The sequence below is a fragment of the Pan paniscus genome, chromosome 23 (assembly GCF_029289425.2).
Source record: "Pan paniscus chromosome 23, NHGRI_mPanPan1-v2.0_pri, whole genome shotgun sequence".
NCBI lineage: Eukaryota > Metazoa > Chordata > Mammalia > Primates > Hominidae > Pan > Pan paniscus.
Window position 1 is genome coordinate 33,009,404 of NC_085927.1, and position 253,652 is coordinate 33,263,055.

At 51.6% G+C, this 253,652-nt stretch overlaps 4 protein-coding genes and 1 pseudogene across 8 annotated transcripts; 3 read left to right on the forward strand and 2 right to left on the reverse strand.

Annotated features, from left to right (window-relative positions):
- The first annotated feature begins 2,274 nt into the window (after positions 1–2,274).
- On the forward strand, positions 2,275–139,762 carry BCR (BCR activator of RhoGEF and GTPase). 2 transcript variants are annotated; one of them, XM_034951699.4, is made up of 23 exons: positions 2,275–4,018; positions 75,583–75,764; positions 82,719–82,823; positions 83,121–83,306; positions 90,159–90,266; positions 93,281–93,341; positions 94,829–94,881; positions 95,382–95,522; positions 105,731–105,852; positions 106,797–106,965; positions 108,924–109,043; positions 109,862–109,937; positions 111,284–111,388; positions 112,106–112,180; positions 114,307–114,404; positions 116,793–116,924; positions 131,245–131,304; positions 132,148–132,257; positions 133,515–133,654; positions 134,642–134,776; positions 135,723–135,828; positions 136,307–136,469; positions 137,170–139,762. In XM_034951699.4, exons 1-23 carry the CDS (start codon positions 2,740–2,742, stop codon positions 137,257–137,259), a joined length of 3,816 nt encoding a protein of 1,271 aa, XP_034807590.1. In that variant the 5' UTR covers positions 2,275–2,739; the 3' UTR covers positions 137,260–139,762. The 2 variants fall into 2 exon arrangements, with proteins under 2 accessions (XP_034807590.1, XP_034807589.1); XM_034951698.3 differs by having other exon boundaries at positions 2,667–4,018; positions 139,407–139,762.
- LOC100971936 (F-box/WD repeat-containing protein 4-like) lies at positions 84,507–86,729 on the forward strand (annotated as a pseudogene).
- Positions 139,763–152,719: 12,957 nt separating the features above from the next.
- On the reverse strand, positions 152,720–165,514 carry LOC100991557 (palmitoyltransferase ZDHHC8). Its single transcript, XM_055106038.2, is given in 9 exon segments — positions 152,720–155,158; positions 157,368–157,499; positions 161,522–161,550; positions 163,019–163,746; positions 163,748–163,863; positions 163,866–163,958; positions 163,961–164,018; positions 165,276–165,388; positions 165,472–165,514. Coding segments are annotated over 9 exon segments (1,500 nt in total). The 3' UTR covers positions 152,720–154,970.
- Positions 155,169–157,361, forward strand: LOC129395007 (collagen alpha-1(IX) chain-like). Its single transcript, XM_055105461.2, has 2 exons — positions 155,169–156,515; positions 156,616–157,361. The coding sequence occupies exons 1-2, from the start codon at positions 156,392–156,394 to the stop codon at positions 157,254–157,256; spliced, it is 765 nt and encodes a 254-aa protein (XP_054961436.1). The 5' UTR covers positions 155,169–156,391; the 3' UTR covers positions 157,257–157,361.
- Positions 165,515–178,731: 13,217 nt separating the features above from the next.
- On the reverse strand, positions 178,732–216,323 carry LOC100991901 (uncharacterized). 4 transcript variants are annotated; one of them, XM_055105458.3, is made up of 11 exons: positions 216,175–216,323; positions 212,359–212,417; positions 211,866–211,890; positions 209,702–209,788; positions 203,145–203,206; positions 202,647–202,680; positions 200,080–200,438; positions 199,587–199,608; positions 199,269–199,310; positions 196,560–196,601; positions 178,732–180,491 (listed from the first exon to the last, which is right to left on the reverse strand). In XM_055105458.3, the coding sequence occupies exons 1-11, from the start codon at positions 216,200–216,202 to the stop codon at positions 180,391–180,393; spliced, it is 861 nt and encodes a 286-aa protein (XP_054961433.1). In that variant the 5' UTR covers positions 216,203–216,323; the 3' UTR covers positions 178,732–180,390. The 4 variants fall into 4 exon arrangements, with proteins under 4 accessions (XP_054961433.1, XP_054961432.2, XP_054961434.1 ...); XM_055105457.2 differs by lacking the exon at positions 178,732–180,491 and adding an exon at positions 193,091–196,117 and having other exon boundaries at positions 216,175–216,320; XM_055105459.2 differs by lacking the exons at positions 178,732–180,491; positions 196,560–196,601 and adding an exon at positions 197,313–198,753 and having other exon boundaries at positions 216,175–216,320.
- Positions 216,324–253,652: the final 37,329 nt, after the last annotated feature.

A 253,652-nucleotide genomic window follows, 5' to 3' on the forward strand; every position in this document is an offset into this window, starting at 1 on the left:
CCGTCTCTACTAAAAATACAAAAAACTAGCTGGGCGTGATGGCAGGCGTCTGTAATTCCAGCTACTTGGGAGGCTGAGGCAGCAGAATCACTTGAACCCAGGAGGCGGAGGTTGCGGCGAGCAGAGATCGCGCCACTGCACTCCAGCCTGGGCAACAGTGTGAGACTCCGTCTCAAAAAAAAAAAAAAAAAGAGGCCACTGAGGATGAGAGCACTGCTCAGTACGGCACTACTGGGATTCCAGCCCCTTTAGTGGCCAGGGCATCATTTGCATCTCAGTTTCCTCACATGCAAAATGGGCTATTTGCAGCCTGATGGGAAGGGGATGAGAAGGTCCGCTGGGTCCGAGGGACCAGGATGGCAGGAGGTTAGCAAGGCCTGCAGAGGGCAGCAGTGAGCTGCGCACCGCCCACCCAGCCTAGAAACTGGGGCCCATGGGTTTTCCAGGGCAGGAATGTTCTCCAGGGGCACCAATATTAACTGGCAATCACGAAATCGACCCCTACACACCATTTATCAGGGTGTGTTTTATGTTTGCCCCATCTGGGCATTTTACGCAGGATGCTCTCAACATTTTGTACCGTGGCCCACAAGACTGGGTGGAAGACAGGACAGCTCAGAGCAGGGAGTGAAACAAAATGTTTGATGGTTCTCTAGGGAAGCCTGGAGATCTGAGACAGGGCAAAGAGCAGGGAGTCTGATGAGCACAAAATTAAAATACCCAAACCAGCCTGCCGGGTCAGGAGAAAAGGAAGCAGGATTGGGCACATGAAGAACAGATGACAAAACTGAGGCTCAGAGAGGCTGAGAGAGACACTGCTGAGGTCACACAGCCAGGAGTCAGCAGGAAGCCCTGAACCCAAGCAGGGCTGGCCTGGCTACTAGCCTGGGCTCAGTCCTTTAGATTGGACTTCAAAGCATCTGCTCCAGATGACGCTGGCATTGGGAGGAGGGCATGATAATCCCTAACATCCACACAGGGACAACAGCACTTGGAGGTGGATGTGCTTCTCACTTCAAGGAAACTGAGGCAGAGAGGGAGAGGTGGTCAGGACTCAAGCCCAGTAATTCATTTGCCAAATCCTGTTTCCTTTTCCCCCAACCCAGCGGGCTGGTTTGGGTATTTTCATTTTGTGCCCATCAGAGTCCCTGCAGAGTGCTCTCCACTGTGTCTCAGATCTCTGTGTCCCCAGAGAACCATCAAAGATTTTGTTTCACTCCCTGCTCTGGGCTGTTCTGTCTTCCACCCAGCCCTGCGGACCTCAGTGCAGGCTGGCGGCCCCCTTAGAGGGAGGCTAATCAGGGAAGTTCTGAGTCAGGTCGTCCTGGAAAAACTACATTGACCTCTGGAGCTCAAGAGAGGCCAGGGGACAAACACATGGCTCAGCACACAGGAAGGCAGGTGTGGGTATTGAGTGACCTGAGGGAGAAATCCCTATTTATCATCCATCATGTGGTCCTGCTGTGACAAACCCGTGTGGCAGCCACCCACAGCAGATCCACAACGTGAGAGGCCCGCTGAAACAAGGGTGCTGGCATTGGTTACTCAGCCTGGCCCTCCCTGCCTTGCGGGGTGACCTGCCTGGTCCTGGCCTCTCTGTGAGTTGGGCCCTGCTGGGTGGTCCCTAGTGTGCCCAGCCCTGAGGCTGGTGAGAGGCCGGGCTGTGAGGTGTGAGGAACTTACCTGCGTCTCCATGGAAGGTGCCCTCCGCATCGTTGGGCCAGATCTGCCTGGTCTTGCAGACGCCCACGATGGTGGCCTCTGACACGACGACTGGGCAGTGCCGGTGACGCTTATGGCACTGCGGTGTGGTAGGGGCAGAGAGGGGAGGTTGCTTCTGTCGGAGGACTGCTGCGAGTTCTGCCAGAGAGAGCAGCTCTTGTCCCGGAACATGAGGTAGGTGGTGGGGCTTGGGGACACGCGGCTGGACTGGCCGGAGAAGTCCTCCTGGCCTGAGGGGAGCCAAGTGTTCCTGTTCCAGGACTGCAGAACTGGCCCAGACCTCTGTATTGGAAAGGTCTTTATGGACCAGGGAGTCCGGTGTCCTTTTTATGGGGAACCCCTGGGCTGCGAGTTGCACAGTCCAATTCGCTGTTGTTAGGGCCTCAGTTTCCCAAAAGGCACAGGGACGGGGGGAGGGTGGCGGCTCGATGGGGGAGCCGCCTCCGGGGGGCCCCCCCCGCCCTGTGCCCACGGCGCGGCCCCTTTAAGAGGCCCGCCTGGCTCCGTCAACTGCGCCGCGGCCACCGCCCCCCGGCCCTCCCCTTCCTGCGGCGCAGAGTGCGGGCCGGGCGGGAATGCGGCGAGAGCCGGCTGGCTGAGCTTAGCGTCCGAGGAGGCGGCGGCGGCTGCAGCGGCGGCGGCAGCGGCGGCGGCGGGGCTGTGGGGCGGTGCGGGAGCGAGAGGCGAGGAGCGCGCGGGCCGTGGCCAGAGTCTGGCGGCGGCCTGGCGGAGCGGAGAGCAGCGCCCGCGCCTCGCCGTGCGGAGGAGCCCCGCACACAATAGCGGCGCGCGCAGCCCGCGCCCTTCCCCCCCGCGCGCCCCGCCCCGCCCCGCGCGCCGAGCGCCCCGCTCCGCCTCACCTGCCACCAGGGAGTGGGCGGGCATTGTTCGCCGCCGCCGCCGCGCGGGGCCATGGGGGCCGCCCGGCGCCCGGGGCCGGGCCTGGCGAGGCCGCCGCGCCGCCGCTGAGACGGGCCCCGCGCGCAGCCCGGCGGCGCAGGTGAGGCCGGCCGCGCCATGGTGGACCCGGTGGGCTTCGCGGAGGCGTGGAAGGCGCAGTTCCCGGACTCAGAGCCGCCGCGCATGGAGCTGCGCTCAGTGGGCGACATCGAGCAGGAGCTGGAGCGCTGCAAGGCCTCCATTCGGCGCTTAGAGCAGGAGGTGAACCAGGAGCGCTTCCGCATGATCTACCTGCAGACGTTGCTGGCCAAGGAAAAGAAGAGCTATGACCGGCAGCGATGGGGCTTCCGGCGCGCGGCGCAGGCCCCCGACGGCGCCTCCGAGCCCCGAGCGTCCGCGTCGCGCCCGCAGCCAGCGCCCGCCGACGGAGCCGACCCGCCGCCCGCCGAGGAGCCCGAGGCCCGGCCCGACGGCGAGGGTTCTCCGGGTAAGGCCAGGCCCGGGACCGCCCGCAGGCCCGGGGCAGCCGCGTCGGGGGAACGGGACGACCGGGGACCCCCCGCCAGCGTGGCGGCGCTCAGGTCCAACTTCGAGCGGATCCGCAAGGGCCATGGCCAGCCCGGGGCGGACGCCGAGAAGCCCTTCTACGTGAACGTCGAGTTTCACCACGAGCGCGGCCTGGTGAAGGTCAACGACAAAGAGGTGTCGGACCGCATCAGCTCTCTAGGCAGCCAGGCCATGCAGATGGAGCGCAAAAAGTCCCAGCACGGCGCGGGCTCGAGCGTGGGGGATGCATCCAGGCCCCCTTACCGGGGACGCACCTCGGAGAGCAGCTGCGGCGTCGACGGCGACTACGAGGACGCCGAGTTGAACCCCCGCTTCCTGAAGGACAACCTGATCGACGCCAATGGCGGTAGCAGGCCCCCTTGGCCGCCCCTGGAGTACCAGCCCTACCAGAGCATCTACGTCGGGGGCATGATGGAAGGGGAGGGCAAGGGCCCGCTCCTGCGCAGCCAGAGCACCTCTGAGCAGGAGAAGCGCCTTACCTGGCCCCGCAGGTCCTACTCCCCCCGGAGTTTTGAGGATTGCGGAGGCGGCTATACCCCGGACTGCAGCTCCAATGAGAACCTCACCTCCAGCGAGGAGGACTTCTCCTCTGGCCAGTCCAGCCGCGTGTCCCCAAGCCCCACCACCTACCGCATGTTCCGGGACAAGAGCCGTTCTCCCTCGCAGAACTCGCAACAGTCCTTCGACAGCAGCAGTCCCCCCACGCCGCAGTGCCATAAGCGGCACCGGCACTGCCCGGTTGTCGTGTCCGAGGCCACCATCGTGGGCGTCCGCAAGACCGGGCAGATCTGGCCCAACGATGGCGAGGGCGCCTTCCATGGAGACGCAGGTGAGTTCCTCACGCCACGTGCGTGGGAGGAAAACCATAGACGAGTAGGGGACACAAAACAGAAGTTGGGAGGGAGGAGTGGATAGATAGTTTTGAGTGATTATCAGGTGCACTTGGGGTTCACGCGGATCCTGCACCCGAACAAACTCCATCCCCTCCTCCTTCCTGAATGCATGTTGTTAGTGTTTGGAATGGAATTGGGTTGAGGATGGTCTTGTGAGGGATGGGAGGTGGTTTATTCCTTTGGTTCTAGAGCAATGTGTTTGTGAAGTACAGCTTGTGAGTTGGAGGAAGATGCTTCAGGCAGTAACCTTGCTATGTGCTCTCTCCATGCCGGGCAGTGAGGATAGCATAAAAGCCGGAGTCATCTCTAGCGCCCACATCGGATGCTGTTAGCAGGGACTGATTTATGTCTTGGGCATTCCCCGCCACCCCACTGATCCTGTTCTGGAGGGGTTATATGACACGTTTGTGAAACCTGAGATATGCTAGCTGCTCCTAAGCCATAGAAGTGTCAGGTTTGCTTGCTAACCAGCAGTCCTGAACACAAGTCACAGCAGGTGAGAATAGGAATTAGAAGGAAGTGAGGCGACAGGCAGTTGTGACTCAGTGGGCCACCGAAAATCAACTGCATGGAGATTTTATCTGGGGGTGAAGCAGAGCCACACCCGTTCTGATCTGCCTGGCTTTGATGGGAGGCTTCACCCATGATTATTCACCACCAGGCTCCTCCATGGTGGTAACCCAGCCCCATTTGCTGCCCCTCCAGTGTGCTCCTGCTGCCTCATCTTGCCAAGGATAAGCACCCACAGGTGCTTATTTGGGGCTCCCAATCTGTGGTCAGATTCTAGCACTAAGATTAAAACTATGGGATTGTACGCCTAACTTCTGTGCTAGATGCAAATACCATCAGGCATTTTGGGTCATGGGACTATGTTTTGAGATCCAGACACAGTTTGCCATTGGGGTAAGGAAAGGGTGGGCTGGGGTGTGTGTGTGAGGCTGTCGGGAATCTTTTGGAGTCCTGGTCCCTGTTAAGCTCATCTGGTTTTCTGCTTCATTGATTTTTCTTTTTCTGCTGATGGAGGAGTTGAATGTGCTTGGTTTGTCAGAATCCTCTTGAAACGAGTGAGGCTATTTTTGGCTCTTAGAGCTGCTGCCTTTTTGTGGTGGGCACTCTGTCCTGTTTGTGTTAGGTACTTCCAGTTGCTGATCTTCCATTTGCAGCTGGGGTTTCCTGTGGTGCACGGCTCCGACCTGCCGTCTGGCCCGGCTGCATTCCCTAAGTCCCTATGTGGGGGCGGGGTGGAAGGCTGTACTATTCAGAAGCCTGCTTTGCAGGCACATCAGCTGGTTCGGGGTCTGGAGGATTGCCTTGTGGTTACTGGGCACCAGCCTTGTCTGGCCAGCTGTTGGTCAGGCGAGCCAGCTTGAACTGGCCCTCAGTGCCATGGTGCAGGAGAGTTATTAATAAAGAAGAAAATGAGAGGTTTTTAGGGAGATGTGCAAATTGAAATTGATAGTCTTTGCTGGTGGAGAATTCTGGGTTTCCAGAACCTTGGGCCCAGCCTTTCCTACAGCTCCTGTAGACTTGGCCATGTTGGCCACATCACTAGACGCCGAATGCAAGTCAGTAAATGAATATAGGAATTATTATAGAGGGATGGAAAGCCCAGTGCCTTGAGTCACACAGGGCAGGTCCTCAGGAAATGGCTGAGGAGGTAATTTTACCACTTGGACCCACTTTTAGGACTTGCTGGATTCTTCTCCGAATGTCCTCAAGGTCCCACAGTCTCTTTCCCATTAGGTTTTATTTTTTTCCCCTTAAATGTTTTGTTTGTTTTTTGTTTTTAAGAGACAGCGTCTGGCTCTGCCATCCAGGTTGGAATGCAGTAGTATGATCATAGCTCACTGCAACCTCAAAACTCTTGGGCTCGGGTGATCCACCACAGCCTTTTCAGTAGCTGGGACTGCAGGCTCAAACCACTATACTGGGCTAATTTTTAATTTTTTTTTTTTTTGTAAATACAGGGTCTTGCTGTGTTGCCCAGGCTGGTATCAAACTCCTGGGCTCAAGCATTCCTCTAGCTTCAGCCTCCTGAGTAGCTGGGGTTACAGGGATGAGACACCTCACCAGGCCTCTTAGACGTTTTTAGTAACTAAGGTCACTTAAACATTCTTAAAAGGGATTATTTTCCCTCAGACAGTTTTTCTTTTTTAAGACTTAATTTTTTTAGAGCACTATTAGGTTCACAGCAAAATTGATCGGGAAATATAGCAATTTCCCACATACTCCCTACCCCTACACCCCCACAGCCTCCCCAGTTAACATCTCCCACCAGAGGGGCATGTTTGTTACAGTCCATGAACCTACCTGCATTGGTGCCTCATTATTACCCAAAGTCCAGAGTTTACATTTGGGTTCACTCTTGGTGTTGTACAGTCTATGAGTTTGGATCCTGTTATGTTTTAAAACTCCTGCTTCTTTTAGCCCTGGGCACCTTGACACTCTGCCTAGCAGTTTCCCCTGACGTGGGTCCATGTATGGCAGGCATGGAAAGAGGAATCCTCACTGGCTCAGCCATCTGTCTCTGCCTGTTTACTGATGTTCTTTAGAGGGCTGTGGAGCCTGCTGGTCTGAAAAAGGAACAATGAGGAAAATCACTCATGGGGGTGGGTGGGGGGAGGAAGTCACCCTAATGCTCCGCAGTGGCAGATGTGGTGGCCCAGATCTAATAACCTCGGAATCAGTCTGTTTGGATGAATGGACCGTCCCATTTCCAAGTTGAGGGCCCCTCAAGGGAGGGGGCCGAAGCCATCCCTGGGCACGGTGACAAAGTGCTTCCCATAGGGCCCCTCATGGGCTCATCTGTCGCCCTGGGGTGGGGCTGCCCATTTACAGGTAAAGACACAACTGGGAAGCGGCAAGGCTGGGATTCTGGGTCTCTGTGTGAATGCAGAGCTGTTCCGTTTGGAACGTGGTGGCCCTGCGGTGTTCTTCCCACTACCCCACACTGCTACCTGCAAAGCACAACTGGGGAGGTTCAGGGGGTCCTTCCAGTCTTTGCACCCTGGGCCCACCTGTGGGGGTAATGATAGACGGCTGTGAGCCCTGCTGTAAAACTATGCAGAACCCGGCCGGGCGCGGTGGCTCAAGCCTGTAATCCCAGCACTTTGGGAGGCCGAGGCGGGTGGATCACGAGGTCAGGAGATCGAGACCATCCTGGCTAACACGGTGAAACCCCGTCTCTACTAAAAATACAAAAAATTAGCCGGGCATGGTAGCGGGCGCCTGTAGTCCCAGCTACTCGGGAGGCTGAGGCAGGAGAATGGCGTGAACTAGGGGAGGCGGAGCTTGCAGTGAGCCGAGATCGCGCCACTGCACTCCAGCCTGGGGGACAGAGCGAGACACAGTCTCAAAAAACAAAAAACAAACAAAAAACTATGCGGAACTCACAGAAGGAGAGTGTGGTTCTCTTTGTTTTTTGTTGTTGTTGTTGTTGTTGTTTTGAGGCGGAGCCTCGCTCTGTCGCCCAGGCTGGAGTGCAGCCCAGCGATCTCGGCTCACTGCAAGCTCCGCCTCTCGGCTTCACACCATTCTCCTGCCTCAGCCTCCTGGGTAGCTGGGACCACAGGCGCCCACCACCACACCCAGCTAATTTTTTTGTATTTTTAGTAGAGACGGGGTTTCACTGTGTTAGCCAGTATGGCCTCGATCTTCTGACCTCGTGATCCGCCCGCCTCAGCCTCCGAAAGTGCTGGGATTACAGGCGTGAGCCACCGCGCAAGGCGGATAGTGTGGTTCTTGCGATCTGGGAACTTACAAGTTACCGGAAGAGAGGGAGAGGCACACATGTATGTGCTCAAGGGAAGTGAGATCAGAGAAGCTTCCGGAAATGGCAGGACTGAAGACGACTTGATCAGTCACCAGAAGTTGGAGGGCAGAGAATAGCCGTTTGCCCTAAGGAAAAATGGCAGCAAAGGCCTGGGGCCACCCACGTCTGCCCTGTGATTCTAGACTGTGTGCTTTTCTTTAAATGGTAAAATATGCTTAACTTAAAATTTACCATTTTTGTAACTTTTAAAAAGTTTGGTAAAATGCACATAACAAAAGTTACTGTCTTAACCCTTTTAAATTGTTTCTTTGGGTAAGGCCAGTCAAGTGAAGCAGGGGAACATTTTAACCATTTTTATCCATATAGTTCTGTGGTGTTGACTACATTCACATTGTTATACTACCATCACTACTGTCCATCTTGAACTTTTTCATCTTCCCAACTGAAGCTCTGTACCCAATGAATAATAACTCCCCATTCCCTGCCCCCAGCCCCTGGCACTGCCATTCTCCATCTGTGTCTCTGAATTCAGCTATTATAGATACCTCATGTAAGTCCAGTCCTGCGACTTTCGTCTTTTTGTGATTGGCTTATTTCACTGAGTGTAATGTTACCAATGTTCATCCATGTGATGGCAGAAATTGTGTGGATTTTTTTTTTTAATGGAGTTTCACTCTGTCGCTGGAGTTTCACTCTAGGCTGGAGTGCAGTGGCGTGATCTCTGCTCACTGCAGCCTCTGCCTCCCCAGTTCAAGCTTCAAGAGTCTCCTGCTTCAGGAGTTCAGGATTCTCCTGCTTCAGCCTCCCGAGTAGCTGGGATTACAGGTGTGCACCACCACACCCAGCTAATTTTTGTATTTTCAGTAGAGACGGGGTTTCGCCATGTTGGCCAGGCTGGTCTGGAACTCCTGACCTCAAGTGATCCACCCGTCTTGGCCTCCCAGAGTGCTGGGATTATAGGCATGAGCCACTGCTCTGGGCCAACTGTGCTTTTTGATGGCAGGAATAACTGGTTCATTTCTGGGTGTCCCAGGGAGCCTGGTTCTGAGCTTTACACATAGCACATACTGGAAGAGCCCTTCCTCCTTTTCATAGCCCATGGGGTCAGGACTGGGGACTTTTACTGATCATTGGAAAGTGACTTATCAATTACTCAGTCTTTTTCTCATTTCATCCCTGTAGTTTACTTTCTGAGGATCTTTTTTTTTTAAGCGGCTTAAAATACTTTTTTTTTTTTTCCCACAGTTCTCTGGTTGGCTAGGCAGTTTTCCTGATGTGGGCCCACTGGGCTGAAATAGGACGGTCTAGTTAGCCTCACCCACACATTCTGTGATTGCAGGCTGATTGACATTGGGGAGGAGGGGCTGTCTTATTTGTGTTGCAGCTGGCTCGATATCAGTTGGGACAGCAGACGTTTCTCCTTCTCTTTCTCTCTCTCTCTTTTTTTTTTTTTTTTTTTAATAGAGATTGGATCTCCCTATGTTGCCCAGGCTGGCCTCGAACTCCTGGGCTTAAGCAATCTACCCACCTCAGCCTCCCAAAGTGCTGGAATTACAGGCGTGAGCCGCCACACCCAGCCTCCTCCTTTTTCTTTTTTTCCCCCATTGAGACATAATAATTGTACCTATTTAGAGGGTGTGATATTTTGATACATATCTGCAATGCATAATGATCAGATTGAAGTGATTAGCATATTCATCACCTCAAACACATTTATTATTTGTTTATGCTGGGAGGTCTGAGGAATTCTTGATTCAAACACCCAGCCCAATGTGCCTGTCAGCTTTCTTCCAGGTGTCAGTTGTGAGACGGGACAGATCTTGTGTTTCTTCATGGACTTCATGTGAGTGGCTGCCCTGTGTTTTCACATTTTTATTAAGCAGCTTAATTTGCCCTTTGGATTCTGGTGATGTGTTGGCGCCAGAGTGACCACTGCATTGTTTTTCCCTTGGGTGATGGGCTGGACTGGCAACCAGTTTGAGTGAGTAACTGTGGGGCAGAGAAAGGTCACCTGGGCCTGGAGTTGGCTCCATCGTCATCTCTTAAGGCCAGAGCCTCGTGGCCACCTCTCAGTTGAGTACAGCCTCCTTTCCATGGATGGAGACAGAGTGGGCAGATCTGGGTGGAGTCTGAGGCCGCTGAAGGCATCAGCAGCACAGAAGCAGAGTCTAGATCAAATTTTAAAAGCGTTCTCTGGTTCAGGAAGGCTGACTTGTTTTGGGAACAGAATGGAGCATTCTGAAACATTTCACTGAAGAAGGAGCTGGGAGTGCTGTTGCTTTGACTGGGTTCAGGGGAGCATGCCTTATCCATGACTCCCTTTTGCTTAGTTTGTTGCTTCTAGCTTTATAGCCTCCTTCCTTCCTTGGTTGGAAGTCCTGTGGCTGGGAGGGCTTGTGTTTGTGACTGCTAACCTCACCAGGACAAAGAGCCCAGGTGAGCTATGTGCTTGAGCACACTTGGGAGAGGACACAGCAGTGCATGAGGCCCAGGCTGCAGCTCACCCCTGTGGTTTGAGAGGGTCTCCTGTTTAGAGTGAATGAATGGGCATCTTGGAAGCTTTCTCAGGTTACCAAAGAGTAGGTCTGAGTTTTGGCTGAGGCTGCTGCTTTTTGGGTCAAGACTCGGGGTGGTGGTGGATTAAATTAACTATGAACCCCAGGGAATATCTTGACCCTGACTGGAATACAACTGTTGTGGCTCAAGTAGGTTTTTTTTTTCCCCTTTTGAAAAGTGTAGTTATTTTAATTAAAATACAATATCCATGTAACATGTTAGAAGTTTGTTATTTTTATTATTGTAAAATTTGTTATATTTTTTATTTTTTCAAGACGGGGTCTCACTCTGTCACCTAGGCTGGAGTGCAGTGGCACGATCTAGGCTCACTACAACCCCCGCCTCCCAGGTTCAAGCGATTCTTCTGCCACAGCCTCCCGAGTAGCTGGGATTACAGCTAATTAGCCTAGCTAATTTTTGTATTTTTAGTAGAGACAGGGTTTCACCATGTTGGCCAGGCTGGTCTTGAACTCCTGACCTCAGGTGATCTGCCCCCCTCAGCCTCCCAAAATGTTGGGATTACAGGCCTGAGCCACTGCGCCCGGCTAAAATTTATATTATAAGATGCACCATTTCTCCATTTTTAAGTGTACAGTTCAGTGGCATTAAGTACATCACCTTGTTTTGCAACCATCACCACTTGTCAATTTCTAGAACTTTTTCATCTTCCCAAACTGAAACTTCATATCCATCAGACTTTAACTCCCCATTCCCCCTCATCCCCAGCTCCCGGAAGCCACCGTTCTACTCTGTCTCCATGATTTTGCCTCTCCTAGATGCCTCATGTAAGTGGAGTCTTATAATATTTGTCCTGTGTCTGGCTGATTTCACTCAAGCAGGGCTTTGAAGTTCCCCAGGGCGACACTCTCAGTCTTTTCTTTTTTTCCTTTCTTTCTTTTCTTGAGACGGAGTTTCGCTCTTATTTTGCCCAGGCTGGAGTGCAATGGCATGATCTCGGCTCACTGCAACCTCTCCCTCCCAGGTTCAAGTAATTCTCCTGCCTCAGCCACCCAAGTAGCTGGGATTACAGGCGCCTGCCATCACACCCGGCTAATTTTTTGTATTTTTAGTAGAGACGGGGTTTCACCATGTTGGCCAGGCTGGTCTCGATCGTTTGACCCCGTGATCCACCCGCCTCGGCCTCCCAAAGTGCTGGGATTATAAGCATGAGCCACCGCTCCTAGCCTACCCCTCTCAGTCTTAAGACTGAGTTAACTCCCAGCTCTGATCCTTCACAAGGGTGTTCTCTTCCGGAAAACACCCGTTAGCAATGGCGATCTTCCCTGGGCCTTCAGCCCTTAGCTTTGAAGTGGCCCAGAGTATTAGTTTGCCAAGGCTGTCCCATAACAAGATACCAAGACTGGGTGGCTTAAATAACAGAAATATATTTTCTCACACTTCTGGATGCCAAAAGTCCAAGATCAAGGTGCCAGCAGGGTTGGTTCCCTGGAGGGCTCTCTTTGGCTTGCAGGTGCCATGGTCTTGCTGCCTCTGCACATGGTCTTTTTCTCTGTGCATGAACTCCCCTGGCATCTCTCTGTGTCCAAATTTCCCTTCTTTTTTTTTTTTTTTTTGAGACGGAGTTTCACTCTTGTCACCCAGACTGGAGTGCAATGACACAGTCTCAGCTCACTGCAACCTCCACCTCCCAGGTTCAGGCAATTCTCCCGCCTCAGCCTCCCGAGTAGCTGGGATTACAGGTACCTGCCAACACACCTGGGTAATTTTTGTATTTTTAGTAGAGACGGGGTTTCACCATGTTAGCCAGCCTGGTCTCGAACTTCTGACCTTAGGTGATCCGCCCTCCTCGGCCTCCAAAACTGCTGGGATTATAGGCATGAGCCACTGCACCCGGCCCAAATTTCCCTTCTTAAAAGGACACCAGTAAGACTGGATTAAGGTGGGCAGTAAAGACCCCTGCTTTAACTTAATCAGTTCTTGAAAGGCCTTATTTCCAAATACAGTCACATTCTGAGGTACTGGGAGTTAGAACGTCAACATATGGGGAGTGAGGCATGGTTTAGTTCGTAACACTTGGTGAGTCCGTTACTGGGCAGCAGAGGAAAGGGCTGCCAGGCAGAGGGAGATGGTGTTTGTGCCGGCTCCCTCAGACGTGTTAGGAGGAGTGTGAGCCAAGCGTCATGTGGTTTTAGGCAGCCTAGAGGGGCGTAGAGGACACTGAGCCAGGCATCAGGAGGGCTGCGTGCTAAAACTTCGTGTGCTGCCATCTCTCTCCACATCCAAAAAGTAGGGGTGGGAACAGGTCATTGCTAAGGTTCTTTCGTTAGCTTCTTTAATTTTTTTCTTTAAATTTAAAATTTATTACCTTTTTTTTAATAGATAAAGGGTCTCACTCTGTTGCCCAGGCTGGAGTATAGTGGCATGATCATAGCTCACTGTAGCCACAAACTCTCGGGCTCAAGCGATCCTCTCTCCTCAGCCTCCTGAATACCTGGTACTACAGGCGCATGCCACCATGCCTGGCTAATTTTTAATTTTTGTTGAGACAGGGTCTTGCTTTGTTGCCCGGGCTGGTCTCAAACTCCTGGCCTCAAACGATCCTTCCCGCCTCGGCCTCCCGAAGTGCTGGGAATAATTATAGATGTGAGTTACTGCACACAGCCTGAATTTATTATTAACACAACTTTTTCCATCTCTTTTCTGTTTATCTTGGTTTATGTCTCCCTTATTAAAAACGAAGGCAACCACCTCTCCCTATCCAGTGGCTCAAAGGTATTTATTGAGCATCTACTTTGTACCTGGCACTATCTTCATGGAAATCCTTTCTTCCTTATTCATTGATTTATGGAAAGGCTGATCTCCAAGGGCCTTGTCTTTAAAACAACAACAACAACAAACAAACAAAACCTTTCTAATGTCAAAGCATTTTCCCCTGCGTATCTTTCTTTAACGGTATATTTACAGCTGTTTCCTGTTAATCCTTTGTCTATCTGGCTTCCTTTTTAGGGTGATGGGATCCTTAAGCACAGAGTATGCCCTGCTGTAGTGTCCTGCAGGATGGGCCACACTCTGGCCCTTTCACAGTGTTTGATGTGACGATGCACCTGAGCCCATGGAGGTCTGTGTCTTGGGCCCCGTGGGTGTTTGCAGATTGAAGATGGAATGATACACACCATCTCTGAGATTTTTATTTGCTCAGACCTTCCCCTGTTCTGGCCCAACCCCGCTTAATCATGTCTAATAAGTGGTGGTGGGTTTTGGGGGGCCTAGTGATACAGGTGGCCCGGCGATGAAACGTTGGCTTTGGAGATTATCCCGCTGGTTCTGTTTCCTTCTTTGCTGGTGATTGGTACTCCCTGGCTCACCCTTAGAGAACTTCCCGAATCCTCAGACTGGGGCCTGCTAATTAGCTGTCTTGGGTTCTAGCTCTCACTGCCACGACTTTGCAAAATGACTGTAGATGTGGATGGTGGCTGGTGCCCATGGGCAGAGCAGTCAGCACATTCATAGACCCAGCTTCCTGGGGCTGGGGTGTGAAGACCGGACACCCTACTGAAGTAGTAAATACGACTTTCATGGAGGCTGCTTCATGGGCCCTCGAAAGTTTCTTGTAAAGTGGCTGGAGCAGGATTATAATTATACTCCCTCCACTGATTGAGTCTGAGGGGGTATGAGACACTCTGGCCTGGAGTAACCTGCCCAAGGTCAAGTGGTTGGTGGAGGGGCTGGCGCTGCCTCTCTCCTCAGACTGAGTGGTTGTGTTAATCACATGAGAGCAGACACAGAATGACTTTGCGGAGGTGGAGGAGACCTGGATCATTTGCTCAGCAAACCGGTTTTGGGCACCTGCTGTGTTGGGCACAGATGGTGCTCAGTACAGTCAGGCAGGCCTTCCAGCAGGTCGGCTTTGGTCTGGTGGGAAGACAGCCTCATTAACCTAAGTGCCATGATAGAAATCAACTGATTTCTGGCCTTTAGTCTGGGTCTTGAAGGTGTCAGCTGTCTAGGAACATGTTTCCCCTCTCTTATTTTGCAAATCTCCAAGATAGGGATTTCCTGACTCTTGATAGCTCCTTCTGGGACACTTTGGTAAGGCTTTTCCAGCAAGTTGTGTGGCAAGGGGCCCAAGAAGACAGAACTGTTGGAAGGGCGCTGCCCATCCATCTGCTTTTCCCACCAACAGTCAAGGGCTGTGAATGCTGACCTGCTGCTGACAGTGGTCTGTTGTGCAGGTTCTGGGAGGGACAGAGGGACGAGGTCTGGCTGGGAAGATGTAGCAGAGATACACAGAGGTAGCCGGCTGTGTGTGCACAGGGCCAGGTGCAGGGCCCAGAGAGCCAGGTGAGTGACCAGGGAGCACTGGGAAGGAACCATCTCCAGGCAAGGCCAGGACACAGCCAAGGGGACCCCAGAAGAAGAGAGGGGAGCCTTGTGCAGCAGCCACAGAGAGAGAGAGCCAGGCAGAGCAAGGAATTGAGCAGCCCGGGGAGATCCCGGACTCAAGTGCCACTGTTGGCTCAAGAAGAGTTTTTGAAGATTCACTTCACTTTAAAGGCCTGACATGCTTCCGTGTTTAAAGTGCTGCTGGGGTCAGTTTGTATGCCCGTAGAGTAGGGAGAGATTTTCTGCACGTGACGAGGTATTGATGAGCGTTCGAAGCAACCTACAGGCAACATATGTTGACAGTGCAGACTTTGAAGGGAAAAGATCTGGACTTGCCCAGAGACCTGGCACTTGCCACTGTGTGGCCTTGCACAGGGACTTAATTCTTCTTTGACTTCTGTCAGCTGGAGAGGGTGACCCTTCCCCTTGGGGGCTTCGTGGGAGTAGCGGGTGCAGACCATCTGGCCTCCTGTCTGGTCTCATAGAGTCTCCTGTTCATGTATCTGATGTCAGTTGATTGAACATCACTTAGCAAAAAATCTTAAGAAGAAATGCATAATTTAGTATGGACATTTCACTCACTTGGCTCAGCCATTGTATAACCAGTATGAGCTCCGGGGGGACCCTGGGGTGTGCCAGGGCCCTCATTCTCCTCCTATAATCCTCCTGGGCTGAGTGGAGTTCTTACATTCTGAAGGTTATGCAATGGACTGCATGTTTGGATCCTTCTGCAAATTCCCCTTTTGGGGAGAGGCTGAGTTGCCCTGTGCTTGAGGGAGCTGGGCAGATGGTACTTTGTGTAGCCTGCTGCATTTTACAGAATGTCTTCTCTCACAGGGGTCCCTGTGGAGGAGTGACAGGAACCCTCTTAGCTGAGTGTTGGGAGGTTTTAGGTGGAGGGCTCAGGTCCCCGCAGGGGTCATTTGACTCCTGCCTTATCTGGGTAGATAGGATCATCTTTGTCCCACAGTCCTTCCCAGTATTGTGAAGTGATGCATTGGCGTGAGCCCAGGGGTGCCAAGGGTGGGCTGGCAATGCCCACATCCAGTTCTCTGTCCCTGAGGCACGGAGGTGGTTGTGCTGGGCTCAGAGCCGCCGTCTGACTGGTTGGAAGCCCTGCTCTGATTTTGTGAATCACCCTAGTTAAGTGGAAGCTCAGCGTAGCCTGTTCCCTCTGTGGGGGTGTGCAGAAGCACTATTTATTTTTGCCCGCATCTTAGAGTGATAAATGGAACTCATTTATGAATTTTGACTTCCAAAAGCTTTCCACTTTCTCCCTTAGGAACATGGATAAAAATTGTCCACATTTGTTTTTGGAGACATGGATTGTTACCTGAAACCTACTTTTCAGATGTTCTTGATGTGAAAACTGTTGCCAGGCTGGGCGTGGTGGCTCATGCTTGTAATTCCAGCATCTTGGGAGGCTGAGGTGGGTGGGTCTCCATTTTTTTTTTTCTTTTTTTTTTCTTTGAGATGGGGTCTCGCTCTGTCGCCCAGGCTGGAGTGCAGTGGAGCAGTCTCGGCTCACTGCAAACTCCGCCTCCCAGGTTCACGCCATTCTCCTGCCTCAGCCTCCCGAGTAGCTGGAACTGCAGGCGCCTGCCACAATGCCCAGCTAATTTTTTTTGTATTTTTAGTAGAGACGGGGTTTCACCGTGTTAGCCAGGATGGTCTCGATCTCCTGACCTCGTGATCCACCCACCTCGGCCTCCCAAAGTGCTGGGATTACAGGCATGAGCCACTGTGCCAGCCAGGTGGATCTCTTATTCCCAGGAATTTGAGATCAGCCTGGGCAACATAGCAAGACCCCATCTCTACAAAAAATTTAAAAGTGAGCTGGGCATGGTGGCATGTGCCCGTAATCTCAGCTCTTCTGGGGGCTGAGGCGATAGGATGGCTTGAGCCCAGGAATTCAGGGCTGGAGCAAACTATGATTGCACCACTGCACTCCATCCAGCCTGGGCGACAGAGCAAGCAAGACCCTATCTCTAAAAAGCAAATAAATAAATACACATAAATACCATTGCTTTTTTTTGGCTGGGAGTGGTGGCTCATGCCTGTAATCCTAACACTTTGGGAGGCCGAGGCAGGCAGATCATCTGAGGTCAGGAGTTCAAGACCAGCCTGGCCAACATGGTGAAATGTCGTCTCTACCAAAAATACAAAAATGAGCTGAGCAGGCTGAGAGCAGTGGTTCACGCCTGTAATCCTAGCACTTTGGGAGGCCGAGGCAGGCGGATCACCTGAGGTCGGGAGTTTGAGACCAGCCTGACCAACATGGAGAAACCCCGTCTCTACTAAAAATACAAAATTAGCTGGGCGTGGTGGCGCATGCCTGTAATCCCAGCTACTTGGGAGGCTGAGGCGAGAAAATCGCTTGAACTCAGGAGGCAGAGGTTGCAATCATCCAAGATCGCGCCATTGCACTTGAGCCTGGGCTACAAGAGCGAAACTCCGTCTCAAAAAAAAAAAAAAAATCAGCTGGGCATGTTGGTGCACGCCTGTAATCCCAGCTACTCAAGGAGGCTGTGGCAGGAGAATTGTTTGAACCCGAGAGGCAGGGGTTGCAGCGAGCCAAGATCTTGCCACTGCACTCCAGCCTGGGTGACAGAGCGAGACTGTCTCAAAAAATAAAAACCGGCCGGGCGCGGTGGCTCGCGCCTGTAATCCCAGCACTTTGGGAGGCCGAGGTGGGTGGATCACCTAAGGTCAGGAGTTCAAGACCAGCCTGGCCAACATGGTGACACTCCATCTCTACTAAAAATACAAAAAATTAGTTGGGCATTGTGGCAGGCGCCTGTAATCCCAGCTACTCGGGAGGCTGAGGTAGGAGAATGGCTTGAACCCAGGAGGCGGAGGTTGCAGTGAACCGAGATCGTGCCATTGCACTCTGGCCTGGGCAACAAGAGTGAAACTCTCAAAATTAAAAACAAATAAAATAAATAAATAAATACCACTGCTTTTTTTAATAACAGGTACAAATTTTAAAGAGAAATAAAAAAACATTGCCATCCTCAAATCTCCACAAAAATGGAAAGACAGGACAGTGCCAGTCAGCCACTTTCTGCAGTCACCATGATCCCTTCTCTCTCCCTCATTTTTAATGTGTGTTTTTTTAAATTGTAGTAAAATACACATACTCTAAAATGTACCATCTCAACCACTTCTCAGTGTGCAGTTTAGTAGTGTTAAGCCTCTAGTGTTTCATAAGTGGCAGAGTTGATGGGAAAACACTGATCTTCAGTAGGGGTTTTTTCAGTGCCAGTGTCCCTCTGGATGTGTAGGCAGATAAGAAGGTGGCTCGGACACAGTCCTTAAATAAGTGCCAGGAGCCAGCAGGCCAGGGTGGGAGCCGGGACAAGCAGGCACCTAAAATAACGGTAACTAAGGCAGGTGGCGAGACTCTGTGGATGGATCAGTGCCAGGGGCTGTGCGGGAAGGGAAACCTTACATCTGTCCTGTTTCTTAGGGGAAGAGGTTGTGGAGGGGAGGGTGTTCCAGGCAGGGAATGTGGGCAAGAACTCGGAGGCTTGAAGCATTCAGTACAGTCGTCGCTCGATATCCGCAGGAAATTGGTTCCAGGACTCCCCTGGGCGGCAGTCCCCAGCCTCCTTTTTGACACCAGCGACCAGTTTCATGGAAGAAATTTTTCCACAGACTGGGGGTTAGGGGATGGTTTCAGGATGGGACTGTTAACAGCTCAGATCATCAGGTATTAGATTCTCATGAGGAGCCTGCACAGCCTAGATCCCTCGCATACGTAAGCCACAATAGGGCTTCTGCTCCTATGAGAATCTAATACTGCTGCCGGCCTGACAGGAGGTAGAGCTTAGGCAGTAATGGAGCAATGAGGAGCAGCTGTAAATACAGATGAAGCGTCACTCTCCGCCTACCGCTCACCTCCCGCTCTGCGGCCCAGTTCCTAACAGGCCACGGACTGATACCAGTTCATGGCCCGGGGGTTGGGGACCCCTGCCCTTGGGGATCCCAGAATCCTTGGATGCTCAAGTCCTTATGTAAAATGCCATAGCTAGCTTTTGCATATAACCTATACACATCTTCCTGTACACTTTAAATCATCTTGAGATTACTTATAATACAGTCATGCACCACATAACGACATTTTGGTTATTGATGGTGGTCCCATAAGATTATAATACTGTGTTTTTACTGTACCTTTTCTACATTTGGTATGTTTAGAAACAGATACCACTGTGTCACAATTGCTTACGGTATTCAGTACAGTAACATGCTGCACAGGTTTGTAGCCTAGGAGCAATAGGCTGTACCACGTAGCCTAGGTGTGTAGTAGGCTCTGTCGTGTAGGTTTGTGTAGGTACACTCTATGATGTTTGCATGAAGATGACATTGCCTAATGATGCATTTCTCAACATATCCCCTTTTAAGCAAGGTATGGCTTTATCTAATAAAATATAAATGCTTTGTAAATAGTTGTTACAGTGTATTGTTATTACATTTATATTATTCTTATTGTTGGTTATTTCTTTCCAAATAGTTTCATTCTGAGGTTGCTTGAATCTGCAGATGTGGAACTTGAGGCTGTGGAGGGCCAACTGTATGCTCAGAAAGTAGCAGGCTCTGGTTGGAGAGTTGGTATAAAATGTGGACAACAGGGAAGGTGAGGGATAGGAGAGTTGGGGTCATCCTATGTGGGTCTCCGAAGCCAGGCTGAGGGTGTTGTGCTTTCTTTGAGGATGATAGGGAGCCACTGAAGGTTGTTAAGCTGGAGAGGGGATGCCTTTGGAGCTTTGCCTTGGGAAGGTGAGTTTGGCAGAAGTGTGTGTGATGGTCCAGTGGGAGTCAGGTACCTGGAGCTGTTGTCTTGAGGGGCGGTGGGGAGGAATGGGGAGGGATGGAGAGGACAAGGAATATGAGCTGATTCTGGGGAGGGGGTGACAGAAAGGGAGGCTGTATGAGCCTGGGGATGGTGAGCGCTGTGCTGGCAGGTTTCAGGGCCTTTCGGAGAGAGGACCAGGCCAGGAATGAAGAGGAAGGACAGAAGCGTGGGTTGCGGAGGGTGTGTGGAGTGGAGGGCCGGAGCAGGCCCTCGGGCCTTGCGTCCTGGGGGAGGTCACGTGAGAGAAAGAAGTGGGGGAGTTTATGTTGCGGAAAGGCTAAAAGGAAGTGACTGTTAGGGGGTTATGGGATAAAGGGCAGAAGCCAGGCTCCAAGTGAGTATAGGAGAGACCAGAGCACTAAATTGGACCACAGTGTCCAGCATTCTGGCAGCAGGGAGGAGGGGGGTGGGGATTCAGGATTAGGGTCCGAGTGCTCCCCGAGTGTCCACCGTCGGCCTGCTCTGTTCCAGGGGCAGGGCCACATCTTTGTCCGTGTGCCAAGGAGGGGACTGGTGGGCTGGAGTCCCAGGGGGAGATTATTCCAAGTAGGGGCTCCAGAAAGGTGAGTGATGTGTTTGGGTCTATGGGAAGGTTGGTGGCCCCCACAGAGAGGTGGCTGGGTTACTACTGAACAGCTATCAGGGTGATATGGCTTTGCAGGGGTCCAGTCCATGGGCCTGACATGTTGTAGCTATGCTTTGAAGGCATTTTCCTGGTGGGAGGCCACCGCAGGTAAGGGGAGTGAAAGGGTGGCTATGGCGGCTGTTCCCTGTGGCTGGTGGCCATGGATAAGTGAAGAGGAACGTGATGCTGGGCACCATGCTGGTGGTGCCTGGGGCAGAGCCTGGCCTTGTGGGGCTGTGGAGCAGGCTGAGGGTCTGGGATCTAGGACTGCTATGCACCGGGCCGAATCGTGATACCCAAGGGAGGCATCTTGTCGTGGAGCAGTTGCATGGGCCCGCCCTTGTTCCCTGGAGCAGCTGGTGAGGTACTGTTAGAATTTGGCCCTAACAGGACTGGGCACAGTAGGTCACACCTGTAATCCCAGCACTTTGGGAGGCCGAGGCTGGTGGATCACCTGAGGTCAGGAGTTCAAGACCAGGCTGGCCACATGGCGAAACCCCGTCTCTATTACAAATACACAAAAATTAGCTGGACGTGGGGGTGCACACCTGTAATCCCAGCTACTCAGGAGGCTGAGGCTAAAGAATCACTTGAACCTGGGAGGCAGAGGTTGCAGTAAGCCAAGATCACACCATTGCACGCCAGCCAAGGCGACAAGAACGAAACTCCGTCTCAAAAAAAAAAAAAAAAAAAGAATTTGGCCCTAACAAATGCAGGTTGTGATTATTAACATAAGTCTGGTTTCCTCTCTCATGGCATTTCTTTAGTGGCCAGATGGTGTGAGTGGCTCCAGAAGACTCTTCTCTTCTCTGTGCAAGAGCCAGGAAGGCTCTAGAAAGGAATGTCTGAGGAAGCATCCGAGACTGGGTCCCGCCATGCCTGTGTCATCTCCTGGCTTCCCCGGCCCTTGTGAGCCCCGTGGTTGCTTATTTATCCTGCTAAGGCCACAGTCTCAGGTTCCAGAAACTCTGGCAAGGAAGTCTGGGAAGGTTGATGGGGATGGGCTGGCGGGCTGGGAGAGGTGCTTTGTTTTCACTCCTCAGGAAGCTTGAGGCTTCTTGTGGAAGCGTCTGCTGCTTTGGGCTGGGCAGCTGCGCCCCCAGAAAGCCAGCTAGGGGTCTGCCGCCTAATACCATGGGTGGAAACTATTGCAGTCAGCTGTTGGGATGCAGGGGAAGGTATTGGTAGGACTGGGGTGCCCTGTCTCCTTTGTCCCCATGAGTGCAGGGGATAGATCTGAAAGGAGAGGGGAAAATGGATGTTTTCTTCTTTGTCTCTCCTTTCTCCCTGCTTTCAAGTCTGTGAATTAATTGGAGTCATTCCCAAGGGAGGAGGGTCACTTTATTGAATTTTAAGACAAGGCGGGGCCAGGCGCGATGGCTCACGCCTGTAATCCCAGCATTTTGGGAGGCCAAGGCGGGCAGATCATGAGGTCAAGAGACCATCCTGGCTAACACGGTGAAACCCCGTCTCTACTAAAAATACAAAAAAAAATTAGCCGGGCGTGGTGGCGGGCGCCTGTAGTCCCAGCCACTCAGGAGGCTGAGGCATGAGAATGGCATGAACTCGGGAGGCAGAGCTTGCAGTGAGCCAAGATCCACCACTGCACTCCAGCCTGAGTGACAGAGCAAGGCTGCGTCTCAAAAAAAAAAAAAAAAAAAAAAAAAGACAAGGCATGACAGGGCATGACACTGACGAGACCTTGGACATCAAAGGCTGGAGCAGGACTTCCTCCTAGGGAACATCCTCAGATATGTAGATGTCACCGTGTGGGCTCAGACATCCAGGGTGGACCAGAGCCGGTGGCTTAGGTCTGGTGGTCTGTCCCTGACTGCACTTTTTTCAGAGCTGTTTTGGTTTGAAGCTCAAAGCGGGCTTTTTATTTATTTATTTAGAGACAGGGTCTTGCTCTGCTGCCCAGGCTGGTGCAGTGGCACACTCACAACTCACTGCAGCCTCAACCTCCTGGGCTCAAACAGTCCCCTCATCTCAGCATCTCAAGTAGCTGGGACTATAGGCATGCACCACCATGCCTGGGTAATTTTTAAATTTTTTGTAGAGACAAGGTTTCACTATGTTTCCCAGGCTACAAGAGGACTTTAAATTTTTTTTAATTAAAAAAAAATTTTTTTTGAAACAAGGTCTCACTCTGTCGCCCAGGCTGGAGTGCAGTGGTGCGATCATGGCTCACCGCAGCCTTGACCTCTCCAGGCTCAGGCGATTCTCCCACCTCAGCCTTCTGAGTAGCTGGGACAGCAGGCACATGCCACCATGCCCAGCTAATTTTTGTATTTTTTTGTAGAGATGAGGTGTCTTCATGTTGCCCGTGCCAGTCTCAAACTCCTGGGCTCAAGTGATCCACCCGCCTTGGCCTCCCAAAGTGCTGGGACTCCAGGCATGAGCCACCATGCCTGGCCAAGGGGGCTTTTCAAAGGCTGGGCTGGGCTGGGCTGTTCATTTGGAAAAAAGGTTGGGGATGTTTTCACTTCACCAGGACTTCTGCCAGTCAGCAGGCTGGTACATTAGGAGCCCAAGTTTTGCCTGGTGCTGGTGGACGGGCCCAGGCCTGAGAAGCCGTAGTCTCCTAGTGCCTGGTGCTGCTAAGCCCAAGGAACAGAGTGGTTACAGGAAATGGAACATTTAGTCTGGCAGAGGCCAAGGGCAGCAGGTCCCTACTCTGGCTGCCCATGTAGTTAAAAAGTCACACACGTGCGCAGCTGGTCTGATTAATGAGTTTGTTTTTTGATGTCACAGTTTCTGGGCACAGCAGAGCTGGCTCCTCTGCTTGGGAAGTCTCCTCAGGCTGCAGTTGAGGTGTTGGCCGGGGCTGCATTCCCTGCTGGGGCTTGGGGTTCTCTTCTAAGCTCACCTGGGTTGCTGGCAGTGCTTACCTCCTGGCAGTTGTAGGACTGAGTCCCCATTTCCTTGCTGGCATTGGCTGGAGGCCCCTTCTAGAGCCCACCCTGTTCATAGGCAGTTCACACACAGCTGTTTGCTTTTCTCTTCTCAGTGAATCTGGTTTTTTTGTTTTTTGTTTTTGAAACGGAGTCTTGCTCTGTTGCCCAGGCTGGAGTGCAGTGGGGCGATCTTGGCTCACTGCAAGCTCTGCCTCCTGGATTCATGCCATTCTCCTGCCTCCGCCTCCCGAGTAGCTGGGACTACAGGCACCCACCACCATGCCCGGCTAATTTTTTGTATTTTTAGTAGAGAGGGTTTCACCATGTTAGCCAGGATGGTCTCGATCTCCTGACCTTGTGATCCGCCCTCCTCGGCCTCCCAAAGTGCTGGGATTACAAGTGTGAGCCACCGCGCCCGGCCAAGTCTGGGTTTTTTGAAAAGCTCCCTGGGTGACTTGACTCTAGCCCTCAGGGTTCAGACCCTTCGGTTTCTGGGAGTCTGTGGACATTGGCTGCAGGTTTTGAAAGGCTGGCATCTCAAGAGGGGAGCAGATCTCTTCATGGGGAAGGTTCCTGTGCAGTATGAGGAAGGTTTAATTTTCTTGCCAACTTTTGAGATGATTATGTGTAAATCGTTTTTATATAGTTAAGATGTTGCTGTGTAGTTGGGTGTCCGGCCTTAGTTAATGTGAACGTTTCCATGTATTAGTAAATCTTGTGTAAATATTATTTTTAAGGGCCATGTTATTACTTTGTAGTGGAGTTATGGTTTAATTTATCTAATTTTAATGAATTTTTGTTGGACATTTCGAGTGGTTCTTTATGCAGCTGGTTAGTATAATGTTTCAGTGAACTTCTCTCTCTTTTTTAAAATAGCTTCACTGAGGTAATTCATGTACCATACAATTCAACCCTTTAAAGCAGCCAATTTAATGGGTTTTGGTATATTACATTATTAATTTTTTAAAATTGTGGTGAAATATATGTACAAATTTGACATTTTTAACCACTAAAAATTAAAATTATGGTAAAATAACATAAAATTTACGATTTTTAGCCACACAGCTAAATGGTGTTAAGTATATTCCTGTCATGCACCCATCACTACCATCCATCTCCAGAACTCTTTCCACCTTGCAAAACTGAAAATCTGTACTCATTTCCACCCATTAAACAACAGTGCTTCTTCCCCCACCCCCAGTCCCTGTAACCACCATTCTACTTTTTATCTCTATGAATCTGACGACTCTAGAAACTTTATTTAAGTGGAATCATGCAGTATTTGTCTTTTTGTGACTTATTTCACATAATGTCCTCAAAGTTCATCTGTGTTTTACTGTGTTTCAGAATCCCTTCCTTTTTAAGCTTGAGTAATAATTCAATTGTTTGTGTGTGTGTGTATATATATATATATATTTTTTAATCTATCATTCATTGATGGGCACTTGGGTCATTTTAACCATTTTTAAATGTACAGTTCAGTGGCATTAATTACATTCAGTGAATTTTTTTGTGGGGTTTTTTTTTGTTTGTTTTTGAAACAGGATCTCGCTCTGCCATCTCACTCTGCATCTGCACTGGTGCAATAAGAGCTCACTGCAGCCTTGACCTCCTGTGATCCTCCCACCTCAGCCTCCTGAGTAGCTGGGACTACAGATACACATCACTACACTCATCTGTCGTTTTTTTTTCTTTTTGTAGAGACAGGGTCTTGCTGTGTTGCCCAGGCTGGTCTTAAACTCCTGGGCTCAAATGATCTGCCCGCCTTGGCTTCTCCTAAAGTGCTGGGATTACAGGTGTGAGCCACCATACTTGGCCAAGTGAATACCTTTTTATATGAGTTTCTGCCCATGATGGGGTGGGCCTCTGTCACTGGATTTACCAGGTCAGAGAGGTGGATGGTCTTAAGACCCTTGATGGCTGCTGCCAGGTCACCTTCCAGAAATCCTGCCCCAGTTTACCCTTGGCTTTATGGTTAACTGCCTGCTCTTTTTTGACTTTTTTCTTGCCCTCCTTCTGTTCACAGGATTGTACTGAAGCAGTTCCATCAGGTGCTAAAAAGTCTGAGCTGTGTGGGGCCTTACCCTCCAAAAATCCAAAATTGTGATGTGGGATTTTCATTCCAGAGAAGCAGAATCTGAGATTAAGGTTTGCTTTGGGTCAGAGGAGTCTGTGCTAGACTGGGCTCCACGGTAATTCCTGATTCCTTGATGACCCTCTAAACAGCCCAGCCTTGATAGGGAGGAGCCCTGAGCTAGGGTCACACTGGTCCACTCTCTCATTCAGGAAGTTTCCTGAGGCCACTGGCTGTGTGACACTCAGTTCTTTGTCAGCGCTGTGGTTCTTGGTAGGGAAAGAACTTACTGTCCCCTTGTCTGTTGTGAAGTTTGCTAGTTTATTGCTGTTGTGGGCTGCTTGTAACTGAATCTGAAAAGCATTTTGGCTTCTCTTCTGTGCATCGTGAGTTAGGTCTGCCAGATAGCATTGTCCAGTTAATTCTGGCTCATGGAGTTCCTGCTTGGCTTTCATTGAAGCTCCAAGGAAGCAGAAGGCCATGGCAGAAAAGGGTTTCTACAAAGGGAAAGGGACTTGCATGGCTGCACTTGGCTGGCAGAAGCTGGGCTGGGACGGGAGGACAAACACCTCCCTGTGCAGGCAGTGGGTTCAGATGGTCTTGGCTGGAAGTAGGGCAGATAATGGCGAGACCACGTTTGGAGGGAGGGCAGCATGGTGTCATGGGCTTGGGGAGGAAAGGAGAGGAATGGCCCCTTCTTCAGCACTGACTAGTCGTCCTGCACCGTGGAGGGTGTTCCGTCTTATTTTCCAGCGCTCACAACTAGGAGCCAGCAGTTCAGTTTTAGCCATCCCAGCTCATGGATTATGGAGCTGGGACCCACGCTTGCTCCTCCTCTTGCTCTGTGTTGCCCATCTTAGCTGTGCCCTTGGCCGCCACTCTGACTCCAGTGAATCACGTAGACTCCTTGGGCCTCTGAATTCCTGTCCGTAAATGATGAAGCTGAATGGCAGCATTTTTAAGATCCGTTAGTTTTGTGATTCTAAATAAAATTAAGTCATGTTGCTCTGAGTTCCCAGAAAATTATTTTAAGATCTGTTAGTTTTGTGATTCTAAATAAAATTAAGTCATGTTGCTCTGAGTTCCCAGCAAATTATTTGGAAATCCCTCTTGGTGGATGTCCCAAAGCAGCCTTCCTGTAGGATCCTGGTTGTGTCTGGCTTCCTGCAGTAATGTGGATTGGGGTGGATTGGCCTCTGTGTGCACCCTTAATGGGAACCAGGACACTGCTTTGCTGGCTGATTTGTTGTCCTCCCTTACTGCCCACTGGCCAGTCTACAGGTCACCACCAGGACTGGAACAGATTTCAGAGGCCGTGCAGGTTTCATCTGGGGCAACGTGCCAAAGTGCAGAGCGTGGGCAGCGGGAGGCCCTGCCGTCCGCGTGGATGGGGGAGACGGCAGCATGGGGGTGTCTGCCAGGGCGGAGGTGATGATGTGCAAGCAGGTGGTTGGCAGCAGGAGGCCTGGTAGTGCCAGCTGGTGTCTTGCCAGCCAGAGCACAGCCCCGCTTGGTCAGGAATGCATGTGCTGAGGCCAGCACTGAGATGAGCAGGCATGCATGTGTGGCCACCCCTATTTCTGTGCTATAGTGGGAGGAGCACATTAGGTACTTTGAGGCCATAATTTACCTTTGTTACAGATGACCAATTCCCCAACAGCCTCCCAGCCTTTTGCAGGCCCCACCTGGGATCAGAAGGCAAGGTATCCTTCCTGCAGGGAAAGCCTGTTAGTCTTTCCCGAGCATTCTTAGTGCCAGTTGGAGTAGGGGCTGTCTTGGTACTGAGCTGGCCGGTGCTGGAGATGGGCTGGTCAGTCTGGAGGGCATAAGGACAGGAAGGATACTGGCACTGAACGTTGTCACTCCTGTGGGGGTACAGATGCCTCAGTGGAAGCCACGCTTTCCTTCAGAATATTGCATTTGGTGGGCCTGTCTCAAGGTGCACTTTGACTCCTGAAGACCCTCCTTCTCCTCCTCTCACGGATCTGCCGGTGTTCCCTCTCTGGAAGGCTTGCAGGAGAGACAGGATCCCTCCCTTTACTGGAACTTTGCACTTGGGTTTGGCTTTGTGCTTTGTAAGGGGATCCCATTCAGCGTCCAGGATCCAAGCCTTGCTCGATTTCTGCAAGGAGCTGGTGGTTGCTGCTCGCCAAGGGGATACTCAGACAGCCAAAGCCTAGGCAGGATCAGAAGCTCAGGCAGCAGAGCCAAGATTTGAACCAAGAATTTTTTTTTTTTTTTTTTTTAACTTTACTCTACAGTATTGGGATTGGCTGAACTTTCCTTAAATGACCAGATAGTAACTAATTTTATCTTTGTGGCTGAGAGGCAAAATCAATGCTACTTTGTGGATACTTACATAACCATTTGGAATGTGAGCATGTGAAACTATAAACAGCATTCTTAAGGCCTAGGTCACATGAAAACAGGTGGCAGTGGGCTGGATTTGGCCTGTGGGCTGCAGTTTGCCAACCTGTGTTTCACAGCGAGCTGCCTCCAAATGCCTGGTGGTGATGCAATCGATGACAGAGCCAGGTGTGGGCGTCTCACATCTGTGCTCAGGAGCTCACAGGAGCTTCTCTCCTATAGAACCTGTGAGGCAGGTAGGGTAGTCTTCCAAACCCCATGAGGATTCTTTCCTCAGAGAAGTTGCCAGAGGAGGAAAAGCTGGATGAGAGATGGTCACTTGGTTTCTAACTTCCCTTTCTCTTCCCTGTTTCCTGCTGCTTCCCAGGGCTGAATGAATATTCCCTGAAACAAGGCTGGCCATGAGCTAATAATCGTTGAAGCCAAATGATGGGGTAATGGGCATTCATGATGCTGTGCTCTTACTTTTGTATTTGTTTGAAATTTTCCAGGATAAAAAGTTAAGAAAATAGGCTGGGGGCGGTGGCTCACGCCTGTAATCCCAGCACTTTGGGAGGCCAAGGTGGGCGGATCACGAGGTCAGGAGATCGGGACCATCCTGGCTTACACGGTGAAACCATGTCTCTACTAAAAATACAAAAAAAAAGTAGCTGGGCGTGGTGGCGGGCACCTGTAATCCCAGTTACTCGGGAGGCTGAGGCAGGAGAATGGCATGAACCCAGGAGGCGGAGCTTGCAGTGAGCCGAGATTGTGCCACTGCACTCCAGCCTGGGCAACAGAGCGAGACTCCGTCTCAAAAAAAAAAAAAAAAAAAAGTTAAGAAAATAGTCATTCATTGATTAAAGTTACCAAAAAACCCTTCCACATTGAGAGAACAGGGTGTTAAAACCCAGAAACCTTTTCAAGCCCCAAGACGAGCAAACTTGCTCCTCTTATTTCCTAGCAGCAGATGTTCCTGAGAAAGGGGTAGCTGTGCTTGAGCCATTCCATCATTCATCCAAGCCATCCATCTATCCATCTATTCATCATCAATCCAAGATCCAAACATTTATCTATTTATCTATCCACCCATCCATCCAACCAGTCATACAACCATCCATTTAACTATTCTTTATTCATCATCCATCCAACTAAATCTATTCATCCCTCTGTCATCCATTCCTCCCTCCCTCCCTCCATCCATCCATCCATCATCTGTCTAACATCCAGCCAACCATCCATCCATTCAACATTCAACTATCCATTATTCACTCATCCATCCAAACATGCATACATTCAGTCATCACCTATTCATCCATCCATTCATCCTCCAACCATTCATCTGTTCATTTGAAGTTGATGTGACACCTACTGGGGTCCAAGCACAATGCTTAGGCCTTGACTTTGTCCTTGACCTCAAGGAACCCATAGACATATATTAAAAACAGCTGATAAAGGGGTGCTGGGATGGAAGTGAGTACCAACCAGGCACTGAGAAGTGACTGACTCTGCTGGGTTAACAGAAGGAAGACATTAAGGAGAGGATGGCCCATTAGTTGGATCTTGAATGGACTCAAAAGGAGTATATTGTAATCCCAGTACTTTGGGAGGCTGAGTTGGGAGGGTCGCTTGAGCCCAGGAGTTCAAAACCAGCCTAAGCAACATAGCAAGACCCTGTCTTTACAAAAAATTAACAATTAGCCAGGTGTTTTGGTGCACACCTGTAGTTCCAGCTCCTCTGGAGGCTGAGTTGGGAGGATCGCTTGAGCCCAGGTGTTTGAGGCTGCATTGAGCTGTGATTGCACCACTGCACTCTAGCCTGGGCGACAGAGACAGACCCTGTCTCTCAAAAACAAAACAAACAAAAGGAGTATGTTAGGCCATTGTAGGAGGGGAGGAGAGGCCTTCTAAGCAGGGACTGTCGCAAAGGAATGAAAGAGCCTAACAGCCTGGCCTGCCACAGGTTTCTCAGACACTTGGGATAGCTGGCACATGGTGTTGGGGTGAGAGACCAGCTGGTGATGATGTGGGGTGGTCTGGTGTTGACCCCCAGAGGCCAGAGAAGACTTCTGCATGGAGGATGGAGTGAGCATGGAGTGTGCGACTGCCATAGGCCCTGCTCAGTGCCCTACAACCCGTGTGTGCCTGTGACACCTTATGGCCTATGCACCCCATACACACAGCTGGACAGCAGACCCCGGCTGCTCTGGCTGAGGCAGGTGTGCCCATCTGTACCCACCTTTGCTTTGGCTCATTGGCTCCTGGTCTCCTGTTGCCGAGCACCTGTCTAGACAGAATGATGTTTTGTGTCTGTGCAAAACAGACACGCTGGAGCTTCGTGTTTGCAGAGCTTCATGCTTCAGTTGGTACCTCGTGAGGCTTGTGTGGGCAGCTGTTCAGAAACCTCAGTTGGGCCCTCTGGCATTCATGAGAACCTTGGGCTGGAACCCACCCGGCTGGCAGTGCAGGAGAGCAGCCCTTCCCCCTCAAGGGCCTTGTCCCTTTCACCTGTGCCGTGTCTGTGTGACACTGAAGCTCTGTCTGGTGCTGGTTGAAGTTTGTGACCCCCGCTTACCAGGCCCAGAGCATGCACGGTGGACTGTGGGAGATAGTCACTGGGATTTTTCATTTGATTTTATGTTTTTTTTTTAATCAAGGTAAAATACATGTAACATTTACCATCTTAACCATTTAAAAATAACACAGTTCAGTGGTGTTGAGTATGTTCATGTTGTTCAGCCATCACCATCTGTCACTGAATGTTTTTGGCTTGTACAACAAAAACTCTGGACTCAGCCAGGCACTGTGGCTCATGCCTATAATCCCAGCACTTTGGGAGCTCGAGGCGGGCAGACCACCTGAAGTCAGGAGTTCAAGACCAGTCTGGCCAACGTGGTGAAACCCCGTCTCTACTAAAAATACAAAATAATTAGCCAGGCATGGTAGCGGGCGCCTGTAATCCCAGCTCCTCAGGAGGCTGAGGCAGGAGAATCGCTTGAACCCGGGAGGCGGAGGTTGCAGCGAACTGAGATCGGTCCACTGCACTCCAGCCTGGGCAACAGAGTGAGACTCCATCTAAAAACAAACCAAAAAAAGCTTCTGGACTCATTAAATATAGGCTTTCCATTTCCCCTCCCCGCGGCAACCACTGTTCTACTTTCTGTATGGATTTGGCTACTCGAGGTACCTCATATGAGTGGATTCATACAGCCTTCATCTTTTGTTCCTGGCTTATTTCACGTAACGTCATGTCCTCAAGGTTCATCGGTGTTGTAGCATGCATTAGAATCTCCTTTCTTTTGGCCGGGCGCGGTGGCTCACGCCTGTAATCCCAGCACTTTGGTAGGCCGAAGTGTGGATCACCTGAGCTCAGGAGTTCGAGACCACCCAGGACAACATCATGAGACCCCCATCTCTACTAAAAATACAAAAAAATGAACCGGGTGTGGTGGCACACGCCTCTAGTCTCAGCTACTTGGGAGGCTGAGGCAGGAGAATCGCTTGAGCCCCAGAGGTGAAGGTTGCAGTGAGCCGAGATCACGCCACTGCACTCCAGCTTGGGCTACAGAGTGAGACTCTGTCTCAAAAAAAAAGAATCTCTTTTCTTTTTAAAGCTGAATAATATTCCATTGGTAGACACACATTTTGTTTATCCATCTATCTGCCAGTAGACACTTGGGTTGCCTCCACCTTTTGGCTGTTGTGAATAATGTTGGCAGGAACATGGGTGTACAAATTTCATGGCTTGTTTGCTAATTTATTTATTCATTTTTATTTTATTTTATTTTATTTTTTTGAGATGGAGTCTCGCTCTGTTGCCCAGGCTGGAGTGCAGTGGCGCGATCTCGGCTCACTGCAACCTCCCCTGCCTCCCGGGTTCACACCATTGCGCCTCAGCCTCCCAAGTAGCTGGGACTGCAGGTGCCTGCCACCACACCTGGCTAATTTTTTGTATTTTTAGTAGAGACGGGGTTTCACCGTGTTAGCCAGGATGGTCTTGATCTCCTGACCCTGTGATCCGCGCCCAGCCTATTTTTAAATTTTTTTAGAGATGGGGTCTTGCTGTGTTGCCCAGGCTGGTCTCAACCTCCTGGCCTCAGGCCATCCTCCTGCCTTAGCCTCCTGAGTAACTGTGATTACAGACATGCACCACTGCGCCCCTACTCAATGGTATTTATCTCATATCAGATTTTTACATTATTTGCCCCTCACCCACTTAACAGCTATTTGTTTTTCAACCAACTTCCTTTCCTGTTTCAACAAATTTCCAATTATAGTAATTTTTACCCTAGAAAAAAGAAATTATGGGTTGAAGGTAAAACAAAAATACATATCTTGTGAATTATCTGTTCTTTTTCAAAAATCTTAAAGACTTAGGCTGGGCACAGCAGCTCACACCTGTATTACCGGGAGGCTGAGGCAGGAGGATTGCTTGAGCTCAGGAATTTGAGAGCAGCCTGGGCAACAAAGTGAGACCCCATCTCTACAAAAAAATTTAAAAATTAGCTGGGCATGGTGGCATGGACCTGTAGTCCTGGCCGCTTGAGAAACTGAGGTGGGAAGATAGCTTGAGCCTGGGAGGTCGAGGTTGCGGTGAGCCACAATTGTGCCACTGTACTCCAGCCTGGGTGACATTAGTAAGACCCTGCCTCAAAAAGAAAAAAAAAAAAAAATTAAAGACTTGAAAGACGTCATGATGTCATTTGATGGTTGTATATGTGCACGTATGTGCATTCAGATGTAATTTACAGACAATGAAAGTCACTCTTGGTATACTGTTCTGTGAGGTGTGACAGCGTTCTGTAGCCATTACCTTCGTCAAGATACACAGCAGGCCTATCACCCCAGAAACTTGCATTACCCCTTGTTCCTTGTAGGCATTTCTCCTACTTGCAGCCCACGACACCACTGATGTGCTTTCTCCCCTTACAGTTTAGCCCTTTTCCGAATGTCATATAAATAGAATCGTACAGTGTGTAACCTTTTGGCTCTGGCTTCTTTCACTTTGATAATGCATTTGAAATTCATGCAAGTTGTGTGTACCAATGGGGCATTCCTTTTTATTACCGAGGATTATTTCATCCCACAGATGGGTCAGTACTGTTCTTCCCCTTTCTATCCCACTAACATCTTTATTCAGATGTAACATACCTACCATAGAGTTCACCCGTTTAAAGTGGACCATTCAGTGGTGGTTAGTAGTATCTCAGAGTTGTGCAGTCATCATCACTGTCTTGATTGCAGATCATTTTCATCACCCCCAAAAGAAACCCTATACCTATTAGCACTCTCTCCCCATCTCCTTCTTCTGTTAGTCCTGGCAACCACCAGTCTGCTTTCTGCCTCTATGGATTTGTCTTTTCTGGGCTTTTCATAAATGGGATCACATGGTACATAGCTTTTGGTGACAGAGTTCTTAGAGCTTCTTTTTTTGTTTGTTTGTTTTTTGTTGAGACGGAGTCTTGCTCTGTCACCCAGGCTGGAGTGCAGTGGCGCGATCTCGGCTCACTGCAAGCTCCGCCTCCCGGGTTCACACCATTCTCCTGCCTCAGCATCCCAAGTAGCTGGGACTACAGGCGCCCGCCACTACACCCAGCTAATTTTTTTGTATTTTTAGTAAAGACAGGGTTTCACTGTGTTAGCCAGGATGGTCTCGATTTCCTGACCTCGTGATCCGCCTGTCTTGGCCTCCCAAAGTGCTGGGATTACAGGCGTGACCACTGCGCCCGGCCCTGTTTTTTTGAGACAGTCTCACTCTGTTGCCCAGGCTGGAGTGCAGTGGTACAATCTTGGCTCACTGCAGCCTCCGCCTGCCGGGTTCAAGGATTCTCCTGCCTCAGCCTCCCGAGCAGCTGGGATTACAGGCGCCCACCACCACGCCTGGCTAGGTTTTTTTTTGTTTTTTTTTGTTTTTTGTATTTTTAATAGAGACAGGGTTTCATCATGTTGTCCAGGCTGGTTGCAAACTCCTAACCTCAGGTGATCCACCCGCCTTGGCCTCCCAGAGTGCTGGGATTATCTTAGAGCTTCTTAATAGAAGTCCTATCTTCCAGGCCACATCTCGCCCTCCAGGGTTAGGGGCTGGTGGAGCTGTTCTCACTCAGTTTGTCCTCAGTTCCTCCTTGAGCCTGGACCCTTCCCTCTAGATTTGGGGCTGCTCCTCTCAGAGTGCCCCAGAACAAAACCCCCTCCGTGTTCCCACTTCCCGCTGTCTGCAGGACTCCCCTGCCCCATAACCAGGGTCCTGCCAGCCCTACCCTCAGCCTCCCATAAGGGTCTGAAGTGTCAGGTGGATGGGAAACTGCACTCTCTGACCTCTGCAAGGGGACTGCTGCTTTCCCATGAGCTTCTCCTCTTCCCGTTGCTGGTTTCTTCTTTGTTATCTTTGCTGCTGGAGTGGCCAGACCCTGGGAAGCGGGCTGGAGAGAGGAGAGAAGCCATCGAGCCACATGGACCCCTACAGCCCGGAATCTGAGCTGTGGTAGGATTGGCTGCAATTGGGATTGGCAGACACACTGGGTTTGTACAGGAGGGGACCCCAAAGGATGGGCTGTGGTCAAAGTGGGATCCCTTCACTGTCCATAGTCCTTGGATCTGAAACTGCTGACAGGTGCCCCTGGGAACTGCTGTGGTATTTGGAGTCTATAGAGACACCCATTGCTCAGGACCCCAGGGCCTTAACAGGGAGTACACTGGCTTCTGGGAAGCTTGATGGAGTTGTTGCTGCATAGGTGCAGAAAATCCCAGCAGTGGAGTAAGGCCTGGAGTAAGCCCCCACTGGGCTCTGTGGGGCCTGGGGCAGCCTCCTCTGTTGCAGGGCCACCAGCATCTCCAGCAGAAGTGCAGTGCTTGCTCTGGGGACACAGGGTCCTTTTGGAATGAGCATGTGGACTTGGCTCATGGATTGTGCCTACCCCAGAGCATTGCTGTGTCTCTCAACACACACAGCTTCCATGGGCTGCTCACTCCAATTCTGATGGAGAGGGCATTTATGACTCTGTCCGTTGGTTTGTTTTCTCACTGAAGAGGAACATAGATGCACCTGCTCTCTGGGCAAGAGATGTGGCAGCTGCAAGCTGCACACCCTGTTCTGAATATTGCCCAGACCAGAATATGAATTACTTGGTCATAAATCAGTGTCTTGTCTGCAGAAGACTTGGCAATGTGAGGGACGGCAGCTTTAACTTGATTCCTGGGAGGCTGCCGGCCTCAAAAAGGACAAGGACTGGCAGTCAGATGGGCATTCTCTCTAATTTGGGAGGCTTTGGGGCTTCCTCACGGAGTGCTGCTCCCGGGGATGTACCACAAGAACCTCCCTTGTCTAGTTTTGTTCTGACACTTGGGCTCATTCACCTGACTGTCTCCTTGCTTGTCTGGCTCTCAGGAAAGCCTTCCCGGAGAGGATGTGGCTGACCCCTGCAGCCATCTCTCCACAGACAATCATGGCCCTGAGCTTGGCTGTCCTTGGTTGGGTACATCCAAGGCTCTGCCTGCCAGGGTAGGCGCTGGCTAGGCTGTGGGATGGCAGCGTTGCTGACTTGTGCTCCTGAGTCTTGGGGGCCCTGAGTGAGGCTCCATGCAGGAGTCAGGGGCTGGGCTGAGAGGTGTGGAGAGTCGTTCCCTTAATGGATGGTCAGGCACAGCAGCTATGGGCTCAAATTCCGGAGGGACCCTGAGCCAGGTCCCAGCCTGTGCACTGAGCATGTCATTCACTTTGAGATCCCCTCTAGGGTAAGGCACACCGTTAGTGGATGTGCCACTAAGAAGGAGGCAGCAGGCTGAGCGTGGTGGCTCACGCCTGTAATCCCAGCTCTTTGGGAGGCCAAGGTGGGAAGATTGCTTGAAGCCAGAAGTTTGAGACCAGCCTGGGCAAGAAAGTGAGAGCTCGTCTCTCCAAAAAAACATAAAAATATTAATTGCTGGGGCGTGGTTGTGCATGCCTGTAGTCCCAGCTACTCAGGAGGCTGAGGCAGGAGAATCACCTGAATGATCCAGGAGTTCAAGGCTATAGTGAGCTGTGATTGCACCACTGTACTTCAGCCTGGGCAACAGAGCAAGACCCGTGTCTCTTAAAAAAAAAAAAAAGAAGAAGGAGGAGGAAGACAGTACTCCCAGTTATCATTGCGAGAGGCAGAGATGCGAGATTCCACTTTGAATTATGTTGAAATTTGGGGAAAATGCATGCCTGATAATGGATAAAATACAGTAAGTTTCCTAATCTGTGAAATAGAAATCCCACTAGTCGTTGACTCAGGAACTTGCCGTGAAGATTAAATGAGATGATGTGTGCAAAAAAAAAGCACCTAGTGTGGCTGCTGGCATGCCCTGAGTGCTTAATAACATTTGTTATTCTCATTTTATTGTTGTTATCGTAGTTGCTGTTATGACAGATAGCGGGAGAGGATGTTGGCTGCTTTATCAGCTGGCTGGATGTTTTTTTGTTTTTTTTGTGTGTGTGTGTGTGAGGGTTAAAGTGGGAGATGGGAAGCTGTCTTTTTCCATCAGAGTTGGAAAGGCCTGGAGTGTTCATTTCTCAGCAATAGTTGTTTTCAAATGGTTTTATTTTAGGGATAGATCCCTTCTTTGCCAATGGTATTTCAGATGACCCCCCAGTACATGAAAAAGATGAAAGAGGAGCCACAGGTCCTGAAGCCTGCCCAGCTCAGCCTCCCCACCCAACCTGGGCTCTGAGGACCTGGCTTGGGAGGTGCTGCTCTTGGCAGCCCCAGCCTTCCACCTCTGTGGCCTGTGCCATGGCCGGGAGGACCTGCATTTCCTTCGGACTGTCTCTCTGCTCAGGCGGATTATTTCGTGCTTCATGTGCCCTCCCAGGGTAGGGACGGGGAAGCTGTGAGGATGCTCTGTGGGGATCGGCTCCCTATGTTGTCCATGTCTTCTTTTAGGTGGAGTTGGCTAGGCAGGGAACCTGGCACGATTTCCTTCTCAGAGCAGAGAAACAGAGTCGGCGTTTGTGAGCGTGCATTGTCCAAACCTGCATTTGGAAGGGGTCAAAGTAGGCTGGGCTTTGTTTTTACTTTTTCTTTTTAAATTACGATGAACTATACATAATGTAAAATTAACACTTCAGCCATTTGTAAGCATACGATCGATCCATGACATTAACTACATTGATGGTGTTGGGCAACCATCACCACTATCCACCTCCAGAACTTTTTCATCTTCCCCAGACTGAAGGTCTGTACCCATTTATAGCCAGTAAACAACTCTCTACTCCCTCCTCCCTCAGCCCCTGGCCACCACCATCCTACTCTATGTCTCTATGAATTTGACTACTCTAGAGACCTCCTATGAGTGGAGTCCTACAGCGTTTGTCCATTTGCATCTGGTTTATTTCACTTAACATAATGTCCTCAAGTTTCATCCTTGCCGTGGCATGTATTAGAATTTTCTTCCTTTTTAAGGCTGAATAATATTCCATTATATGTCTGCACCACATTTTGCTTATGCATCCATTGGTGGATGGACACCTGGCTTGTTTCTGCCTTTTGTAAAGCGTGCTGCTGTGAACACGGGTATACATGCTTTTACTCTTGACCCCTTGCAAACAGGTCTGTCTTGCACATGTGCTCCAGGTACCACTCAGCCATCTGCTCATTAATGGGAGAGGGGAGAACCTTCCCGGTTCTCTTGAGTAACTACCGTGATCACAGCTTTCTGGAATGTAGCAGGTTACTTGATAAAGAGGGCGGGAATTCTTAGAAAGGAGGGTTTCTGGCTGCAAGCCCCATACCTGTTTTCTGCCACCTTCTCTGCCAAGGGAGCTTGAGCCAGCCATTTCTGGGAAGTGGTGAGCCTCAGATATGGTTCAGGGAAGATGGGAAGTGTTACAGTGTAATTCCATCTGCTGATGGGGACAGGCACAAACCTGATGGCTTGTTGTCCTTGGGCCAGTCAGTGATGAAAGCAGAGTGGCGGTAGGACAGGGACCCCGCTTAGTTATGACACTGCCTCCTAAGTGGAACTAAGTGGAAGGTCTAGTAGGGCCTTCTTCGTGGGTTGGGACAGTGGTTCTGCACCCCCACTCAGCAGCTCAGGAACTGAAGTTAGAGCCTGCCTTCAGGGGATGGGCATGTGTACAAGGGATAGGGGACCAGTTAATCCAGGAGTTAGATGGTGACTGAGACTCCAGGAATTTCCCCTTTCCTGTAAACATGGGTCATTTTCTAGAATTACCACGTTCCCTTTAATTTTGCCATGTTTAGGAAATCTGGCTGAGCTGGTAATTACCAAGTCTAACTGAGAAATGTCTTATATGTAACCTTCTGTTTCCCTTGAGTGTTTCGGAGGAAGCTGTGGGCACGTTTTATGGATAGGTGCTCCGAGTTCTTTCCGCTTTGGTCCAGCCTGAGTGGCTCTGATAAGCGTTGGCAACACCACCAATTTTTGTGGGGCCTGGCTTCAGAACATGAATGTCTGTGTTTCTGCAAAACCAAGTGTACTCACTGCCTCCTTTTAAAATCATGCTACAAGGACGTCTTTCACTTTGAATTCTGCGCTTACATTGTTCAAGAGGCATCACCATGTTTATAACCTCAGTCGCAGTAATTCCACCCTAGGGCATTTTCCTAAGGAAAATTGCTTCCCCCTTTTCCTTTTTGGTAGTATTATGTGAAATTATTCATTGTATTCATAACAGTGGAAAGCTGGAAACAAACTGAGCATCCTGTAATACAAAAGGGGTTCCATTAGCTTGGTAGACTATTCTGTCATCATCCGATGGTAAGGATAAAAATGAATTAGCAACGTGGAACATTGTCATAAGTGGAAAAAGTGAGATGCCCAAAGTGTGATGATTTGTATCAGTCATCTCTTGCTCGGTAACAAACCATCCCAAAGTTTAGAGGCTTAAAACAATGCGATTTAATCGCAGTGCGATCTAGCTTGGTATGAGGTTCTTCTGCTGTCACACAGGCTTGGTCATGTGACTGTATTCAGTTTGTGGTTTGACTGCCGCTGGCATCCGAGGTGGCCTAACCATTGTAACTAAGGACTTGGTAGGGACACCGGAAGGCTGAGACCTCTCTCTCCTTGTGGTCCGTCATTGTTCTGCAGTGAAGCCTGAGTTGCTTCTCATGGAGGCTAGGTTCCAAGAGCAAAGGTGGATGCTGCAGGGCTTCCTGAGGCCTGGGCTATGGAACTTCTCAGCTGAACTTCCACCGGATTCTGTTGGTACAGTGTGTCGCAAGTCTTGCCCAGATCTAAGCGGGGGTAGAAAGCTGGACTCTACTTCTTGATGGGAGGAGCAGCAGTGTCATATGGACACACGGCGTGGACACAAGGCATGATTCTCAGGGGCTCTGGTGATTGCTCCCACCACAGGATTTTAGTTACACAGTCACAGGACAAGGACTGGAAGTGATTGTGGGAAAATGATCCTAGACCATTGGTAGAGGAGGTGAGGTTGTGGATGACTTTTTTAGATTTTTGCTGTTGCCATGTTATATAGTAGGTTTAAAGTAAAAAATCCTTAGCATGTTATCCACTGGACTCCTAGTTCAAGATTGCTGGGGTGTCAGATCCACTGTTAGGTCCCATAAACTTGCAGGCTCGGCCAGTGCAGAACCTCTGCAGCCTGGCCTTCGGGAAGAAGACGTCCAGAGATAGTGGCCACACCATGGGGTACCTTCAAGCTCTGGTGCTCTCTCTTCACCTTGCTGACCTTGATGGAGTGGATAGGCCTTGGGTTCAACATGAATTGACCCAGGCCATGGGGGCATTGGTTGGCCTCCTCTGTAAGGTAGGCGTGGGGCTCAGCCTGCAAGAGCTGACCATACTTATGTAGGATTAGGGGGCATCGGTGGGAACCCTGGTGTCCAAGGACAGTATTGTCTGGTTGACTGGAGTTAGGGAAGTGGATGGGGAACATGGAATTGTCAATCCTTCAGGCTCCTTTTGAAGGTCATTGTTTTCCTAAACAGATGGTTATTTGGACTCTTACAAGTTCTCTGTAAGTTTGTAAATGTTTGAAAATAAAAAGTGGAATAAATAAATACATGGGAAACCGCACTTTGCCTGCGCGTGGGATGCTCGTGAGACCCCATTAAGGCAGGGATCCCGGGTAGGCGGTGATCTGCAGCTGTGGCCGCCTGCTCGGACAGGAAAGGCCTTGATGTCCAGATCCTGCTGGTGGGAGAGCCGTGGCCCAGGCTCCTACATTGCCTTGGGGAGGAGAGTCAGGCCCTGCAGGGAAGGGTTGTGAACCTGCTCTGGGCAAATGGGCCTGGCTCCTGGGAAACTTCGGGCCTACAGTAACCCTCCTCTGACCAGAGGAATCCTTCCCCTGTTGCATTGGCATCCCTCCCCTCACTGTTCTCTTCATTCTGGACCCCCTTGTCATCACGACGCTAGTGCTGTCCCTTTGGTGTGGGGTTTGTGCTCTGACCTGACCCTCAGGCCCTGCCAGTGCCCTGGCTTCCAGGCAGATCTGGGCAGGGAGGTCTGAGCCCCCGGAGCTGGGTGAGCATCTGGGGCATGTGAGGATTGCAGGAGGTGACCCGGGACAGTGCCTCACGCCCAGGGTGACCAGAAACTGTGTTCCCTTCCCTAACCCACCGGGTTTCAACTTTTTACTTGCTAGCCATAGAGCTCTTAATCAGACAACATCCAGGGGAACCCCCATTATGTAAGGCCGGTAAAGCTGGTGGAAGCTCTCCCACCCACTAGTTGTCCCTGCTCAGCCTTGGCACGGGGCCACTGTGGGACCAGAGAGCTGGGAAGCCACCACCTCAGTCCCTGCCAGTCTCTGGTCTGATGGTGAGGAGGGGTCTGGCCTGCTCAGTGGCAGGGTGCGGAGGTGAGGCTGGTGGCTGTTCTTCAGCTGTGGGACTCGTGTGGGGACAAGCTGAACAGTGTGCTGATCTCTGATCACCACTCAAGCCACAAGTGACTGGACAGGCATGGACCTGTGTCCTCATAGTGAGGACCCATGGGGCTTCACCCAGGACAGCCTGGTTCGCCTGCCCTCCAATGCTGGTGGAGGGGAGGCAAGGCAGAGGGGACTCCTGTAAAGGGCTGTTTTTTTTCTGTCCTGGAATGAGCACGTTCTGAGGGTGAGTGGCTGTCAGCAGTTAGGAAAAATTGCCTGTTGACTTGTTTCATTAAGAGGCCCCTTGCCGAGGGTGAGGTCGCAGCCCGGCCCTGCTCAGGGAGGAAGCGGTGTTTACAGAGCGGCCAGCTGGTGCCGGGTGAGGAGGTGGCTGATCCCTCGTTATGGAGCTGAGAGGGCCTGCGGCTTCCAGCCCATTCCTGCCATGCTGCTGCCCTAATGGCTGTGACAACGGATGGATGGATGGACGGAGGGCCAGGCCAACCAGGCAGTGAAAACAGGAAACCTAATCTTTTAAAAATAATCCAGGGGGAGGGGAGAAAGTGAAGCAGCAAAGCCCTTAAGCCAACAGATGGCCCTAGTGGGGTGTGTCTTCCAACTGGGTAGGTGCTTCTCAAGGCTGAAAATTCCAGTGAGTCGGCGAAAGCTGAGCGTGCCCACCAAAGACACTTGAATGGGCGGCTGGCATTTTCAAGGTCTGTTCCTTATGTTAGACGATGTTGTTTTAGCACAAAGCCTCCCCCCGGATCCCAAGCCTCTCCCCACCATGGCTCCAGAGTCATCCCTATGTGGAACCCAGCGGGGCAGTCTGACCTTGTCCCTTTGGCTGTGACCCTGTCCCACCCTTGGCCTCTGTCCCTGGTTCCTGCCCAGGTCCACTATTTCATGGCCAGATTCATCCTCACAGGGACCTGACCGCTGTTCCCTTCTCACAAACGTCTGAGTTGCCCATGGGCTGAAGGTCAAGGTCACGCATCTCAGGCAGGCAGGTGTGCAGGACCCTCCACGCTCGTGGGCACTGGCGGTGCAGGAGCACAGCTCCCTCCTCTCTGCTAGCTCTGAGAGTCCCCCGCCACCCCTCTGTGTGCTTCCTGCACCCCCTCTCCTTGCCTAGAATGTCCCCGACAATGTCTCCACTTGCCCAGCTCTGTCCTCTGTGTCCGGCTTTGAGGCTACTTTCTGCAGTCACCACTGTTGTCCCACCCCATGTCGTTCTCTGTCCCCGACCTGCATGTAACCTGTTTCCCTCCTCCGGCCGCTCTCAGCCCCTCCTTCATGCCTCCTTCCTGCACCATCTGGGCTCCCTTTGGTACTTGTGTGTGCACCGCCTTCTCGCCTCCAAGTCTGCAGTTCCTGGAGCATTGAGTCATCCTGTTACCATTGCTTCTGACTCGGAGGACACGGCCCCTTGGGGCTAGCTGGTGTCATGTGTGGCTGCACAGAGGGGAGGGGCTGTTCTGCCACCTGCCCTTTGAGGCTGTCTGGGCACAGTTCCCTCTAGAGCTCCATGTCTAGCAGAGCATGCAGGGGTCCTGCTGTGCCCCCACTCCCATGGTGCTTGAACCACTTCACCCCTTGCATGGGGACCAACAGGATCTACCTCCCTCTGTCGAATGTACTTCTGAAAGGAGGAAGGTTACATTGAAGTTTCACCTGCCGTCCATGGGATTTTGACCCTGCTGTAGTGACAGCTGCATGTTTGGTTCTAGGGGAGGAGGGGTGAATGACTTACCTTGGAGAAGCCAGAGCCAGGTGTCAGGGAATGGCCTCTGTGTCTGCCACCTCCTGCTGCCTCTCTGCCTGGGTCATTTGGTTCAGTGGCTATAACTGTCTTGGAGCAGCATTTGCTTCCAAGTTGGGTTCAGGTATGAAGTGCTGAAAACATGGGAATCCCTGAGCCCAGCCCCACCCAGGCTTGGTCTGCTAGGGGAGCTGGAAGCAGGGCTTATGAGGCCCTGAGGCTGCCTGGGGAGTGCGTTTCTTCTCCACCCACTTGCAAGCTCAGCTCACTTCCTCTTACTGTATACTTGGTGTTTCATTCACACTCCTTGCAGCATGCTTCTGGGATATGATGAAAATCAGCTGTGGGTGTTGATTTCGGAGCTGGGCAACGATCCTCTCTGGACCCGCGTTCCCATCTGTAAGATGGGGGTAGTAACCTCCACCCTCACTGCTTCCTGGAATTGTTGGTGCATCAGAGAGAGCAGCCAGTTTGCACTGTGGGCTTCCAGGGAGATTTATTTCATGCCATGGTTCCCCTTTTGGATAAGGGGCTAGATTTGCTTTCTTCATCAGATTGTCCCCGGGGACACACACAGGAGTTGCTCTCACGTCGTTGCCTCTTGTTATCTTTGAAGCCTGTCTGTTAGAACCCACCTCTTTGATGGTAGGGCAGGATTTGCAGAGGTGATGGCCTCTTTGGGTTGAATTTCTCACTCTAATGGGCTCACAGTACCTTCTGATTACCTCCTGGTTCAGCTTCCTTGACAACAAACTAGAATTGCTTCAGATGCAATACTTCATTCTTCCTAGTGCATGAGTAATTCGTATCCACTATTTGCTCCCTCTTTTACAAATTGGAGGATGGCAATGCAGATGGAAGATGACCTGCTCATGCATCAGGCCGAGACTTCAGGCTTCCGAGGCACATGTTTGAGGTTGAGCCTCCCTAGGGAGAGTGGAGTCACCTTTGCTTTGCAGAGGAGCCATGGGGGACCATGTCTCAGCACCTCTGAAAGGTTTTCTGCCCCATCCAGTCTGCTGCTTCTCTCCCCTCCCTCCTTCACCCTGTTCCCCTTCATCAGGGGTGTAAATGATGGTCTTCCTGTCTCCCCATGCACCTCCCTTAGGACCAGAGCAGGTGGGAGATGTCTTCACAGGAAGGGTACAGGATGATAGGTTTGGAGCAAAGGGCTGGGGGCTTCTGGGGAGCCCCATTCCTGCGCCTCCATGCTGAATGAAGAGGCCACACGAGGATGCTCACACTGCTCAGTGCTTCTTAGAGAAAGCTGCTGGCTCTGATTAGGTCTGGTAGGGGGCCGGGTCCTTATTTCTCAGGACTCAAGACAGATCCTCAATCAATGGCAAGAGTCATTTTTGTTTTCCCGCCAGGCTCACTAGAGTTTCTGTCTCTTCCCACTTTTCTTTGTGGGACAGCTTTCGGGAGGGTGGGGTTGTCTTTGTTATGAGAAGTGACAGCCAGATGGACTCAGGGGCTCACACCTGTAATCCCAGCACTTTGCGGGGCCGAGGCAGGCAGAATCTGAGGTCAGGAGTTCGAGACCAGCCTGGCTAACATGTTGAAACCCTGTTTTTACTGAAAATACAAAAAATTAGCCGGGCGTGGTGGCAGGCGCCTGTAATTCCAGCTACTTGGGAGGCTGAGGCAGGAGAATCACTTGAACCCAGGAGGCGGAGGTTGCAGTGAGCTGAGATCATGCCACTGCACTCCAGCTTGGGCAACAGAGTGAGACTCTGTCTCAAAAAAAAAAAAAAAAAGAGAGAGAGAGAAGTGATAGCCCTCCCCGTCTTCTCACCTGTCACTCCTCTTGGTCTCCCTGTGGAGCAAGTTTCCTGCAGTCACTATGTGCTTTGTTCACTTCTACATCCACAGTGCCTAAAACAATGCCAGCACGTAGTAGGCGCTCAGTTAATGCTTGCAGAGTGAACAGGTGACACACCTGCCTGGCGCATCTTGGGCCCCTTATTAGGCACAGTAAGGCATAGAAAACTGTCTGATTCCGGCCAAGTTTCCAGGCTAAGTGGGAAGGTGGAACACAGCATATGAAGATTAAAATGAGAAGTAAAGTGATAGTTCACAGTATGTTGGTGGGAAAAGGTTGATATGATTGTCAGATAAATTGCACAAGTGCTAAGTGCTGAGAAAGTTCAGAGCAGGGGAAGTGGTTCCCGAGGAAGGAGGCAGAGGAGTGTAGATTTTGTAGCGAAGGCTAAGAGAGGGTGGGATGTGGCAAAGGGCGAAGGGTAGAAGGAGACATGACCTGGGAGAGGGGAGCGTGGCAGGGGCCCATGGGCTTCAGGGCTGTGACCAACAGCATGCTGGTGAACAGACCAGACGTGGGCTATGTTGTCTGGGCCTGTGAAGCTGAGTTCAAGAGCCCAAGCCTTCCTCCCTCATGCCCATGCCATTGGAACCTTGAGGTGGTTACCTGGGCGGAATTCCTGTCCTAGTCTCTGGGCAGCATCTCTCCTGCTTCTGATAAAGACTAACAAGGTGTCTTAGTCTGTTCAGGCTGCCATAACAAAATGCCAGGCTGGGCTGTTTATAAACAAGAGAGATTTAGTGCGCACAGTTCTGGATTTGGGGAAGTTTGAGATCAAGGCACCTACAGATTACATGTTAGATAAGGGCTCCCTGCTTCATAGATGGCATCTTCCTGCTGTTTTTCATGTGGCAGAAGGGCCAAAGAAGCTCTCTTGGGCTTCTTATTGTAAAGGCATTAATTTCATTCATGAGGGTTCCACCCTTACGACCTCATCACCTCCCAGCAGCCCCACCTCTTAGTATTATCACATTGGGGGTTAGACTTTAACATAAGAGCTTTGGTGGGGGATACAGTATTAAGTCCATAGCACAAGGGGTGACACCTTGGAGTGGGTGGAGGGTGACCACCTAGCAGTGTGACAAGAACTCCACTAAGGGAATTGGGGTGTGAGTGTGAGCATGTGTGAGTATTTGTATGTGCACACTTGTGTGTGTACATGCATATCTCCAAGTGTCCATGTATGGCTGTGTGAGTGCATATGCCTGTGTGTGGCCCATTGGGGGACAGGAGCAGGGGCCTTGAGGCTGGGCTTTGGGCTTTGTGTACATTTCTTAGCATCTCGTAGATGCGGATGCTGACTCCCTCCTATGGTGCCTCTCAAGATGAAATGAGAGCATATCCAAAGCCCTGTGTGCACAGTGGCTCCCTTCTTCCCTCTTCTCCTGGTATCAGCCCACCTATTCTGGCTGGCTGGGCCCTAGGCTGCCAGTGCAGGGGGTACTCAGGGAGGAGGGCTCAGGCAGGCAGCAGAGGCCTGGAGGGCCTGGCTCTGTGGGATCTGTGACCTTCTCCACTCCAGTTGGCAAGGGTCCAGGTGAGTCTCCCACCCTCCCAGTGCACAGCGAGATTTCAGGTTTTGTTTCTAGACCCTGATTGCCATGTGGTTTTCACCCCGCCTCTCCTCCTGCCATTGACAGTGGGGGGCTTTGATTGCTGTCCCCCCTGTAATGGGAGCACTTTGCTGACCTTTTCCTTCCTTTCCCCGCTAAATGATTCCTGGCCAAGGCCCTGCCTCCCCATGGGGAGCCACCTCTTCCTGCCTTTCCCAAAGGCACAGGCCCTGATGCCCAGGACCCCATGTAGGGCACACAGGGACAGACAGGAGTGCCCTTATCCCACCCGCTGGTTTGGAGGGACAGTTTATCTCTCTTTTCCACATGGTCTAAAGGAAGCTGGTGCTGAAATGGCAGAGACAGGGACTGACTCCACAACAGGAAGACAGGCTCGGGCGCATATCTCTCGACTGTGGCCGCCACACAGTGGTCACTGCTGTTGTCCTGGGCCACCTCTCTGATCCCCAGGGCTCTCCTATCCCAAGTGACTGCCTGAATTGGTTTTTTGCACTGGCATTTATACCTTTACTTGGTTAATGATTCTTAGAGTTCTTTATGGACTGTAGGGGGAGGACCGAGGTCCACGTGGTGGTGATGGCTGCTTTCTAACTGGCAGTCTTGGGCAGTGCCTTGGGGAGGATGGCATTTCTTCTAAAGCTCAGCTCTCACTTGTGCCTCCAGGAGAGTCAAACTGCCGCCTTGCTCTGAGCCATCTCAAAGTGAGGTGAGCCACATTCTCTCAGCAGGGTGGTGGGTTGGCAGATGACTTGAAGGAAGAGCCCACTCCCTGCTTACCCACTCTCGTTTTAATACGCCAAGTCTGCCCAGAGACGCTGGCCTCCTCAAAGGAGGAAAGACACCCTCCAAAACCTGCTCAGAGGCCGGGCGCTGTAGCTCACGCCTGTAATCCCAACACTTTGGGAGGCCAAGGTGGGCGGATCACTTGAGGTCAGGAGTTCCAGACCAGCCTGGCCCACACAGTGAAACCCTGTCTCTACTAAGAATACAAAAATCAGCCGGGCATGGTGGCACATGCCTGTGATCCCAGCTACTTGGGAGGCTGAGTCAGGATAATCGCTTGAACCCAGAAGGTAGAGGTTGCAGTAAGCCGAGATCACGCCACTGCACTCCATCCTGGGCGACAGAGCAAGACTCCATCCCCCCCAAAAAACAAAACCTGGACAGAGTGGCCCCCTGCAGGCCCCCCGCTTCTTGGGGCTGGAGCAAGTGTTCTTATAGATGTCTCTGGTCGCCTTGGCCACTGGCTCGGAGACAGCCACCGAGACCCGGCATTTGGAGCAGCTGGCTGGGATGCTGCAGGGAGGGGTGTCCAAGCAGGAGGCAGCCAAGCCTGCCTGGAGCAGGATAAGATGAGCTCCCCTCTGAGACTCAGTATTTTCTGTTCAATGAAAGGAACAGTCCAGTATTTGAGACAGGAGAACCCAAATTGACTTGACTGGCCTGTGGTGCCTTTTTTTTTTTTTTTTCCTGTGCCTTGATTCTTCCATTTAAATACAGAGGACACCTGACCCTAAGGCGCATGGACCAGAGACATCATCTGAACCCAGAGTAGCGTGCATGGTGATTATTTTGAGATTTCCTCTCTGTCCCCATCTGGGCTCATTTTCACTGGATGGACCCCACCATGCTTCTTAGACCCTGCCTGCGGCAGGCTGGCCAGCCCAGGTGGAGGGCATGCGCTTTGCCAAAGGTGAGACCGCTGGCTGGAGACTGGACTGCGGGGCCATCCTCCAGGCTCTTGCACGGGGACCTGGAGGATGTGGCCCAAGCTCAGTCTCCTTCAGTCTGCATTGGTGGTTAATCAGGACATGGGTATGGGGGAAATCCCTGTAGGTCTGGAGGTGGCTGGGATGGCCCAGGGCTTGTTTCTCGCCCTTTACCTCTAGCTTATATCCCACTGACACCGAGGTTTATTCGCAATGCACTTCAGCAGATAGGGTGATGGGGTAGAATCACAGAGCTGAGGAGTCCACGGTAAAGAATTCCAGGTCCCTGTGCTTCTCCTGCATCCCAGCTCTTCTGTCATTGGAAGGCAGTCATCCAAGACTCCTCCCTTTTCTGGCCTTTGCTGTCAGGGAGCCTTGGGGGCCAGTTCACTATTCATTTCGCACAGTCAGTGCATCCCAGGGCCTGAAACACGCTTTGAGCCTTCATTTTTGTTTTCTTCCCAGTGGCCTTATTTTTACACTGTTTGATTTCTTAAGGCTGCTTTGGATCCTTTTAAAAGTAGGCGAGTGAAAAGCTACACAAACAAACTCCTGGGCTTGGCACCCTCCTGTGCCCACATCCGGCGCCCTTTCTTTGGGACCTGCCGGAGCCTGGGTCCCCTGGCAGGGTGGGGCAGGGTAGGGTGGGGTGTTGTCTGAGAAACCTTCTTGCACTCCGTAAATGATTCATTTCCTTCAAATGTCCTATGCTGTTTTCCAGCAGAATCTCCATTATGTATGAATCAAGATCCTGGCTGACATTTTCTGCCTTGGCTATTGTGAGCTTTCCCGTCAGAAATATCCTTCCCATGGGGCCTGAAGTAATTATTTTATATTTATTGGCATTAAGTGTCTGAGAGAGAGTGTGTGTGTGTGTGTGTGTGTGTCAGAAGTGGTGTATCAGCTGCCACATAGTAAGAGAGCAAAGGATATTCTTTTGTCTTACGGTGTTTTACCTGTGCTGATTGGTTCTTGGCAGCCTTTAGATGCCTAGGCAGAGAGGAAGAGAGAGGTTCCTAAGCTTCATGGTGAATTTCTAAGTCTGTGTTGACTGCGGGAAACGTATGAGAAAAGGATGGTGGTTGAGGCCTCTCCCTCACATTTAGGCCAGGGGTTGGCAAATTGCAGCTTAGTCCTGTCTGCTGCCTGTTTTTGTAAATAAAATTTTATTGGAACACAGCTTGCTCATTGGCTTATGTATAGCATTTGGCTGCTTTCATGCTATGATGGCAAGGTTGAGTAGTTGAGACAGATGCCATGTGGCTTGCAAAGCTGAAGATATTCATTAGCTGGCTCTTTCCAGGAAAAGTTTGACCCCTGCTTTAGGATAAAACAGAGAAATGGAGAGACATGGAATAGCAGAGTATCTTTTCAACTAGGTTCAATATGAATGAACAGGTCCCCTCAATTGCACCTGAAAGGGGCCAGAAGTCCTATAGGTTTGGGTTTGGGGGAGATTGAAGTTAGACTTGCTTGGTTCAGAGACCAGGCCAGATTCGAGCATTTGCCATTGGTGACCTGGAGGTGTCTGGAGCAGGATCCTTTTAAATAGGCAAGCTGCTTGCTGGGAACACAGTTCACCTTAAGCTTTAAAAAAAATTCCTTCAAAGCCAAAAACCATGCAAATATGGAGCTGCCTGACAAGCCGAATGATTGATAGGGTAGAAAATAGGGTCTGTCATAAAATATTTGAGGAGGTGGATTTTTACAGCAGGGAGAAGCAGGCTGACAAGTGCCGCTTGTTAATGGTGACTACCACTTTCCGTACCTACTGTGTGCCAGGCATAGCAATAGACACTTTGTTATTGTGTTCAGTCTAGAAACAACCCTGCTAAGTAGCTCCCAGTATTCCCCAGTTACCAGTGGAGGCTCCAAAGATATATCTTTTGTGTGAATTGCACAGCCCACGATCAGGGAGGAAGCCATCCCCTGTGGTCCAGCCCTCTGCACAGGGAATGGGGGAATTAGCTGGAATTGCAGCCATCCTATAGGACATAAGGAAGAACATCTTGACTGTAAGCATGGTTAAACACTGGGATGAGCTGTCAGGGAAGTGTGAGAGATCCCCATCTGGGAGGAGCTTTGGAAAGGAGAAACATTTGTAAGTCTATTTTCAGCTTTCAGCTGCATGGTGACACAGGGCATTGGCCTTGATGGCCTCTAGGAGATCTTGTGACCTTTCTGATTTCAGCATTCTCTCTCCTGTCACATCAGACCCTTTGCTGGTTTAGATCACAATAGTACTGCCCGTGCTGCACCCTTTTAGAACTTCTAAGGCCATGAGTTATTGGAGATTCAGTTTCCAGGGTGGTTCTTGAACCTAAGAAATCTTCTAGAAGCCTGGGTCATGTTGTGAGGTCCTTGTGCCTGTTGAGTCGTGGTTCTGTCTGCCTCAGGTTACTGTTGGCCCCAGGGCTCTTTTTCCTGCAGGCCTTAGTTAGCACCACGAAGGGTTAGGGGTATGGGGGTCAGGGTGAGTGGTCACCAGCGGGTTTCAAGGGATTGGCCTATTTCATCTAAGTTGCCAAACTTATGTGCACAGAGTCGTTCGCAGTATTTCCCTAGCATCTTCTTAATGTGTGTGGGATCAGTAGTGATATCCCCTCTTTCATTTCTGATTTTGGTCATTTGTGCCTTTCTTTTTTTGTTTGTTAGTCTGCTAGAAGTCTGTTACTTCTTTTTGTTGGGTTTACTTTGTTCATCTTTTAAAAAAAATTTTAGAGACCTTTCCTCTTTTCTGATACAAGCATTTGATGCTGTAAATTTGCCTCCAAGCACTGCTTTAGCTGCATCCTACAAATTTTTATATATTGCATTTTTATTTTCAGTCATTCCAAACCAGTTTCTAATTTTCCTCGAGACTTCCTTTTTCATCTATGGATCATTTAGTAGTGTTTAATAGTAATGTTTCATTTCTAAGTATTTGGAGGTTTTTCCAGGTGTCATTCTGTTACTGATTTTTAGTCAAAAATAAATGTATTAGTTTCCTATTGCAGCTGCAATAAATTGCCACAAACTTAGTGACTTCAAACAACAAAACATACTACCTTATAGTTCTGGCCAGAAGCTTAAAAGAGGCCTTATAGGGCTAAGTCTTAGTTTTCCTTCATCTGAGAAGGCCTTTATTTTGCCTTCATTCCTGAAGGATATTTTCATTGGATATAACATTCTGGGTTGACAGTTCCTTTCTTTTAGGACTTTAAGATGTTTCATCCTCTTCTGGCCTCTATAGTTTCTGATGGGAAATCTACAGTTACGTGAATCCTTATTCTCCTGTATGTAATATGTTGTTTTTCTCTGACTGCTTTCAAGACTTTTTTCTTTAACTTTGGTTTTCCGTGCTTTTATTATGATATGTCTGGCTGTAGTTTTCTTTATTTATCCTGTTTGGGGTTCACTGCATTTCTCGGGTCTGTAAATTTATGTTCTTCCCCTAATTTGGGAAGTGTTCAGCTATTATATTTTCCGATACTGTTTTCTGCTTCCATCTCTCCTCTCTTTCTGGGACACCTGGGACATGAAATTAGACATCAACATCTTTTGATGTTGTTCCATAGATGCTTGAGGTTTTATTCCATTTTTCTCCATTCTTGTTTTCTCTCTCTTATTTAGATTGGATAATTTCTATTGATCTATCTTTAAGTTCACTGACTCCATTGTCATCTCCATTCTGCTGTTGAACCCCTCCAGGTAATTGTTTATTTTTTGGTTCTAAAATTCCTATTTGGTTCTTTTTTATAGCTTCTATTTTTTTTTGGCTGAGAAGGCCTGTCTTTTTATTTGTTTCAAGAGTCTTTGTCCTTTCTTCTTAGAGCATGGTTATAATAGCTGCTTTAAAGTCTTAGTCTGATAATTCAAACATTTGGGTCATCTTGGGGTTGATGTTAGTTGATTGCCTTTTCCTTTCACAGTTTATGTTGCTTAGTTCTCTGTCAAGTAATTTTGGGTTATATCCTGGACATCTTGAGTGTAATATTATGAGACTCCGGACCCTGTTTAAATGTTCTGAAAATGTTGACTGATTTTTTTTTTTAAACAGGCAGTCAACCCAGTTAGATTCAGATGGCATATCCTGGCTCACTTTCTCAGCTCTGTGGTTCCGGTATCCACCCTGCTGTTGACCACTCAGGGATCAGTTTGAAACTGGGCAGTGATCTGTGCTGTGCTGATTCTAAGTGTTTTCACACATGTGCAGTTTAGGGGTGAGCCCAGGGCTTCTTATGAAGATTTAAAGGATCCCTTCTCCAGCTCCCTCTTCTCCATGATCTTCCCTATACTCTCTACTTCCCCATGTCCCCCCTTTCAGGTGTTCTGATTAGAAGGCAGTTCCCCCCTGAGGGTCCACTGTTGCTGTGCTGGTGAAGGGGGCAGGGGCTTCACCTATTTGGTGGCGCTTGGTTAGTGTAGAGTGGAAAGAGTCCACGGGTCTCCACCCCAGGGAGGCCGCTGCTTGCATCTGTGGGGAGAGGAATGGACACGTTGTTTGTGCTGGGGAAAGGTGGATAAAGCCAAAAGAGTTCAATCTACAGGATTTCTCCTTCCTGGGCCTTTGGTTAGAGAGAGCAAGCTTTTCTGTTTGGTTCTTTTTTTTTTTTCCTCTTGTCTGTGCCTGTTGGTAGTTTCAAGCTACTCTAGTGCCCATGCTGGGAGGCAAAATTCCAAAAACTGGAAAAGCAGAAAAATCACTGCCAAGGTGTCCTTAAAGTCCTGCAATCTCTGCTCAGTCCTCCTGCCCTTATCTACCTTTTTGAATCCCATGATAGAGGTTTCATGCAGAATTTGTACCTGTGGATAGTGGGAAAGGCTGTAGTGTGCTTTTTCCATCTTGCCTGGAATTGGAAGTTCCAACTTCTACATTTAGACGTCCTTCTCTCTGTGTGTGGTGATGTTCCCTGGGGTAGACCACTACTGCCCTTAGACAGCATTCTGAGGGTGGTGGCCCACACTGATCACCTCAGCCCACCCCAGTAACTTTCCTGCAGCCCCTCCGAAGACCCCCGCCCCAACAGAGCTAAGCTGATACACACACTGCGGATGCAGGTCTGCCTGCTGGGCCTTCCTGGTGTTTGTTTTTTCCAGGCAAAGCACCTCTCTCTGCCTCCTGCTGGTTTATTCAGCAGTGTCCCAGGGTTTGTTCATTGTCTCCTTTGCTTCAGACCCTTCTATCAAATTCCATTGTCTCTGTCTTAATGGTCTTTGCAGGGTAGGCACGGCCATCTGCATGTTCACTGAAGGGCCTGCCTGCATTTCCAGGGAGAGAAAGGCTTCAGGCCACTGGTGCATAAAGATCTTTGGAAATGTCCAGAAGATCCCAAACATTGCCTGTCCTGCATGCCAGGCCTCGCTTTCCACCAGCCTGCTCCCCAGCCGCACATCCAGCTGTCATTTCCTAGAGAACCCATCCCATGCAGTTGTTTTGGACACATAGCGTTCCTTCAGGGAATGTGGCCCCGGGGCCACAGGTGGAGTAGAGGGCACAGTATCCCGAACCATCTAACGGGGCCCGACTCACCCTCACCATGCATCAGGCCAGTTATGGTTTCTTTCTGTGTCTTATTTCCCCCTCCATCAAATGAGAGTTATTGTAGAAACCTTATAGTGCTGTGTTGGGATTAGCAGTAAACAGTTTGGCATGTGGTAGTTGCTCGGGAAATGGAAGCTGCCCTTTTTTCCTAATGGGAAAGAAGGGATTTTGTTTTTGAGACAATTCCCTTCCTCTGCTGCTGCATAGGGACACCTGAGTGCCTTTCTAAAATTAGACCAGGGCATGGTGGCTTGCTCGTAATCCCAGTGTTTTGAGAGGCCAAGGCGGGAAGATCACTTGAGGCCAGGAGTTTGAGACCAGCCTGGGCAACCTAGTGAGACTCCGTCTCTATAAAAAAATAAAATTAGCTGGACGTGGTAGTGCACGCCTGTAGTCCCAGCTATTCAGGAGGCTGAGTCAGGAAGATTGCTTGAGCCCCAGGAGTTTGAGGCAATGGTGAGCCATGTTCATGCCACTGCACTCCAGCCTAGCCAACAGAGCAAGACCCCGTCTCATAAAATAAAATAAAATAAAATAAAATAAAATAAAATAAAATAAAATAATAAAATAATAAAATAACATAAAATACCAACAGCCTGTGCTGGCTGGAGCCATGGTGTTAAAAGGCCCATGGACTTGGGCCATGCCTGAGCTGGCTGTGCTCTGCCTGCCACTTAGGCTGCCCCTCCCTGACCCAGCTTGTGTGGAGCAGGCATGGAATCCTGCAGGAATGTGAAGTTCATCCTTCCCTGGATACTTGGGCACCATCTGGCCAGGCTCATGGAGCAAATGGGCCTGTGAGTTATGTCCCCACCCGTGCCTACGCCCAACCTTTATGCCCCGTTTTTAGTGGGAGAATTTTGTTTGGAGCTGCAGGTGTTGGGGGGTGGCACGTCTCAGGCTTTGGGGTCTTCCTGTTCTCTTTCTTGGCCCTGCTCCACTCCTTGGTTCCCCTGGCCCTGTCTTGCCTGCCTGTTAACTTTGGGTACCCTCAGCCTGTCCCAAGGCAGCTCATCCCTCAGGCCCTGCCCTGTCTTGTCTCTCCAGCCTCCCAGCCCAGGGGCTTGCTCTCCATGTAGTAACTAATACCTTAGTGTGATCCTCTAATTTTCTGTTGCTTTCTTGCTTCCATGGTTGTTGGAAGCCTGGAGACCCAGTGTTTGGCCAAGGACAGGGCCTGCTGGTTTTAGAGCTCCTGGCCCAGTAGGGATGATAGGACCCAGGACCCCAAGTGCTCTAGGCAGGCACTGTTCTGGGTGCTGTAAAGCACGGTGCCTAGCACCTCACAGGGACTCGGGGTGTCCTGGCTGACCAGCCGAATCCACTTTTTATTGACGAGAAGCCTGGGTCCCAGAGACATTAAGTAACGTGCTAAGGTCACCCACCTGGGCAGTGGTAGGGCTGGGTTTGAACGAAGGTCTGCACTGCCCAGCTCATGAATTCTGCTGCTTGGGAGCCAGCAGCACTGCTGGCACAAGGGTAGGGGGACCTCGGGCCTGTCAGAGAGGGTGCCTGGCTCTTTGGGAGTGGGGGGTGCACCAGAGTGGGTTGGAGACAGGACCCAGAGCACCACCCTTTACCTGACCAGCATCTTGGTGGGGTTCCCCACCTGGAAAGGCAGGACCCTGGGGTCCAACAGAGCCTATTGCAGATCCAGGTTCTGGCCCAGCTGGGATGCTCACTGGCTTCTGTGGCTTTATCAGCGAGCCTACCTGCTGCACCCGTGAGCATGGGCGGCCCCATCTGCCTCCTCCTTCAGGTGAGATGGCAGGATCAGAGAGACGGAATGAATGCTGCTGTGTCGCATTCATGTAGGAAGGCCTTATTTACAAACCATCTGTAGCAGTCAGAAGGCCTGATGTGGTCAGGCCAGACCATGGAGCCCCTGTTCTGGATCCATTTGGCAAAGATGAGAGAGAAGCTGGGTTAGGCTTTGTTGGGTAAATGCAAATGCCACATCTGTGTGTGCACACACATAGGCTGAGACACTTTTCTGCGAGGTGGGGGATCGCATTGAGGGAAGAAAAGGTGCTCTAATAGCTTCAGCCTGGACTTGGGTCCAGAGCTTTGGATAGAAGCATCTTTCCAGACAATTGGGATCCTGTAGAAAATCTGCCCTCTGAGGCTCTTCTATGCCTTCTGTTGTGTCCTGGGACCCCTTGGCATCTCCAGGCAGAGCCTATACAGAGCATCCACATCAGAGTCCCCTGTGGGCCCCAGTGCCTGTAGTTCCATCTCCTGCCTGGATGCTCGGTTCTTGGAGCGAGCTTCCTGAGCAGCCTGTGCAGGCTCCAGGCTCTGGCAGCATCTCCACGCCACTCCTGCCGGCCTTTCTCCTGGTGGAAGCAGCCTGCGTTGCTTCTCTGCCCAGTGGTGACAGGCTGTTCTCGTTTGGAAACAGAAGAGACACCACTGCTTCCCCACACCGACTTCCTAAAACATGAGGCTCCCTTCCATGGTGTATGTGTAAAATGCCTGGCTCTGTGTATGCACGTGGTGCACGCCTGGCCCTGGGGTCTTCACATTCTTCAGAAGAGGCCGGGCGCGGAGACTCGTGCCTGTAATCCCAGCACTTTGAGAGGCTGAGGCAAATGAATCATTTGAGGTCAAGAGTTCGAGACCAGCCTGGCTAACATGGTGAAACCCCGTCTTTGCTAAAAATATAAAAATTAGCCAGGCATGGTGGCTTACACTCTTGTAGTCCCAGCTATTCAGGAGGCTGAGGCACAAGAATCGCTTGAACCCAGGAGTCGGGGGTTGTCGTGAGCTGAGATCACACCACTGCACGCCAGCCTGGGTGACAGAGCAAGACCCTGTCTCAAAAAAAAAAAAAAAAGAAAAAAGAAAAAGGAGCATGGTGACTTCACCTGCCCAGGGAGGCGTGCCAGCCAGGGGCCCATGGAGAATCAGATATTCAGCCAGGGACAAGGGCATGTCAGTGGGCAGAGTGCCAGGGTGTGGGAGGCTCTCTGGGTGGTCGCTGACCAAAAACATCACTTTTGGGTTTTGTGACTCAGAAATGAGCTCAGCCTGTATACCCCGCAGATGTGATGAGCCCCAGGCCGAGTCCTCTGGGGGTGTCATTAATGGCGTGTGCATGAGCATTTCCTTCTGGCATTTTTACAGAGACCATGTGCAGCTGGACTCTCCGGAGACAGCAAACAGAAATTCTATTATGTGTCCTATCAGCTAATAAAGGAGGGGAGCTTGCCTTGAGTTGTGTTTTTCTGCGACCCTGTGTGTTTGATCCTTGTCTGCACCCAGTTTGGCCACCCTGACCTCTGTCACTCCCAAGTCCGAGGAACCAGTGGTTATGTGAATGTGAAGTTATTTACTTCATCTGTTTATTTAGATCTGGGCCCTGGGGTGGCCCCATGCGTTGAATAAGTGTGTTCTACAGAACCCATGGTCCCTGGGTTCTGGGTGATCAGTGGCCTGAGGAGGGACCAGACTCCAGCCCGTCCTAAGGAGCTTATGAGAAGTTTTGAGGGGACTGGTGCCTGGACATGGGCTGTAGCGTAGGTGGAGTGTCGAGGAGGACCCTACACACGGTGAGTGGGAGAAAGCACCTGGGAGAGCATCCCGCGGCCCAGGAGGGTGGTCAGGTTAAGTCACAGCAGGGATGGGGCTATCAGAATGGTGGGCTGTGAAGAACTGGGAGGGCCAAGACTCGGAGGCCATCTGGATGGGGAAGGTGTGAGCCGAGGCCCAGAATGGAGCACCCAGGGGACCCAGGCTGATCAGGTCGCAGCGAGCATGAGGGGACTGTGCGAAGCCATGAGCTCCAGACTCCCCAGTCGTGGGCCCTGATGCGGGGGTGTGTGTGAGCTGGAGCCGTGGGACCAGGGCCGAACCCGTGTGCTGGACAGTCTTCGGGGCCCAGACACCAAGGGCCACCCGGAGCCTACAGGAAAGTTGGGGAGTAGAGGGGCATGTGTTGTATGGACAGAGCCCTACCATGCTTAGAGGAGTCAGGCTCCTCCCCCGACTCTGTGGCCACACATTGTCCCTCACACTCTTGATTTCTCAGCCACAGTGAGGGTGAAAACCAGGGTCAGCTCGAGACTATGACCCAGTTCCCATTTCACCTCCTGGGTCTTCTCCAGGTTCTGTGGGGTTTTTTGTTTTGTTTTGTTTTGTTTTTGAGATGGAGTCTCTCACTCTGTCACCCAGGCTGGAGTGCAGTGGTACGATCTTGGCTCCTAGGTTCAAGTGATTCTCCTGCCTCAGCCTCCCAAGTAGCTGGGATTACAGGCATGCACCCAGCTAATTTTTGTATTTTTAGTAGAGACGGGGTTTCACCATGCTGGCCAGACTGGTCTCGAACTCCTGACCTCAAGTGATCCGCCTGCCTTGGCATCCCAAAGTGCTGAGATTACTAGTGTGAGCCACCATGCCCGGCCTTCTCCAAGTTCTGAATTCCCTGAAAGCAGCTGTGCTGTTGCCCTGCCCTCTGGGGCACAATGTTAGGAGTAAGCAGCGTTTAAGTGCCTCCCTGATTAAGAGAAAGATGTATATTCCCACTGGGTGGTGAGGACATAGATGTCCAGGCCCATGTGTTCCATGGCATAATGTGGGGACTGCAGAGAGGAAGGGACATGTTTATGTCCCAGGTGAGTCATGGAATCTCGGAATATGAGGGTGTGCGTGTCAGATTTTTTCAAGGAGGGGTGTCTTAGTCACTTCAGGCTGCTATAACAAAAATGCCATAAACTGGGTACTTTAAACAACAAACACTTACTCCTCACAGTGCTGGAGGCAGGAAGTCAGTATCAAGGAGCTGGAACATTTGGAGTCTGCCAAGGGCCCACTTCCTGGTTCTTAGCCATCTTCTTGCTGTGTTCTCACCTGGTGTGGAAAGGATGGGGGCTGTCTCTGGGGTTTCAAAAGGGCACTAATCCCCTTAATGAGGGTTCCGTCCTCCTGACCTAATCACCCCCAAAGGCCCCACCTCTAAATACCATCACATTGGGGGTTAGATTTCAACATAGGAATTTTGCAGAGATATGAACATTTATTCTGTGTGCTGTAAGGGGCATCTCAGAGTGCCACCCCCACATCCCCAAAGCTGCTGGACCTTGCATGTGGGAGCTGACTCTTCTGGGGCTGGTGTGACTCATGGCTGGAGGCCTGGCTTGTTAACCCAGCTCTGAGGTCCTCTGGGTGCCACCTCCTGCACACCAGCCAGCCAGGTGGCCTCCACGTACCTTCTGTTTCATGGAGAAGAGCTACTTGCTTAAGACAGGTTCCTCAAACCCCTGGCATCTGGTCTCAGGTGACTCTGAGCATCTCATGGCTACCTCCTCCCCACCTGCAGCCTCATCTCCACCCTGCCGCACTCTATGACTGAGCAGCACAGGGCGCCAGGGGATGTTTGTCTGCACTGCTGCTGTGTTGCTGACTTATGAGACCTCTTTGGAAGGGGCTCAACAGGTGAGGAGAGTGGTGTGAATCCACTTGTCCTAATAGACCACTCCAACTTTCTGAACATCCCAGGCTTTCCTGGTACAGTCCCCATCTGCCAGCCAAGAGGAGAGCATGGCTCAGGTGGGATTCAGGCGAGAACAGGGCAACGCACACCTACTAGCCAAGATACAAAGCACTTAATACAGGGAGGAGTCATGTGGGCAGAGCCCAGTGGGTCTGGGTTCCCCTCATGAGGACCGAGAGGGGACCAACACCTGTTAGATGTCTGCTGTGTTCCTGACGTTGGCCTGGGTGTGGGATGTGACTGGGTGTCTGTTGCTCTCCTTGGCAGGTGCCTGCCCTGGAGGTAAAGAGGCTGGGACAGTAACTTTAGGCAGTCAGCTGGGGTCTGTCTGTTAAGCAAGGAGCAGGAATCAGCCTTGTTCTCTACTGGCCTGTCTGGGAAGCGTGAACAAATTCTGTGTCTTGAATAGTACCCGAGTCAGTTGCCAGCCCTGTGCTGGCTCTGGCAGGGGGTAGCTGTGGAGGCAAGAGTGTTGGGCAGGGTGACCTGATTGAGCCAAGCTGTTATTCTTCCACCTGAGGATTTTCCAGAAGTGCCAGGCTCAGAACCGGCGTCAGATACCTCTGAGAGCCTTTCCGGTTGCCACGGTTCTCCCAGGATCGTGGAGTTCTTGAAGGAAGGCCTTTTCCTGGCGTGTCTGCAGTGGCATGGTGATATAGCCACGCTGCCCCTGTTTGTGAGTTGAATCTCTGCAGAACTCACTTTTCCCAGGAGGTGCTTTCAGAATGCAGCATACCACAGTCCTCATCAGGATCTGCTCATTTGGCTGGGCTGGCAGGTGGCTGAGTTGGCTCCCGGAGCGGGTGTCTAGCAGCTGTGCTCATGGAGGCAGGCTAGGCGTGTGAATCTCACCTCCTCCCACGGCCCCCTGGGGAAGCAGGATAGGAGCTGGGCCTGGTTTCCGAGCCTGGCCGATTGGGAGTAACAGGTGGGATCTGGACCAGGTTGTCACACCCACAATGACAGCTGGGATTATCACCGTGGGTGGTAATTCCCACATGACAGTTTCGAGTTTCAGGTCAAGAGCTGGGTCCTCTCTCTCCTCTTGCATCTGGACAGAGAGATCCTTGCCGGCTGGTTTTCTGGCTCGTTCCTCAGCTGTTTTCTGTGGCCTGCAGAGTTTGCAGCCCCAGGGGAGTGAGGAAAGCTCTGCTCTGGCCTGATTTTTGCTGGAGAAGAGAAATGTGGAAGTCAGGGCGGTGGCCTTTGCAGTGGGTCAGCTTTGGGCTGCTGAGATGGGCGGCGTGAAGGCCGGCTTCCAGAGCCCTGGCTGGCCTTTGTAGTGGATGAGACGGACCAGATTGCCATGCTAGGGTCACCCGCTGACCTGCAGTGGCCTGAGCAGATACATGGCTCTGCCAAATTTCCTGAAGTGGAGCCCTCATCCTCACACTGCATCCCCCAGAAGCCAGGCAAGAGGAGGTCATAAGGTTTTTCTGGAAAGGAGCAAAAGAGTGTGCTGCTAAATGTTGCAGGTGGGAGTGCGTGAATAGGTGAGGCTTCCGGTAATTATGATAAGTGATGCTTATGCTTCTCAGTGCTGTTTCCTCCCTCTGATGGGGCCTGCTTGACACCTCGCAGGGAGCGTGGGTGGAGAGTGTCATTATCCCCATTTCATTGGTGGGAACATTGAGAGATGAAACGGGGAGTTTCATCTGCAGGCCCCTGGGCCCTCTGGCCATCCCGGTCATCCTGGTTGGTTTATTGTCTTGTTTTTTAAGGGGGATGATTGATGAAGGCCTTGGAGGTAGGGTGGGGGAAGCTGGGAATAGAGGGAATTATATTTCCTTTTCCAAATACTTGTTTAAGAATGGAAGAGTTCCTGGCCACATAATCCATGTGCACAGATTTTCCGGGGGAAAATCCATTTGAGTTTAGACTTGGAGACCGTGCCACCTCCCGGTCTGTTCCTCAGGCTTTTGACATCTGCCCACACCTGGAACATCTTAAATTCTGGTGGAGAATACAAAACGTCACTCCCCTGCCCCAGCTCACCCCTAGTTCAGCCCCCCAGGATACCTGAAGTTGGGGATCCTCCTTCTTAGCTGTGGAGCTCAGGGTATGTTGGTTCCACATCCAAACCTTCAACCTTCATCTGTAAAATGGGGTACTGATGGCTCCCTTGCAGAGGCCTGGGGATTCGAGGCAGCACTTCTGGCCCGTACCTGTTGCCATTTCTGCATGTTGTACCCCTGGCCCTGACTCAGGCTGGCGTCCTGAACACCTGTGCATCCACAACCCCATAAGCCTTCCAGGAGCACTATAGATCAGGGTGACCCAGGATTAGGCCGGGGGTGGGAATTACAGACTACCCCCAGGACTGACCCAGGGCTATACCCCTCCAGGGCCGGTGGGAACACGAGTGGTTTTTGTGTGTGAATGTGGCTTGCAGCTTGCAAGGGGGGTGGGGGGCAGGTGGCGGGGTTGGTTCGAGTCTCAAACTGTCCTCTGTCAGGTCGGGTCAGGCCTCAAACTCTCCTCTGGGCCATTTCCTTCTTTTTCTCAACAGAAAGAACCCAGGCTATGGAATCATGTGTGGGCCCAGCAGGGTTCATAGGCACCTTCTCAGTCTGTCTCCAGCGTTGGGCTCTTCTGGTCCTGCCCAGCTTGTCGCTTTAGTACCTCAGTTTCCTTATCTGCATGGAAGCCCACCTGTCAGCTTGGATGAGGGGAGGAAAGCAAAGCCCCTCAGGCCCTGTGTGGGAAGGAGAGTCTGAAAGTGCAGGGGCTGTGCTCAGGAAGGAGCGCAGCTTCAGGAGGGGCTGGTTGGCTGGCAGTGTTGTGCAGGACATTCAGAACGTGACTGGGTTTCTATTCTGATTTGTACAAGCATAGGATACTCAGGTGGCTCTGGTCTGTTCTCTAGCTAGCAGGAGAGTCTGGGGTCAATCTGTAATAATTTAGCTTCTGAGCAGGTGCCTGGCACTGGAAGAGGAGAGCCCAAGAGAGCAAGGATACATTGTGTGGCTGAAGGGGGCAAGGCCCTGGGCTGCCTCCTACTCTGACCTTGTGGGCCTTGGTGTCTGCTCTTCCCCTCTGTCTGCCACTCTGAGTCTGGAATGTGGCAGTGATATGGGTGTTGTGGGCACTCCTGGCATGTGGGCAGCTCCTCAGTGCTGGTGTCTGAGCTCCACAATGACTTCATTCATGTAATAGTATGTTATGGCTGCGTAACAAAGAACCACAAACTGTGCAGCCCAAATCATAGAAATTTATCATCTCACAGTTCTGATGACTGGAAATATGAGATTGAGATGTTGGCTGGGTTGGATCCTTATAGGTGGCAGTTTTCAAGTTCACATGACATTCTCCCTATATGCCAGTCTGTATCCAAATTCCACCCACCCACCCCCACTTTTTTTTAAGAGACAGCGTCTCCCTCTGGCTCCAGTCCCAGGCTGCAGTGCAGTGGTGCAGTCATAGCTCACTGTAGCCTCAGCCTCCTGGGCTCAAGTGATCCTCCCACCTCAGCCTCCCAAGTAGCTGAAAACTACACTTGACCACCATACCTGGCTAATTTTTATATTTTTTTGTAGAGACACGTTCTTGTTATGTTGTCCAGGCTAGTCTTGAACTCCTGGCCTGAAGTGATCCTGCCTCCCAAAGTGCTGGGATTACAGGCATGAGCCACCACGCCAGGCCACCTCTTTTTTAAAGGACACAGTCACATTGGATTAGGACCTAACCTAATGACCTCATTTTAACTTGGTAAAGACCCTATTTTCAAATAAGTTTAGAGGTTAGGACTTCAGCATATGAATTTAGGAGGGAACACAATTTAGCCCCTAAAACTGTACTTCTTTTCTTTTGTTTTAAATTTCAGAGCCTGGCTGATCGTGTGTGTGTGTGTGTGTGTGTGTGTGTGTGTCTGTCTGTCTGTCTATGTGTGAAAATATACATAGGCTGGGCGCGGTGGCTCACGCCTGTAATCCCAGCACTTTGGGAGGCTGAGGCGGGTGGATCACGAGGTCAGGAGATCGAGACCATCCTGACTAACACGGTGAAACCCCGTCTCTACTAAAAATACAAAAAATCAGCCAGGCGTGGTGGCGGGCGCCTGTAGTTCCAGCTAATCAGGAGGCTGAGGCAGGAGAATGGCGTGAACCCTGGAGGCGGAGCTTGCAGTGAGCCGAGATAGTGCCACTTGCACTCCAGCCTGGGTGACAGAGCGAGACTGTCTCAAAAAGAAAAAAAAAAGAAAAAGAAAAAAAGAAAATATACATAACATGTACTGTTTTAGCCATTTTTAAGTGTGCGGTTCAGTGGTATTCAGTACATCCACATTGTCATACACCTGTCACTACTGTCTATCTCCAGAACTTTTTCATATTCTCCACACTGAAACTCCACTAAACGCTAACTCCCTCCTCCCCTCCTGTCCAGCACCTCACAGCCCCCGTTCTACTTTGTCTCTATGAATTTGACTACTCTAGGAACCTCATATACGTGGAATCTTACGGTATTTGTTTGTGCCTGGCTGATTTCACTTAGCATAATGTCCTCAAGGCCTATCTCAGTCAGCGTGTGTCAGAGTTTCCTTCCTTTTTGAGGCTGAATAATACTCCTTTACATGTATGTGGCACGTTCTGGTTTTCCACTCATGCATTGATGGATGCTGGGGTTGCTGCCACCTCTTGGCCATTGTGGATGGCGCTGCTGGGAATGTGGTGAATGTGCACCTCCTCTCCTAACCTGCCCCAGGCATCCTTCAGAAGCGGGGCAGCCCAAGACCGAGATGGGGGAAGAAGGTGGTTTGCCTGCCCTCCCAGGCTTGCTGGGTGTCTGCCCGTGGCTGGGCCCTGGCCCCGGGCTCAGGGTGGTGACCGCCAGCAGGGGGAAGTCCCTCTTCCTGCCATTCCCCCCCGACCAACCCTCTGTATTTCCTCTTTGGAGGGGCAGTGAGTGGGAAGGGAGGACCCGCAGGTGTGCAGTGGCCATGGCCCGCATCCTGGCTGAGCACCTTTGCTGGTGTGGAGGGACTCCCTCCAGTCACTTTCAGACCTCACTCCCCATGCTGCTCCCACACCAGGGCACTGTTCCCACGCCATCCTCCTTTGAAGGGCACTACCCACCTTCCCTGTCTTGCCCCTTCCCACCCTCTTCCCAGGGACTTTTCTGGTCAGTTCCCTGCTGCCAGGTCTATACCTCAGGGACTAGAAGCTCAGCGTCCCCTCTGCTCTTCCTCCTTTTGCCTTTGTCCTCTTAGCCAGACCCAGGCTCACTGTGCGTCAGTGCCCCTGCCTGCGTTTTTCTACCAACACCAGGCCTACCTGGAGTGACCATCGCAGAAGCCCCCAGCCCTGCCCCACCTCCAGTGCCACACTCAGATGTGCTGCCAGAACGTCACCTGTCTCCCTGCAGCCTCTAGGCTCCCCTCTTGTTCCAGACCCAGACACCTCCTAAATCGAGCCCAAGTCCTTGGCCTGAAGCCTGAGGCTCCCCACAAAATCACCCTCTTCCTCTCTCTCCTCTCACTGCCAGCCTGTATCCCCTTTCCCAGCTGTACCCCCTTTCCCAGAGACCACTTCCAGCCCCCCTTAGCTCTTAGTGGCCTCTGGCTGGATCTAGAAACCAAACTGACACCAGGTACATTAACAAGAGAAAAGCACACAAATGTCATTAGTTTTACAGGTGCATGGGAAACTTCACCAGAGTCAAGTCCAGACAAGTGGCCGAAGCAAGATGCTTTATCCTTTTTCGATAAAGAACAATAAGTTTGAGAAGTGGCAGGACAAGGGGGATCTGGCTAGGGGCAGTAAATTCTTGAGGAGTCACTGGAAGATATATGAGGGGTGTAAACCTGGTGGAAGATAAGGGTTACTTTGTTAAAGCATATTTATTCAGGCCCACTGCAGCCCCCAATTCCATCTCAGGTGATAAGGGCTATTTTCTTCCCTGGTTCAAGGAAGACACCCCTCCCAGAGGAATCTTTATGGCTTGCTGAGTATAGCAAGAAACAGGTCAGCTAGCCCTTTCTGAAGCTACAGCTCGAAGTCAGTGTAGCCATCCGGTGTATTTTGGGATGGCACGTCCTTCACTCTTTCCCAGCCTTTCTGCATTTGTAAGCCCCAGGAAAGCCGGCAGCTGAGTCAGCCTGAATCCCTCCATGGGGCGTCTTTGCAGCTCCCTGCCCCTGCTGGTTGAAGGCTCTGTTGGTCGCATTCTTCTCTCTCACAGACTCTGCCCCTCCAAAGCCCTTCCAGCCCTCTCCTGGGGGCTGGGTTATCTCTGTCCTCAGACTCCATGGCACCGAGTTCAGGCCATGTCTTAGTGTCCTGTGGCTTCCTTAACAGAATGCCACAAGCTTAGTGGCTTACAACAACAAACATTTATTCTCTCCCAGTTCTGAAGACTGAAGTCCCACATCAAGGTGTCAGCAGGGCCAGGCTGTCTCTGGAGGCTCTAGGGGAGGATCCTTCCTTTCTGTTCCCAGCATCTGATGGCCCCCGGCATTCCTCGACCTGGTGACAGCATCTCTCCAGTCCCTGCCTCCGCCTTCAAATGGCCTCCCGTATGCCTGTGTCTTCTGTCTCTTTAAAGATATTTGTCATTGGATTTAGGGTCCATCAGTGTGATATTGTGATATAAGAAACCTGTATGTGGTCTTCCCTCTGATTTCTGGCACAAGCTTCTAAAATCATTGTAATTTCCTGAACGATGGGGTGATAGGAGCATCTTTTGTTATTCATACAAGCCTTTTCTGTGGGACCTGAGGTTATGCTAATGAGGTGATGCTTGAGGGGCCCCTAGATAGCTGTGGGACGGGGCTGGTTGCCAGAGGAACCAGCCACGTGATTAGAGGGTTGGAACTTTAGCTCCACCCCTGAACTCTGGGGATGGGGAGAGGGGTGGAGATTGAATTGATCACCCGTGTCTACAGCCATGCCAGCCTGATCTCGGCTGAACTGATCATCAGTGGCCAGTGATTTAGTCTTGCCTACCTAGTGGAACCTCCATGAAAACACTACACAGTGAGGTTCAGAGAGCTTTCACGTTGGTGAACACATGAAGGTGCTGGGAGGGCAGTGCCCCAAGAGGCCATGGAAGCTCCCCCACAATACACACCCTGTTACCCAGCCCTCTTCCGTTTGGCTTTTGTGAGTGGTATCCTTTACAATAAACTGGTAAATGTGAGTAAAAGGTTTTCCCAAATTCTGTGAGCTGTTCTAGCAATTTTTTTTTTTTTTTTTTTTTTTTTTAAGATGGAGCCTCGCTCTGTTGCCCAGGCTGGAGTGCAGTGGCGAGATCTCGGCTCACTGCAACCTCCCGGGTTCAAATGATTCTCTTGCCTTAGCCTCCCGAGTAGCTGGGACTATAGGCGCCTGCCACCACGCCCAGCTAATTTTTGTGTTTTTAGTAGAGACGGGATTTCATCATATTGGCCAGACTGGTCTTGAACTCCTGACCTTGTGATCCGCCTGCCTCAGCCTCCCAAAGTTGCTGGGATTACAGGCATGAGCCACTGTGCCCGTCTCTAGCAAATTATTGAACCTGAGGAGGGGGTTGTGGGAACACCCCATCTCCACTCCCAGCTTTAGAGTCAGTAGGTCAGAAGTACAGGTGGCCCAGACTTTCCCCCAGTGCCTTAAGTGGGAACAGTCTTGTGGTACTGAGCCCTTAACCTGTGAAGTCTGACACTTATTCCACATACTTACTGGCAGAATGGAATTAAATTATAGGACACCCGGCTGGTGTCCAGAGACTGGGAGGATTGCCTGGTGAAAGGAGAAAACCCACACGTGTGTTGTCAGGAGAGTTCTGGGGGAATAGAAACACATCATAGTAGTAGTAATTGGACAATCTAGGGTGATCTCATCTCAAAGCCTTTAACTTCATTACATCTGCAAAAAGACTCTTTCCAGGTAAGGTCGCATTCGCAGATTCTAGGGTTAGGATATGAACATGTTCCTTTGGGGGCCCACTACAGTGGGCTTCTCACCTTGGTGTCCTCAGGGGAGCCAGTGTCTGCCTCCCTCTCCTCCGTTAGGTCCTGGCTCCGTGGTCATTTCCTCAGGGAGAGGCCCTGCTGTCCTTCCTGGGTCTGTCTTCCTCCCTCCTGCATGTGCTCCGGTGCCACCTGCCTCTCTCCCGTGGCCTTGTCATGGTTGCTGTGATGCCCACGTCACGTGACTCCATGGATTCCGCTGGCTCCCATGGGCAGGGGCTGGGTGTGCGGTGCTCACCATTCCATACCCAGCACAGTGTCCTGCACGTATTAGGTACTCAGTAAGTACATTTGTCTGGGGCTAAACCTTCAGGGTCTCCAGGAAGTCTTTCTGAGCCCCAGAGTCCTAAAAAGCCCAGGTGCTGCTGAGGAATAATAACTGTATCATCCTGGGGCGGAGGGCTGCTGCCTCTTCCCAGCTGGGGTTTCAGCCTCTGCCCTGCCCCCGCACCAGCCGGCCCCCAACCTGAAGCCTAGAGCATCAAATTATTATTGCCTCCGGGAATGACTGGGAGCCTTAGGCACAGGTGGGTCCTTGGAGACAGGGGATGGTCCTTTAACAGTGTTCTGGATCCTGATGGAGAAGAGAGGGGGTTCTCCTCTGCCCACACTGAGGCACACTCGGCTTGTGGAGGAAAACGGCTGACTAGTGCCCCCAGAAAATCGCCAGCAAAGTTGACCTTCTGGTGATTCAGTCTCCAACCAGCTCAACCTTCAAGCAGGCAGAGCTGTCAGGGCTGGTCGTGTGGGTTGGACTTTCTCCTCCAAGAAAGCTCAGAGTTGTAAATACCTGTTTCTCATCTGCGGTGTCTAGGGTTGCCTGGGGAGCCAAGGCATCAGGGAGCAGGACAGGCTCAGGCCCTTCCCGACTGACATTTTCCAGCCTATGGGGGGCCTTGGCTAGCCTGGTGGCTTTCTCTGTGGCATACGCTGATTCATGACCCTGACCTCTCTCTACCCGGGCAGCTGCGGCTTTCCATTCTTGGGTGCTGGCCTGGTGATGTCATTGTTGGGGTATGGCATGAGGGCTGGGAGGCCACAGGATCCTGGGGTGCTCTCTGTGTACCCTTCCACCACAGAACCAAGGACCCTGGTGGCAGGCCTTTAGCCAGGGTGCGGTGGCTAACTGGATGGGGCACGTCTCATTTATAAAGAATTTTGAGGCACTTGGCGTGGATGCAAGAAGGGGCAGCTGCCAGCCTGGCAGAGGAGGAGAAAGTAGAAAAACCACCAGAACCAACCACACATCTCCGAAAGCACTCACTGCCTGTGGGTGGCCTGAGGTTATGGCCAGGCGGTACTGACATCCATCCGGAAGGATACTCTCAGCCCTCAGGAAACAGTGGAATTATGTTCCGGGTTCCCTGCTTAGGAGAGGAAAACAGGTCAGCCTTAAAAAAAAAAAAAAAAATTGAGGTAAAATTCACATAACATAAAATGAATCATTTTAAAGTGAACAATTCCGTGGCTTTTAGTGCCTTCACAGTGTTGTGCAACCACCATCTCCGTTTAGTTCCGAAACATTTTCGTCACCCCAGAAGGAAACCCCTGCCCATTAAGCAGTCACCGACCTCCTTTCTGTTTTTATGGGTTTACATATTGTGGGGACTTAATATCAATGGAGTCATACAACATGTGGCACTTTGTGACTGGCATATTTCCCGTAGCATCATGTTTTCAAGGTTCATCCGTGTTGTAGCATGTGACAGAATTTCCTTCCCTTTGAAGGCAGAGGCCGGGTGTAGTGGCTCACACCTGCAATCCCAGCACTTCGGGAGGCCTAGGCGAGAGGACCACTTGAAGCCAGGAGTTCAAGACCAGCCTAGGCAACATAGCGAGACCCCTGTCTCTACAAAAAGAAAAAAAAATTATTTTAGCTGGACATAATGGCACACACCTGTAATGCCAGTTACTTAGGGGGCTCAGGCAGGAGATCACGTGAGCCCAGGAGTTCGAGACTATGGTGAGCAATGCTATTCCATTGAATCTGATGGACATTTGGATTGTTTCTACCTCTTGTGAATAATGCTTCTGTGAACATTCTGGTACAAGTTTTTGTTTGAACACTAGTTTTCAATTGTTTTGATTATACACCTAGGAGGGGAGTTGCTAAGTCGTAAGGTTATCAATGCCACATCTTAGAAATGCCTTCTCTTTGGAATGAAAGTTGACCCAGCAGGCAGGTCACACAGGTGCAGCTGGGCACAGTCAAGCTCTGCCTGAGACTCAGTTTTTCCTGTGTGAAAAATAGCAATCTAAAAGTTCATGCCCACTCAGGTGCGTATTCCAAGAGATGATACGTGGGTTTTCAGCACCATATGTGACCTAGAGGAAGTGCCCCGTAAAGGGTGGCGGGGTTTTTTTGCCCACTACTTCAAAGATTTGGGTCTTTTTTGCTGTCAGAGGAACTTACCTCCCTGAAGCACTACGGGTATTCCCTGACCTTACCTGAGGTTCTGCTACAATAGCCAGCTTCGGAGTCCCCAAGATCCACAGCCCTTCTCCAGGGTAGAGTCTGCTCTTGGTAGGTGCATGGTGGTAGGAAGGTGCCAGGCTATGGATGAGCGTGGGGTGCAGAGCCAGCTCCGACTGTGGACTCTGCACCCTTCATGAGACCCGAACCTCTGTCCCAGCCATGGTTTTCCAAGCCTCTCTGGAGGACAGTGCCTGCCTGACAATCCCTCCAAAAGACGTGTGCTGCTGTTTGTAGAAGTCGCTGGCACCATGCTGCCATGGCCTGCCTAGGACCTAGGAGAAGATGGGAGGCCAAGAGGAGGGCAGGAGCCGGGAAGGAGGACAGCTGCAGCCATGACAGGGTGGGGGTTTGATGTCCGCCTCTGTGGAAACCTCCACCACAGCTGGCCGAGCCACCGGATGTTTGATCTGCTTTTACCTTTGTAAATAAATACTGCCTAGTCTTTGGCTGCCAGTGTAAACAAGGATGGAGACCACTCTGCTGATGATCTCTGTGCTCCCTGGAGTTCCTGCCTCCTCCACCCAAATTCCTCCCAGTGCCCCTTTCTTCTCTTGACTCCAGTACATGTTGATCGGAGGGCCCTTTACAGCCGCTCTCATTGTTCTGGGTAGGGAGGGCCCAGAGCATGACCTCTGATCCCCTGAGGGCTTGCTCCCATCTCACCCTGGGGCACGTTGGCAGAGGGTGGGTCAGGGGCTGGGTTCCTGGAACCCCACACCTCTGGCAGCCACACGACGGATGGAGGATCTGGGGTCTCTCTAGGCATATCTGGCCTGGGAGAGCCTCTCCTGCCTGGCTGTACCCAGGCATCACATGGCCGATGGTCTGAGCTCAGTTCTGCATGCATTTCCTGGGAGCCCACCGTTCCGCCTTCTGTCTCTATGAATCTGACTACTGTAGGTACCTCATATGAGTGGAATCATAACAATACTTGTCCTTTTGTGTCTGGCTTATTCCACTAAGCAGAACATCAAGGTTCATCCATGAGATTGCATGTGTCAAAATGTCCTTCCTTTTTAAGGCTGAATGATGTTCCATTGCGTGTATACATTACATTGTGCTTCTCCCTTCTTCTGTCAGTGGACATTGGGTTCTTTCCACCTCTTCCTTCCCATGTTGTGATGAATATGGGTGTGCAAATATGTCTTCAAGTTCCTGCATTCAGTTCTTTTAGAGGCTGGGCGCAGTGGCTCACGCTTGTAATCCCAGCACTTTGGGAGACTGAGGCTGGTGGATTACTTGAGGTCAGGAGTTCCAGACCAGCCTGGGCAACATGGTGAAACCCCATCTATACTTAAAATACGAAAATTAGCTGGGTGTGGTGGCGCACGCTTGTAATCACAGCTACTCGGGAGGCCAAGGCAGGAGAATCACTTGAACCCAGGAGGCGGAGGTTACAGTGAGCCAAGATCGCGCCATTATACTCCAGCAGTGTCCGGGCAACAGAGTGAGACTCCATCTCAAAAAAAAAAAAATCAGTTATTTTGGGTACATAACTAGGAGTAGAATTGCTGGATCATGTGGTAATTCTGTTCAATTTTTTGAAATTTTTTTTTTTTTTGAACCAGTGTGGTCTAGGGGATGTGACCGCAGCACCTACCTGGGCCTGGGCTGACTGGGACCTAACCAGGCATTATTCTTTTCGCTATATTATTTTTATTTTTTGGCTGCCCTTTTTCCTTTTATGAAAGAATAGATTTGCAGAGTTCTGGGGTTGGGTTGCTAAGCAAACTGCCTGGAGAGAAGAGGGTTTCAGATTTCACTAGGCCTTCCCTCTTCCACACCAACCCTGGGCTGTCTGCACTGGACTTCCTCTCCCCAGCCCCACTCCTAGTCTGGTTCCTGGTTCAGGTGAGCAGCAGCCAGATTCCATGCCCCCACCTTCTACCTTCTAGTGTTTGGGTTCTGCCTTGGATAAAGCTTTGCAGGAAGGATGTGGCTGATGAGACCATCAACCTCAGTCCTGCCAAGGGTGAGGAGGCCCAGAGAGGTTTTTCCACTGGGTATTCCTGGTACGGGGGCAGGAGCCAGGCCTCCCAATTGGTTCTGGCTCTTGGGAGATGGCGGCTTTCAAAATGCCAAATAATGTACTTTATCCTCAAGAGGAAAGGGCCTTGGCTGGGCATGGTGGCTCAAGCCTATAATCCCAGCACTTTGGGAGGCTGAGGCAGGAGGGTTGCTTGAGGCCAGAGTTTAAGATCAGCCTGGACAACATAGCAAGACTTTTTCTCAAAAAATGTTTTTAAAAATTAGCTGGGCAGGCCAGGCACGGTGGCTCACGCCTGTAATCCCAGCACTTTGGGAGGCCAAGGTGGGTGGATCACAAGGTCAGGAGATCGAGACCATCCTGGCTAACATGGTGAAACTCCGTCTCTACTAAAAATACAAAAAAAAATTAGCCAGGCGTGGTGGCGCACGCCTGTAGTCCCAGCTACTCGGGAGGCTGAGGCAGGAGAATGGCGTGAACCCGGAAGGTGGAGCTTACAGTGAGCCGAAATCGCGCCACTGCACTCCAGCCTGGACGACAGAGCGAGACTCTGTCTCAAAAAAAAAAAAAAATTAGCTGGGCATAGTGGCATGCACCTGTAGTCCCAGCTACTTAGAAGGATCCCTTGAGCCCAGGAGTTCACAGCTGCAGTGAGCTATGATCACTCCACTGCACTTCAGCCTGGGTGACAAAAAGATCATGTCGCTGAAAATAAAATCACGGGTGGGGGGTGGTGCTTTGTGTACTTAGGGGAGCTCAGGTGTGAAAAACTGCGTTTTGAAAAAGCAGGTTCCTGTGTGCTGGTTAGAATGGGGGGATGAGGAAATTGAGGGGCAGTCCTCCCCACACCATCATTTGCCTTGGAGCAGACTGGAAGAGTCAGCAGAATGAGGGGCAACAAGTGTGGATTGGAGTGCTCTGGGTGAGCTGAGGCAGGGGCTGAAGCCCTCATATGGAATGTGGCAGGGATGAGCAGGCCATCTGGAATCCAGACTTAAAAGCATCAGTCACCCAGACATTGATTTGAGATCTCTGCAGGGGGGAAACGGCTGGGGTTTCAGCCACCTGGAGTGTCCTAATTCCCCAGCAGAGTCTGGCCGTGAGACCTGGTCTCTCTGTCTCACCTGGCGGGGTGATGTGTCCACTTCAAAGTCTCACTGGACACAGGCAGGCAAACCCTCACCGGGCACTTGATTCTTGCACCAGGTTTTAGCGTGGACGTTGCTAAGCCAGCATGTGGCTTCGCACATGTGGAGTCTTACAGTTACTCTGAAGCAAGCCCTGGGACCCCGAATCTGACCCCGAAGTTCTTGCTGGGTTGACTCCCTACTCGGTGTTGACTTGACCTTACACGGGAGTCAGTGTAGTCATGGGCGCGGAAAGCACTCAGATAAAAGGTGCTCCACCCGGTGATGAAGAATGTGTTGATGTCTTAAGATCGTCTTTAGATAAACAGCAAAACCGTTGGTTAAAAGCTGGTCTAACCCACCTTATTTTGTTGTTGTTTGTTTTGTTTTAGACGTTTCACAGCCTAAAGCTGTGGTTTTAGTCTCTTTCTCTAGTGATAAGTGGAAAAGAGGGATGAGGAAGGGGCTTTGCTGGCCCGACCAAAAACAAAACTAAGAACCCATGAGTGTATTCTCTCCCTTGGGCACTTGGACACCTCTGCTAGAACATTTAGTAGACGCTGACAATTCCAAGCTAATGTAAAAGCCAAGTCTGGAGGGTCATGGGGTGGGAGACTAGGGTGAGGAAGTTGTTAAAGGAGGCCAAGGGGATGGCAGGGCCTTCATCTAATAGTGACAGTAGCATTTTAGAGCTAGAGGGTCTTTATCGATTGTCTAGTTCACATGCATGATTTTAAAAAAGGAAGCTGAGGCAGGAGGATTGCTTGAGCCCAGGAGTTGGAGACTAGCCTAGGCACCTTAGCGAGTCAACGTCTCTGTTAAAATTAATAAATGAAGTCAAGAAAGGTGAGGCATGGACGGCCTCAGTGACCTGGACTAACTCACAGAGAGGTAGCAATGGGGAGGGCCAGAGCCTCGCTTCTGAGGGATTACGCCACAGCTCACTTCCCCCACCCAAAGGCCAAAGGAACTGAGCGTTAATAACCAACATAGCGATCTTGGTACCTGGAGCCCCCTCGATGTCCCATGGATTAAGGGGACCAGATTCCTCCATACAGCTTGTTGAGGGACTTGGTGGGTGCCCCTTGCTCTTGGGGTCTTCCTACTTTGGCTGCTATGCTCAACCCAGACCCAGCCTCTTCCTGGAATTCTCCTTTCAACACGCACAGAGACAGAACCCGGCCCGGACTTTGCAGCCAGTAATTGTGTGCAATCACCTGGGACAGTGCTGCAGGTCAGCAGCCGGCAATGCTAGACACCGGGTTGGGGTCGCTCAGCAGGTCTAAGCCCTGGCTGCCAGCTAGATTCCCCCAGGAAGCCCCTATAGCTTCAGATTCGGCAGGTCTGTGTGGATCCCAGTGAAATCGTTTTCAAAGCCTCCCAGGTGTTGCCGATGTGCAGCCAGGGCTGGGGACACCTGTTAGAGGGTGCTGAGTCCTGTGGGACGAGAAGTGGAGAACCTGGGAGAGGGAGAGGCAGAGGTGTGCAAGGAAGCCGGAACTTCGGCCACCTGCATCCACAGCTAGTGGCAGATCACTCCAGACACACGGCTCTCCCCGGCCTTCCACGTGGAAAGGACTGACAACAGTCTCCACTTCAGGATTGCTGGGTCAGTTGCTCTGAGTGCCTGAGGGCAGCCCTGTGCCCACCCAGCCTGGGTGTGTGTGGTGGCAGTTGTAAACTCCTGAATGAACACCAAGGTCACCTCTGCTGGTAACCTTTGGGCAGGGCTGCTTACAGGTGACTCATGGTGAGAGTGACGTCACCCCATCAGGGTGAGCTCTCAGAAGTCCCATGGGCCTCAAAGTCCCCCTTTGGAAGGAGTGGAGAAGGGATCCTCACATGAGCCATGGATTGGGCTAGAAGATCCTTGTGGGTTGACAGTGGTCGTGATGAGTCCACTGGCTTAGAAAACTCAGGCTGAGAACAGGCCATGGAGGAGCTCCAGATGGCTAAGGCCTTGGAAACACGTGTTGAGCTTTGTCATTCAGCCTGGGAGGAAGGGAGTGATTATCTCCAGGTGCCTCTGGGAGGAATGAATTACTCTGTATAACCAGATAGTCCCAACAGGCAGGGGGCCTCTTGTAGGATAAGCCACTCTGTCCTCCTGCGGGTACTCACATTGGGGTAAGGGTGGTCTGGGATTTTGACAGACCTGCTGGAAGGTGGTCTATGACTCAGCCAGAAGCTGGGCCGGACTGGGGGATGGGGGAACCTGTAGCCCCAGTTCCCTGGGCTGGCATCGGAATAGCATGGTAGGACTCGCTGCTCATGGTGGACAGAACTTGCACCCCAGCCAGCATGCTGGCCTGTGCTCCTCACCCCATCAGACCCCATGGGCAGGTGTGCAAGGTGCAAGGACCGTTCCTGACATCAAGACGGTAACGGTAACATTTTGGGTTTCCCTTTCTTTTTCTTTTCTTTTTTTTTTTTTTTTTTTTTTTTTGAGACAGAGTCTTGCTCTGTTACCTAGGCTGGAGTGCAGTGGTGCAATCTTGGCTCACTGCAACCTCCACCTCCCAGGTTCAAGCGATTCTCCTGCCTCAGCCTCCTGAGTAGCTGGGATTACAGGCACCTGCCACCATGCCCGCCTAATTTTTTTATAGTTTTAGTAGAGATGGGGTTTCACCATATTGGCCAGGCTGGTCTCGAACTCCTGACCTCAAGTGATCCACCCACCTCGGCCTCCCAAAGTGCTGGGATTACAGGCATGAGCCACTGCGCCCAGCCGGGGTCCCCCTTTATATAGCAACCCAACCCCCCTGTATGGGGGAGAACCAACTGTTTTCTCTGTACACAAGCTCAACGCAGAACACTTATGTGACCAAATGTAGGGGTTTTCCCCCACACCAAGCAGTTCTCTGCAGACACCAGCTGGGTGTCCTACAATTTCAACTCAGTTCTGACATTGTCTACCTGGAGTTAGCATCAGATCCCACTGTTAAGGGCTCAGCTCCAGAAGACTGCCCCTAACGTCAGGTGTCAGTAGCAAGTCCAGGTTATCTATTGGCCGTAAATTGGAGGTTCCTACAGCCCCCTCCTTGAGTTTGATCACTTGCTGGAACGGCTCAGAGAACTCAGGAAAATAACTTACTAGCTGACTGGTTTTTAATACAAAGATACAACTCAGGAACAGCCAGATGGAGGAGGTGCACAGAGGAAGGTCTGTGGGAAGGGGTGCAGAGCTTCCATGCCCTCTCAGGGCACTGCCACATTTTCAGCAACCTGGAAGCTCTCCTAACCCTGGCCTTTTGGACAGCCCTCATTGTGTAGGCATGATTGATTACGTCACTGGCCATTGGTGATCAACTCAACCTTCAACTGTGGGTCTTCCCCAGAGAGTTGGGGGTGCCAACTCTCTAATCATGTGGTTGGTTCTCCCGGCAACCAGCCCCCTTCCTGAGGCTATCCAGGAGCCCCAGCCACCTGTCATTTACTAGCACACATAAAGACATGTATTACTTTGGAGATTCCAAGGGTTTTAGGACCTGCGTGCCAGGAAAGTAGAGGGTGGGATATGCAAAGATCAAAGTCACAACCCCCTGCCAGGGGCAGATGTATCTCAGAAAGCCCCTTGTATTGTCTGGGGAGTGAGCTCATGTTCATCCCCCCTCACCTTGTGGTCTTTGACCAGTCAGTTGTGAAGGGGACGTCAGCATACCCGAGGTCGTTGTGAGATGCCTGTTGGGGACAGAGATGGTGTCAGCTGGGTGCTTGCTGGGACGGGTTGAGTATGGATGCTCCCTTCTCTGTCTCTAACACAGGATGCTTCTTTGCACACACAGATGGCTCATTCGGAACACCACCTGGATACGGCTGCGCTGCAGACCGGGCAGAGGAGCAGCGCCGGCACCAAGATGGGCTGCCCTACATTGATGACTCGCCCTCCTCATCGCCTCACCTCAGCAGCAAGGGCAGGGGCAGCCGGGATGCGCTGGTCTCGGGAGCCCTGGAGTCCACTAAAGCGGTGAGTCCCCATGGTGTACGTGTGGCAGGAGGACCAGGTGAGGCTCCCTGAAGCGCAGCCCCATGCTCAGGGGTATGTAGCAGGTAGGTGGTGGAGCAGCCAATGGTTTGGAAGCCGAGTGGGTCACCAAAAACTCCTTCCTCATCTCTACATGTGGTACACAGACAGCCTGCCAGATGTGTTGATCAGGGAAATCGGGGGATGCTTTGAACTGAGCATGGAGGAGGCAGGCAGCATGTGGTCTTGAGGCTGAGAATGTCAGCACCAGAGGCCACCACCAAGACCTGCGTGGTGGCGCCGGCAACACTCCTGAGCCAGGTGGTGTCTGGGCTTGGGTCCCTTTGCTTCATAGCCTTCTTGCTCCCTTTTACCAAAGCGTGTGCTGAGGATGGCTCCATCCATGTGACCAGAGCCTTTCCTGTGAGTTTTTCACTTGACCCTCATTAATAATTCTTGGCCTTTCTGTCACTTCCACTTTACAAAGGTGAAACTGAAGTCCAGTGGTGGCTTCCCCAAGGTCTCATGGCTAGTGAGTAGCGGCACATTCAGTAGATGCTCTGCCATGCCCTCCAAGAAAGCAGTGGACCCACGCCCCCCTCACATGAGAACGTAGCCCGGGCTGGTTGCAGGCTGGATGGTGCTGGACCGCCCGGCCCTGCATGAAGTTCTGATTCCTCTCGCTGGTCCCACAGCTCAGGGGGCTGCTTCAGCAATGCTCTGGGGCCCAGATGTTCACCCCTTGCCATTGGTGCATGTCCCCCCACTTGACCTCTTGGGTTCCTTACTTCTTGGGCTGAGAAAATCACTGCCCCAGGGCAGTTGCTCCTTTTTGTCTTTTTGGTCCCTGATGACAGATTACTTCCGCACTCTGCTTAGCTTATTTCTAGATGGTTTCCACCATAGCCTGGCATGGTGGCTCACACCTATAATCCCAGCGACTCAGGAGGCTGAGGTGGGAGAATTGCTTGAGTCCAGGAGCTCGAGACTGCAGTGAGCTGTGATTCTCACCACTGCACTCCTGCCTGGGCAACAGAGCAAGACCCTATCTTTAAAAATAATAATAAAAAAATAAATAAAAAGAGCAAGAGAGAGATGGACTTTTCCCCATTTCTGTAAGGAAGCTCCAGAAGTGTATCTTCTCACTGAGCTGCTTTTTTCTGGGGCTGACATGTTAGCTGCAGGCCTGGGACTGCTGCTTACGTATATACTTTTGCGATTTCTGAAGGCCTTGGTGCTGGGCAGGCTTCTCATTCTGAACCGAGAGGATGGGAGAGGAAGCCAGTGGGTAACATGTACCTGCTCCGTGCAGCACACACAGGCTGCTGCCTTAGGTAGCTTCCTATCCCACGTCGAGTGTCAGCTTTTTACAGACTAGGAGGCCGAGGTTCAGAGAGGTGAAGTAACTTGCTTGGGCCACACAGCTCCAGGGTTTGAAGCCTTCCTGATTCTTCAGTGGGCACACTTTCCCTCCCTCAACTGTCTTGTCTTTCTTGGTGCACCCCTTTCTTGCTGCATTGTGAGCGTGGTTTGGTACAAAGAAGGACCAAGTTCAGGTAGGCTAAGTGCTGAACTTGAGAAAGGCAATTTCTTTCCATCATTCTTGAGGGCTATCTGCACCCAGCCAGTCCTTGATGCAGTTCCTGGCCCCGAAAGGAAGCTGATCTGCCCACTCAGTGCCCCAGTCCCTGTCCGGGGGTGGGGGCCTCCCACCCACACCTGGCTCTGACTTGGAGTACAGCCTTCACCTTTCAGTCCAGGGCTTCTCCTCTGTGAAGCCACTCCAGATCCTGGTCCTCCGACCCCTGCTCCCTGCTTCTGCCCTCACAGGAGCTGTAGATGTTTCTCATGTTGCACATCCTGCAGGAGGTTGCATGTCTCTGCCTGTCAGGTCTAGAGTTTCCAATCCCAAGCACGCCCCTTGGCCCAGAGCTGGTCTGAAGAGGAGGGGATTTGATTGGAGGAGAACTGTGTGTAGCTCCTTTCCAGAAACCTTCTGGTGCTCTTCCCAGTGGTTGGGGCCCCAGGACGGGTGCCCTTCACTGCTCTGGAGACAAGCATAGCCTTGACTTCCTGGTTTCCCTGCCAGCCATGCAAAAAGCCATGCAAATGTCATCTTTCATTTCTGATCTTTGGTTTGAAGACATGGCTGTCGCTTCCTAGGACACCTGACTTCCCCCAGGGAGCATGGTGATCTTGAGGCCAGAGGCACCCTGATCCTGACCATCCAGTGGGAAATGGGCATCAGGCTGCTCATCCCTCTCCTCCTGCACGCCACCCACCCCTCATTTGGTCCCAGATGCTGATCTTGAGTCTTTGGGGTCTCAGTGGACTCCTGTAGCATGGGTCTTCTCTGTGAATACCCACTCTTAGTGCAGACAGAGGCTGGACAGAGGCCAGGCACCCCCTTGCCCGGGGTGTTGTGGGAAGGATTCACACAGGCTGGCCTGTTGCGACAACCTGCAGCCCCAGGACCCTGTACAGAGGCCAGCCCCTTGCCCTCTGGTATGCCTTGAGGGCCAGGTTCTTGGGGTGTTCGCCGGCTGGGCCGCAGGACAATGTCCAGTCTGTTGCTAATGAAAACCTGCCCTTGCCCAGAGCAAGAGGGTCCTTTCTCCAGCAGCTGTGCTGGCTATACACCCCCAGCCCAGAGCAGCCTGCCCCTCGCAGTAAGGGTTTTGCACCCTGATCACCACTGGGCTCCCCCAGATTAGGGGGACTAGGAGGAGGGACTAGAAGGGGCCTCTTTGCACTCTGCCCTGTCCTGAAGCTCAGTTCCAGCTCCCGCCCTCAGTTCACCCGTGGGCCTGGTAGCCAGCTGACAACAGTTTTATTCACCTGTTCTCTGTTGGCTTTTCCTGCTTGGTTGTCACAAGCCCAGTTTGTTTTGTGGGTTCTTTATTGGCTTTTATTTAGCCTCAAGTTTTGTGTTTGTACCCGCCTAGGTAGGGTCGTGGTAGGAGGGCCTTCCTTCCATGTCACTGACTTCTTTTTCCAATTTCCCTTTACCTCCGGCTTCCTACCCGCCCCAGCCTCCTTGCCTGCCTCCATGGCCCTCCCTGCATTCACGTCCTTTCCCATAACTGGCACAAGCACAGCCCTGAGTTATAAATAGCCCCAGGCCGGGCCCTGCCCTTTGCTCTCTCGTTTTCTCTGCATGGACTTGGCTGATTTCTGAGCCGTCCCTGTCTGATGCCATCAGCACTATTCAGGACTCTAGAAGCTTCTTAGTCTAAGGAGAAGTGCCTCATCCTGAGTCTTGTCTCCACCCCACCCCGTCCATGCCCTGAGCCAGATGTTCCCTGAGCGGCCCCGCCCTTCAGAACAGGGAGGGAGAGCCAGATTCTGCCTTCCTGCCTGCGCTGTTTTTCCTCCTGGCTTTCCAAACCATGTGGACAGAACGAGACACAGTGCTCCCACCCACGCCGGCACAAGCATCTCACACTGGGTGGGGCCGTCATGGGCCCTGCTGCCCTAGCAGCCTCCCTGGGCCCTACAGGCCGCCTGGTACTCATAGTAGCAAGATTGTCCTTAGAACATGAGCACGGCTGGCAGGCTGGGTGAATGGGTGGCGCTGCCCAAGGGACCCACCATTCCCTTCACCTCTTCTCCTCTTGTGGAGCAGGGAGCGGCATCTGCACACAGTAGGAGGCACCTGCAGGGGCAGCTGGGGTGCTTTCCCCAAAGACTCCACCATTCATGATGGGCAGAGAGGGGGTTTCATAGGTCGCCCCACCCTATGTGTATGTGCACCATGGGCAGCAGACTTGCTGAACTTGGGTAGCATTTCAGGGCACCAAGGCAGGCTCAACTGACAGTCCTGGGTTCCTTGGACCCAACTGTCTCCAAGTGAGAGTATTGAGACCCTGAAGGAGCCCTCAGAGATTCATAAAAACGCAGCCAACACTAGGATACAGCCAGGTGTTTGAGATCCACTCATTGATTTATTAAATGAATCTTAACTGAGCACCTGGGTGTTCTGGGCACTGTGCTAGACAGGGAAGTTCCTAGCTCAGGCACAGCCATGGCCTGGAGGCTCCCACCCGTGGAGTCACTGCCTACCCTGCCCTGGGGAGACAGGTGTGCATGGAACCTGCATGTCCTTTTCCTTGGAGCTGCTCTCAGCCCAGATCTTGATGGCTGTCCCCCCCACACACATGTACGTGTGTATAAATGCATATATATACACACATATACACAGGCACCCGGGCATGCTGACACCTCATGCATATATTCACACAAGTGTGCACACACTTAGGAGATTCCCAGGGCAAAAAGGTGGCCCAGGAAGGCTTTTTAGATGGTCCCAGTGGGCAAGTGAGGATGTGTGGTCCAAGCCCCAGGGACTCAAATAGGGCACAGGGTGGGGCTCCCTCCCCGGGCAGTGGAGGCTCAGGGCCGGAGGGCATTTGCCTGAGACCATGGGGCAGGCCAGGCCCTGGGCGCTTCGTGTTGAACCTGTTGTCTATACCATGACATGCCTCCCTCCTAGAGGGCCAGGGAAATAGGACAGCAGGGTTGGGAGTAGGCAGGGGCTGTGCTGGGACCCTGATTCCAAATTCTACAGATACCATGAGGCCTGAGCTGACCTCAGTCAGATCCTTCCTCAAACCCATCAGTTCTCACTGGAGGTGATTCTGCTCCCAGGGCATGTGTGGCAGCGCCTGGAGACATTGTGGCTGCCACACCTTGGGGGAGAGGGTGTTACTCACATACGGTAGGTAGAGGCAAGGATGTTGCACAGAATCCTGCAAGGCACAGGATGCCACCCAGCCCCTGACAGAGACTCCTCCGGGCCTAGACGTCAGCGGGGCCAACAAGAAGCCTGCCCGCAGCCAGTGATTTTCCCCGAAAGTGGGAAAGTGAGTGATCAGGGACCACCGCCCCAGTTCCACGCCTGGGAGCCCAGCAACCAGTGGAGAAGTGGGCGGGGCTGTCACAGACACTGGACCTGACACCACCCCCACCCCCCGCGCCCACACACTTTCCTCTGACTGCAGGCAGGGCCATTGGGCACAGGCGGGACAAAGGGAGCACGGCCTCAGCCCGGTGGAGCACTGAGGTGCTGCCATGGGCATGGCCAGCCTCCAACATTGCCAGTGGCCAGGGAGTAGGCGAGAGTGGCCAGGAAGTCAGGCGGCGGTTTCTGTGGCCTTTGGTGTCATCATCTTTGGTGTCATGCCTTTGCTGGGACTGTTGTAACAAAGCATCACAGACTGGGGGGCTTAAAGAACAGGAGTTTATTTTCTCCTAGTCCTGGAGGCCTGAAGTCCAAGATCAAGGGGTGGGCAGGGTTGGTTTCTTCTCGGGCCCCTCTCCTGGGCTTGTCTTCTCTATGTGTCTTCACATAATGTTCCCTCCATTTGAGTCTGTGTCCTGACCTCTTCTTTTACAAGCACCCTAGTCCTGATGGGGTAACATGGCTCATGCCTGTAATCCCACCACTCTGGGAGGCTGAGGTGGAAGGACCGCTTGAGCTCAGGAGTTTGAGACCAGCCTGGGCAACATGACAAGACCTTGTTTCTATTACAAAAAAAAATTTTTTTTTTTTTTTTTTGAGACGGAGTTTCGCTCTTGTTGCCCAGGCTGGAGTGCCACAGCATGGTCTCGGCTCACTGCAACCTCCCCCTCCTGTGTTCAGGCAATTCTCCTGCCTCTGCCTCCCAAGTAGTGGGGATTATAGGTGCCCACCACCACACCCGGCTAATTTTTGTATTTTTAGTAGAGACGGGGTTTCACTATGTTGGCCAGGCTGGTGATCTCGAACTCCTGACCTCAGGTGATCTGCCCGCCTCGGCCTCCCAAACTGCTGGGATTACAGGCATGAGACATTGAGCCTGGACCCCCCAAAAATGTTTAAGTTAGCAGAGCGAGGTGGTGGGTGCGTGAGGTCCCAGCTACTTGGGAGGCTCAGATGGGAGGATGACTTGAGCCTGGGCTCTCAAGGCTGCAGTAAGCTGTGACTGTGCCACAGCACTCCAGCCTGAGCGACAGAGTGAGACATCGTCTCAAAAAAAACAAAAAAGAATGGGACATATGGAACCTTTTGGCTTCAGTTTACCTTAAAGGCCCTGCCTTCAGATACGGTAACGTTCTAAGGTACTGGGGGTTAGGGCTTCCACATGAATTTGAGTGGGGAGGGGAGATGTTATCATAACTAGGATTAGAAGGTGGCCTCCCAGGGGCATGGGCTCTGTCCCCTACATCAACATCCAACAATGTGTCAGCTTCATCATTTGGAGACAAAAACAGTAGAGCTTCCCTGAACTTTCAGTAGGGACGCTAATGGGAAGGGGGGACTTTGTCGAGGGTCCCTGCCAGTCCAGTGATGTCAGGGTCTAAAAAGCAGGGTCAGGGGACACAGGCCTTGAGCCCCAGGGACAGGGTTCTTCTGGGGCAGGTGGTAGCAGTCCCTGTGGCTGGGAGGGAGGGCATCTGGAGAAGGCGGTGCTGCCTGGGCCCCGTCAGTCGAAGGGTCATGTGGCAGCAGCAGTCAGAGAATCCAGGTGAGGCGGGCCCCAGGTGAGCAGTGGGGAGTGGAGTTTGGCTGCAGCAGGAGCCAGGTGGCCATGCTGTGGGCTCCGACGCCCCCTCAGGTCAGAGCCTCCTTCTCCTTCCCTGACTGTGTCAGGCAGCTGCCCTTGGGTTGCATGCAGAAGCGTGGAGGGAGGCCTGGCCCAGCCTGCTCCGCACCAAACTCTGTTTCGCGGTCTGGCAAGAATAAGGGTGGCCCTGGTGTTGCCAGATGACCCCCCTCCCCGGGATTCTCAGTGACTGTGAGGGTGTGGCTTAGTATGTGCGGAGGGTCCCCTGCCTCCCTTTAATTCCATGTGGAGCCTTTGTGGGGGCAGGGGTTTGTCCAGAGGTCAACAAGCTGGCCCTCCTCTCTCAGAGGGCCCTGATGCAAGAATCCTCCTACCATCCTTCCAGGCTGACTTCTGTCTATTTCTCCTGCAGAGTGAGCTGGACTTGGAAAAGGGCTTGGAGATGAGAAAATGGGTCCTGTCTGGAATCCTGGCTAGCGAGGAAACTTACCTGAGCCACCTGGAGGCACTGCTGCTGGTGAGGAGGATTTAGGAAGCTGAGCAGGGCGGGATGGGGCAGGGTGACAGGGTTGGGGAGCCTCTTTGCCCTTAAGTCCCAGGTCAGCTGTCAGAGCCTGGGTGCAGCTCGCCATCCCTGGAGTGGATACCAGTGGAAGACTGAGTTGCCAGACCAAGCTGGTTTTAAAATTGTATTTATGTGATTTAAAAATAAAAGTTCATATGTCAGGTAACCATGACTGTCTACTGCCATACAATGCACCTGACGGATGGCAGCCCCTCTCACCTGTGCTACCTCACTTGTGCCCTCTTCCAGCCCATGAAGCCTTTGAAAGCCGCTGCCACCACCTCTCAGCCGGTGCTGACGAGTCAGCAGATCGAGACCATCTTCTTCAAAGTGCCTGAGCTCTACGAGATCCACAAGGAGTTCTATGATGGGCTCTTCCCCCGCGTGCAGCAGTGGAGCCACCAGCAGCGGGTGGGCGACCTCTTCCAGAAGCTGGTGAGTAACCCAGGGCCGGTGCTGGGACTACAGGCGTGTACCACCACGTCCAGCTAATTTTTTGGATTTTTAGTAGAGACAGGGTTTTGCTATGTTGGCCAGGCTGGTCTCAAACTCCTAACCTCAAGTGATCCACCTGCCTCAGCCTCCCAAAGTACTGAGATTACAGGCGTGAGCCGCCATGCCCAGACTTTTTTTTTTTTTAATTTATATTTATTTAGATAGGTATTTTTAAAAAGAGATGGGGACTTACTACGTTGTCCAGGCTGGAGTGCAGTGGCTATTCACAGGCGCAGTTCCACTGCTCATCAGCACGGGAGTTTTGACCTCCTTCCTTTCCAACCTTGGCTGTTTCACTCCTTCTTAGGCAAACTGGTGGTTCCCAACTCCTGGGAGGTCACCATATTGATGCCAAACTTAGTGTGTAGTGCACTACAGCCCAGAACTCCTGACTGAAGCCATCCTCCGGCCTCAGCCTTCCGCGTAGCTGGGGCTATAGGTGCACGCCACCACACCGTGTGTGTGGCTGGGACTACAGGGGCGCGCCATCACACCCTGTGTGCGCCATCACACCCTGTGTGCACACACTGTCCCTGAAGCAGGCTTCCTCCGCTGGGAAACAAGTCCTCTAGGGGCAGGTGTGGCCAGAGGCCAGGCCCCCCTCTAAGTGTGAAGAGCATGTGATTCCTTAAAAGCCCTTCCCCCAGCACTTCTGGACTACCGAGACACACAGCTCTGGCCTCGGGCCTCCCCTTGGCTGGTGCTGGGGGCTGAGTTTTCTGCTCTGAGGTGTGGCTTTCCTGTAGGGGGACCCCTCCCTCTGCCACCCTGTGCTGCAGACCCCCAGACTCCAGGCCAGAGCTAAGGCTTGAGGAACACAGAAGGCACTTAATTTGTTCCAGTTCTTGCTCCCTGGGGCTCTTTCCCCCATGGCCAGAGAGCAGGAGGCTGTATTTTGAAACATGCCGCCCCCTCCATCTTTGAAGCCCCCCCACCCCCGTTTCTCCGTGTGTGTGTCAGCAGTTTTAAATCTAGTGGAGGGTGGTGGCTCGGGCTGGGCTCCGCGTCGGGCCGCCCCGCGGCTGCTCTTGGGCAGCCAGGGCCGCTGGGTGGGGGGCCGCCGGGAATGGCGGGCCCGGGTGAGGGCGGGGGCGGAGAGGCGAAGAAGCTGCAGGAAGGGAGGGTGACGAGGGGGAAGCGAAGGAAGGGGAAGAGGAAGGGAAAAGCGAGCGAGAGGGGCAAGGCGGAAGAGGAAGCAGGGCGGAAGGGAAGCCCGGGCCGCAGACGGCGAAGGAGGCAGCGGGCGAAGGAGGCAGCGGGCCGGGGGCTGAGGCGGGAGCGAGGACACGCCCAAGAGAGGAAGCAGAGGGAGGCGGAAGCGTGGAGGAAGGGGCGAGAGGCATCATCAGAGGAGATGAGGGGAGCGCAGGGGCCGGGAAAGAGGCACAAGGAAGAGAGTATGGGAAGGAGGAATGGAGGGTCAGGGCTAGGCGGCGGGAGGGCGCCAGGCCGGGAAGAGTACAAGGACAAGGAGGTCAGGTTTGGGCCTACATCCCGGGGACAGGGGCGGCCATGGCGGCGGCAGCCAGGGAGGAGGAGGAGGAGGCGGCTCGGGAGTCAGCCGCCTGCCCGGCTGCGGGGCCAGCGCTCTGGCGCCTGCCGGAAGTGCTGCTGCTGCTCATGTGCTCCTACCTCGACATGCGGGCCCTCGGCCGCCTGGCCCAGGTGTACCGCTGGCTGTGGCACTTCACCAACTGCGACCTGCTCCGGCGCCAAATAGCCTGGGCCTCGCTCAACTCCGGCTTCACGCGGCTCGGCACCAACCTGATGACCAGTGTCCCAGTGAAGGTGTCTCAGAACTGGATAGTGGGGCGCTGCCAAGAGGGGATTCTGCTGAAGTGGAGATGCAGTCAGATGCCCTGGATGCAGCTAGAGGATGATGCTTTGTACATATCCCAGGCTAATTTCATCCTGGCCTACCAGTTCCGTCCAGATGGTGCCAGCTTGAACCGTCAGCCTCTGGGAGTCTGCTGGACATGATGAGGACGTTTGCCACTTTGTGCTGGCCAACTCGCATATTGTCAGTGCAGGAGGAGATGGGAAGATTGGCCTTGGTAAGATTCACAGCACCTTCGCTGTCACGTACTGGGCTCATGAACAGGAGGTGAACTGTGTGGATTGCAAAGGGGGCATCATATCATTGTGAGTGGCTCCAGGGACAGGACGGCCAAGGTGTGGCCTTTGGCCTCAGGCCAGCTGGGGTAGTGTTTATACAGCATCCAGACTGAAGACCAAATCTGGTCTGTTGCTATCAGGCCATTACTCAGCTCTTTTGTGACAGAGACGGCTTGTTGTGGGCACTTCTCACCCCTGAAAATCTGGGACCTCAACAGTGGGCAGCTGATGACACACTTGGACAGTGACTTTCCCCCAAGGGCTGGGGTGCTGGATGTCATGTATGAGTCCCCTTTCGCACTGCTGTCCTGTGGCTATGACACCTATGTTCGCTACTGGGACTGCCGCACCAGTGTCCGGAAATGTGTCATGGAGTGGGAGGAGCCCCACAACAGCACCCTGTACTGCCTGCAGACAGATGGCAACCACTTGCTTGCCACAGGTTCCTCCTTCTACAGTGTTGTACGGCTGTGAGACCGGCACCAAAGGGCCTGCCCGCACGCCTTCCCGCTGACGTCGACCCGCCTCGGCAGCCCTGTGTACTGCCTGCATCTCACCACCAAGCATCTCTATGCTGCGCTGTCTTACAACCTCCACGTCCTGGATATTCAAAACCCGTGACCGTCAGGGCCACCCCTGCCTGTGGGCCAAGGAGACCAGTGAGTCAGGGACCTCTCTTGCATGAAGGGTGCAGTGATAGTTCCTCCCCACTGCCCCACTGTGCTCCTGGGCCTGTGAGCCCAGTGCTCAGGCACCTTGCAGTAGAGGCTTCTGACTCCTGGAGCTTTGTGGCTTACCAGAGATGCAGTCCCTCCCAGGAACCTGTTGGAGAGGCAGGACCTGCTGCTTTAGAGGAGTGCAGCTGAACCTGGGCCCTGCGACTCTGTTTGGCCAGAGCAAGGATCTGGCCTGGAGAGGCCCATCCTACACCCCTTATTAGAGCCGTGATAGCCTACAGAGTGAGGTGAGGTTCTCCCGCCTTCCCAGGTGGTTTCTTTCTGCCACTTTCTGGAAAGAAAGGTGAGGCTGCCAATAGCCCGCTGGCACCAGCCAGACCTCACGCTTGACCAACCTCTCGGGGCCAGAGGTTCATTCCTGGGGCACTGTGGCCTGGTTTTGCTTTGAAACCAAGAGAGGGCAAAGGGAACCCAGCAGTTCTGAGTGAGTTCTAGCCAGCCCTACCTCAGGCTGGCTGTTGAGAGATTTTACAATTTTCATTTTTGTAAAAATAAAGCTTGATTGTTCACACACACACACACACAAAAAAACCTAGTGGACGTGACTTGGCCTGCCGCCCTCCTGAGAAATGGAGAATCGTGTTGTTGGGGGGAAAAAAACACACATCCAGAGCTCTTCGCCAGATAATATTCCGAAATCACTCAGAGACTTTTTTAAAACTTTAATATCTGAGGAACACTGGAATTTAACTTTGGAAAGTTTCCGCTGGCTGCCCTGGAGGCCTTGAGCTACCTTCATGCGTCAGATGATGCAGCCGGAAGACTCGGAGGAGAGGCTGGGGTTGCAGTGGGAAGTTGTTCGCCATAACGACGAGCTGAGTACTCACGTGTGTTCAACCTGGGCTGGGTGCTGGGGACTCCCCAAGGACAGATATGCCCGGTGCCTGCCCTTGTCCCCATGACCAGCTCAGTAGGGTTGGCCCAGCATCGCTCTGTCAGGCTTCCGGGTTGGACAAGTCTTAGGACCAAAGGAGCTTGCAGTGCCCTTCCCAGCTCCAGTGCCTCTTCCATGCCCAAGAACTCGTGATCCACGTCCAGTGGTTCAGAAAGCCAGACTCAGATGCGGCTTCTGCCACCTCCTCCTGTGGGGCTGCACGGGCTGACTTCCCTGCTCTGGGTTGTGGTTCTGGCTGAAGTTTTATCAACTCAGAATTTTTATTTTTCTAATTATTTCAAACTTACAGGAGAACTGTAAGAATGGAGCAAAGAGCTCTAGTATAGCCTTCATCCAGATACACTGATGGGAACTTTTTGCCACATTTGCTTTATCTCTTTCTGTGCGCACGCAAACGCACATAGACACATACACACACAAGCACAAGAAGTTTTCCCCCTGAATACTTCATTTGCTAAGAACAAGAACATTCCTGTAACTCACAGTAGAATTTGTCAAATTCAGGAAATTTCACATTCATGAGGTACTATTATTTAATATGTAGTTCATGTTAACTTCCCCCAAGTTAACAATTACATTCTTCACAGCTGTTTTCATTCTCTGATTCAGGACCCGGTTTAAGATCATGTTATGTACTTGGTTGTCACATCTCTCTAGTCTCCTTCCATCTGTACCAGTTCCTTAGACTTTGCTTGTCTTCCATGACCTGGACTTTTTTTTTTTCTTTTTCCTTGAGATAGAGTCTCACTCTGTCGCCCAATCTGGAGTACAGTGGTGCAGTCTTGTCTCACTGCAACCTCTGCCTCCTGGGTTCAGGTGATTCTCCTGCCTCAGCTTCCCTGAGTAGCTGGGACTACAGGCACGTGCCACCATGCGCAGCTAAATTTTTTGTGTTTTTAGTAGAGACAAGGTTTCACCATGTTGGCCAGGCTGGTCTCAAACTCCTGACCTCAGGTGACCTGCCCGCCTCAGCCTCCCAAAGTACTGGGATTATAGGCATGAGCCACCGCACCCTGCCTTTTTTTTTCCCCCCCTTTTGGAGATGGAGTCTCGCTCTATCACCCAGGCTGGAGTGCAGTGGCGTGATCTTAGCTCCTTGCAACCTCTGCCTCCCAGGTTCAAGCGATTCTCCTGTCTCAGCCTCCCGAGTGGCTGGGATTATAGGCATGCGCCGTCACGCCCGTCTAATTTTTGTATTTTCAGTAGAAACTGGGTATTGCCATGTTGGCCAGGTTGGTCTTGAACTCCTGACCTCAGGTGATCTGCCTGCCTCGGCCTCCCAAAGTGCTAGGATTACAGGCGTGAACCGCCGTGCCCAGACAACCTTGACATTTTTTGAAGGGCACAGGCCCACTCGGGTTTGCCAGTTTCCTCAGGAATAGCTTCACGTTGTGCGTAACAGCACCACAGCAGCGAGGCTGTGTGCGTCTCAGTGCATCAGATCCGGAGGCACGTTTTTGATTAGTGAAAAATGTGGAAAGGAATTGCTTAGAACTTTGCACGAGCCACCTGGAAGATGTGAGCTCCTGGAGCGGGAGGGAGGAGAAGCCTTGAAAGGAGTCCTCTTCCCAAGACCCCTGAGACCCTGCTGAGCTGTCGCCTCTTCTGAGAGGCTGTCCTGGTCCTGACCACATTCTCAAAAGCAGTCTCCTCGCTCTCAGTCCCTGTCCTGCTTATAACCATCTGCCATTACTTTGCTTGTGTGTGTTCATGCACGTGTTTATCAGGCGCTGTCCTGTTAGAACACCAGCTTCAGAGGGCAGCGCCGTGTCTGAATTGTTTACCACTGCGGTGACAAGGCCTAAAGCAGGCCCTTGGCTGCTTTGTACCAAGGCTGGGAGGCACTCAGTGACTTGCAAAGGAGGGAGGAGGGAAAGAAGGAAGAGCTCTGGGCCTCATCACTGCACGGATGAGGAAGAACCTAGAATTGGAGGATGCAAGGACTCCTCCGGGTGGTCAGCATGGCAGGGGCCTGGCAGGCGTCTTCCAGCTGCTACCCTTTCCTCGTACACTCTAAGACCCTTCTTGCAGCCCTTCTAGGGAGCAGGGCCAGAAGATCAGACAGTGCCAAGGGTGCCTGGTTTATCCAGCATCTGGGATTGTCATCTGTAGAAACATAAAATTCAATATAAATGCAAATGCACATGGAAATAAAATTTAGGTTTGACACAAAACAAACACCAGGAGCCGTGAATGCCTTGGGCTTCCAGCTTGCAGTCAGCTACAGTGGGAGTCTCCAGCCCTGACCAGTGCGTCTCCTGGGTCTGCCCTTATACTCCCCAGGCCTAGGTTTGCTGATTTTTCCCTCGCTGCCCATAAAGGTGTTGTGGGGCCCAGAGATGGCGGTGTCTACTGCACTCACACAAGTTGTTGCTGAGTCGAGTGTGTGTCTGAGCTGGAGGTGCAGTGAGGAGATCTATTATTGCCGTTGGTTTAATAAAGAACAAACAACACCTCTCGCCTTACAGCCAGTCGGTCTCCCCCCGCCAGGTGTGTAGCATGACACCTGAGCACCCTCACCAGGCCCAGGATGGGCTTGTGTCTGTGCAGTGGGAGGCTCTCTTCTGCAAAGACGGCCGGACTTGGCATTTCTTATGTGTCTGAAGGGACTGGACATGCGTGGAACACCATGGGTGGGAAAGGGGGTGACCTCTGTGTCCAGGGTACACTCCTGCAGCCAGAATGGGAAAGTGCTGAGCACAGACACTTGTCCAGATTCACTGACAACCTCAAACTTCAGCTGCCGCTCATGGCACCATTTCAGCGAGTGGGGTGGGAGGAATAAGTAGCTCTGGAAGGGAACTGTTACCTGCCTGGCGCCGTGAGTCACTTCTCAGCATGTCATTTTGGGAACGGGAAGTGTGCTGGGTGCGTGGGGAGGGGAGCAGGTGGGAGGGAGCAGCACGGAAGCGCCGAGGCCTCTGCAGCCTGTGTGCCGTCTGCTGTCCCTGGAGTTTCTGCAGAGCTGTGCACGGGAGCCTGCTCTTCAGAAAGGTGGGGGAGCAGCAGCACCTGTCCCACTCTCTCTTCCTTCCTCCCCCTCAGGCCAGCCAGTTGGGTGTGTACCGGGCCTTCGTGGACAACTACGGAGTTGCCATGGAAATGGCTGAGAAGTGCTGTCAGGCCAATGCTCAGTTTGCAGAAATCTCTGAGGTAATGCCTTGATGCCATTCAGACAGGTGCACCGCTGACTCCCACCTGTACCCTCCACCTCCTGAGGAGAACAGAGTGCACCAGATCAAGATCTGGTCGTGAACCCCAGCTGTTTCCAGATTCTGTTGGGTTCGTTGCGTCAGCCCTGTGCTGGGGATGCTGTTGTGCCCAGACAGAAGGAGCAGCCCACAGGGCGTCCTGCCTCCCCGGGGGCGAGGGCCTGATTCTGGGGGTTGCTGAGTTCCGGGGACACTCTTTGCACTGTCTGTCTGCAGTGAGGGGTGTCTGTAGTTCTGCCTGTGAGCAGCTCTCTCCACAAGAGTCCTGAGGCTGACTTTGTACCTGGCACTGGAGGCGAGGCCGGAGGTGGCCCACTCTTCCTTTTCTAGCCTGCCAGAGACCTTGAGAGCATTGAGGAAGCATGGGGGCTAGCGCCGTGGGGCAAGGGCTCATGGCACCTGTGCTCTGTAGACCCATGTGGGGAGCAAAGCGACAGGTTGGAGCTGCACTAACCCAGGCCCCGGGTCTGAGAGGCTGCTGACTCCCTGCCTGCATTTAGCCCCAGGAAGCTGAAACCTCAAACCATGCGGCATTAGCGCCCAGGGCCTCGAAAGAGTCATTCAGAAACAGAGACCATGAATGGGCCGTTCAGGAGGCTGGTGGCCTAGCCAGAACCAGAACCCAGCCACACCCCTGGGTCTGCACTCCAGACTGGGGTTCTTTCTGCCCTTCCCCAGCCTGTGTCTGCCTGGTGGTCACTCTGCGACATTTTCCTCTTTGGAGGCCCTTGCCTCTTCATGAGCCCCCCATCTCGCTGTAGCTTTGCCTTCTGACTTGGCTTTCCCCCACCCAGCAAGGGTTCTGAGCAGAAAGCCCTCCGTGTGAGAACCGCAGGGTTAGAAAGAGACATGGGCACTAGAAATAGGGAGTGAATGCGGTCACCCTTGCTGGGACACCCTCAGCTGTCACCCCTGGGCTTTGTTGCTGAGGCTTTGTGCCGTCTTATTGTTTATCACCGGATGGAGCATCACGGGCTTTGCTCTGATGTCTCCAGTGGTGACAGTACCTGCCGCTCTGTTCCTCCAGAGTCTGTGGGGCACCCTGCTCCGCCAGGTGCTGCTGGTAACAGGCTCTGCATGTATCCGGGGCTCCAGCTCCCTCCCCACTGCCAGACTCCCTCTGGACCATTCAATCTGTTCTCTTTTCCTTTTTCATTAAATGAGCAAACCTCCTCCCCAACAGCTGGAATGGTGGCATCGAATTTCAAGTGACCTTGACAAATCAGGGACCTGATCTTTTAAGAACAGGTTACAGTTAAGCGGGCAAGTTCAAGTCCACCCAGACAGGTTTCTGCAGAGGAGGGAGGAAACACCATGGGACGCCACCTGGGGATCACGTGGTGCCACCAACCATGCACCAGTGGATTCTGAGCCATGGTTGAGATGCAGGGAGTGGGATGGGGCTCAGGACCAGCCGCAAACCGACCCACCATGAAAGTTCGTGGCACCTGCACCGTCAGGGCGACATGCACTTTGGTTCTCTGTGTTTCAAAAAAGACCCAGAGGAATTGGAGCCACCCAAAGAAAGCAGAGTCAAATGCAAGGAAGAGAAAGCAGCAAGCCCTGCAGAGGTGTTGGGGGGTCAGTGCTCAGGCGTGGGAGTTCAAGGATCACCCTCAAGTACAGGAAGGAGTGGAGTAGTGTCCGTCTTCTCCTGGGACAGTCCTGAGAGATGGGCAGCATCCAGTTAGATCTGGTTCCATGGAACACCAGCTCTCCAGACGGTAGGAATAGGAATTACATGAAAAGGGCTTTGGGAGTCAGGCCAGTTTGGGAAATGCAGGGTTAAACAAAACTCACAAGTTTTCTTGAGGCAGGTGTTCCTGGAGCTCCTAGATAACTCCCAAGCATCACACTGTCCACGGACACGTGGGCCGCCTCCCAGGCTCTTGTGAGCCCAGCACCTGGTTTTTGCAGTCTTTTGTTTGGCTCTCCCACCCCCTTACACCCTTTGGGAACTGCTGAGTCAGATGTACAGAAGAACAGTCACTGCGAGGGCTGTTAAACTCTCAGGAAAGGTACCAAAGTGCATGGCAGCGTTTGGCCCCAGTGAGCTGGAAAACACTTTCGTCTGGTCTTGAGATGTTTCCTGCAGCACAAGAGGTTGGCAGAGCAACCTCAGAACCTCTTCTGTCTCTGTTTATGCTTTTGTTCAGAAGCTTAGTACCAGGAATTAATCTCAGCTCCTTCCCAGAGGATTTTAGGCACACAGGGATCTTTTATTCTGCACTTCTCCAGTGATGCTTTCAACACAGTTGTATCAAAACAGCCTAGGCTATTCGCTTACAAGCCCTGCTTTTGCCCTGGGAATCTTAGCACCTCATTTTTTAGTAAGTACACTTGCAGATCCGGAGAGGGCAGGTGGAGGTATAATCCAGTGTCAGTCTGCAGTGGTGGGCCTGCCCTGGCCGTCTCCAAAGATGGGTGCTCTTCGGAACTGGCAGCCCCCTGCATGCTGTCTAATTGCCCCAAGAAAACAGTGACGTGTGTTTAGGAGCATGCTCCTGTTGGCCTCCATTTACAGGATCCTCTGTGTCAGAGGATCTCAGCCAGGCGTGATTTTGTTCACAAGGGACACTTGGCAATGCCTGGAGACATTTTGGTTGTCAAAACAGCAGGAAGGCAGGCGTGCTCCTGTACCTATAGGTAGAGGCCAGGGCAGCTGCTCAGCACCCTAAGGTGCCCAGGACAGCTGCTCAGAGAATTTGTAGCCCAAAATGTCAACAGTGACCTGGCTGAGAAGCCCTGTCCCAGGTGGACCGCAGCATCCAGGGCATCCTGCGTGCTCAGCTTGCTCGTGGGTCCCTGCACACCCTGTGATTTCATTATCAGCTCAGAATGCACCTGGGGTTTGTTGTAGTGAGGGAAAGCTGAAATTGTTGCCAAAGGGGGAACTTTCTGCATCATCAAAGCTGCTTCTGTCATCTGTGTGAACATGCGCTTTTCTCTCTGCAGAACCTGAGAGCCAGAAGCAACAAAGATGCCAAGGATCCAACGACCAAGAACTCTCTGGAAAGTGAGTTCTGCATGCTGAGGTCTCTGTGTGCCCTCGTCAGGGAGGCTGCTGCTGGCAGAGGGGGCGTTGTGGAAAAGCAGACACAGTGCCCACTTGGGTCATCCCTTGGTGCCTTTCCTGTTTTCTCTTCAGATAGAGTGGGCACGAGGAAAGAACAGCTCAGGGAGGGCAGGGAAGGATACCATCAGGACCAGTTTGCCACCAACATTAGCAACAAGGTGCTGCTTAAATTGACTTAAATGTTATCCTGTTGACCCCAGTGGCCTCATAAGGAGGATTTTTTTTTTTGAGGCGGAGTTTTGGCTCACTGCAACTTCCACCTCCCGGGTTCAAGTGATCCTCCTGCCTCAGCCTCCCGAGTAGCTGGGATTACAGGCACACACCACCACAGCCAGCTAATTTTTGTATTTTTAATAGAGATGGGGTTTCCCTCCGTATCGGTCAGGCTTGTCTGAACTCCTGACCTAAAGTGCCTTGGCCTCCCAAAGTGCTGGGATTACAGGCGTGAGCTACCGCACCTGGCAGTAACAAGGATTTGATTTTCTGTTTTTGCCAATGACAAGTTTGGTCATAAAGTAACCTGTGCAGAGCACAGGCTTTAAGTGGCTGGGCAGGAATTGAGTCCAGAGTTGCTGGGAAAGTGCTATCAGGAATTATCAGTCACTTCTTATTTTCAGTTGTTAGGGTGTTGTGAATAGTTACACTTGCAAAGAACAGCAGCCCCCGGAGCTTTGTCCTCCAAGCCTCAGTTTCCCCATCTGCAAAATGAAAATAGCGATGAGTGCCTTATGCTGGTTGTGGGAGTCTTGTGAAGAACATACTTGGCATGTCTCAGAACACACCTAAGCGTCTGTGCCTGGGACGGGCCACACTCACTGTCATCATGGAGAAGCACGGGTGGCTGAGGCTGGCCAGGGCTCCCACCATGCCAGGGAGTTGCTCCCACTGCAGTGGGGCTCATGTGCCTCTGGAGTCCGGGTGTCCTCGGGCAGGTCACCAGAGAACCTGTCAAACCAAGAGTTGTATTGGCATCTGAGTAGGTTTCTGCTTGTCTCAGAGTCAGGTGTCTGAAATGTCCTGGGATCGATGGTAAGAGCAGCTAAGAGGTCTGCTCAGCTTACCCTCTGGGCTGGGGAGCAGGTCTCCCTCCAGAATTGGGGCCCACCCCAGCCCGTCCTTGCCAGGGTGGGTTCCCTGACCTCAGGCTAGAGGAGCAGCAGTGCTGAGCCTTTTCAGCTGTTGCCACCAAGCCAGCCATGCAGGCTCGGGTCTGACAGCCGCTCTGGACTCTGCGTGCAGTGAATGTCCTGGACTTAAAGTGTTCCTGTTGGGTGCTCTAGCCTTGCCCTTGTCACTGCGCAGAGGGGAGTTGGGGCCTGTGGAGGCTGGGGCAGCCCCCTCCCCACTCACCCTTGCACTGAGGGTGGTCAGGCAGCTGGTGTGCTTCTCCATGTGCAACCTCTCTCACCTCCCCTCTCTCTCCACAGCTCTGCTCTACAAGCCTGTGGACCGTGTGACGAGGAGCACGCTGGTCCTCCATGTGAGTCACAGCGCCCCTCTGGACCGGGACCAAAACTGCCCCCTCGGGCACACACAGCAACAATGTTCTGAGATCTTTTTTTAGTTGTCATAGCTGCAGCCAAGGGGGTGCTACTGGCATCTAATGGGTAGAGGCCTGGGGTGGTGTTGGACATTCTGTAGGGAAAGGACAGCTCTCTCTTGTCCCTCCACAAAGAGTTACTCCACGCAAAATGTCCACAGTGCTGAGGTTGAGAAACCCTGCCCTAGATCCTTACAGAGGAGTCCTTCTTGGCCATGTGCATGCAGCGTGAGTTTGCTGGAACACATGTAGGACCTGCTTCCAGGATGGTGCTCACACAAGCTCTGTCCACAAAGCTGGGGCCCAAGTGAGAGAGACTGTGGTGACACTGAGGGAGCCGGCGCTCTGGGCTCCGTCCACACTTTGTGTCTGCACTTTGCACACAGTGGCAGGTGCCAGTGCTCCTCTGTGTCTAACTCAAGTCTTTCTTCCTGGGGCAGGACTTGCTGAAGCACACTCCTGCCAGCCACCCTGACCACCCCTTGCTGCAGGACGCCCTCCGCATCTCACAGAACTTCCTGTCCAGCATCAACGAGGAGATCACACCCCGACGGCAGTCCATGACGGTGAAGAAGGGAGAGGTGAGTGTGGCAGGGGATGGCTTGGGTCCACCCAGCCTGCTGAGCTGGGGGCATGCAGGGCACCCTCGATCTGAGGTCTAGAGTCCTTCCTGGTCCTCAGCAGACCTTGCCTTCTGGGATTGGTGAGTTTGGCCGCACACTCAGTCCTGTGTGGAAGGTGTCTGGGTGCAGTCTCAGGGGTGACCCTGCATGCACCATGCCCTCCAGGTGGCAGCCATCACCATGCCTCACTCAGCCACCTCTTTCCTTTTCTGTCATTGTGGGTTGTGTCCAGGGACCCCTTTTTTTTATCCCCCACAGTCTTGCCAGCTCAGGCTCCCCAGCCAAGGAGACTTGTGCAAAGGAGGTGAGTAGGAGGATGGCATTTTGTCTGCCTGGAATCCTCCTACTTCCTCCTGAGTGCTTTCATTAAAAAACAGTTAACATCGGGTTTAAGGATTAGAAAGTGGGGTTCGTGGTTTGTGTCTGTGACGTGAGACTGGTTGAAGCACTTCACGTCTTCCTCCGGGAAGACTCTCCTTCCCCTTCCCCCCCGTCACTGATGTACTCTGTGTGCACGTCATCGATGAGCAGGCATGGCCTGTGCCCGTGCCGCTCTGAGCCTTCCTAGGTGTGGCCTGGCACATAATGAGGCAGATGCATTCCCAGGCAGGTAGCAGCTACTGAGAACAGCCAAGGCGTGTAAGCTGGGGAGCCAGTGTCCAGGGGGAACAGCTTTTGTCAGAAGCAGCACCGAGGCGAGGGGAGCTGACCCACGGCTTCAGGGGTCTCATGCAGGGACAGAAGCTGTCTGGCCCAGGCAGGACACAGGCTGGGCGTGAACCTGACTGTAGTTGCCTCAGAACCACCTCATGGCTGGGTGCGGTGGCTCACGCCTGTAATCCTAGCACTTTGGGAGGCCTAGGCGGGTGGATCAGGAGGTCAAGAATTCGAGACTAGCCTGGCCAACATGGTGAAACCCCGTCTCTACTAAAAATACAAAAATTAACTGGGCACGGTGGTGGGTGCCTATAATCCCAGCTACTCGGGAGGCTGAGGCAGGTGAATCGCTTGAACCCAGGAGGCGGAGTTTGCAGTGAGCCGAGATCTCACCACTGCACTCCAGCCTGGGTGACAGAGTGAAACTCCATCTCAAAAAAAAAAAAAAAAAAAGAGAACCACCTCCTTCTCTTTCTTCTGGTTCATGGGCCAGGTGGTCGGCACTGTACCAAGGACACAGGCCCTGTCCTCGGGGCCCCCAGGGTGGACCTGCCCAACACATGGGGCTTGCTTTCCTCCTCCTGCCCTGGGCCACCAGGCAGGCAGCTGTCAGCCCCATCTGCCACACTCCACTTTGGGAATGGTACCCTGAGTGTCCAGAGTCTAATCCGAGTTGACCTTTAGTGAGGGACTTGGTCAGGTTTCTCCTGGTGGGCCTGGCCCAGGAAGGGCATGGAGGAGGAGGAAGCTGTCCCTTCCATTCCGCTCTCCGGCTTGTCCAAGCCCTGGAGCTGGGCAGACTCAGAGTCCCATGCCAGCATCGTGAGGACCGACCCACTGGGTGGCCTAGAGCTTCTCCCAACTGGGCCCATTCCTTGTCTTTGCAGCAGGGTGGGAACATGGCCCCACCTCATTGGGCACCTGGGCTGTCAAATGGGCATGATTTAGTGGCAGTCCTCGCCATCCGTGTTGGCTCCTTGGCAGTCTCTGAGCACATTGAAGGTGGAAGTGGGTCCCCAGCACCTTCCAGTGGAGGCGTTGAGCAGTGCAAGTGTTCCCCAGCTGCTCATCCCATGGCTGGGACCTGGGAGTGGTGGGGGATCAGATCTTGCTTCTTGGAGCAACAACCGGGCCCTGCCCTTGGTTCTCTTCCCTGGCTCAGGGCCCCAGAAGGAGAGCAAACCTGTGACAAATCTGTGGGCAGTCCACACAGATCTAAGTGGATGTTGGATTTGCTTCTCCTAAGCCTCCACGTGCTGAGTGGGTTCCTGCCAGGTTCGCCCTATCCTCCTGAGATGCCTGCTCTTTCTCTTCTACCGACTATTCTTTTATGAGCGCTCTGACCTCCTGGGAAGTGAGTGTGGGCATCCTTTTTCCCATGGCTTCTCCTGTGCCGAGTCTGCTCCCTGCAACTCCAGCTGCCATTTAGCATTCCTAGAGACAAGGAAGGGCCTTCTCAGTACTCGGATCATTGGAATCCACTGCTTTGGGGAATTAAGGAAAACACAGTGTTGTCTAGAAGTTGACACCCAGGCCCTCGTTCCTGCATCCGTCCCCATGGGGGCCGACTTCCACGCTTACCCATGGTCATGTCTCGGGGCCACCAAGGAGGAAGTGTAATTTAAGAAGGGCTGGGTGCGGCTGGGCGCGGTGGCTCGCACCTGTAATCCTAGTACTTTGGGAGGCCGAGGCAGGCGGATCACCAGGTCAGAAGTTTGAGACCATCCTGGCTAACACGATAAAACCCCATCTCTACTAAAAATACAAAAAATTAGCTGGGCGTGGTGGTGGGCACCTGTAGTCCCAGCTACTCAGGAGGCTGAGGCAGGAGAATCTCGTGAACCTGGGAGGCGGAGGTTGCAGTGAGCCGAGATTGTGCCACTGCACTCCAGTCTGGGCAACAGAGCGAGATTCTGTCTCAAAAAGAAAAAAAAAAAAGAAGGGCTGGTCGCTTCACAAAGGCAGGGGCCTGGATCTGCATCCTCCCCAGGACCTCGCCCTGGTGGAGGGGCACTTGCTCATTGAGGAGGGGTCACCTGGGTGCCTTAGCTGCAAAGCAAGAGGGAGGACTAATGACTCTAGAAAAGTCACCGTGAGTCTGACCAGCACCCCTTCACTCAGAGCTTTCTATCCGAGGCACGTTAAGGGAGGTGGCTTGATGGTGGCTAAGGCAGGATGATAGATGGCTGTGCTTTGCCCCTGCCCCTGCCATTCCTGGGGCAGATGCTGCTGATCAGTTGGGCACTCCAAGCCTGGACATCCACCTCGGTATCCCCTGGCACTGCCCAACGGGTTTGCAGTCCTTGATGCAGAAAGAAAGATGCCAGATGGGCGAAGCCCTGCCAGGGTCCGCTCTCCCTCACTGCTACCAGTGTACTGATTTGGGGACACCCTTTTGCTTCCCTGGGTGTCCGTGCTCTCTGAGGGCAATGATGCAGGGTCCGTGGCCCCTCCACTGGGTGTTGAGACTGAAAAGGTTTCACAGCCTGCGAGGGACTTTATGAAAGTGAGGGGTGGTGGCCTACCCGCATGCTGCCATCTGTGTCGGAGGTGACGGGCGAGCTCCCCTGACGACACTAGCCAGGAAAGGGGGGCAGAAGCTCCAGGCTACTTCCTCTTAGAATTTGCAGCCAGGGGCAGGGCCTGAACTTTTCTCAGTTCTGCCCATCTCTTAGTTTGGTACATGACATGGAGTGTCAAGTTCCCAAAGGGAGAAAGGGACTGTGCCTCTGCATTCTCATGACAATTCTGTGGGGTCAGAGGTGATCTCCCTTTTACAGATGAGGAAACTGCGACTCAGAGAGGTTGAGTGTCTTGCCCAGTCACACAGCCACTAAGTAGCTAAGCCAGGATGCGAGTGAGGCCATGGGCCCCTGGCCGCCTGTGTGCCCCTCGGGTGTGTTACTCTTTGGTTCCCTTCCTCCTCTGTGAGCCGATGGGACGTTTCTACCCCTCCTCTTGTTCCTGCACTACCTGGAGGTAGGAAAGAGGAAGAGATGTCCCTTTCAGCTCCGCACACTACCCCATCATCCTCTGCTGCTGCTGCTGGGAGTGTGTCAAGGGGTTGGAGCTGTTTCTGGCTTCCCTGGCATTTGATGTCAAGAGAAAAGCTGCTTCTGTTGGCCTGGGTGTTTCGAGGTTCTCCTGCAGTCACTACTGGGCCTCCTGGGAGGTGGCCCATTGCTACCTGCTGAGCCTGGGCAAGTCTGGCATCGAAGAGAGGCCCAGGTATGAGCCCTCTGCAGGGTCAGCCACCCCAGCCCCAGACCCCCACTGTGGCTCCTATAATCTCATTGCCCTTTTCAGCCACATCCCATGGCTCCAGGGCTGTGCTCTTAGGGGAACAGTGACTTTGGCCTGCATTCCAGGTAGCTCCCTGATGCTGAATGGTGGCCAGCAGGTGCTCTGGCTTCCTGGCATCCTGGCCCAAGCACACCTGGGGGCCGTGAGCCACAGGTGCTGCCCAAGAGAATGCCCTCCTTAGCCTCCCCGAAATGACAGGATCAAAGGATCCCGCAGGCACAGTTTCTTTCCAGGCCTGGGTTCTGAGGGCTGGTGGGTGGCGCTCATTTGTTTAGCTGAATTAACTTCACAGTTAGATAACCGATCCCCACTGCTGGGTGACTTCCCACGTGGTTGCCTGTCTGTCTACTTGGAGCCTTGGCACCATGTGCTGCTCAGCACCCCCTCCGCCTGGGCTCGGAAGCATAGCGGACGATCCAGTTTGGATGTTCTGTTTCCCAAGAGCCAGCCAGGCATTGACCTCCAATACTCGTTCTCTGCCTGGGATTGCAGAGGCCCCTCTTTTAGGAAGAACACAGACAGCAGTCCAAACAGGAGCTGCAGGAAGGCCCTGGAGGAGGGAAGTACCACCAGTGCAGGCTTGAGGCTGAGAGATGGTGAGGCTCGGGCAGAGGAGAACCAAGGTCTTTCAGTTGATGATTAAAGAGTTGGAGAACAGGCTGGGCATGGTGGCTCACACCTGTAATCCCCGCACTTTGGGAGGCCAAGGCGGGTGGATCACTTGAGGTTAGGACTTTGAGACCAGCCTGGCCAACATGGTGAAACCCCGTCTCCACTAAAAATGCAAAAATTAGCCAGGCATGGTGGCAGGTGCCTATAATCCCAGCTACTCCGGAGGCGGAGGCAGGAGAATTGCTTGAACCTGGGAGGCGGAGGTGGCCATGAGCTGAGATCACGCCATTGCACTCTGCACTCCAGCCTGGGCAACAGAGTGAAATTCCGTCTCAAAAAAAAAAAAAGAGTTGGAAAACAGTTGGAGAAGCCAGACCCTGTTGGCAAAGTTTGCAAGGGGTGCTACGGAGAGGGAGGTGCCCACCCCAGGGGTGAAGACAGGATGGGTGGGGTTCTCAGCTCCACTGGACACCAAACAGAAGCTGTAAGTGCAAGGCTAGTGCCCATGTCGAGGGCTGGGCCTTTCTGGGCCCTTCATAAACATTGGCAAACAAAGCTTGGGTTCTCGGCTTGTCTGGGCCAAGTTCTAATTCCTTCCAGGAGCGTGGGCACGTTGCTTACCTCTGAGCTGTTTCTTCTCCAGGAAGTGGTGGAGCTGGAGCCTGCTGCATGGGAGGGTTCTGTGGAGTGAGATGAGATGTTTTACGTCATGCTCTTTTCACACCTTCTTGGCACCCAGAAAGAGCTCAGCAAACATTAGCTGCTACCAGCCAGCCACCCTGACTGTGGCTGTCAGCCAGCATTGTTCTTCCCAGGCCCTGCCCTACCCTCCTCCTGGCATAGTGTCTCTCAGGGCATAGGAAACTTTCTCGGCCAGATTGGCCATGGGAGGCTTTCTTGGGGACCAGAGAGTCTGCAGGGAGGGCAAGTCAAGAGCAGGTGAGAGGGAGGGAAGGGCGAGCAGGACCCTTGACCTCATTCTCGGCTGCAGTGTATATTGGCCTGCCTGGTGACCCTCCTTGCTCCTGGTCCCACTGCCAAACCTCTGGAGTCTGCCACATCCCTGCATAGACAGGGCCACTGACAGGCAGTGGCAGCCAGTTCAGTGGCACTCAGCCAGGTCTCCAGGGGTGTGCGCTTTGCTCTGGGGGCAGGGTAGCGGGGGCTGAGGCCACTGGCTGCCTCCAGGGCCCCCCCACCAGCCAGCAGCTGGAAGCTCCACCTTGGTCTTCACTTGGGCCGTCTTCCTTCTCCACTTCCTCAGCTGCTACGTGGGCTTCTTTGGCAACTTTTCCTTGTACCACCAGTCAAGGCCCTGCTGATTTGTTGATGATCAGACTGTAATTCGTGTACCTGGGGAAGTTTTCCAGCATCTCCATGGAGCCATGGTCTCTGATTCCTGGAGCATGTCGTAGTCGGTTTAGGCTGCTGTAACAAAGTATCATCTGCTGAGAGGCTCACACACAGGCCTTTACCTCTCACAGTGGTGGAGGCTGGAGATCCGGCAGGGTGCCAGCAGGGTCAGGTTCTGATGAGGACAGTGAGAAGCACGGCCACCCTCCCACTGTACCCTCACATGGCCTTCCTGGGAGTGGACATGGAGAGAGAAAAGGACCTCTCTTTTTTTCCTTCTTATGAGGACACTCATCCCATCACATGGGTTCCACCGCATGACCTCATCTACACCTACTCACCTCGCAAAGGCCCCACCTCCAGGTACCAGCCCATTGGAGTTAGGGCCTCAGCATAAATTCTGAGGGGGACAGAAACTTTCAGCCCTAACAGTATGCTTCTTCCAGACTGGCCTTCCTGGGAAGGCCCTGGATAGGCTGTGCCTGGGGTTGGGGGTGATGTTGCACTGGCAACAGCTGGAGGAGGCAGCTGGCCTGGGGGAAGTCCCCTTAGCAAGGAGGTGCCCCTCCTCACTCCCACCAGCCTGATGCAACCCCCTCCTCAGAAGACAGGGCACATAATGTGACCTCACATTGTGTGAGGGCCTCAGTTTCCTTGTGTGTAGAAATCAGGGTTATGGTGCCTGCCTCGTAGAGTCCTGGTGAGGAGTGAGTGGTGTGATTCACGGGAAGCTGTGACTGTCACATTCCCACCTGCAGAGGACATGGTGAAGGGTGACAGCCCCGTGTGAGGCCCTGCAGGTCGCAGTTTCATTTAATCCTCAGAACATACCACCAGACTGGTCTTTCTCACCCCATCATGTTTAAGGAAACAGAGGCTCCAAGAAATGGAGGAGCATAGCCAGCATCGTCGTCACAGAGAAGGAGAAGGGTGGGCTCGGGACAGTGAAGATGCAGGCTGTCCTGGCCACCCTTGCTTTCTGCAGGCTCCTGTGGGGATGATGATTTTAGTTGTTCAAGAAGACAGGTGGCGTTTCTTCCAACTGGTGTTTCCCACCTGGGATGTGGGGGGGCTCCCCAAAGGGAATGTTGTCCTGTCAACTGGGGCCTGCTGTCCCACTGCCCTGCCCCGCTCCGAAGCACACACAGGGACCCATGCCCACACGGGGTTACTTGCACCAGGACACACACAGGCCTGACACGCACAGGACATGCCCTTGCATGGGAACACACACACACACAAACATGGAGACGCACACAGTGAGACACACGGGCACACACCTACCCAGGCCACAGGCCTGTGTGGGGTTCCATGCACGAGGGCACGCTCAGGCACTCACACTCACACAAGAATGAACACACCCGGAAACATGGAGACACACAGGGACACACAGACACAGAGCACATAGGATCTTCCCCTGTGCCCTTTTCATACACAGACTCCCATGGCCCCGGGGAGCCAAAGTGTGGTACCGTCCCTGTCCTGGGGCCACTGAGGCCCTGGCCCTCTCTGTCCCACAGCTCCAACTGGGAGTGTTTACCCCAGGTGAGATGCTGAGCCTTGGGGACAGTGGTTTCCAGCCACGTGGTCTTATGCCGGCTTTGGGATGCAGTCAGGATTGTGACCCCGGCCCACCCTTGCCGTGTGCCCTGGAGGACGACTCGGGTGGGCTATGCAGGAAGTCTGTGCTGATCTCAAGGCCGACTGTCCTGTACTCCAGGCCGGGGACCAGGCTGCTGAGCGCTTCCGAGAGGGACATCTCCTGGGCAGGGAGTGACATAGGCCACGCCACGTGGGCCTCCCAGCCATGTGCTGGTGCTGTGTGGGCTGGGAGGGCAGGCAGGGGCCGAGTGACGGGGACTGCAGAGCGGGGCCTGAGATGCTGTGACATGCTGGGCTGCCTGTGGCTTTCGGGCTTCTCTCAGATGAGAGTTGCACAGGTGGGTGGGGGGTTGGGGAGTCTGTGGCAGCATCAAAAGAGTAGCCCAGAAACCGCCGAGTCCACTGTCCGAGCCTCCCGGGCCTGCAGCCCGCACCCCAGAGGGGCCACTTCCTCCCCACAGTCAGGCCTGTGTGTCCTCTCAACGTGGCAAGCCGGCATGTGGGTGCTACAGGTCCCCAGTGTGACACTCAGTAGCCTTGCTGAAGGCCGAGGGTGCCCCTTAGGTGGGTTGTGGGCAGCCTCTGCTGGAGAGGGAGCTGCGTTTCTTGACCACAGGCAGAGTGGGCTGGGTCTGCAGTTTCTGAGCTGAGCATGGGGTGCCCTCTGCTGGTGATGGCGAGAAGCTCAGTGCCTTTGTATGGAGAAGGCTGCCATCCAGCCCCGCCACTGCCCCAGAAGGAAGGTGCCTGAGACCCCTCCTCCTTGGCCGGGAGGCCCTTTGCTGTGTCCCTGCCAAGAGGACCTACTGCAGTCCTTCCCGAAGGACCTCAGTGTCCTGGGACCCTACCCAGATCTGGTCCCCGCTGCAGACCCAGCAGTTTGGGTTACCCGGCTTCAGCGCTCCAGCTCTACATGATGTTTCTCCAGGTGCACATGCTGTTTCTTGCTTCCCGTGGGTGCCGTCACCAGGCAGCCGTCTGCCCTCGGCAGGCGGGGTGTGGGTGAGTGCCGATGAGTCATGGCCTTGGCACGCCAGCAGCCTTCCTACCCTTCCACTTATGGGCACCAGCAGACCCTGCGTAATTCATTGGTTCCCCTTCGCAAGAGCCGGCTGCCTGTCGTGAGCCAAGCTGCTTATGATGGTGACATGAAGCCTCCACCTCTGAGAGTGTCGGAGGACTGGCCCAGGCTGTTCTTGCAAATGGGGAGCTCTGTTGCCTCCGGCCCCAGAATGGGGGAAAAGTTCAGAGAGACCGAGGCTCCCCGAGAAGAACCTCAGGCTGCAGGTGACAGCAGGGCAAGGTGCCTGTCTGGCCCCAGGACCAGCCTGGCTCCCTGAGAGCACAAGGCCTCATGACTTCTCGAGATGAGGACAGGTGCACCGCCTGCGGGGAGACACTGGGTTTTCACACTCTCTGTTGTATGTGCCTCCCCTGCGGACCCTTCTGACTCTCAGCGCAGGGCGGGGGTCGTCCTCCCTGTGAGCCTTCCCTGAGACCAGGTGGGCTGGGTGCCCACTAAACACTTGGCCTCTCTGCCACGAGGTTGTGGACTCCTGAGGGTAGAGGCCTGTGAATGTTACCCCTCTCTTTCTGCGCTGCCTGGGACAGAGGCTGGACCTCCCTGAAGCTCTGTTTTCTCATTAAGGACCTGCCCACAGCCTGTTGTGGGGATTGGATCAAATAATTCAGGCGATATGCTCGTGCAGTGCGCTGGTCCCAGTGTGGGGAAGGCTTGCTGCGACAGCCTCTCCTCCTGTCCCTGTACCCTCGGCACAGCGCCCAACCCTGTGAGGTACCAGGCATGGGTGACTTACCTAGACATGCCCATTCAGCAGCCCCTTGAGCAAGAAGGACCGACCCTTGCCTTTCAGATGCAGACCAAGATGCAGAAAGGCACCCTTCTCAGGCCGCAGGTGTCCAGGCAGGTGTCAGAGGTGCAGCCCGTGCACACCGGGGACCCTATCCATCCTGTCTAGTTGAGAGGACTAGGAGTTCCACATGTGGGACCCTCAGTTCCTGCTGCCTTCAGAACCAGGCCCGACCCTTGCTGTGACCTCGAGGGCTGCCACTTTTCAGAGTGCACTGGGCCCGTCTCCACCCATAGACCATACTGCCCCATCTGTACCTCAGGCACCAATCTCTCCCCACCACAGGGGCCTGTGCCTGAGATGGTCCCTCTACAGAAATACCTGCTCCTGGCATGGCTGGCTTCTTGCCAATTCTGGATCTCCAGCTGCCACCCCAGAGAGGCACTGGCTTCCCTGTTTAAAGAGGGTCCCCCCATCACCCATCTTCACAGCAGACTGTTTGCTTGGCTGTGTGCCCCTTCAGACCCACACCCCTTACCTCCCCCTCTCCCCCATCCTCCCACCTTCTTCCAAAGGCTGAACACACAGGAGGGATTGGGAAATTTGTTGAACAAAGAAGTTACACATAAGCCCTGATGTGTTAGCAGGACAGTGAGATGAACAAAACGTTCTGGAAAGTGGGTGTGAGGGTCAGATGTGGAGGGAGTGAAATCTTCCCAGGGAGAGAACGTCTCTGGGTCAACCTGCTCCTGCTGGGCTGGGAGGGCCGAACACCCCCCACCCATCACCCCAGGCTGGCCCTGACCCCAGCCTTCCCTGTGCCTGCAGCACCGGCAGCTGCTGAAGGACAGCTTCATGGTGGAGCTGGTGGAGGGGGCCCGCAAGCTGCGCCACGTCTTCCTGTTCACCGACCTGCTTCTCTGCACCAAGCTCAAGAAGCAGAGCGGAGGGTGAGTGACGATGTGGCCCCTGTCCCAGCAGTGACCCCACCCTGACTCTCCAGGTCATGGAGGGTCTTGTCATAGCGGAGGTCAGTGGTGATGTAGCTCTTTACATTCCGTTTCTACTTGGGCACAATGCCAGGCTCCAGGTTAAAGATTGTCACTAGCAATCTGGAGACGTCATGGGGCATCATGGTGACCAGCTTTGACTCCTGTAGTGAGGGCTAAACCCGACCGTGGCTTCCGGCACCATTGCAGAAAGGTCACCTCAGGACCCATCCGGGAAGCGTGAGATCAGGGGCTGCAGGCAGTGCTGGGTGGTGGCTGCTCCTTGTCTCCCCGAGCCTGGTAGTGGCTTTCCGAGTTATTCTCGGCATAGGCCTGCACACACTCCCCTCCTCCCTCCTCCCTGGGTTCACCCAGGTTGCACCAGGTTGGAATGGAGCAAAGAGGGCCACACTGGGAAGGACCAGCACGGGGCTCTTTCCTGCATCCTGCCGTTGCCCTGCTGAGTGGGTTTAATCAGTCAACTCAGAGGAGAGCCTTAGTTCCCCCATCTGTCAGGCGAGGGGATGACGCCAGCTAGATCTGTAGTCCCTCAAATTTTACGGCCCTGGGGGTGGATTTCAGTCCTGTCCTGTCATTGTGCAGCCTTGATGTGCAGCTCATGATGTGCACATGAGCCTTCAACCTTAGAGCCAGCTCAGGATAAGGTGGATCTAGACTCCTGAGATGCCTGGGGCCTGCGGTCACATGTTCAGAGTGTCTGTTCCCAGGAATCCTGGCACCTGCCAGTGGCCTCATCCCAGTCTGTCCCATGGAACACGTGCTGGGTTTTAGGTCAGGTAAACCATGTATGGCCGAGAACACTGGCTCTTGGTCTCTTGACAGCAGTGACATCAGCCATAGAAGGCAGTCGGTGCATGTGAACGTTCTTCTCTCCCCATCCCCAGCAAAACGCAGCAGTATGACTGCAAATGGTACATTCCGCTCACGGATCTCAGCTTCCAGATGGTGGATGAATTGGAGGCAGTGCCCAACATCCCCCTGGTGCCCGATGAGGAGCTGGACGCTTTGAAGATCAAGATCTCCCAGATCAAGAGTGACATCCAGAGAGAGAAGGTGCACACCAGGGGAGCAAGGGCCGGGTTTGGTGTGGTCAGAGTGGGCAGCAGCCCCCGCACACGGCCAGTGGGTGCTGTCTCCGTCAGGCCTCTGGGCCCCAGGTCTGGTCTCTGGGACCCCTGTAAGCTCTCAGCTCTTGGAGGGCTGGGCATCTGGGCACAACTAGGTGTCCAGTTGTTCTGAGAACCCCCAGCTAAATGGGGAGCACCATACCAGAGCGGCTGCCAACCCAGCCCTCCAGAAAAATGAAGGGAGCTGGTCGTGGTCTCTACAGTGCGCCTTTCACGGGATACTTCTTAGACCTGGTGGACTGCCTCATGCTTAGTTGTCTGACCTGTGACCAGGGGTCCCTCACGAGAGAAACTTGTTTAAACTGTGTCCAGTTTATGCCCACCTGACCATTGCTGTGGCACTGGGAGCCTGATTTTGTGTTTTCACTGGCATCCCCGGGGAAAACTTAACCTAGGCAAACACCTCCTAGTTTTTCGGAAACACAGCACCACAATAGGAAACAAGTTCAGAGATTTTACCTACAGGTTTTGGACAAGGAGGTGCCATGAGTAGGGAGGGCAGTCTTCTGTCCCTGGGTCATGCAAGGCAGAAATGAAGAGTTAGCGCATGACAGCTAGCAGTATTTATAAGGGAACAGGGTGTGATCACTTTAAGTTCACAGGCAAATGCCTGGATGGTCCTTTTAAGGAAGCAGCAGGAATGCGGGAGCTCAGTCAGCCGGGCGGGAGAGAGGCTTCCGGGTTCTCACCTCTGGCCACGGGCTTGAGCTGTTCAAGTGTGTGGTCTCCTGATACCCAGGCTGCGTCCTTTGCCGTGTGGTTCCATTACATGGGTGAAGTACTGAGTCACCAGAGAGAAAGTCACAGCCAGACAGTGGAGGGCTTGGAGTAGTCCAGGATGCAGGGTTGGGGGAGGTGCTGGCTGTCCCCCATACAAGCTACCCTGATGGGGGCCAGGCCCAGGTGGGAGTGCCACCCCTCCAGGTGTTCAGGACTACCTGCCCTTGGTTTTTTCCAGAGATGTTTGAAGACTGTAAAAATGGTGAGGACAAGCCCCTCAATCAAAGGTTAGCCAGGCCAGAGGAGGCGGGTGGCATCAAGGTTAGGCCTGGGTCCAGGTATGCCCAGGTAGGGTGGACGCAGCAGGACAGGAGGTCCTCAGCCCTTGCCCAGCTGCCCAGCCTGCTGTACCCAAACCCAGCACGCTTAGGAACACAGGGAGCTTCAAGACTGGGGTGAACATTCTATTGTCATCCTTGTGGGACTGTGACCTCCAGGGTAGGGTGTCCCCACACAGAGTGGAAGCCAGTGCTCAGGGCAGCTGAGGTCTATTGACTGTTACTGTTGCATTCTCCATGTTCAGCTCTTTGGGGGATGGGATGGGGTGGGGCCCTACCTGGTGACAGGCAGCACAGTTTTCTCCTCCCCAGGGATAGTGGCTTCTAGAGTGAAACCCACGGCTCGGCGTAGGAAGGGCCTTCCCATCCAGGTTCTGTTGACGGTCGTCTGGTCTTCTGCTGGCATCTCCACAAACGTGCCCAGGGGCCTGATGCTGAAACCTAGTTGGATTAGGAAGGGGGTGAGGGACCCTGTAGGTCACAGCGGCCTCCTGGACATTGTCTGAATTTGGGAAAATGAAAGGCAGGGATGTTGGTAAAAGTCTCTTCTCTCCGCCCTTGTGAGAGGAAAGACTTAATTCCTCCAAAAAAGGTTTACTGAGCATGTCCTGCAGCTTATGCCATGCCTTGACCCTGTAAAAAAGCTGTTTCTGTCCTCCAAAGGCCACCAGCAACTGTGGTCTGGGGCCCTGGTCTATGCTGAGTGGAGAGATGGGATTCTTGCCCTCTGCAGGCTGAATGCAGCTGGTGGTGGGGATGGATGGAGTGGGAGTGGGTTGCGTGGGGCGCTGGAATGGGAAGGTGAGGCTGTGGCATCTCCCCACAGAGGGCGAACAAGGGCAGCAAGGCCACAGAGAGGCTGAAGAAGAAGCTGTCGGAGCAGGAGTCGCTGCTGCTGCTTATGTCTCCCAGCATGGCCTTCAGGGTGCACAGCCGCAACGGCAAGGTGAGCGCCTGCTGTTCCAGCCCCTCCTGCTCTCCAGGCCTGGGATGGGCTCCTGGTTGCCTAATGGCAGTGCGTTTTCACTTGGACGCGCCCCACTCTGAGAGAGGCTTGTCCGGCGTGGTGCATGCAAGCACGCTCATTCCTTTGTCTGGGGCTTTGGGCTGTAGCCCCCAGGTTGAGTGGCAGCTGGCTCAGCTCCCACAGCTGGGAGTGGACAGGGTCTCCAGGGAGGGTATAGGGCAGGGGAGCCTAGCAGGTTTGTGCAGACCTGGCTCTTGGTACAGGGATGCTGTCCTGGGGCCTTGAGGGCCAGAGACACACCTTCTGTCCTGAGTCTGGCCCCTGCTGCCATCTGTAACCTGGGCCTCTCCCTCCTGTCAATACATGTCTGTCAATGTCCAGAATGGCTTGTTTTCTAGCCTGACCAGGAGAGGCAGCTGGTGGGCTCTGCAGAAGCCTCACCTCTGGGCTAGTGTGGGGCTTGTGAATTGAATGCAGGAGGTCAGGTCTGGATTAACCTTCACCTCTGCAGATCCCACCTGGTTACCTCCATGTCCCTAAGCTGTGCCCCTCTGCCAGCATCACACCCTGACCCATGTAGTTCAGGTGAGAGATGGTGTGCCAGAGGTGCTGTGGCACCCAGCTGGCAGGAAGGGTAGGGAGTGCCGGAAGCAACATGCCAGGCCGTGAGCACACCTGGCCACTAGGCTCCAGCCGGCTGGAGATACGAGTTGTGTGCTCTAAGGTGCCCCGGGCCTACCAGGCATTTGCGTAGCCAGGGCGGAGATCACTGGGTGTGTTCTTCTTGCCCACCCTAGAGTTACACGTTCCTGATCTCCTCTGACTATGAGCGTGCAGAGTGGAGGGAGAACATCCGGGAGCAGCAGAAGAAGTGTGAGTATCCTCTGTCCTGAGAGGGGCTGGGCTTCAAACCATTAGGGCCAGGCTGGCAGGTCCTGTGGTTTTAAACCTTCTTTTTTATTTCGAGGGGTTTTATCCAAGTGAAGTGTTGCATGGAGGGCTAATTTAGAAAACAAGTTGGCGACAGCCATCCCGATAGGCCCCCAGCCGTCTTGTTCCCCTGCCAGCCTATCCTGCCCCCATCCCCTGGGCACTCATTTCCCCACTGCCCTGTGATCCCCTGTGAATCCCCCTTCCCCAGGCCCTTTCCAGATTCCACACCTGCCCCTACACACACCCCTGCCATCTCCCCCCAGCCTGCTGCCCATACACCGCACCCCCGGCCTGCCCCCTAGGCCTTTCTGGGACCCTGCCACCACCCCATTTTCTTGGCCTCCCCCATTTCCCCTCATCTACTCCCCGCCCCCTGGGCCTTCCCTGCCCCAGCAGGTGCTGATGCTAAAGGGGCCTTTGGCTGGGCCCACTTGGGCAGCCACACTGTGCTGGCCCCACTGCCCTGTTCATATGGCTGGGGTTGCCCGCTCTCAGCTCAGGGGCGCTCCCTCCTGTCTGGGGTAGCCCCTTCCTTCTCTGGGCACTTCCGTCTGTCAGGGCGCTCCTTCCTTCGGGTCCTGCCTGGCAGTGTCGGTGGGGAAGGCAGACCCGGTTCCCTCCTTGGAGGTTTGGGATTCACCCTGGGCTGGGGCTCTGCATGCCTCTGGCCTGGCCTGACCTCCCGCCCCCTCAGGCTCATCATTCTCACCTATGCAGAGCCACCTCTCGGCCCCCAATGCCACCGTGGCCTGGGGGATCAAGGATCTCCGGGCAGCCCTGCCAGTGCTTGTGTCCCAGGGTTTCCTGTCATAACATAGGAGCCCCAGCCATTTCCAGAGTGGCAGCCTCTGTTCCCTGTTCAGCATTATGCCCAGAAATAAGCCCCTTTTCCTCACCTGGTGGAGAAACGGGGGCCTGTGTTAGCAGAGGACGGGCAGAGCCATGCTGCTGTCTGTATGAGGAGACCTCACAGGGAGGTGCTCCCAGTCCAGCCACTCATTCTCAGACCTGCCTTGTGGCTGTGCTTAGGTAGCGCGGGATGTGTGTGAGTTTGTAAGTCTCATGCTAAGACTCCTCCAGGCCTGGGCTCTCCAGGGCCACACCTCACTCTGCTGCCAGACCAGCACTGCATTTGAGAGCCAAGTGCCCTCTCCTGAGCCCCCAAGCCCTGGCACCAGTTCTTGCCGTGCCCCTTCCCCAGGGTGTGTGGTGGAGGTCCAGCGGGAGGGGCCAGAGGGCCAAGGAGCAGACTGACCAATTGGTGCACCTCTTTTCCAACCTCCCAGGTTTCAGAAGCTTCTCCCTGACATCCGTGGAGCTGCAGATGCTGACCAACTCGTGTGTGAAACTCCAGACCGTCCACAGCATTCCGCTGACCATCAACAAGGAAGGTGGGCCCCCCTGTCTCCGTGTACAGGGCACCTGCAGGGAGGGCAGGCAGCTAGCCTGAAGGCTGATCCCCCCTTCCTGTTAGCACTTTTGATGGGACTGGTGGACTTTGGTTCAGAAGGAAGAGCTATGCTTGTTAGGGCCTCTTGTCTCCTCCCAGGAGTGGACAAGGTGGGTTAGGAGCAGTTTCTCCCTGAGTGGCTGCTGCTGGGTGGTTGAGGAGATGCACGGCTTCTATTCCTAGTCACAAGGCTGCAGCAGACGCTCCTCAGATGCTCTGTGCCTTGGATCTGGCCCCACTCCCGTCCTCCCAGCCCTCCTCTCCTCCAGCTACCTGCCAGCCGGCACTTTTGGTCAAGCTGTTTTGCATTCACTGTTGCACGTATGCTCAGTCACACACACAGCATACGCTATGCACATGTGTCCACACGCACCCCACCCACATCCCACGTCACCCCGACCCCCTCTGCTGTCCTTGGAACGTTATTACACTTTGAGTCACTGGTTTGCCTGTATTGTGAAACCAACTGGATCCTGAGATCCCCAAGACAGAAATCATGATGAGTATGTTTTTGGCCCATGACACTGGCTTGCCTTGTGCCAGGCAGATGGCAACCACACAGTGTCCACCGGATGGTTGATTTTGAAGCAGAGTTAGCTTGTCACCTGCCTCCCTTTACCGGGACAACAGAAGCTGACCTCTTTGGTCTCTTGCGCAGATGATGAGTCTCCGGGGCTCTATGGGTTTCTGAATGTCATCGTCCACTCAGCCACTGGATTTAAGCAGAGTTCAAGTAAGTACTGGTTTGGGGAGGAGGGTTGCAGCGGCCGAGCCAGGGTCTCCACCCAGGAAGGACTAATCGGGCAGGGTGTGGGGAAACAGGGAGGTTATTCAGATGACCACGGGACACCTTTGACCCTGGCCGCTGTGGAGTGTTTGTGCTGGTTGATGCCTTCTGGGTGTGGAATTGTTTTTCCCGGAGTGGCCTCTGCCCTCTCCCCTAGCCTGTCTCAGATCCTGGGAGCTGGTGAGCTGCCCCCTGCAGGTGGATCATGTAATCGCAGGGGTTTGGCAAGGACTTTGACAGACATCCCCTGGGGTGCCCAGGAGTGTTGGGTCCAAGCCAGGAGGGCTGTCAGCAGTGCACCTTTACCCCACAGCAGAGCAGATTTGGCTGCTCTGTCGAGCTGGATGGATACTACTTTTTTTTTCCTTTCCCTCTAAGTGGGGGTCTCCCCCAGCTACTAGAGCTGTCAGAACAGTGAAGGCTGGTAACACATCAGTTGCACTGTGTAAGTTTCTCGAGGCCGGGCGCAGTGGCTCATGCCTGTAATCCCAGCACTTTGGGAGGCTGAGGCAGGTGGATCGCTTGAGCTCAGGAGTTGGAGACCAGCCTGACCAACATGGTGAAACCCTGTGTCTACTAAAAATACAAAGATTAGCCAGGCTAGGCAGTGGGCACCTGTAATCACAACTACTTGGGAGGCTGAGGCAAGAGAACCGCTTGAACCCGGGAGGCGGAGGTTGCAGTGAGCCGAGCTTGTGCCACTGCATTCCAGCCTGGGCGACAGAGCAAGACTCCGCCTCAAAAAAAAAAAAAAAGTTCCTAGAAACAGCAAAATGTGGAGACAGAAAGCTTACCAGGGATTGTTGGGGAATGGGGTTGGGAGAGAGGACTAACTGCAGATGAACCCAAGGGGACTTTTTAGGTGAGAGCAGTGTCGTGAAAAGATTGTGGTGCTGTTTGTGCTCACATTTACATTTCCTAAAATTCTTTAAACCCTACACTTGGAATGGATGAATTACATGACATGCAGATTGCACCTTCATAACATAATCTTTCTCCTGGGCCCCTGTCTCTGGCTGCCTCATAAACGCTGGTGTTTCCCTCGTGGGCCTCCCTGCATCCCTGCATCTCCTCCCGGGTCCTGTCTGTGAGCAATACAGCGTGACACCCTACGCTGCCCCGTGGTCCCGGGCTTGTCTCTCCTTGCCTCCCTGTTACCTTTCTTTCTATCTCTTCCTTGCCCCATGCACCCAACCTTGCATCCCCAAACCAAACCTATTATTCATGGACCCCAAACTTGTTCCTCATATGTCCTGTCCCTTTGAGGGGCACCACCATCCACCCGCGTGGCCAAGCCAGAAACTGTGGTCCACTCTCGTCCGTTGAATGCCATTCTCCATCAGTGAGGCTTCTTAGTCATCTCTGGCTGCCTGGCCAGGCCCTGGCTGTGGCCTCCTCCCTGGTCTTTGTAGCTCTGGACATCCCTGCAGAAAGGGTCCTCACTACCAGGCCTCTCCATCCCCAGTCTCAGGTAGTTTTTCTAAAATGCAAACCCCACCCTGCAACTTACCGCCCACAGCCCAGCCCACTCTTCTCTAGGTCTCGCCTCCCTCCCTTCCCCCTGCACCCCACGACTTCTCCAGCACTGAGCTGCTTCCTGTGCCCCACAGTGGCCTGGAGTCCCCTTTGCCTTAACTCTTTGCCCCATAATACTTACAGCGGGGTCTGCTCTGATTGTAGGAGCTTCCCACATCCCCCAGGACGGCTGCCCTCTGCTGTGGCATCACTGTGTAATGATGGCGTGTACACCTCTCTGTCCCCACCAGTGCAGGGCCCTTCTCATCCTAGGGGCTTTAGCTGGGGTTTGTGGATTGACTGAGTGAACGAATGTTGTGGGAAGTCCCGTTTCTCAGCCACACCCAGGGAAATTCCACAGGGCGGGCAGGGGCATCGCATGAGGTGCTGGTGTTCATGCCAGACCACAATTAGGTGTTTAATTTTTAAAAAGAAAGTTAAAACCTTTTTTTTTTATATATTTTTTTCTGATTCTGCAAATAACACCTGCCCTTATAGACCATGTGGGTGATGTGGAAAAGACCTGTGACCTTCTCCATGTCCCCTTCTCCCCACAGATCTGTACTGCACCCTGGAGGTGGATTCCTTTGGGTATTTTGTGAATAAAGCAAAGACGCGCGTCTACAGGGACACAGCTGAGCCAAACTGGAACGAGGTGAGGAACTGATTCCACAAGGGCCCAGCCTGCCAGGCGGGGCACAGGATATTTTCCACTGGAGATAATCTAAACCTTCAGGGGCTCCCTGAGGGCTTCCCCCGAAGGCAGTGCTGCTGAATTCCAGGAATCTCCTGGGGGGCCAGTAGGTGACGTGTCCAAGAGATTTTATCTCCTTGTTCCTGAAAACCTTACCCATCCCCGTCATCACAAAGAAGCCACCTATTTTGCTGGAGAAGTGTTTGGAAAGAGACTTAAAAAGGCTTTTTGTCTGCCTTTGTTAGCGCTTATGTTTACTTGGTAGGTTTCCATAGTGTTTTTCCGCAGAAGTTGGAATGAGCTCCCGTGACCCTCTTGGCTTCCGGAAGCCTGGGGCTCTGCTGGTGGGGCTGGGACAGGGACTGTAGGGTCCTGCTTGCTTGTCTCAGGGTGTTGGGTTTGTATTGTGTGTCGCCGTGCCTTCCTCCACCTTGGAGAGCTGCTGTGTGAGTCACAGCCATTTGGCCCTGCCCCTTCGGGAGTAGGAGAATGATTGCAGAGAGGCCCGTATTGACTAAGTCCCAGATCCATGAGAGGTGCCATTTCCCAGCTTCTGCAGCAGCTGTGACCTCGAAGGTCTCATTCTTGACGCTGCAGGTAGAGGCCAGCTGGGCCTGCAGAGAGCTGCCTCCCACCCCTGCTCCTGCGAAGGAGGAAGCCAAGAGCCCCCAGGCTGCTTGGTCTACACGGGTCACGAGGCTGGTGGATCGAGCAGTGGGGCTGGAACCCAGGTCTCCTTTCTCAGCATCCACTACTCTTTGATCATTTTAGACATGTTGCTTGAATAGTACAAGGGCACAAGGAGCTCAGTAAAATAACCTGGTCATTGTAGCTCTGGACATCCCTGCAGAAAGGGCTGAGTGGCAGCTGTGATGAGTGGGGGTATAAGAGCCACAGGGGATCCATCGAAGAAGCCTTTGCAGAGACCAAGAGTGCCACGACCCAGCAGAGACAACAAGAGAGGGTGCCAGGCAGTGTGCAAAAGGTTCAGGTGCCAGGCAGCCACGGAAGCTCCGGGGAGGCATGAAGACATGAGGGTTAGATTGTAGCAGGTCACCTCCACTACCCTCACTGTCCATGAAGATCTGGACTTGGAGACACTCACATGTTCCTGGCGCACACGCACACCCACCCCCTCCCCTATATAAGGTTCAGAAATTCCTGCTGCTTTCTTCTTCCCTCACCCTCCTCCATTTCCCCGCCAAGAAGCCATGCGCTGACACGCCTCGGTGTGAAGTGCAGATTCACCAATGGCACCGTCAGGGTGACGGAGGAGAGAGTTAACACCACACACCCACGGCAGACAACTGGAAAGCTAGGGGAGCAGTTTTTCCTCCAAGTCCCTCTCACTCCTGTATCAACCCCAAGGATCACTCTTTTGTTTCCTTTCAGATATAATTCATTTTTTAAAGAGCGGTTTTAGGTTTGCAGCAAAATGGAGCAGAAAGAACAGAGTTCCCATGTACCCCCTGCCCCCCCATCTCAATTATGGACATCCCACACCAGGGTGGGACATGAGTTACAGTTGATGAGCCTGCATTAACCCATCATTACCACCCAGAGTTCATAGTTGACGTTAGGTAGGGTTCATTCTTGGTGTTACACATGTTATGTGTTCTGACAAACATGGAATGACATGTATCTACCATAATAATATCTTACAGAATAGTCTCACCACCATAAAAGTGAACCTGCATCGACAGATCATTATCTTCCAGAGTCCATAGAAATATCTTTTTTTGAGGGAGAGTCTCACACTGTTGGCCAGGCTGGAATGCAGTGGCGTGATCTTGGCTTACTGCAGCCTCCGCCTCCCGGATTCAAGCAATTCTCGTGCCTCAGCCTCACAAGTAGCTGGGATCACAGGCATGCACCACCACACCATACTAATTTTTGTATTTTTAGTAGGATGGGGTTTCGCCATGTTGGCTAGGTTAGTCTCGTACTCCTGGTCTCAAGTGATCTGCCCACCTTGGCCTCCCAAAGTACTGGGATTACAGGTGTGAGCCACCATGCCCAGCCCATAGAAATATCTCTTAACAAGCACCCTGGCGATTATGAGGAAGGTGGTGTGGGGATCACCCGTTGAGATGCTGGTGTAAGGAGTTTGGATTAGGTTTGAAAGGCAGTCGGAGCTTCTGGAAGCATCCAGGCTGGGCCACAGTCTCATGCCAGGGGTGCTTACAAGGAACACTTCCATGCATCCCAGGACTAAGGGAGGAGGGTCTCAGGCATTGGTCTCTCTGGGCCAGCAAGGGCGGCAGGGAGAGCCCCGGTTCAGAGGACCCTTCAGCCATAACATTGACCCGTTTGTTCACACTGGACTTCCCTTCTCCCTCGGGGCTGCAGGAATTTGAGATAGAGCTGGAGGGCTCCCAGACCCTGAGGATACTGTGCTATGAAAAGTGTTACAACAAGACGAAGATCCCCAAGGAGGACGGCGAGAGCACGGACAGACTCATGGGGAAGGGCCAGGTCCAGGTGAGGCAGCCATCCCTACCCTCCCCTGCCCGATGCATGGCATCCTTCTTCATGCAGCCCTTGGGGACACTGAGATGGCGATGGCCTTGCACCCAGGGTGGGGTGGGGTGGGCAGCTGTGGCTCTGAAACATCTGTTGTGGGAGACCTGAGCCGGTGCCTGCATGTGTCTTGATGGGTCTTGATGTACCACCCTCTGTCTGCGTGTCTGTTGCGTCGGCTCATTCCCAAAGGAATTTCCATTCAACTTGGTTTGGCAGCTGGGGCCTCAGTTCCTGCCCGGCCTTAGGAGAACCCAAAGGCGGAACAGTTAGATGGTGTCCTGGGCTGAAATTGGCCCATCCTGTGCCAGTCTTCTTAGAAAAGCACAGGGGTCCCAGAGGCTGCCTGCAAGCACAGGGGTCCCAGAGGCTGCCTGCTTGGCATCCCCTATCTGTGGTCTAGACCCAGTTTCTAGGGTATAGAGTTGTATCTCTGAACAGGGTGCACACAGACAGGTCTCCTCCCAGGCTAATCTGGAAGCCCCCAGGTGAGACCGAGAATGTGTCCATACAGGACCAGCAAGGGGGCCCTGGTTCTTAAGGAGACTGCCTGGGCCCTCTGTCCTTCAGAAGCTTGTCTAGCCCCTGGGAGCACGCCACCAGGGTTTCCTGGAGGATCATAGCTGGCGCCCCAGGCCCTGTTTCTCCTGTTCCCACCCTCACAATTCCGTGGGGGTAGCTGAGAGGAAGCCCTGGTCGTGCTTTCCTTATAGTGCATTATATCAGTGGGTTGTGGGTACAGCTCTCTCTTCCCAGGACCTTCCATCTTCACAAGAGGCCTCTAGAGGGAGTGGGTTTGGCTTTCCACATGCCCCTAGAAGCACAGGGCTCCTCAGGAAGCCCAGTCTCCCTCCCTAAGCAGGAAGTAAAAATCCTCTTGTGGTTAAATACCAAGTGCCAGGCTGGGCGTGGTGGCTCACGCCTGTAATCCCAGCACTTTGGGAGGCCGAGGTGGGTGGATCATGAGGTCAGGAGATCCAGACCATCCTGGCTAACACCGTGAAACCCTGTCTCTACTAAAAATACAAAAAATTAGCCAGGCATGGTGGCGGGTGCCTGTAGTCCCAGCTACTCGGGAGGCCGAGGCAGGAGAATGGCATGAACCTGGGAGGCGGAGCTTGCAATGAGTCAAGATCACATCGCTGAACTCCAGCCTGGGTGACAGAGCGAGAGTCCGTCTCAAAAAAAAAAAAAAAAAAAAAATACCAAGTGCCAGGAAGAATGAAGGGAGAGGGTGGCTCTTCCCTGAGTCACTTGTCATCTTTGCTGATGGATCCCACATTCTCATTCAGATCAGCAAATCTTTACCAAGTGCTGGCCTCACCCACTTCTGCCACCCTGGCCTGGCTGGCCACATCTTCGGAGGTGCAGCTACTGCCTATTTTTCTACCTTGGAAGCTTATAAGGGAACTCAGTGGCTCAGAGCCTCCTGGGGCTCCCTATACTTTGAGATCAGGTTTAAAAGCAAAAAGACTCCTCTGGCACATGCCTGTATTCCAGCTACTCAGGACGCTGAAGCGGGAGGATTGCTTGAGCCCAGCTATTCAAGACCAGCCTGGGCAACATAGACTCCTGTCTAAAACAAAATAAATTAACTAAAAATTGCTCTCAGCTCTCCTGTCGCTGTCCCACTGCACTGTCTTGTTCACCCTGCCAGCCTTTGTGTGGATTCTCATGGTGGGAGATTGTACCACGCAGATGGGCCACACCACTCTTGATGGAGTACTTAGTGCTGGTCTCCTTTGAGATCCGAAGTATTTTAGCATCAGTCAAATGATGGTCATAGTTTGGGTGATGGTCACGGCTCAGGTTCTTTTTTACACGTGCTTGCTTTGGTTGTTGTTGTTGTTCTTTGTTTTCTTGAGACAGTATCTGGCTGTGTCTCCCAGGCTGGCGTGCAGTGGCAGGATCATAGCTCACTGCAACCTCAAACTCCTGGCTGAAGCAATCTTTGTGCCCTAGCCTCCCAAGTCGTTGGGATTACAGACGTGCCCCACCATGCCTGGCTAAGTTTTTTTTGTTTTTGTTTTTGTTTTTGAGACAGAGTTTTGCTCTTGTTGCCCAGGCCGGAGTGCAGTGGTGTGATCTTGGCTCTCTGCAACCTCCCGGGTTCAAGCGATTCTCCTGCCTCAGCCTCCCAAAGTGCTGGGATTACAGGCCTGAGCCACTGTGCCTGGCCACATGTGCTTTCCCATTCGGTCCTTGCAGCAGATCTTTGAGAGAGCTCATTTGACACTCAGGAGATGCTTCTCTAACCTGCTCAGAATTAGGGCCCTGGGTATTCAGGGAGGTAGAGGGAGCAAACTGCAAAGCCAGTCGTGCTCCCATCGCTCCCACTTCTCTCTCCCTCTCCATGTTTTCTGTCTCCCCCACCCAGCCTAGGGCATTCCTCCCCCACAGTCCAGCCTGCATCTGGCACAGTGTCACTGCTCAGCCCAGGGATACTCACAGCCTGGGTGCCTGGCTCCTTTTTTCAGCTCATCAAACCAGGTAAAGGGAGGTTCAGATTCTGCCAACCATTGACTCAATTCATCCAAATCTTCAATCACTGGAATCCTGGGAGTGGCTGGATTTGAACCAGGGCCTCTGAGTACTGTTGCTAAGTAACTGGGGGTCTCAGTGAAAGAGAGAAAAGAGCTGATAGGCCTCTTCCTGTGTTATCATGTCAGGCCATCTTTTGAAACTCTTTTCTGCAATGCTACTGAAGTATTTATGCACGTGACCTGTGCTCCTCTGTCAGTCTAGGGGTGCTGGCTGAGCACCCCACCCCATCCTGGGGAAGAGGAGAGCAGTAAGTGTCGAAGAAAAACCCGAGCTGGACAGCAGTTAAAGTGGTAAAAGCAGGTTTTATTTAGTAACTATTGTGATAGGGAAAAGACTAGAAATGGAAGGCCTAGAAATGGGCTCAATGCTGAAGTCACTTGGATGAGTGGGGACTTGCAGCCAAGAAGCAGGGTAGGGGTTGATGGATGGAAAATGATGAAGTAACATCAGGGGGAAGAGGGATTCTGGTGAAACCGACCCGACAGGATTCTTGCTGAAGACAGGCCAAAGTGATCGATCTCCCCCGGGGGGTGGCGTAGGGTGAGGAATCTGATCAGATAGCAAGGGCAGGGGGTTCTGGCTAAACGGACTTAGCAGGATTCTTGCAAAATTTGGGCTCCTGAGAACATGCCCAAGGATGGGATCTAGCTGGAATAAAGAGCTGGAGGGACCAGATGAGTTCCGTCAAGGAGAGTCTTTGTCACTCCCCCACCACACTCAGTGTGACCTGGGTGAATTACTGTCCCACTGGCCCAAATGTGTTTCCTCACTTTTCCTTCCTTTCCTTCCTTCCCTTCCTTCCCTTCCTTCCTTTTCTTTCTTTCTTCCTTTCCTTTTTCCTTTTTCCTTTCCTTTTGCCTTTCCTTCTTCTTCGGAGTCTCACTGTCTTGCCCAGGCTGGAGTGCAGCGGCGCCATCTCAGCTCACTGCAACCTCCGCCTCCCGGGTTCAAGCGATTCTGCTGCCGCAGCCTCCTGAATAGCTGTTATTACAGGCATGTGCCACCACGCCTGGCTAATTTTTTTGTATTTTTAGTAGAGACGGGGTTTCACCATGTTGGCCAGGCTGGTCTCGAACTCCTGACCTCCAGTGGTCCACCCACCTTGGCCTCCCAAAGTGCTGGGATTATAGGCGTGAGCTACTGCACCCAGCCTCCTCACCTTTAAATCTTCCCCAAATATTTGTTCAAAACAAACATCACTCATTTTGTGTTCCTGCTGCAACAGACCCCCTGGGGCCTGCCCCTCTCCAAGGCTGTTTTTTGTTTTTTGAGACAGAGTCTGGCTCTGTCGCCCAGGCTGGAGTGCAGTGGCATGATCTCGGCTCACTGCAAGCTCCGCCTCCTGGGTTCACGCCATTCTCCTGCCTCAGCCTCCCGAGTAGCCGGGACTACAGGCGCCTGCCACCACACCCGGCTAATTTTTTGTATTTTTAGTAGAGATGGGGTTTCACCGTGGTCTCGATCTCCTGACCTCATGATCCGCCCTCCTCAGCCTCCCAAAGTACTGGGATTACAGGCGTGAGCCACCACGCCTAGCTCCAAGACTGTTTAGGGGCTACGTAAGTTTCTCTCCTATTGGCGCCTCTGCCACATGGACCATGTCTCATTCGTCTCGGAATGCCCCCCAGGCACATCACAGACCCCCCTGCACGGGTGAATGGCTGTGTGGACGAGACCTACATGGCCCTGAGATAATCCTTGAAATACAAATGGGGATTCTCGATGCCTTCGTGGCCTTACCTGACCATACCTCCCCCAACTCCCATCACGTCCCCCGTGATGTGATCTTTATTTTGGCTTATGTTTGTCTCTGCTGCTGGAAAGTAAACGTGGAGGACAGGGCTTTGTCCAGTTCATTCTCTGTGGTATCTCCAGTATCCAGACAGAGACATAAAACATACATCTGTATCTGTAAGTTATTTAATACATTGTTTAATGGATCTAGAGTTTATATGTATATATAGTAAAATATATATTGGCACAAAGCAAGTACTGTTACATGCACTGGAAATTGCTGAGCCAGGCACCTGCCCTCTCACAGATGAAGGTGCTGAAGTTCCCAGGGGTGGCTGGGGCGGGAGCCAGCCAAGCCTGGGGCTTCTCCGCCACGCTGTGCATGTGCCCAGTGGTGGTCGGGGCCTTCATGGTGAGGGGGTCGGGGAGTTCAGAGTTTGGACTCCCACATGCATCCCTGCACCATGGGCAGCCTTTGTATCTTAGCCAGAAGGCTGAGAAGTAATTCCTTCCTTTTTAAAAAAATTGTAAAATATGCACAATGTAAAATGTCCCAGGTGTTTTTAAGTGTGCAGTTCAGTGGCATCAGGCACATTCACATTGTTGTGCAGCCATCACCACCATCATCTCCAGAACTTCTTTTTCATCCTCTCAAACTGAAACTCTACACCCATTAAACAATAACTCCCAGGGGGGCAGGTGCAAAAAGAATAACTCCCCATTCCTCCTGCCCCCAGCTCCTGTTAACCTCTAGTCCACTTTCTGCCTCTGTGGATTTGACTACTCTAGCTACCTCATGTAAGTGGAACCATACAGCATTTGTCTTTTGGGTCTGGTTTATGTGGATTTGACTACTCTAGCTACCTCATGTAAGTGGAATCATACAGCATTTGTCTTTTGGGTCTGGTTTATTTCACTTAGCAGCATGTCCTCAAGGCTCACCCATGTTGTAGAGTGTGTCAGAATGTCCTTCCTCTTGAAGGCTGAGTAATACTCCATTGTATGGATTAACAGACATTCACCAGCAGGTGGACGCCTGGGTTCTTTCCAGTCTGAGGCTGGCATGGTCAGTGCTGTTGTGCACATGGACATAAGATCCACCCAACTTGGTGTTATCTTTGCATTCGCAAGCTGTTGCCAGGCACATCCATGGGTTCTCGGGGGGAACAGCTGCTGCAGAGTGGGCAGTCCAACAGGGAGACCACCCGAAAATGGGTGGACCTCACTGCGTGGTGGGGACTTGAGAGCAGCTGCCAGGGTGCCACCAGGAGGGCCCCAGTCAGACCTGCTGGCTTGTACCTGGTCAGGTGCCCACATAACCCAGGCTGGCAGAGAAGTCTGGGAAACTCCAGCCAGCCAGCCAGAGCACCAGCTTCAAATGAAGCAGAGGCTCACAGTCCAAATCTCATCCCCGAGGCTCACATAAAACATTGGCAACAACAAAAATGAACTCTGATGCCCCCACTGGAACATGAGTTGTGAGCCCAGCAAGACGCATAAATAGAGCAGGAGAAATGGGAGAAGACAAAAGTCTATGACTTGATAGAATGTTGCCCTCTAAGGAGAATAGACAGGGCTAACATGATTTAGCAACCTAGAAAATTTGCAAATGAAGAGAGATGCACCTGTCATCCTAGCACTTTGTGAGGCTGAGGAGGGCGGATCATTTGACATCAGGAGTTCAAGACCGGCCTGACCAACATGGTGAAACCCCGTCTCTACTAAAAACACAAAAAAATTAGCCAGGCGCGATGGCGCATGCCTGTAGTCCCAGCTACTCGGGAGGCCAAGGTAGGAGAATTGCTTGAACCCGGGAGGCAGAGATTTCAGTGAGCCAGGGTCGTGCCACTGCACTCCAGCCTGGGGGACAGAGCGAGACTATCTCAAAAAAGACAGAAAAAACCTGAAGAAATTCCTAATGGCAGCAAGGCTCCAATTTCCCCAGCTCTGCCAACTGTGGTGACTCCCTCTCTGGCCCAGGATGTGCAGGAGCACTGGGACTGTGTCTCTGGGCCCCCGTCCCTGTTGCGCTGCACTCGGCTAGGCTGCAGACTAGCCCTCCAGCAATGTGTCCCATACCCCGTCCCATGAATCTTGGATGGATGTTGATGCCTTCACCTTGAAAAATCCCTCCCTGAAGATACAGACTCAATGTCCCCTGCTCTGTGAAGGCTTCTCTGTCCCGTGACCTCACTTCCCAAGTAACCGTGCCATCTGAGCCACCAGTCAGTCTGGGCCAAAGCCTGCCCTGGCTCTTGGCACATTTGCCACATCCTTCCTTTCCAGCTTCTCTGATCTAGACCATGAAGGCTGGGGAGAGGGGTCTTGTTCTTGGGGACCCCCCCCCAGGCATGGCACACAGGAAGCCTTCCATGACTAGGGTGGCACAGCGGGTTCCTGGTGTCTGAGGATGGACCAGGATGGCCTCGCTCACTCAAAATGGCTCATTCAGGCTCGGGGCTGGCTTGGAAGGGACACCCGACTTGGGTCCTCTTGCACCTGCCCACACACAAGGACTTCAATTTGTGCTGTCAGTGGCTCTTTTCTGGACTGTGGGCACCACCACAGCTTTGTCCCTGCTGTACTGTGTATCCCCTTGCCTTTCTGGCTTGTGGCTCTGAACAAAGCAGGTCACCCATCCCAACTTCTAGAGCCCCCCCACCGCCACCCCCACCCTCATGGAGCCTCTATCGTGCAAGAAGGGAGGTGGGGACCTGGCAAGTCATCCAGGACAGGCATTTGAAGAGCAGGAGCCAAAATCTGAGACTCGGGCAAGTGGTTCCTAAACCCAGCTCATCAGCACCATTAAGGGGAGCAAAAAACCAGACCGGGCCAAGCCCCCAGCCCAGAAGATCCCGACTCCTGCTGCCCACAGAGAGGCACATGAGCAGCTTTGCTGAGGACTCCTTTCCATCCCAGACCCCTGCCCTTGGGGCCTGCCAGGGACCTCTGCCCTCATGGTTGGATCTGGACACTCCTGGGATGCTGCGGCTTCTCTACCTGCTGCAACTGCCTCACCTCACGGGAGGGTCTCTCTACTCAACTTCTGAGTCAAGGTGCATAAGCAGGGTGGGGGCTGTAGGCCCCTGTAGCTGGCTGCAGAGAGCCAAGCGCCTCCCACACGGTACAGCACAGAAGGCACCTGGTGTCACTGGGAAAAGCCCAGATTCAAAAAGGCTGGGCTCCGGAGTCATGCACATCCTCTCTCAGGTATCCTTGTGCAGAAAACAGTGTCCACGGGGGAGAAAGAGGCCAGGCTGGTGTCGCAGAGCGCCAATGGCATAGTCACCACCACTCCTCCGACTTCCTTCCTCCTGGGATCCCACAAACAAGCCCCCCAGCTGGGAGCCTGGAACTCCAGGGACCAGGGCAGCCGCCACCTTCTTGGCGTGAGTCATGAATGCCCTTCACACAGCAATCAGATTCCTTCCTGTCTAGCCATGGTTCCCACCCATCACTCCCACTGAGACAGGGACCAGGGGCTGGAGCCAGATAGTGCCTGCTCCATCGCCTCCTCACAAACGACAGATAAGGATGAGAACAGCAGCAAACGCTGACCCCCCACCCATGAGAGCATAAGTCACTCAACCGTCAAGGCTGCATGGCCCCCCCCACCCCAATTTAATTCACCTGTGAGAGGGCAGGTGCCTGGCTCAGCAATTTCCAGTGCATGTAACAGTACTTGCTTTATGCCAATATGTATTTTACTATATATATATAAACTCTAGATCCATTAAACAATGTATTACATAACTTATAGAGGTATGTTTTATGTCTGTCTGGGTACTGGAGATACCACAGAGAATGAACTGGACAAAGCCCTGTCCTCCACGTTTACTTTCCAGCAGCAGAGACAAACATAAGCCAAAATAAAGATCACGTCACAGGGGACGTGATGGGAGTCGGAGGAGGTATGGTCAGGTAAGGCGGATACCGTCATGAAGGCACCGAGAATCCTCATTTGTATTTCAAGGATTATCTGAGGGCCATGTAGGTCTTGTCCACACAGCCATTCACCCATTCAGGGGGGTCTCTGATGTGCCTGGGGGGCATTCCGAGATGAATGAGACATGCATGGTCCATGTGGCAGAGGCACCAATAGGAGAGAAACTTACGTATGTAGCCTCTTAAACAGACTTGGAGAGGGGCAGGCCCCAGGGGGTCTCTTGCAGCAGGAACACAAAATGAGTGATGTTTGTTTTGAACCAATATTTGGGGAAGATATGAAGATGTAAACATCATGAAAATGTAAGATCACATGAGCAAATTCTTACACAGATTCCACGGGATTCTTCTTGAAGAAGCACACCGCCATCAACATGGATAGTGATACAGGTCCTCCTTGCTCTATTGAGAGCCACTTTTGGACCCTGTATTTTTAACTTTTGTACCATGAAATGCATCCATTTTTATAACCGAATGATTTTATAGTAAATTTACAGAGCTGTACAACTTTTACCAACAATCCAGTTTTAGAATATTTCTATCACCCCAATTTCCTTGTTGCCTTTTTTTTTTTTTTTTTTTTTTTGAGACAGGGTCTTGCTCTGTTGCCCAGGTTGGAGTACAGTGGTGCAACCACACTCAGCACAACCTTGATGTCCCAGGCTCAAGTGCTCTTCCCACCTTAGCCTCTCAAGTAGCTGGGACCACAGGCATGCGCCACCATGCCAGGCTATTTTTTTTTTTTTTTTTGAGACAAGGTCTTGCTGTGCTGCCCAAGCTGGTCTCAAATTCCTAGGCTCAAGTGATCCTCCTGCCTTGGCCTCCCAAAGTGCTGAGATTACAGGTGTGAACCACCGTGCCTAGCCCCTGTTCCCAGTTATAGCCACTCCCAACCCAAGCCGATCTGCTTTTTGTCTTTAGAGATTTGCCCATTCTTCACATTTCATAAACGTGGAATCATACTAGAGTGGGCTTTTTTGACTGATTTCCTCCACTTACCATTATGTTTTTGAGGTTTATTCATGTGGTAGCATTGTTTGATTCCTTTTTATGATAATAATTTTCCATTGCATACATATAACATGTTTTTATTTCTGCATTTACTATTTGACAGACACTTGGATCATTTCTAGTTTGGGCTGTTAAGGTTGATGCAGCCACGAACATGTCCTTGGTACCAGTCTCTATATGGACGTATGTTTTCATTCACTGAGTAAACACCTAGTAAGATTGCTGGGCTGTGCAACAAGGTGACTATTTGGGGAACTGCCCTACGTTGTCGGGAGTAGCTGCACCATCTTACATCCCCAGTGGCCATGTATGAAAGCCCATTTCTCTACATCCTCACTGATGCTGGTTATAGTGTATCCTAAGGGAGAAGGGTGTGTTCCTTTTGAAGTGATGTTAGAGACTGGTTGGGATCAGAGAAGAGAAGCAAAGAGTTAAAAGTGGGATAGAGGCCAGGCGCGGTGGCTTACGCCTGTAATCCCAGCACTTTAGGAGGCAAAGTTGGGTGGATTGCTTTAGGTCAGGAGTTCAAGACCAGCCTGACCAACATGGTGAAACCTTGTCTCTACTAAAAATACAAAAATTAACCGGGCATGGTGGCAGGTGCCTGTAATCCCAGCTCCTCAGGGGCTGAAGCAAGAGAATGGTTTGAAGCCAGGAGGCAGAGGTTGCAGTCAGCCGAGATCTCGCCACTGCACTTCAGCCTGGGCAACAGAGTGAGACTCCGCCTTAAAAAAAAAAAAAAAAAAAAGGTGCAGGATGGATCTCAGGAGAGCAGATTGTGGTCATAGACTACAGCAGGAGGCCTGTGATCTCTCTCCTGGTGAACACAGAGGTTCTCTGGTGGTCTCAGCAAAGACCCACCCCCGGGAGTAGGTTATAGTGCAGACACATGGGGCCCAGACAGGAACAACTGGGGTTGCTCTGCTGGACCATCCAGGCTGGTGACGATGGGCGTGAAGAAAGCTGTTGTCTACAAGGAGCTAAGTGAACGAGCATTTCCTCCTTTGGATGGTTTACTCATAGCCCCCTCCCAGCCCCTGCTGAGGGTGGGTGAGAGGATGTCCTCCAGCTGCCCATTGGTGACTCAGTCCAGCCACACTGACTACAAAGCAAGCAGGGCAGTGCTGGGCCCCCAGCAGAGCCACCATGCAAAGTGGTCAGTGATGCTTCAGGGCAGCACACAGCACCTGCCCCAGTTGGGCTTCGGCCTCCCTCAGCCCCCACCCCACCACTTCCCTGGGATGGATGTGCACGATAGTTTTCTAGGCAGACCTCCAGGCCACCATCTGCCAGGCCCGCTGACCATAGTCATTCTTTCAAGGCTCCTGCCTTACCCAGTCCAGGGGGAGAGGAGCAGCGACCTGGTCCATCCTCCTGAGACCACTGCATGTGAGCAGACAGACCTCTGCCTGCCCAGTCCCCGGCCAGGCAGCAGGCATATTCCTCACCAAGACCTTGCAACCCAGGGGGACCCTGGACAGCATCCGGAGTGCCTCGGTTTTTCCCTTAAGGGAAAACTGTTTCCCCCTTGGTCATCTGTTTTTCCAAACCCCAGTCTTTTGCTTGTTTACTTCTCTGGTGCTTTAAATAACTGCACGAGAGAGCGTACCAGCCTTGAGCAATGTTTGGGATTGGCTGAGCTGAGGCACAGGCCTCATTATCATGCTATTCTTTATACGGCTTCCGCTCTGCGGAGCACACTCTGTTCTTTGGAACAGAGCCAGCCTTGGGACAGCCTTTCCCACTGGAGCTGCCAGTCAGGACCGCCGTGAGAGCCAGTGCCCGGAGGCCAACACCCTGGTCTTCAGTCACTGGGAGTCACAGAGAGGGGCCCGATAAAGAGCCCTCCTGGCAGCATCAGTACCAGGTTGGAGTGGGCGCTGGACACCACCAATGCTGGGGAGTGGACGCTGGATGGAGCCCCACCCAGGGCTGCACGTTGCTCAGCCAGCTAGCTCTGGGGGAGCAGGACCTGAGCAGGGTGTCCTCCACCCTGGGTCCATCAGAGGCACTGCATGTGATTATTGGGGTTACCTGCTGGGAGTGGTGCAGATTCTGGACAGTCTGGATTGCTTCCAGCACAAGGCAGGCTGACCAGTCATACTTTACTCAGTCTCCAAACTTGGGCAACAGGAAACTAGCCACTTGAGAAGGAAGCTCAGCTTTTCTGGGCTTTAGAGGAGATGGAGACACGTTGGAAATTCCCGTAACCAATAGGCTGGGATGGGAGGGTGTTCTTCCCACACACAGACAAAAAAGTGGAACCCGGAGGTGATGGGAAGCTTTGACCTTGGCCAGCCAGACTGCGGGGTGGGGTTTCCCTCAAAGCCTGGTCAAAAGGCCGTGGAGGCTGGAAGCTCTCGTTTAGCCCCACCAGCTTCCCAGAGCAGCAAGGCCAAGCATGCCAGAGTCGCCATCCACCCTGGCCGTGATGCAGGGCCTCCTTTGGTACTTCCACCCCAGCCGGGCGGGCCGGAGCCGGGCGGCCTCTGCTGAAAAGCACCTGTGGGCCGTGGTTCCAGGGGGGCTTTGAGGGGCAGCCGCCTGATGTCTGGACAGCTTCTCTTTCTGTCTCTTCTTACCTGGACTCTGGGTTGCTTGTTAGCTGCTTCTGCCTGTTCTGGGTTTTCAAGGGGAGAGGGGCCCAGTGATGGCTGTTCTTTGAAGGAAAGGGAAGAATGTCTCCTGCTTAACATGTTTCTGTGTTTCCAGTTACTTGGTTGGTTAGTAGAGCCAGGGTCTCTCGCTTTGTTGCGCAGGCTGGAGTACAATGGCATGATCGTGGCTCACAGCAGTCCCCACCTTCTAGCCTCAAGTGTTGCCCCCACCTCAGCCTCCCGAGCAGCTGGGACTGCAGGCACATGCCACCATGCTTGGCTAATGCTTTTGAAAATTTTTTTTTTATAGAGACAGGGTCTCACTATATTGCCCAGGCTGGTCTTAAACTCATGGGCTCAAGTGATCCTCCTGCCTCGGCCTTTCAAAGTGCTGATATCACAGGCAGGGTTTCCATTTTTTAAAGCTCCCAGCAGTGGTATGAAACTCCTCCTTTCCAGAGAAAGCGCACTCTGTCCGCATCCCTTATGTTGTCCTCTCCTGCCTCTGCTTAGGGTTCACTCCGGGGGAAAGTGCCACTTGAGAGTTTCCTTTTTGTGTGTGGTTCTGACTGACCGCTCCCTGCTCACAGATGCTGCTTCTCAGGGTGGGGTCCCTGAGGCCTGGAGTGTGGCCTCTGACGACCTTCAGGGCCAGGTGCGGAATGAGAGCCTGTGGCCACATGGCCCCTGGTGGGAGACGTCCCGCTGCCCTTTGCTTCTCTGTGCCACTCTGGCTGCACAGTTCAGACCCTTGGGAAACGTTAACCAGTAGGACCTAGAAGGGGAGGTGAGAAGGGGTCACCCCCCAGGTGTGCCTGTGCTGAGCCTTCATGCTGAGCAGGTGCAGGGAGGGAGGCCCGGGTGCACACACCTGTGAAGTAGGGGCAGCTGGCTGGGCTCCTTGACCTGCTCCAGAGCATCTTATTTTCTGGCCACTTCACCTGCAGAAGGCCCAGGTGGCTGTGGCCGCTAGGGTCCCTTGCAGTGGAAGTGATGCCTGTCCTCAGCCCCTCTCTAGGCCTGGCGCTGTGCTCAGCACCGTCGTATGTGTGTATGTATATGTGCACGCATGTGAATGTGTGCAGACATCATGAGGGGTGGTCCCTGCTGTTAGGCAGCTTGCCTTGTGGCTGAAGTGAACCATCACCTGAATCAAGGGATGGAAACACAAGGCCAGATGCAGTGGCCTTCTATGGAGTCAGACGGTGGCTCCGTGACCTGGCTTCACTCCAGAACTACCTGGGGTTTCTAGCTGTGCAAATCCCAGGTCCCACTCAGATTATGAGTCAGTTCGCTGCAGGTGGAACCCAGGGAGGTGTTTTTTTTGTTTTTGTTTTTGCTTTTATTTTTGAGACGAAGTCTTGCTGTGTCGCCCAGGCTGGAGTGCAGTGGCGCCATCTTGGCTCACTGCAACCTCCACCTCCTGAGTTCACACCATTCTCCTGCCTCAGCCTCCCAAGTAGCTGGGACTACAGACGCCCACCACCACGCCCAGCTAATTTTTTGTATTTTTAGTAGGGACAGGGTTTCACCATGTTAGCCAGGATGGTCTCAATCTCCCGACCTCGTGATCCGCCCGCCTCAGCCTCTCAAAGTGCTGGGATTACAGGCGTGAGCCACCGCACCTGGCCAGGGAGGTGTATTTTTAACAAGATGGTACTGCTCATTCACCCAGCCCAGCCAGTGGTCTTGGCATACCCAGGAACCGCTGACATAGAACGTGCTCCCCATAAAACGGGAGACAGAGCCTTCACGGATGGGGGACATGTGGCTTGGTCATGACAGGGTGTTACATACCAGGACAGACTGTGTTCGGGTGACATTAAGGACAAGCTCCTGCAGGCTAGCTGTCTGGATAGTGCTGGGTGGGGGTAGAAGTTAGAGGGGTCACAGAGGGGCTTCCTCCCGGCCCCCTCATCAGCTGCTTGATTTAGGGCTTGTTTCTGGGTCCTTCTGGGCCTGATTCTGAACCATGGGACTGGTGTGGCCTGCAGGCTCCTCCCGCCACAAGCTGTTCATGGTGCAGGGGGAGAACAGTGTCCACAGTTCCCCAGACAGCAGCTGTGGATGCCAGGCCCCCAGGAGTTGTTACTGAAGTTGCTGCTGGACAGCTCACCTTTCACTGAGCTCCACATAGCACCCGTGGTGATGGGACCCGGATGGAGAGAGCCTGCCAGCCTGCACATCAGCTCCCAACTGGGCGGGGCAGAGGGAGGAGGGGGTGGGGACCCGAGGCAGCAGGGCTCTGGGAGCAGTGGGGCCCTGGGTTCCAGGGGTGTCTGGCAGGCCCCTCCTTACTCTACCTCTGTTGGCCTCTGGATGGAGGTGCTGGCCGCAGTCGGGCTCTGCCTCTGACTAAAGGTTGGAGAAGTGGCGGGTGTGGGCTGCTGCCCCGTGGGGCCTCTGAACAGACCCCAGGGCCTCTGCCAATCATGACTCGTTGCTTTCAGCTGGACCCGCAGGCCCTGCAGGACAGAGACTGGCAGCGCACCGTCATCGCCATGAATGGGGTACGTGTCCGTGAGACTCTCCTGGTGCCCACTTCCCCCAGAAGGATAGGGTGGCCTCTGTTCATTTCAAATCAGTCAGAGGTGGCTGAGCCTGAGGCGGCATCTGAGAGGGAGCCTGGTTGGAGAAGGGAGGGCCCCCAAGAGCAGAATCACCATGCACTGGAATCGTCATTCATTGGCTGGAATGCAGTTGCCAGCCAGGCCCTGAGCTTCCCTCCTCAAACAAAGGTCTCATGGCACCGCCAGGACAGGTGGGGCCTCCACTCAGGGACCTGGGGGCTGCCCATAGAAATGGAGACCCCTGATTTGTCTTTAGGTACCCCAGAAAGGTTTAGACCTTAAAAGCAATGACACACCCAAAAAGGCCCGGGTATAAATGGTAAAATGTTAATATTTGAGGTTCTTGGCTTTTTCTTATATTATTGTTAGTCTTTCCCACTTAATTTTTAATTGTTACTAAGAAAGAGAAAGCCAGGCACAGTGCACCTATAATCTCAGCTACTCTGGAGTCTGAGGCAGGAGAATCACTGGAACCCAAGAGTTCGATTACAGCCTGGGCAACATTGCAAGCTCCTATATCTAAAAAAAAGCAAGCAAGCAAGAGAAGCAGCGGGGATTTTAGGAGGTGCATCTGCAGAAACCAGTCGTTTACATCATCTTCAACAATCCTGGCTCTTGCTGAAGTAGACTAGGGGCTTCCCCGAGGGGCGGCTCCACCTCATGCTGAGACCTCTACATGACTTGGGGGGTGGAAATATTTGATGAGACTCCCAGGGGTCCTTGGGACCTTGGGCTATGAGGACCAGAAGGATTAGAGGACTGTGCCCCTTCTCCCCACTGTAGATTGAAGTAAAGCTCTCGGTCAAGTTCAACAGCAGGGAGTTCAGCTTGAAGAGGATGCCATCCCGAAAACAGACAGGGGTCTTCGGAGTCAAGATTGCTGTGGTCACCAAGTGAGTTGGGAGGGGCTTGGGCTCACGCACTGAGGGTGCCTATCCCTTCAGCTGTTTCTGCAGAAAAGAGCATGTGTGGGTCTCTCCTCTCTGTGTGTGGCCGCTGCATGGTGAGGTCAGGCCCCAGGGAACACTGCGTCTTCAGCTACCTCATGTGTTTCCTTCAAACCAGCTCAGGAATGTCCTTGCCACCTGGCTTGGAAGCAGTAGGCTGGCTCCAGGAACTGCCCAAGTGCAGGGTTTTCTGCCCTTGCTTGGAATTTATCACGGTCCCAGATTCCTGTTGAATGGCCATAACCCCTGCCCCTTTGTCACGAGTCAGTTGCCAAGAGAAGCCTGTTTGATTTGAGAGCAGTTCATGCAGACACAGACCACTTCCTCTGAGAATTCATTTGCTTCCCCAGGATTGAATCTGGCTGGGCCTCTGACCTTGCTGGTCACGTGGGCCGGGGCCTCCATCAGTCATACCCTGGACTCCCATCTGTGTCTAAACACCACGCCCCACCCCCAACTGCATGGCAGCCACTCGCATAGCACTCTGGGAGGGCTGTGGGCATGAGCAGCGAGGACTCCATCAGCAGCTCCCCCAGATAAGCCCTGCTAATGAGGGGGCTTGCGAAGCAGCTTTGATGTGCTGGTAAATCCAGGTGCAAAACAGAACTCAAGTTAAGGCCTCCGCACAGCACTGCGTTCTAACTGTGAAGGATTCTTACTCTAGTGTCCTGTGTGGAGGTATTGGAATTGTCCATTGCTAAGACTCGGAGGAGAAAAGCACTTAGCATCGCAGGACTTGGAGCACCGGTGCTGAGGCAACCCTTCATTCATTCGTCGGATGTGTGTTAAGGCCCAGGGCAGGGGTCAGGGATTCTCCTCTCACACAGCACGTGGGTGGCAGGACCAACACCGGGTCTGATCTCTCAGCTGGGGGCACAGGCTGCTAACCCCAGGCCTGGAATCTGTCGGATGCCCTTCCTGTGCTGACTTGACTTAGAAAGGCCTCCTGACCTTCCCGCAAAGATCATGTGTGATTCGCAGGGGTTCTGGCCGCTTGAAAGGTTCCTGAGAAAGTACATGCAATGAGGACAGAACTTGCAGAGGGAGGACAGGCATGCAGCAGGCTCTGTGTGCAGCCCCAGACCTGGGTACCTTCGTCACCATCCTCACCCCACCTCCGGGTGTGCAGATAGGGAGCAGGTCTCCTGTGTTATGGCCCAAGCAGGGCTGTTAGGACACTGAGAGCATTCCCTCCTCCCGCAGGAGAGAGAGGTCCAAGGTGCCCTACATCGTGCGCCAGTGCGTGGAGGAGATCGAGCGCCGAGGCATGGAGGAGGTGGGCATCTACCGCGTGTCCGGTGTGGCCACGGACATCCAGGCACTGAAGGCAGCCTTCGACGTCAGTGAGTGTTGGCCTGCGCAGGACGGGATGGAGGTGTGGGCAGTGGTGTCTGCGATGAGATCTCAGAGTGCTCCATGGCCCAGGCATGTCACATCCTTCTCTGTGTCTTTTCTTCATTTACTGTGTAATTATTTTTAAAAAAGAGAAGACAAGAGTTGTAGAAAAAGCCTCTGTAGAAACCAGTTTTTAAACCATCCTAGCCATGCATGCCACTTGCTGGGGTAGGCCAGGGGTTTCTGCGGGGCCTTGGCCTTCCTGCCTTGGGGGTGGACAGGAGGTGGAAGCCCAGGACTCAGTGCAGTCTGTCCCCTGCCATGTGTGAGGATGCGGCAGGCAGAGGGCACTGATGAAATTCAGCCCAGGCTGGGGCTGCAGCATCTCTGCCTCCATCTCACCAACCCTCACAGGCTATGAAGGACCTGGAACTGTCACAAATGCCAGGGGAGGGCACCGAGACCCCAGAGGATCCCTCCCAGCATCTTCAACAGGATTTTGTGCCTGCAGACCCTTCTTTGGGGCACACACCACCAACCCTGACCAGGACCCCTAGAATGCCCAGCATCCCTGGGAGGGCCCTGTGGTAGTTTCAGCTCCCTCTGGGGGCCCAGAATGGACCTGGCCTGTGGTGAGGATGTAAGCACCAGTGGCCAATTGGGTCCAAAGGAAGACACTGGTGCAGGAGTGGTTGCTATGTACAGGGCAGAGCCACCCAATCCCCATGCAGGCGCTGTGTCCTGCCACGCTGGCCTCCTCCTGGCCATCACATCAGGCCAAGCAGGGCAGAGGAATGGGAATGCCCATGCACCCCTATCAACTCTGCAGACACAGAACCATGCACAGCTCTTGGGAGGAGTCAGATGAGCTGCTCAAAGCCCAGGAGGGACCCGCACAGTGGTCAGCATGGCAGGGACAGTGCTTTAGCCAAGGCAGGGATGGTGGGAGACTCGGGATCCTCAAGGAGGCCGCTGCATTTCCGTGCTCTTTCCAGATAACAAGGACGTGTCGGTGATGATGAGCGAGATGGACGTGAACGCCATCGCAGGCACGCTGAAGCTGTACTTCCGTGAGCTGCCCGAGCCCCTCTTCACTGACGAGTTCTACCCCAACTTCGCAGAGGGCATCGGTGAGCACTGGAGGCCTTGGCCTCATGGGAGACGTCTCCTCCACGTGCACTGCTGCCCTCGGAGGCTGTGAAAAGTGAGGTGTGGGAACCCGAGCTGTGCCCCCTCTGCCATGGTCGGCATTTTAACCCAACCTCAAAAAGCAGGGGACCAGAACCGAGCCTGTCCTGGAAGGCCTTGCCCATCCCTAGAGGGCTCCCTGTCCCTACTCCTCAAGGAGACCAAGAGGCTGAAATAGTCAGCACTGCTGTGCTGTGGGGTCCTAAAGTCTGCTGTCCTCCTTCCTGCAGACCAGGGCTGAAGGAGGGTGCCTGGGTGCTCTTGCCATGGGTCCTGGTCCAGCCGAGCATGGTTTCAAACATGACCTGACCCTTAGTCAACCTGGAGGCTGATGTCTAGAGTGGGCGCTGGCGCGTGCAGCACCTGTGGCCTCTGCATCACCCTTAGGGCAGGTCTGCCTCCCGGGCCCATGCACAGAGGACCTGGTCTCCCAGCCTGCAGGTGCCCCTGTGGTGTCCAGGACGACGAGGGGGTCTCTGCGTACTTGGTGGGGCTGGGACCCTCCCACTTCCCACCTCCTTGTGTTCCTCACTCCCCTGTTTCATTCCATGCTGAGCCTCCCCTGCCTTGGGCTCCTCTGGGGAGGGGGTGGTGGCAGGAGTTGTCCAAGGGCAGCTCTGCCCATGAGCAGCTGCTCTAGCGGCTCCTCCTGCTGCTGTTTGCCGGGTGCTGCTGACCCCTGCGAGGTAGAGAAAAGGCGTTCAGGTGGTTCACACCCCACACAGGTGCCCCTCACAGGGTCCTCACTGGGGGCCAGAGCTGTGAGACTGAGGATGATGACGAGCCTGGGCTGTGCAGGGACACAAGCCCCAGGTGCTCCATGTGACCACCTCGGGAGAGGTCTCTGACTCGTTGTGACCCCAAGGAGTAACCCACCGCCTTCTGCAGCTCTTTCAGACCCGGTTGCAAAGGAGAGCTGCATGCTCAACCTGCTGCTGTCCCTGCCGGAGGCCAACCTGCTCACCTTCCTTTTCCTTCTGGACCACCTGAAAAGGTAGCCCAGCTCTCCCATGGCAGCCCAGGGCTCCAGGTCCCCAGGCCGCAGAGTGCCCCTCTGCTCCCACTAGACCCCCAACACCGAGGACCTTTTCTCCTGACCCTTGTCTGCAGTCACTCACTGCCTCTGGCGACTAGTGCCACTGCCACCCCTGCCCCAGCCTCTCTTCTTTGCCACCCTCCTCTCTCTGCACTGTGGCCTTAAAAAAGAGCTCAGAGCTTTGGCCGTGGCTAGCAGTGCACTTGGACCCCCCTCTTCCCTCCCAGTCACATCAAGTAGGAGACCTCCCCACCAGCCCAGAGCTGGCCCCTTGTCCTGGGCCACTGAGACCCAGAAGTACCAGGGCTGGAGTCAGCTTGCAGCACAGCCAGGGTCGAGGTCACTCCCTTCCTGAGAACTCCAGCACGGCCCAGCCCCTCTGCCTCTCTCCTGGGGGTGGCGTTGAAACAGCACCCGCTGCTTTGGTCCTCTACAGGGTGGCAGAGAAGGAGGCAGTCAATAAGATGTCCCTGCACAACCTCGCCACGGTCTTTGGCCCCACGCTGCTCCGGCCCTCCGAGAAGGAGAGCAAGCTCACTGCCAACCCCAGCCAGCCTATCACCATGACTGACAGCTGGTCCTTGGAGGTCATGTCCCAGGTACCCATGCAACCCTGACCTGACAGAGGTGGCCTCTGCCTGCCCCACCCCCAGTCCTGCCCATCTTCTTACTTGCATTGTATGTGGTGTGGCCAACATTCACAGAGAGGGACTTGCCTAGGTCTGCATGGATGGGAGTGATAGTGGGGGCCCAGGCCACCTCCTGGTCCTGCTAGTGCACTTTGCTGGAAGCTTAAAACTACCTCAAGTGTTCGGGTGTGGTGGCTCATGCCTGTAATCCCAGCACTTTGGGAGGCCAAGGCAGGATAACCAATCCCAGGTGTTTGAGACCAGTCTGGGCAATGTGGCAAACCCCATCTCTAGAAAAAATACAAAGAAAAATTAGGCAGGCATTGTGGCACACATCTGTAATCCTAGGTATCTGGGAGGCTGACACAGGAGGATTTCTTGAGCCCAGGAGTTAGAGGCTGCAGTGATCCATGATGGAGCCACTGTACTCCGGCCTGGGGGACAGAGCAAGGCCCTGTGCATCTCTAAAATAAATAACCACCCCCCACCCAACAAGTCATGCCTTGTCAGGACCCCACCCCACCTCCATCTCACTGTAAGGGATTCATGACACCAGCAGGGGTCCCCAGCACCTGAGATGGACTTGGAGGCTTGGGCCCCAAAGATCTCCCACCAGCAGCTGTGAGCCCCCCTCTGAGCCACTCTTCTCTTCCCCACTCTGCCCGGGCAGGTCCAGGTGCTGCTGTACTTCCTGCAGCTGGAGGCCATCCCTGCCCCGGACAGCAAGAGACAGAGCATCCTGTTCTCCACCGAAGTCTAAAGGTCCCAGTCCATCTCCTGGAGGCGGACAGATGGCCTGGAAACCTCTGGCTAATCGGGCCATCCGTAGAGCGGGAACCTTCCTGAGGTGTCCTTGGGCCACCCCCAAGTGTTGGGCCATCTGCCAAGAGACAGCGACCCAAAGCCGAAGGACAGGTGGACTGGACAGATCCCGCCCAGGTCTGGGAGCCCCAGGCTGGCCTCAGACTGTGGTTTTTTATGTGGCCACCCGAGGGCGCCCCAAGCCAGTTCATCTCAGAGGCCAGGCCTGGCCCTGGGAGACAGGGTGAAGGGAGTGGTTTTTATGAACTTAACTTAGAGTCTAAAAGATTTCTACTGAATCACTTGTCAAGATGCGCCCTCTCTGGGGAGAAGGGAACGTGACTGGATTCCCTCACTGTTGTATCTTGAATAAACGCTGCTGCTTCATCCTGTGGGGGCCATGGCCCTGTCCCTGTGTGGGTGGGGCCTCTTCCATTTCCCTGACTTAGAAACCACACTCCACTTAGAACAGGGTTTGAGAGGCTTGGTCAGCACTGGGTAGCGTTTTGACTCCATTCTTGGCTTTCTTTTTCTTTCCAGGACTTTTGTGCAGAAATGGGTCTTTTGTTGCCGTGTTAGTCCTCCTTGGAAGGCAGCTCAGAAGGCCCGTGAAATGTCGGGGGACAGGACCCCCAGGGAGGGAATCCCAGGCTACGCACTTTAGGGTTTGTTCTCCAGGGAGAGCGACCTCGTCCCCCGATCCTGACCGCCCTTCCGGCCCACGCTCTCCTGTTTGGCTTCCACAGGCCTGGACTTCTCTGGCTTCTCTGCCCACACACTCCCTGCTCCCAGTGTCCCTGCCCCTGCCCCAGCACAGGTGACTTCATTTCTGTCCTCTCAGCTCAGTGGACTCGCTCAACTTTTGTATAAGTCTCCACTTGGTGGTAGCAGCTTGCTGATGACTTGTTTTAAAACTTTCATCCTAAATAACCTTTTGATACTTGAATATTTTTAAGTTTTATACATAGTTTCTAATTTTTTTCCGAACAGATCCAGATACCTAATAAGATGCTGGAATGTAATCCCTGGACACTCCGTGTCCTGGCAGCATTTGGTCTTCCTCTAAGCGCCTGGCTCCACTGTTCTCAGGAGTGGGTTCTGAAGTCTCTGGAGAACAGGATACATGGAGGGTTAGGAAGGGGCCAGGCCTAGAGATGGGAGACTCCCTCCCGGAGCAGGTGGAGGCACAGGACCATTTGCTACCCCATCTGCCGGCACTTGCGGGGGAGCCCAGGCATTCTTTGTAAGCCCTCCTGACCACCTGGCTCAAAGAAAACAGAAGCATGGAGGCCACCAAGTATTTTCAAGAAATAACCCCATGAATATTGCATCACTTTTTTAGAAAGAGGGGCTTGGGGCAGGCAGAGAAGAGAAGGGAGAGCAAACTGAGAGCCAAGTTTCCAGACAGTCCTGCAGGAGGAGAGGATGCAGCTGCCCAGAGGGAAGCAGGATCACATTTAAGGAAGTGTGTGGATGACACCAGCACCCAGTGCGGCTCTGTCTGGCAACCTCTCCCAAGGTGGGAGGAGTGGGTGTCCCCTGTGTGTCAGTGGGTAGCTCCTGCTGAACCCGCAGCTCACTAGGGAGCCTGACAGTGGGGCCATGCGCCTGACACTCCTCTCTGCTTGTGGACCTGGCAAGGCAGGGAGCAGAAAACAGAGCCACTTGAAGGCTTTCTGTCTGCGTCTTTGTGCAGTGTGGATTTAGTTGTGCTTTTTTCTTGCTGGGAGAGCACAGCCACCATTTACAAGCAGTGTCACCCTCATGGGTGGTGAGGACAGAACAGGAGCCTCTGCTCTCTGTACCTATCTGGGCCCGGTGGGCTCCCCTGTCCTGGCTTCCATCTCTGTCTCAGACCATTCAGCCCTGCACAGGAACACATGTTGCTTAGAAAAGCCAAATCCAGCCTTGTCTCTGCCTCCTCTGGTCTCATGATGTGCATCTGTTACCTTGAAATTGGAAACCAGTCTATCAATGTCTGTGCCAATTTTTTATTCCCTCCCCAACCTCCTTCCCCATACGACTTTTTATTTATGTAGGATGTATGCTGTCTAATGATGGGATGACCACACTTTTCCGTGTTCTAAAAGTGCTCCTCTCCCGCAGGGTCCCAGGGCTGGTGGTTGCTTTGGGTCTACAGCTACGTCTTACCAGCCTCCTGCCTCAAAAGCCTGTGTGGTGGCAAAGCCGGTGTGGGGCTGGGGAACGCAGCATTCTCCAGGAGGGGGACCCGGCTCTCCTTCTGCAATGCAGGCAAAGGCCTAGATGCCAGTGTGACCTCCCACAAGGCATGGCTTCCAGACTCCCCGACCAGAAGTGATGCTTTTTTGCCTCGGGCCCTGGGTTTGAAGCAGCCTGGCTTTCTCTTGGTAAGTGGCTGGTGTCTTAGCAGCTGCAATCTGAGCTCAGCCACCTACACACCACTGTGGCCGACACTTTCATTAAAAAGTTTCCTGAGACAACTTGCGTGCATGTTGATTTCATGATCAGCGCCGCTGGGAAGAACCCCTGAGCCGGTGGGGTGGGGCTAGAAGCAGCAGGTGCAGTGATGGGGCTGGGTGCCCAGGAGGCCTCAGTGCTCAATCAGGCCAAGGTGGCCAAGCCCAGGCTGCAGGGAAGGCCGGCCTGGGGGGTGTGGGTGAGCACAGGCAGGCGCCTGCTGGGCAGTGTTAGGATGCTGGAGCAGCATCCGTAACTCCACAGAGTGGGGTAGTCTGGTTGGGGCAGGGACCGCTGTTGCTTTGGCAGAGAGATGATCCCCACTGGGGAGAGGCTGTTCTGACTCTGCAGGTGGGACAGGGACAGATGGCCACCAGGGTGACCCGGCTGGTCTTCCTTTGCTATGCTAAGCCCTGGGACATGGAGGATTCCTGCCACACACAGCCTGGGCCCGGGTTCTTACCTGTGGCCACCGCTCTGGCACGAGCCCCTCAGTCTTGGATGGTTTCTGCCTGGTCCGGGATTTGGTGTTGCTGCTGAGTCCAGCCTTTCCACCACCTCCGCATGGGCCGTGGGTGGTGTTGTCAGCTGCCTCCCACCTTGGCTTCAGTAGCTCACCCAGCTTACAGGGGAGCTGCCCTGGGCTGGAGATGGGCACGCACCCTGGGTCCTACTTGAATGAATGCAGCTTGAGGAGACCCGGCCATATCCACTGGGCCACAGGTTACCCTCGGCAATGCCCACATCAGCCGTCAGCCTGAGCCTCCCCAGGAGAGCAAGGCTCACACGACAAAGGCTGCCCGTGGCCAGTGAGGTGGCTGAGCCCAGCCAGGACCTTTCTCAGACTCCCGGGATGTGGCTCTGCTCGTGAGCTGCCTGGTCAGCTCTCTCGAGGTGAGAAGGGCTTGTCACACGGGCCTCTGCCTGCAGTGTGACCCTTCTCAGCTTCTCTCAGCAGCCCTGCCTGCGGAGTGTCACCGCCACCATGATCATTTCCCTGACACTGCGAGGGTGGGGAGACGTCCTGGATAGAGACAGGGCCCGTGGCAACAGCAGGCTCAGGGGCGCCCTGCACTGGTGGGCTGGGGACCTGGTGGAGACCATGCCAAGGGCTGGACAAGGGGACGAGCCTCCACCCTGGCCTCTCTGCAGGCCTCAGCAGCCCCTCCCACAGGCGGAAGGGTTGACACTGGGTTCTGCCCTCACTGCAAGAGCTGCAAGTGCCACGTGCTGTTCTGCCCAATCTGGTGTCTGCAGGTGAGGAAAGGGCTGCCGCTGACCCGTTTCTGAGTGTTCAGCACCTAAGGGTGACAGCACTGTTTGTCCCTACCCTCCGGGTCCTGTTTGAAAAACCCATACTCACAGGCCAATATTTTTTTCTTTTAGAGACAGGGTCTCACTTTGTCACCCAAGCTGGAGTGCAGTGGTGCGATTATAGCTCAATGCAGCCTCCAATTCCCGGACTCAAGGGAACTTCCTGCCTCAGCCTGCCAAGTAGCTTGGACTATAGCTGTGTGTTTTCTTATTATTTTGTAGACATGGGGTCTGGCTATGTTGTCCAGGCTATTCTCAAAATTCCCGGCCTCAAGCAATCCTCCCGCCTCGGCCTCTCAAAGGTTGGGATTACAGGTGTGAGGCAAGGCACCCAGCTCAGCCACAGAGCCCTATTGCATCTCTCTTACTAAGAGCAAGAGCTGACTGCCCCCTCATCCCCATTCCAGAGTGTTGGGGCTGTGTTCAGCCGAGGCCAGGCCACTGGCATGGGCCCAGGGAGCGGGATCATTCACTGCTGCCCCAAATCTGAGATCATTCCACCTTGACAAGACTTCCTCATCCAATCCCTTTACTTGACAGCTGGGGAAACCAGTGCACACAGAGCACCCCCAGCTCACTCGGGGTCTCAGAGCTGATCCGTGAGCAGAGGCCGAGATCCTGGGATCTTGTCCCCCAGCCTCCCTGCAAGCTTACTCCCTTTCTGCTAGAAGAGATGGGGCCAGACCTTGACCAGCAGCCCTGGCCTGGACATGACTGTGCTCATGCAGGTATTGAGGCCGAGATGCCCCGCCATCATATGTTTTTCTTTTCTTTTTTTCTCTTTTTTTTTGAGACGGTGTCTCACTCTGTCACCCAAGCTGGAGTGCAGTGGAATGATATTGGCTCACTGCAACCTCTGCCTCCCGGTTAAAGTGATTCTCCTGCCTCAGCCTTCCAAGTAGCTGGGCCTACAGGCTTGTACCACCACGCCTGACTAATTTTTGTATTTTTACTAGAGACGGGGTTTCCTCATGTTGGCCAGGCTCGTGTCGAACTCCTGACCTCAGGTGATCCACCTGCCTTGGCCTCCCAAAGTGCTAGGATTACAGGCATGAGCCATGGCATCACTTAAACGTAGTGAGAGGCCGGGCGCAGTGGCTCATGCCTGTAATCCCAGTACTTTGAGAGGACGAGGCTGTCAGATCACCTAAGGTCAGGAGTTCAAGACCAGCCTGGCCAACATGGTGAAACCATGTCTCTACAAAAAAACAGAAAAAAATATCCCTGCGTGGTGGTGAGTACCTGTAGTCCCAGTTACTCAGGAGGCTGAGGCATGAGAATCGCTTAAACCTCGGAGGCGGAGGCTGCAGTGAGCTGAGATGGCGCCACTGCACTCCAGCCTGGGTGACAGAGCAAGACTTTGTCTCTAAATAATTAAATAAATAAATATGGCTGAGCATGTGCCTTAGGCCTGTAATCCCAACACTTTGGGAGGCTGAGGCAGGTGGTTCATGAGGTCAGGAGCCCGAGACCAGCCTGGCCAAGATGGTGAAACACTGTCTCTACTAAAAATACAAAAATTAGCCAGCTGTGGTGGCAGGCACCTGTAATCCCAGCTACTCGGGACACTGAGGCAGGAGAATCGCTTGAACCTGGAAGGCAGAGGGTGCAGTGAGCCAAGATTACACCACTGCACTCTAGCCTGGGCGATGGAGCAAGACTCCATCTCAAATAAATAAATTAATAAATACAGAGCAAGATTCCATCTCAAATAAATAAATAAATGTACACCTGTAATCCTAGCACTTTGGGAGGCTAAGACAGGTCGATCACCTGAAGTCAGGAGTTCGAGACCAGCCTGACCAATATGGCAAAACTCCATCTCTACTAAAAATACAAAAATTAGCCGGGCGTTTTGACGTTTGCCTGTAGTCCCAGCTACTCGGGAGCCTGAGGCGGGAGAATCACTTGAACCTGGGAGGCAGAGGTTGCAGTGAGCCAAGATGGGGTGACTGCAGTCTAGCCTGGACAACAGAGAAACTCCGGCTCAAAAGAAAAATATAACTTCATAAAAACGAAGTAGGAAGAAACAGAAAACCTTGTCTAGATCTAGAACCATTAAAGGAATTGAATGTTTATTTTAAAATCTGTATCCCATCCAGTCAAAAATCTCACAAAAAACAAAACCAAAGAAAAGCACCTGGCCCAGATGATTTTATAGATAAGTTCAGCAAACATTAAGAAGAACAGAAAGTCTTTATCTTCTACAGAATTTTTAAAAATAATTTATTTATTTATTTATTTTTGAGAGGAAGTCTCGCTCTGTAGCCCAGACTGGAGTGCAGTGGCATGATCTCTGCTCACCGCAAACTCCGCCTTCCAGGTTCAAGCGGTTCTCCTCCCTCAGCCTCCACAGTAGCTAGGATTACAGGTGTGCCTGGCTAATCTTTTGTATTTTTAGTAGAGACGGGGTTTCACCATGTTAGTCAGGGTGTTCTCAGACACCTGACCTCAGGTAATCCACCTGCCTCGGCCTCCCAATGTGCTAGGATTACAAGCACGACTCACAGTGCGCGGCCTACATAATTTTTTTTTTTTTTTTTTTTTTTGAGACGGAGTCTCGCTCTGTCGTCCAGGCTGGAGTGCAGTGGCGCGATCTCGGCTCACTGCAAGCTCCGCCTCCCGAGTTCAGGCCATTCTGCTGCCTCAGCCTCCCGAGTAGCTGAGACTACAGGCGCCCGCCACCACACCCGGCTAATTTTTTGTATTTTCAGTAGAGACGGGGTTTCACCGTGTTAGCCAGGGTGGTCTCGACCCCTGTCCTCGTGATTCGCCCGCCTTGGCCTCCCAAAGTGCTGGGATTACAGACATAAGCCACCACACACGACCCCGGCCTACGTAATCTTCCAGAAAAAGAAGCAAATGGAATTCTCCCCAACTCATTGTGAATTTAGTATAAGCTTAAAACCAAACCAGACATAAATAGTACAAGGAGGCAAAAGTATAGACTAACTTCTTATGGACATATATGCAAAAATGCTAAATAAAATATTAGCTAATCCAGCAATGGATTAAACATGTATCACGACCAAGTTGGGGTTTTCCTAGGAAACTAAGATGATGTAATAAAAGAAAAAACTATTAAAGTAGTACAAACTATCAAAGGAAAAAACCTGTATGATCATTGCAACGGGTTCATTTGCGACATAATATAATTTTTTTCTTTTTTTAAAAGTCTTTTTGGCTGTAAGTTTATTCAATGCAAAATAATCTTCTCCAATTTTACTGAGGTGGCTGACGGCGTCCACGACAAAATTTGCCTCTAAACTGGAATTCGGTTGCTGACCCAGCTGCAGCCTCGGCTTTCTTGTCGGCACCGGGGGGCACAGCACTCCTTCTGTAGGTATCTCTGTCGGTTTCCCCTCTTGTGAGTCTTGCAGGTCGCTCACCCTCCAGACCTTTAGACCGAGGCCTGCCAGTCCGTGGACGGCTGCGGCGTAGGGTGGCAGGCACAATCTCCAGGGGCAGATGAAGGTAATCACGGAGATACTGGATATCCTCATTGGTAAGGTACCAGCAGACATGACTCCAGGCAAACTGTTCCTTCATGTAGTAGCCTCGGGACTTGAAAGACTGCATGGCCTTCATGACATGAAGGTTGGGCACATTCTTCCTTTTTTTTTTTTTTTTTTTGAGACGAGTCTCACTCTGTCGCCCAGGCTGGAGTGCAGGGCCATGATCTCGTCTCACTGCAACCTCCGCCCCCTGGGTTCAAGCGATTCTCCTGCCTCAGCCTCCTGACTAGCTGGGGTTACAGGGAACAGTGTTTTCTTTTGTCAAAAGAGCCTCTTAAGCCATTGATAATATTTCCCAAGCTTGTAACAGATACAAGCCTTTAAAGAATGACATTTGCAGTCACCCAGTAGGACATATCTTGAGGTGAAATCAGAGTTGTGGGCTTTGCAGACAACAGCAGTCATTTCTGGTGGCTTCCGGGAGTGGAGGGGGACTGCAGCTTTGGCAATGTAGGTGATACCAAAAGGACTATAGTAATTTTTTCTTAGTAATTAAAAACTAGGCTGGGCTCGGTGGCTCATGCCTGTAATCCTGGCACTTTGGGAGGCCAGAGTGGGTGGATCACCTGAAGTCAGGAGTTTGAGACCAGCCTGACCGACATGGTAAAATCCTGTCTCTACTAAAAATACAAAAATTAGCTGGGCATGGTGGCGCGTGCCTGTAATCCCAGCTACTGAGGTGGGTGAGGCAGGAGAATTGCTTGAACCCGGGAGGCAGAGGTTGCAGTGAGCCGAGATCGTGCCACTGTACTCCATCCTGGGTGACAGAGCAAGACTCCATCTCAAAAAAACAAAACAAAAACCAGACATAACAAGGTCGAGCTCAGTGGCTCCCGCCTGTAATCTCAGTAGTTTGGGAGGCCGAGAAGGGCAGATCACCTGAGGTCAGGAGTTCAATAACAACATGGTGAAACCCGGTCTCTACAAAAAATATAAAAATTAGCCAGGCATGGTGGCACACGCTTGTGATCCCAGCGGCTCGGGAGGCCAAGGCAGGAGAATCACTTAGGAGGCGGAGGGTGCAGTGAATTGAGGTCTCGCCACTGCACTCCAGCCTGGGCGACAGAATGAGACTCCGTCTCAAAAAAGAAAAAAAAATCCCCAGCCATAACAATATACATGTATGTTATACAATAACCAAACCAATATAGAAGGGTATATAGTGAAAGGAGAAGTATTGTTGTGGGTAAAATTGTTTCTATGAATAAATGGCTGATCCAGTATTTTTTTCCTCCAAAAAAACACCTTTTCCCCTTTGATTTAGTGTGTACCACACAGAGTCGCTTAGCCGATTCAGTGACTTTTTTGATAGCTGGAGAATGCTTCCTAATGGTTGCAGGTGTGTAGGGGTTTTCTTGACATTTTCAGTAAGAAAGTGAATGTTGTGCCATAGGAAAGCTTTATCACAGGTGCACGTTGGTAGCCAACCAAATAACTTGAGTGTCAAGTACAGTATCTAGTGAGTGGAGAATAACTGTAATAATTACAATTACAGTTGTAGTTAAAGTGAAGTTTGTATCAAAATTTCTGTTTCAAAGGTGAACTTTTAGGGGGTGTATCTGCGGTGTTTCTTCCTCAGATGTGATTTCTCTGAAGCAGTGGTTCTCTATAACTGACTTGACACACACTGCATCTGATATTTTGAATGACTTAAGTGATAGTATCAAAATTACTATCATATACATATTTAAATCACATGACTAACCTGTGTGTGGTATTATGCAAACTGCTCAGCTCAGTAAGGGAACAGAAATAAGAAAAAAAAGGACAATATTGGGAGTCTTTTATATAATTAAATTTATTCGATTAAAGGACTATCCTTTCTAAAAAAAAAAAAAAAAAAAAAGTCCTGCTTTCTTGGTGTTAAAATAAAGCATCTTTTATGAAATGATGGTGATAGTAAATGGTGATATACGGTAAATGTAAATAATAGCAAATACAAGGTTAGTTATCTTATTGTGATTTGTAAAAATAAAGAGAGCCGAGAATCTCGTTTTGCTGCTGTTGTTTGGGAGTTCAGGAAAAAGTTCCTGGGGCTTTTGTTGTTAAGAAGATTCAAATACAAATTATTTCTTAAGAGTAAATATGAGTTTATTTTGAGGTCATTTGTCACAGTCTACTGAGAAAGCTTTTAAGTTTGCCTGGCATGAAAGATGTTCCTATTCTGATCGTTGTTAAATAGATCTTTTCTTATTAGATATAAAATGTCAGGAGATATTTTATTTTGAGACAGAGTTTTGCTCTTGTTGCCCAGGCTGGAGTCTAATGGCATGATCTGGGCTCACTTCAACCTCTGTCTCCCAGGTTCAAGTGATTCTCCTGCCTCAGCCTCCCAGGTAGCTGGGATTACAGGCATGTGCCACCACTCCTGGCTAATTCTGTATTTTTAGTAGAGACAGGGTTTCTCCATGTTGGTCAGGCTGGTCTGGAACTCCCGACCTCAGATGATCCGCCCGCCTCAGCCCCCCAAAGTGCTGGGATTACAGGCACAAACCCCCTCACTCGGCCCCAGGAGATTTTTTGTGTGTGTTGTGGTGTGCCAACAAAATAAGCCTAGGCAGGGAAATTCCTTCTGGTGGTTGGAATTGTTAGTACTGAATAGACTAGCTGCAAGGTAAAGAACCCCCATGGGGTTTTCTATCAGCTCAAATCATTGTGACCCCAGTCTTTTGCTCTGAAATAACATGACCATTAAGAAAGTAGCCTTAAACAATGTATTTTGGGTATGTTGAGAGGGAGGGACAATTATGATCTGTTCCAAAGTGAACATAACAGATGATCCCTGTGTCTGTGAAGCCTTTAAAATTTATAGTGCTCTTCTTCTGTTAATTTCAAGTAAGATTTAGTTATTGTGACATACTCTTAAAAAACCTGCAGTGTCTCAAAAGGCACGTTTTTAAAGCATCTTGAAATGAAATTAATAATGTAATATCTACTTCTTCAGAATAGTAGTTTTTACATTCTGAAGACTGACTGACTGCTCTCAGCCACTTCTGAGTTCTCTATTTTCAAAGAATAATTTGGTAACTCCATAAAGAAAATCCGTAAATAAGAGAAGAGAGTGAATATCTTCTTTTTTTTTTTTTTTTTTTTTTTTTTTGAGATGGAGTCTTGCTCTGTCACCCAAGCTGGAGCAGTGGCGTGATCTCCTCTCACAGCAAGCTCCACCTCCCGGGTTCATGCCATTCTGCCGCCTCAGCCTCCCGAGTAGCTAGGACTGCAGGCGCCCGCCACCACGCACGGCTAATTTTTTTTTATTTTTAGTAGAGATGGGGTTTCACCGTGTTAGCCAGGATGGTCTCCGATCTCCCGACCTCGTGATCTGCCTGCCTCGGCCTCCCAAAGTGCTGGGATTACGGACGTCAGCTACTGCGCCCGGCCCCGAGAATATCTTTTAACAGTGTTTTTCCTGATCTTTTCCAACATCTTCATTGTGGTTCTGTCCTTTATTTTCTGGTTAAATCCAGAGGTTTACTTCTGCCTGTATCTTTCCAAACTATTAATCTGTTCACAATCACTTTCCCATTTAAACCCTTCAGCAGCCCCAGTGCCTTCGTAATAAGGTCTCCTTAGCTTGGTATCCAGAACACTTCAATACTGGGCTTTGACCCCTGTTCTCCTTCCCCTACCTCTGTTTAGGTGCTTCACTGAGCTGCACTGAACAGCTCTTGGCCCCTTGAAATCTCTGCAGTCTCCTTGTCTCCCTCTGCTGGAATATTCTTCTCTCACTTCATCTGATCATTGCCTTCAAAACTCAGCTCATTTTCTTATTTCCTTGCCCTTTTCATGTCCCTTGTTTTCCTCCGATTAAATTAATGTTCCAAACTCAAAAGAAAAACAACTCAGCTCAGGCATCACCTTGCCTGGAAGGCTTCCCTAGTCCTCCTGCCTCCTGCAGACCCTCTGGCACCCTGTGCATTTGGGACTTGGCACACTATGTCTCGTCTGCGGCCTCCACTGGACAATGAGACCGTAAGTGTGTGGCTTGACAGAAAGTTGTTGACTCTGCTGGGGTGCTGGTACAGTGCTGGCCACAGCAGTGTTACAGAGGAAGTGAGCCACTTAGTTTCTGCCCTTAGGAGCTTTTATTCTAGTTGCACTTGACCCTGACAGCTGTGAGACACCTCCCAGTAGTGCGTACCAACTCTCAAAGTCTGTTTAATTGTATCTTAGTGTCTGATTCCAATTTTATTTCTTGAAGGAGGGGAGTGTCTTTAATGTCTTATTTTGGCACCCAGAGACCAGGTAGGCATCATTTTTGTCCCAAATTGTGGAAGGAATGTACATTTGACACAGATCACTCCCCTTTTTTCTCTTATAGACCTTTTACCTTTTTTTTTTTTTTTTTTTGAGTTTGATGTGTTTGGACAGTAAGGGTTTACGAGATTAAGATTAAATTTCAACTTTGTCTATTGTGCATATAGCCTAAGGAAAACAAAAAGTTAAAGAGGAAAAATACATTGCCTCTAAGAAGAAGACTCATTATTCAACTTTTTTTATTTTCAATTGTTTTCAGAGACTGAGTCTCACCCTATCACCCAGGCTGGAGAGGTGATCACAGCTCACCGTAGCCTTGAACTCCTGGGTTCAAGGGTTCCTCTTGCCTTAGTCTTCTCACTAGCTGAGGCTGCAGGCCCGCAGCAGCACACCTGGCTAATTTTACAAAAATTGTTTTTGAGAGACGTGGTCTTGCCATCTTGCCTAGGCTGGTGTGGAACTCCTGGGTTCAAGCAAACCTCCCGCCTTGGCCACCCTAAGTGTTGGGATTACAGGTGTGACCCATTGTGCCCAGCCTAAACTTTTTTTTTTTCAATGCTGAGCTGTACACAGAAGAAAGTAAAGGTCTTGGTCAATCCTAGGAAAGAAGTATGCAAAGAAACTGGTGGCAGGCTGGATTGGGCATATTTCAGGGCTTTGGAAGGTGAAGAGGAGAGGACTGCTTGAGGCCGAGAGTTCGAGACCAGCCTGGGCAACATAACGAGACCCTGTCTGTACAGATAAACATTTTATAATTAGCCAGGTGTATGTACCCTAGAACTTAAAGTATAATAAAAAAAAATAAAATAAAATTCACCAGGTGTGGTGGTGTGCACCTGTAGTCTCTGCTACTTGAGAGGCTGAGGCAGGAGGATCTCCTGAGTCCAGGTGTTTGAGGCTGCAGTGAGCCAGGATCACACCACTGTTCTCCAGCCTGGGCTACAAAGCGAGACTCTGTCTCTAAAGAAAAACATACTGGTGGCATTGTCAAGATTTGTCAAGAAATAGCCATTATGCTGGGCCCAGTGGTGTGCACCTGTAGTGCCAGCTTTTCAGGAGGCTGAAGTGGGAGAATCTCTTGAGCCTAGGAGTTTGAGTTCAGCTTGGGCAGCATTGCAAGAGCCCAGTCTCAAAAATATTAGGTCAATAAAATTTATTTTAATTAAACAAGAAAAAGAAATATCTGCTAAAATTTAAAGCTCTTCTATTCTTCCTCTGTCTCTTCTAGTGTTCTTGGGGAAGATCCCGACTTAGCCATTTTCCAGTGGCACCTCTTCCACCATGAGTTCCTGAGGCAGTCCGATGGGGCTACTTTATTCCAGAACAATCACAGTGAGACCTCTTCTCCCAATAAATGCCCCTTTTCTCTCCTTAATATATTTTCTTGCTTACAAAACACTGGTGTCTCCTTATCACGGTTTGGTTCTACCCCACTGGGCCCAAGAATTCTTGCCCAGGAGCAACTGAATTTTCTTCTTGCTTGCTTTTTAAAACTTTGGTGGGGTAGAGCCAATTTTAAATCTTCTGATCCATTTTTTCATTGTTTTTCTCGCCCTTCTGCATTTTGTGCAAATTCCGTTGAATCATTGCAGTTACTTAGGTTTGCTTCGTCTCCCCCATTACAAACTACTTGCTGGATTTTTCAACCCTAGTTCCCTCATTTTTATGATTTATGCTCATTTCTTTGTACACTTCATCTTGCTCCATCTCCCAACTCATGGCCTCTGGCCCTGGATTATTGTTTTAGTCTTTTATTTTTTGTCTTCTTCTACCTCAACACTTATCTTCCTCTCCCAGTCTCCTGTACCCTATCACCAAGGTTGTCATTAACCTTTCATATTATTCCTCATTATCCATGTATTCATTTGCAAATAAGCGTATATTAACAAAATCACAGGTTTATGGAGATATAATTCACATACCTTAAAATTCAGGCTTTTAAAGTGTACCTTTCATGTGGTTTTTGGTATATTCACAAAGTTATGCATTGATCACCACCATCTGATTCCATAACATGTTCAATACCTCAAAAAGAAGTCTGTACTCATTAGTAGCCATTTCACATTCATCACTCCCTCTGGCTCTGGGCAGTCACTGATCTTTGTGTCTCTATGGATTTGCCTAGTCTAGGTATTTTTATGTAAATGGAATCATACAACATGTGACCTTTTGTTTGGCTTTTTTCATTTAGCAAAATGTTATCAAGGTCTATCCCTGTTGTAGCATGTATTAGCACTTCATTTCTTATATGCTGAATGATATACTTTATTTGTCCATCAGTTGTTCATGCTTTATTTGTCCATCAGTTGATGAACATTTGCGTTTTTGCCACTTTGGGCTATTATGAATAATGCTACTGTGAACAAGTGTGTACAAGTTCCTCTGCAAATTTTTGTGTGGACATATCCTTTCAGTTCTCTCAGGTGTATATCTGGGAGTTGAATTGCTGGGTCGTGTAGTAGCTATGTTAAACACTTTGAGAAACTGCTATAATGTTCTCCAGAGCTGTACCATTTTAAATTCTGTGTATGAGGATTCCACGTTCTCCACTTCCTCACCAGTGTATGGATTTGGGGGTATACTTTTTAAAAAGTGGGATTAGGCTGGGCACAGTGGCTCACACCTGTAATCCCAACACTTTGGGAAGTTGAGGTGGGAGGATCACTTGAGCCTAGTAGTTTGAGACCAGCCTGGGCAACATAGGGAGACCCTGTCTCTACAAAAAATAATTTAAAATAAATTAGCTGGGCGTTGTGGCACACACCTGTAGTCCCAGCTACATGGGAGGCTGAGGCGGAAGGATTCCCTGAGCCCAGAAGGTTGAGGTTGCAGTGAGCCATGATGGCAGCACTATACTGTAGCCTGGGTGTCAGAGCAAGACTCCGTTTCAGGGAAGAAAAAAAAAAGTGGGATGATATTTTTGACACTTTTCTTCTTGTTTTCTTAATTTCATACTTCTGGAAATTCCATTAAATTAGCTGGTACCACTCTAACTCATTGTGTTTCATGGCTGCATAGTAATATTGCATAATATAAATATACCATTCATTCATCAAAGTTAGCAGATATTGACTGTTAGGTGCCAGGCACTGCTCTAAGCGTTGAAGAAAAACACACAAAAACTTTTGCATTCTTAGAGTTTATTTTCCAGTGGAGGGGGTGGAGGGAGGTAAGAATTTAGGAAATAAATTAATTACATATATAGCATAGGGTTTCACCAGTGAGTGCAGCTTGAATCGTTGGCAGCTTTCTTAGTAGTATAAATACAGTACTAAAGATGAAATTACTCTAAATGGTGTTACTTAAATTACTGTAATAGGTATTACTATTAGTCACTTTGCAGGTGAAAGTGGAAACACCATCGTAAAATGTAAAATAGGAAACAGCTGGTTAGTGTGGATCTGGAGTTTTTCTAGGACATAAACTGATGAGCTAGAAAAGTAAATGTGTCAGTCCTTGGTAGCACAGTTTGTATGTTTATAAATTTTATCCAAATCCTCTTAATCTAGTGATTAATAGACACTCTTCACAAAAGGATGAGGGAGGTATATGTGTATGTGTTGAAAGGTTCCGAAGGATGCAACCGAGAGTACTTTGGGGGACATGGCAAAACTTCCAGGCCCATTCAAGAGTCTTGTTTTCTCCCTGAGCTTTTATGTATTTATTATATTGCCCTATTAATTATTGAGATTGTGCCTTACAGTAAAAGCTGCTTTAAATTGTTGATGCTATAATTTAAAATAATCTGGGTCACCTAGAGTGGTTAAACCTGGAAGAAAAGGATGTCCTTCCTGCCAGGGCAGATTGTATGTAGATATGCAACCTGGTTGCGCCTGTGCTGACCTCTACTCTGTTGGGCCTGGAAGTATGCAGTTCAACGTTTCTCTTCTGATGTTTTTTTTTTTTTGGGGGGGGGGGTTGTTTTATTGTTTGTTTGTTTTTTGAGACGGAGTCTCACTCTGTCACCCAGGCTGGAGTGCAGTGGCATGATCTCGGCTCACTGCAACCTCCGCCCCTCCAGGTTTAAGCAATTGTCTGCCTCAGCCTCTGGAGTAGCTGGGATTATAGGCGCGTGCCACCACGTCTGGCTAATTTTTTGTATTTTTAGTAGAGACGGGGTTTCACCATCTTGGCCGGGCTGGTCTTGCACACCTGACCTCATGATCCACCTGCCTCAGCCTCCCAAAGTGCTAGGATTATAGGCGTGAGCCACTGTGCCCGGCTTTTGTTCTGATTTTTTTTAAAAAATTTGACTTTGTTTACTTTTTATTTTTATTTAGAGACAGGGTCTCACTATTTTGCACAGGCTGGTCTCGAATTCCCGGGCTCAAGTGATCCTCTTGCCTCGGCCTCCCAAATGCTGGGATTACAGGCATGAGCCACTGCACCTGGCCTTAACTTTGAAATGAAGTTAGAAATGTACATTTTTTATTATTATTATTATTATTATTATTATTATTTTAGAAACAGGTCTAAACAGTCTGTCCCCACTCCAGACTGCAGCCCTGCAGCCCGAGATGCTGCCCGGAGGCAGGAGGCCTCCCTTCCAAGACCTGGGTGTCCGGCTTTCTCAAGTTAACAAGGAGAGAGGAGTGCCGGGCAGCTCTGCCTGCCTCCCCTATAAACAGGGATCAAAAAGAAAGAAAAGGCTGGGCGCGGTGGCTCACGCCTGTAATCCCAGCACTTTGGGAGGCAGAGGCAGGCAGATCACGAGGTGAGGAGATCGAGACCATCCTGGCTAATGCGGTGAAACCCCATCTCTACTAAAAATACAAAAAAATTAGCCGGGCGTGGTGGCGGGCGCCTGTAGTCCCGGCTACTGAAGCAGGAGCCTGAAGCTGAAGTCCCGGAGGCTGAAGCAGGAGAATGGCGTGAACCCGGGAGGCGGAGCTTGCAGTGAGCTGAGATCGCGCCACTGCACTCCAGCCTGGGTGACAGAGCGAGACCCCGTCTCAAAAAAAAAAAAAAGAAAAAAAAAGAAAGAAAAGCCAGACATTTGAGCACTGAGTCTCATGGGAAGTTCCAAGACTAAATAAACAAAAAAGAACCATGAGAGAAAATGCAGAAAGCAAAAGATTCGCCTTCCTCCAAACCCACTTTATCCCTAAGAGCAGAACTGAATTCTCTGGAACAAGAAGAGGTGAGCTCGGGGAATGATAGAGACGTCTTGGAAATGAAAAACAGGAAATGAAAAACTGCTAAAATCCAAAACCAATTTTTTATTTTTATTTATTTTAAAACAGAGTCTGGCTCTGTCACCAGGCTGGAGTACAGTGGTGTGATTTCGGCTCACTGCAACCTCCGCCACCCTGGTTCAAGCCAGTCTCCTGCCTCAGCCTCCTGAGTAGCTGGGATTACAGGTGCACACCACCATATTCAGCTACTTTTTGTATTTTTAGTAGATACAGGGTTTCACCATGTTGGCCAGGCTGGTCTGGAACTCCTGACCTCAAGTGATCTGCCTGCCTCGGCCTCCCAAAGTGCCTGGGACTACAGGTGTAAGCCACTACATCCAGCCCCAAAACCAATTTTTTAAAAAGCAGAGAGAGAGTGTGTGTGTGTTTGGATTCAAGGAAAGTCTTATCTATAAGCAAAGGTAGAAAGAAGGACTCACAGAATCTATCCAAAAGGCCCAACATCTGACAGGAGTTCCAGAATGAGCAGGAAACGAGAAGAAATGTTATCAAAGAAATGCCAGGTCTCAAGGCAGAACGTGCTCACCAAGCACCCAGCGTGGTGAGGAAACACCCGCAGTTGGTGTGACCCCCCAGAGGTGCAGGGATCAGAGGGGACCCTGCAGGCTTCCGGGGAGAAGGCCGGCGGCCTGGCTAGCTCTCACCACCAAGGACCACGACTGACCTTCCAGTCCTGTTGGAAAATGCCCTCTTCCCCGATTCTCTCCCCAGCCTGATGTCCAGCAGGTGTGAGGTCAGGGTAAGACGCTTCTAGTCCCGTGAGGCCTTTTTTTTTTTTTTTTTTTTGAGATGGGGTCTCGCTCTGTCGCCCAGGCTGGAGTGCAGTGGCACAATCTCGGCTCACGGCAACCTCTGCCTCCCAGGTACCACACAAGGACTTCTCCGAGCCAGCTTTCTGAGGGTTAACTGAGGGCTGAGGGGTTCAAGAAGGAGGACACGGGCACAGGGACTCACAGGCAGTGAGAGGCAGTGGGGCCGATGGCATGAGGAGCACCAGGGAGCAGGAGGGAACGGGCCCGGGGCGTGAATCCGGCCCCACTGTCGGATGAGTGCTCTTCGGCCACCCAAATCCGGTCCCATGGGTAACAGCGTGGCCTTCGGCAAGTGACTAAAGGGCTTCCTGCCTCAGCTTCCCCACCTGTAAACAGGATAACAATGGCATGTACTGGATCTGGCATAAAGTAAATGTTCAATACACAGCTAGAAAAGAATGTTTTAAAACCTCAGAGATACATTAGATGAAAATAAAAGCTGGGCTACAGAATGACCTCTTCTGTGGGGACAGGGGCAGGGGACGGCAGCCCACCTCCAGGAGGAGCTTAAAGAGGCGGCTCCTGGCTGCAGGGACAGGAGACAGAAGTGGGAAAGGCTTGGGCGCCATTTTTATTGTTTGGTATTTTTTCAATCCACACTGTGTGTGTGTATTATCTGTTTTACATCTTAAGAAAAATAACCAGGCTGGGTGCAGTGGCTCACGTCCGTAATCCCAACACTTTCAGAGGCTGAGGCAAGAGATCGCTTGAGGCCAGGAGTTTGAGACCAGCTGGGCAACACAGGGAGACCCCCCATCTCTGCAAAAAATTTAAAAATTAGCCGGACATGGTTGCATAAATCTGTAGTCCTAGCTACTTGGGAGGCTCAGATGGGAGGATTGCCTGAGCACAGGGATTGGAGGCTGCAATGAGACATCATTGTGCCACTGCACTCCAGCCTGGGTGACAGAGCAAGGCCCTTTCCCATAAAAAGAAAGAAAGAAAAAAAACTCGCATGGTGGGTCAGTGGGTCAGAGGCAGTGAGGTCATCAGGCGGGGCAGCTTCAGGACCAGGTGGAAGGGGCCCACTGTGACCTCCCTGGCTGCACCCAGGCCTTTGTGACTGGGAGCCAGTGGGTCACCCAGAGCCCTCAATAAGAGGGCAGCAGGTCGGGCCAGGCCAGAGCCTGGACCTGGGGTCCGGAAGGGGTTGCAGGGAGGGATGGAGGGGCTGAAAACCCTGGGCCCCTGCGGCCACCCCCAACCCCAGTGTCCCCCAGCCGCAGCCTCCAGCAGCCATGGAGGATGCCTGGACTAGCACTGCCAGGGATTTGTAGTGTGACCCTGCCTGGGCCCCATCTCCTCTACTCACTCAGTGCAGTCCCAGAGATCTTACCCAGTCCCAGGGGCAGGGGGGAGGGGGGAGGGGATCCAGGGTGGAGGGCGAGGCTGCCAGGATCTTTTCTGTCCAGCGAGGAGCAGAGAGCGAGAAACCCTGAAGGGCTGAGACAAGGAGACCTGGAATCAGGGCTCGGGTGGGGCTGGCCCCTGCACCCAGGGTCGAACCAGGGGGCTCCCAGGCAGGGGGAATTCACTGGCTCCGGGGTCAGACCCTGCCCATGCCCACCCCTGTCACGGGAGGGAGGGGCCCTGGCCTTGCCCAAGGCAGCCCTGTCCCAGCTTCAGTGTGGGCCTCTGGGCTCTGCACAACAGTCCTTCCTGGAGCAGGAGAACCACAGCCTGGTGAGCACCCACCCATCACCTGGCGCCCCTGCCCCAGCCCCAGCCCCAGCCCCAGGAGCGGCCATGACAGGCAGTCCTCTCTCTCTGCCCCCCACCCCAGAAAAGGCAGAACCAGGACCTTCGGGAGCAGCTGGGGGCCCTCCTGGGGCCGGGGCAGCAGTTCCTGCCCCTGTGTCCCGAACACTCAAGCTGCACTGCTCTAGCCTGGGTAAGTACAGGGCCCAGGGACCCCACGCAGCCAACGCCCCACTAGCCCACAGCCTTGGGGCTGATCTGGGGGCTCTCCCACAGCCCCCCGACCCGGCTGGCACGCAGCCCTTGGGGAACAGGGCACCTCTGCAGCTGCTGTGGCAGCAGCTGTCCCAGGGGCAAAAGGCTTTCGTGCAGCAGTCCCAGGTGGGCCTGGGGGAGGGGCTGTGGGGGAAGGAAGCTTCGTACAGCACTCCAGGTGGCCCTGAGGGGTTCATTAGGGAGGGAGGTCTTCGTGCAGTAGGCCAGTGGGCCCGGCGGGGAGGTACCGGCCACCCTGCTGATGCTGCCCAAGCCCACCCTGGGCCCCACCCTCAGAACGAGCTGCAGCAGATCCGCCTGTGCTTTGAGAAGAAGATGGTCATCACAGAGGTGCCCGCCTGGCTGAGGGGGAGGGGTGCTGGGGGCCCACCCAGTGGGTCCTGCTCCTCAGGCGTGACCCCACCTTCTCCCAGGCGTGGGACAACGTGGCTGAGATGCACATGGCCCTGAACAACCAGGCCACCGGGCTCCTGGTAGGTCCCCACAGGGCAGCACCCAGAAGGACGGGGCCTGGCGGGCGAGAAGCCGGGGAGGGCAGGGCCAGGGGCCTCATGTGCTTACCTCCTCTGGCCCCTAGAACCTCAAGGAGGACATCTGGAGCGTGCTGGACCAGATGGAGAACATCCAGCTGGGGATTCTCAGGTAACACGGGGGCAGGGGCCGAGCCGGCTGAACAGGGTCTCGGAAGGGGTCCTGGTCAAGACAAGGCAGATACATCCTTGACCCTCCCCCCCTACCTCCATAGCACTGAGCCGGGGGTGGGTGCCAGGCTGGGGGTGGAGGGCGTGGGGTCTTGACAGTGAGGCCTCTGCAGGGAGCGGGCCCAGTGCCACACTCAGGCCAGAAAGGAGCCGCAGATGGCGAGCATGGCAGTGAGCCTCCCACGCCCCACTCTGGGCCTGGAGACCAGCCCCCCACCCAGCACCCTGCTTGGGCAAGGGGGAGAAATGAGCTCCAGCAGAGCAGGTCCAGGGTGGGGGGCGTCTGAAAAGTGGCTGCAGGAGCCTGTCCAGGAGGAAGGGGCCAGGGCTGCGGTGCGGGGAGCCCTGTCTGAGGAGGGTTTCCCAAAGCCAGGGATCCCTGCCCTCAGCCTGGACCCTCGGAGTGGGCTCCCCTCCCCAACAGAAAGGGAGGCCAAAGTTGGAAGGCTCCAAGGGCCTGGCAGGCCAGCTCTGGTAGGTGACTGTGTGGCAGAGCCCAGCCCCCAGACCCCCTGCATGCCCCTGGCCCTGACTGCCGCCGCCCGTAGGCTGGTGATCCTGAGGCTGCTGCTGGGCACCCTGCTGGTCGCCTACGTGTACATGGTGAACCCCAGGCCCTTCGAGGGGCTGGTGCCGCCCCTGCTGAGCCGTGCCACCGTCTGGAAGCTCTGGGCCCTGCTGGAGCCCTTCCTGCGCCTTGAGGTGGACGGCTTCCTGTCCTTCTAGGCCGGAGGTCCAGCGGCCCCAGCAAGGAGGTGGCCAGGCGACCAGCGCTGCCCCAGATGCCCAGTGGCTGCGCTTGCCCCCTGCACACGGCACCACTGTGCACCGTCCCTGCCAGGAGCTGCAGAGAAGGGGGGTGGCGGGGTCTGTCCTGAGGGTTGGGCATGTGGTTGGACACAGAATCATGACATATGTAGCCGGTGAGCACGTCTCTGTGGAAATTGGGGAAGGGACGCTGGGGCGATCCGGCAGCGAGGGTCCCTCAGGGTGGAGACCCCAGCTCAGGGCCGGCTTCCCACCCCACATCCCACCTGCCCTCCAGAAGGCAGCCCCTCTGCATGGGGCTCTGACCCCCTAAGGCATCTTAGGAGGGTCTCCACTGAAAGGCAACAGCAATAAGGACTGGGGGGTCCTCAGGTCTTGCCCCCTGGGCCAGGCCCTCCCAGGGACCTCAGAGGTCAGGTTTTCAGCGCTGAACCTGCTGATCCACTGACCTCATGCCCCTCATGCAACTCCCCTCCCTTCCTGGCCACCACCCTCCCTGCCCAGGTCCTGTCACCTCCCCAACCCAGGGCCCTGTCCGGTGCAGGGGGCCACACTGGTAGACAGAACCGTGGAGATCAACACCAAAAATTGTATCTGGGGAATTAATTAGCAGGGATACCCTTAAGAACAATAGAGAATGGTTTTGTGGCTTTCTCATCCCAAAATGGGAGAAATAGAGCCGCAGCCCAAGGTAAACTAGGGACAGGGACCCTGTGCTGGAGAAGGGCTGGACGGGATGCCACGCTGCCATAGGCTGTACCACTGCTGGAGGACACAGGACTTGGGCCTCGGGCCCTCTGAGATCCCAGAGGCATCATCTTTGGGTGCAGGCAACCCCAGTGGGGCCCAGGCAGAGCTGGCCATGACCACAGGACCTTGGTGGCAGGCAGGGGCCAATGGCTCACCAGGCTGGCAGCTCCAGGAAGTTAAGTCATCTGTTCATGTGTCAGGGGAAGGGAAGGAGGAGTACAGAAACCTTCGGGGGCAACCTGAGACCCCCCCCCCACCCAGCCCACTCCACGGAGGCCTGGGCTCCCAGAGAAGGAAGTGGCTTAGTCTAAAGAGGTTGGTTGGGCACGGAGGCTGGGCAAAGGTCGTGCTGGTCCCCACAGCTCTGCAGCTGCCCCCTGTGGGGTGCTGCAACCCCTGCAGCAGGTGGGGGACTCCTTGAGGTCACGTGGACACAGGGTCTCGGGCGCTGGCAGGCTGGGAGTCTGTCAAGCTGTGGCTGGTGGAGAAGAGAGCCCAGGTCACCCCCAGCCCTGCCCCAGGGTCCATGGCAGTCTGACCTCCTGGGTCCCCAGCTGGGCTGCCCCAGACCCCAGAGCCGCCTACTTGTCATCCTGCTAGGGTCCGGAAAGGCTGGGGAAAAGACTGGAGGCAGCCAAGGGCAGGCAGCACATGGCCCCGCATGGGGGTGCCCCAGCGACCAGGCTCCAGGGGGCCCGCAGTGGTGGGTGGTCCTCCGGGCGGCCAAGGTGGCACAGGTGCAGCCCAGGAGGCACCCAAGGCTGGCCACACTGCCCCCATCCACGGGTGCAGGTGCCAATCCACCCCCTGTGGGCCGTGGCATCCATGAGAGAGAAGCAGAAAGTTGGTCAGCACGGCACCAGCTTCAGGGCCCTAGAGCTCACACCCCTCCCGCACCGAGACAGCCCCAGCCCAGGATGTCTCAGCCCCGAACAGCTGTGCACCCCTCACACTCCCTCAGCGCTGCTCCTGGCATTTGGCAGGCAGGAGAGTTCTAGCAGGTTCAGCAGCCCCTACAGGGCCCTGAGCCAGCAGGTGGCCCCTATGCACCCCCATTTCATCTCCCTAAGCTCTTGGGTTCCTGGGATTCCCTGTGGGTAGCGGCAGACCCAAGTCTTTCCCCCAAACACCCTGTCACTGCCAGAACTGATGCAGACCCAAGGCAAGAGACCCTCACACTTCCCAGCCACAGACCATCGGCCACCCCCCTCCTCCCAAGCCTCTGACTCAGCCCAAGTCCACAGAAATGCCCCCAAGGAACCCACCGACCCCTGCACACCAGACAGCAGCCACCCCCTCTTCTGAGGCCTGGCCCCTGCCCTCCCCTAACTCTGGGGGTCCTGCAGCAACAGTCCTGGCCTTGCCCGAGGAAAGAATCAAAATAACTTTTTTTAAATAAAATTATAGATATATAGATGTAGATATAAAAACATAAAACAGAAACAACGCAAGCGGACGCTGTTGTGTGCTTACTCTCAGGTCCCTGACACCAAGGGAAGCACTGACCCCTCCCCAGTGTGCTTTGCCACGGCGTGAGCACCGCAGCCAGGCCGGGGCTGGGGATGTGGCATGCCTTGGGGCGGGGTTCTCCAGTTTGGCAGGGAGGGCCTGAGGGCTGGGGAGGGGGCTCTGGGTGTCAGAGGCCCCATGGCAGCATCACCCCCGTGCCTGCTCCCGCCTGCCCCGTTGCCTCCCATAAGAGCATAAACAAAGGTTCAGGCTTTGGTGAAAGGGACGGCGGCGGCCGGAGCACTGACACATGGCTGGCCATCTGTCCACCTATCCACCACCACCCAGAGCAGATCACAGCAGAAGCATCATTGGCCTTGCCAAGCTACGAGCTTCCAGCGGGGTCCATGAAAGGCAACGCGTTAGGAGTAGCCTGGCTGGGGACACTCGGTCTGGGAACCCACAGGCTGTGTCGGAAGGACGGCGGGGGCCCTGGGTGCCTCTGTCGATCTCTGGGACCCATCCGTAAGGGGACCGTTGGGGGCTGGCCTGGCAATGACCTGGGGTGCATGGGTGATGGGAGTGGGCCAAGCCTGGCTGAGAGAGGGTGCCCCAAAGAGACTGACTGGGCCCTCTCACTGCCCCAGCCATGGGATGGGCCCAGACACAGACCAGCCCAGTGGCCCTTGGCCCAGTGAGCCAACTTCCCCATGGGCAGATGAGTGGACGGGCAGGCAGAGCGCTTGGGGCAAGCTGTGGAGGCGTGGCACTCTCTCCCGTCGATGGGTCCACACCAGGCTGGGGTGGCCTTGGGTCCCTGGGGCAGAGAAGTTGATGGGGAACGGGGGTGCGCTGCGGGGTCCTGGTCCCCGCGGCACCACGGCGGATGGGTGGCGGTCAGTCCTCACACCAAGATCTCGTACATGGTCCCACCCATGCCAGACACCTTCTTAACCAGCGTGTGCCACGTAGATCTGGCAGAGGGCCCTAGGGGGCCTGTGGCAGGTCCCAGCCGGGCCAGGCCCGGAGACTGCCCATTAAGCTTACCTGGGGGAGTCTTCAGCTGAGGGTGGTCCCTGCATCAGAACAAGCACATACACGCATGCACACGCTGAACACACGAACACATGGGGACAGAGGACAGAGGAGGCAACAGGACAGAGATGACACAGACATGGACTGGTGTAGCCATGTCGTGGGGCCCTGGGCAGTCCCTGCCCTCTAGGCTCGGAGGGTTCACCCAGAAAGTAGGAGGGAGATGCAGAGCCTGCCTGGGGAGCGGCTGTGCCATCACAGGACAGATGTCGTCAGAACTGCCACCACCCTCCCAAGTCCCTGGGTCCCTAGGCAGCACTGGCCACAGAGAGCATGGGGCAGTCAGGTGGGCATTGAATGGAGCCCCTGCCCTGCTCTGCACTGGGAGCCCGGCCACTCTGCCTGGCCTCATTCCTGCTCTCTCTCAGGAAAATGAGGGGCTGCCCTCCTGCCCACCAGCACTGACCAACAGCAGCTCTATCCTTGCTGCTTAAACTTTCTCGAGGTGAGAGCCCTTTGTCCCCGGGCTGCGATCCCTGCCTGGCTGCAATGCTGCCCACTTCTAGGTCTCGGGCTCCCCACTCATCACTCCCAGTGGCAGCCTCCTCCCCAACTCCACAAAAGCTGAACAGACTCCTACCCTGTGGGGTAGGGGAGGCCTCCTCAGGGCTGGACTGCTGTGCCCTCAGCCCCTTTGTGGCCAAGTGGCCTGGGCTGGGCTGGGCTCTCCCCTGGGGCCGCATCTGACAACAGGAAACAGCTGAGCCTGTGCTTGAGGTTTCCAGGCCCAGACGGGGTGACAGACGACAGATGCCGTGAGGACACCATGCGTCCGCAGCGTGGGTCCTGGCCCCAGCAGGTGTGCAGCTCTCCTACCTGGGCCTGGGCCTACAAGCCAGCTGACCCTGCTTTCTCAGTCACCAACCTGCCGGGTGCCTGGAGCCAGCCTGCTTTCTCCAGTCCTCAGTTTCCCCACTACGAGCAGGGAAGCCCCTGCTTCCTAGAACTATGTCCCACAGGGAGGGCCAGGGCCCGGCCACCCAGGGAGGCACATTCTGCTGCTAGGTAATATCCTCAGCCCCAGCCTCCTAGAGATGCAGCAAAGCAGGCCCAGGGAGAGCACCGGGTAGACAGGGCCACTGTGACCCAGGAAGCCACAGCCACAGCCTAAAGGAGGCCCAGGCTGCCACATGATACTGGCCCCAAAGAGAAAGCCCCATGGCCTCCCACATGCTGGGTCTGTGCCAGCTCTGGAAGAACAAGTCATTGGGATCAGGACACAAATTCCCATACCCTGTCCCCAGAGCATGCCCAGGACATCCTCAGAGCTGGGCCACACGGGCTAGCCAAGGCCTTCAAGGCAGGGTGAGGCGCATCCTCCCTGTCCCGTCCCCAGAGAAAAACTCAGGCCCCTGGGATGACCTATGAGTGCCCAGCCAAGAGGGGCCCTGGAGACAGCTGGACAGCTTCCCTGTGCCAGGAAGCCCACCCGCACCTCCCGGCACCCACCTCTGCACGGTCAGCGAGGGCGGTGGCTCTGGGAGGTCCGTGTGGATGAAGGCGACAGCTTTGGGGCCCGCGTAGGATGGTGAGTGGGGAGTGCCGGGCGGGGAGGGCAGGCCCTGGCGTGCGGGTGACCTGTGTGAGCCACTGCTGGGCCGGGGCCCCGGGGCGTTGCTGCTGGCCTGATCAGCCTGCAGGGAGGAGGGCGACGTCCGCGGTGCACGGCTCACGGAGCTGGACAGCGAGGACAGTGACGTCTGCAGGGCAGGGTTGCGGGCGCCGCCGAAGCCGGGCCCGGCCACAAGGTCGTCTCTGGAGCCATAGCGCAGCGTGGGACCTCGGGGGCCCTCGGACAGCACACTGGCCTGCTGCAGGCTGTAGGAGCTGGGAGCGTCATAGACGCCTGAGTCGCCGAAGAGTGAGTCGGCCTGGGAGCGCAGCAGGCGCTCACGCTCCTCCCTGTCCTTGCGCTCCTGGATGGATGCCATGATGGTCCTGGACAGGTTGTCGTAGCGCACAGGCGAGGGCTCCCGGGGGCGGGGGCCCAGCACGGGGCTGAAGCTGCGGGGTAGGGGCCGTGGCGGGTCGCCCGTTGCCCCAGGATGCAGGTAGGGTGAGTGGTATCCGGCCACGCCAACTGCTGGATGGGCGAGGCAGGCGTGGCCACCAGGCGAGCCAGGGTTGAGCACACTATTGTAGGACAGGCTGCCATTGCGGTTGGACAGTGCATGGGGGGGCAAAGATGCTATGGTGGGGCATGGGAGGCCCACCCTCGGAGCACAGGGGCTGCAGGGCCACGTGGTCTCTGCCCTGCCGGCTTGAGGCCTTGAGGCTCAGGGAGCGCAAAGCAATGAGAAGGCATCAGAGGCACTGAGCGGTGGGGATGGCAGGTAGGCTGCGTGCAGGCTCCCGGGCCCATAGTCAGGGAGGTCCAGGCTCGGCTCGACACAAAGTCCAGGCTATGGATGCTGTCGTCCCCCAGGATCAGGGAATCGGGGCCTGGAACCTGTAGGGAGAAGGCATTCTCACCACTGCCCACCTGCTACCCTGCCTGCAGCCGCCAGTCAGCACCCACGGGGTCCACACCTGGCACCGCGGCCTCAGGAACTGGGCCTCAAGGAGCCGTAAGAGCCACATAGTGACCCATGGCCCTGTCCCTGAGCATCCATGGCTGAGGGGCAGGGGCTCTGCAGCAGGAGGGAGGCCACAGCTGGCTACTGCAGACACCCAGGGATCAGCCTTTTGAGCTACGCAGTCCCAGGGGCCTACCACTCAGGGCAACCACAAGGAGGAGGGGCCTCGTCTAGCCTCTTTGATGGGCACGTGGGCATGGGCTTGGGCTTGGGCTAGGGACAAGAGCCTCAGGAACCACAAAGCCAGAAGGGGATCAGGGCCAATGTAGGTTCAATGCACTTGGCCAACCAGACCCAATCTCCCACTGGACCCAGGAATCCCAGGAAGATGACATACCCGGAGCCCTCATCTCCAAGCAGGGCTACCGCCTCCTAAGAGGCGTGGCCCCTACATGCCTGCAGACTCAGACCCTTGATAAGGAGCCTAGACTCACTGCTCCACCATGTGACTCTCTCCAGGAAGGACATCAATCCTGAGGGGAGAGGTCCCCAGGGATGGGGCTGGTCTGGGTGCACGGGCCCAGCCACAGGCCTGCCTCTCCGGGTGGCCCAGAAGGAGGGATGGCGCCCTGGGGCTGTTCAGCATTCCTGATCACTGCACAGACCGCCCTGTGCTGCTCACCATTCCAGTGACCACAGAGCACTCATGCAACTCAGGGAAGAAAAATGTGCTTTCTCCAGCAGGTCTCAAATTCTTCCAAAGTCTTCCCATAGGCCTTACAGAGTGACTAATGGTGGAATTCCACGCATCCTGGTACACAGTGCTCCTGAGGCCAGCCGCCCACCTGGCCTAGGACAATGCTGGCCAAGGGACAGATGCCAAGCCTGGACGTCCCGTGCCAGCCCCTTCCAGGACACCCTGCTCCCCTCCGTGGGTCCCAGCTCTGGGTGCACACAGGCAGGGTCCTACCAGTCACACAAGGCCCTTGGTGACCCAGGCAGAGACCTGAGGGGTGTGGCCTCAGGGGATGTGGCCTCTGCTGGAGAGGTGGGGCTGGCGGGGGGGGCCTTCACGGGCTGAAAGCTGTGGGGAGAGCTCCTGGAGGCAGGCCTGGGGGGACAGGGCTTGGGCGTGCAGGGGGCAGGGGGCAAGGCGGGGGAGGAGTGGGGGACAGGCCACGCCTCTTTACCTGCTCGCCTCATCCACAGAAGGTGCCTTAGGACCCGTGAGCCGGCCTAAACTTGTACATGGCAGGCGTCGGGGGGTGGCGGAGGCTGGTCCTCTGCACCAACAGGGCACTCTCTGGGGATGTAGACCACTGTCAGACTGAGGTCAGATGGGGGTCAACCCATGTCCCTCCCCAGGTGTGGCTGCCCCGACCTCACCAACACTGCCTGGACGTGGGGTCTGCAGGTCACTGCTGAACATGCCAGCCTCTATCTTGGGGGGGCAGCGCCGGCCCCAAGTCCAGCGGCTTATCTAGCGGGTCCAGGCTGCCCTTGGACTGGGAGGGGGCGCGGTCAGTGGTGTGTGGGGCTTGGATGATGGGCAAGGCTTCGCTAGGGATTCGACCTGGAAGCTAGTCCCCTCCCCAGAATCTGTCTACGGCTCCACCTACCCCATCCACCTCTTTTAGGCCCCCCCTAACTTGCCTGTTTCCCCATCCAAGGGCCTGACTGCCAGCTTAGGCCCGCACCGCAGACACTCACCTCCCGCAGACGCCCTCTTCATCGTAGGGGTGGGGCGGGGCGCGTCGAGGACCGAAAGTCGCTTTGGGGCCAGCGCCCGTCTCCCCGCAGCCAGGTCCACATCCAGGCGCCGCCGCTCCGGCCGGGCCTGGCCGCGGGACAAGGCTAGGCGCGCAGGGCGAGGGCGGCGCGGGCCTCCGGGAGGATGAATGTCTTATGGAATCAGGTGTTTTGACGCGCGAGGAATACGCCCAGTTCCCCTGGGCCGGCCGGGGCGGGCCGGGGGCGGACCCGGGCTGGGCCTCGCGGTGGGCGGGGCGCTCACCTGGGCGCGGGGCTAGGGGGCACGGGCCGGCGGGAGCGCGGGCGGGGGAGGCGCGGAGGGGGGTTCGTGGGCGGCGCGGCGGGCCGGGGCGCTCTGCAGGCCAGGCGGCAGGAGGCGCTTAGCCAGCGCAGTGTACCCGCGCCGCGCGGGCCCAGACAAAGGTGGTGTATTCCTAAAGAGGCGGCGGCCCCTGCAGGAGGCCGAGGGGATGGCGGCCCGGGCCGCAGTGGGCCGGGCCCCAGGCCTGAGAGTGTGGCGGCCTAAGCTGGCCCGCTCCCCAAGCGGGCAAGGGCTTTGTCCGGAAGCCTGGGCATGGCCTCTGCCTACCCACTCCCTTCCTGGCCTCACGAAACCCATGAACCCCTCCCCACCGGCCCCCTGCACAGAAGCCCTTTGCTGGAGCACGGTCGCCCCCATTTTTCAGTAAGAAACAGGCTCTGCACTGTTTCTTAGGCTTAAGAGAGTTCTGGGGGCCCTCCTGGGCCTTTGTGGCCCTCTCTGCACCAACCTAGGGACGGGATCCAGGCCTGATGTTACCCGTAACCCTTCAGGGGTCCCCCACCTCTTCCCGCCTGCGGAATGGGGACTGCAAACCCAGAAGACGCTCTCGGAGGCCACCTCCTTAGTATCCCCCACTCTACCAAGCCAGCTCCCGTGGGGCAGGGGGGAGGGGGGACGGGCATGGGACCAAAGAACCCAGTGACACCCCTGCACACAGGGGTGCAGGTGTCCCTTCTCTGCCTTCTGCTCGGGGCACCCACCGGGCCTCACTGATGAGCTCCTAAGTGTATCCCGGGGTCTTCAGACAACTGCCAGGCTGCCCCTGCACCTGGAGAAGTGCTGGGAGTCAGCTCAGCCAGGCTGGGTCCTCCCCAGGCCCACCCTGCATGAGAGGACCATGCAGATGAGGGACTTGCAGGCCCACCTGGTGTCAGTCTGTAGGACCCTGACTCAAGGATGGAGTGGGCAGCCTGAGGCCTTGATGGCCCTCCTTAGAGCCCAGGTCCACTGATATGAAGCAGAGAGACCTGGTGACTGGGCAGCCCTGTGCTCTCTGCCTGCCCCTGGCCATGGAGGTGGCCCTGAGGGACATGAGCAGGGTGCAAGGCTGGTGGCCTGCCTGCTTTGTCCAGAGGAAGTGAGGACCTACCAGAGCCCTGGTACTCCCATCTCAGCCCAGTGGCAGGCAGTTTCGCGGGACGGAGACATACTGGATGGGCCGGGCCCTCTGCCTGGTGTGGAGGCTGCACTGTCCACACACTTCTGGTTGCCGCTCTGTGGCCCTCATCACCTTGGCCTGCTTTATCCCTATCACCCTTGTCCCAGCCTAGGCTTACCAGGGCATTGTGGAGTGCATGCCATTCCCAGTCGCACAGAAGGTGAGGTGGGGCCCAGACACCCCCCAGCCACTTTGCCCCCTGGCCTCCTGAAGGGGTGGGCTGTGCACACACTGCCACCTCCCCAGGGGGTACTGGCTGCCAAGTGCCACCATCTCAGCCCTTGCGGTGGCTCAACAGGTCCTCCCAGAGCCACATCAAGACATCGTCATCCATTGCACAGATGGAGAACCTCAGGCGAAGCTCACATAGCCAGTGGGAGGCTGAGGCCTGACCCCCAAACAAGCATTCTTCCTCCAGGGTCCCTGCACACAGCAGCCTTCAGACTAGGAACTGAGCTCTTGCCACAGGGATGTATCAGACCCTAGATGAGTCATGTGGCACTGGCCATCAGTCTGAGGACAGCACTGGGGTGGACCAGGCTCCAGTTTTGGGCTGCTCTGTGCTTGCAGAGAGACCTTGAGACACTTCTGTGCTTACTGTGCAGGCGTCACTTCCATTACCAGTGACCCAGAGCGGCCCACTACAGCTGAAGATTGTGACCCCACCCCCTCTCTCATAGGTTTAATGCCCCTCCCACCCCTCCTACAGCAGCCGAAGTGACCATTCTGGGGCATGGGATGGGCATGGGAGGAAATGGGGAGCCAGGGCTGCCCTGGAGACTTCTGGTACCAGAACCCTCTCCAGCCACCAAGCCCAGCTGTCCCCAGTTGCTCTGGGCTGGGGCCTGGGCCTCCACTTCCCCACAGGTCTGTGCAGTGGGAGCAGGGCGGAGGCCGGCAGAGGGACAGGCTGGTTTCCTGTGTCTGCCAGCTCGGTCAGCACCTTGGCCAGCGCCCTCCCCACTGGAAGCTGGGCCCACTCCTGGGTACTGGCTGGCTCATTAGGTGTGGGCCAGCGCTGACAGGGAGTTATGAGGGTGCAGACACAGAGTTGAGCAGGGCTAGGCGGCTGGTTGGCCTGCTGCCAGCAAGGCACAGCCTGCTTCTCAGGCTGCGCGTGTGGGAGGGTTTGGTAAGGCACATTTTACAGGGTGTAGCCAGGTGGGGGGCAGCATGGGGAGTGGTGCACTCTCTGGGCAGGCGATCCCGGAGCCATCACCCCCCCAGGGCCCAAAGGGTAAGCGAGGGAGGGCAGCTGACAGCTGGTGAGGGGCCAGTGGGGAGGGCTTGACAGGGACACAGCCAGTTCTATGGGATGACCTCATGGGAGGAGCCAGGGACCCCGTGAGCAGAGCCTGGCCATCTGCTGCCTGGAGTCTACAACAGTCGGTTCCTAGGAAGCCCCAGCAGGGGTGCTGGAAGGACAGGCCATCTGTGCCCAGGTGATCTGAGCGCCCAGGTTTTCTGGACACGTGGCCCCGGGGATCAGGAGTGAGCTGGAGACTGGAGACAGCTGTACCCTCAGGGCTGGACAGACCTGTCACACCCTGCCTAGGCTAGGTCAGCAGGGCCACACAGGCATCTGCCTCAGTTGCTCCCCACCTCACACCCACCCTGAGGGCACATCCTCTGCCAGTTTGCTCAGCCCACCAACCCCCTCCAGTGAGGCCAGAGGCTGCCTCACCTCCAACACCCACCCCCAACCTGGGGCTCGGCTGAGCAGGGGTCAAGAAGGGTGAGCACGCATTTCAAACCTGCCCTGGTTTTGAGCTGAGGGAAGCAGAGGATGCAGGAGTTACCCGCTCCAGAGGCCCTGGGTGTGTGTGAGGAGCCCTGAGGCTGGGCTGAGCCGCTTGTGGGAGACACTGTGCCCCCTCCATCTGAGATCAGGGCCTGGGTGCCCGGACACTACAGACCTTTTGGGGAACCTGGGAGTCAGGAAGTCTAGAGATGGGACCCACAGGCTGGAGTCTGGGCTTTCATCCACACTCCCCGCCGCCCGACACTCCCCCAGCCACCGCCTGCACATCAGGGGAGACAACATGCCCCCACGCCCACCTCTGTCCCCAGCAGGGCTGTTCCTCCCCTCACCTGCTCAGATCAGTGTTTTCTTTAACTGAGCCCCATGGTGGCGAAGGGAGAGCTCCAGGGGACCAGGCAGCAGAGAGGGCGGGGAGAAGCCCTCAAACAGGCCATGCGCTCTCCACAGAGCCACACACAGCAGGAGGGGGCTGGGCAGCCGGCTCAGAGCCCATTCTCTCCTGGGTACTCTTCTGGAATGGCCCCCGGCCCCACTCTGTTCCAAACATGGGACCCTCCAGCCCAGGGACCCCGCATGGGGTCCAGCCTGGGCAACAAGAGTGAAACTCCATCTCAAAAAAAAAAAAAAGTAGGAATTAACTAAGGAGGTGAAAGACTTGTACAATGAAAAGTACAAAACATTAGTGAGAAAAATTAGACATAAATAAATGGAAACATACTCCATGCTCATGGATTGGAAGACTTTATATTGTTAAGATATTAATAATACCCAAAACAATCTATAAATGTAATGCAATCTCTACCAAAATACCATTACTTTTTTGCAGAAATAGAAAAACCTATCCTAAATTCATATGAAATATCAAAGGGCCCCGAATAGCTAAAGCAATCTTGAAAAAGAAGAACAGAGCTGGATAAGTCACATTTTCTGATTTCAAAACTTACTACAAAGCTACAGTAATCTAAACAGTGTGGTACTGACATAAAGATAGACATACAGACTGATAGAATAGAATAGAGAGCCCAGATGTATAGTCAAATGATTTCTGATGAGGGTGCCAAGACCATTTAATGGGGAAAGAACAATCTTTTCAACAACTGGTGCTGGGAAAACTGAACAGCCACACACAAAACAATGAAGCTGGATCTTTACCTAATAGCATATATAAAAATTAACTCAAAATGGAACAAAGACATAAATGTAAGACTAAAACAATAAAACTCCTAGAGGAAAACATAGAGGAAAAGCTTCATGACACTGGATTTGGCAATGATTTCTTGCATATGACCATCCCTTGCAGGGCCATCCCAAAAGCACTAATAGCAAAATAAAAAGACAAATTAGACTTCATGAAAATTAAATTTTTATGTGCATCAAAATACACTATCAACAGAGTAAAAAGACCACACACAGAATGGAAGAAAATATTTTAAAATCATATACCTGATAAAGGATTAATAAACAGAATATATAGAGAACTACTAAAACTCAACAACAAAAAAACCACCAACCCAATTTAAAAAATGAGCAAAGCAGTCAGGCACTGTGGCTCACATCTGTAATCCCAGCACTTTGGGAGGCCAAGGAGGGTGGATCACTTGAGGTCAGGAGTTCAAGACCAGCCTGGCCAACATGGCAAAACCCCGTCTCTACAAAAAACACAAAAATTAGCATGGCATGGTGGTGCATGACTGTAGCCCCAGCTACTCGGAAGGCTGAGGCACGAGAATCACTTGAACCCAGGAGGCGGAGGCTGAAGTGAGCCGAGATCACAGCACTGCCCTCCAGCCTGGGTGATAGAGTGAGACTCTGTCCACCCCCTCCAAAAAAAAAAAAAAAAAGAGCAAAGGACTTAACTAGACATTTTTCTAAAGGTATACAAATGGCCAGCAAGCACTTGAAAGGATGCTCAACATCATGAATCATTAGGGAAATGCGAAGCAAAACTGCAATGAGACACCACCCCACACCCATTAGGATGAATACTATTAAAAAAAAAATTACAAGCGTTGGTGAGGATGTGGAGAAGTCAGAACCCTTCTTCATTGTTGGTGGGGCTGTATGATGGTACAGCAGCTGTGGAAAACAGTATGATGGTTCCTCACAATATTGAAAATTGAATTGCTGTATGCTTCAGCAACTCCACTTCTGGGTATATACCTGTGAACCCAAAATATCTGAGACAGGTCTCAGTTTATTAATAGAAAGTTCATTTTGCCAAGTTTAAGGACACACCTGTGACACAGCTTCAGGTGGTCCTGATGACATGTGCCCAAGGTGGTCGGGGCTCAGCTTGCTTTTATACATTTTAGGGAGACATGAGACATCAATCAATATGTGCAAGATGTACATTGGTTCAGTCTGGAAAGGTGGAACAACTCGAAGAGGCGGGGTCTTCCAGGTCATAGGTAGATAAGAGACAAACGGTTGTATTCTTCTGAGTCTTTTATCAACCTTTTACTGAATACACAATTTGGTCTGGCTCAGTGAATTTGCATTTTTGCATAAACAATAGGCAGAGAGAGGAAGCAATCCAATATGCATCTGTCTCAGGTGAGCAGAGGGATGACTTTCTGTCCTACATATTTGAAGATCATCTAACTGTTTATATTGCCAGGGTGAAATTCAACAGAACTGTTTTAGGGTAAAGATCTTGAGGCCCACGAGGAATTCCCTTGTAGGCAAATTGTGAGGGAGGTATGTAGCTGTTTTGTTTGAGATGGAGTTTCACTCTTTTTGCCCAGGTTGGAGTGCAATGGCGCGATCTCAGCTCACTGCAACCTCCGCCTCCCAGGTTCAAGTGATTCTCCTGCCTCAGTCTCCCGAGTAGCTGGAATTACAGGTGCACGCCACCATGCCCGGCTAATTTTGTATTTTTAGTAGAGACGAGGTTTCACCATGTTAGCCAGGTTGGTCTTGAACTCCTGACCTCAGGCGATCTGCCCACCCCAGCCTCCCAAAGTGCTGGGATTACAGGCGTGAGCCACCACGCCCAGCTGCTGTTTTTAATCTTTGTAGCTATCTTATTTAGGAATAAAATGGGAGGCAGGTTTGCCTGACATAGTTCCCAGCTTGACTTTTCCTTTGGCTTAGTGATTTTTGGGTCCTTAGATTTATTTTCCTTCCACATACCCAAAAGAATTGAAAGCAGGTTCTCAAAGAGATATCTGTACATCCATCTTCATAGCAGCATTACTCACAATAGCTAGAATATGGAAACAAGCCAAGTGTTCATCCACAGATGAAAGGATACACAAAATGTGGTCTATGTATACAACGGACTATTATTATTCAGCCTTAGAAAGGCAGGAAATTCTAACACATGCTGCTACATGGACGAACCTTAAGGACATTATGCTGAGTGAAAGCCACAGTATGATTCCACTCAAATGAGATACGCTGAGGAGTCTCAATCATTGACAGAAAGTAGAATGGTGGTTGCCAGGGCCTGGGGTGAGATGGGAATGGGGAATACTGTTCAGTAGGCACAAAGTTTCTGTTTCACAAGATGAAAAGGATTCCAGAGCTAGACAGCGGTGATGGCTGAGGTAGAAGGATCGCTTGAGTCTGAGAGGTTGAGGCTGCAATGAGCTATGATCAAGCTACAGCACTACAGCCTGGGTGACAGAGCAAGATTCTGCCAAAAAAAAAAAAAAAAAAAAAAAAAAAAAAAAAACCTTAACATCGCTTGGCCAACCTTATTCAAGAGCCCTGTGTGTCTGGGCCCCTTCAGAGTTAAATTTCCGTGAAGTCAACATACAGCACCTTTCACCGTGGTCACTGGAGGTTCCCTCTTCATTTCTCCTACACTCTTCGCTCTCCCACCAGATCGTCCCAGAACTCCTCTCTCTCTCGCCACTGATGAACTGTTGTGGGAAAAACCTAATGGCCACTTTCCACTGCCCATCTTCCTGGACACCCTGGCAGCAGTCCGGGTGAGGGGCTCACCTGCGATTCTGAGGACCCTCTCCTCTCTGGATCCTGACATCAGAACCTGCTCCTCCCTCTCTGGATGCTCCTCCCCAGCAGCTTTTGCCAGCAGAGACTCCTCTGCCTCGGTTTATAATCTCCAGTGCAACACAGTTCAGGTATGGCCTTACTATTCTATCTCTACACTTAAAAACATAACCTCTGGGTGATGCAATCCATTTCCAAGGCATTAATTATTATCTCCATGCTCATAAGCCCAAGGTTTTATCTTCATTCAGAATTACATAGATATAGAATTGCTCTGTTGATTTTCTGGCTTGGTTGTTTCACAGACATTACATATTAAAAACAATCCAACCCCCAAATCTTCTTCTTCTTCTATTTGGCTGTGACCCAGGCTGTCAATAAATTGCACCAGTGTTTTTTTTAAATTCCTTTAGAGACAGGGTCTCCCTCTTTCACCCAGGCTGGAGTACAGTGGCATGATCATAGCTCACTGCAGCTTCAACCTCCTGGGCTCAAGCAATCCTCCCAGCTTGGCCTCCCAAAGTGCTGGGATTACAGGCATGAGCCACTGCCCCCGGCCTGTGCCCGTGTATGTTAATTTGTGTATTAGTCTAGGACTCTGGGAAAGTTTCCTCATCCTGTATGTCCCTATGTCCTAAACAACCTGTGGCCCAGTCCTGTTCATTCCTCCTCTAATATGGATCTCCAAACGCTCCTCTTTATTTCCACACCCACTCCCAGCCCTTAACCTCTTGGCCCTTGAAAGGCCTCTGAGGAGCTGTTCTCAGGTTTTGGCTTTGAGGAACGAGCCTGCTGAGGTCACTCGTGTCCAGAATTTTGTGTGAACATAACTGTTGTCAGGTGAGGTCCTCCAGACATCCTTGAGTTGGACGACTCCCTAAAAGGACTCAAAGAACTTCATGAAGCCCAACTCCCTGAAGGACACCACCTGGCCCAGGGCCCCACCATAGATCAGGCCGTCAGCATAAACTGCCCACAGCCCCAGCTACGAAAAGACACTCTTATCAGGCGAGTATTTCAGTGATTTCTGGCCTTCCTCCCTGGAGCCAGGCAAGGCCAGACATTCTCTTGGAATGAGCAGGATCTGAGCATCCCAGACCAACTGCATTAATTCTCTGCCACACCGTACATGTTCATTTCTCTGGGGCAAATGCCCAGGGACTGAGTTGCCAGGTTGTTCCGTAGTGGCATGTTTTGCTGTTGGTGGTGGTATTTGCTGTATTGGGAGGGGGAATTGCCACACTCTTTTCCAGGGTGGCTGTACCACGTTACATTTACCCAGCGATGTGTGAGTTGCCCAGTTTCTCCCCATCCTCACCAGCTTGTGGTGCTGTTTCTACATTGTATTTAAGGCATGTTGATGGGTGTGTCATGCTGCCTCACCACGATCTTCATGTGTATTAGTCTGCTTGGGCTGCCGTAACAAAATACCACAGGCTGGGCGACTTCAGCACCTTAAACTGTTTTCTCACCATTCTACAGGTTGAAAGTCCCAGATCAAGGTGTGGCAGCATCAGTTCCTGGCAAGGGCCCTTCCTGGTTTATAGATGGCCCCTGTCACTCTGTCCTCATGTGGACTTTCCTTGGTGTGTGTAGGTGGAGAGAATGGGAGCCAACTCCCTGGGGTCTCCTCTAACAAGGACACAAATCCTGTCTTATCAGGATCCCAACTTATGACCTCATTCAACCTTAATTATTTCTTACTCCAAATTCAGCCACACGGGGTTAGGGCTTCTACGCATGAATCTGGGGGATATATACATTCGGTTCATAACAATACCTTGCCAGGAAATGGCGAACATCTTTTCATGTGCTTACTTGACATCTGTATATACTCTTGGTGAAATGCCTATTAGTGTCTTTTGTCTATTTTGTATTCGGGTTTTCAAAAAATGCTGTTGCATTTTGAGAGTTCTTGGCACATTCTGGATACTAGCACTTGGTCGGACCTGAAATTTGCAAATCCAAGCAGACTTCATATTATTATGCTTTGCTTTATTGTACTTTGCTGTACAAATTGAAGGTCGTGGCAATCCTGCATCAAGGAAACTTACAGGAGCCATCATCCCAACAGCATGTGCTCACTTTGGGTCTCTGTGTCAAAATTTTGGTAATTCTCACATTTCAAACTTTTTCATTATTATGATATGTACTATGATAATCTGTGATCTTTGACGTCACTATTGTCATTGTCATTGTTCTGGGGCACCATGAACTGCACTCATATAAGACCATGAACTAATTGATAAATATTGTGTGTGCTCTGAATGCTCCACCAACCAGCTGTTCCCTCAGGTCTCTCTCTCTCTCCTTGGGCCTCCCTATTCTCTGACACACAATATTGAAACCAGGCCAATCAATAACCCTACAGTGGCCTCTAAGTGTTCAAGTGAAAGGAAGAGTTGTGCATCCCTCACTTCAAATCCAAAACTAGAAATAATTAAGCTTAGCCAGCAAGGTATGTTGAAAGCTGAGACAGGCCAAAATCTAGGCCTTTTGCACTAAACAGCTAGCCAAGTCATGAATGCAAAGGAAAAGTTCTTGAAGGAAATGAAAAGTCCTACTCCAGTGAACACACAAACGATAACAAAGTGAAACAGCTTATTTCTGATATGCAAAAAGTTTTGTTTTAGTGGTCTGGTTAGAAGATCAAACCAGCCACAACATTCCCTGAAGACAAAGCCTAATCCAGAACAAAGCATTAACTATCTTCAATTCTCTGAAGGCTGAGAGAGGTGAGGAAGCTACAGAACTGTTTGAAGCTAGCAGAGGAGGTTGGCTCATGAGATGAAGAAAGGAAGCCATCTCCCTAACAGAAAAATGCAAGATGAAGCAGCAAGTGCTGAGGTAGAAGCTGCAGTAATTACCCAAAAGATCTAGCTGAGTTCACTGATGAAGGTGGTGACACTGAACAACAGATTTTCAATGTAGACAAAACAGCCTTTTATTGGAAGAAGATGCAATCTAGGACTTTCCTAGCTAGAGAAGGAAAGTCAATGCCTGGCTTCAAAGCTTCAAAGGACAGGCTGATTCTCTTGTTAGGGGTGAATGCAGCTGGTAACTTTAAATGGAAGCCAATTCTTATCCATCATTCCCAAAACTCTAGGGCCCTTAAGAATTGTGCCAGATTCACTCTGCCTGTGTTCTATAAATAATCAACAAAGCCTGGATGACAGCATATCTGTTTACAGCATGGTTTACTGTAAGCCCTCTCTGAAACCCACTGCTCACAGAAAAGGATACCTTTCAAAAGATTACTGCTCACTGACAATGCACCTGGTCACCCAAGAGCTCTGCTGGAGATGTACAAGGAGACGAGTGTTGTTTTCATACCTGCTAACACAACATCCATTCTGCAGCCTGTGGAACAAAGACTTTCAAGCCTTGTTATTTAAAAAATACATTTCATAACGCTGTAGCTGCAATACATGGTGATTCCTCTGATGGATCTGGGCAAAGTAAATTGAAAACCTTCTCAAAATGATTCACCATTCTAGATGCCATTAAGAACATCTGTGATCAAATAGGATGAGGTCAAACTAGCCACATTAACAGGCATTTGGAAGAAGTGGATTCCAACCCTCATGGATGACTTTGAGGGGTTCAGGACTTAGTGGAGAAAGTCACTGCAGATGTGGGGGAAATAGCAAGAGAATTAGAATTAGAAGTGGAGCCTGGAGATGGAATTGAATTGCTGTGATTTCATGATCAAACTTGAACAGATGAGGAGTTGCTTCTTAGGGATGAGCAAAGAAAGTGGTTTCCTGAGATAGAATCTACTCCTGGGGAAGATGCTGTGAACATTGTTGAAATGACAACAAAGGATTTAGAATAGTGCATAAACTTAGTTAATAAAGCCGCACCAGGATCTGAGAGTACTGACTTCAATTTTGAAAGGAGTTCTCCTGTAGGTAAAATGCTATCAAACAGCATTACAAAGCTACAGATCAATCTTTTGTGAGAGTCAATCGATGTGGCAAACTTCATTATTGTCTTATTTTGAGAAATTGCCGCAGAACCCCCCCACAACAACCCTTCAGCAACCGCCATCCTCATCAGCCAGCAGCCAATCAGCTTCACGGCATGACTCCACCAGCAAAAAGATCAAAAAGATTATGTAGGGGTCTCTAAAGGCTCAGATAATCCTTAGCATTTTTTAGCAAAGTTTTTTCTGTATCACAAGTCATTAAGCAAACCAATATTCTTGTTTTGTTTTTTTTTTTTCTTTTTTTGAGACAGGATCTTGTGCTGTCACTCAAGCTGGAGTGCAGCGGCACAAACATGGTTCACTGCAGCGTCGACGTCTCAGGCTCAAGCGATCCTCCCATCTTATCTTCCCTAGTAGCTGGGACGATGGACATGTACCACCACACCCAGCTAATTTTATTTCTTTTTGTGGACCACATTGCCAAGGCGGGTCTCGAACTCCTGAGCTCAAGACATCCACCTGCCCTGGCCTCCCTAAGTGCTGGGATTACAGGCGTGAGCCACAACACCCCGCCCAAGAGAGTATTTTTAAATTAAGGAATGTGCATGGTTTTTAGACATAATGCTATTGCACACTTAATAGATTACACCGTAGCGTAAACATAACATGTATATGCACTGGGAAACAAAAACATTGTGTAACTGAGTTTACTTCCATATTTGCTTTGATTGTGGGAGTCTGGAACTGAACCCGCAATATCTCCCAGGAATGCCTGTCTTTTCTCCTGGTCTGTACTTTTTCATTTCATCCTCTTAAGCTAGTGTTTCATGGAGCCTAGGTTTTAAATGTTGATGAATTCTGATGTATCCATATTTGTATGGGTCATGCTTTTGGTGTCAAGTCTCAAATCTCTACCTAGTTGTAGGGCTCCATTTTTTCTCTTGGAATTTCTCCCCTAAAGTTTTATAGTTTTATGTTTAACATGCAAGTGACCTATTTTCAGTTAATGTTTGTATGAGCGAGGTGAAGTGCATTTCATTGAACAGTTTGTCATCAACATTTACCTTATTTTAAAAAACCCACAAATTCATGGTATTTCATTGTTTGGATGCACTGGGACTTATTGAACTAGACCCCTCTCAATGCCTATGGTTTCTTCTTCCTTTTTTGTTATTATAGTAAGTAATGCAACATCCATTTTGTTGTTTTGTGTGTGTGTTTTTGTGGAGATGGAGTCTCAGTATGTTGCCTAAAACTCCTGGCCTCAAGCGATCCTTCTGCCTCCTCCTAAAGCACTAGGGTTACAGGCGGGAGCCACCACGCTTGCCTGAGAACGATATTCTCATCACAAATATATTTGCACAAATGCGCCCCCACACCTGTTTGTTGTCATTCGACTCGGTCATGCAGTAGGCAAAGATAAATTGTTTGAACTTTATGTGGTCAGGCTATTTCTTTGATGGCTTCTGGGCTTTGTTTTATGATTTAGAAAGACCTGCATTCTTTGGAGTGAAGGAATTAAATGGAATTAAAAGTGTCACATCCATGTTTCTGCAACGCCTTTTGTGGTCTGTTTTCCAGATCTACCACTGCTCGGAGCCCTGCAGCTGCTGGCGCAGCCCAAGGAGGTCCTGGAGGGGCACCCCGGCCTCCGCGCCCCTGGGAAAGGTCCCCACCCCTCTAGAGCTTGGGCCCTGCTGGTACAGACCGGGAGTCCCGAGGGGAGCCGGTCCCCTTCCTGGCAGCCGTCCCTGGTAAGGAACGGAAGTCACAGGGACTGCATGTAAAAATGTCCCAAGTACCCCTTCTCCTGCTGGGTTGCACCATGCCTGGCGGTGGCCGCTGGGAACTCCAAGGCTGACACCCGCTATGGGTGCTGGACGCCCTCCGTCGCCCCGGGCCGAGAACACCACCTGAGGTGGATCTCTTGTTCTCCTAGCTGGGACCACAGGCGAAGCCACCGCGCCGGCCTCTGCACCCATTTCTTGTGCAGTCCTCTGACCCCATGAGGTGGTCAGGGAGGATGGCCCGGGCCTCCTGGTCCCGGTTAGCACAGCAGGGCACTGCCAGGCTGGCTCACTGTCCATGGCAGGAGGGTGCAAGATGCAAGGCGGCAGAGGGGTGGCCCGTAGGTGGGAGGGGGAAGGCCCGTGGGCAGGGACTGGTCTGTGTAGCCCGGCTGGCTGTGCTCCACCTGTTCCAGCCACAGCCTGGAGCACCTGGGCCCAGGTTCCTCCCCCACGCAGGCAGCCTCGCCAAGGCCTCTGGACGTGCCCTCCCCGCTGAACGCACAAGGTATCCTCTGCTCTCCCAAGTGAAGCGGGGTCAGGCCAGGATAGGAGGTGGACGGAAGAGCGCTTGGAAATACGGGGCCCTGTAGGCATCTTACTGCTCTTGACAGCCAGACACTCTCTCTCCTCTTGCAGTAGGACTTGGCCCAGCGCTCTCCAAATGCAGCCAGCCCCTCTGCCCCAGCCCAGCACCGTCCCTCCCACTCCCCCGGACTGTATGCAAACACACTGGCACACAGCAGCTTCGGCCTCTTCAGCCAGCTGACCCAGAGAAGACCCGTCCACAGCACTGACCCACACCTCACTACTCCCTGACACCGTCCCAGACCACACCCTCCTCCAACCCAGTCACTCACTTGGTGAGCAAAGATGGCCTGCTTTGCCCCAGGTCCTGCTCAAAACGCTTAGGAATCCATCAGAGAACAAAACAAACAGGGTTTCTGACTTCATGAAGCTTCCATTTTTGTGCAAGAAGACGGACAATAAGAAGCTGTATTTATTAAACACTTACATAACATAGCACTGACTCCATGGCAGGTGTTATGCTATGCATTTTATAAATACAAATTCATTTGATCCTCATGAAAATTCTGAGTTAGGTATTGTTCATATAAATAAGGAAACCAAGGCAAAGGGGTTAAATAATCCACCCAAAGCCACACAAGTAGCAAGTGGTGAAGCCACAACTCAACCCCAGGCAGCCTGGCTCCAGAGCCCAGGCCCTCCACCTCTCAGTAAGCATGAGTGAGCAACACAGCATGCTAGAGGGTGAGTGCCTCGGAAAAATGGAGAGTAAAGCAGAGTAAAGGGAATCCGGAGCACGGAGGGAAGGAGACACACTGACATTTTAAACTGGGAGGCATGAGGATTCCCAGAGGAGCTGACATCTGAGCAAAGGCATGCAATGCAAGGGTTGAGGGAAATATGCATCAGACACTTCCCTATTTCTAGTTTCAGTCTTTAAAGTAGCCAAAAGAAAATGCCTTTTTGTCCTACATCAGAAATGGTAGGACACCTCTTTCCTCCCATTTATTTCCAAAGTAGATTACACCAATTTAATTCCATTTTATTTTCCAGAATAAGCATACAAAAAAATCCATCCTGGAAGAACCATTTTCAACTGGGCGTGGTGGCTCACATCTGTAATTTCAATGCTTTGGGAGGCTGAGGCAGGAGAATCATTGAGACTAGGAGTTCGAGGCCATCCTGGGCAACACAGTGAGACCCCATCTCTACTAAAAATAAAAGAATAATTGGCTAGGCATAGGGGGGCAGCCACGGAGTCCAACCAGCTCTACGGAATCTAAAACATTTACCTTCTGGCCTTTTACAGAAAAAAGTTTGCTGACTCCTCCCCAGCTGATCTTGCTTGACTCAGTTCTCCCGCCTCCACAAGATTAACTGACCTAAAACTCGACTTCCACCGTCGCTCTGTGTTCAAACCCCCGACAGGTTCCCTGATGCCCATAAAGCCCACACTGTACCCTGACATCCATTCGACCAGGAGAATAAATAAGAAAAGCCCTCAAGGACATGCCTTTTTGCTCATGCTGTTCTCTGCCTTTCAGGAAGCCCTTCCTGCCTTCCACCGCTAAGCCTGCCGCTGCTTACCTTGCCCTTGCAGTCAGGGCAAGGCTCTGGGAATGCTCCCGGCTCCCTCTGCTCTGCTCCCACAGCTCCCTATACTTACCCTCATCACACCTCTTACCACACAGCACTGAAATCATCTATTTGTGTGTCTGTCTCGCCAGCTGCAGCAAGATCCCAGAGGGCAAGGAACACATCTTACTTATCTCCCATCACCCATACAGAACCCAGTACAGCAGCTCATCAACACTGAACGCAACCCCAGCCTGGCCAGGCTGGCCTCCTTGCTGCCCCTGAATGCATGCTGCTCACGCTCAACTCTGAGCCTGCGCTCACCCCAGCACCCCCACATCTCACTTAAGACAATCCGACCATGGCCTGGGCACAGTTCAAATTGCATTTCCTCCCTAGGCCCACGGAAGTCAATAGGGTCGCAGGTTCAAACCCCCAGCTCCTCTCACCCATGTGCCGAGTGCCCTTGCACAAGATGCTTCTGTCTCTGGGTTCTCATCTGTAAAGAGGGAATGACTCAGTATCCCCTAACTTGCAGGGCTGACAACGCATATAAAGTTTCTGAACCGACACTTGGCATATAATAGATTTTTAAGTAACAGCACACTTGTTTTCCCCAATCACACTGTCTATGCCATCTCGGTATTTCATCCCTTTTCTTCCCCATAACTGTTGTGTATATTACCCTGGCTCTCCTGAGGCAGGTTTGTCATGAGCAGAGACCCGGTCGTAGTACACTTCCATGAAGCCGCCCCTGCCCTAAAACCCAGGACAACACAACACGTGGAGGAAGGGACCAACGGATACAACTTTAATAAATAAGTTATTTCAGGTTATTTAGGTTTAAAGAATTGCTAATTAAAAAAAAAAAGCAAAGCCCCAGGGGATCAGGAGTGAGCTAGAGAGCAGGCTTTTGCAGATGCTTTCATACTGATGACAAAGGCAGTTAGAGAGCGGGAGCAAGTGGGATGAGGAGGGGACCAGCAAGATAGGAAAGAGCTCCCCCTTGGAGGTGGTACTGTTCATTCTCACCCATCCAAACACTGCAAAGAAACCTGTGCTGACTCACTGGACAGTCTGGACCCAGCATGCTCCCCTGAAGACTGTCTCTGGATGAGAGGAAGCCCCAAGCCTCAGAATTCCATTCCAAGTTTCATGAGCACTAGTCAGTGACAGTACCAGCTGATGTGTGGGGTGCTCACTGGGTGCTTACCACATGCCTGGGAGGATTCTAAATGCTTACGACCATAGGAGGTTAGGAGGACTGTTACACCCTTCATTGCACAGATGAGGAAACTGAGTCTCGGGAGGATAAGGAACACACTCCCGGTCACACACTCTAGTAACCGGTATAGTACAGCACAGTCTGGTTCCAGAGTCCAAGCTCTTAACCACAACGCAGTTTGAGTGTCTTACTCTGATTTAGCTCCGCCATTTACCAGGTGAGAGATCTCAGGCAAGTCATCTAACCTCACTGCGCCTCATCTTTCAAGTGGGCCTCATACGGGTAACTTTGTAAGACTGTCATGAGGATTGAAGGCGATCATGCCATGACACATATTATGAAGCGGACTCCTGAGAAATCAGTTCCCTCCCACTTTTCCCATATCCCAATATAAGTGAGGTTTTTAGCCAAACCCCTTGACCTCTTTTACTACTAGGAATGATCTACATGCCCTGCTGGATTTTCCTGCCTACTGCCTACGCCTAAGCATTTGGACCTCATAAAAACTTATAAAAATGGCCTGGAGACAAGCAAGAAAGGAAAGCAACTGCACACAGAACTGAGTGGGGCAGCACAGCAGAGATGGCCCAGACAGCTCCTGGTGTGCAGATGAATACTGCATGAGCAGAGGTCGGGCCAGCCAGGCCCTGCCAGGACACGCCACAACTGACAGTCCGTGACAGCACCTAGATCCATGTACTGCACCAACAGGCCCAGATGACAGGCCTAGGAGGCTGTAGGCAGAGCCAGGAGCACCTGTGCCTCTGAGCCCGCATGTGTATAAGCACTGTAGGGGGACAAAGAGGGGCAGGCAGGTTAATGTGACAGGCAGTCATTCCCACCAATGGTGGGATATCAGACTGCCTAAAATGTTGTCTATAGCAAGGTAACTGTTTAAATTCCTACAGAAGGAATTCTGTTGCAAAATTCCTTTACTGTGAAGAATTTAATTTCAAGCCAAGAAGTACAGATACACACTAGTTTATTTTGAAGGTAAATCCACATTTCCATACATCAAGTTTGCTTGAAGGGTAAGAGATACCTTTAAGCCATGAACCCTTCCCCTGGGCTGGTGGTCATGCACAGAGGGAACCTGTCATTAGCAGCATGTAAAAGTGTCCTTCGGGGCCAGGTGCAGTGGCTCACACCTGTAATCCCAGCACTTTGGGAGGCTGAGGTGGGCAGATCACAAGGTCAGGAGTTCGAGGCCAGCCTGGCCAACACAGTGAAACCCCGTCTCTACTAAAAATACAAAAAATTAGCCGGGCATGGTGGTGCGTGCCTGTAGTCCCAGGTACTTGGGAGGCTGAGGCAGAAGAATTGCTTGAACCTGGCAGGTGGAGGTTGCAGTGAGCCGAGATCTAGCCACTGGACTCCAGCCTGGGCGACAGAGCGAGACACCGTCTCAAAAAAAAAAAAAAAAAAGTGTTCTTCAAGTTAGCAGGTCAGCTCAGTTAATACAGCAGGGAGCAGAAGCCAGGTGTTTAACTCATTTCTAGAAGATGTAAGTAATTTCTATTTGAATGGACCTGATCAAACGGATCCAAAGGTCTTAGAAAATAAAAGGTTAAAACCCAAGCAAAACGGTATCTCACTCATCATATCCAGTAGTAAGAAGTCCTATTAGGCCTTTTCCCACAATACATCAGCTTCCAAATACAGCACATGACAAAGAAATACTTCAGGAAGACGGAGGAATGGGGGGCTTGCTACCATGCTGGCTGATGACATTATTACAAGGCTCCAACCAGCTTCGAGGCCGTGGTAGACACAGCACCGTGGTCCTAGGGTTAGAAAGGAGCCCCAGACGCAGCATGAACAATCTAGTGCCGAGAGCATGGATGAGGCGCCTCCATGCCCAGGACTGCTCCCACCCACCGTTGCTAGAGCACCTAGGAAAGGGCACAGACTGCAAAATCCTCCTCTAGGAAGGGCTGCCCAGTCCACCGGGGGCAGCTGTATCTCTCGATGAGTAGGCTGGGCAAGGACAAGCACATTCAGAGCACCAGATCCAAAGTGGTGACAGGCCCAAGGGCAGCCTGCAGGCAAGGGAAATGGTCCCAGCCTTTCCTGCAGCCAAAGTGCAGGGCTGGTCCTCAGGAAGGAGTTGCAAAATGATCCTGTTTGCAAAACACAAACATTCCACAAACAGCAGACACAGCGGGTAGGTAAGTTCTAGAAATTCTCAGTCTTAGGTGCAAGAAATAAACAAAACCAAATCAAGAAGAATATTCTACTAGTTAGCATAAATTTGCTTAGCACTCAATGTCCAGGGCTTCCTGGCCAGTTAAATCCAGGTTACTGCACTTGCATGGCTGACAATGCATCCAACCTCTTGCAGACGCAGGCTGTCTTACCGCGTGGCACTGACATACAACAGGTGCTCAATAAATGTGCTGAAAAAAGTCAGTGTGTAAAGGATTCCTAAAGTAGGAATCCCCCCTGCTCCCTGGCTCCCTGAGGGTGGTTGAGGCTCAGGGGCTTGTTTGTGTCCCCACCCTACTACGCTAGGGCCTAGCACGGGGCTCACTACACCCAGAGGGCCGATTCCAGCTGCCACCTGTGAATTTCTTCCCTGCCTCATACTGTCTTTTTCTGCCCCATTCCTCTTCCTTTTGCTCCCTGAACATGTAATCTCATGGGATTTGGAGTCATTCGCTATGCAAATTATTGGGTTTATGGCCCTTTACCTCACTGGAACAACTTCCCTGCTGTAAAATGGGGTGAAAGGACCCTACCTGAAGACTAGAAATGATGTGTGCGCAGTCTGGCCACAGTAAGGGGAAGTGATCGCTGTTATGACTTGCTTATATAATTTTCCACAGGCCCCACTGTCTAAAGGAACTTAGAATACCAAAAGCAGAAAGTTTATTTGTTTTTCCTACCCATGCAAGGGTGGTTTTGAGAAAGCCTATCTGTTTTGGAAAGAAACTGACCCAAGCCCATGTCACTAGTTAAAATATTTCCTTTTTCCTTTTTCTCAGGGAAATGGATGACTGACTAGTCATGGCCAAACTGGGAAAAAGGTTCTGTTCCATAAGTTCATGTGCCAATTACACACAGCGATTAGGATTCCCAGATGGCTCGTTCTCTTTTTTTAAAATTTTCCTTTAAGTTCCAGGATACACGTGCAGAACGTGCAGGTTTGTTACATAGGTATACGTGTGCCATGGTGGTTTGCTGCACCTGTCAACCTGTCATCTAGGTTTGAAGCCCCGCATGCATTAGGTATTTGTCCTAATGCTCTCCCTCCACTTGCCTTCCTCCACCCCTGGCCCAGCTCATTCTCTTAAAAGAATCACCCATAAAGGAGTTTACCTGGCGCAATAATGGATCTGCTTGGGTTCCACAACTTGGGAATCAGAAGGAAGGGAAGGACTTCCTCACCTTTTCCAGGAACAGGGCTGCCCTCAGCACTCTCTGGATTCCCAAGGCACAGCCCCCAGGTTCCTGAACACACAGTGTCTTAAGTGCCCCCCTGGGAAGCCCCCCTGCGCCCACACTCTCCTCCCAGTGCTTTAGAATTACCTCCTGACTCTGCCCCCTGAGAAACAGGCCAGGAATATTTCAATGAATACGCCAATTAACCTCAATGCACCTCTCCTGGCATTTCAGAGAGATAACTCAAGAGTGAAGAGAGGGAAATATGGAGGAGGGATCTGAAGACAGGAAGGGGTGACCAGGACGGAGGTAACCCTGTGGAATATGCCCAAGTCAGTTGCCCTCAATTGGTCTGCAAGAGCACAAGTCCAAAACCCAATGCCTTCATCTAAATCCTGACGCCACCACTTGTTTTAGTCCTCTGTGCCCCACTTCCTAGTGTGAAAAGCAGGAATCATAACAGCACCCAGTCTGTCCGCTGTGGTGAGGACTCAGCGCGTTAAGACACATGGGCACTCAGGGCAGAGCGTGGCAAGGCCAACGGTCTCTAAGCGTCTCTGCTGCTGCCATCACTGCTGTGCTCATCAGCGCCAGGTGCTGCTCTCCCACCTGTCCCTGTCCCACCACAGCCCGACAATTCTCAACCACAAGGAGCTTTGGCAGTGGAGGCAGGGAGGAATATGGCTAGAACCTTTGTAAGCTGACTTTCTGTAGGCTGGGGACAGTCCATGCTAAAGGGTAGCTGCCATACCCCCGGGAGCTGCAGGTGCCAGGAGTGAGCACTCTGCATCTTCCCCCTGACCAAGCTGCTCCTCCTCTCTTCCCAAGCTTCCAACACTGGCACTGGCTTCCCAGGACCCATGCCACCTCCAGACTTCAATTGGCAACAGAAAAGAGACAGGGGGCTGGGTGCAGTGGGTTGCCTGTAATCCCAGCACTTTGGGAGGCTAAGGCTGGAGAATCGCTTGAGTCCAGCAGTTCAAGACCAGACTGGGCAACACAGAGAGAGTTTGTCTCTACACAAAATTTAAAAATTAGTCGGGTGTGGTGGTGTGGGCCTGTAGTCCCAGCTACTCAGGTGGCTGAGGTTGGGGAGATGGCCTGGGCCCGGGAGGTCAAGGTTGCAGTGAGCCGAGATCATGCCACTCTAGCCGGGAGGCCACAGAGCAAGACACTGTCTCCAAAAAAAAAAATAAATAAATAAAGAAGAATGGGCAGGAGAGAGGAGAAGGCTGGGACTAAGGTTTCATTTCGCCTTTAAATAGGAAAAGTCAATAAAAGCTACTAGTTAACCACGTGGCTGTGCTGTCCATCCCTCTCCTGCCAGAGTTAACCAGACAGAATCTCCTGCCAGAGTTAACCAGACTGAATTCTTCAGCAGATATACAATTCAACAGACACCTGCAGACGTGCCTAATGCAGGAAGACTCCTCACTAGATTCCCTCACACATAACACACGTGCACTCTGAGCTGGGCGCTAGAGAGACACGGCCTAACACAACACGAAAAAGATACTGTTGTCCTTGCCAAGGTCCTCACTACTTAGCAGAAGCTCTTGCCCTTCCGCTTCCACCTTTCATCAAGTTGTAAGCCAACAGTCTCACTTCTTCTCTCTTCTTTAATCTGATTTCTGTCTTCCCTTTCTTTTTTCTTTTAAGAGACAGGATCTCACTCTGTCACCCAGGCTGGAATGCAGCAGCATGATTATAGCTCACTGCAGCCTCAAACTCCTGGCCTCAAGTGATCCTCCCGCCTCAGCCTTCTGAGCAGCTAGGACTATGACTGTATACCACCATGCCCGGCTAATTTTTAAAATTTTTGTAGAGACAGGGTCTCACTATGTTGCCCAGGCTGGTCTCACCTGGCCTCAAGCAATACTCCTACCTTAGCCCCTCAAAGTGCTGGGATTACAGACATGAGCCATTACACCCAGCCTTTTCTTTCACTCTTTTTTTTTGTTGAGAAGGTCTTGCTCTGTTACCAAGGCTGGAATGCAGTGGTGCAATCTCCGCTCACTGCAGCCTTGGCCTCCCAGGCTCAAATGATCCACCTACCTCATCCTCCTGAGTAGCTGGGACTACAGGTGTGCAACACCCACACCCGGCTAATTTTTGTATTTTTCTGTAGAGACAGGGTTTCACCATGTTGGCCAGGCTAGTCTGGAACTCCTGACCTCAGGTGATCTGCCCGCCTCAGCCTCTCAAAGTGCTGGGATTACAGGCGTGAGCCACCACACCTGGCCTCTTTTTTAAAACTATGGCAACCATCTCTCCTCTGTTGAACTCGCCAATAAGAAAAAGTCAATGGGGCCAGGCATGGTGGCTCACGCCTGTAATCTCAGCAGTTTGAGAGGCTGAGGCGGGCAAATTGTTTGAGCCCAGGAGCTCAAGACCAGCCTAGGCAATGTGGCAAAACCCCATCTCTACAAAAAATGTAAAAAATTAGCCAGGCTTGGTGGTGCACGCCTGTAGTCTCAGCTACTCAGGCGGTCAAGGTTGCAGTGAACCATGATCACGCCACTGCACTCCAGCCTAGGTGGCAGAGTGAGATGCTGTCACAAAAAAAAAACAAAAAAAAGTAATCAACTGCAGGGTTTGGGGTGACAGTTTCTTGGTCATTTCTCCCAGTTTCTTGGTGTCTTTATAGCTAGAGATGGCTAAAGGCCACCCGCAAGAAAACAACTGAGGCCCATGGGGGCAGGATGCTGTTCTCTCCACCGGAGCAACCCGACCACTTGGGTATCTGACACCACCCATCACCCCCCCAACTCCAGGGGATCAGAGCTGAATTCTGAAGAGTGGAACCAAAGATGACAGAGTGCGTGGCTGGAGAGAGGGGTAAGTCCACAGAGTTTAGGTAAATTTCTGAACCACATCCCCACCACGCCCACAATGTACTGCATTAAAGTACACTGGAAGCTAAAGACCAAAAAGGAATCAGATTTTCAACTCTGCCACCTAAAGCAGAAACTGAGGGCCTTATTTACCACACAGATTTTAGCACAAGTGCCATGCCTCCAGTTTCACAATTTCACCAGCAGCTTAAGCAAAATGGCCTGGACACTAAAGATGGCCTCTGGGTCAGAGTATCACTAATTTCCTCTGTCCATAAACCACTTTGATTCTCTCTGTCCCTAATCTCCGCATCTAGTCTTTTTTTTTTTTTTTTTTTTTGAGACAGAGTCTTGCTCTGTCACCCAGGCTGGAGTGCTGGAGTGCAGTGGTGTGATCTCAGCTCACTGCAACCTCGGCCTCCTGAGCTCAGGCAATCCTCCCACCTCAGCCTCCAGAGTAGCTGGGACCACAGGTACACACCACCACGCCCAGCTAATTTTTGTACTTTTTGTAGAGATGGGGTTTAGCTGTGTTGCCCAGGCTGCTCTCAAACTACTGGGCTCAAGCAATCTGCCCACCTCAACCTCCCAAAGTATTGGGATTACAGGCATGAGCCACTGCACCTGGCCCATCTGGTCTTATTAAATACTTCATTCTCTGCAAATGCAGATGTTTTCTCAGCTCTGATTATTTTTTCTAAAGTAATGACCCTCCACCTGGCTACACAAATGCTTCTAGCAAAGGAAAAGACCAGGGTGTGAAAACTGTACTGCAATAGAACATAAAGCCCGTCCAACCCCCACCTCCCATCAGACCTGGGGTGGTGGCAGCAGCAGGCATCGGGGCTCTCAGCCCTGCCCATTAGTCATCCCTAAGGCCTGTTAGCACACAGGTTAGGAGGAGCACACACTCTGGAATCAGAAAGCCCAGGATTGAGCCCAGCCCTGCTTTCAGTTAAGGCTTTGTCACTCACTATCACTCCCTTGACCTAGGACCTCACAAAACCTTGTCATCTGTAAAACTGGGGATAATAAGTTCTACCTTGAATGTTATTGTGAGGAATAAATGAGGTAATGTCTATGCAGCACCTAGCACAGATTCCTGCAGATAAACACTCAATAAATGTTAACTATCATCCACTATCTAGTTATCAGAAAAGCACAATGATATTGTATCTTTAAGTCCTTCCACTTCCAAAAAAAAGAAAGAAAGAAAGAAAAAGATGTGTGGATTTTTTTCCCCTAAAGGTATCAGTGAAGTGAAATTTAAGAAGGAAAACCTGGGCCGGGCGCAGTGGCTCATGCCTATAATCTCAGCACTTTGGAAGGCCAAGGTGGGCGGATCACCTGAGGTCAGGAGTTCGAGACCAGCCTGACCAACATGGTGAAACCCTGTCTCTACCAAAAATACAAGAACAGTCAGGCGTGGTGGCGGGCACCTATAGTCCCAGCTACTTGGGAGGCTGAGGCAGGAGAATCACTTGAACCCAGGAGGCAGAGGTTGCAGTCAGCCAAGATGGCGCCACTGCACTTCAGCCTGGGCACAACAGAGCGAGACTCCATCTCAAAAAAAAGAAAAGAAAAACCCAATTTAAATCCAAGTTCAGGGATGAACTCACTTGCAACTTAAAGTAAATCATGTCACCTCCATTTCTTTGCCTATAAAGTGGGAATAATAGACCCTACTAAACTTTGACGACCTCAGAGACGAGTAAGAATCAATGAGATAACAGGTCATGAAAAAGCTTTCACTTCCTCAAATAAAAAGCAACAAGTAGTAAACCCAGAGCATAATTATTATTAAACTGCCGGGCCCCATAATATTATGGAACATAAATAAGCCAATGATGGCATATTGAACATTAGGTTTGATGCCCTTTCGTCTATTCACATGGAACGTGCTACAAGCCGGAGGAGGCAAATGGCTGCTCCTAGCAGATCCCAGTTCAGAGGCACGGCCCAGCAAAGCTAGCACTCTGCCAATGGTCAGGCTTCAACCATCCTGGGCCACTTCTCAGAGGCCAGTGCCAGGAGAAATTAGGTAATTCATCTGGTTCCAGTTGGACATGTGAAACCAACGACAACCAAAATCCTCACCTGCAGGACTACTCGACAGATGCAGGAAAGGGTCCCCTTTGACCCTCTGCTCTTCTGTACTGAATGGTGTACCACTCTTCCAGGGCATGTGCCATCCTTCCTTTAAAGTGCAACACATGATCCAGGAAGAAGAGCTCAATTTTTCCTTATTTTTACTTCTAGGTCCAAGACATGAGTTTCATTTTTAATCTACCACGGAAATGTCTGGAGAGCTGGAAGTTTGAGTGGGAGGAGGAATGGGGGGGACCTCATCTCCCTAATTTAAAAACGGAGCATGCAACCAAAACTGCATCCAATTTCGTCATCCCCAGGTCTCTCAAACCCAAGGAAGAGAGGAAAAATTTACTTTTATGTTTACTGAACATCTGCTATGTGCCAAGGACTGTGCTAAGTTCTTCACACACATTACTTCCAAAGCCCATTTCCTCTTCCACGCCTAGTAACACCATGGAATAACCACCACAGAACAGGATCATCTCAGGTGGGGAGGGTGGGGGGAAGAATCACAATATGTAGTCAAGTTTAAGACATTTCAAATGTTAGCGATGTAAACACAAATAAACAGCCTTGACTGAGGAACGAGTTCTAAGTTCTGAAACATCCTTTACAGGAGGAACACACAAACCATGTCTTTCCTATAATGAAGAAATTAACTCACGCTACTTAATACACTATAAAAAAGATTTAAAACTTTTAAAACCTGGAGCACAAGAAAAACTCACTACAGGACTCGAACAATCTGGGGCCGGATTGCTGACCTGAGAATTACATCTGGCAATCAAATATGGAATGAACGGCATCCCCTGAGAGGCCCTAGCGATGTGCTCACGGGAGAAGGCAACCACAACGAACTGGCCTGTGTGCGGCCAGGTAACCAGAAGGCCAGAAGGCGGAGCTTTACCGCAGGCGGCAGCGACTGTAGGAAAATGTCTTTCTCAGTTTAAAACCTAGTTCATCCTCATCCCTGGGGTACAACGACTGTCTATGGAGCAAAGCGTCAGATGGGACCAAATACACATTGGTGGCCTGATATTCAAATGTTATCCTCTCCATGCACATCCCACTAAAAAGCAGCTTAGGGAAAAAACGAAAAAACAACAACAACAAAAAAAGCTGTCCACCTGTCCACAGTTGACCTTCATTCCTCTGCATCAACCAGTTTCACATAAATCACAATGAACATCCGCACTAAACACCATTAAAAGAACACAAATGTGGCTTGAACTCTTGGACATACTTTCTCTGCATTCAGAGTCAGGAAAATCAGCCAAGCTATGGGGCTGGTCCCCGCCCCTTAACGGGATGCGGCACAGAGGCTTTGCCTGAGGGGCCTGCCAGACCCCTTCTTCCCGGCTACCTACTGAGCAAGTGGGGTGGCGGCTCACCAGTGCCCCATGCCAGGTGGAGGCTCCCGGCAGCGGCCGGCTTTCTGCTAGGCCAGGCAAGCCCGGCTCCGTGTAGGGCTCCTCAAGGTGGTTTCTAAGCTGGGAATTTCCAATGTGCCCGGGAGACCTCCAAGAGCGCGGTCCCCTCGGAAGGCAGCTAGGTAAGGGGACCAGAGGCGAAGGCGGCTGCCATCGCCCGGCCGCGCCCACCGCCCCCACAAACGTAAAGGCGCGCCAGGGTGCTCTCGGCCACCTACCTGCCAGGGTCGCAGGAGCCCACCCTTGGCGCACGCCACCGCCAGGCCGGGACAGCAGGACGGGGTGGCCCCGGGGGCCGGGCCGCGGAGGCAGGATCCGGCGGAGCCTCGGCCGCGGGCCTGCGGACCCAGGTAAAGACAGAGACCTCCACCGCCCCAAAAGGCACCCCCGCCCAGCGCCGGGCTAAGCCTCCTCCCTCCGCCTCCCGCCTGAAGCGGGCGGCCTCCCCGCGCCCGCCGCCCCGCACTCCCGACCCGCCGGCGCACCTGGCCGCGCATCCTCCGGCTGGAAGTGACCACACCGGCACGCGGGGCGGGGGCTTCCTCGCGCCCCCCCTCCCCACGCCGGGCGCAGGGCTACAAGCGCCGCTGGAAGGAGGCGACCGCGCCGCAGCGGTTCCGGGTCTCGGCGCTGCCCGGGCGGGAGACTCGGCGCGCGTCCGCTCGCGGGGCCACCCGCTCCAGAGTCGCCCGCAGGGGCGAGCCCGGGGCCCGAGACCCCCAGCTCGGGCGCGAGCAGGATGGGGCTCCCCGGGGGCGGCTGGCGCGAGTCGGAGTCCCGAAGCTCCGTCCTTACCTCTGCTTCATGCTGCGGTGTCCCTCAGTGCCGGCGTCCCCTTGGCCGGCCGGTACCGCCTGTCCTGCAGCCCCGGCGTCCGTCGAGGTAACTAGCAGCCAAAGTAGCGGCGCAGCCGGGAGAGGGGCGGGCACAAGGAAGGGCGGGCGTTGAGGCCCTCGGGCCGAACCACAGGACCCCAGCCTCGGGGGCGAGAGATCTCAGTGCACCTCGGGAACTGGCACCGCGGCTCCCGTCCTCAGGGACCCCATTGGTACCTGCACTCTCAGCCTTGCCAGAATCTCATGGGATATGTGCAAAAGGCAAAGAAATAAACTGTCGCCACACCCTTCGTCCTCTCCGTCTCCCCGCAGGGTCCATATGGTATCATTAGTGAGATTTATCAAGAAAAAAGGGAAATAATCAAAATTCATATCAGAAATTCATCGGAAGACATAACCACAGAAGTAGCAGAGATTACAAAACAATCAGTGGATATTATGAATAAATATATGTATTCAAATCTACATATGTATTCATTATGTATGTAAACATATATGAATAAGGATATCATGCCAAGACATTTTAAAATGTGTACAAAATAGACAAAATCCTAGAAAGTATAATTTTCTAAAATGAACTCATGAAGAAATAAAAATCCTGAATAGTTCAGTAGCTTCTATGTAAATTTAATCAGTAGTTAAGAAGTACGGGTCTTTGTCTCTTTCTTTCCCTTTCTCTCTTTTTCTCTCTCACGCACAGAGCCCTAATAGTATTATTGGCTAAATCCAAAATTACAGTGGAGTTGTCATTCTAATCCCATTAAAATATTTCCATAAAATTAATGAAGGGGGCTACTTTCAATTAATCTGATGAGAATATTATCTCAATACCATACAAAAAAATTAAGTACAAAAAGAAAAATTGCCTGCCAATCTTATTGAAGAGCACTGGCATAAACTCCCCAGAGGAGAAGGCAATGACCACGCCTCCAATAGGAAGAATCAATACAAACAAAACAGTGTGCACCCCAAAAAAGCATATCCTGACTTGCTCAACCTTATAGCCAATATTTAAAAAAATCCGGAACACACAGGGCCATGGGAGTAGCTGTTGGAGAAATTTTCATGAAGGAAGAAAGATTACAACTAAGTTTTAAAATGCTAGTTTTGTTTGTTTTGTCTTGGAGAGAAGGTAAAAGTGGGAGTAAAAATAGGGAGTTTGGTGTAAGGTGAGAAAAGCAAAGGAAACCTGCATGGATGGGCTGGAGGGTGTGATGGGAGAACAGTGAGAAGTATGTTTGGGGAAGCAATTGGAAATAGCAGCTAAGCTTAATCACAATCTATCAAAAGAGATTTGTCGAAGAATTAATGTGTGACTAGGAACAGGGAGGTTATGGGCTTGTCAGCTCGACAGTGGGCACTCAGTTCCACTAACAAATGATGCCCGTGTGGGCAGACAGAATGATGGACAGACAGAATGATGGACAGGCAGATGAATGCGTGGGCTTTATGTGAAACAGGTCCTCTTGGTTGTTGACAAGATACTGTTTTAAAGTTCCATTTTGCCATACTTCGAATAGCTTTTCATTAGCTAAATTTAGCTACATGTAAAATCACTAAGGCAGACTTCCAGAGTTCCCACATGAAAATCAAATGTAAACCAGCTGTGACCTACTTCAACACCATCATCGGAAGTCAGAAGTTGAGCTCCTTTTTGATGTTTAAAGCCTGCATAATATTTGCTGTATTATTATTCAGTGTATTACTATTTCCTTTGTGATGGAAATTTGGTTTGTCCCAATTTTCTATTCTATTAAAACACTGCTACATAGAAAATCCCCATGCACATATTTCTCCTAATTATGGAAATATTTTACATAAAATACTCTAGACATGGATGAAATTACCAGGTTATTAGAATTTTTAAATAGGTACTCCCAAATTGTCCTCTTACAAATTATATGAATTCATAAGCTTCCAACTGTTATGGAGTTACCCATTTTGAGAAATCTGTGCTAAAATGACCAAATCAATGCTGATGACAATGATCAGGATAATAAGTACACTGGGAAGACAACAAAATGATTTAGATCTTAGACAAGTCATTCTAGGTGTCTCCACTGTTTCAGTTCTTGCATTCATTCTTGGGCTTTTTCCTTTTACCAAAGAAAATAGCTCCTTGACATCACATGAGTCCATGCTATGCGTAATGAGTATTGGTTAGTAAAAATGTCTATGACTAGTCATCTTCATCTATGCAAGCAAATATTAATTCATAAAACACTTCAAATGTAAGCAATTAATAATTAGTGAATGAAAAGTACATAATATATCAATTAGAAAAAAATCACTATTAAAAAGACATTATTTGTGTGATAAAAGAGATTGCCATTTTGTATTTTTCTACAAGGTTAAAGAAAACTAAGTCAACTTATACAAGTGAGTTTTAAAAGCCTTTACGCCAGGCGTGGTGATTCATGCCCATAATCCCAGCACTTTGGTGGGCCAAGGTGGGCGGATCACCTGAGGTCAGGAGTTCGAGACCAGCCTGACCAAAACGGTGAACCCTCATTTCTACCAAAAATACAAAAAATTAGCCAGGTATGGTGGCATGAGCCTATAATCACAGCTACTTAGGAGGCAGAGGGCAGGAGACTCGCTTGAACCTGGGAGGTGGAGGTTGCAGTGAGCCGAGATAGTACTGTTGCACTCCAGCTTGGGCAACAAGAGTGAAACTCCATCTCAAAAATAAACAAATTAATTAATTAAATAAAAGCCTTTAACCCAGAATGCTGAGTAAATTGGCCAAAAATGCTAACCTATGCATTTCAATACTATAGGATTCACGTTAATAGAAATAACCAGATGAAATGCTTCTGGTATTTCACCTTCCCAACCCACATGAGCCAGTGTTTTTTTCTGTGAATAACAAAAACAGCAGAATTTACTTGCCTATCCATAAGAGGTTACCACTTCTGTGTATTGCCCCGAAACAGGTGGTGGCTGGGTGAGAAAGGGGACAGCCCTAGGGCAGGCGATGGGGGCTCCAGTATCGTGGGTGAGCTTCCTAAACCTCTGCAACTTTCGGCCCCGAAATGGGATGAGCCACGTTTAGCACAATGCCCAGAACAAAGTAAGGATTTGACACATCACACTTCTCTCCACATTGTTCCGTCATCAGCCACCGCGTCCTGCACCTCCCAGCCCACTGGGCTCCGGCTGTTTCCATCACATGAAGAATGATCCAGAGCCTGGCCTCCAGCCACCCTCCTGGCCTTGCTGCTTCTCACTCTGCCACTGACTCTTAACAGACCAGCCTGGCTGTCCTCAGACATACCACACCCTTCATTGTGGGAGTCACGCAGCCCTCCCTGCTCCTTCCCCAGGCAGCCACAGGGCTTTCCTCCTCAGGAGGACTCTGCAAGCAGCTGGATGAAGGGCCCCCCTGTCTCTCATCCTCCCTTAATTTTTGTCGCAGCTCTCCTTCCTTCCACTCAGTGCAGCGCACACTGATTGATCCTCCATCTTCCCCAAAAGACAGGAACAGCACGAGCAGTGGAGAGTAGATTCCAAGGATAGAAAAAATAGTCAGTGATTTCTCATTTCCATTGATCATCAATGAAGAAAATGTATCCTGAAGGTCACGTACCTCCTATGGGACTGCTGCATCCTCAGCCTCCTGAATTTCAGCCCAGCACCTTCCTCCCCAGCACAGCAACAGGTCAGCCCTTACCAGCATCCCTCTCTTATTGCCTTTGTGCAGAGCCAGCACCAGGGCCAGGGGAGGCCTTGAGATTGTCCCTCCCCAAAAATTTGAGAAATAATCCTTCACGTCACCAACAAAGCACAGCCTTATGCATTGGTGGTCAGTCCCTCCCAACACCTCTGTCACTGTAAAGCTGGCAGCGCCCCTCCAAGGTTGGCCTTCCCAGACACTGGACCTCTAGGTGACAGAGTGTGTCCTTACCTTGAGGCCTGGGCGCCCAGTCTATCCTGTCCAGTGAGCGAGCTGTGGAGAAGGGGGGATTCCAGGTTAAGGGGAGACTAGCAAGGCTCCTGCTTTTATGCTGCCCTATTGGGAAGGCTGTTAAAGAAACACAAGTTGTGAAGCAGTGAAGATAGAACATGTTTTCATTACTTAAACCAATACATTCCACAGATGGAATAATAAGAAATGCTACATCCAAGCTAACTGAATCCAACAGCATATCAAAAAGATAATCCACCATGATCAAGTGGGTTTCATACCAGGGATACAGGGATGGTTTAACACATGCAAGTCAATAAATGTGATACATCACATAAATAAAATTAAAAACAAAAACTCATATGATAATCTGAATAGATTCAGAAAAAACATTTGAGAAAATACAGCATTTCTTTATGATTAAAATCCTTCAGCAAAATCAGCATAGAAGGGACATACCTTAAGGTAATAAAAGCCATCTGTGACAAACCCACAGCCAACATTATCCTGAATGGGGGAAAGTGGAAAGCATTCCCCCTGAGGACTGGAACAAGACAAAGATGCCCACATTCACCACTTCTACTCAACATAGTGCTATTCACTACAGCATTGGTTGTAAAAGCAAGACTGGAAACAGAACAAATGGATACCCATAATGAGTGCTTAAGTAATTTTGGGAATAGTCATAGGGTGCAGTACTTTACAGCTCTGAAACAATACAGTGGATTTACATTTGAAAATGCGGAATGATAACTAAGGTGCATTGCCCAGTGATATGTGCAGAGGGGCAGAGAACTTTGTGTAAACACGATCACGCATCAGCATGCATTCCAGGCGCATGTTTCTATTTGCACATAGATTGTAGAAATGATATGCAAGCAAAAATGTTGACTTGGTGTTTGGAAGTTCAGAGTGGAAGGGAAACTTCCTTGCTAACCTTTTATGATATTTAGAGTTATTTCTAACCATGAATATGTAATACATTTAGAAATCTTAGCTAACAAGAAAAGCCTCTGGTCCTGGCCTCCTGCTGGCACATATCATATGGACATGGTCCTGTCATGCTAATGTGTGCAAACTGAGAAAAATCCAAGAATGGGAGTCTGCTTTTTTCATCATACAAATAATTGTTAATAGAAACAGTATGATAATTGCTCATTGATATACCATGAATATTCTATTAGATAATAATAAATTTCTGACATTTGAACTATACTTACACATGGAAATTGAAATATATGGATGAAATATTGTGGCTTATAGAGGCAAACAATTGTTTTATTGTCATTTTACAAACTGATCATCATTCCTCATGGCACGGGTCCATGTGATATTAAGTAGCTTGTTATGTTTGGGAAGGGCAGTGATGACCACAAGAATGACTTCAACTACTAAAGTACAATGGAGATTTCAACAATGTTTTGTTTAATATTAAAATATTTCACTGTGCTCCCAGGTTTTTTCTCACCCTAATAGCTTTCACCCACATCATGTGGGTCCCATTAATACAGATACCTCCAAATGCACCACTCTTCCATTATATCCAGTCAATTGTTGATTACCCTGGGCCTACGATGGGGGGGAGGGCAGGGGCTGCTGGCCACCTCCTCATCTACAGTAAGAGTCAATGAGCAGTTAAGTGGATACTGAAAACCATTTATCCTGCTGGAGTGAGAAATAAATGGTTTCTTTTTTTTTTTTTTTTTTTTTTAGATGGAGTCTCGCTCTGTTGCCCAGGCTGGAGTGCAGTGGCATGATCTCGGCTCACTGCAAGTTCCGCCGCCCATGCCACTCTCCTGCCTCACCCTCCCGAGTAGCTGGGACTACAGGCACCTGCCACCACGCCTGGCTAATTTTTTTTTTTTTTTTTTAATGGAGAAGGGGTTTAACTGTTAGCCAGGATGGTCTCGATCTCCTGACCTTGTGATCTGCCCGTCTCAGCCTCCCAAAGTGCTGGGATTATAGGTCTCCGCACCTGGCCATAAATGGTTTCTTTCAATAGGGTAATAAAATGCATCTTTTCCAAACTATTTATATGACTCAAGGCCCATCTCAATTTCAGATGTGATTAGCCTCAATTCCTGATTCTCACCAAGGTGTGTAATGTCATCCACGGCCCAGTGCAGAGGAACACAGGTGCTGCCGTCAGATTGCCAGGGTCCGATCCCGCCTCCTCACTCACCCCGGGAGATCCCTTTAAGCCAGGAGTCAACAGTGAGGATGGAAACATGAGTGCTTTTTAAAGTCCTGAAAGTTCAGAGGCAGACTGTCAATTTCTCCTGCACCCCTGGGCACACACCAGGAGAACTTTGTCTCCAGGATCAAGTAAGTGCCTGTGAGAGAGTTGTGTCCCTCAGATTCTGTTCACCACAGGTGACACTCGATGCAACCCCAAACCTCTTCTGCACAATCCCAAGGGGTGCTGACTAATCCAACCCAAAGGCTGTGATGTTTGGCAGAGGCAGAAAAGAAAAGGCCAGGTGTTCCGGGAAAGATCACCTTCAAATAACACAGCACTCTCATAGCCCAGAGAGACAGTTCTTACTATTATGCCAATAAACCTGGAAAAGACCAAATCCAATTTGACACATATTTCCTTGTTCGTTTTGATTTCATGCCCCCTCCCTCAACCTCCCAAGCAGCATGGATACCCCGAAGGCCCCTGGGAACTCTCTCCCATTGGCTCTTACGTGGAAAGTAGTTACCTACCTGCAAAATCCTCGTCATCAGACATGCTCTCCACAATCAAATCTTTAGAAACACAAACATCAGGATAAGTCATTAGAGAGAGGCCCATCCACCCCTCCCACCCCAGCTGAAGCCCGGGTGCTTCACACAGGATCCCCTGATGTTTCCTCTGCTTCACAGACATCCCTACAGCCTCTCTGGACATTGTTTTATACTTGCAAAATCATTTGCTCTCACCAGACCCCAAATCCTCCTTCCCAAAAGGAGCCCAGAATCAGGTTTCTGTACCCTAGAGACAATGTTTTTCCCTCAGGAAGTGAGTTATTTCAGGGTACGTACCATTCTCCAGTGTCAATGGCTCCTGCAATTATAGAAAAGAAAACATTAGGAGGGTGAAATGTTGCCATGCACGTCACGCAGATCTGATATTCTCTCAACAACTTGAGAAAATTAGAAGGGGTATAGTGATTGAGTCAAAGGTCGAAGTCCCCCAAAACTAGCACAGAGGACACTGTGGAAAAGACAAGACCTTTTCCCACAGAATTTATCTTTAAAGTGTATTTAGATTGGCAGTTTCATAACTCTTAATCCACGGGGGAAAACTGCTGTGGAGGGAAACACCTCTACATTGCAGTGGATCGTGGATGCTGCCATCTACCACGCCCCAGTGTGCCCGGCATGGGTTGATGAGAGGTTGCCAATCAATAGCACCACACCAAGGGAATTGCAGATGTCATAAATAATCCACATTGGCAGATGTTCATGTCTACATCTGATTGGAAAGAAGCCAGGAAAGCAACATTTCTGTTCAAGACAAAGGAAAGTGTCTTACCTTGGTAGCATCTTCTTTTTTACAGATGTATCGTACAGCATCCTCATTAGTGATGTCGTATACAGTGTCCTCATAAGAAATGTCTTCTATAGTGTCCTCATTAGAGATGTCATGTACAGCAGCCTCATTACAGATGTCTACAGCGTCATTAGAGATGTCACGTACAGCAGCCTCATTAGAGATGTTTACAGCATCATTAGAGATGTCACATACAGCAGCCTCATTAGAGATGTCATGTACAGAAGCCTCATTAGAGATATCTACAGTGTCCTCATCAGAGATGTCTACAGCATCCTCATTACAGATGTCATATACAGTGTCTTCTTTAGAGATGTCTTGTACAGCGTACCCACAAGGAGCTAGGAGAACACAGAGTAAAGGTCAGTGCCCTGGTGGTGAATCACCCAGGGAGCTTGCTTGGTGTGGGTGCCTGGAGGTGGCTGATCACAGCATGGGCCCAGCTAATGCTAGGCCATCCTCCCGGGTGGACCTGCACTAGTGAAGCTAAGGGACATGACTCAGAACACTTTCTGCAGTGGGAATCAGTTTCCAGGTTCAGATATGCATTATCCAGTGAAGTGGGGAAATATAAAAAAATAGAAATTGACAAATTCATGAAAAGCCTTCCATGAGTGCAAGTGTGATTTTTTTTTGTTAACCACTTTACATTCAGTATGCATTCATACATACAAAATATTTTTGCAAGAAATCAGAAATTTTAATTTTTGTCAGTTATGTTAAATCTAACTTAGCTGTCAACATAAATATTCTATCTCATTTACTTTGCGGTCTCCAGAAAATCTAGCACATAGTAAGTAGACCAAAATATTTATTAAATGAAAACACAGAGCAGGGGTGGGGGACTGGTAGGCAGACCGAGTTGCACCTGATTACCTGGATGATAATAAACTGCACAAAACCTTGATCAGATTAATATTGAAACTGCCTTTTGCTCGGGCTCTTTTCCCTTGCAGAAGAGGGATGACCAAGAAGATGAACAGGGAAGAAATGAGAAACAGAGGCCTTTGCTTACTAGCTAAGGGTCACCTTCTGTAACATGCAATAGTCTACAAGTGGCCTTGAACTCTGCCGTGATTCAGTGAGAGTTCCCTCATGTCTTCTATCCAGGTTGAAGTCCAGCGAAATTGTAACTGTCCTCTTTGCAACTTGCAAGACCACACTGCTTCTGCATTTGCTTGTTGTATGAGATTTACACTTGTTTTAAAGCAACATTTTGTTTCAGTTGGGCTGGTGGCCATACCCAGCACTAGCCAGTCAATAGTGAGATGGCTCCTCATGGAGGAGGCTTGGCTTGAGGCTGAGGGTCTTTAACCCACATATACAAGAGAGTTGCCACTAAGGGATGGAAGCCAGGCTAATAACCAAGTGCCACACAGAGTTCCTATCTGTCCCTCCTCACCATTTTTGGCTGGCAGGATTTGAGCATTTTAGGGCTTGGGAAGATAGTATTACTAAATCTACTAAAATACATCACCCATCCTTATAGACTTTGGCCAGTTGCTGAGCAAATTAACCTCACAACTGAAGTGGGCCACACTGGCCTTTGTGGTCCCCCACTCCTCTTAGAATTTGTGAGCTTGGGGCCTACTGGAGGGTGGAAGTTTGGAGGAAGGGGAGGATCGGGGAAAATAGCTGATATTAGGCTTAATATATGGGTGACGAAATCTGTACAACAAATTCTTCATGACACACATTTACATATGTAGCAAACCTGCACATCCTGCACATGTACCCCTGAACTTAAAAGTTAAAAAAAAAAAAAAGGATCTGTGAGCTGACCCAAACACCTGGGGATCTTTGTGCTTTTGACCCACTGATGACTATGCCGGTCCGTGGGGAGATGAGCCTATAACTGCCCTGGGTTGTGTGACCACGGAGGCCACTTTATGATGATGGGCAGTGTCTGGGGCCTTTTGGGCTCGGTGCTTTAGGGCTTATACATGAATGCTGGACTCCCTGTGTGGTGGTGAACACCCCATGACTAAGTGCATGTCAGCGTCAGCACTGGCCCACACTCCTGGGTTCATGTTTTCACTTTTTCATTCAGGAACTCAGGAGCTGGGGCCACTCCCTTGGCCCTTCAGGTTCTCCACCTGAGCAGTGGGGATAATAAGGCAGACCCGGGGATGGCTCTGGTGAGGGTGGAGGAGTCACTGTACAGAAAGGGTAGAGCGCGGGTGGATTTTATTTTTAGAAGTGGACACTGGCGATTGGGCTGTATAAATGGGAAATCTCTCCTGAGAAAACACACAGCCTCACCTGTACAGAAACACACACATTCACACCACACGATGCAGCCTCACACAAGACACCACCAATCCTCAAGCACCCAACTCAGCACCACCCAAAAGGGAGCACAGCTGCTTCCTCAAAAATTGGCCATAACTTTTCCCTGGGGAATTCAAGTTTTTAAAAAAACACTTCCCCTATGCTTATTCCTATCACGATCCCAGGATCGTTGGCTCTTCACATTGAAACGTGCGAAGATGCCACACTTTTCTTGGCATCCAGATTGTTTTCTTGGCAAGTAATTCCAGAATACTTACCAAAACCAAGCCTCAGAGGGGCCACCCGCACCACCTGCAATACAGAAACAAGACTTTATGAGGTGTACGTCGTGTTGTGGATTGTTTGCACAAGGCTGTGTTTCTCTCAATGAATATTGAAAACTTGATCAGAAAGTGTAGTCAACTTCAAGGCTCCCCAAACAAGGGTAGGATACACACTGTAAAAGACATCAACTTCTGGATGGTGGATCTCTCAGGTCCATGTAGGTTAGCAAGTGCAAAATACTGAATCCAAGGAGAAGACATTGCTTCCAAGGACAAGGACCCCAAGGACACGGTCTACAACCTGAAGCCATCACAGCTAAATGTCATTTTGGATTACATATCAGTTGCTAAGAGTCACTTCTTCCTCCCCCTCAGAAAACTGCATTTAATACCTGTCTGGACATTGTCATTTTTTCACATGTAAAGTCAGTTGAAAAAGAAAGATGCCAAGAAAGGAACATTTCTATTTCAGGGAAAGCAAGGCAACCTTACCCTCACGTCGACCGGCCTCTCTCCACCTCCTCTGTCCTTGTGAACTAGAGACTCCTCAGAGTCTAGGAGGACACAGAGCAATAGTTAGTCATAGATGCTTTTGTTCATGAGTTATTCAGGGAGCTCTGCTTAATGTGGACAACAGGACAGTGTGTGTGGATGTGTTTCATTAAAAGCACAGCTTGAGCTCCTGCTAGAAAATCTTCCCTCGTGGAAAGACAGGCAAGAACGAGGAGCCGAGGAGCAAGAAATAGAGTCCCTGGCATTTTGCTGATGGCAACTTAAGGCAACGGCAATGAGTCAGTCTACAAATGGCACTGAAGCACATGCTATAATTTGATGACAGTCCCACCGCTCACACTGGGAGGTTTGAAACCCAGCTAAATGATTTTCTAAACCCTATAAAACAATATTAGCTTGTAGGATTGATGTCCCAAGACCATTTTTACCTCTGTGGATCCACAGTGGCTGTCACTGCAGTTATTATGTGTTTTAGCATTTTGCACTTGAACAAAAGCGAAGTTTAACAGACAGATTGGATTCAATTCTAGGCAAAACAGTCTATTGTATTTATTCACTAATCCTTTGTTATAACTGCTGATGGGAGAATTAGAAATACTGAAATTATATCCTTTAAAATTAATTAAAGCATAATTATAATCACACAATATTTTTTCATCCAGGCCTCCTTTTCTTTGTCATGCATGCATAATTAATTGAGGATGGAGAATATCTATGCTTGTTCAGGCCAGCCAACATAGGACAGTTTACTTCAAGAGAGGAGACATGGGTTGAATGCTGGTATGGTTTAACTCTGCAGCGCAAACAGTTGCAACAAGTGTGGTGAACTAATCACCAAACAGCCCTTTGCTGCCTTATCATTGTGCCTTATGTGTAGCTTGCAGGATTTGATTACGCCTATGTTTTGTGGTGATCATACTTTCAACTATTCCTAAAATACTGCTTCAGTCTTATCCGTTTGGGGTCAACTGCTGAGGATTTCATACAAATTAATGAAGTTTGTGAATCTAAAGTTCTACACAAAGGGGGAAATATTTGCAAATCATTTATCATGTAAGAAACTAAAATTTAGAATATATGTTAAACCTCCCAAAAATCTACAACAACTAACTAAATAAAAATCTTTAGTTTTTTTTTTTAAATGGGCAAAAGACTCGAACATATATTTCCCTAAAGAAGATACAGCCACAGATAGTAGCACAGGAAAAGCTGCTCAGGATCATTAGTCATTAGGGAAATACAAATGAAAAACACAAGCAGCCACCAATATACACCTACTAGGATGATTTAAAGGAACATAAGTGTGAAGAAGGACGTAAAGAAATTGTAACCCTGATACATTGCTGGTAGAAATGGATAAAGTTGCAGCCACTGTGAAAAACAGTCTGCAGTGGCTCAGAAGGTTCAATATAGAACCCCTGTTGGACCCAGGAACTCTACTCTTAGGCACCCCAAAGAATAGAGAACAGAAATCAAACAGATGTTTGTATACTAATGTTTATAGCATCACTTTTCACAGGAGCCAAAAGGTGGAAATAATCCAACCATCAGTGAACAAATGAATGTAATAAAAGCAAGGTGGTCTGCATGCAATGCTACGTCATCCATCTGTAAAAAAGGAGCACAATTTTGATAGATGATACAACATGGGTGGACATTGAGAACATTATGCTTAGTGAAATACGCCAGACACAAAAGGAATATATTGTCTAATTGTACTTATATGAAGTGCCTAGAATAATCAAATTCATACAAGAGAAAATAGGATAGGAATCACCATGGGCTGGAAATAGGGGGAAGGTGCTACGTTGCTTACTGTCGACAAGGTTTTGTAAGAAATCATCAAAATTGTGGGTGTAGATAGTGGTGTTGGTTATGCAACACTGTGAATATTTTGAATGCCACTGAGCGCACACTTTGGTTAAAAGGTTCAAATGATAAATATTTTATTATACATATTTTCCCACAATAGAAAACACACACAGCCAAGCCCAGATGCCAGTCTTGCTAGCAGCCTTCCTTTGCCTTCAAGATTAGGCCATCATGCTGTACCTCCAACACGTCCACACACACCAAGGCACCTTGCTCACGCAAGGTGTGTGTCCTCCAACAAAGTTTCACACTCTAAACCCAGATAACTTTGAAATCCAAGTTCTGTTGATCCCCTACTTCAGGTGCTCCATAGATGCTCCTTTGTCTACAAAACACTGCCTCAGACAATTAAATAGTCCAAAGTGACCAGCAGAAGTTTTATGTTAATTCTGATATTGTGCTGTTAGTATAAGTATTTTTCCCCTTCAGATTTATGTCTTTGTTACTGATAAATGTAACTGATAATGCTTTTGTCAGCTATGTTGCCGAGCATATTTATATAAAAATATACTCTTAGATTGTTTTGAGAATTTGACAAAGATGATAGCAACAATGATAATCTTATTTGTTTTATACTAACCTTTATGTGTTACTTTCATCATTTCTTACATGTTGGGGCCTACCATACATTGTACAGTGAAATTAGTGCTATGCATCATGGTAGGAATATAAATTGGCAAAGCTAATTTAGAAAACAGTTCTCTTGTTTCTCAAAAAAATTAGGCCGGACACAGTGGCTCATGCCTATAATCCCAGCACTTTGGGAGGCAGAGGTGGGTGGATCACCTGAGGCTAGGAGTTTGAGACCAGCCTGACCAACACAGCAAAACCCTGTCTCTACTGAAAATACAAAAATTATCCAGGTGTGGTGGCGTGTGCCGGTTGTCCCAGCTACTCGGGAGATTGAGGCACGAGAACTGCTTAAACCTGGGAGGTGGAGGTTCCAGTGAGCCGAGATAGTGCCACTACACTCCAGCCTGGGCCTCAAAAATAATAATAATAATGACCAAAATGTCATTATAATACGCATTACATGACTGCGTATGATGCTCAAAGTTACACTACTCATCATAGAAAAAAACAAAAATAATTAAATGTCCATTAACTGGTAAATGAATAAACACTATCTGTATGAATAAACACAGCAGACTATGAAGGAAAACACACGACCAGCACCTGCTAAAGCGTCAATTAACTTCAAACATAGTATGCTAAATGAAGGAAGTCAGATTCCAAATATACATATATGTCCATTTCTATTAAACAAGCAGGAAATTTATGGAGATGGAATATCATAGCAGTATTGCTTAGGGCTGGAGATGGGAGTGGGGATTAACTGCCAGTGCACAAGAGAGAATTTGGGTGAGGGAAACATTTTTAAATTAGATCGTGGCGATGGGTGCACACAGTATCAATTTAATAAAGCATCAAATTGTAGACCTTTTCAGTGGGCAAACTTTATGGTGGGTTCACACCCAATATAGGTGTTAAAAATAAATTAATGTTATGGAAATTCTGGTCGGGTTTTTAACAAGCCAAGAGATATGCTGTGAAAGCAGCATTAATTCAAATGGTTGTCACAGGTCACTTAAAGTTAATCAGATAGTTGTCCTGTAAATATATAGCGAATGTTATCCATGAACTTCCTGAATCTATTGCAATAATCACATTTTCTCTCCATTAACCTTTTGAGTTAGCTAATTTTATTTATTGCATTTTCAATGTTAATCCACCATTTCATATTTTGAGATTAACGCACATTAGTCAGAATTCACAGTATTTTAAAATATCGCAGAATTTAATTTACCTTATCTAGTTTTGGTTTCAAGACTATACTAGCCATTTCATTTAATTGTACATGTAGGGTATTCTAATTTATGGAAAACTATTACATCTTCCTTGATTTTTTTTTTTTTTTAGAAATTACTTCTAGGGATCTATATGGTAGAGTCCATGGAGAATTGTTTTAATTCTTCATTCATGTCTTCAGTGGGTATAGGATTGGTCATATTGGTCATAGTTTTCTGCTCGGATTTCAATAAGAAACTTGTGGAAGAACCTGAAGGGTGGGATCTTTGAGGGAGCCTAAGACAGAGCAAGACAAGCTAAGAAAGAGGGCAGTGCCACAGCAGAACTGCTATTGATGCCCCCTCATCTAGATTCCAGAAGAGACATCCAGCTGCAGACACTGAGGTGCAGGAAAACAGTGCAGCACCCATCAGAGAAAGCAGTGCCCAGGAACAAGGAGGCACTGATGGTGGCAAGGGGCAAAGACAGCTGCCACGAGGCTGTTCACATGAGGGTCTCAGGCTGCATAGACACCCACACCAGCTGAGGGGTCCTGGTTTTCATAAAGGTGTGGCTCAGCCAGGCCACCAACAAGCAGTTCACAAACAGTAGTAATATGACACTTTCCAAAGACCATACTTGAGTAACACGGTGATCCTCACAAATTTCCAATCAGGATGGTCGCACAGTTCCTTCTGCTTTAGGACACAGAGCCTGCCCGTGTCTGTCCTGTCTGCTGACCACGGGTCAGAGGTGCAGGCTGCACTGGGGAGTAAGAATGTCACCTTCTCAACTTTGGGAAAACCCCCTGCCGGAACTGAGAATGGCCCTTTCTAAAGAAGGAGGCTGACCACATCAGGTTGGCAGATGGCCAAAGATTCACTCAGGGAGAGCCCACATCCTGGGCCATCTTGGGTGGTGGCAAGATGAGATAGATGACTGCTTTTGCGGCACATACCTGACAACAAAAAATCAGCAACTGTAAGAGAGCCAGAAAATCTCCAAATATTTGCACATTAGCAATGCACTTTTAAATAACTCATGGGTTAAATAAGAAGTCTTAATAGAAAGTTAAAAATACCTTTACATTAAATGAAAATGTGACTTGACAAGATTTCTAGATGTAACAAAAGCAGTCTGTAGAGGAAAATTTATAGCATTGGATTCAATATATTAAAAATCACAAGATCTAAAATCAGTAATATCATGTTTCAATTAGGAAACTGTAGAAAATAAAGGAATGCAATGTAAAGCAAGTAGAACAAGTAACAAACAACATCACAGAAGTCAATAAAATTAAAACACTGAAATCATCAGAAAATCATTAAAACCTAAAGCTGGTTCCTTGACATGCTCATTACAATGAATGAACTTCTATGCAGGCTAACCAAGAAAAAGAAGATAACACAAATGACCAATTTCAGAAATAAAAGAAGAGCCGTCTCTACTGAACTGTTGAGCATTAAAAGGATAATCAAGGAATATCATGAACAATTCTATGACTGCAGTTTGATAACCTCAGTGAAATGTATTAAGTCCTTGAAAGACAATTTTCCCAAGGTCAACTAGAATCCTAGATCATTTGAATAAGCTTATGTCTGTTAAATAGGTTGAATTCACATTAAGAGCATTCTGAAAAAGAAAGCACCAGATCCAGATGGTTTCTCTCATGAAATCTACCAAATTCTTCAAGAGGTGAATAAAAAAATCCACTCAATGCAATATTATTTGGTGATTTAATGTGCATTTTATGCCATTAAGGCATAAAAAAGACATGAAGGAAGCTTAAATATACATCAATTTAGTGAAATAAATTTATCTGAAAAAGCTACATAATATATGATTCCAACTATACGACATTCTGGAAAAGGCAAAACTGAAGCTACAGTGAAAATATTAATAGTCGCCAAGCTTCCTGGAGAAAGAGGACAGAGATTAATGAGTGAGAAGAGGAGATTTTTAGGGATGTGAACATATTCTTTATGAGAACATAATGGTGAACATAATGTTATACATATTTCAAACTTCACATGTATGTGTAACAGAAAGAATGAACATTATGCAAATGATAGACTTCAGATAATAATGTCAATATTTTCTCATTACTTTTAGCAAATGTACCACATTAATGTAAGATGTTATGTTAATAATAGATGAAATTAGGAAGTCAGGGTGAGGGGACAGAATGATATGGGAACTTTGTGTATTATATGCTCAATTTTTTTTTTTTTTTTTTTGAGATGGAGTTTCACTTTTGTTGCCCAGGGTGGAGTGCAATGGCGCCATCTCAGCTCACTGCAACATCCGCCTCCTGGGTTCAAGCAATTCTCCTGCCTCAGCCTCCTGAGTAGCTGGGATTACAGGCACCTGCCACCACACTCTGGTTTTTTTTCGTATTTTTAGTAGAGATGGGGTTTCACCATGTTGGCCAGGCTGGTTTCCAACTCCTGACCTCAGGTGATCTGCCTGCCTTGGCCTCCTAAAGTGTTGGGATTATAAGCATGAGCCACCACGCCTGGCCATATGCTCAGTTTTTATGTCAATTTAAAACTCTCTAGTTAAAGAAATATATTAATTTAAAAATAATAATATAGCACCACTCTTTCAGGGAGATCTATGCTAATGTTTAACAATCAGGTAAGTTCTAGACATTAGCTTGAAACATTGTCCATCCTTAAACATGAACCAAAATTGACTTTTAAGTGGATATTTACTTTTGTGGTTGTAGCAATACTTACTGACTAAGCAAATTAGAATTCTGACACATTAAAAAATATTGGTTAATCTCTTCATAGATTCCTCTTACATATGGGACACTGAATACTCTCCACAACTGCGATGATTGAATCAACTTAATTAATGAACTTCCACAGTACCTTCTTGTGGCTGTATCTTCTTCTTTCTCCAGAAGCCATGATGCCTCTGATGCTGGTTGGTGTACAGGCTGTATCTTCTCAAAATTTCTATCAGAGAAGATGCTGGTTAATGCATTTACAATAGAGAGGACTGTTGACACCTTGCTGACAGAAGACCAGAAGAAAATAGTGATCATGTGTTCCAAGTTTAATCTTATGATCCCGCTCTTTAAAGGCTTCCAAGCAGAGCCCGCTGAATCAAAGTTGGGTTTCAGGAAGATCATGGAGTTCACTGAGCATTCAACACCTCTATCAGACAGACTTCGAGGGCAGTGAAGGCTGACTCCATATCACACAGAGACAACTTAGATCTTTCTTCTCAGAAGTCCAATAGTCTTCAGAGGAATCCCCCATTCTTACACAACTATGTCATCCAGGTCTCAGGCAAAAGCCCCCAGTATTTTGTAAAATTTGAGCTATCACAGTTTTACTAGCTTTTATGTTATTACAAAGCTTTGTCCTCTTTTAGTATGGATTTTAGCAACAGTGACCTAGTTAGTAAGAAATAGAAGAAACTACTGGAAGAAAGCGTGGAAAGAACACACGAGGTAAAATTTGACCTAAAATGACCAGTCTCATTCACTAACCTCACCATAGTCTTATGGGTTCAATGGACCTGTCCAATCCTTTGCTCTGTTCTCTCCATCACCTTCCTGTGTAATTGTCCTCCACCCCACATATAATAGAAACATTGCACAGGGGAGCTAATCACCTCTTTTATCCCCCACTTCAGGCTCATGCATAAGTTTACAGTAAAAGCCTTTTCAAATGACTGCTTTAATTGCTGCTATGGCACGTATCATCAGTTGAATGGGAACTCTCATGTGACTTTAAGCAAGCCTTTATTGAGAGATGTGATTCAATACTAGGGACAGTATTCTAGTGTAGTAAATCATTGATTTTACGTTATGAAGATCATCAATTATTGAAAATGTATAAATAACGAAGCCCAGCCTTACTCTTCAATGCTGTGTGTGTAAATCCACTGAGCGTGCTGACCCCCATGCTTACACCCACCTGCTAACACAGGGAGGGTCCATTCAGAAGGGAGGCACAGCTCCAGCACTGACGCTCTCCACGCCAGCTTCACAAGAGAGTTGCCATGGACAACAGACACCCGGATAACAACCAAGTGGTAATTTGAGTACTCAATGATCATGATCCCTAAAGTACGTAGCTCAGAGGGCTTGTGGTGAACTGTGGCCAAGACTCTAAAGCATCTCCCCAATTCTTACTGGACTTAAGCCATGTCTTGAGGAGACCCAGCTATGACACGCAGGCACCACATTGTCCTACTTAGTGACTCCCTTAGTGTTTCAGAACCTGTGATTTGATCAGAAACATGGGCTTTCTATGTTGGTTTCACACTAAGGACTATGTGACACCTGCAGGAAGATGCCTACATAGCTACATTATAAGATCACTGAGCCTCTCTTATGTGAGGGATGGCGTTTGGGATCGCTGCAGGCGTGGGTAATTCCAGGCATAGAGGGTGCTGGAACTCCCTTGCACGGTGAATAGTGATCCCTTCACTGGCTGATAAGTAGAAGTTGTAGTTCAGGCCTTCAACAATGGGACCGTATGAGTAAACATCTTGGCTCCTCACTTCATAGCAAGTGAGCTGGGGCACATTTATTTCTGTGGCTTAGTTTCTCCATCTGGTGTGGGGGTTCAATAAACAAGCTCACAACATATGGCCATGATGAGGTTTGAACTAATGTAAGTAAAGTATGTGGTCTGATTTGTTAAATTAAGAAAAATGGCCCTGAGAGTTGTGCTGGGTAAACACACTTTTTTCCTAGGGGCAACACACATAGACACACATTCACAAACAAATCAAGCAGACTTGCACATAGACCGCCCCACCCCACCCCTGCCTTAATACACACCCCCCACACATGACCTAATGTGAACACCACCTAATGTGAACACGTTTCCAGGAACTATACATAGGTAAAAAGAGTTTGTCACCTGGAAAACCAGTTTCTTTTACTATACCCCACATCCTCATTCCCACCAGGTGTCTTGGATCATGGAGGCTCTCCAGACCAAAGCCAGCAGTTAGGCTCCAGATTTCCTACAGAATCTTTTTCTAACAGCCAGTGAGTGATTCCAGAATACGTACCATTGATTGGGCTCAATGAAATCACCTGTAATTAGAGAAGGAAAACACTCTGAGAATCAGGCTATGCTATGGATGGTTCGCACAGATCTTTTGTTCACTTGGAAACTCTGGGCAACCAAGATGGGAAAGAATGTTCAAGTCAAAAGCCCCAACTCTAGAGTAGAGTTTCCTTAGGAAAGCACAGGAGCTTTTCTTGAAGAATGTTTCTGTCTAGGTAATTTTTGAGTAGCAATTACAGAATTCTTATCTAAAGTGGAAAGCTTGTTCCTGAAGAAAACATCCCTTAACACGCAGTGTACTATCTGACACTGCCAATTTTGCACGTCCTCTGGAATCAGGTGTCAGTTGGTAAAATACACCTCCTCCATCCCCAAGGAAATATTATCTAACATCTATAGTGTAGTGGATAATTTTCCCATAGCTGATATCAACTGAAAAACAAAGGAACCAAGAAAACAACATTTACATCTTAGGCAAAGACAGGCTACTTTACCATGGTAGTAGAGTAGGGCTTCCTTTTCACACGCTTTTTGGAAGGCTTCTTCGAGTCACCTAGGGGATGTGGAGGGACACAGCATGGCTGTCAGTTCATTGGTGGTGCTACTCATGAATGACTCAGGGACTGGAACTTAGGGGTGTGCCTGGTTAACAAGCATGGAATGAGCTTCTCCTGGACCATCTTCTTCATGGACCAAGGAAGGCAAAGAAAGAGCAGGAAGGAAATGAGTAGAGCCCTTGGCTTTCCAGGCAATGGCAAATGAAAGCAACGTGAAATAATCAAACTCCAAATGAACAAATGCTAAAATACATGCTAGGATTCAACCACAGCGTCCTGTCACTTCTTCAGATGCTTTAAAAGCCCACAGGACTATCACTACTTCTTGACATCTACCAAGTCCCTTTCAACCTCCACAGACCCACATACACTGCTACTGCATTTATCATTGAGGGTCTGGGGTTCTGCTCTTGTTTATGTGTGAATTTTTTAAAAACTAGATTTAATTCCATGCACCAGCATTAATTATATTTATTTATTTTCTTTGTTATAAAAATAATCGGCCAGGTGTGGTGGCTCACACCTGTAATCCCAGCACTTTGGGAGGTAGGTGGATAATTTGAAGTCAAGAGTTTGAGACCAGCCTGACCAACATAATGAACCCCGTCTCCAGTAAAAAAAAAAAAAAAAAAAAATTAGCCAGGCATGGTGGCATGTGCCTGTAATCCCAGCTACTCAGGAGGCTGAAGCAGGAGAATCCCTCGAACCTGGAGGCGGAGGCTATAGTGAGCTGAGATCGTGCCACTGCACTCCAGCCAGGGCAACAGAGTGAGACTCCATATCAGAAAAACAAAACAAAACAAAAAAACCGGCAGGGCGCAGTGGCTCACGCCTGTAATCCCAGCACTTTGGGAAGCCAACGTGGGCAGATCATGAGGTCAGAAGATCAAGACTATCCTGGCTAACACAGTGAAATCCCGTCTCTACTAAAAACACAAAAAATTAGCCAGGTGTGGTGGCATGTGCCTGTTGTCCCAGCTACTTGGGAGGCTGAGGGAGGAGAATTGCTTGAGTCCAGGAAGCAGAGCTTGCAGTGAGCCGAGATTGTGCCAGTGCACTCCAGCCTGGGCAACAGAGCAAGACTCTGCCAAAAAAAAAGCTCCCCCCCCCAAAAAAAAATCAATTATTAAAGATTAGAAAATACTGAAATGCTTATATTTTAAAATAACCACTATAACCATACATTTTCCATTTAGTCTTCCTTTGCCTTGTGTTTGCAGTCATCCTGTGAGGGGCTGCCTATGTTCAGCCCAGGCAACCCACAGCGAGAGAGGGCAGAGCGGGGAGATGGCCCCTGGTGAGCACTGAGGCTCTTCAAACCAGCTGCCGAGGGAGTTGCAACCAGGGTGATACATGAGACTAATGATTAAGTGGTATTTTGTGTTCTTGTCTTGTCCCCAGGTTGTGTACCTCACAGACTTTTTTTTAACATTTCTTTAGTGGTCATTTGAAGTTCATAATGCCATCAAATATCAATAAAGGGTCTTCCCATTATTTATCAGCTTTGGGATATGTGCTGAGGAGTGGCCGCGCACTGAAAGAATGTGATCGGTTGTCCCAAGTGTTGTTCTCTAACTCAAAATCCGCAACCAGTTCAAAAGCATTTGGACTTTTATGTGCCTTTCACATAAAGACTATGACATACCTACGTTATTCATGTACTAATACCTGCCCTGAGCTATGTGACCATGGACACCATGCTATAATGTGGCTAGTGTGTAGGAACTCTGCAGGCTCAGATCATTCCAGACATACATGCAGATGTTGGAAGTCCCTTGCACAGTGACTCATGATCCCACGGCTGAGTGCTGAGGGCAGGTCAGTAGTTCAGAGCCTCAGCACTGGGGCCCTATGCTTGGGTTCCCATCTTGGCTCTTTGGCTTAGGGGCTCATAAGCTTGGGCACATTCATCTCTGTCTTTTTCTGCCCAGCAAAAGATGATAGTAAATCAATCATGCCATATGTCTGTGGTGATGACTGAATGATTCGATGTAGGTAAAGTATACAGCATAAGTGCTCATGAGGCTTAATTATCAGTGAAATGTCTTGCTTTAGATTTCACAGCTTAGTAAGGCTCAAAGACTCATTCAAGTCCAGGACTCTGAACTCCCAACCCATTGCTCTATGAAATACACCTGCTTGGCCTAAACCCAACCACTTTATCATAATTCAGACTCAGTTTTGAAAGAAGCAGATAAAGTTGTCAAAAGTGCTGTGTCTGCCTGAGTGCACACTCAGTGCCCTCCATGATAAATAATGGGAAGAACCTTTATTGATATTTGATGGCATTGCAAACTTCAAATGACAGCTATAGAAATGTTAAAAAAAAAAAAAAAGTCTGTGAGCTACACAACCTGGGGACAAGACAAGAACACAATATACCACTTAATCATTAGTCTCATGTGTCACCCTGGTTGCAACTCCCTTGACAAAGGATACCACTATCTGCCACAACAACCCAGTGGCCTGGCTGGCACAGACAGTGGCAGAGCAAAGGGCAAGGGATCCCTAATCCCATCACCATGGCGATAGGGCATCATAGACATTTCAGGGTGAAGGCACAATCCACATTGTGAGGTCCAACTGCTGCCATGTAGACAGGCGTGCTTTTACATATACAGGAAGGTCATTGAAGATAAGTGTTTTATATCCACAATCAACATATGAGATGACCATGAAATGAACACCAGTGTACTGGGTGGAGCAGCTTATCTATTCAGTCTTCTGCACTAAAACCTGTGAAAGAATATCATGTTGCCTTATTTACTAACAAATACAAGTGTCTCTAAACTTAGTTTCCAACTCACAGAACTGATGAGCACTTAGCTCCAGCAGAGAGCTCTGGATGCTGGGTCGGGAGAACAAAGACACACAATACATCAAAACAGCATTAACAAGTAAACAGGTTTTCAAAGCTCTCTACATGCAAACTTACACAATTATCCCTTTAATTTTTATCTTCATATATATGTACATGATCTATTTGTTTCTGAGTATAAATAAAACTGTATGTTCTTAGTTAACAGTCTCTACCAATTCATTCTATTTATCTTTCTGTGTTGAAATACTGCATTTCATTGGGAAACAAAAAAAAATATTTGACTAAGACTACTCTGGAAAGGTGAGTAGGTTGGGTGATTGACTGTAATTGACAATTCTATGATTTTGGATAACTCCCAAAGCATAAAAATAAATGTGTTTTTTATTTCACACACAGACAATACGCATTCTTATTACATTTAAAATTGATATGTGAATGGACATGACTTACTACAAATTTATTAAACTAAATACACATTTCACAACAAAAGAAGAGAGGAAGGAAAAACATGTCAAAAACAAAGATAGGTACATTTCATTGTGTGAAAAGCCTCAAACCCATCTGTACTACTGTGGCTTTTCTCCAAACTTTTTGAAAGTAATGATTTCATAGGTTCTTAATTAGGTTAAAAACTACATTAAAATAGACTTTGCCATATTCTCCTCAAGGGAATAACTTAATTTGGGGCGGGAGCATTGAAGGGTGCAGGATGTAAAAGGAAATGATACATATTTTTTAAATGAAGAAAAAGTTCAAAGGCACCCTGCTTGATACAAGAATCAAATATATAAAATGAGGAATAAAACATAACCACAAAACTTATTTATAACTGCATATGGAAAATACAGAGAATAATTTTTTAAATAACATATTTTGAAAGTATTAACTAGTAATTTGAAAAGACAGCATTTGACAGGCCAGTATGAACATACCTCGAATGCAGGAAAAGTGGATCCCCATAAGAAAAATCAAAATCAGGAAAAATGAAAGCACAAAGGTTCAATCTGCTCTGACCTTCGAAAAACTCAGCACAGACAGTGGCACTTAAGACTGAGGGCAGGAGATCCCTAATTCCATCACCATGGTGATGGGGCATCACAGACATTCCAGGGTGAAGGCACAATCCACATTGTGAGGTCCAACTGCTGCCATGCAGACAGGTGTGCTTTTACATGTACAGGAAGGTCATTGAAGATAAGTGTTTTATTTCAAAAACTGAATCCCAAGCCTACACATTATTATTCTGTGTTTTCTTAAAATAAGTTATGAGATGGGAAATAGGGTAGCCCTACATATAGCCAATAGTGAGAATTTCAAACTGAAGAGGGGCACAACTGATTATTCTGAAAACAAGCAGAGATTCCCTTCTTTTTTTTCTTTTTCAACTTTTATGTTAGATTCAGGGTGTACACGTGCAGGTTAGTTACCTGGGTATATTGTGTGGTGCTGAGGTTTGGGGTATGAATGATCTCAACACCCAGGTACTGAACATGGTACTCGGCAGTTTTTCAACCTTTTCCTTCCTCCCTCCCTCTCTTAGCAGTCCTAGTGTCTATTGTCACCATCTTCATGTCCATGGGTACTCAGCGTTTAGCACCTACTTATAAGAACATGAGGCGTTTGTTTTCTGTTACTACATTAGTTCACTTAGTGGCTTCTAGCTCTAGCCATTTTCCCGCAAAGAACATAATTTCATTCTTTTGTAGCTGCATAGTATTCCATGGTCTATATGTACCACATTTTTATCCAGTCCACTGTTGGCAGGCACCTAGGTTGATCCCATGTCTTTGCTATCGTGAATAGTGTTGCAATAAACATACGAGTGCATATGTCTTTTTGGTGGAATGATTTGTTTTCTTTTGGATACATACTCAGTAATGGGATTGCTGGGCTGAATGTTAGTTCTGTTTTATGTTCTTTGAGTAATCTCCAAACTGCTTTCCACAGTGGCTGAACTAACTTACATTCCCACCAACAGTGTATAAGCATTTCGTTTTCTCCTTATCCTTGCCAGTATCTGCTATTTTTTTTTACTTTTAAAAAAATAGTCTTTCTGACTGGTGTGAGATAATATCTCACTGTGGTTTTGATTTGCATTTCTCTCATGATTAGTGATGATGAGCATTTTTTCACGTTTGTTGGCTGCATGTATGTCTTCTTTTGAGAAGTGTTTATTTGCCCCTTTTTAAATGGGGCTGTTTTTTGCTTGTGGAATTAAGTTCCTTATAGATTCTGGATATTAGACCTTTGTTGTACGCATAGTTTGTGAATAATTCCCCCCATCCTGTAGGTTGTCTGCTTACTCTGCTGATGGTCTCCTTTGCTGTGTGGCAGCTCTTTAGTTTAATTAGGTCTCACTTGCCAAGTTTTGTTGCAATTTCTTTTAAAGACTTAGTCATGAATTATTTCCCATAGGCCATGTCAAGAATGGTACTTCTGAAGTTTTTCTTCCAGGATTATTGTAGTTTGAGGTCTTAAATTTAAATCTTTAATCCAACCTGCGTAAATTTTTGTATATGGTGAAAAATAGGTGTCCAGTTTTTTTCTTTTTTCTTTTTTTTTTTTTTGAGAGGGAGTCTTGCTCATTGCCAGGCTGGAGCGTAGTGGCCATTTCGACTCACGGCAACCTCCGCTTCCCGGTTTCAAGTGATTCTCCTGCCTCAGCTTCCCGAGTAGCTGGGATTACAGGCACGTTCCACCATGTCCAGCTAATTTTTGTAATTTTAGTAGAGACGGGTTTTCACCATCTTGGCCAGGCTGGTCTTTTTTTTTTTTTTTTTTTTTTTTTTTTTTTTTTTTTTTTTTTGAGACGGAGTCTCGCTCTGTCTGGGTGCCCAGGCTGAAGTGCAGTGGCGCGATCTCGGCTCACCGCAAGCTCTGCCTCCCGGGTTCAAGCCATTCTCCTGCCTCAGCCTCTCGAGTAGCTGGGACTACAGGCGCCCGCCAGAACGCCCTTCTAATTTTTTGTATTTTTAGTAGAGACGGTATTTAGTAACATGGTATTTCACCGTGTTAGCCAAGATGGTCTCGATCTCCTGACCTCGTGATCCACCCACCTCGGCCTCCCAAAGTGCTGGGATTACAGGCATGAGGCACCACACCTGGCCTTTTTCTGTAATTTCTAAAAGCTTCTTATATCTGCAGGAATGCACAGATTGACTAAGTCAAAATGTTTCAGGGACTAATATTTAATAATTTATTAAACATTGGAAGGCCAAGGCGGGCGGATCATGAGGTCCGGAGATCAAGACAATCCTGGCTAACACGGTGAAACCCCATCTCTACTAAAAAAACAAACAAACAAACAAAAAAAATAGCCTGGCGTGGTGGCGGGCACACACACACACCCACAAAACTATCAAGAAGATTATTCAGCGTAGAAAAACAGAAAGGAAAACAGTCTGAGTTGAGGAGGGAAAAGGAAACAGGCATAGTTTTAGAAAAAAAGAAATGAGACGAGAGATCATGTGAAGACTTAAAGACTGTTTTAGGAAGAGATCTAAAGATCTGCACTAGAACAGTGGTAAAAAGTCAAAGGGATGCAAAACCATGCAGAGAAAGATAATGAGAAAAAATATTAACTGGAATCAGAGAACAAATTAAAGTTCTCATCAAATGGAAAAGCAGCCCTATTTGGGGCTTCAAAGGCACTAAGGAAAAAAATTTTTTTTTTTTTGCGCCATCTCGGCTCACTGCAAGCTCCGCCTCCCAGGTTCATGCCATTCTCCTGCCTCTGCCTCCCGAGTAGCTGGGACTACAGGCACCTGCCACCACACCCGGCTAATTTTTTGTATTTTTTTTTTAGTAGAGACAGGGTTTCACCGTGTTAGCCAGGGTGGTCTCGATCTCCTGATTTCGTGATCCGCCCACCTTGGCCTCCAAAAGTGCTGGGATTACGGGCATGAGCCCAAGACGGGGTTTCACCTTATTGGCCAGGTTGGCCTCGAACTCCTGACCTCAGGTGATCCGCCCGCTGCCGCCTCCCAATGTGCTGGGATTACGGGCGTGAGCCACGGCACCTGGCCTCTTTTTCCCTTTAAATATTGAAGTCCCCAGACCCTCTTTGGAAAAAAAGCATGCATCACAAATGTTTCCTGTGATTTTCATTCCTTTTTTCTTTGGCCTGCATCCTCAACATTGGCAAAATAACCTCTAAAAATTACTGAGACACACCTCAGGAATTTTCTTTGATTTACAAATGTTTACCAAATTCAGATGCTTTGATTCAGCAAAACACAACAGCTAAAATCAAGGATATCAGAAAAATGTTGGATAGCTGGCCAGATGTGGTGGTGCGCACCTGTAATCCCAGCTACTCGAGAGGCTGAGGCAGGGGAATCACTTGAACCCATCAGGCGGAGTTTGCAGTGACCAAGATCATGCCATTGCACTCCAGCCTGGGCGACAGAGGAAGACACCATCTCAAAACAATGCAAAATTCAAAATAAAAAATAAAATAAAATGTACTTTTTTTGGAGACAGAGTCTTGCTTTATTGCCTAGGTTGGAGTGCAGTGGCAAGATGACAGCTCACTGCAGCCTCAACTTCCCAGGCTCAAGTGATCCGCTCACCTCAGCCTCCCAACTAGCTGGGACTACAGACATCCACCACCACAACTGGCCAAATTTGCATTATTTTTTTTTTCTTCTGAGACGGAGTGTTGCTCTGTCACCCAGGCTGGAGTGCAATGGCGAGATCTTGGCTCACTGCAACCTCTGCCTCCCTGGTTCAAGCGATCCTCCTGCCTCAGCCTCCTGAGTAGCTGGGATTACAGGTGTGTGCCACTATGCCCAGCTAATTTTTTTGTATTTTTAGTAGAGATCAGGTTTCACCATGTTGGTCAGGTTGGTCTCGAACTCCTGACTTCGTGGTATGCCCACCTCTGCCTCCCAAAGTGCTGGGATTACATGCATGAACCACCGTGCCCAGCCCTATCTTTTGTATTTTTTATAGAGACAGGGCTTTGTCATGTTGGCCAGGCTGGTCTCGTACTCCTGGCCTCAAGTGATCTGCCCTCCTCAGCCTCTCAAAGAGCTGGGATTCAGGCGTGAGCCACCAGTCCAGGCCAAAGTACATTTTTGAAGTAATTTTGAAATATACATTATTAGTAACTATCATTCCTAATGAATAATAATCTTGCTGTGCAATACATCTCAAAAACCCACGCCTCCCATATAACTGAAATGTTGTACCTTTTGGTCAACTCAGAGAGACATATTTTATTGAATTTTTTAAATATCACGAAGAGGTCTTAGGAATCATTTGGCATCTTCTTATTTCTGTAGATCTTATTCATAGACTCTTAGATCTTATTCATCAGCCTGCTGATCTGTTCCTTTTTCAGAAATGTGGATCATATCCGACATTTTTCTTTTTTTGTTTGTTTGTTTGTTTTTTGAGACGGAGTGTTGCTCTCTCACCCAGGCTGCAGTGCAGTGGTGCGATCTTGGCTCACTGCAAGCTCCGCCTCTCGGGTTCACGCCATTCTCCTGCCTCAGCCTCCCGAGTAGCTGGGACTACAGGCGCCCACCACAACACCCGTCTAGATTTTTTGTATTTTTAATAGAGACGGGGTTTCACCGTGTTAGCCAGGATGGTCTTGATCTCCTGACCTCATGATCCACCCGCCTCGGCCTCCCAAAGTGCTGGGATTACAGGCGTAAGCCACCGTGCCTGGCCTTCTTTTTGCTTTTTTTGAGATGGAGTGTAGCTCTGTTGTCCAGGCTGGAGTGCAGTGGTGCAATCTCAGCTCACTGCAACCTCCACCTCCCAAGTCCAAGCAATTCTCCTGCCTCAGCCTCCTGAGTAGCTGGGGACTACAGGTGCACACCATCACGCCCCGATAATTTTTATATTTTTAGTAGAGATGGGTTTTCACCATGTTGGCCAGGCCGGTCTCAAACTGCTGACCTCAGGTGATCTTCCCGCCTCAGCCTCCCAAAGTGCTGGGATTACAAGTGTAAGCCACAGCACCCGGCAAAAAGTAGATTTCAAATGTTCTCACTACAGAAAAATGATACACTTGTGATGTTATTGATATGTTAATTAGCTTGATATTATCATTCCACAATGTATTCACAGATCAAAACATCACACTCTGCCCCATAAACATATACAATTATGTTCACTAAAATAAAAAAATTAAAATTTTATCTTAGGAAAAAAAATTAGTAAGAAGTCCCAGACTTGTAATTTCACCTCCTTAAACCTCAACTTCTTCACCTATAACAGAAAAAGGATAACTCCATTTTCCCGTCCTTTGGAGCTGTAAGACTCCCTTAGCAGAGGGGCTGTCCACGGGGCTGCTATTATTATTGCCATCAAGCAGTGGGAATCGAGCGGCACCCCACACACCACAGGTTACTTTTTTTGTTTTTGTTTGTGTTTTGAGACAGGCTCTCACTCTGTCACCCAGGCTGGAGTGCAGTGGTTATCCATGCTCACTGCAGCCTCAACCTCCTGGGCTCAAGCAATCCTCCCGCCTTAGCCTCTCAAGTAGCTGGACTACAGATGTGTACCACCATGCCAGAATAATGAAAACTTTTTTTTTATTTTAATTTTTTGTAGAGATAGGGGTCTCACTACGTTGCCCAGGCTGGTCTTGAACTCCTGGGCTCAAGCAATCTGCCTGCTTTGGCCTCCCAGAATGTTGAGATTACAGGCATGAGCCACCACGCCTGGCCACTGCTGCAGATCACTTTACCCAAGTATTACTCTACATGTTCTGGGGGTGGGGCCCATGACACTGTGCTTATGGAACAATGCGGAGGATTGGTTTCCAGAGAGTCGCAGTTTGCCTAAAGCCTGACAGCCAGGACTCCAGTTCAGGCCCTTGCGTGCAAATGCAGTGATAGCTTCTGTCGCGGCAGGGAGAAGGGAGAGGTTCTTTCTGGTGAGAAAAAATAGGAGCTGGCATCTGAGCCAGCCTTAGAAGGATGACCTGGAGAACTGGAGGCGGAACACTGCAGACTCTGAAACAGGCCTGGAAAGGTATTTCTGGGGCCCAGGAGCAAGTGTCTAAGTAGATATGCAGTGAGGGATGAGGAGAAGTACAGAAAAGTAGTTTGTGTTTTAAACTGCGGCCAGGCACGGTGGCTCACACCTGTAATCCCAGCACTTTGGGAGGCCGAGGCAGGCAGATCACTTGAGGTCAAGAGTTCAAGACCAGCCTGGCCAACACGGTGAAACCATATGTAAAAACACAAAAATTAGCCACACCTGGCTATTTTTTTGTATTTTTTTTAGTAGAGACGGAGTTTCACTGTGTTAGCCAGGATGGTCTCAATCTCCTGACCTCCTGATCCGTCTTCCTCGGCCTCCCAAAGTGCTGGGATTACAGGCGTGAGCCACCACGCCCAGCAGACTATTGCTTTTCTAATCCATGCCACAGATCTGGACGTTCTGCCTCCTGCGCACACCTCCCAGCAGGCAACCTCCTTCCGTCCGGCAGTTGGCACTCTAGGCCTGTTCTGAGCCCCTAAGACTGGGCAGGTCCCCTGCACGCCCTACGCACTCTGGCTTTCTCTTTTCTAGCACTTTCCAAAATCATGATGAATTCATTATTTGGGTGGAGTGCTGCCCTCCAGGCGAGGAATCTCGTGACAGCAGGGACTGTGATTATTTCATTTGTTGCCATAGAACTCGGGCCCAGTGAAGGGCGTGGTGTGGCAGGGAATCACGGTGAATGCTGTAGAATGGGTCGTTCATTCACCTAGCCATTCATTCATTTACGCAGGGCTAGAGGAATTTCACTCTCCACCTCCGTCATTTACTTTCTGGGTGATCTAGAGCAGCATCCTTCTTCTCTTAGCCTCAGTTGCCTCATCTGTAAAATGGGGCTAGCACTGCCCTCTTAGAGTATGGCAAGGAGTCATTGAGATAATGGGGCTATGACACAGAGATATTTTGAGCACCTGGCATCTAGCGATTGTTCAATAGCCACTGGCTACAGTCAGTGCTCCCTGAAACTACAACAGGAGTTTGCTCTGTCCTTTCATGTCAAAATCCACTGGACTGACCCACACTAACTGACTACTGGAAAGGTAAGGAATGGCTGATAAAAGTTCTTTCTCTTTCCTTCTTCACTTCCTCCCTTCCTCCCTCTCTTCCTTCCTTTCTTTTTTTGAGACAGAATTTTACTCTGTCACCCAGGCTAGAGTGCAATGGTGTGATCCAGCTCATTGCAAGCTCCACCTCTCAGGTTCATCAGTTCTTTTGCCTCAGCCTCCTAAGTAGCTGGGATTACAGGCATTTGCCACCACACCCAGCTAATTTTTTTGAATTTAGTAGAGACAGGGCTTCACCATGTTGGTCAGGCTGGTCTCGAACTTCCGACCTCAGGTGATCCACCCACCTCGGCCTCCCAAAGTGCTGGGATTACAGGCATGAGCCACTGTGCCCAGCCAAGCTAATATAGTTTTTAAATGTTTTGTAGAATCGCAAGGACAAAAAACCAAACACCGCATGTTCTCACTCGTAGATGGGAATTGAACAATGAGAACACATGGACACAGGAAGGGGAACATCACACTCTGGGGACTGTTGTGGGGTGGGGGGAGGGGGAAGGGATAGCATTAGGAGATATACCTAATGCTAAATGATGAATTAATGGGTGCAGCACACCAGATGGCACATGTATACATATGTAACAAACCTGCACATTATGCACATGTACCCTAAAACTTAAAGTATAATAATAATAATAAATAAATAAAATAAAAATAAAATGAAATAAAACTTCAAAAAAAAAATGTTTTGGAGAGACAGGGGTCTTGCTATGTTGCCCAGGCTGGCCTTGAAATCCTGGCCTCAGGCAATCCTCCCAAAGAGCTGGCATTTGTCATGAGCCACCGAATCATTCATTCATTCATGCATGCACAGTGAATCCACAAACGTTTTCCAAGTGCCCTCCAGGGTCCGGGCCCAGGACTAGGTGCTATGGTTGGAAGCAGAAAGGAGAGTCCTGGGCTGAGAGGAAGCCATCAGTTTATCCTCTGTGCCAAGGGAAGTGGCTGAGCCCTCTGCCCGCATCCTGTCACCCCCACCCCTGCACTGGCTGGTCTGTCTCTGTCCTTTTCCTGAACCTCTTTCATCCTGGCCTCAGCAGGGGGCTCGGCACCCCCACCCCACCGTTCAGCCATTTCCTGCCCTTCTGTCATCTGCTTCCTTTGATCCTTTTGTCGGAAGACTCTTGGAAGCCTCTAAGCCATTGGCAACCCCGTCTGCTGGGCTGGGGCTGGTGACCCCACAGGGGCTGGGACCAAAGTGGGCTTCTCTTGGGATCCTGCTCTGGGAGGCAGATGGATTCTGGCCACATTCATTCATTCGCTCATTCACTTTTTCATTCGCAGGTTCCAGGCTTTGCGCTGGGCCCAGGGGCCACAAAGTAAGCAAGAGAGCCATCGTCCCTGCCCTCATGGAGCTCCAGCCCAAGGGACTGCAGCTTATCCTACGCCAAGGGGCTCCTCTCAAAATTCCCACAGCAGTAGTGATCTAAGGACCTGGGCAGGGGCACTGGACTTCAAGTCCCAGCCTCTGGTGAGTGTCTTTACTCCCGAGCCCTAGTTCCATACCTGGGTACTTGCGGAGGGGCTGGACTTCACATTCCCTAAGGCCTTCCAAGCTCAAAGACTGAGAAGATGCGGTGTGGCCAGGACACTGCTAGAGTGAGCTCCCTGGATGCAGGAAGGGGGCCCTGGGCCCAGCAGAGAGGCAGGGTGAGGAGGCCAGAGGTGTGGGGAGCCCAGTTTGACAGGAGATGGAATACACATTATTTTATTTTTTTCTTTCTTGTATGGGGTCTCCACAGCCAGCTCAGGACAGGAGTTCAGTCGATGCTGGGAAGGGGCTAGCATTTATTGAGCACTTACTATGTGCCAGGGATGCTAGGCTGAGCTCTTTATGTCAGGCATGAATCCATGGAATCCCTACTCTGGTCCTATGAAGCAGATACAATCATTCTTCCCATTTTACAGATGAGAACAGGGTGGCAAGGAGAGATGGAGGTTGCCCAGGGCCCCATAGATTGCGGGTGGCACAGCTGGGTTTTGAACCCTGTTTGCCTGGCTTCAGCCCACACACTGTTCTGTCCCCTGGTGACTGAATGGGGGGACCTCCAGGCATCAGGATGCTGAGCTACACAAAGTAGCAGACTTGCCCTTTCTGGGGTCTGCCTCAGTAGTTCCAGCTGAAGGTCTGGGTGGTTCACCCCCTTTCCCCCAGAGGGTGGAAAACAGTCAGAGAAGAGAGCAGAGGCCCATCTGCCACAGGAAGTCCTTCAGAGGACTGCAGCAGGGACTCAGAGTGGCTTCCCCTCCGACCCTCCGGGGCTCTTGCAGTCCCAGCAAGGCTGGCACCAGTTCCTTCAAGCCCTTTTGGGAATTTCCAGTAGCTGAGCTTCTCCCAGTTCTTAGTATGATGGACTCCTATACAGCCCTCAATGCCCTGCCCAGGTGCCCCTCAACCTCCCTAGAAGGACTCGATCCCTCCTCCCTCTGGATGCCCTCCTCTTCATCTGATACCCTTTCCTGTCCCACACTGCGACTCGTATTGTGGAAACCTGCAAATGTGTCCTCATTGTTGATAGCACAGCAATACCAGCCTCTTCCATCCAGCATTTTTCCTGTGCCAGGCCCCATGCCATGTGCATGACAACCCTCACCAGCCCCTGGGACTGTTCTTACCCCCACTTTACAGATAAGCAAGTTAAGTCACAAAAACACTTAGGTGTCTTATCCAGTGATCCAGGAAGGCCAGGCACCGTGGCTCACACCTGTAATCCCAGCACTTTGGGAGGCTGACAAGAGCCGACTGCTTTCGCCTAGGAGTTTGAGACCAGCCTGGGCAACATGGCAAAACCCCATCTCTATGAAAAATACAAAAATTAGCTGGGCGTGCTGGCACATGCCTGTAGTCCCAGCTACTGAGGAGGCTGAGGTAGGAGAATCACCTGAGCCTGGGGAGGTCAAGGCTGCCATGAACTGTGATTGTGTCACTGCACTCCAGCCTGGGAGACAGAGTAAGACCCCATCTCACAAAAACAAAACAAAACACAAAACTGCGACCCAGGGAACAACCGCAGGGAGTGCTTGTCCTGCCCACGCCTGGATTTCTAGCCCCTTCCTTAGTGTCTACCTTCTGGCCTCCTGGGTTTTACTGCCTCACAACAGGCTCTATATATATATATACACACACACGTATATACATATATATACGTATATATACATGTATATACGTATATATACATGTATATACGTATATATACATGTATATACGTATATATACATGTATATACGTATATATACATGTATATACGTATATACACATGTATATACGTATATACATGTATATACGTATATACATACATGTATATACGTATATACATACATGTATATACGTATATACATATATGTGTGTATACATGTATATACGTATATACATATATGTGTGTATACATGTATATACGTATATACATATATGTGTGTATACATGTATACATATATACATATATGTGTATATACATGTATATACATATATGTATGTATATGTATATACATATATGTATGTACATGTGTATATATACATGTATATACATATATGTATGTATATGTGTATATATACATGTATATACATATATGTATGTATATGTGTATATATACATGTATATACATATATGTATGTATGTGTATATACATGTTTATACGTGTATACATGTATATGTATATACATGTATATATGTGTATACATGTATATACATGAATACACGTATATACGTATATATGTGTATACGTATATATGTGTATACACGTATATATGTGTATATGTATACACATACATATACATGTATACACATATATACGTATATACATATATACATGTATACGTATATACATATATACATGTATACGTGTATACACGTGTATACATGTATACGTGTATACACGTGTATACATGTATACGTGTATATACATATATACATATACACACATATATACACATACATATATACATATACATACATATATATATTTTTTGAGACGGAGTCTCACTCTGTCACACAGGCTGGAGTGCAGTGACGTGATCTCACCTCACTGCAGCCTCTGCCTCCTGGGTTCAAGCGATTCTCCTGCCTCAGCCTCCTGAGTAGCTGGCAGTATAGGTGCACACCACCACACCCAGTATTTTTAGTAGAGACAGGGTTTCACCATGTTGGCCAGGCTGGTTTTGAGCTCCTGACCTCCAGTGATCCACCCACCTCGGCCTCCCAATGAATAATTGTTGAATGAATAAATGATTGAAGGGTCAATTTTCTCCAAGTTGCTTCTGGCTGACTTGTCCCGCCCGAGACCACACAGCTCCCCATGGATTTGGGTCCCACTGGGTGGCAGAGTCAAGAAGCCCTGCCTCGCCTCAGCCTGGACTCGCTTGTGACCTTGGTCAGAGGAAGCAACATCTCTGGATTTCTTTTCTTCTTCTGTGCAGGAGTCCCTGCCCAAACCACATCATCTCTCTCTTGTGATGCTCAGACCAAGGAGCAAGCCATGGGGTGGGAGGACCTCCAGTTCCTGGAAGGAGCAGGGGGTGCTTCACACACACTGCGGCGAGGCTGAGACCACATTCTCAGGGGAGGAGGGTGGCTCTGGGCCTCACGACCTCACACCCTCCCTGTAGGTACCCAGCTATGCATCCCCGCCCAGGTGCAGCTTGTGTTGGAAAAGGGTCCCTGCCATCTGGAGGCCCCAGAGCCCTGCCCACCCTACTCTGGTTGCAGACCCTTCCCGCATCTTTGGCAGCCTCGCCACCCCTGGGCACAGCAGGAGCAACCCCAGTGCCCGGGGATGAAGCACCTACTATGCTTCAGGCCTTCCTGGAGCCCCAGCTCACTGACTAACAGTGACCTCCTGGGGCAGTCCTGTTTTTATCCCCACCTGGTGGGTGGGAAAACAGGCTCAGAGGGGCCAGGTCACCAAGTGTCACACCTCCCAGGAGCATGACAAAAATTGCATGGGGAAGGAGGAGGGGTTGCTAAATGCCCATTCCTGGCATTCCTGCCCCCCCACCCCCACCCTCCGTAGGCAGAATGAACCTCTGGGCTGGCAGGGAAACTGCAGTTTTCCTCAGGTGTACTCTGCTTCGGGGAGTTTCATGTAACCTGTCGTCCATGGAGGCACAGAGAAGAAAGGGCCAGGGCCAGGGTCCCACAGCAGGAAAGGGCCAGGGCTAGGACCTTGGCCTCCAGGCTGGCGGACTTGGCACATCTCAACAGCCAGCGACTCTGTCCCCATGCCAGGATCTGTCCCCTGGCTTCCTCCTCCTTACCCATGGGGAAGGACGCATGGCTGGACTCAGGCAGTCTAGACGCGTGTGCACATGTGCACACACACTAGACACAGTGTCACACCGGTGCACACTGTCCACACACACACGCACAGGTACACTGTGCACACACACACTAGACACAGTGTCACGCCGGTGCACACTGTCCACACGCACACAAACAGGTACACTGTGTGTGATGGTACACCATCCATTCATTTTATTTCTATTCTGAGCCTTGCTCTACACCTTTTGGTTCTGAAACATATGCTTCTGTGAGCTGGCTGCTGATGCTGTCCCTGTGGAAGTCACCAACTCCCACCCCTGGCTTAGCACACTAGTTCTGACAGGTCCCACCAAGGCTGCAACTCCCACATAAGGAGTTCAGCTCCCCTCTTCCCGCCTCACTTCCACTTGGGTGGGAATTGGACTCTGGGTTCTTTTCCTTCCTTTCCCGAGTCACTTCACTTCTCCACCTGGGTATTTCAGTCCTGAGAGAGGCCTCAAAAATGTGGAAAAAGAACAAGCCACTAGCCCACTCTCAGAGCCTCACCAACCTGCAAAGGGACATCGATTATCAGGGCACAGGGGAGAATGCCATGGGCACCTGAGCCAGTCCTGGGACCAGGCACTAGCCGGACAAGCTGGGCTGGAACTGGGCGGCCTCCGCATCTGCTTCCGGCCTGCTGTGTGGCCCTGGACAACGGAGAAGTAAGAATAATCGCCCCTGTCCTTCTGAGGGTTGGAAGGGAAAACATGGAGGCTTTAGACAAGGTGACAGCCCTTCAGCCCTTCAGTGACAGGGAATAGAAAGCCCTGGGGGGGGAGAGGGAAGTGGGGGAGGAGAAGGAAGGTGGAGGGGAGAGGGAAGGGAGGGGAGAAGAGGAAGGGACTGACTTCCTTGAGTACCTACTATGTGTCTGCAAGGTAGCAGGTGTTCCCATCTCTTCATCTCACTGGATTCCCCAACAACTCTACGCAGCTGGTATTCTTTCCCCTAGCACACGTTTCACTGATGGGAAAGCCGAGGCTCAGAGAGGGCCAGCAACTTCTCCAAGGTCACACAGCTTTCACATGCTAGATCTGGGACACCAGCCCAGGCACCTTGGTCTGACTCCAGAGTTTGGCACCTTTGCCTATGTCCCTACCCTGAGCATCTCCCCCTGAAGGTGACGGCAGGGCAGAAAGCGCCGTCAGCACTCGCCTCTTAGGCAGCTTTGGAGGTTCATGCAGCCATTCAGTTAACAAATACTTATCCACTCCCTCTCTGGGTTAGGCCCCTCCCCTCCTTCTTGGGGCTCCCTGGTGGGGGCTGCTGTAGGGACTGATCTCAGCTGGCAAAGCCCTGCTTCACCCAGGCTCAAAAAATAGTGCTGCTGCTGTCCAGCCTGAAGAGTGGGGGTCACAGGCTCCCAGAACCGAGGCTGGGGAGGCAGGAGGCAGAGCTGTGAGCTCAGAGCAGGCTCCATTAGCATGGGGCTCCAGCCTCCCAGCTTAAAGATCGTCTCGGGCGCTCTCTTAAAGATGTTAACGTTGCAGCTGACAATTGGGAGATCTGGCAGCTGATCAAATCGGCTCTGAAGATCCTGGCAGCTGAAAATCGGAGCTGCTGGGTGGGCAGGTGGGGTGGGCACCAGGCAGCAGAGACCCGCACTGGCTGGGCTGACTGGGGCCCAAGGCAGCAGGGCTCGCGTGGCTGGTTGCTGGCTACGGCTGTGCCTTCAGTCTGGCCCAAGCCATCTGGGTATCCTGTGCTTTGCTGGAAAGACATGGGAGGAGGAGAAGGAGGAGGCAGAAGGCGAGAAAGGAAGCAGGAAGAAAATGGACTTGTAGAGACCTGAACGTCTTTCATCCCCAAACACCAGGTTCTCGCCAGTAATCAGACCAGTCGGCAAAAAGGCACCCACAGGTGAAGAGTTGTGGGACAGGGGTAAGATGGAGGGAGGTTCCTGGTGCCCGTTACGTCTCTGGCTGCAGTGCCCAGTGGGTCCCTTTCAGTGTAGGGTGTACTCTGAGGAAGCTGAGAGGTCTGAGGAGGAGTCAGGAGAGGAAGATTCCTACTCATTCCGCCCATCCACACTGGGGGGAATGGAGAGATAGGGCACACCTCGGCCTGCCTGAGCCAACCTTGTCTCCTTTCCATGCATCCACCCCGCCACCCAGCACCTCCACCCACCACCTCCACCCAACGCTTCCACCACCCGCCACCTCCACTCACCACCTCCACCCACCACCTCTGCCACCCGCCACCCGCCACCTCCACCACCCGCCATCTCCACCCGCCACCTCCACCACCCACCATTTCTAACACCCACCACCTCCATCCACCGCCTCCACCTCCGCCACCCACTGCCTCTGCCACCCACCGCCTCCACCTCCGCCACCCACTGCCTCTGCCACCCACCGCCTCCACCACCCACCACCTGCCCTTTCCTCTGTCCAGTCCACTCCTCCCCTGCCCTTCCACCTGCCCAACCTGCCTGTGTGCCCTTCCATCCATCATCTGCCTGTCTATCTAGATCTCCAGTCACCCCCCATCTATCCATTCATTAATTCATCCATTCACCTTACATCCCTGTCCCTCCATCTCCCATCCTCCATCCCGCATCCCCCTATCCCTATCCCCCATCCCTCCATCCCCCATCTCTCATCCCCCATCCTTCCATACCCTGATCCCTCCATCTCTCTATCTCCCATCCCCCTCCCCCTCCTTCCATCCCCCATCTCTCCATCCTCCCATCCCCCACCCCTCCATCCTCTCATCTCCCATCCCTCCATTCCCAATCTTCCCATCCCCCATCCCTCCATCTGCCATCCTCTAATTCCTCCATCCCCCATCCCCCATTTCTCCATCCCCCATCTCCCATCCCTTCATCTTCCCATCCCCATCCCTCCATCCCCCATCCTCCATTCCCCATCCCTCCATCTTTCAATCCCCCCATCTTTCAATCCCCCATCCCTCCATCTGCCATTCCTCCATCCTCCCACCCCTCCATTCGCCATCCCCCATCTCATCATCCCCCATCCCTCCATACTCCATCCCTCCATCCCTTCATCTCCCATCCCTCCATCCCCCATCCCTCCACTCCATCCCTCAATCCCTCTATCCTCTATCTCCCCTCCTTCACCCCTCCACCCCTCCATCCCGTCCCTCCATCCTCCATCCCTCCCTCCTTCCATCCCTGTCCCTCCATCCTCCATCCCCAATCCCTCCATCCCCCATCTTCCCATCCCCCATCCCTCCATCCACCATCCCCATCCCTCCATCCCTCCATCCACCATCCCCATCCCTCCATCCCTCCATCCCTCTATCCCCCATCCCTCCATCCATTCATCCTTCCATCCAAAGAACATTTCTTCAGCATAGGAGAGGTGCACCCAGCCCAGTTTCGGGGCTAGGAAAGGCTTCTAGGAGGAAGAAACCTACACTGAGACAGGAGAATGAGTTGGAGGCACCTGGGCTAGCGGGGAAGGGAAGGTATTCCCAACAAAGGACAAGAGGCAAGAGGCCTCTTGAGGACCATCCAGTCACATTCTGGCAGTCACTTCAGAGGGGGAGGCCCACCAGAGCACAGGAGAAGCTACTGAGGCTGGAGTGGGCAGCAAGGCCAGGCTGTGGAGCTGGGACAACCTGCCCGGCACAGAGCAGGGCCACGCGAAGAGGGAACGTGGAAGGTACGGAAGCCAGGTCCTTGTCCTCCAGCTGTTTACCACTGACCCTTCCAAATAGGCCTGTCACCCACATCCCTCCAGGCTCCCTAATCCTTTGAACTCCCAATACGCTCATAGTTAAAGCCTACAGTTCCACCCCTGCAGGCTTTTTGTTGCTGTGTGTGGATTCCAGCTTTGGGCAGGGCTGTGCCTTATCCTTCTTGGTGTCCTGCCCCATGGACTCGGCCAGATCCCCCCAAATATTCAAGAGATGAAAAAATACAGGTGGCCAGGCACAGTAACTCATGTCTGTAACCTCAGCACTTTGGGAGGCTAAGGTGGGAGGATTTCTTGAGGCCAGGAATTTGAGACCAGCCTGGGAAACAAAGTGAGAACCTGTCTCTCCATAAAAACAAACCAACAAACAAAAACATACAAAAAATATGAAACCTCCCCGTAAAACCTCCTCCTCCTCTTCTTCCTCTTGGGGCTCCTGGGTGTCGGCCTTAGCCCCTTCCTGTCTCCCCAGCACCCCACCATGTCCAGTCAGCAGGACCTAATGATTCTGCCCGCAGCACACCTGGACTCTCCACCATCCTCGCCCTACCTGGTCACCAACATGGGTGGGCATGGCAGCCGCCTTCTCGCTGCCCTTCCTGCCTCCAGGCCACACACACAGTGCAGTCAGAGGGGTCTTCCTAACACATAAGCTGGGCCCTGCCACTCCCCACTGTCATGCCTCCTGCTGCCCTCTGGATAAAGTCCTAAATCCCCACCACGGCCTGAATGGCCCTTCCCAGGCCAGCCCATCTCCACTCCTCTGGGCTCCAGGTTCATCGCTCTAAGACATGAGGGCCATCAAGTTCATTGCTGTCCACACTGCGTCGCTGAATCCACAGTCCTGGCTCCAGCCCCTGGGCCATCTTGGCTAATAGCCTAGAAGAGTCCCAAGTCTTCAACTGCCTGGTCAGACCCCCATATCATCCCATCCCGGTGAGCCCGGGACCAAGTCCACGTCATCCACACCACGTCCAACACCTGATTGGCCCTCGGGCAAAAGAAAATCTTGCTTTGGCTGCCTGAATATTAGAGTTTACCCCCCAGGCCCTCCCTCCCTGGGTCTGACTGCTCCCATTTGCTATTTGTGCCTTAAACCAGAGCCAACTGCTTGGCCTCTTCTCTGCCTACAAAACATTTTTACCGATTTATGGCTGCAAAAATTTCCTTCCTGTCCTCACATTCACAGGAGAGAGCCCTGGCCCTGACTCAGAATTGGATTCTAGCTGGAGGCGTCCTCCCCGTGCTGGCTCCAGAGAAAGGGTTTATCTGTTTGTTCCTTGACCTTGAGCAGCCGTTGAGGCAGCCAGAAAGAGGAGAGGCAGAAGCTGGGAGGAGAGCGAGGAGCAACCCTGGGGACCCTGCCCTCTGCCCCAAGGGACCCGCGAGCCAGGTGATAGGAAATAAGTCAGAGGGAGGAGGCAGCTGTGCTGTGTGCAGGGCCAGGGCCACGGAGGCCCAGGGGGACGTGAAGCAGCACCTCTCTGCTGTGGCTCTGCCAGTCCGGAGGCTGCACCGCCTGCCTTTCTCCACCCCTGGTCCCCCCCAGAAACTGGACAGAGAGCTGGAAGGAGACATCAGCCATCCAGGCAGGAGCTGACCCTGCCGGCCATTCTGGGGCAACTATGGCTGTCACAGACCCTGCCCCAGTGGAGGGAATAGACCCAGGCAGCCTGACCTTGTCCACTGTTTATTTTTGCCAAAATAATCTCATTCTTATTACATAAGTAATGTATGCCTATTGTAGATATTGTAGAAAATATAGATGAATCCAATGAAGAAAATACAACCACTCATTCTTTTTTTTTTTTTAGAGATGGGTTTTTTCCATGATGGCCAGGCTGGTCTCAAACTCCTGGCCTCAAGCAATCCACCCACCTCAGCCTCCCAAAGTGTTGGGATTACAGGCATGAGCCACCGCACCTGGCCTAATACAGTCACTTTTTTTTTTTGAGACGGAGTCTTGCTCTGTCACCCAGGCTGGAGTGCAGTGGCATGATCTCGGCTCACTGCAAGCTCCGCCTCCCGTGTTCACGCCATTCTCCTGCCTCAGCCTCCTGAGTAGCTGGGACTACAGGCGCCCACCACCATGCCCGGCTAATTTTTTTTGTATTTTTAGTAGAGACGGGGTTTCACCATGTTAGCCAGGATGGTCTAGATCTCCTGACCTCATGATCTGCCCCCCTCGGCCTCCCAAAGTGCTGGGATTACAGGTGTGAGCCACCTCACCTGGCCAATACAATCACTCTTAATCCCATCCCTCGTCAATGATCCCCTTTGGCTGACCCCTTTTGATATTTGGAGGGGTTGGGTCTCCTCTCGGTCCTCTGTATCTGGCATTCACTTCTAGCCCTGCACACAGTGGACATGGAAGGATGACTTTATGGCTGATCCCTTATTTGTTTTTTCATTCTTCACTAACCCCAGGAGTATTCATTGAACCCTCAGGAGGTCACAAGTTAGTAGTGTTTTAAATTATTTGGGAATAGACTGGATGCAGTGGCTCACATCTGTAATTCCAACACTTTGGGAGATTGAGGCGGGTGGATCACTTGAGCCCAGGAGTTTGAGACCAACCTGGGCAACAAGGTGAGACCTTGTCTCTACTAACAATACAAAAAAATTAGCTGGGTGTGGTGATGTGCGCCTCTAATCAGGAGTACACAGCTACTCAGGAGGCTGAGGTGGGAAGATTGCCTGAGCTTGGGAAGTCGAGGCTGCAGTGAAGCGAGATCATGCCATTGCACTCCAGCCTGGGAGACAGAGTGAGACCCTATCTCAAAAAAACAAAAAAAACAAACAAACAAAAAATAGGCCAGGCTCTGTGTCTCACGCCTGTAATCCCAGCATTTTGGGAGGCCAAGGTGAGCGGATCACCTGAGGCCAGGAGTTCAAGACCAGCCTGGCCAACATGGCGAAACCCCGTCTTTACTAAAAATACAAAAATGAGCCGGGTGTGGTGGCATTCGCCTGTAATCCCAGGTACTCAGGAGGCTGAGGCAGGAGGATCACTTGAACCTGGGAGGCAGAGGTTGCAGTGAGCTGAGATTGTGCCACTGTACTCCAGCCTGAGCAACAGAGTGAGACTCTGTCTCAAAAAAAAAATAGAAAAAAACGGCCGGGTGCAATGGCTCACGCCTGTAATTCTAGCACTTTGGAAGGCCAAGGCGGGTGGATCACGAGGTCAGGAGATCGAGACCATTCTGGCTAACACAGTGAAACCCCATCTCTACTAAAAATACAAAAAAAAAAAAAAAAATAGCCGGGGCGTGGTGGCGGGTGCCTGTAGTCCCAGCTACTCGGGAGGCTGAGGCAAAAGAATGGTGTGAACCTGGGAGGCCGAGCTTCCAGTGAGCGGAGATTGTACCACTGCACTCCAGCCTGGGCGACACAGCGAGACTCCGTCTCAAAAAAAAAAAAAAAAGAAAGAAATAAAAAGTAATAAAATAAGCATAAGTGACTTATTTGGGAGTGGAAAGAGATGTGTGGAAACCCAGATTGGTGCCGGTGTAACCCAGATAAAAGCTGGGCTTCCACATAGCTCCATCTCTGCCTCCTGGGACCTGATAATCCAACAGTCACAAGTCATTTAAACTAACTTTCTGAATGTCCTTGTGACTCCCAAAGAACCTCAAAGGGGCCTAATTCAAACCCCACAGCAATAGTTCTCACCAGGGCCCGTTTCCTTGCTCCGGTTCTCTCCGTAGACAAGCTGTTGTTTTGCACATGCCCAAGGCTCCCGAACAGTCCTGACACCAGCCCGCGTCCTCTCGCTTTTCCCTCGGATATTTGTTATGTAATCTACTCAGTGGGCAGAGCCTTCCCCACCCCACCTTATGATCCATGCCCCTCTGGTGAGTGGTTCAGAGCCCATGCTCTGGAGCGAGACCCTCTGGGTCCAAGTCCTGGCCCCACCAGTCACACTCTGTGACTTGACCCCAGTGCGTGGTCCAAGGACCCGTGCTGGGCCACACACTGTTTGTGACATGACACGCTAAGTATAGAACAGAGAATAAGCATTTAGTAACCTTCATAGCAACTTGACACTGCCTACATCCCATTGTGACCGTGTGTATTATAAAAATATCATTCCTGACAGATTGGAACATGTTTTCTCGAAGTTCCTTCATCGCAGATAGTTTGGAAGGCGTGGACTCAGCCTACTGTGTGCCTCAGTTTTTTCGTTAGTGAAATGGGAATAATGATGGTCTCTAACCTCACCACATCCCTGAGAAGGTGTAAAGGCGTGCAATTAGGGAGGGCTCTGAGACTGGGGGCTGGTCACTGCAATCTCTCAGTAAATGTCAGTGTCACTATCATTTTGACACATTCTCCAGATTCTGCATTACAAGCACCAGATTCTCCTCTGAGGGCAGAGGAGGGAGAGTTGGGGAGAGAGTGGACCCCATTCAGTGTATCCTTCCCCATCCCAAGTTCATATGGCTTTTAGCCAAACCTTGAGATTGGAACACCTCTGTCACTGCATCCAAAACCTTTCAGGTTTCCAAAGGGTAGTTTATTCATCCACTTAACAAATATCTAGGGCCAGCACCATGGCTCATGCCTGTAATCCCAGCACTTTGGGAGGCCAAGGTGGGCAGGTCGATTAAGCCCAGCAGTTTGAGACCAGCCTAGGCAAGATGACAAAAGCTCATCGATACAAAAAAAATGCAAAAATGGCCGGGCGCAGTGGCTCACACCTGTAATCCCAGCACTTTGGGATGCTGAGGCAGGCAGATCACCCGAGGGTCAGAAGTTCAAGACCACCCTGACCAATATGGAGAAACCCTGTCTCCACTAAAAATACAAAATTAGATGGGCATGGTGGCGCATGCCTGTAATCCCAGCTACTCGGGAGGCTGAGGCAGGAGAATTGCTTGAAGCTGGGAGGTAAAGGTTGCGGTGAGCCAAGATTGTGCCATTGCACTCCAGCCTGGAAAACAAGAGCAAAACTCCATCTCAAAAAAAAAAAAAAAAAAAAAAAGCAAAAATTAGCCAGGTGTGGTAGCATGCACCTGTGGTCCCAGCTACTCGGGAGGCTGAGGTGGGAGGATCACCTGAGCCCAGGGAGGTCAAGGCTGCAGCGTGCCATGATTGTGCCACTGCACTCCAGCCTGGATGACAGAGAGAGACCCTGTCTCAAAATAAAATAAAATAAAATAAAACTAAACTAAACTAAACTAAACTAAACATCTGTAGCTCACGATGAGAGCTGGAGAGTCCAGTGGTTAAGAACTTTAGAGCAAGATGGCCCTGGGGTCCAGTCTTGCTCTACCTGAATGACCTTGGGCAACTCACTTAACCTCTCTGAGCCACAATGTTCCCAGAAGATAGCCAGGAGGAGTCCTAAGCTCAGGACTCAGTTCAGGGCTAAGATTTGGCCGACAATGTGCACACACCTGCAGAAAGCCCGGCCACCCCAGGCACTCACTACATCCAGGTTCGGATTTGCAGGCTGTGGTGACCTCCCAGGCTCCCCACCCTCAGTGAGTTCTTGTGGATTAAGAAGGAATGGGTGGCGCCTTGAGAGACCAGACTTGCCAGGTGTTACTTCTAGAAAAATAAATGAATTTAAGGGCTTTGAATATTTGAGAATGGAGAGATTTAAAAATATAAAGGTTTCTGCTGGGCACGGTGGCTCACGCCTGTAATCCCAGCACTTTGGGAGGCTGAGGTGGGTGGATCATGAGGTCAGGAGATCGAGACCATCCTGGTTAACACGGTGAAACCCCGTCTCTACTAAAAATACAAAAAAATTAGCCGGGCTTGGTGGCGGGCGCCTGTAGTCCCAGCTACTCGGGAGGCTGAGGCAGGAGAATGGTGTGAACTCGGGAGGCGGAGCTTGCAGTGAGCCGAGATCGTGCCACTGCACTCCAGCCTGGGCGACAGAGCCATACACCGTCTCAAAAAAAAAAAAAAAAAAAATGCTACTGGGCCCAGAACCCTGGCTCTAACCCCAGCACAGCTTCTGCCTTCCTCTAGCCTGGGCTCCTGTCTGCCTGGGCTGCCAGGGGCCAGGAGCCAGTGTGGACACAACCAGGCACCAGGCTGAGTGACACAGGCAGAAGGTGCTCTGGGGACACCTGTAACCGGGGACTTTGCACTGGAAAAGGGGCAAAGGCTTCTGGGATGAGCTGGGCTTTGAAGGGCAAGAGGACAGGCTAGGGAGAAAAAGCAGAGAATATTTTATTTTATTTTTTTAGAGATAGGGTCTCTCTATGTTGCCCAAGCTGGTCTCCAACTCCAGGCCTCAAGGGATCCTCCTGCCCCAGCCATCTGAGCAGCCTGGATTACAGGTGTGGGCCATCACACCTGGCTCTAAAGAGCAGAGACTCTTACGTTCATTAATGAACATTGTATGCTGGGCACTGTGCAGGGCACTTTATACAGGTTCACATGTTCAATTCCTGTGACAGTCTTTTGAATAAAGTTTTACCTCCACTTTCCAGAAGAAGGGCGGCTACAGAGACATGAAGCCACTTGTCCCAGATCCCACAGCTGCCTGCAGCAGATCCCAGTCATGGCCAGTCCCAGGGCTTTTCTCAGTCTCTCGTCCCACCCAACTAGAAATAGCCACAGGTGTGGAGGGGCAGGCCACCCCTTCAGCAGCAAATTCTGGGGGAAAGTGGGCTGGTCCCTTGCCCTCTCTGTGCCTCAGTTTCCTTATTTGTAAAATGGGGACATAATAGTACCTACTTCGTAAAGAGGATAAATATCTTAAAGCACTTAGAATGGTGTCTGGCACAGAGAAAGCACTGTAGAAACAGTTAAAAATAAATAAACATGGTAGGAACATGGTGGGCCCCAGTCCAGGAGGAAGGTCAAGGAGCTCTCTGGCTGTCAGTGGACCAGGAGGTTTGGCAGGCCCTTGGCCAGCTAGGGGTGGCAGCCATGCTTTTCTTCTCCCAGCCAGTGGCCGAGGCAGGTCTTTGGAGCTGCCAGCCTTGAGGACCACAGGGAGCCCAGTCTTGAGGACCACAGGGAGCCCACTCTCCCGTGGTTATTGGAGGCTGGAGCTGCAGGGAGGTCCCTGGGCCTCACTCCCTTCAGAGTCCAGGGTGGGAGGGGAGTAAGCGCCCTTCTTCCCTTCACTCAAATGAGCCACGTGTGCACCCAGGCTCCTGGGTCAGACCCCTAGGAAATGAGTGGGGGTGAGGAAGGTCCCCTGAGGATGAGTATAGATTGTTGGGGTTGGGGGTGATTTCCCCATCAGGACCCACCCCAATTAAGGTCCGTAAAATCATCAAGACTCCCCAAGGTAGAGGGGTGGCGGGAGATCCTGACTAGTGTCACAAGGCTGTGTGCTTTTGTTTTGTTTTGTTTTGAGCCTGTGTCTCACTCTGTCACCCAGGCTGGAGTGCAGTGGTGCAACCTCGGCTCACTGCAACCTCTGCCTCCCAGGCTCAAATGATATCTTCTCGCCTCCATCATTCATTCATTCACTCACTCACTCATTCAACAAACAAACAATGGGCACCTACCCACCACGGGCCAGGCCTGCCTGGGTTCTGGGGTTCAACTGTGAGTGCACAGACACACAAACAACCCTTGGAGGACTCACAGTCCAGGGAGGGAGGCAGACAGTGAAGACAGTGAAACATTGAGCCGGTTCATTGCCACTGCCATCCGACCCTGAAGGAGAAGTGCAGGATGCGTGTGAGAGTGGAACAGGGCCCTGAGCTCCACCCGGGAGTCAGGGCAGCCTCCCCTGAGACCATTATGTTGAAGGCTGACCTGAAGGATGAGTAGGGTTATCTGTGGGGCTCCAGCAAAACACGGCATCTCTCTGGGCCTCAGTTTCCCCATTGGTAAAATGGGGAAACTCATCACAGCACAAGTGCTTAGGGGACCTTGGTGATTCTGTCGGATCTAAGAAAAGCAACAGGTGCCGGGTGCGGTGTCTCACGCCTGTAATCCTAGCACTTTGGGAGGCCGAGGTGGGTGGATCACCTGAGGTCAGTAAGTAGCTCAAGACCAGCCTGGCCAACATGGTGAAACCCCATCTCTACTAAAAACACAAAAATTAGCCAGGCGTGGTGGCTCACACCTGTAGTCCCAGCTACTCAGGAGGCTGAGGCAGGAGAATCACTTGAACCTGGGAGGCAGAGGTTGTAGTGAGCCGAGATCATGCCACTGCACCCCATCCTGGGCCACAGAGCAAGACTCCATCTCAAAAAAAAAAAAAAAGAAAGAAAGAAAGAAAGAAAAACAACAGGAGCCTTTAGGAAATCCCACACAGGTACTGATTTGCTCTGTTAATTCCTCCAATGGGAAAGGGGTGTTGCTAGAGGCAAGAGGCACAGTCCTGACACAGAGATCAGGGATTTGACCCCAACAGGCCAAGGTCAAAAGCAGAGATCAGTGAAGTCAGATCCCACGGAGGCCTGTGGCCATGTCCCCCAGCCCTCTGCAGGTCCCCTGGCCCAGAGCCCTCTCCTCCTGCTGCCCCCTAATGTTTCTCCAGGCCCTTCTGCTCTGTCCCGTCACTCTGTCCACCTCATCTGTGGTGCCTGAAAGTCCCCTCTTGGGCTATGGGTGTTATTCTTGTCTGATCACCACCTCCCCCACCACACACACTGCCAACCCCAAACACAGGTTTGGCTTCCACAAAGCCTCTTATTAAGAAATTGGTCAATTTCCTGCTAATTAAAATAAATAGGATGCCACATTAAAGGCCAGTTAATTTTCAGAGCTTCCAGGGAAACATCGCCTGGAAAATGTACACCCCCCCTGCCCCACCCGCTCCTCGGCAAACGGCAGCCACGTGGCACCCAGCAGCAGCAGGAAGGGCCCGGTGGGTCCCGAGCTTCCAGCAGCATGGGGAGGAAGGGATGACCAGCTGTGGACAGGGCTGCAGATGGGCAGAGCTTCCTGTTCCTGGGTAGACTCCACTCACTCAGCCCAGGAGCTCTGAGACCCCATCCCTCCCCCAGGAAACCCAGGCCCTGAGGCCAGGTCTACCTGGCTTACCTTGCAACCAAAGGCGAGATCTTTCTCCGGAACCGGGTCATTTGTTGGTGAGGAAGATGGACTTCTGGGAGGCCTGTGCCCACAAGGCTCTGCATCCCGAAGTGATCTCACCAAGGGGCACAACAGCCTGGAGAGAGAAGTGCCATTGCTCCCATTTTGCAGATGGGCAAGATGAGGCCCAGACCCACCAAGCCCCTCTCGAGTTGGAGCTTCTGGGGGCAGAGCAGGATGTACATCTGGTCCCGCCTAACGATACCCAGAGAAACCTGCCGCGGGCCCTTCTCCATCACACATGGTCATCCCACACTATCACAAAGGTCAGGGGAACTGCTATGTCTGCATAAAAACAAGTGTCATCAGTTGGATTTGTTCAAGGTGAGGCTTACCTGCTCCCTAATATATCAAAAGCTCCTGTTGAAGGAGAGTCAGGGACATGCCAGGAGGCCTGCCATGCTGTGACCAGTTGTCATCTCACCGAATCCTCACCAGTACCACGTGGCTCAGCAAGGTTAGGTAACATACTCAAAGTCACACCGCCTGCCCCCAAATTAGTCATGGCAATCTCCTGTCTTCAAGGTCCAAGTTTTGCTGTTTCCTCAGGGTCAAAACCAAGGTCTTCTCCTGTCCTGGAAGTACATCAAGCCATAGATGGAACGCTGCGTTCCTGGTGTGACCTCAGACAAGCCTCTTTGCCTCCCTGGGCCTCAGTTTTCTCATCTGCCAAATGAGAGGGCTGGACTCACTACTCCCTCGGACTCTGTTTAACTCGAGCATTCTGCAGGGACTCATCCTGGGGCAGGTGGGGTCACAGGGCAGATGGCCAGGAGCAGAGCCAGATGGGAGCAACAGCCTTCCCTCTGCCAGGACAGGGAGAGACCTGGCTGCCTCACAGTGAGAGGTCTGGCAGCCAGGGAGGGCACTGGGGACAAGGGCCCAGCCGGGCACCCTACGGAGCACATGACCCCCACCTGTCCATGGAGCACACGATCTCCACCTCCAGCTGCCCCTGTGCTGCAGACAACTCCCAGGGTGGCGAGGGTGGCATCCTGATCCCAGCAGCGCCTGCAGGACTGGGAACCTGCTGCCCACCCACCCCCTGCCCCTTGCTCTCCCTTCCTTGCCCAACCCCAGGAGCTCAACGCCTGCTCAGGGCAGGAATAAGAGGCAGAGGAGGGGTGAGGAGAGAAAGGGGTCATTAGGGGCTTTGCCAATCCTTCGTGGGGCCTCCATGTCCCTACCCCTCATGCAAAGCACTAACCTGGAGGCGGAGCATTTCATCGAAGCAAAGCATCTCCTGCCACCAAGCACGTCCACGGTGTTGGGGATTGATTGCTTCTATCCTCCAGCCCACTCTACGGAGCACCCCACCGTGTGACAGGCGCGGCGCTGGGCAACGAGGACAACAAAAGGAATAGGCCACGACATGTGCGCCTGAGAAGTCACAGACTCAGACGGGAGACAGGCTCGATGCCGCACACCAAGGTCTGGATGCACACAGGAGGCTGAGTAACTCCTGCAGGGTGAGCGGGTTTCCAGGGCACTCAACAACCGACAGAGTCTGGAAGCAGCCTGGAGGGGAAAGGGCATTCCTGACGGGGGCACAGCAGAAGCAAAGGCCCAGTGGCATGAAAGACCAAGGAGTGCTGAGGGAACAGAGAGCAGCTTGGTGTTGGGGCGGCATCAGCGGGTGGAGCTGGAGCCGATGAGAAAGGATAGGCCAACTAGGGTTCAAGTGGCCAGGACCTTCTATGCCCTGCTCTGCCAGTTACAGCCAGCAGTGGTGGTAAGCACAGCCACCCGGCATTGAACAATGGCAGTGTGGCCGGCACTGTGCTAAGCTCATCTCAGTCACTCGCTCACCACATCCTCCAACGAGCCCATGAGGCCCAGAGAGGTTAGGCGAGTTACTGGTGGTCACACAGCCGATAGTGGCCAGGCTGGAACTTGGACTCAGGCTCCCAATTCTCACCCACCAGCATGTGCTGCCTCTGAGGAGTTTGGGGTTCCCCTTCAGGACAACTGGGAGTCACAAGGGATTTTTAAGGGGGGTGGGTAGCAGAGTCTCAGTGCCCTAAATCCCCAAGTCATGCTCATGGAGAAACTGCTGCATCCACCTGGGAGATGTGGCCGGTCTGTTTTTAGGGTCTGAGGGTCACCTTGGCCTCTCCGGGAGCTGCCCTGGTTTCCCCAATGCTTCTGAGTACTGGGGCTTGGCCTGCGTCTTCTGCCCCAGCCTGCTGCTCCTGGGTTCCAGTCTTGGAGCCAGCGGTCATCACTGCCAGGGCCTCTTCAGAACCCAGGCGCCCACCTATCAGGGCCTCAGCCCCTCCAACACTCCCTGGGGCCCCCACATTGCCCACCCTCTCTTCCCTCTGCCCTTCCTTGCTCGAGATAACACCTGGGATGGGGGTGCATGGGGAAGCGCCCCCTGATGGAGCTAGACAGCCCTCGGGAGGGAGCTAGACAGCCCTCGGGAGGGAGCTAGACAGCCCTCGGGAAGATCCAGCAGTGGTGGCCTCTCCTTGCCCTTCCCCACGTCCTCCCTGCCCCCTCTGCCCACCCAGCCTCCCACCACATGGGGCACTGGAGTGCTCCTTCCCACCATCTCCCCTCCTGGGCCCCGCTTTCATTCTGCTCCCCCGACCCCAGGTCTCAGCATTGCAGGCATCACAAGACAGCGGATTCCAGAGGCCCCAAAACACTTCCATCCTCCAAGCACGCACTAAGCATATGGAGAAGCTGAGGCCCAAGCAGGGCCAATGGCAGAGCAGCTGGAAGCCCAGCTCTCTTGTGCTCTTGCTGCAGCTCCAGCTCCTGGTCGGCCGCCCACCAGGCATCTGCTGAGCGCGATGTGTTTCCATTTAGGGGCATCTCACACTTGATCCTCACTCCAGCCCAGAGGAGGCTGGGTTAAAACAGGAAGGCTGGGCTGTCCAGCTCTAGCTCCTTCTAAAAATGCAGTGAGTCCCATGTTGGCATCTCTGCTTCGCAAACAGGTAAAACGAGGCAAGCAGTAGGTCAATGACTTGCTGTCTCTGGTCATGTGTCAGGCAACCACAGTCACACAGTCATGAGGGTCTCCTGTCTGAGATCCTGCCTATTCTTTTTTTTTTGAGACGGAGGCTTGCTCTGTCTCCCAGGCTGGAGTGCAGTGGTGCGATCTTGGCTCATTGCAAGCTCCGCCTCCCGGCTTCACACCATTCTCCTGCCTCAGCCTCCCCAGCAGCTGGGACTACAGGCACCTGCAACCACGCCTGGCTAATTTTTTTGTATTTTTAGTAGACACGGGGTTTCACTGTGTTAGCCAGGAAGGTCTCAATCTCCTGACCTCGTGATCCACCTGCCTCAGCCTCCCAAAGCGCTGGGATTACAGGCATGAGCCACTGCGCCCGGCCAATCCTGCCTATTCTTTAGTGTTAGGGCCAGGAAATGCCTTAGTGTAGACTCCTCTCCCTGTGAACGTGGCAGACATTACTAATTGATCACAGCACTCTTTCCCTCTAAGCCGAGATGTAGTCTCAGAATCCTCAACACAGCCTCTATTAAATGGGGACCTGGCAATCGAGGTGACACCTGTTCAACGCCCTCTCTGGAGGGCAGGATCCTGTCTTATCTAGTATCTTCCCCAGCACTTGGCTCAGGGCCCAACACGTGGCACAGATCACGGTAATAAATTTTTTTTTTTTTTTGAGTTGGAGTCTCGCTCTGTCGCCCAGGCTGCAGTGCAGTGGTGCGATCTCGGCTCACTGCAAGCTCCGCCTCCTGGGTTCACGCCATTCTTCTGCCTCAGTCTCCCAAATAGCTGGGACTACAGGCACCCGCCACCATGCCTGGCTAAGTTTTTGTATTTTTAGTAGAGATGGGGTTTCACCGTCTTAGCCGGGATGGTTTCGATCTGCTGACCTCATGATCCACCCGCCTCGGCCTCCCAAAGTGCTGGGATTACAGGCGTGAGCCACCTTACCTGGCCATTTTTTTTTTTTTTTTTTTGAGACGGAGTTTTGCTCTGGTTGCTCAGGCTGGAGTGCAATGGCACAATCTCAGCTCACTGCAACCTCGGCTTCCAGGGTTCAAGCGATTCTCCTGCCTCAGCCTCCCAAATAGCTGGGATTACAGGTGCCCGCCACCATGCCTGGCTAATTTTTGTATTTTTAGTAGAAACAGGGTTTCACCATGTTGGCCAGGCTGGTCTCGAACTCCTGACCTCAGGTGATCCGCCCGCCTCGGCCTCCCAAGGTGCTGGGATTACAGGTGTGAGCCACCATGCCCAGCCACAGTAATAAATTTTTATTGAGTGAGTGGGTGAACGAGTGATAACCACCGAATGAACGATGCCTCCCAAAGCCAGTGGCTCTAACCAGCTTCTTTTGTAGCAACAATATGACAGCAATAATTATAACAGTAATGCCCCCAACAGCTGACATTTCCCGAGTCTCTAAGGTATTTCATCTGAGCTCTGGAATGCCATTTCCTCAGGGTCACACATCACGGGACAGAGCCAGACCCCGCCTCTGGCCTCTTGCTTCTGAGTCCAGTGCTCTGCCCCGGCCCCCACCTCTGCCAGGTCCCACCGCAGCTTGTCTGGGTCAATTGGAGCGGACCTGGACCTCAATCTGGGGAACCTGCAGGTGTTGGAGGCAGATCCCAGAGGCCGGGGAGGGAATGGGTTCTCGGGGGAGTAGTTAGTTGGGTTCTTACTCACCTGTTTGGGATTGTAGAAATACAGAATAGGAGACATCACAATGCACCACATTTGCCATGACCTGACCCCCCTCCCCCCAAAATTCGTATGTCAAGACATAATCTGTGTCAAGCTCGGTGGCTCATGCCTGTAATCCCAGCACCTTGGGAGGCTGAGGCGGGTGGATCACCTGAGGTCAGGAGTTCCAGACCAGCCTGGCCAACATGGTGAAACCCCGTCTCTACAAAAAATGCAAAAATTAGCCAGGTGTGGTGGCACATGCCTGTAATCTCAGCTACTCGGGAAGCTGAGGAGGGAGGATTGCTTGAACCTGGGAGGCCGAGACTGTAGTGAGTCAAGATGAGGTCACTGCACTGCAGCCTGGGTGACAGAGGCAGACCCTGTCTCAAAACAAACAAACAAACAAAAACCAAACCAAACCAAACCAAACCAAAAAAACACCATTATCTGCAATGTGTATTAAAAGGTGAGGATTCTGGCCGGGGGCAATGGCTCACGCCTGTAATCCCAGCACTCTGGGAGGCCGAAGTGGGTGGATCACGAGGTCAGGAGATCAAGACCATCCTGGCTAACACGGTGAAACCCCATCTCTACTAAAAATACAAAAAATTAGCCAGGCATGGTGGGGGGGGGGGGGGGCGCCTGTAGTCCCAGCTACTGGGGAGGCTGAGGCAGGAGAATGGTGTGAACCCGGGAGGTGGAGCTTGCAGTGAGCTGAGATCGCACCACTGTACTCCAGCCTGGGCAACAGAGTGAGACTCTGTCTCAAAAAAAAAAAAAAAAGGAGGTGAGGCTTCTGGGAGGTGATTAGGTCATGAGGGCTCTATCCTCATGAATGGAATTCATGCTCTTAGGCAAGAGGCCTGGGGAGCCTGCTCACCCCTTCCACTACGTGAGGACAAGGCTATAAGGCATCTATGAGGAAAGGGCCCTCATCAGACACTGAATCTGCAGGCACATTCATCTTGGATTTCCCAGCCTCCAGAACTGTGAACAATAAATTTGTTTATAAATAACCCAGTCTAAGGTATTTTGTCATAACAGCCGAATGGACAAGCACACCCTTTTTTGAATATGTAGAAGAGAGGTCCCCAGGGAGTGTGATCTGCCCAAGGTCACCTGGCTACCTTGGCTGAGGAAGGTGTGCAGAGCCCAGTGTCAGAGCCCCTGAGACGCCCTCTCCTCTCCTAGGGCCCTGGGCACTTGGGGTTAGTTGTTTTGCATCCTTTTGAGAATATGAGTCCCTCAGAGGGAGGAACCTGGGCACGTCACATAAGGCTTGGCTCAAGATAGGTGCTCAGTAAACACTGGATGGACAGATGGGCAGAAGGAAGGAGAGAATGAAAGGAGGAAAGGAGGGAAGGAATGGGTAGCTGAGTGGATTCATGGATGGGTGGATGCATGGCAGCAAGGGAGGGAGGATGAGTGATTGGGAGGAAGGATGGATGGATGGATGGATGGATGGATGGATGGATGGATGGATGGATGAAAGGAAGTAAGCCAACATGGATGGAATGAGTGATGGAATTGATTGTCCCCTGCACCTGGAGGCTTCCAGTGACTCAGCCACAGAGGTCAGGAAGCTGGAGACATGAGCAGGCGGCTCACCCCATGGTCCTCTCCCCCTCCCCACCTGATATTTTCATTAGGACACATCTTCTGCACCAGGCCCCTCAGCTCCTGCCCTGTAAAGCTGCAGATGCCTCTGCTGGCTTTATTAAGGCCCTATTAGCCCAGCAGCCCCGGGGAAGGCTAAAGATGCTGTCACTGCAGACACTGGTTTGGTAGCCTCAGAGGGGCTCAGTAGGGAGGGCCAGGAACCTAAGGTTACAGCGAGGTCTTTAGAGCTGCACAGGCCTGCCTGGTTTAATCCCAGTTCTTCTGCTAATTGGCTGTGTGGCCTTGGGCAACTTACTTCCCTTCTTGGAGTGGCAGCTTCTCCACCTATAAAAGAGGGTCATTAACGTGCTTGTTTGAGGATTTGCTGAGCTAAAGCATTTACAACACCTAGCCCGAAGTAAGCACTTGTTACATATCCCAGGATCCCTGGGAGCCAGGTCCACAGTGGAGCGCTCATACACAGCAGCCCCCATCTTTGGGATCAGGGAGGTGCTGTGACCCACCCTATTTCATGGATGAGGAAACAGGATAACAGGAGATGAAATGCTTGGCCAAAGCCACCGTGCTGGGCAGTGACAGGGCTGAGATTCAAACATGGGCTATGGAGACCGTGACTGGGCCACTTCCCGTTCCGGCTACTGAGCAGGAACAAAGCCTGGGACGGGAGCGGGGGGCTGGAGGGGCGCTTCTCCCACTAGCTCCTCAGAGGTGACAGCGCGGAGGAGGGGAGGAGAAGGGAAGCTGGGACAATCACGCTGATGTATGGCTTCCGATGGGATTAACTGTACCATCTGGAGGCCACGCGTCCACCTGGGTGTGTTAGGAACCCCAACCCTTCGGTGTAAACGACAGGGGGAGACTCAGTGGATGGGGGCTGCCGGGTTGACTGTGGGGATCATGTGGGGCCCACCTGGCTTTCCTGAAGCCCCCATCTACCCCTGAGGATGTCTCCCACTGAGGGGGCTGGATCTCCACCAGACTCAGAAGATTCCACAACGGCTGGATCCAAGGGTTCAAATACAAAGGGAGGGCTGTGGCCTGAGCCACCAAAAAGTACAGGAGGTGAGCAGGAAGGGCGGGGGAACAACAGAGACAGGAGCAGCAGCTGGACACTCGCTCTCAGGGGTGTGTGATGGAGACTGCACCACCTTCCAGCTGTGTGTCCCCAGCATGTGGCTTCACTTCTCTGAGGCTCTGTCCCTTTATCTGTGAAACTGGGATCATCTAGTCTTTACCTCACTTGGTTGCTTTGAGGGTCGAATTAGATAAGGCAATGTACAGGCCTCGGTGGAGTGCCTGGCACTGAGTAAGTTCACAGTCAGTGGTGGTTGTGATTATTATCCCCATTTGCAAGATGGGAAGACTGAGGCTCAAAGCAGCTCAGGGACTTGCCTCGGATTACACAGTTGGTTGGTGACAGAACCCATGGCCTCTGCTTCTCCTGACCCCAGTCCAGTGCTCTTTTCCTGGAGGCTTGACCAAAGATGAACCTGTCTTGGGACACATCCAGCCCCGGAGTGTCAGAGACCCAAGGTGGCCATCTTGGGTCACACCAGCTCCAATGACAGATTCCATGTTCTAGCACCTACTGTGCACCAGATGCCATGCCACGAGCTTCTGTGCACCACCGCCAGGAGCCATCACCATCTGTGACAGGGGCACTGCGCTGTCCCCGTCGTCCAGATGCACAAGCAGTGGTTTTGGCAGAGCCAGGATCCACTGCCAGGCCTCTCTGGTCCTGGAGTCCCCATTCTCAGCACAGGCTGCTGCCCGCTGGGCCAAGATGGGGCTTCTCTACACTGCAGCAACAGCTCCCAGGCGCCCTCCCCCCAAGTGTTCATCTCCTCCTTCAAGGAGAGATGGCAATACAACACCCAGACTGCCACCGTGGACCCTAAGTCTTTCTTTTTTTTGAGATGGAGTTTCACTCTTGTTGCCGAGGCTGGAGTGCAATGGCGTGATCTCGGCTCACTGCAACCTCCGCCTCCCAGGTTCAAGCGATTCTCCTGCCTCAGCCTCCCGAGTAGCTGGGACTACAGGTGCCCGCCACCCCCCCCAACCCGGCTAAGTTTTCGTATTTTTTAGTAGAGACGGGGTTTCACCGTGTTAGCCAGGATGGTCTCGATATCCTGACCTCGTGATCTGCCCGCCTCGGCCTCCGAAAGTGCTGGGATTACAGGCTTGAGCCACCACACCCGGCCCATGGACCCTAAGTCTTCTGGACACCAGACAAGCTTCCCCTACAGGGCGGGGTTCCTTTCTCACATCTAGAAAGGAGGAGGGAGTAGGAAAGAAGAAACATCAGCCCCAGCCCCTCCCTCCCTTCAGCCAGCACAGGGCCGCAGTTGGGGCCCAGGCTGGTAGGCAATGATGGCAGGGAGGTAGTTTGAAGCAGGGGGCCCCTTTCCCCGCACACCCTCCCTACATTCCCATCTGGTCAGCCTGCTCGCTGAAAGTTGAAGTCTGCCTTGTACAAAAAAACAAAAACCTCCCTTTCCAGTGTAGAAAGCCCCAGAGACCCGAGCCACTCTGCTTGCCTTCTCTCTTGGCCCTTATGGCCAGGACAGGGGCCGGGGAAATGACAGCTGCCCTGCGCAGGGGAGAGAAATCCTATTCTTTGGCTTGGGTCCTCTCTGGGGCCATACCCCAGGAGCAGCCCACGGAGCCGGTCCCCACTGACTCCCACCAGCCACTGCCGGGAGTAGGGCCAGATGGGGCGGCTCCGGATCCCGCCTCGCTCGGCAGCCCAGGCCCGGAGACCTGTCCCCCTGGTACCTCCCGGCCTGGCCATCCGAGATGACCCTTGCCCCTTCCCCACAGCCCAGACCTCTGATCCTTATTAAAAACAAACAAAATCTAGAGAAAAAAATTCTCCACAAACAGCCTGAGAGATGATCGCGCGTCCCCGGCGCACGTAGACATGCACACATACACACACGCACACCCACGCGAGGTCGCCTCCACTTAAACATGCTGCTGGAGGGCGGGTTTTGTTTATGGAACATCCACGTTTCTCTCAACTTTGGGAGGGGTGAGGACTGTTTCAGAGTTTTCTGCTAGATGGGGGAGCCTGGGGCAGCAAGGATGTCTTTTCTGCTTTGTGCTCTTTGCCGGTTCAATGGGGGAGTGAGATACGTGGACAGAAGGACCAGGAAACCCAGGAAGGGGGCCCCAGGGCAGCACCCCCACCCCCAGGGGAGGTCAGGCTCCGGGAGGGCAGCCCCGGGGCCTGGGAAGCCTGGACTGCGCCTGAGCTCCGGAGGATAGGGCTGGTGGCCCGCATCCCCTCGGCGTCCCCGCGCTGAGCCCAGGGTCTGTAGTTCCGAAAACGTCTGGGACCGCTGGGCCGGGATCCCTATCCCCTCCTCTCTCAGCCTTCAACGCCTGGAAACCAACGAACCCGCCCGGAACAAAGGCGGAGCGGCTTTCCAAAGGCAAACAAAGACAGTTTGTCTTTTCCCTCCCCCCACCACCACCGGAGCAGGCGGCGGGAATAGGCCTAGGGGTCCGGATGGCCCCGGCGCAGCGCGGCGCCAGGGCACTCCTGCGGCGCCCCACAAGGTCCCGCTGCGCATGCGCAGGTCGGGGCGCCGGAGGCCGCGGCAGACAGCACGGCGCCACTCCGGCCCGGTCTCCGTGGCAACGGGCTGGTGGGAGGGGCCGGGCGGTGCGGGCGCCTCGGCCGCTGTTCCTCGCGGGCACGTCGCTATGGCAACGGTGTTACTCTCTGCGGCCGCTTCCCTGCTCCGCTAGCTCGCCTGACCCCGCCCGCTCGCGCCCCCTCGTCTCTCACTTGCTGTGTTTTCCCCTCTTTTCCCGGGCGTCCTCCGCCTGTATCCCGGGCCCCCCAAGCAGCGAGCCCCGGTGCCCCCCCCCTTACCCCTCCTCCCCGGTGCCCAGGGCCCGGGAGGGAGATTGTTGGGGGGTGCTTATTAAAAAACATTGTAACCGCCGGGCGCAGTGGCTCACGCCTGTCATGCCAGCACTCTGGGAGGCCGAGGCGGGTGGATCACAAGGTCAGGAAATCCAGACCATCCTGGCTAACACAGTGAAACCCGGTCTCTACTAAAAATACAAAAATTAGCCGGGCATGATGGCGGGCGCCTGTAGTCCCAGCTACTCGGGAGGCTGAGGCAGGAGAATGGTGTGAACCCTGGAGGCAGAGCTTGCAGTGAGCCGAGATCGCGCCACTGCACTCCAGCCTGGGCAACAGAGCGAGACTCCATCTCCAAAAAAAAGAGAAAAAAAAAAAACATTGTAGCCGTTTCTGTTTCTATTACGTTGACAAGGGAGCGTTATTTACCGTTACTGTTTGCCCAGCAGGCTGTGCCGGGCGCGGGGGTCTCCCCCGGGAGCTCACCTTCAGGCCGCGGAGGGCGGGGGCCGGGCTGGGGCGCGGGCAGGGGGCGTCAGGCGACCGTGCACCCCGGGGCCCTGCTCCGAGCCCCTTCCCCCGCCAGCCCGGCCGGGCCCCGCGGCTGGGCGCGTTGCTTCGGGGAGGGACTGCAGAGGACCAGTGACTCTCCCGTTGTAGGAGAAAGGCAACAAAAAATAAAAACGGCACAGATGACTTCATTCTCGGGAAGGCTCGGTCCTACACGGACCAATTTCCTGGGGACCGTGGTGGAACAGCTTCGCTGCCGTTGGAAGCACTTAAAACTGAACCAGATAAAGACCAGGACATTCTGGGCCCTGCTGAACCAAGCCAGGGCAGGCTGCGGGGCGTGCGATTTCTGGCCAGGTGGGGAGGCGGGTGGCCTCCCTCCACCCTCAAAGGCTCCTGGCTTTCAGTGTCCCAGGATTCGGGGGCTTGTGAGGAGGTATCCACTGGGATCAGATGGGCCTGAAGGACGCCCCCCACCCTCAAGCCCCTGCTGGGATGTTAATCTCATCCTGCTAATTAAAGTTTGTGATCTCTCCCTAACTCAGCTCCCCACTCTTGGACATTATCAGCTCAATGCAAACAGTTGCTGCTCTGGACAGGGAAGCCAGAGGAAAAAGGCCTCTGCAGTGCACACCATAACATGGTTTAAAAAAAAAAAAAATTGGCCAGGCGCAGCCTGCCTGTAATCCAGCAATTTGGGAGGCTGAGGCAGGAGGATCACTTGAGGCCTGGAGTTCGAAACCAGCGTGGTCAACACGGTGAAACCCAGTCTCTACTAAAAATACAAAAATTAGGCGTGGTGGCACACACCTGTAATTCCAGCTACGGGAGGCTGAGGCATGAGAATCATTTGAACCTGGGAGGCAGAGGTTGCAGTGAGCCGAGATCGTGCCACTGCACTCCAGCCTGAGTGACAGAACAAGACTCTGTCTCAAAAAATAAAAATAAAAAAATGTTTATACTTACAAACAACTCCTAGTGAACAACCCAGGTTTTGGAAACAACTCAGAGATCCCTTCAGCCTGTTTCATGTTTTCTTTTTGTTCTTCTCTTCCAAGGGCATGCGGTTAGCCTTTGGTCACGGAGGCCTTTGCCCTTGCAAAAAAAGTAATTTTCAGCCCTGTTCCCAGCACCAGCCGCTCGCAGCTGCACAGCCCTCCCTGAATGTGTGAACCAAAAGTCAGGGTTCCAAGAAGAAAGAGCATCCGCCACCCCCATCCCACCCCCAACCCTACCCCAGGTCTTGTAGAGTACAAGACCGAGGTTCCCAGCCCTGAGATACTGGGAGGCATCAGGCAAGCCGATACCCCCCTCCACTCCCAGTCACCAGCACTCACCCCACAGGCTAACGGTCCAAGCAGAACTCTCTGGCAGCTGATGGTGGGTTTAGAGGGTTTAGCTGATGTGAGAGTCGGGACCCTGGGCAGTGTTTGCGACAGAAATGACAGTAGACACCCAGTGTTGCAGAACCCCAGATCTGGAAGGACTTCGGAGATTACCCAGACCAACTACCCCCCTTCTTGTTTTACAGTTGGGCAAATTGAGGCCCAGAAAGGGGAAAGAGATGGGGCTAAGATGTGTCACCAGCTGGTGGTAGAGCCTAGATGGGACCATAGCGCTGTGCCTCCTATTCAGGTGCTGGTCACCCCACTCTTTCATCTGTGGAATTATCTGTATGATCAAGTTTGGGGCTGGGGGCAGGACAACCATGG

Coding starts and splice junctions, on each gene's coding strand:
- BCR (XM_034951698.3), top strand. CDS start 2,740: ATGGTGGACCCGGTGGGCTTCGCGGAGGCGTGGAAGGCGCAGTTCCCG. Junction 94,882..95,381: donor GGAGCACGCTGGTCCTCCAT/GTGAGTCACAGC, acceptor TTCCTGGGGCAG/GACTTGCTGAAGCACACTCC. Junction 111,389..112,105: donor GCTGACCATCAACAAGGAAG/GTGGGCCCCCCT, acceptor TCTCTTGCGCAG/ATGATGAGTCTCCGGGGCTC.
- LOC129395007 (XM_055105461.2), top strand. CDS start 156,392: ATGCCCACCCCTGTCACGGGAGGGAGGGGCCCTGGCCTTGCCCAAGGC. Junction 156,516..156,615: donor AGCAGGAGAACCACAGCCTG/GTGAGCACCCAC, acceptor CCCCCACCCCAG/AAAAGGCAGAACCAGGACCT.
- LOC100991901 (XM_055105457.2), bottom strand. CDS start 216,202: ATGGGGATCCACTTTTCCTGCATTCGAG. Junction 202,681..203,144: donor AGAGGCCGGTCGACGTGAGG/GTAAGGTTGCCT, acceptor TCTGTATTGCAG/GTGGTGCGGGTGGCCCCTCT. Junction 196,602..199,268: donor TGATGACGAGGATTTTGCAG/GTAGGTAACTAC, acceptor CCTTCTCCACAG/CTCGCTCACTGGACAGGATA.